Genomic DNA, 288,358 nt, shown 5'->3' with positions numbered 1-288,358 from the left:
CTCCTTCAAATATTCTGGATATATTTAAATATATATATGGTTATGGTTGTACTTTTTCTGAGGACATTTCTGTCTTTTCCTAAAGATAGTTACTAATAACTATATGTTTATATCAAAGGAGAAAGAAAATAAATTCTTTTACTAGGATATAGAAAATATTATAACACTTTTTGCATTAGGATTCATTTAATGGCATTTTACTGATAATCATTTGTTTATTCAATGAGTTAATTAAAATATTTCTGCATTCTTTAAATCTTGAATGCTTGTGGTTATTTCATTATAGTGACCCAAGCAAGGTTAATACACTGAAATGCTTTGTCCTGTAATGAAAGCAAATGGTCTCATTAACCTGAACATCATTCATTCTTTTAACCACAGAAAGACACACAGAACACTGATTTATAAATTACTGACACTGATTTATGAATTACTGACTGCTTTTCTCTTGCAGGGCCCTTATCCCTGGCCTTTTAAGGTGCAGAACATATTTAATAAACACTTTCCTCTGCCTTTGCTAAAGGGCAGAAACCTATTGGTGAAGTATCAGCCACAGGAATGACAAACTCTTTTTTTTCCCCTTATTGTATATAGTGGCATAATTAAGGCTGAGCTGTTGGGGTAAGAAAATTATCTTAAATTGTTTCAATATTAGCAGTATAAATAGGCTATATTCACAAGTTGACTAATGATTTTACTAATTAAACATGCAACTGAGGAGATGAGAAATTTGAGCATGATATTGTTTGAATAAATTTCATGTGGATTATAGATTTCTGATTACCCATCATCATGACTTAAGTTCTTTCCTAATCACAATCTTGAACATTTTGCGACCTGCTCTCTTTGCTATTCACAATCAGTAGGTATAATCTGTATATATTATACATGTATGTACATATAATCTGTAAACACATCCATACATGCATATACATATGTATACATTTATATACATAAAATATGTAATGTGCATATATATACTGGCATAGACTGTCAAGGTTCTGTATTAAGTAACTCTTGACTATGCTATTTGGAGCAACTTTGGTGTGAAGAGATTCTTTGAGTCTTGGAATAGCTGTCAGGTCAAAATATCTGTAGCAAGAAATTCCAGCCCTGGTATGAATTAATTCCTGACGTTCTGTTTTGTTTCCCTATTATCCTGATTAAAGTACAGTATTCTAGAGAAAGCGATTGTTGCCTTTAATGCTCATTGATGTCACTGAACTCAACCACACTTCTTTTTGAACTGAGTTTGGGGAAAATAGGATGAAGTTGTCATCTTTTGTTGCAGAGAAATGCAGAAGATTATCTTGGACTGGTCATCCCTGAGGACAAGGCTTAAGGACAACTCAGAATAAATTTAGTGCAAGCCCTGCCTTATGCAACATTTCAATCTAAGATATAAAAACTCCATCCAGATAAACACATTTAACACTCCCATAAAATGAATGGTTCACATTTATCAACAGATGTGAGCTAATGTACCTACTTCAGCAGATACCTCCCTGCTGCTGTGAGTGAGCTAAAGCTCAGGAGAGAGCTCCTTTAGAGCAGAGAGCCTCACCCACCCACAAAGCAAGTTTTTTTTTTTTTTTTTTTTTTTTTTTTTTTACAAACAGTAGGCAAAGCTATACAGAGCAGGTGTCCTCTTAAATGGGGTGTTTGTTGGGAAAGAGGAAATGGAGTTGTTGGTTTAGGGATGGGAAAATAAAAGCTATGTTTGTGAGAGGTCGAACATGAGCTGTGATGAACAAAACGCCAGAGGTACAAGAGATTGCTCTTAAAAGACATCGAGCACACAAAATTTGTTTTTCCATTTAATGTGTAGGTTAAAGGAGTGTCTCTGGATCAGGCTTTCTGATTGCCTCTTTATGACTCATATTCATATCTTGGCTTTCCTTAGCAGGCACCTCTCTCATCCTTTGGGTAATCACCAGAGCAGAATGTGCACACTTTGCACAAACACTCCAGCATATCCACAGCAATTCGCTCAGCTATTGGTATTGTAAACTGGCATAATCATCAGTGGGGTTTCTGAAAAAAAAATTGGAATTGATAGCAAGTAACCTCTTTCCCAAGATGTAGATTAGTCACAAAGGTGAGATATGGAAAGGGCAGGACCATAAGTACTAAGACTGCCAGTTGATGCCGAGTTCTCCCAACATGGTAACTCTAAGATCCCTTTTCATACTAGAACAAAAAAATGTTTCACAGTTTACATTTGTGTGTTTGTGTGTGTGTGTTGCTTCAGATTTGGAGGCCTGAAGAACTGCAAATAAACATTCATTCCTCTTAATACCTTCTTTCTGCTGTGCTCTGAAAGTGACGTGATTGGACTCATGTTTGGCGTTAGCTTTTCCGGGGGTTTTGCTACTTGAAAAGAAAGTGATCACGGGTGATGTAATGTGCTGGAAACCTTCACACCCACCGCTGAGACTCTCTCTCCCCTGGGTACAAGAAAAACTTAGCATTAGTTATTAGCACATAACTGCTTGTGCTTAGAGCTGTGTAACTGAGCTTCAGCGGTATGTTGCACTGTGAAAGAAATCTTTCTGGCCAAAGGTGTTTCCTAGGTTACAAATGCAGCTTTCTGTGAGTGACTGAAAATGTCCTCATCAAAGCCACAGAAAACAAGAGACCTCTCTCTCTCTGCCTCTCTCTCCCTCTATTTGGATTCCTATCTCTGTCTCCCTCTGTCTGTCTGTCTGTCTGTCTCTCTCTCTCTCTCTGCTTGCCCTGTCGAACAATAGCAGAAGGAAGCGGTTGCTTCCATTAACAATCATAGCTCATGTCCCATCTTTTTGGTCCTGATGTTAATCTCAGAAAAGCCCCAGGAAACTCCTGAAGCACTATTGAGCAATCCATGCTCAACTGTGGACCCTAACTGTAAAAGTGAAAATTAAAGGTAATGTTCCTAGATAGTCACCAAGAACTGTTGTTGTGGATATGAAGAGCCCAATTTCAGAAAATCCTGAGAACAGGAATCCTTTAGTTACTTCTTTATTATTTCCCCCTTTCTCCTTTCCTGTACTTATCCATAATCCTGCAGCTCCATGAACTTAAATGAGGCTAAAAGTATCCAATTAGTACTAATTAGTACTAATTTTTTATGAGGTGAACATACTTTTCCACAAAGATCTTATAGATGGATGAGAGCAAATAGAGAATAGTATGACCTATAAGACATGCTCAGCCTACCTTTTTTCACAAGGCCCGTGAACAATAAATACTTTGCCATTTTAGATAGAAGAAAACAAAAGAAGAAATTATTTAATAATATGCAAAAATACATATTTCATATGAAATCTAAGCTGGCTGTGGTGACATAAGGTTGAAATATCTCCAGTTGGGAGTTAGAGGTGGAAGAATTATAAGTTCAAGGCTAGCCTGAGTTACATTGTCCCCCCAAAGCATATTTAATATAATTTCATATATATGAAATTATATACTAGTGCCCATAAATAAAGCTTCATTGGAACACAAACATAAGCCTGTTCATTTGCTTATGTATTATTTATGACTATTTCATGCTATAACACAACTGAGTAGACTACCAAGGACTCTGAGCCACAAAGCCTTTTACAGAAAATATTTATTGATTTCTGAATTAGAATCATACATTTTTAAAGTGTAGATTTGAAAGAAGAACCATCTTGATTTACTGCCTGGAGCTATTATATTTTATACAATCTATTATTAGTACTTAATAATTTGAAGATATCTCATATTAGTAGAGCTCTTTTCCATTGCTGGTATTTGATTATCAGAGCCAGGATGGTTATTCCACAATTACAGTGAGTCAGATGGAAATTGTTCTTCCCACAGTGAACAAGGTTGAAGAGAAAAACAGAACTCACTGAAGAAAAAAAAAATTGCTTTATGTCTAAAGCTCTCTTCCAAGTTTCAACAAATATAAACAGTTTGCAAATAAAATTAGGATTCCTGGCTCCCAAAAGATGGAGGAACTTGGAAAGTCTGTGAGACTGAAGAGCCTGGACCTAGGACTCCCATCTATGAAAGAACAGTGAAAATGCTTGCTCCGTGTGGCAAGCTTCCAAACCTCCTTCTTCCTCACTGCCAGCTCAGCCTTCTAGAGCACAAGCCTGCTCATCTCTGAGATTGAGGAGACTGTCGGTTCTTATTCCTATCATTGTGCTATTTTCATTGATAGGTTCCTGATCACCTAGCAGGAGTACATGATTTTAGACAGGAATGTTCCATGATTTACTTCTTCGTAAAGTTTCCAAATATTTCGGATCTCAAAATGAGGAGAAATGGAGAAAAGGGTTTCAATAAAAGCTCTATGTCTAGACAGACTTGCTTTAGTACATTCAACGTGTTGTATTGTGTCCCATCAAGGAAGTTCCTCAAGACCCCTGAGGGGACCCACATCACACACATAAGACCTCCTTGCAAGTTCATGTCATCCTGTACTTCAACTCTTGGTCTAAAATTGTTTAGAGAGCCCCATGTTTTTGTAAAAAAAATGAGACAAAACTTTGAAAGGTAAGATAAAGGCCGATGGATCTCAGAAGATGATAGACAAAACCTGGCTGAGTGGGATTCTTCAGCGCACTTGGGTGAGATTGTTCAAAGGTGTGGGGAGCGGGGATGTTGAAGCAGAAAAAAACAAGCGTTACATCAGAGTGAAGCAAAATCTCATCCCAAGAGAATTCTGTCGTGTTTATCATCCAGCAGGACGGTGTTGCATACGTCCAGGCACTTAGGAAGACTTTCTACATGTTGTAATCAACAATCAACTGTGGACTTGTGAACTGGCATAAGAGGTTACAATACAACAAGGTAAAAGAACATATGTTATGTGAAAGGTTATTTACTGAGCGAAATCATGCTCCTTGTAAGTAATCTAAACTCGGATGGTTTTTCCTGAGTTAGAGGTGGCGCAAATTTAATAGCGATTTGTCCATCACTAGAAAATGGCAGCCGCTGGCTCAAGAATTTAAACATGGAATTTTCTTTCCATATGAAGTTGTATCATGGAGACTAAACCAGGGCTGTCTGGATCCAGCAGCTTCTATCTCATTCTTTCATTCATCCCCTTCTACCTGTGTGATACCAGGCAAGAGTTTTTGTTTTATTTATTTATTTTTGTTGTTATTTTTTGAGGCAGGGTTTTCCTGGGTAGTCATGGTTGGCCTGGAACTCACTATTTCAACCTCAAATTTACAAGAGATCCATATACCTCTGCCTTGGGAATACTAGATTAAAGGGCTGTGCCGCCAGCCTCAGAAAAGTTTTGCAAGCACACTTGGTCTCAGTTTTGATAGTTATAAAATCATGAAAATAGGGTCTATTTATGAAAATTATTCCAATTGTACGTAAACTGTCAAAAGGGTTTTTGGTGTATAAATGGGAATTCAACGAAGATCATGATAACACATATGCACATGAGCCAAAACAGACATTTGCCCATGGCTCCAGTTCTCACCCAGCAGAGGCAATGGGCTTTAGAATTATGTTTTCTCAACAAACAACAAATTCTGGATGTGGAGTGTGCTTAGTGTATCCCTATCCATAATAGTCAAGTTGTGAGATCAGACTGGGTGTCCATCAGCAGGTGGACAGACACAGAATGCATGGTGTAGGCACATAGCAGGGCATTCGCTCTTGAAGGATGAAATTATGTCATTTTCTGGGAGATGCACACAGCCGGAGATCATCACAGCACACAAAATAATTCAGACACAGAAAGGCATAAGCCACATTCTTTCTCTCATTGCAGGTCCTAAAGTTCTTCATAGATACACAAGCGTTCATGTACATATACAGGTATGTTTCTTATATGAACCTATAACATGCATAATCATGTGTGTAAAGGTGACAGAGAAGCAGAAGGGACACAGGAGAAGGGGGACAAGAAGGTAGAAAACCAAAGGGAGGGAATGGAAGATGGCAGATGAATTAAAAGTTGATGGTATCCTTGAAGGAAATTGTCTATACAAAACACAATGGGGCATAATGATTATATAGCAATAACATATTAAAATTTTATTTTTTCTAGAAATTTTGTTGATTATGCAGAATTTAAAAAGTATAATTTACTTTCTCATAGGGGGTTGTGCCACCAGAATAAAAACTAAATGTAATATACATGATTATAAAATAACATTTAATTTGATATAGAGGGAATAGATCTAAGACCTCCATAGGAATTTAACTAAATCCTTGTGACAGTCCTAGGGCATCAGTAAATGCCATAATGGTCCTCAATATCATTTCACATATGCAAAGATACAGACATAGAGACACAAGGAAGAGGAGAAGAAAAATGTACTTTTCTACATTGCTTAATGTCTTATGCTGATAGTAATTATGGACTCCTGGCCTTCCATTAAATCTCATCCTTTTACATGTTTATAACCTAGTCACTTTATTATAAAGCAAATTTTCTTTATATGAATTATTTATATTAAGTTTTTGCTGATTGTATATTCCATGGAGGGTCATTCTGGAACAGGGCCAAGTTCTTTGAGAAATGGGCTGCAGTGGATGAGTGGTTTCTGGATGTAGGAAGAGTGGGGTCAGTGAACTAGCCAACAAATGGCAGTTGCTGACAATGAGCATGCTTTAGAAATTAAATCATCATTGAATATAAACAAAATTCAAAAGCCGAATAACCAGGGCCTTAGTCAACTGCTGTCTGGTGAAACCCTAATGGCGAAAATCCATACAGCAAAGCATGCTGTGGAACTTTCTGTTGGAAGCACCAACAAAAGTTGCATGTTTTATAATTACTCCTGAAATGACTTGGTATTTAGATCTTGGTGTATGCTTCAAAACCCACTGGATTTATTTTCATTTTAAAAACAGGGGCAAGAGCAGTCCTATTACCAGTGATGGTGCTTGAATCAAACTGATTACTCAAAGCACAGTGGAACTGCATTAGGATTTTATTTTTGGGTGTGCATTTATGAAAACATGCCTGTAGGGCTGCATTTTTCCTTTCTATCCTTCATCAGCAAGAAGATGCTCAAGAATTTTAGGGTAGCAGGATAATTCCCAACGATAGGCTTATGGGCTATTTTGATCCATGGATGGATGCTCTAAATTATTTCTGGATAGGTGATGGTTTTCAATTCAAAAGATAGGATTGTGTAAGAAAATACCTACTGTGATTCATCCGCAGTCTGGCTTCTTCCTCCTTCTGATTGAGTGGGAGGCACACACACTAGAGCTAAGCTGAAGTTCCAGCAAGGAAAAGATGCCTCCTGGTGCTCACCAGATTGCAGGGCCTTCAGCAATCCAATGGGCATATCTGACTCAGCCTGAGGGTGAAGTCGGGGGCATGATGATGTAGTCAGTCCTAACTCCTTTTCTCTGGGAGAGAAACAGACCAGTTGTATTGCAAAATATTTTAGGAAATATTTCCATGTGAACTCAAGAAATCAGCCTTCTAATTTTCCTCCAGGAGTACTCCTGGATCATTCTAGCCCAACAAGGTGGAGTTCTTAGAAAGTGTGGATCCCCTCTCATTATCCTGACACACATGACGAACATTTTGGAAAACTTAATTAGGTCTGAGTAAGAGAGGGGCGATGTTTGCTTGTGGGCATATTCTAGGTGTGAAATTATAGAATTTTGGATTTAGTTGGGGCTTCCTTCCTTGTGTTAACAGGTGAGAAGAGAGGGTCCCCAATGCTGACCTTCTTAGGATGGGGTTGTCTTACCACCAGTGGGAGAATTCAGATCTTTAGGATCCTCCCAACATTTTGTGTCCCATAGACTGTATTCCCAAAGTCCTAGAATACTTGTGTTACTCTCTATCCCCTTAGGAAGTTGCACCACTCAGAATGAGTTGTGTGTGAAACTAGATTTCCTCCAGATTGTGGTTAGCATGCCTTATAACCAGAGACTCCAAAATATCCCTGAAATAAAGGAACTCATATTTTTCAAGTAGCAAAACACTGATTGCCTTGTTTATCAATGCCTCCTACAGCTCAGCATCATGGAGAGGGAGTGTAAAGCTCTGCAGGTCCCACACTAATTAGAGTACAGTTCAGAGAAGTGATTTTATAATGGAAAACATGAACATGGAGAATATTGATGGAATTCTCTCCTATCAAGTTGTATTGACTTTTGTGGACTTAAAAGCTAGATAACTTATTCTGCAGGCAACTGCTGACCCAGAATTGGGCCCCTCGGTTAGGAAGGATCTAGGTACTGCTCTTGCATCACTTTTACTCAAGAGGAAATTTCAAATTTCATATCGTGAGGGGTGGGTTGTGACTTTACATGTGTCTAGGGGAGGTTGCAAAGGTCACAACAGTTAGAGAAAGAGTTCAGAGTTGCTGTCTCATCAGACTAAAGAGGCAGAAAAACAATAAAAAAATGGCTACACAGAATAGGCAAAAAAAAAAAAAAGGAAATAATCCAATCAAAACTCAAGTTCTCCAGTCTTCATCAGCAGGTCAGATTTTTGGGGAGGGACACGTGACTCTTCTGTTCTCTAAGATCTCACCCTTGAGGAGGGGTGGCCTATTTGTGGAGGTCCAGCTCCTTTCTAACCACCCACTCACTTTTCAGTTCTCGGGTGCTTCACTTTGACCACCTATTGGAGCAAGATAGTCCAGCACACCACGGGAACAGTTCTCAGACTCAGCTTCTGATGTGGTCCTTTGTAGCACTAATATTCACATTCTCTTCCAGAAGTCCTTACCAACTTTTTTTTTTTTTGACATCCTGCCGTGCTTATTATCTTAAACCCTGCAGAGCAGTGAGAAGTGGGCAGAAACATTTTAAATGTGTTCCTGAGCAAATAACTAGACCTCTCAAAACTTTGTCTTTGTGATTACAAAGTTGGAATAATAATATTACGTGTTCCAGTGTACCATGTCTGCTGTGAGACCCTGAACGTGATAACTGACTCAAGCTTTGGGAGTGCATCCAGAAATGTACAACTGTGCTTTCTCCCAGTAAGAAAAACCTAGGATTCTGAGGTGATTTCAGAAGGCTAACAGACTAGTTATCAACAGTTGTCTTCTGACGAGCTACAAAGGTAAGGGAGAGTGCCCCAAAGAAAGACCTACTAGACTAGGACTAAAGAAATCAAGTAAATCAAAGGATCAGTCTCCAAGATGACCTTTCAAGCAGAGGGGAGGCAGGGAGCCTGATGCAGGAGGTTCAGTCACAGGAGGGTGGAGATGAAGAAAAGGCTTGATGGTGGGTAGGAGGAGGCTCAAGGATGCTGAGAAGGGGGTTATACTAATGGAATATTTTGAGGGGAAATATTAGAGATGGATGCTCTGCAGTGAGTGAAACTCCTGTCAAATGCAGTAAAGTTTTATAATTAGTCAGCAGCATCCCATCACCCTCCATTCTAGGGAAGAGGGATCATTCTCTCCATTACATTCAGGTAGGGTCTCAAGTCTTGCTCTGTTGGATACAGCCTAACCTATGCAGGGGGTCTTTTCATTTCTATCTGTATCCATGACTGGTGGCTTCTAGCCTCTTGCTCTGGATATTGGAATGAGGATGGTGAAGTTGCAGGAGCAGAATCCCCAGATGGCCTTCAAGGAACACAAAGCAAGAAATAAACTTTGCCTATTTTCTGCCACTAAAATTTTCTCTTTAAAAAAAAAATCACAGAATCGTGTGGCTTATTTTGTTTGATACAGATAAAGATTACTGGTTAGAAGTTAGTAATTAACGGTTATGCCTCCTTCGACTTATTTTACTATGACAGGCAAAGTATGAAGATGATGTTGCAAGAGGGAAAAAATGGGAGAAAATCCAATTACAGGGTTCATTTAGGAGAATTTATAACAGGGAGTGGAGTCTGCAGATACGTTCGCCACCTCTCCTAAAACCATTACCAGTGAAGTGAAAAAATAAATTAATAGGAGACCCAGGTCTTTTATTCTCATTCATTTTTTATAGCCAAACTGGAAGTCAGAACAAATGTAGCCCACACACAACTTTTGCTGAATAAATCATGTAAGACTCTTTAATTTTTGCCATTGTAAGAGCTCAAAGTCTGAGAAGACCAGCGCTCTGCGAGCTTGTGATGAGAACTGTTTGACTGTTGCTTTGTGGAACTATATATCAGAAAGCTATACAAAGCATAGCTGTTTACCAGAGTTGCAAAACTATGCCTCATTCTTCTTGTTCATGTTTTCTTTCCTCGGCCATCAGCCAGGTAGGTTTTGAATAGATAATCCTTGAAGAGAGAAAGGCAATTCATTATTTTGAGCAAACAGATGGCTTAGGGGAGCATCATGGTTCTGAGCTGATGAAAAAAAAAAAAGGAAGTTTTGCTTTTGTTTTGCTTTTTCAAGATACAAGGGACTGTATTCACGTGGGCAGCTACATCAGGGACTCACTGTTATTTATTTTCTTGATTGAAAAATTAAATTTTTATCTATATAAAACACTGCATTTGCTTATACTTGTTTTTCTGCTTTGCCTGCTCCATGCTGCTGTCATGGTTCACCACCCACCCATTCTCTTTCTGACTGTGTGTCATACATAATACTTATGTGCACGTGTAGTTGAATCTGGACTCTTCCTATGAGTGGACAGAAGTAATTGGCAGTCTTGCCCATTACCCTCTGTTCTTCCTCTCTCCTTTTTCAGGCCTCTACCTATCTTCTCACATATATGCAGACTTAAATCTAGATTTTTGCATGTGAGATAAAAAAAAATGTGACATCTGTCTTACTGAGCTTGGGCTGTTTGACTTGGCAGCACCTATGTGCTAAATGGTGAGAAGGAGAGGAAGAGAGGAAGGTGGATTGTGTTTTAGATGGAATTCCAGGTGGAAGGCCACGGTGCAGGACGTACAGATTTTTCCTAATTACAGGTTCACAGATTTAATCAGTGTTTCAAAGTCCTTAATATCTCGGACTTTATATTTTCAGTTGTTTCTCAGATAGTTAAAGCCTCTACTGTGAGCAAATATTCAAGAGTGGGAGAAATTCAGAAATATTATTCCAAGTGTTTCCTGGCAAGCCTTGCATCAGCAACCATGTAGGCGTCTTATTCAAAACACAGGTTCCTGACCTTGCTGAATTAAGTTGTCTGGACCTAGACTTTCCCAAATATTGGTGCCTCAAATCTTTATGAGGTAATTTAATATGATAGAGAACACATATATGGTTTATAATATTTATAAACAGCCTTCTCACGAATACATAATAGATATTATTTACTGGCACAATTACACTTGTGGACCTCCTCCCCGAATCTGTATAACAGAACTAAATGTGAAAGGTGTTGTTTTAAGGTGTCTATTGTTCTTGTTGTAGAATTGAGACACTTGCAAATCCAGGATTTTCCAGGCAAGCCCTAAGCACAGCCTCTGTCTGCTCCAGCACTCAGGCATTTGAAATTTCCATCCAGTGCCCATCCATCATGCTTCCGTTTATCACGCTTCCTCTCCCACCATTTTCACAAGTTGGAGTATCAGAAGCAGAGATTGGTTCTTTGCATGTGTTTTTTTTAACAATTTATTTTTTCTCTTGATGATATTTCCCCCTCTGGGTATTTTCAAATTGATTTGTTCAGTGAAACGACTTTCACTTCCAGATTTTTTGTCAGGCATTAAAGGCACGCCAATCAGTCAGTTACTCCTGAGGTCGTGGTGTTTCACGTTCCCAATCGCCTTAATGTCCTAGGCTTCTCCCTCTTCCAGCAGCAGCACTTCCATTCCAAAATACAGCTGTCAGACAGAAGGGAAGCACGGGTCCAAATGTTGGCATGGAAATGCAGACAGATCCTTAGGATAAAACTTTAATTGGCACTTTCTATGACATTTTAAAGACATTAAGTGTTTCAAGGCCATTAAGAAGATTGTTATTATTAAAAAAAAACCTTTTAAAAGAATAAAACTACCCACACTGTTGTTAAGTGTAAGGCATTTTCATTTGAACACTGAATAGCCCATAGTGGTGGTCTTAACACCTAAACTGTTGCAAATATTGTCTGTGGTAGAATTACAGCTAATGTGTGCTTTCTGAAGTTGTTCCTTAGGGTGGTAGAGCCGCTCCTTTAGCGTGTCACAGGGCCTTCCTCTGCGTGTTCTTAATTCGCCTTACACAGGAAAGGAGGAACAGGCCTACCATTGCTGGGCACTCAGCCTGCTTTCTTTCCATCGAGTGACAGTGTTTTCTGTTCTTCATCTTCGGAGTCCTGCTCTGCAGAGGATGAGCATGCAATGCGGACGTGCTGTGCCTGGCTCCACATTCAAGAAAGCATCAAACGAGGAGGCCGCCACTCTGCAGCTGCTTGCTTCCATTAGTTGCTCAAATATGGATCCCCCAATTCATACTGATGGAGTGAGTTTTTACTAAACTTCCTTTAACTTGTGTTTTGAATGCTCCCGGAGTTGTGAAGACAGACGATAGGTTACATAAACTCACACTTCACTTTAATTTGAGCATATCAAACAGGTATTAGAAGTGAAACTGAACTAGACTCTTAGAGTTAAAAATGAACATTCACAAACTCTCGTGTTTCTTTTGTGTGGGTTAAAAGGAGTCGAGTGGTGAGCATGAGTCTCAGACTGCCTGCTTTCCATCTTCATGCCTCATTTACTGGTAGTTGCACGAGACACACTTGGTTTGAGTAGCAGAAGGGAAAAAAAAGAGGCTACAAATAGAGGGATCACCAAAGGAGAACCCCCAAGGTTCCAGACATCTGATCCTGCCAGTCACTTTAGCCCACGTATTCTGAGATGAATGGTCAACCATGTAAAGCTGCCATGAGCGAAGAAAATGAAAAACAAAACAAACAAACAAACAAACAAAAAATCTAGCAGCGTTCCTTTGCTTGAGGCCACAGGGAGCCTTGTAATCTTGAGGAATCAGGATCAGCAGAGGAGTGAGGACAGAATGCCAGTGTTCGTGGGCTCAGCACTGAAGGGAGAGGTTAGGAAATGGAATTAATGGAAGGGGGCGCCTCCTTCCATTACTGAGCTTCCTTCAGGAATCCTCGGGAACCGTAGCTAGACATGTCTTCCTTTGGCTCCAACCAGCTAGCCCCTCAGAGTTGTCTAGCGTACAGCTTGAGTTGATGTTAGCAGGAACTTAGAATCCGTATTGCCTTAGCATCCCGAGGGCAGTGATTACACACAGGCAGCATCACACGTGGCAGCACAAACATTTTTTTTAAATACAGAATTTAACAATAAGAGCAATGATCACGTTTTAAAGAATTTGAAGAAAATCCAACAACGGACTCAATTTAGTCTCACAAAATTAATCACAGAGAGAAGCCCAATAATAACTAATGCTGTATACAGGTGCACGCCTGACGGCTTACAAAGTCTCTTTTTCTATATCACATGTATATATCGTTATGGAAAAGAGGGTTCATAGAACAGAGATGAGAGGGCTGCAGATCAAAGACCTTCCAGGGTGATGCTGGGAATCAGGATATGAAGAATGTCCTTAAAGTAGATTTTTAACTAATGGAAGCCCATGATTTTTGTGGTTATTGAGAGACTGAAGTCGATCTCAGGCAGAAGCCTTGAAGTTCTGATGCTTAACCAATGGAAGTATAACTGACGCAACAGTGTCTAAGGAAAATCAGACACTAACAACGCAATCACACACGGTTGTACAGCATCCTGTGGTCCCTATTTAAAAGCCAGCCTAAGGAATATAAAGTTTGGAAAGAATTCAGAAAAGAGCTTAGGGATTATTAAAGACGAAAGGCATAAGGCTATGGTGAACAATTTAAGTGGAATTGTATAAATTCTTATTGTTTCAGAATTCATGATGAATTGTCCAACACAGCTGTGTGGAGGAAGGAAGATCTAATTCCAGCCGTTCAAATTGTACATATCTTCTAAAAGAAACTGCTAAACTTGGCTCTAAGCAGAAGTCCAGAGCTTGAGCAGGTGTTCTTTGGTTAATGCCTGACTTTTTGAAGCAAGAATAGAGGGAAAGGAAATGCATCAACCCACTCAGACTAAGTAAGCAGTGAAGAAGTTGGTTTACAAAGAGGTTGTCCCAGGGGATTGGAGAGCTGAACACTAGGGAGTTGTAAACATAGGCCAAGCACTCATCTCTCTAACAAACACGGGCGGTTTCAGCCTGCAGCCTGTGGAGTTGCTAAAGCACAGCCCTGGGGCCTTTCAGATTCCACCTCTCTGAGTCTGTAGGCTGTAATGGTATTTGAAGATCAGGCCTCCTTGGCAAGGCAAGCCACAGCAATGTAGGCTGTTTCTGACCCATTACTTTCTAACCACATGCAAGGATAAATACAGGAGTGAGGGTGGCTCAGAACTTTCCCTCAACTGTAAGTGTTGGCACAGCCAAGACAGGCCACACCCTCGTCACCCAGTGTCAGTGGGCTGAAGCACAGAGAACCCATCAGCACTGAATTACAGCTCTGTAAGATGTTTGTCTTTCCTATTGTTTTATGGTGTCTGTATGAGACGGGGAGATGGAGGGAAGGACGGAGGGAGCAATGGGAGGAGGGAGAGGGAGGGTAAATGAAACTAATTGGAAAGGAAACAGGTTTAAAATCAGGGGAAAGAGCCTTCATGTTTTCTTGAGGTCACACTCACCTCACACATTGATTCTAATGCTGGACCCTGAAATGTAGCCCCCTGATTCTGAGAGCCCTGGGGTCTGGAGCATGCTCAGGTCTTTGCCTGTTGCTCACAGATAAGGTGTCTTCTTAGGCAGGAGCTCCACTTTAGTCTCCCTGGGCTGCTTAGTAATGGTGTTGTCTCCCCGGGGATGACAGGGAAGAGTTGACAGGCCCAGGGGCGGGCTTTGCCATCCCTCAGCCATCAGTTTGGTGTGTTGTTGCTGACTACGCTTTCACTTCAACACAGAAAGTGGTAAGTCTCCCCCCTCCCCCCCAAAAAAAACCCTCCAAAACAAAAGGAAGGGAAGTTTTTCCTTAAGGACTATGCTGAAGTATTTCCAGAGAAATGATTTCATGGGTTTTTTTTCCCCCTTAAAAACAAGAATTTCATGCTATAATATGAATAAAAGTAACTTGAGGATTGTGCCATGCAGCTAGAGTTTGAATTTGACAATAGCTTTCTCCACAGAAGCCTGTTTTATTTACCAAGTGGTCTCAGGTGCCCTGTTTGGGAGTGGAGGTGGGGCTGTCAAAGCCACAGTTGTCCCCTGTGGTCAAAGCCATATGATAGCTGGCCACCTACTGAGCAGCAAATTTACAGATATGGTGAAAATATGATTTGGTTCTTTTAAAGTCATTTCTCTCTCTCTCTCTCTCTCTCTCTCTCTCTCTCTCTCTCTCTCTCTCTCTCCCTTTCTCTCCTACAATTGCTGTTTTCTGTAAGTTGTTTTATTTTCTTTTCTTTAGGGAAAGGACTTTTAGTCTCCCCAATGCTATGTGGTACCCTTCCCTAAAAGTCTTTCCATTGGTTGAGCTGGCCTGAAGGTCATAAACCTTAATCAATACATGGGCTGGTTGCTGCAAGGTGCTAATTGACATCCTCTAAAAGAAACAATGTCAACAATCAATAGAGAAGACAGAGCATAGGTAGATTTATGGCTTTGATTTTGAGAGGGTGAGGGAATGCCCAGTGACGCTCTCCCCTGCACTCCTTTTGAATGTTAATGTTTTCTTGAGGATGATTTAGACTCACTGCGAGGACACTGCCTCTACTCACTGAAGCAGAATCCTCGGAAGAGTTGCTCAGGCAGAACTGAAATCATGACTTGCCTCAAAGAAGCAGCTCTATCGGCCCGCTAATGACGCTTCACACAGAGAGCCGATGCTCCTTTAACTCCAGGCTTTAATGCGAAGTTTCTGAGCCTGAGACAACAGCTTTAGAGCTGGGGTGTGCCATCAGCTGCTCGCAGCTACCTCCCTGTCTACCGCTTGAACTCAGCCTGGCTGGCTTGCAGAATGGAAACTAGACAGGCTTCTACCTACCTGTAACCGTGTTCCACCAGGAGATGGATAAAGCATTCACTCAGCCACATCCAGGTACTTGAGCATTAACTGTGTCTTTGAGCTAATTAGATGCTTTTTTTTCTGTAACTTTGTAATTTATGCATGAGCAACAATCACAGATACCTTTCGGGTCTAAGTTTTGGATTTAAATTTGACTGTTAAAAGTCTAATTAATCAGTAGCAAGAGAAAGTTAGTCCAAGAGGGTAAAATGTAACAGTGACTTTCTGATAAGAGCATGTTTAAGTTTATCGTGGTTCTGATACTGCATTTAAAAAAGTAAGAAAATAGGCTTTTTTTCCCCTTTCTAAGCTGCAGTAAATTCTTCTTGAAAACTGTTTGCTCATTGCAGTTTCCACCTTCATGTGAAACACCCAACCTTCTGAAAGTTAACAAGAATATTTTGATTTGTTTACAAGGGTTCACAAGTCAGTAACCCCAGTCGGTGCTAGTTCCTCTGAGTGATGAGCAAGCACTAGGCAGCAGTAGCCTTTTGGGGTGTCTCCTATTCACTTCCTTTCTACTGCAAAACACAGGAGGAAAGAGACAGAAAACTGGGAGAAATCTAAGGGCTCGTTATTTGAAGTTTACAGTTTTTCCACCTTGCCCATGGTGCCTTCAGATTGCCCAATTGGTCTGGGTGCTGCATGGTAGCCCTCCAAGGTTTGTGGCTGGGTTGCAGCCTTGCCTTGCAGTCTCTTTAAAACTCTCTCAGCAGGTGTTAGGGGGAAGATGATACTGAGAAAGAACTATAGAAGAGACTGGGGCTCTGGCTAAAGAGCCATGTCCCCCAATGACCCAGAGGTGAGAACAGCAGTGACAGAATCCACTCCCAAACCCAAGCAGCCGTGCCTGCAGACTGATTCTGCAGAAATGAACAGAGAAGAAGCCCTCCAGCACAGCAGCAGGGAAGATACTCTGCAGAAACTGCCTGTTGACATTTGGAGCTGACCAGTTTTGCATGTACAAAGAAAAAAAATATTGCCTGTGAGGTTCCTGGTATCCTAGAGTAAATTTTTTCAAGAGTATAAAATAGTATTCACTCTCAGCTGTCCTGTGAATTTTGAAGTATTTCATTGGAACAGGAAGGCTACATTTAGGAAAAATATATACGATGCCATGTATTTATGTCAACCAAAAGTAAAGGTGGAACGGGGGAGTTAGAACATATGAAGTGCCCAGAAGTCTTAGGACATGTTTGCCTGGAGTTCTCAGCTGATCACCTGGGCCTGAATTTATGTGAAACATTTCGAGTCACTGTATGTGTGGATGCTGTTTGCTGGGATAATATACGGGGTTTCTGGGAGATTCACAGGACTTGGCCTCTACAGTGACTGGATCACGAGGACACTTTCACAGTCACAGGTCTTATTGCTTGAACAGCCATTAGGTGTTTGGTCTTCCCGAGTCAACGAGGAGGCCCAAATAGAGGATCCACTCACAGTTGTAGGGGGTGATAGACTCACCTGGGAAGTTCATACACCTGGAGCGGGTGAGCATGTCGGAAAGAGATGTATGGGAGAAACTTCAGCCCTGACTGTAGGAGTGGGTATGAGACTTTCTCTAGCATAAATAGTAAAAACTGAGTTTACGGAGCCTCGGTCCCCGGATGTGTTACTTAAGTCCTTGCAAATTGCGGTCCTGTTTCAGTAGTCAATTCCAGGGCTATTGCAGAACACTGCAACCCTTTAGGTAAGTTTGGCTCTGCCAGACGCTGCAAATGCAGCCCTGCCTACCTAGCCAGCTCCCTTCCTGTTTGTCTAAACAGCTGTCTCCCTACCCTGCCAGATAAATATAAGTGGAGTACACAGGATCTCTTCATAGGACTAAGTGTCCTGTCGATGTAAACTGCACAAACCCTTGAGTGTTCTTGTTCAATGGATGGGCTATGTTTACACCTAGTTTTAAAAAACACGCCAACTCACGAAATTAGGTTTCTGGCCTAGAAGTTTTAAAAATTAGGCATGGCAATTACGCGGTTTAGGGTTGCCTAAAACACAGATAGCATTGCTTCACTCTATCCAGAGGGGCATAAGGGCAAATGGATGTGACCTTCAACTCAACCCAACACTGGTGTTGGGGAAGCAGGGATGCTACTCTTTGGATAAATGGACCGTTTATTCATAACTTTCTGTGCCTTTGTGTGCCATATCTACAGAACACAAACTAGAAATAAATCTGACTTTGCACAAAACCCTAAGAAATATTATTTCCCCGCTGCTTATTTATTGGACACTCAGAACGTGTCAGGCAGAGCTGCCAATGGACTACAGCTGTCGTAGCCACTGGCCCCGCAGTGCCTTCCAGGAGGAATGCATTTGAGAACAAAGTGGGAGGCTCTAGAGTCAGAGGTCTGTGTGTATTGCCACAGAGCAAGGTAGCAAATGCACTTGGCTGAGTGTGCTGCTGCCACTCTAAAAATAAGATAGGAAGTGTGTTGTGGCTCTAAGATGTACTTTGCTCAGAAAAACTATTCTTTCCTTTTCGTGAAATTGCATAATGAGATGGAGAGTAGATAAAGTGTCCAGGGGCTTCCAGCATGAGAAGGGTGCCTGTTGACATTAATAGTCTCCATGTAAGACATTAGGATTCAGTATGTTTTAAAGGGCTGAAATTCCTCTTCAAGAGGCAGATTATGTAAGAATGACCTCTCCACTAGTAGGGCAGTCGCCTTCGTCCAGCTGATTGTTTTATTATACTCTGGACCCCACCCATTAACAATGAAAGCCAAGAAAAACTGAAGAGCCAAATAGCCACCAGCTTGTCAAATGGCAGGATCTACGACTATTAACCTGTCACAGTGACTTGAACTGTCTGTGAGTCTTTGAAACAAGATCTGTTTTGAATGCAATGATCTCATATCTCAGCTCAACTGAATGACATGTGTTGTTTTATCCCTTCATTGACTCAGTTAGCTGGAACCTTGCATTCAGTTTCCTGGGCTATAAAGGAGTCAGAAATTTGATCCGATCTATACTCCAACAGGCGATGACCCCCTGATTAGCAAGGCATTCCTTAGGAGCTTGTTGCTTACTAGTGGAGGAGGCACACACCGTAGAGGCTTACGCTGCAGGCAGAGGGGGAGGTACCATCTTTGGTAAAGAAGAGCTGTGAGGGCTTAGCTGGTGACAACCCTGAGAATAGAAGGAAAAATACACAGGTGAAAGAGGGAGAGGGGTGTGCACTGTGAACAGAACCTGGGGGTATGTGTTAAGGGTGTTCTAGGAGCTGTTCTAGGTGAGCTGACAGAATCAGAACATCGTCTCTGGGTGTCCCCTAAACTCCATCACCTGGGACTTTGTTTTGACCAGTGTTGCTAGAAGTCAAATGATATTTGATGCTTCTTCCATTTTAAATAGAAAAGTAAATCATTGCCATAGGAGACTCCATTGCTATAGCAGTTACTTCTCTGTGGTCCAGGAAACATTAAAACATCCCAGCCTGAGGAGTCCATGGCCCGTGGACACTAGGGTACCAGAGTCTCTGGGAGAGGGAGGAGTTAGATTTGGGATAAACAGAACACAGCGTATAAGAAGGATGGATGAACAAAGAGAAGGACAGGATGCTATTACTAAGATGAGAGAGAGAGAGAGAGAGAGAGAGAGAGAGAGAGAGAGAGAGAGCAGCAGCAGTGAGAATGGACCCCATTCAGATGGGCCAGAGTCTACTGGAGTAATTCAGGGTACTTTCTACTTTGTCATTTTCAGAGACTGCTTGGGGCTTGACTTGTGAAAAGAGGTGTGTTATATAATTTTTAATAGAATCTTTGTATTGAGTTTTGTGGCTTCAGTATTAAAATTAGACTTTATTTCCCCAGCAAACACAATCGGACCTAGCAGAGGGAGGACGCAGATTCTCTGCCTGGTGGGGAAAGCCCACCTGGGCCTGACAATGCTGTGAGTAACCATGTTCCTTCTTTATACTTAAAATAACTGCCATGTGCTGTTTGTAAGGCTGATGCTGACCACGCCAGAACCTTCTGGAATGATTTGTCTTCTCAGATGTCTTTATTCATTAAAAAAAATTGTTATTTCCGTTTATAAAAGGAATATTTCATTATTTAGTTAAAATACTACTGAACATTTTGTAAGAATAATTTTTTTCTGAAACAGGAACGTGTTGCTTTAAGACGTGCTTTTTCAATGTAGGTGTCTGAATATCTGTTCATTTTGGTTAAGTGATGAAGTTTACTTCTTCATTCTCTGTATTTCGTCTGATTTTTCCTTCAATGTAAACAAGCTGTTGAACATTTTAAATTTGTAAATTACCAATTAGCTGATTGCAGGTTCCAAATTAAGCAGCCTCTTTGAGAGATTTCAATCTATTCTAAATGAATTTGTGAAGTACCTGGCATTTATTTGTTTCTGGGTCTCTCTGTCCCCGGATCCCTTTGTAGCCATCCCTTCTCCACCCACCATTCAGCCATTTGTTCATGACATCCACGGCAGCTCTCCCTCCTCTTTCATGTGCACCCTAATTCCACAGGGATCCTTGCCCCATCTTCTGCATTTCTTTTCTCCTTCATCCTGTCTCTTGCATCTTTTCCTGTCCTTAGTGGGGACACTTCTCATAGAAAAATTACTGCGCATAGAGTTAATGTGGCATTTTCCTTGCTGAAATGTTAACTTAGTAAGAAGATCTGGTTATTTGAACAAAATATGTTATTTTAGTAAGAATTCAGGCACTATGGTATGCTGGAAGAGGAGAGGTTTACATTTCACAACATGCTATACATTCAGGCGCATTCTTTTTGAATTGGTACCAGTCTGTCTGTCTATCATCATCACCATTGTCTGTCTATATGCAGGCTTGACAATGAAGGTGTCAGGCTTTACATAAGAATTAACCAGATTTTTCCTCTTACTTTTTCCTGCTTTCCTCTCTTCCTTCCCTTCTTCCTTCCCTTCCTTCCTTCCTTCCTTCCTTCCTTCCTTCCTTCCTTCCTTCCTCCCTTCCTTCTTCCTTTCCTATGTTTCTTTTTTGTTTCTTCCTTCTTTCATTCCTTTCTCCTTTCTTTCCATTGTTCCTTGGTTTCTTTTTTCTTCCTTCCTTCCTTCTTTCCTCCTTCCCTCCCTCTGTCCTCTTCTTTGTTTCTTCTGACATTTGTTCTTTCTTTTTCCTTCCTTCTTTCCCTCCTCCTATTCTTCCACTGTCTACCCTCTATCTTCTGGGTGGGGGTGGGACATTGGGGGTGGTACTAGGATTAGAACAGGGCCTGACAGCTACTGGGTGATCTGCTACCTAACTACATCTCCAACTGCATTTTACCTTTTAACCAGGAAAGTGTAGTAAAATCACAAATTAAAACTGATTATTGTAATAGTTAGCTGTGGAGAAGTGAAGCATCCGAGTCTTTTTCAAGAAGACTGAGAGGGATGAGGGGCAGGCAACCTGAGGACGGATGAGGCTACATCCTAGGCATTCCCATGGGCTTTTTCATCGCCATACTGAGGGAACAGTGCACCTGCTCGTGGTCTTGAGTTACGGGTAGAGCCTAAGAAGTATGAAACACTGATCCAGGGTAAAATGGTTGCCATTTGCCCCATTTGGAGAAGGTCAAAGAAAATGAATCCTGTGTATCAAGAAAGCTCCCATGGCTCAGACACCAGCAGTTGGGGAAGGAAGGGGGCCTAAAGAAGGCTTTGTTGCTCTGGTCAGCCATCTTGTAGCTTGAAGTTCATCTCCTAAGCTTATGGGTTATCCCTCTGGTCCCCCTGATTGATTTGACTTTACAGATACCAGATATCCTTAATTTTGTAAATTTATATCATTAGTTATTTTTTCTTTTTCTACATTTACTTTAGGGATTGTGCTGTTTTTTTTTTTTTGTTTGTTTGTTTGTTTTTGGGTTTTTTTTTTTTTTGTAAAAAAGTCCAGAAAGGCATACTGAGCTCTGCTGAGAAAGGAAAAGACTCTGATGTTATTTGGTCCAGAGTAAAACTAGACACATTGGGAGAGTTGGGGCCACAGGGAGAGGTGCTAAAGACCAGCTCCATCACACAGGGTCAGCCAAGGTGGGTGTGAGCACGACCAGCTGATGGTTGGGGTTTCTCTCTATACTTTAACTCTCAAAACTCTCAGGCTGGTAGCCTTGCTATTTGGGGCTCTCTCTATCTACAGTTTAACTCTATATACAGCTTAATTCTCAGGGGCTGCTGGGCTTGAGAGCCTCTCAAGATGGAGGTAGCAAGGACTTGAACCCTGAACTTTCAGATTCAGGGGCTGAAGTTTATCAGCTGAACTATCCAGGCCTTCTGGTTTATCTGCCACCAAAACTGCTCTCTGGCTAAAATCTTTTCTTGTTTAACAGCAGAGAGTCTTAATTAGTAAGCTGGATAGCTCTTTTAACTCAGAGTACAAGCTGCCGCAGCCCTGACAGTTTCTTGCTGTAAATACAAGGCATAAAAGAGAAAAGGCCTAGTTCCTTTTAACTTAATGTCTCAGCAGTGAACAGTGGCTTGCTGCAAGCTAGAGTCTGAATAACATTCCAGGCTGCTTATCTCTTACTAAACTTACAAAACTTAGAAGCGTGCAAAAACACGCACACATTTGGCAGGCAAAGCAGGGAGAGCTTGATGACGCTCTCACACACATGCACACATACAATCAATAGACAAAACAAGCGAGCTCCCACAGATACCATTTGTCCATATATAAAGAACATATGAATACAAAAAAAAATAAATGGTTAACTCTACAAGACAAGACAGACACCTGTTTCTTAGAAAACCTTGACATTAAAAAAAACTTACTTTGAACACATCTGTATCTAAGCATACAGATATAATTATACATATATACACATATACATATATACAATATATACAGACAATTTGACATATGAACAGAAAGACAGACAGATAGACAGACACATTTTGGATGAAGTGGATGGTCTCAACAAATGTTTAATTCTGTCTTGGGTTTTTATACTCTCTAATACAAAGATTCTCTATGTATGGAAAAAATTACCTTATTAAAAAAATACAGTTGTTACATAAAAAGGGAGTTACAGTGGGACTATTGATCCTAATATCTAACTAGATAATATAAGTTTAAAGCAATGATTTTATTTACATGCTCATTATGAGTTCGAAGCACAAGTTTTATCTTTTTCTCATTTCAAAGGTACATTATGTATTCAAAGCAAGTTTTTTTAATGTCAAGGTTTTCTAAGAAACAGCTGTCTGTCTTGTCTTGTATAGGTAACCTTTTATTCTTTGTTTTTATATTCATATGTTCTTTCTTATCTTGGTGTACACCTGGGCCTTAATCTTGGACTAAACCTAGAATGAATTTCTCTCCTTGATTATTAATTTGTTTCAATCTTTTTTCCCCTTTTGGTGTAAATCAAGTGCTTGATATAGGAAGGTCCACAGAGCTCATAGCAGTTTTTGTTTTCAATACTACAGGAAGGTTTTTAAATTACTTGAATCAAATTAGAAACTCTTTAAAATCATCATCAGGGGTTATAAAATCATCAATTCATTTAAACTGCACTATGTCACGAAGGTACATCTTCAAAACAACCTGTAGGAAATCTGCCTAACAGCATGAGGCAGTAAGCAGTGAGGGTCTTGGCCAAGCCAGATACATGAGACAAGCATAGAAAGGCAGTAGAGCAACAATAAGCAGTCTTGAGGCAAATTTGGGGGCCTTACCTAAACCCTGGATACACCCATTTGGAGTGGGCTGCCTCCAGGAAGCTTACTTGCTTGCTTCTGCCAATCCAGCATGCAATTGCTCCCAGCAGAGGGGAGCTCAAAGGACAGGAAAAAGCAAAAGAGAAAGTGCCAAGGACAGCAGAGATGTGCTTATCCACAGTCAGATGGCCCTCCCTCTTGCCTGCCCTTGAATAATTTTATACTTGGAGTGATTAAGTCTAATGTGGATATTTTTCAGTGGTTGCAGATGGCTCTAGTCTGTTGTGATAAGGAAACTGCATTGGAGACTTTAGCTGCCCTCTTGCCCTCTTCTTCCCCAAGCTTAGTGAGTATAACAGCTGAGGCCAGAGGCTGCTTTAACACTAAGCCAATTCAAGCCAAACCCGATCCATCAATATCTCCTATGTTTCTAAAGGGCTTATTTGTGTTTAAAATACAGTTAACTTTTATCTCAACCCTGCTTCAAAAGAAGCATGAATCATGAGTGAGACAACTATTCCAGCATTGAAGAAAGAAAAAAAAAATTAAGGTGATAGAGCTACAAAAAGATTCATTACCTGCAAAGTGATAACTTCCTCCTCTCAGACACTGGTAGTCATTCCTTTTGTAAACTTGTTTTTAAGCAGGGATCTTATTCATATTTGTTGACGTACCAAATTGCAGGCACTCTGTTATGCGGATAGCTAATGGTGATGATAGGAAGTTAACTGAAGAAGGGTTGTAATGATGATGAAGTCGTAATTTCTCTTTTTATTTGGTTGCTTACTTTCACAGAGCATAATTTCTCTTGAGTCATGTTAATTTCGACAGACAGCCACTCTGTCATAGATTCTATCTTACAGAGGGGGAACCATAAGCCTAGAATGTATACTTTTCTTTTTTTTTTTAAGTGTGCTTTTCTTTACAAAATGTAAATTGACTTAGAACAGTACCTGAAGATTTTAATGGCCTTTGTGTATTCTACTATTTACCTTTAAAAGCAAATAGCAATATCCAAATGCATCAGTTTTTAACACTAAAATGTAATAGTTCTGAGTGTCTGTCTGTCTGTCTCAATGGAATGGTGTTAAGCGACAGGGAGCCACTTGAGAAGGCTGTCCTTTTAGGTATAGTTGATCAAATTAATTCCTCTTTGCTCATCTCTCTAGGTACTTTCCAGGCTCAAGTACTGAACCTGGTTTTTGTTTTTTAAGAATAAAGATGAAGCACCTTCCTTGATGGTTTAGAAGTCTATAGTACTTTCCCCTCAGCTCAGGCAGCAGAAAGCAGTCCTTTCGTTAGGCCATCTGAAGTGAAGCAACACTTTCTTGTCTTTCTTTCTTCTTTGTATGCTTTTTAAATGGTTTTCACAGACATTCATATTTATCACAGTACCGAGAGATGTGCAGGCAATTCTGAATGCGTTTTCACAATTCACTGACCTCTGTAAGGTCCCACGTTTATTTAGCAGCAAACAGGAAACCAGAATTCAGAGCCCAGAGTCCAAAGCTTCCCTCGAGAATTTCTATATTAAACATCTTTATTTTTATTTTTATTTTTTTGGTCATAGTTTCCTCTCACTGGAGTTGTAGAGGTCCTGCTTTTATGACTTTTGGACTTTTATGACTTTTTATGTCAAGTGTATCACAGAGCGGGCACACAGGTGTTGCTCAGCCTTGATTGGTAACATTATAATGGTGTGAGAGTAACATTATTAAATGAAGCAAAAGGAGTCCTGGGCAGAGACCTTACATACCAAGTTAACAGCACATGTTGAAGCCAATATTGTTTTGCGTGCCTCCTACCTTCTGTGTCTTATTTGCAGTCCCTGCCCATCCCTCCTGGTCCCAGGTGTAAAGGGGATATATTATTCTCTGTACTTACATAAAATTAAGCCTCGGTAGTATAAAGAGACATTGACTTATAGACTGTGTCTGAGAAGCATGGCTGTGATTCTAGAAAACCAGGATCTATTCTGATAGTTACTTCCTCTTCTTTCCTTTCTTTCTCCCTGAAGATAACTCAGCCCTTCCAGGGAGCAGCCACCATGATCTCTCCACACTGATGATGGAAGAAAGGGGAACCAGGAGATACTGTGTTTTGGATTCCCTGGACGATGGATGAAGGACAGCCTGTCCCTTCACCCTTGGTACCCCTTGGGAACTTATCAGATTCTAGCATGTCTCTGGAACAAAAAACAACATTCGTTTTTGTGATTTTGTTGTTTATCTTTCTGGGCATCCTCATCGTCAGGTGCTTCCGGATTCTTCTAGACCCATATCGGAGCATGCCAACCTCAACCTGGGCTGATGGGCTTGAAGGCCTAGAGAAAGGGCAGTTTGATCATGCCCTTGCTTAGCAGGGGCACAGTAGGCTGCCCTCCAAAGGAGGCACAGTGCTTTATGTCTGAACAAAGTTTTCCATTTGTAATGTTCTCAGCAAATCAAATTTTAACCACATCTGGCCCTAGGACAATGAGCCATTATTTCATAAACATACTCTTGTGTTAAAATCATCTTATTTGAGGATAATGGAAAGTTTATATTACCAACCCCCAAGTAGGAAGGTGCAGACATGTGTTTTTTACTCAATGAATGAATATTGCTGGAGATGTGATTGTAAAGCCAATAGTACCAATACTCATGTAGGCTTCACTGCCAAATGAAGGACTCTCTCATCACATCAGAGAATAAACAATCAGAGAAAATCTGATGTTAATACAAGAGACTCCTCCAGTCCTTGTATTCTCCCAGAGTGAGTAGAACTAGGAAGCGGTGGTGACTTAGGAAAGACAGTTCTTTACTTGGTAAATGTGGATGAGAATGCTACTGTCATTTTCATTATTAACTAACGTTGAAGTCTACAGAGTTTGGAAACTACCAGGCCTCATCTCTGAATTTCTGTGGCTAACACACTTAGATACACTGATGCATAATTAGATTTTTTTTTGTCTTTGCATTTCTGATGGAACTAATGGATTACAAGCACAACTTCAAGGTTTTCTTTTTAAAGAAAGACGATTGCTTAGCGAGGAGACTATGACTGTAAGAGGAGTGTGCATTTATGCCCGCATATAGTTACCAAATAAAACCTTTCGAGACGCAGCAGTGCATCCTCTCATTTTGCTGACATAAATTGCTGGTTGGTGGTATGTTGTACCGAATGGATAACGTCTTCCCACAAGGTACGAGTGAGCCGGAGAGGTCATCCTGTTAACTCTGCTTTCAGGAAGGTTGCCTGCGGATTGCCCAGCACAGAGGCAGCCTATTCGAAAGGGGGATGTAGGAAAAAGGAAGGGGATCAGGGAAGAGGCAGGGGTCGAAGAGAGAGAGAGGCAGATGCTATCAATATGCATGCATGAGAATGGTACAAGGTTGGAGAGATAGTCAAGTGGAAGAGGTCTGTGACCCATGGTTGAAACATCACCCAAGAATCATCTGGGGAGCTTAATATGCATTCTGATTTTTTTAAATTGTAAATGCCCCACAAGACCATGATACAAATCTGTCAAACAATTTGGAGGAATATAAGAAGTTCTAGCAATCTCAGGTACATGATATGTTCGAGGTCAGCCTGAACTAAACGATATCCCCTCTTAAATAAACGAACAAATAGAGTAACTCTCAAAAATTCTACCAGAGATTCTCCCAAATCCTTGGTGCCCCCTCAGGCTATAATGTGGTCTTCCATTCTAGGGTTGACTCTATAGCTTTGATCTAATGAACAATGATCCAGAAGATAAAACATGGGTCGTGATGAATGTGAGATCAAACAGTCAGCAAAAACAATGACCCAAGAGAGAGTTCCTCCCGTGTGGTAATCCGAGCTCTTGTTACAAAGCTTTATGCAGTATAAGTTATTATTACGAAAGAATCCAGAACTTACCCTGTGAGGACAAAGGTGTTACAGATGTATTCAAAAAAGGGGAGGAGAGCAAGCTATAGAATAAAGAGGTGATGGTGTGAGTGAGGACGTTTGGGTTGGGAAGGCCTGGCTGGAGTAGACAGTGGGGAGAGGTAGCTGTCCTCATGAAGGACGAAGGTGAGGCTGGGCACCCACTGGTGATAATGGGAGTCACTGCAGATTCATTAGAAGGAAACGACACAAAGAGCCTTGCAGTAGTTCCAGCTTCCGACTGCTTCCTTGGGGGCAACCCAAACTTTTATTTCCATAAGGGAAATAGACAGAAATAGCCATGCACCCATTTTGGTGCCTCTGAGCCAAGGCATTGCCTATAAGCTCACTGGGCCTCCCCAAGCCTGCTCTTTTAGCTTTTCTCCATTTCTTCCCCCACTTTATTTCTTTCCCCAGATAACAACTCCTTATTCTACTCCTCCTGCTGAGCCTCCAGCTCCAGCCTCTGTCCAGAGCAAGAATATCTTAACAAGTGATAAAAAGCTGTGGGCTCTTCAGAGTAAATTGATCCCCTCTGAGACATGCTCACTCATAATTACTCTCAGCTCCTTGGGGTGAAAAGCATGTTCTCAAAATGTCAGCTGAGCCCTCTGTCTCCCTCCCTTCCGGTTGCAGGAGTTACAGAGCAGCACTGCCTATCTAACAAGTTATTAATAATGAGTTCAGCTGACCTTTATCGTGTAGATCTGCATCTCAGGATGGGGAAAAAATGCTTTCCCAAGGTCACTCTAGATTTGCTTTTTGATTCAGAAAAACACTCAATGCCTTTGTAGCCTGAGCTCTAAATTACAAGTCTGTGGTTTATGTCTTTCAAGACACCCCAAGTTTTGCATCAACATCTCTTCCTTCAGGAAATATCTTAAAATACAAATGGGTACACAGCGTGTTTAACTTGGGTTATGGAGGAGATGAACTCAACTCGTGTTGTTGTATTCATAAGCATTCCAGTATGGGGAATTCTATTTTCCAGAGTTTAAGTGGAGGTAAGATGTACAATTTCAGGGGGCTGAAGTTAAATCCTACAGATATTTATGAATGTAGAAAAAGTAAATTCATTGAAGTTCGCTTCTTATTGTCCTCACTGCACAGTATGATATGCAAATACCTTCAGATTATAAGTATATTGATGCATTTGCTGTGCTGAAAAAAATGGACCAAAAATAATTAAAACATGAGCCTTGTGGTTTCAAGATTTCCATTTTCAGAATTGACATATAAAACACATAGAAGACTGAATACTTTTGAGAGGCATTGCAAGCCCCAAAGCACGGTGTAAAGTCTGAGGTGGATGTTTCATTTTTGATTTATAATGAAGTTTCCAGAAATGGTGCCCAAAGCACTGGGCACGCACAATCCAGGGTCAAACTGGCCTGTACCTGAAAGGATTATTTGCCTGAAAAATAATCCTCTAAGCTTTGCCTGTACATCTTGTTTCTGAAAAAGGAGAAATGGAATTTCCAGACAAATGCCCACTCTGTAGACAGGACCCCTTCGTATCCCAACAGTTGGCTTTGGCCGGAAGAGCCAGGACCCAACCAGTCTGGGGCCCTTTCCAAGGTGCTTTTTATTGTTGTTTGTGAGTTTGTTTATAGTATTAGAGTGTTCTGTTGGGCTCATTGCAGGGCAGAAACTTGTTCCAGTTTCCTGATCCAAATGAGTACTCATGACATGTCCCAGAGGGTCACAAAATCCTCTAAGATCCTCTATCCCACAGGCTTCCACAACATCCAGACTGGTGACCCTGTAAATACACTGCTTAGTGAAAGAGGACTTTCATTTAAAGCATTTTCAAGAGAGATTTCTCCTTTTCTTCCAAGCCTTATCATCAACCCCAGGATGCGCAGCTTATTCCTGTTTTGAAGGAAGTGAATTTTCATGGGTTCTTGGGAGCATCAAGAAGCACAAACAAAGTTCTCTGTCATCCATGCTGGGTGTCCCACTTTATGGGTAAAGAGGTGGAAGAACAGGCCCCATGGCAGGACTATATGCACAGGACAGAAAATGCATCCTTATCTCCAGTTTTTCCTCCTTCACTTTTGATCATGAATCAGATTCTGTCACTCTCCACTGAATAATAGCATCACATCATTTTGTCTGTGTGTCATCCAGGGCAAGACAGACAAAAGGATCGTTAATAAATCCATCCATGGAAATATCTATTTGATGATTGACCCAAAGATTACAATTTTAGTCTCTTTTGGCAGTACAGAAACACTTGTTTTAGAAAAAGAAGTCCCTTAGCTGATGTGTTATTTTTAAATATCCTGAAGCTTTAGCTTAGGTGTCAGAATCATTTCCGGTTAGATTTCAAGAGATCCTGTAGGAAAGATTCATCCTCAAAATACAGGCTCATCAATCTAGGAAAAGGCTTCGAGCTTTCTTTAATCCAATCTGACTTCTGAGCTGTTTTTCTTAGCTGAAGGGGCATAGCAGACAAAGAAACCTCTAATGGTGTTCACAGGAACTGGGTACTGCCCTGTCCTTGGGTCATCAAAGGGAAGCCTGGGTGCTCTGGGGACCCAGCCAGAGCTTCAGAAGACTTACCATCTAGAAGTCGCTGGAGATTGAAAGCACATTTTATCCTGTTCTGTTCTGCCTTTTTGTCTTCGCTGCAGCAGGCCCTCCCCCCACCCCCTTCTCCTCAGCTGAAGTTTGCTTTCAGCAGTTCAGTGGCCAGTGAGCAACTGCAGTCTGAAAATATTAAATGGAAAATTCCAGACGTAAACAGAGATGGCATTCACATCGTTTTTTTTTTAAAGTCCTATGTTGGCATAATTATTCTATCACTGTTGACCCTTTAATGGTCCTGATTTATAAATTAAGCTTTATCACAAGCATGCAAGCACAGGAAAAACCGTAAGTATATGGGACTATATACTTATATAAGTCAGGAATATCTGGGGTTTTACGCTGCTGTACTTTGCTCTTTTCTCTCCTCTGCTAATTTGAGTTCAGAAAGAAACCTATGAAAATATTAAAGTTCTCTGTTGCATGCATTTTTTTCTTAATAATCAGTTACAGAGGGTGGCTTCGTCCTGACCTCACCTAACTTTGTAAGGCCTGCATTGCATTTCTCTCTTTCTCTGCTTTGTATAAAGACCATCCTCATCAGCCACATGTCTCCCTGCACTCTCCATCACTAGATCTCATTTTGCATCCAGAATGGCAGTGATTTCTATTATGCTTTCACGTGACTGCTCTCAAGCTATAGTTACTACTGCACAGGCCTCTCGTGATTCTGAGTGATTTCCAGCAAAAGGCAAGATGCTTTTCTTTGTGAAGGGGTCTGCTTTGTGAAGGGTATCCTGGGAAAGAAAATGATTGAGTGGGATTGCTTGCAGCCCATTATAAAAGACTGGTATATCCCAAGTTCCAGATTCCTCTCTGATCAAGAAACCTCCTGTGTGTGTATGTCCTGTTCCAACCAGCCATGAGCTGTCCTGTGGAAACTGGGCAAGGGACAGGAAGATACTGCTATTGTATGACCTGTGTGCCTGACCCAGGAGTTACAGCATGTCAGCGTCCGTGAATATGTCAGACTGACCGAGGAGTCTGCAGTTGCTGACAGTTCCACTTCCCTGGAACAAACACTTCATCATAATTGAAGCACATCTAGTTGCTTTGAATTGACAAATGCTTTGAAGCCATCTCTTATTCTTATCAAAATTTGGGTACTCATCAGACTTACAATAACTCTAGTATCTAGAAACAAAAAATCCATATGTAGTTATCCAGAAGGATTAAAACTAAAACATACAGGTTTTTATTTCATTTTATTTTTCTGATTGGAGAAGTGATGTGTTATGAAGATGTCACCCGGCATTTGTTCTATCAAGCCTCCAAAAAGCCACATGGTCCAGGTATTACAGGAAAGGATGACTTACCCAAAAGTGGTGGTTAAACTGGTGTCCATCCTTTCGGAGTTCTGTTTGGATCTTTTGAGTTCAAAGTCTTTATGTAATTTTCACTACTAGGCTGAATTGAGTCTCTTTCTCAATAAAGTGAAATCTTTTATAAACTTAATTTGTTCTTTGACAATTTCTTTTTTAATTTAATTTTATTTTATTAATTACACTTTATTCACTTTGTATCCCCCCATAAGCCCCTCCCTCCTCCCCTCCCAATCCCACCCTTCCTCCCCCTTCTTCATGCATACCCCTCCCCAAGTCCACTGATAGGGGAGGTCCTCCTCTCCTTCCTTCTGAACTTAGTTTATCAGATCACATCAGGAGTGGGTGCATTGTCATCTTCTGTGGCCTGGTAAGGCTGTTTCCCCTTCAGGGGGAGGTGATCAAAGAGCAGGCCAATCAGATTATGTCAGAGGCAGTCCCTCTTCCCATTACTATGGAACCCACTTAGACACTAAACTGCCATGGGCTAAATCTGTGCAGGGGTTCTAGGTTATCTCTATGCATGGTACTTGGTTGGAGTATGAGTCTCTGGGAAGACCCCTGTGTTCAAATTTCTGGTTCTGTTGGTCTCCTTGTGGCGTTCCTGTCCTCTCCAGATCTTACTATTTTACACTTCTTACATAAGATTCCACGCACATTGCCCAAGAGTTGGCCATAAGTCTCAGCATCTGCTTTGATAAGTCTGCAGGGCAGAGCCTTTCAGAGGCCCTCTGTGGCGGGTTCCTAGCTTTTTTCCTGTTTTCTTCTTTTTCTGATGTCCATCCTCTTTGTCTTTCGGGATGGGGATTGAGCGTTTTAGTCAGGGTCCTCTCTCTTGATTAGTTTCTTTAGATGTACAGATTTTAGTAGGTTTATCCTATGCTATATGTCTATGTGAGTGAGTATATACCTTGTGTGTCTTTCTGCTTCTGGGACAGCTCACTCAGGATGATCCTTTCCAGGTCCCACCATTTACCTGCAAATTTCATGATTTCCTTATTTTTCACTACAGAGTAATACTCCATTGTGTAGATGTACCACAATTTCTGCATCCATTCTTCAGTTGAGGGGCATCTGGGCTGTTTCCAGCTTCTGGCTATTACAAATTAAGCTGCTACAAACATGGTTGAGCAAATGTCCTTGTTGTGTACCTGAGCCTCTTTTGGATATATGCCTAGGAGTGGTATGGCTGGATCTTGAGGAAGCGCTATTCCTAGTTGTCTGAGAAAGTGCTAGATTGATTTCCAGAGTGGTTGTACAAGTTTACATTCCCACCAGCAGTGCAGGAGGGTTCCCCTTTCTTCAAAACCTCTCCAGCATGTATTGTCACTTGAGTTTTTCATCTTGGCCATTCTGATGGGCGTAAGGTGAAATCTCAGGGTCGTTTTGATTTGCATTTTCCTAATGGCTAATGATGTTGAACATTTCTTTAAGTGTTTCTCTGCTATTCGATATTCCTCTATAGAGAGTTCTCAGTTTAGCTCTGTTCCCCATTTTTTAATTGGATTACTTGGTTTGCTGCTTTTCAACTTCTTAAGTTCTTCATGTATACTGGATATTAGCCCTCTGTCAGATAAAGGGTTGGTAAAGATTCTCTCCCAATCTGTAGGCAGTCATTTTGTTTTGATGACGGTGTCCTTTGCTTTGCAGAAGCTTTTCAGTTTCATGAGGTCCCATTTATTGATTGTTGCTCTTAGTCTCTGCTGTTGGTGTTCTGTTCAGGAAGTTGTCTCCTGTACCAATGAGTTCTAGGGTATTCCCCACTTTTTCTTCTAATCGATTTAATGTGTCTGGTTTTATGTTGAGGTCTTTGATCCACTTGGACTTTAGTTTTGTGCAGAGTGATAAGTATGGATCTATTTGCATTTTTCTACATGTAGACATCCAGTTAGACCAGCACCATTTGTTGAAGATGCTATCTTTTTTTCCGTTGTATGGTTTTGGCATCTTTGTCAAAGATCAGGTGTCCATAAGTGTGTAGGTTTATTTCTGGGTCTCCTGTTTGGTTCCATTGATCCACCATTCTGTTTCTATGGCAGTACCATGCAGTTTTTATAACTGTTGCTCTATAGTACAGCTTAAGATCAGGGGTGGAGATACCTCCAGAAGATCTTTTATTATAGAGGATTGTTTTAGCAATTCTGGGTTTCTTGTTATTCCACATGAAGTTGAGAATTTTTCTTTCCAGGTCTGTAAAGAATTGTGTTGGTAATTTGATGGGAATTGCATTAAATCTGTAGATTGCTTTTGGCAAGATGGCCATTTTTCCTTTGTGAAGTAGCATAAAGATTTGAGTTCAGTCTTATTGCAAATGCTTTCCAAGCTGTAGAACAGCCCCACAGAGCAGGCCAGAGCAGAACACAGCAGAAATAAGAAAAGTCAAGAAATTAAACCTAACACTGAATTGAATTAACAGTTTGTTAAAGCTGTTGTCATCACTGTTGCACTTAAGAAAATACCTGAGAAAGAGATTTTATTTTTTTGAGCCTGTGTTGCTCAAACAGAAGACCCTGAATTCTGATCCCCACCACACTCATGAAAAAAACAAGGCTTGGCCTTATAGTCACCTGGAACCCCAGGCTATAGAGCAGGACACTGAGTATCCTCTTTAGGACTCTTCATATGTGCGTAAGTATGTATATGGCAAAGACTCGTGTGTACACCACACACACAGACACACACACACACACACACACACACTAAACTAGACCTAATATCAATAGCATCTTTCCATACAGTGATTTATAGAGGTTAAATGTAATGAGCTCCTACCAAGTTTTCAGTCGATATTGGCCCCATAAGTGCGAAGATGCAGAGGGCACCTCATAACATGGATACCACAATGGAAACACTGCTATTTAAATATACCCACAAATCACGAAGCTCCCTTTAACAAATTAGACTCATATAGGTAAATGTTATAAACTTGTGTTTTTGTGATTACTCGTTTAGTTTTCCAAATTCAGAATGTAACTAGGGAAAAGTGAAGATTATCCTTTAAGCTCTATGTCTAAAATAAAATCTTCGTCTTTGGAGCTCTCACAAACCTCTAGACATTGAAAGACAATGCTTCTCTTTTTCATCCCCAAAGCTATCTTTCATCATACTTCTTCTTTTTTTTGTAAAAGACTTGGGACGCTGATAGGATTCAGAGGCTCCTCGCTGCTTTGCTGATGACCTTGGTAATGTCAATTAAATCCTCCATTTCCCCCACAAATTGTTAATAATAAATGGGACTTTTTAGCACATGAATCAATGACCTTTTGAGTGCTTAAAGCCCTTCAAAAGTATTAGATGCCAAAGTAGGAATACTTGAAAGTACTAAACTTCTGTTTGTTGTTCCCAGAGAGTCAAACTGATCGCACCTTTTATAGCTGAAATGAGACACAAAGCCCAAGTAACAAATGCTGCCTCACAGTCCCAACCTTTCATGGCAACCCTGCAGGCTCTAGGGTGACTGTTCTTCAGCAGTGTAATCCCTGCCCCAGCTCTAGGAGAAGTAGAGGTGGTGGCTGCTATTTTTAGTTAAAATCTGTTTTAAGTGGGGAAAACATTCATCTTGAGATTACCCTCCTCAAAAAGTTCCAAGCCTGAGCTTTCATGGAGGTCACACTGCTCTTCTGACTGATCTGTAACTGGAGTCTCTAAGAATTCTTTGCCAGTGAGGCCTGGACTTGAGAATGACATGTCCTCTAACTATTGCAAAGGAATTTTTGGCAGTAAATCCTGTTGACTCCTTGGAATCAGAGCTCTGCTTGGTACACTGGACAGAATTTCAGTGTCAAGTTATTGGCCAAAAGCTTTTAGGGGTAAGGTTTCCACACTGGAAGCACCTCTGGGGAGATGCCTATAATAAAGGCATTCCATTCCATTCCAATTTAACTAGCAGCCTTGGGGCCAGCTATTCTTCAGCATCAGCTTCCTGTTGCTATGACAAAAAACCTGTGATGATAAATTTATAAAGAAAAAAAGATACATTTTGGTTCATAATTCTGGAGATTTTAGTCAATCGTGTTCTTCTAGGGCTCTGCCAATACAGTACAGAGAGGTGGGTACATGTGACAAAAACAGGCCTGTCGCCAGAAAGCAGAGACAGAGACAGGAAGAGGCAAGAGTGTTCACTTTGATGCCTAACTTCCTCCATGTAGGCCCCACCTCTTAAAGGTCTCACCTCTTCTCAGTAGCTTCCCAGGACATTAAAGATCCAAACCATGACCCCTTCCCCCTTGACAACCATGGCATTTAAGATCCAAACCATGACAAGTTTCCCCCTTCGGCCCTGGCATGCACATGCTCGCTATTTTGGGTTCTACATTACTGGGTCATTCCCCAGCTTTGGCTACCTTCGTGTGCCGTTTCACAGAAATTTCCATGTGACTTCTTCACTCAGTCCTTCTCTAGTATGCACAAGGAACACCTAATGATTATCAGGCACCACGGTGGGTCTCGTGAACTTTACCAAGGTTACAAACACTCCTTCCTCTCAGAGCGTTTGCACTGAAGTTGGGGGCCAAGAGGCTCAAATGCAACTATTTACTACTAATAACTCTTGAAGAAGTGAACATTTTGATAATTTTTTTTTCTGAGGTGCCTTCAAGTTTGCCTTGGCTTTCAATTTACCTTCTAGGAATACTAGTTTTTGTTGGGCTAGTTTCATAGTAAGTATAATTGTGACTGAAATGTGTTAACATTTTGAGAAAGACATCCGAATTCTAGAATTACCCAAAGTTTTCTTTGGTGCAATATTTTAAAGATGAATTCAAAGAAAACCCGTGCATTTAGGCCAAATTAAAAACTGTAATTTCTAGAAAAATACACTAAAGACGTGACCTGGTGAAAAGACAGTTGGCCTGGTGATTCAGAGATCCTCTTCCCTGAGAAGGAGCCAGGACTGAGAAGTCTAGAGGTTCAGAGCCACAGGAACAGTCTGTGCCACCTGGACCCATGCTTAGGCCGGGGGTTGGAGCTATTTATAACCAGCATTAATTCCCTTCTATTTCCAGGCAGCATGACATGTCAAATTTTTAATAGTTATGTTTTGGACAGCATAAATGTACTGACTTTAGTCAGATGTCTTAATATCTACTTATCCCTAAGGCCACAAAACACTGACAATTGTGAACATCCAGGTTATGAGTTGTTATGGTAAAATATGGGAGGCACACTTTTTAATATTTCTTTTAAGTAAAAAAAAAATTAGAGGTAGAGGGATGTGTGTGTGTGTGTGTGTGTGTGTGTGTGTATGCGTGTGTAGTGGGAGTGTGTGTGTGAAGGATGCACACGTGTGTATAAGAAGCAGAGGAGGACATCAGGTATCCTGCTTTGTCAAATCTCTGTAATACCTTCTTGAGATGGATCTGTTACTGCACAGAGGACGAGGCTGGCAATTAGCATGTTCCAACCATGCCATCCCTTGATGTCACTACCCACAGTTCTGGAGTACAGGTATGTTTCCTCACCCCCAGGTTTTATGTGGTGCTGGGTCTAAGCTGGAGCCTTACACTTGATCAGCAGACACTCTTCGCCCAGAGTCATATCTGAGGACCCCATTTCACTGTCCTTTTCTTTCTCTTTACCTACCCTTCCTCATATTAAAAAGTTACTCTCCTTCAAGCTAAATTTTACTTTTTAAACCTCCTTTGATACATATACAGATATACTTAAAATGGATTTTTTCGTCCCTTTTAACATAATCCCATATATGAGAGATAATTGAAACACTTGCTTTTATAGGGTCACACCCTTCTCTTTTCTTCCTCTCCAATTTGAAATGGAATTTTGTTTAATAAACATTTACTCAATAAGCATACCCAAGCAGAAGGGTTGACGTGATGGATTATTTTAGATTTAAACATTCACTAACAAAGACTAGCCAACCCTTTTTCCGTTTTACTCCCTAGCTCTCCATGGCTTAGAGGCCTTTCTGAACTTTACTGTAAGGGTGCTCATACTTTAAGAAGACGCACAGGGCACCAAACTCAAATATTTAAGCGCTAGTTTCCTGGTGTCTACTGTGTTTCAACAAGCCCATGTTCTTAAAGGAGACTTAAGGAGGAGAGGTAAAATTAATTAAAAACAAATCTTGAGATCTGCACAGTGGCTTTTTGTTAACTATTGGAATGCATTGTGGGTGATGCTTTCTAGTGCTTCCAGGCAGCTCCCTTCCCAAATTGTGGCTAGGGTGATGAAGGCTTAGGTGGCTGCCTCTACTGGCCTAACTGAGGCAGCAGGGAGTGAAGAAACAGACAGGCAGACAGAAAAGCTTGGCGTGGGTGGGGAGGGTTCTGATGGAGACAGTCCCTCAGCCAGCAAACTCAGCATCAGATGGGGTCAGTTACTCTCCACAGGAAGTCTCCGTAGGGGAGCAGGTCCAGAGTGCAACCATCTTAGAGGAGAAAGAAGGCTAAGAGTGATACTTTCTGTATACGCTGGTTGAAGCTGAAGGCCAGATGCTAACATCTGTACTGATCCAGGGGGTTAGCCTTTGCCTTTCCTCTGAGCCTGCTCGAGGAAGGTCTTGCCATTCCCGTGGGTTTGAAGCTTTGGGGTACTTGCAGTGGCCGTGCTCATGTTAGTGATGGTGCATTTGCTCAGACTGTGGTGTGTCACCATACACAGATGTATAGACGGCCTCCAATTTGGAAGGGTTTGCTGGAGCATGCTGTGAGAGCTTCATTACCCTCAGCCTGCTCAACAGGTTACAGGCTGAGCACCGGCAAGCCACCAGCCTCAGCCGTAATGTTTAGGCATCCTAGAGAAGGTACTATTTGTATCAGACCTGGATAATCGGAAAGAATTTTCAACATGTAAATAGTTTTAAAGAAAACAACAACATTTTGGTGGAGAGTAGCAGATCTTCATTCTGTTCATTTTCAGAAACTAGCTCCATAAGCTCCCGGTCTCAGGGTCTCGCTTACATAAGGAGGTGTCAGGGTAAATGGTGCCCAACTTTTCTCCTAGCTCTTGCATTCCTGTGACTAGTTTTTCCATGCAAGGTCACTGGCCTGAGCTAAGATGTTGAAGGAGGAGTAATCGACCCAGAGTGAGCAGTCATCAAGGGGAAGGGGCCTAGAGTGCACATGGAGAGAAATAGTAGGATTTGATATTGCGTACCACGCTAGTAAATTACTCTATGACATAGTAACAATCATGGCAAGGTCTAATAGCAGCACGTTATCTAAACTGAATTGGAGGACAGCAAAACCTGTTGAGTTTGTGCTACTCACTGTACAAGGTTCAGGAAATGTTGCTGAATAGCTGGGTTTGTGCAGGAAGTTGTTTCTCTTCCTCCTGTACATTAGTTGCTCCCATAAGTTTCATCGGGAAAGTCTTGGAACTTACACACTCTTCACTTTGGCATCAGTTCTTAACCTGTGGGTCTCAACCTCTTCAGGGGTCAAGTGACTCTTGTTCAGGGGTTGCCTAAGACCATCAGAAAACATAGATATTTACATTATGATTCATAACAGTAGCAAAATCACAGTTATGAAGTAGCAAGGAAAATAGTTTTTCGGTTGGGGGTCACCACAACATGAGGAACTGTCTTCAAGATCCACTTTATGGGACATATTTTGGCATCTTAGTGGGAGAGCCAAGACCCTCCATCAGCCTCAGGTCCAGCTATATCCCTGTTGTGATTATATCAGAAGTTGCTCTTTATTTTACTTCAATGTGTTGGAAGTCCATGAAGTAAGATACTTTCTTTTGGTTTGTAAAGTCATTGTGAAGAACAACTTTCTCTGAGGCAGACTAGATCAAGTCAAAAAGCACTGCGGCCTGGGATGTAATACCTTCACCGCACATACTTATTCATACAGGTATGCATGCACATACACACTTGCACTCACCCAACTCCCATACTGGCAACGTACACACAAAAATACACACACACTCCCTGGCATATGCGCGCACACACACACACACACACACACACACACATGTATATGTGCACACTCCCACCTACATGCACACACTGACATATGTGCGTGCGCACGTGAATACTCTCACACACACACCACTGCATGTACATACCCACACATATGCAAACAGGAAACAGACTTTCCCATCGAACAGAATTTCATCTTGCTTTGCAATTTTTCTGTTAGCCTTCAAGAATTATGAGTAATACGCAAAGGCTGAAATAACCAGGGGCTATAACAGTTTGGGCTTTATTTAATAAGCAGAAAGAAGTGATTTATTTTAATTTTGAGCATCTAGTGACCTGATTTGAAACTTTTATTTCTTTCAGTACCGAGGAGGACCAAATCTAGGACTTCCTGCATACCAGGCGAGCACTTTGCTACTGAGCTACATCTATCTGAAGCTCCCCAAAATAATTCATCTTTGTTTTTTTTTAATTTAAAATTTTCTAATGAAACTTTCAAATGACAAGCAAATGATCCCATCCATTTGACTTAAAGATGCCCGTAAATATATCTATTATGGAATATGTAGCAGGCAATTGTCAAGGGAAGTTAAATTTAGCATGAAAGGCAGAAATGAGAATGGGGACACAACCTTCAGAGCTGGCTCTCTAATGGTGGTGGTGGGAGTATTTAATTACACACACAACACTGAAACCTTAGAGTAAAAAGCAGCATGTCACTGCAGGCTTAGATTTTTCACCAAACCTACTTTATTTAGGGTTCTTATAAGCCTTTACCTTCCTTCCAACCCTGGACTTTAGATAGGAGATTAGTAGGGAAAAGAGCTGTAGACCTCTTTTATTTACTTCCTGCTGATTAGGGTTGATGGGTCTTTAGGGGATTATCAAACTCAGTCCTCAGGATACCAGCAGCTCAGGCCAAAGGACAACACCAAGCAGCAACACCAATCAGCATGACAAGTTAGCGAAAGCTGCAAGACTCACTTGGCTTGCCCCGAGATGTTCTCTTGGACTTTTCTTCCTGCAAAGTCAAGTGTTGAAGCACGAAGAGCAGCACAGTGAGGTTGCATGGGCCTTTATACACTTCTTCTCCTCAAATTCTGCTCACATAGGTTCTCAGCGGGCCAAGGTCACACCCCTTGCATGAGAGAGCTCACAGCAAAACATCATTTGTCCTCTCGCTATCCAGCCTCCAGCAAAACATCATGTGCCCAGCTTGTAGCAAAACATCATATGATAGAACTCGGTCTTCAAAGAAACCAGAAACTTCCACTTCATGTCACAGCCAGGGTGCAGACAAAGAACTAGGCAGCATTAAGCGAATGACCAACTCAGGTTTCATAAGGCACAAAGGAAAAGAGTGAAATAGAAACACAACAAGAGTAATATGGAAATGAATGGTTAGTTCACAGTAGCCAATAAACAGCATCGGCCTAAGTGCCTGTCACCATATGAATGGACAAAGTATGGTAAGTATATTCAGTAGAGTATTATTCAGCCATGAAGAATGAAATTAGAATGGCTGTGGAACAATATATATGAAACATACAATATCGTGTATATATATTATCATGTTAATGAAAATAAACCAGACTCAGAATTAAAAATACTGAATATTTTATCTTATACAAAGAATGTAGATTTAAAAAATAAACATCAAAACATCCAAAAAGAAGAACTAATTTGAGGAAGAGTTCCAATAGGAGGAGAAAGGGCTCAAGAGAGGGTGATGGAGAGCCATACATGTTTGAAATATATAGCATATGTGCATAATGTTATAATGAATCCTGTTATAGTGTTCTGGTGTTTATAATGGATAAATGGATGCTTCAAGAGTGAGTGTCACTTTGCTGTTAACTAAATAAGCTTGGAGGAATGACCTCCTACTTTTGAGTCTTCAAATGTAATTACAAGAATAAAACAGGTGTTCTGTTCAGGAAGTTGTGTCCTGTGCCAATGAGTTTAAGGCTCTAACCCACTTTATCCTCTAGCAGGTTTAGTGTATCTGGTTTTATGTTGAGCTCCTTGAGGCACTTGGACTCAAGTTTTATGCATCACGATAAATATCGATCTATTTGCATTTTTCTACATGTGAACATCCAGTTAGACCAGCACCATTTGTTGAAGATGTATGGTTTTGGCTCCTTTGTCAAAAATCAGGTGTGCATTGGCATGTAGGTTTATTTCTGGGTCTTTGATTCGATTCCATTGATCAACCACACTATTTTTATGCCAGTACTATGTAGTTTTTATTACTATTGCTCTGTAGTATAGCTTGAGTTCAGGTATGGAGATAACTCTAGAACTTCTATTATTGTATAGGATTGTTCCAACTATTCTGGGCTGTTCATTTTTCCATATGAAGTTTAGAATTGCTCTAAGATCTACAATTAATAAATAGGACCTCTTGAAACTGAAAAGCTTCTGCAAAGTAAAGGACGCTGTCAACAGAATGAAACAGCAGTTTACAAATTGGGAAAAGATATTTACCAACTCTACGTCTGACAAAGGGCTAATATCCAGAATATATAAAGATACTGTATATGATGCTTGCTAATCTGAGGCATTTAATTATCACCTCTATCTGAGGGAGATGTCACAATTATGCTTGTTTTGTAGATAACAAATCTGGGCAGAGAATATCTGCTAAAGACCAGATGTCTAGAGAGCTAGAGATCTGGAATTCAGAAACAGTGTGGCATCAACCTCTAAGCTGTGGTGTATTCCACGTGGAAAGCACAGGTGTCTGGAAGCTTTCTAATGTCTTAGACACATTCTGAGACTCTTAGGCTATGATTTTAGGACAGAGTTAGGATTTCTTACTCAAAGTGACAACGTCAGCGAAGACACTATGTCTTAGTTTCTTTTCTATTGTTGTGATAGAACACCACCACCAAGGCAACTTAGAAAGGGAAGCGTTTAATTGGGCTTACGGTTTCAGAGAGTTAAGAGTCCATTATGGTGGAGCAGCAAGAAGCAGGTATGTGACTACAGCAGTTGAAAGCTCCTATTTGGATGTGATGATGAAACGGTTGCTGCATGAGATTTTTGAAAGCTCATAGCTCACTCCCAGTGACAGACTTCCTTCAACAGGACTACATCTTCCAATTCTTCCCTCCCAAACAGTTTAGAAAACTGGGAACCGAGTATCTAAATATATTAGCCTAGGAGGTTCATTTCCAATCAGACCACTACACCATTACTTCAATTTTCCATTGCCCTTTAATTTAGTATCCAAGAAAGAAATAGAAAAGAAAGATATGGAAATGCATAAGGATAATTGAGAGTACTTGGCCTGTGTCATTTAATTTGGAGAGACAAAACTGACAGGTAGAACATTCAGAGAGCAGCAAAAATGTGTAGTTAAATGCTAAGTCATGTGGTGCTTTAAATTTTATTCCAGAAGGACACAAAGAACAAGGAGAATGCCGAGGTCTAGTAGGATCAAGAAAAGTTAGAAAGGATCTTAAATGTTAGGAAGAAAACAGGTAAGAAGTGGGGAAATGGAGATTTTCTAGTTAACATAGCCAAAATGAGGCTGGCTCAGGGAGGGAATGGACACCTACAGTGTGACTATTGTGCACCCCAATCTCTCTCTCTGCCTCTTTCTTATTTCTTGTACCACCCTTTTCTTTCCCTTCATATACACGCTCTATCCTATACTCATGCCTGCATGTATGTATCCATTTGTGATTAAATATATATAAATATATAGTCATAGATTTTCTTCCAAGTAGTGTTTATCTTACACCAGTAGTAATTCTTTTTTTTTTTTTTTTTTTTTTGGTTAGGTTCAAAAAATGATTGGCTGTTCAGAAGTGAAGATTTGTGACTTTTAAATCTGCTGTGACTAATCTGTTAGGGAACAACAAGGTATTGGCTATCACAGAATAACCCTCACTGAAATATCCTGATTCTGGAAATCAAGAATAGGTTAACACTTATTCCAGGGAGGCATATTGCTCTTACTAGAAAAGGAATGCTACATTGAAAAGTTGATTGCTTTTTGACCGGTTCTGCAGTACTACTTCATTCTTGATTGTCCCTACTTACGGTTTATCATTGCTGAGGGAAGCAGAGATGAAATTGCCCTGTGATATTATCCCTCTGCATTTGACCATAAAAGCTAAGGGAAAAATATAAAACACTCCTTCAATGTAGTGAGTTAGTGACTAAAACGAAAATTCCCAGTTTTATACGCGGAAGGTGGGCTCTGTTACGAGAAAAGCTGGGTCTTTTAAACCACTATATAGAACTCATACTTAAGACAGCATTGTTCCCTGCAGCTTTGGTTGTATAAATAAAAGAAACAAAGTTCCTGGGCTCTAAAAATAATGAGTCAGTGTAAGTTGGATTTATTTGTCTTGGGGTTTTGTGACCTGTAGAAGTCATATCAATTTATTACAACCCTCACTTAGCTGGAAACGTCTGTAGTCCACAAGCTAGGAACAACACTCTTCTTAATATAATGCCAATAGAACACAATACTCTTGGTCCATTATTGTATTGTTCATAGTCCTACATGAGCAGTTTGTGGATAAATAGCCACAGCTATAGTCTATAGATATAGAAAAATAGGAACCATCATTTCTAAGGCAACATCTATTTCTCTCATGAACGCTAAATCAAAAAGCAATGGAAAATTGAAATAACAGCATAATGGTCTTAATGAGAATGGACCCCAGAGGGTAATATATTTGAATACTTGGTTCCCAGTTGTTAGACCTCTTTGGGAGGGGACATTAGGAGATGAGCCCTTGTCAGAGGAAGTCTGTCACTGGAGGTGGGCTATGAGCTTTCAAATTCTTTTCTTTATAAATCTTATCACAGACTTATAGATATGTCTAACAGGCATCAGTAGTTGTATTGTTCTTGATTCTAGCACAGGAAGTATGTATTAATCTGTTTTCTGATACTATAATAAAAATGCTTGTGTATGCATGATACATAAATAAAGCTCAGTGTTCAGTGGCATGGTATTAGCACCTCATCTGCTCTGATGAGGTCCAAGGAGGATGATATCCAGTAGCAAAGACTCATGGGAGGATGAGATCACAAGGCTGCTCGGTCAATCCCTTTTGAGGGCACATCCCCAGTTACCTAAAGAGTGTTCACTAGACTCTACATTTTGAAGGTTCCATCACTTCTTCACATTGCCACTTTTGGACCAGAATACAACACAGGAACTTTATAGAGGAAGGTTACCCATAGACCATATTCAAATCGTAACAAGTGTGTCAAATATGTGTCTGCCTCTGGATGCATGAACTAACAGTGCCTTGGAGCATCTTTTCCTTTACAAATATCTTCACACATATTCTTGATTTCTAGAGTCACCTCTCCTTGCATACTTAAGCAAAATGAGTTTGTTGACCTCTCTTCTCACATAGTGTTGGATGCCTGGCATTTTCACCAATGGCTGCATTGACTCCTGCTGGAGGTGAGCGTTGGTGGGGAGGATGTTGCTTCCATTTTTTGATGAATTCTGGCTTCTTGTTCTTGCTCTATTGAATTCTCAAGTTCTTCTCAGCTTTCACTTCCTATCTGTCAGGCCATTTTTCTGCACTATTTCACCGTGTTTTACGCTGTCCAAACTCTTTACTCCCTATCAAAGTTTCCTGAAGGACTTAGGGACCTGAAGGACAGTTACATAAGGTACACAGCACATTTGATGTCATCTAACCTTCACTGTTGAACGGTTTGCTCTTAAACGTACTTGATGGTGTTAATGCACCATTGGTGAGTAACACACACACACACACACACACACACACACACACACTCACACACACCTGAGGAAGGGTAGAGAGAGGCAGAGATGAAGCACCATTGATCTGAAGGTGCTATGTCAGTACTGACCATGAGTATCAAAGCATGGAGTAACTGCATTTCCTACTCTTCTTTTGTGTATACCCAAAATCTTATGATAAACTAATTTTTCTCTTTGATGTACATGGTACATAAGTAGTTGATGTAGATTATAATATATTTTATAATTAATAATTGTATAAGTCAGATATATTTAATTTAACTCAGATAAGAGGTGGCTTGACTAACATGTGGAGGTTAGACGTAAATATTAGATAAAAGACAAACTTAAGGGCACACTGGTGATAGTTTAAGAAGAGATGTAATAAAGACAAACACCTGAGTTATTTTCTGGAGCACGAGAAATTATACCAAAGCTTAGTGGCCACAAATACCAAGCATTCATTATCCCAAAGTCATGAGCCAAACAAAAATCCAGGTGAAGTCAGGTGGATTTTTCTGAATCAAGCTTGTTCATAAGGCTGCAATCAAGTTGTTTGTCTGGGCCTCAAATCATCTCAAGGCTTGGCCAGTTGAGTGTCTGCCTCCAAATCCATCTATGTAGTGCTTAGCAGAGCTCAGATCCTCGGAGGCTATTAATGAAAGATATCAGTTACTGTCATATGTTTGTTTGTTTGTTTTCCAGTTTTGAACCAGGTCAGATTAACTCAGGATCCAAGTTAATTTCTTCTCATGTGTCAACATACAATGGTGTAATCAACAAGGGAGGCATGCTGTACATTTTTGTTATCAGAGGGTAAGGATGTGAAAATTGAGCAGGTGGTTAAAATACTTAATCCATAGTGCTTTGAAATCTGCAAATGTTGGCTATTTCATATTTGGAGGCTTATTGATAATTCTAGGATGACTGGCTCTGTCCTTTGACTTTCATTGGTGGGCTCAGGTTGCCATAATAAAATACCACAAGCTAAATAGTTTAGAAAAGAGACAGAAATTTATCTCTTTATAATTCTGAAGGCCAGAGGTCCAAGATAAAGGTGTCATCAGGAAGGCCTTTCTTTCTGACTTACAGATGGCTACCTTTTTCTTCTTTTCCTTTTAATGGAATATCTTTTATTTATTCTTTGACCATTTCGTACATGTAAACAATGCGATTTTAAAGATTTGTTTTTATTTTATTTTTATCTATGGGTGCCTGTTTGGGTGTATGCCACATGTGTGTGGATGCTCACAGAGACTAGAAGAGGGCACCGAATTCTCTGGAACTGGAAGTGCAATCATTGTGAGCTGTCCATGTGAGTGCTGGATTTGAACTCAGGTCCTCTGGAAGAGCAGCAAGCACTGTTAGCTGCTGAGCTCCCTTCCCAACATCCTAAGCAATGTATCTTGAAAAAATGTAGCCCATCTCCCATTTCCTACTCACCTCAGACACTTCAACATGCCCCTACTTCGTGTCCTCTCAGATTTTCGTGTTTTTATAGCCCACTAAGTGCTTTCTGTTGGGATGTTGAATGACTTTACTGGCTTCATTTGTGCAGGTCATTATACAGTAAACATAGCTGCAGTGAGTTCATGAGCCATTACTGTCCAGAAGTGAGCTTTCCACAGCTTTCCTCTCCATCCTCTGCCTCTTACATTCTTTCTACAACCTCTACTCCAATGTTCCCCAAGCCTTGGGTCAGGACAGTTGTTATAAATGTCCCATTTAGGGATGAATGATCCCTAGTCAATTACTTTCAGCAACTTGACTAGTTATGAGTCTGCATTAACTGCTGACCAATGCAAAGAACAATTTCTCTGGCCAAGACAGAGGGTAGCACTAATCTATGGGCAGAAAAATAAGTATTTGGAAGGTAGTTTGATAACATGTCCATTTGGAAGACAACAGTAGTAGTAGGTTTCTGCTTAGGGCCCATGATTGCCTAAGGCACGGACTACTGATCTGGTTAACAGTGCCAGGCATGAATTCTTTCCCATGTAGCAGGCTTCCAATCCAGCCCCAAAGTTGTTGATTGCCCCCATAACTTTGTGCTTTGTGGCTGGCATATGTAGGTCCTAACTTTGAAGTTTTAGGTTCCTGTGTTTAATTTGGAGTGGATATAGAACTGAAGAAGCTAGAAAGAGCCCACGAGAGGAGGAAAGGTTGATAAAACTTACATGATGTGAAAGTAAAGGAAGGGATACAGGGAGCTATGCCGTATCCTAGCCATAGCGTAGGATTTGTAACTACAGATCTGGGTGATCTATCGACTAAGGAAGTTAAGGCAAAATGTTAAACTGCCTCCTGGCTTCTTCTTGCTGTTAAGAATAAATTAAAATGTGAGATGAACAGCGACATGAAGGACTGGCAAGCCGTGGAGAGCTAGAGCTTGTTGCGTTTCAAGGTGGCAAACAGTAGGAAATGACCTCAAAGCAGACCACCAAGCTTACAGAATTACAGAAGAACAAGGCCCAGTGTTGGGGTGGGGATTGCAAAATCAGTCCTTAATTCCTCAGAAGGATCAAAGGGGGTGCATCAGAGAGCTATTCATCCATAATGAAGGCCCTTTGAGATCAAAGGTGTTCAAAGGACAGGCAGGAGGAAGAGGAATGTGCTGGACTAACGTCAGAAAGCTGGCTGGCTAAACTACCCACCTGTGAAGTGAGGAGGGAAGGAGAGTTTCACAGGAAGGGCCTGGGGTTTTCCGTGGACGTGTCCACTCCAGGGAAGGGGCCCCAGCCTTCCCCTGAGCTTCCCTTGGAGCTAGGACCTTTAAGGCATATGCACATTTACTCAACCTCCATTCATGTCCTACCTTTTCTCCAGTCCCCAGGACACCCCACTTTTCAGGTACTTGTTATCGAATTATTCACCTCAAAGTACAAAATTTCTTTATCGAGCAGAGCAGAATCAGGGTAAGTGGTGTGTGTGCACAGAGACAGGCACACGCATGCGCACACGCATGCGCACACTGAGCGACTCGAGCATTCATTAGTTAGACTGTGTGAGGTTTGTTGCCTTCATATCTAATGCTAGATTTTGATGGGCATCAGGTTGGAAACGAGGGACTGGGGTTGGGGAGCCATAAATACAAACAGGGATAGAACTCACTCAGGCTCTTGTCTCACCCCTTGCCTTGATGGCCTGGGTGGTTCACAGAAACCAGGACTTCTTATCCTAGAGCAAGCACATCCATGGAAGCCTGGAGTGACCAAAGCTGAAGACAGAATCTGGGGTCCAGTATGCGCCGGCCAGCACTGCCTCGCCCTGGGGACGCCTGTGCAGATCGCAACAGTGTGTGAGCTGCAAATCAGCTATGGTTTGCCTTCACCTTCTGGTTCTCACACAGGGGTGTCTCTTGGAGCCCAGTCTAACCAGAAAAGGTAATTCTGGGGTACACAAGTCAATCTAGACAAATTGACACAGCTTTCATAAGAAATAGGGTTTATTTTTATTTTTATTTTTTGGTTTGTGGTTGTTATTATTGTTTTTTTTATTAATTACACTTTATTCACTTTGTATCCCCCCATAACCCCCTCCCTCCTCCCCTCCCGATCCTACCCTTCCACCGCCTTCTTCATGCCTGCCCCTCCCCAAGTCCACTGATAGGGGAGGTCCCCCTCTCCTTCCTTCTGATCTTAGTCTATCAGATATCATCAGGAGTGGGTGCATTGTCATCCTCTGTGGCCTGGTAAAGCTGCTCCCCCCTCAGGGGCAGGTGATCAAAGAGCAGGCCTATAAGATTATGTCAGAGGCAGTCCCTCTTCCCATTACTATGGAACCCACTTGGACACTAAAATGCCATGGGCTACATCTGTGCAGGGGTTCTAGGTTATCTCCATTCATATTCCTTGGTTGGAGTATGAGTCTCTGGGAAGACCCCTGTGTTCAAATTTCTGGTTCTGTTGGTCTCCTTGTGGCGTTCCTGTCCTCTCCAGATCTTACTATTTTACACTTCTTACATAAGATTCCACGCACATTGCCCAAAAGTTGGCCATAAGTCTCAGCATCTGCTTTGATAGTCTTCATGACAGAGCCATTCAGAGGCCCTCTGTGGCGGGTTTCTAGCTTTTTTCCTGTTTTCTTCTTTTTCTGATGTCCATCCTCTTTGTCTTTCGGGATGGGGATTGAGCGTTTTAGTCAGGGTCCTCTCTCTTGATTAGTTTCTTTAGATGTACAGATTTTAGTAGGTTTATCCTATATTACGTGTCTATATGAGTGAGTATATACCGTGTGTATCTTTCTGCTTTTGGGACAGCTCACTCAGGATGATCCTTTCCAGGTCCCACCATTTACCTGCAAATTTCATGATTTCCTTATTTTTCATTGCTGAGTAATATTCCATTGTGTAGATGTACCACAATTTCTGCATCCATTCTTCAGTTGAGGGGCATCTAGTTGTTGTTTTAAAAATACTGAGATAATACAACAGAACTTGGCAGAAGACAGTTTCTGTTAGAGGACAAAGCAGAGAAATCCTACGACTTTAACCACAGGGTCAGAAGACATAAACACAGAGTTATCTGAACCAGACCAGAAACTGATGCCAAAACAGAGCTCACCTCCTCTAGAAGCAAGTCTGAGTTAGTCAGGGGAAGGAGAGGAGTGAGCAGTGATGGTTCCATCTTCTTCTACAATAAGAGACAGTCAGAAGAGCTTGTTGGGGTAACTGGATAAAGGAGGAAATATTAAAATAAACACTACGAATGTAGAATGAGAGGTCATCTTGTGGCAACATTAGAAGCATGCTCATATTTTGTATATCCCCATATTGAATATTTAATATAAACCAGGATAGCTCTGTGGGTCGGGGGTTGTCATGTAGAATAAAGATAATGTATGTCATGTCCAACTAGCTTGGCTTACATCAAGAGCATGGTGATGGTCATGAGCTATCGCCAGGCAGAATGGTAGTTTGGGTAAACTTGTTCCACAAAGGCATGATAACAAAGCAGTTTTTTTTTTAAAATAAGTGGAAAGAACAGTTGTGATAATTTCTCAACATTCCTTAGATTAATGGACAACTTAACAGTTGTTGGCCCTTAGATGTTTCATGGGTCCATATGGACCCTGAAAAGCCTTGGCTGAATCTGGAAATATTAATTTGATTATCCCCATAGGTGATGGTGGACCTTATGTGTTTTTTTTTTTTTGTTTGTTTGTTTGTTTTTAATTAGCTCAAGAAATGAAGCTCCTTTGGTTACAGTGAAATCTCTCAACACGAGCATTGCAGGCATTCTGGGTCAGACCATTCTGAGTCGTGGCCCCTAGAAAACAAATGTATCATGCTTTCATGTCAAGGATATAGACATGAAGAACTATTTTCTGTAACCAAAATACGTTTTTGACTTTGAGTTTTCTCTTGTTCATGCACCCAAATGTAACCATATTTTATTAGATGTAAATAGCTAAAGTATAATGGTTCCTCAGAGAGTGCTTGTTTCTAATCCAGGCATGTGGGCAGAAAGTTTCCTCACTGGTTTGTTCCTCTAACCTTTTCCTGGGGTTGGGTGTAAGTCTTTTGGAGGAATGGGATAAGGGATAAGGACACAGTCCTGTTGGGAGTGGAGCCATTTGCTTTCAGGTTTTGATGCTGCTTCATCCTATGCTGTCATTCTTTGAGCTTTAATTTAAAAATTAAATTAAAATTCATTTAATTTACCTAAAATTCCGTTCACTCTGCCCAACAGTTGCCCATCAGAGAGCTGGAGAGGACAGGGTCTCCACAAGGAGAGCAACAGAACAAGAAAATTTGAACATAGGGAACTTCCCAGAGACTCATACTCCAACCAAGGACTATTCATGGAGATAACCTAGAACCCCTGCATAGATGTAGCCCAGGGCAGTTCAGAGTCCAATTGGGTTACATAGTAATGTGAAGAGGGACTGCCTCTGACATAATCTGATTGGCCTGCTCTTTGATCACCTCCCTCTCGGGGGGAGTAGCCTTACCAGACCATAGTAGAGGACAATGCAGCCACTTTTGATGTGAACTGACAGACTAAGATCAGAAAGGAGAGGAGAACCTCCCCTATTAGTGGACTTGGGGAGTGGCATGCAAGCAGAGGGAGGAGGGAGGGTGGGATTGGGATGGGAGGAGGGAGGGGCTTATGGGGGGATGCAGAATGAATAAAGTGTAATTGATGAAAAATTTAAGAAAAAAGGGAAAAAAGTAATTTAAGAACCTTAAATGACTTTCAAAATTGGAGGAAAACATGGAGTTAGTCAATTGGCATGGAGCACGTCTCGCCCCTGGGGGCAATGGTCTCCTGAACCTACTCAGACCTTGGACACCACCACTGCTAGTTCTAGAACTGACGCAGGATGTTCCAACGAGGGGTTAAGGCTTCTCATAATATTTCCTATAAGCCCACACCTGTTTGTCTATATCCCCCATTTTTATTCATTATTAGCCAGATAGAGCCAAGTAATTGTGGTAATGATACTTGCTTTTTTGCCCAATGCTGGAATGCTAGTAAAGTTAGGTATGCCCTGGTTACTCGCATGCCTCACTGGGTGCCTATGCCCATTGATGCCCCTCACGCTATGACTCTCTTCAGACAGAAAAGGGATCTTGGACCTACAGCCACCATTGTTGCTACCATCTCATTGACGGCTGTTGGAGCTACCACCAGGGCATTAGCCATGAGTCATACTGGGCAGACTGCTCAGACCCTGAATAATCATTTAGCCAATGTAGCTCATGCCTTAGTTGTACATAAAGGAATTAATGCTCAACTAAAAGGAAGCTTGATGGTGTTCAATCAGAGGATTGACCTCTTGCAGGAGCAAATTGATACCCTATGGCAAATCGCTCAACCTGGCTGTCAATGAAAGTATGCTGGACTTTGTGTCACTAGCATACAACATGAGAATTTTTCCTGTGCTGCAAATCTGTCTAAACAATTGTCGAGCTATATTTTAGGTAATTGGACTGGAGAATTCGATACTACGATGGAGCAGCTGAGAGTGGCCATTGTCACAGTAAATTCTACCGGAGTGAACGCAGGACTAGCCACAGGATTATCAACATGGATTGCTGCAGCCATGAATCATCTGAAGGAATGGGCGGGCATGGGAGCGTTAGCAGGCCTTCTGGTGTTGGTCTCCTTGGTTTGCCTGTGGTATATATGCAAGATTAGAGTCTCACAACAGTGTGATGCAGCCATGATCATTCAGGCCTTTACAGCCATTGAAGCAGGACATTCTCCCCAAGCATGGTTGGATACCATAAAAAGCTAAAATGATACGCTCAGGATGCGAGGCTAAGCACTGCACTCAGGGTCAGCCACTTTGGACCCAGAGAAGAGCATGTCTGATTGCATGCGGGTTGATGCCCCAGGTCCCGCCTCTGAGAAAAAGGTATCGGACGGTCTGATGCTCTTTGGGTGGATGACACCTAAATGAACATCTGTACAAAGTCCCAATTTATTTCTATTATCAGAGATCAGACCTCTACTCTTGCCTGATGCGTCTAAAACAAAAAGGGGGAACTGTAGAGAGCTGCGGAATGCTATGCCTTAAAGATGGAGCTGGTTTCTGCCTTCCACCTTCCCGATGGTGAGTGCTCTCTGTCACGAACAATTCCACATTTGGCTAAGGCCGAGGATCTGGCTTGCTTCCATGTATGTGGACCTATCTGCATTGCCCCCGTGGCACGCCTGGGTTGGCTACCCAGAGGCTATTTAAGCTGTGGGCTGGCTTTCCCCGGGGTCCGAGGATTGTTCAATGTTCCTGAATAAACTGCATTGAAAAAAAAAATTCATTTAATTTTTAAGAAGATTTGTTTGTTTAAGCATTTTACAGCCTGATCCAAGCTCTCTCGCTCCTATCCTCCCTCATGCTTCCTCTGCCCCCTCTCCCCTTTTCTTTTTGTCCAGAAAGGGAGGTCTCCAAGGGGTACCAACCCATCCTGGTATCATCTCAAATCACTGCACGAGTAAGCACATGCTCTCTCCTTGAGGCCAGACAAGGCAGCCTAGCTGGAGGAAAAGGATTCAAAGGCAGGCAACAGAGTCAGAGACAGCCCTTATTCCCATTGTTAGGGGATTCACATGTTAACTATGCTGCATATCTGATACATTTGTGTAGGGGGTCCAGGCCCAGCCTGTGCAAGCTCTTTGGTTGTTGGTTCAGTCCCTGTGAGCCCCCATGTGACCAGGTCAGTTAACTCTAGTGATGTCCTTGACCACTCTGGCTCCCTCAATCCTTCCTCCCACTCTTCCACAAAACTCCCTGAGCTCAACCTGTTGTTTGGCTCTGGGTCTCTGCATCTGTTTCCGTCAGCTGCTGGATGAAGCCAGCAGAAGACAGTTATGCTAAGCTCCTGTCTGCAAGCATATCAGAGTATCATTAATAGTGTCAGGGGTTGAGTGAGTCTCAAGTTGAGCCTGTCACTGGTTTGCCATTCCCTCAACTGATGCTTCATTTTTATCCCTATACTTCTTGTAGGGAAGAGAAATTTTGGATCAAAGGTTTTATGGGTGAGTTGATGTTCCTCTTCTTCCACTGGAAGTCCCACCTGGCTACAGGAGGTGCTAACTTCAGGCTCCATATCTCTCATTGTTAGAAGTCTCAGCTAGGATCACCCCCACAGACTCTAGTGAACCTTACCTGTCCCCTGTCCCAGAGATGACCCCCCCCATCACCAATTTCTATTCTCTCTCTCTTTCTGGGTCACATTCCCCTCCTCCCTTTCTGTTGTTTGACCTAGACAAATGCAGAACTTCACAGAATCTGCCACCATCATCCTCCGCCCTGGGCTTATCTGCTTACGAGCTTGTGATGTGCCCACAGCCTCTAGTTTTCACTCTATATCATTCTTGGTCTAACCTCTAGGCTTCTATTGACCTTCCTTTTCATATCCCCTGTCCTTCCCATTGAAATTCAGATTCAGGAAAGCTCACAATGCTCTTGGACACTCCATCCTTGCCACCCTGTTTATTTCACCTGTGAACTTTTCTCTCTAACGACACTGGCCCAGTTCATACAGTTCATATGCATAGTTCATACTGTACCACAAAGGTGCTCAGGCAGAACACCTTGCTTCTTTTGGTCATGATAGCATCAGGGACTTCTCTATGTAGGTCACTCATTTACTAACTCTCACATAGCATTAAGAAGTATACCAAAAGACAACTGAAAAGAGAATTTCAATGTATCCTTCTCTACCTTCGGGTGTGGGACCACTGTGGGGAAAGACTGTGGACAAGAGTAGACAAAAGTCCTTCTCCAGACTGCTTCTTTCATACACCTTTGCTCACACACTACCCAAGCATTTCACTCATTAATGTCTAGTCCCATCAAAAGAATGTGGTCCCTTAGTTGAACAGCAATCCTTCTTCTCATGGTGCTCTGGGGAGGCTGAGCCTTTCATCTCAAGGTGCACTGTGCAGTGGGTAAAGGAAGCAGAAAGGAGGCAGAAGCTGATCTCTCAATTATCCCCCTAACAAGTGAACATCATTAGTGGCTAATGTTCTTCTAATGACGATACCCCCACTCACATTCCTACTGAAGGCAGCCTGGGGATGCCCCTTCATAAAGGATTCTGGGTTCAAATACACTCTGATCAAGCACCACCAGGGGCTGAAGGATCACTGACCCATGCCACCTGCATTCTAATCTCTCACCGGGCTGCATCCTTCTCTTCATCTTCTGGAACCCTCCGATAGAATGTAAAGCCAGTGTCCTCATTACTGCCTTCCTAAGTATCTTTATTTTTCTAACTAACATGGACTCAATTTTTCCTGTTTCAAGTTTTTAAGTAATTGTCTCTCAATGGTTGTTTATATTTTTCCCTATAAGAAAAACACATCACTTGAATATAGTGACCATCACAGAATAATTTTCTATTCATACTGCTTAGTATGTAGTAGATAATGAATAGTGTGGTCCATTTGGTATCCTCCACCAGTATGAAAAATGTATCAAAATTCAAGCACAGTTGTAAATTATTTTCTAAGAGTCACAACAGTTTTGAGGCATGAAAGGATTCTGAGAAACAAAGAACAAGTGAGCTTGATTTTATAAATTTTTATAATATGATTTATAATGAAATGATGGTCGTGAATAAGAGGAACTACTAGGAGCGCCAAGTAAACTGTGGGGCTTATTCTGTGTATTTGCCATTGCTGTTTCTTAGGGTGTCGACTATTTCAGAGTCCATTCTTCCTCTTGAGAGTTCTCTTTGAATGACACAAGTTTAAAACTTCAGTTAGACAGCAGAGAAACAAGAGTACGTGGGGTTGGAGAAACGGTGTTTAAGAGTGCTGCTGAGAACACACGAAGACCTAAGATAGAATTCCTAGCAGCCTCATAAAAACAGACACGATGCCTGTGCCTGTAACCCCAGGATTTGTAAGTGGAGAATGTTGAGATTTGGGTTTTGTGTGTCTCTGTCTTAATGGAATAAGGCAGAGTCATAATGTACCTGATTACTTCCTCTTCCATGTGTACATAAGCACTTAGACACACACACATACACACACACAAACACACACACACACATACACACACATCACTGCCACCACCAGCAGCAACAACAACAAAGGAAATCAAGAGCATAGCGAGAATACAGATATTGGAGGGACAAGGTCATTTATTATCACTACCAACCATAAAAATAATTATTTCCTAGAATCCTTTTATCGTGGATGAAAGCAAATCCACTAAACTTTCCACTGGATAAAGCAAAATTATCTTCCTTAGAACTCAAAGGATCCTCTGGTTATTCTCCCATTTTTTAAAAATCAACAAGTAGGACATTGATTTGGTCAATATTCCATCCAACATTAATTTATTCAGCAAATTATTATTAGCCCCTTATTATGTACTAGGTATTGAGATTGTGGTGGCCTATATTACCAAAACCCTACCCTTTTAGGGCTGTCTGGGTGACTCAGTGAACAAGGTGTCTGCCACCAAACCTGGCAGCATGAAATCAGACCCTGGATCTCATGCAGTAGAAGCAGAGAACTGGCTTTCACAGTTGCACATAGATGAACACAAAACAAATACAATTAATAATTAACAAAATCTGAAGACTTTTTTTTGGGACTTAATTTCATTGTAAGCAGAGACCTCAAATCATGTAAGAATTTTTCAGGTGACCCAGAAGCCCCTAAAATGGCCTTTTTTTTTTTAAATAAACTTTCAAAAATAATTTTTCCATAAATACGTTTGAAACATTGGAGTCTGAATCAAGAGTTGCATTCTAATATTAACACTTAAAAGAGAGATAAACAGAGCAGGTTCCAAGGGAAGTGATCCTGCCTGGATATCATCTGACCACAAGTGGGAGGACAGAGGAACCACTGAGCTGTTGACAAGTGGTGATAAATAAGTATTTGTGCCAGAAATTTGCTTCATCGACCCTACTCTGCTACACGAGTCGGCATCTTAGACTCTTCGCTGGAATGACGCTTGTGGGACATTTATGACAATAACAATTAAAGAGAACCTCTGTACAGACAAACGTATCAGATATTCATCCTTCTTTGGCTGACTTGACAAAGCCACACCCCGTGTTCTCTGCTGTCCAGCTGTCATTTGACCGGGCTGAAGTTTGGCCAGCACCTCTGTTCTTGCCAGCATGCTCAACTCTGTAAATGGCCGCTACAGAGCACTGCCCTGCTGACTTGGGGTACAGTCAGCACATATTGAGAGCAACTTGATAGCTGATGTTTATTTTGACAAATGGAATACAGTCCTAGAGTCCAATACAGTCCACCCTCCGAGCTGCTCATGATCATGGTGTGCAGAAGCACCGCACTCTCCCTTTGCTGGCGACAGAATGAAAATGTGCAGCCGTATTTCCGAAATCCAAAAGTGACCCAACAATTAAAATAGTCTTTTTTTTTTTCCAGAGTAAGGGACCCGCATGCCTCAGCATTTTTTTTTTCCATTTCAAAGCTGAATAGTGTATTTCCAAACCATTTTCTCATTAAAGGAAATTTTTTTTTCATAAGCTTGCTTCGATTCATTGCCTTTGATTCTTTGACTACTCTGCCGGGTCTTGGTCAGGATAGTTTATTTAGCCCACATTATCATTTTCCTGTTGCTGATAAAATGTCCTAGTTAATTAGTAGCAGCCAGGAAATGCATCCATTTCAATTATTTTTGAGATATGATAAAATAACAAATCCTCATTTAAAAATCATATTAAAGGAGTCAGACCTGAATGCTAAACCACATTTCTCCCTTCAGTGGAAATATGCTGCCAGAAAGAGACTGAAGAATAGAGCGTTCTTCTCGAATTGATAATCGCTTATTGGGTTGTTTCTTGGGGGGTGTTTAAATATCAAACTATGAACGTTTAATTGCGGCTAAGAATTCTAAGAATCTTTCACCGAAGTCTCATGATTGAAGCATGTTATGTGTGCTTGTGTGTGCACTGTGCACTTGTTCATCTGTATGTACATGTGTGTGCTAGGCTAGAGGCTTTTCGTGGGGAGAAACAACATTTGCTTGGGTCTACTCGAACCCACATAGACCAAAGAAAAGACTGCACCGAGGTTAAACTTGGTGAACCAATGGGTTTTATCGGAGTTACTAGAAGGTTACTGCGGTATGGGCGGGGGGTGCTTACAAGGAGTAAAAATGATTCAAAAGCAGGCGCATCACCAAAATGTCCACCAATATCTGGGTGATGACTCACAGAAGCTAAAACCCTAGAGCTCTGTGCAATTTTAAGGCAGCTCAGTGGGTCCAAGTGTGTCTGTCCTCTCAGCAGCACGGCTGCTCAGTCTCTTCCTCCAGGAGTTGTTTAAAACGTCTACAAGTCTGTGGAGGGGCCTTCGAGAATCTTGCACGTTCTCACTTTCCCAGACATAAAACCCTGGAGTCTCACGAGCCTTCATCTCCTGAGTAGTTTTTACAGGGGGAAAAAATACGAAAGTCTCAATTCAGGGAAAATGAAAATACAGCAGAATGTGCACACGAGCCTGCACCTATGGAGGCTGGAGCTCTGCATCTTATTCGTTGGGACAGGGTGTCTCACTGAACCTAGAACTTACTGATTTGACTAGGCTGGGGCTGTCCACTGAGGCTCAGGGGTCTTCCTGTGTCCGTAGCACTGAAATTGCAACAGCACATCCAATAAACACACACACACACACACACACACACACACACACACACCACACACACACACACACACCACACACACACACACACACACACACACACACACACACATACACACACTTATCCATCTCACAAGTCTGTTTAGCAATGCATTTATGTGCACGTGTCCAGGGCTGACCTCTTGGAATTAGACATCCTATTCAGGAGCTCATTCCTGGAAGAAACCAATTCTTCCTCTCTCAGCAGCAAGTAATCATCTGTAGCTTTTCATCCAGGTTGGGAACATATGAAATTTCCATTTTCCATGTTGGCATTTCAACTGGTGTTGTCATCTTACTAGTCTTAGTTGAGCAACTGTATTGCTGAGATTTTATGGGTATGTTTTCCCTGTCATAGCTGGAATATACTATCTGGTGGCAGGTGTCTTGGCCCTCTGGCTCTTAAAACCTCTTTACCTTCTCTTCCCTAATTTTTCCTCCGGAAACAATATGGCCTGTTACTATTCCATTGGTAGCCTTCTAGAACCTACAAGTAAGGCCCTGCTGCTGAAGACAACACACATTTTTGGGCACAGGACTTGGAGGAATCAAGATGGAACTGACTTAGAAGCCTCCCCCTGAGGACTGGCCCTCATAGCATCCAAAGGTACTAGCAATCTGCCAATAGAGAGTAGCAATCAGTAGTCCTACCAAGCTGTAAAGCCAATGCAACCATAACAATGACTGGAGCAGCAGGATCTACTCAGTGGTGCAGTAGTGGCACTTTTAAAAAAATATTTAATTATTTTTATTAATTACAGTTTATTCACTTTGTATCCCCCCTGTACCTCCCTCCCTCCTCCCCTCCCAATCCCACCCTCCTTCTTCCCCACCTATGTCCCTCTCCCAGTCCACTGATAAGGGAGGTCCTCCACCCCTTCCCTCTGATCCTAATCTATTAGATTTCATCAGCCTTGGCTGCATTGTCTTTTTCTGTGGCCTGGTAAGGCTGCTTCCCCCTTAGGGGGAGGTGATCAAAGAGCAGGCCAATCAATGCCTGTTAGATACAGTCCCTGTCCCCATTACTGTGGAACCCAACTGGAAACTGAACTCCCATGGGCTACCTCTGTGCATGGCTTCCAGGCCATCTCTATGAGTGGTCCTTGCCTGACTATCAGTTTCAGAAAAGACCCCTGTGCCCAGACATTTTGGATCTGTTGCTGTCCTTGTGGAGCTCCTGTCCTCTCCAGGTCTTACTATCTCCCCCTTCTTTCATAAGATTCTGACCAAAGTCTGGCTGAGTCTCAGCATCTGCCTTGATACCCTGCAGGGTAGAGCCTTTCAGAGGCCCTCTGTGGTAGGCTTCTGTCCTGTTCCTTGCTTTCTCCCACCTCCAATGTCCATCCGCTTTGCCTTTCTGAATGAGGATTGAGCATCTTAGTCCTCCTTCCTGATTAGCTTCCTTAGGTGTACAGATTTTAGTACGTTTATCCTATATTATATGTCTAATATCCACTTATGAGTGAGTATGTACCTTGTGTGTCTTTCTGCTTCTGGGATACCTCACTCAGGATGATCTTTTCCAGTTCCCACCATTTACCTGCAAATTTCATGATTTCCTTGTTTTTTATCTCTGTGTAATAATATTCCATTGTGTAGATGTACCACAATTTCTATATCCATTTCTCAGCTGAGATAAAATCTTCAACAAATGGTGCTGGTCTAACTGGATGACTACATGTAGAAAAATGCAAATAGATCCATACTTATCACCCTGCACAAAACTAAAGTCCAAGTAGATCAAAGACCTCATAAAACCAGACACACTAAAACAGTTAGAAGAAAAAGTGGGGAAGAGACTTGAACTCATTGGCACAGGAGACAACTTCCTGAACAGAACTCCAACAGCACAGGCTCTAAGAGCAACAATCAATAAATGGGAGACCTCATGAAACTGAAAAGCTTCTGTAAAGTAAGGGACACTGTTGTCAAAACAAAACAACTGCCTACAGATTGGGAAAGGATCTTAGCCAAACCTATATCCAGAATATATAAAGAACTCAAGAAGTTAAACAGCAACAAATTAAATAATCCAATTAAAAATGGGGTACAGAGCTAAACAGAGAATTTGCAATAGAGGAATATCGAATAGCAGAGAAACACTTAAAGAAATGTTCAAAATCCTTAGTAATTAGGGAAATGCAAATCAAAATGACCAAGATTTCACCTTACACCCATCAGAATGGCTAAGATGAATAACTCAAGTGACAACACCTGCTGGAGAGGATGTGGGGAAAGGGGAACCCTCCTCCACTGCTGGTGGGAATGTAAACTTGTACAACCACTTCAGAAATCAATCTGGTGCTTTCTCAGACAATTAGGAATAGTGCTACCTCAATATCCAGCTATACCACTCCTAGGCATATAGCCAAAAGAGGCTCAAGTACACAAAAAGGACATCTGCTCAACCATGTTTGTAGAAGCTTTATTTGTAATAGTCAGAAGTAGTGGCACCCTTATCTTGGCGGGTAACCAATAGTTTTCTACTTTGACATCACTCATTCCATAGAATGGAATTTATGCCTGGTGCCAAAGATCTCACCCATGGCTGGAGAGGTCATGGACCTCTGAGGAGAACCTACTGCTGTGATTTTTTTTAAAATGAGTATAATTTCTAACTGCGGTGTAAATATTTATCTTTGAACCCTCAGATAAGTAGAGCTCTCACATCTCATCAAAAAAAGCATGTTTTTTTTTTTGCAACAACAAATGGAGACTATTACAGAGATCCACAACTGAACAAATGCAGAGAAGAAAGGACTCTGTGTGTGCCCAACCCCACCTGATACATCCACAGCTCAACCCCCAATTAGCATGCATGCTGACCTGTTCTTTTCATCTCAGTGTTCAGGAATTATTTCAGGTTTCCTTGTCTTCTCCTTTGTTTGACATCTGAGAATGAAACAAGAGTGTTCTGCAAGTTCAGGGGAAGGGTTCTAATCTTGAATAATAAATTTTCAGTTATAAGTTGCTCTGACACACATAAAGGTGTGAGAACTATCGGTTTATCAGAAATTTCAAAATGAGGTAAAGCTTCGTGATCACTCTAATACCTCAAACTGTTTCAGCTACTTTAGCAAGTCATCAGAATTCAATAGCCAAATGGTGTTTCCAATGGTACAAAGATTCTACAATGTTCCTGGGCCCAGATGCCATAGTTGCAAATGAGAAGAGGCCAACACCATAAGTGGGTTTTTGTTGCATGTAGGTCTAGCTTAAAACCAAAGGCGATCTGGGAAAGCCTCAGGCTGAGATGACAGTTGCTGTGTCTAGTTTGTAGAGACTCTGGCGAGGCTTGTAGACTTTCACAGAGTTTTGGGTTACCTTCTCCTTCCTCTGCTATAAATCCCTCCCCCCATGAGACTGTTAGAGATGCCCACATTCAAGGACAAGGCACTGTGTAACAACAAGATTTAATTAAGGACCCAGGAGGTGGTGAAGATTTAGCGTTATGCAATCAAGTGAAATATTCTTCTGCAGTGTTTTGTTTTCTTAACAAATTACCGAAGTTGCTTGGGAAGAAATTTAATGGAGAATAAACCCAAGTGATTAAATCGAGGGTGGCAACGTCTGTGACCTTTTCAGAAGGCACCTTGTTTTCCATTTCCATGTGAATCCATTTCAAGTGTAACTAACTTCAAAAATACCACAGAGGTGGCTGCGTGTGGTGGCACTCGGGAGGCAGAGGCAGGTGGATCTCTCTGGGTTCTAGATGAGCCTGCTGTAAATAGTAAATACCATGCAATTGGGGCTCCATACTGAGACCCTGTCTCAAAGAAGGGGTTGGGGAGGAAAAAGAGCCTAGGCTTGGTGGTGCATACCTGCCATCCTCACCCTTGGGAGACTGAGGCAGGAAGATCATAAGCTTAATCCAGCCTGAGCTGTATACTGCATTCTAGCACAGCTTGATATATATATATATTGAAAAAACTGGTTCAGGACAAAATTCAGAATTTCTCAGGAAGGAGTAAATAAGGCTGATATCTACTAACACAGCAAATACTATTTCAGTGAGCCCACTACATTTAAAAGTTTCAAGTGTTTGCTTTGCAAAAGCTCAGAAAGCCACAGGTTCCATTTCTGGTCTCAGTCATTCGTTCCTTCACTCATTCACTCACTCAGACTCTCCACACACATGTGGCAAACTACGTTCTAAGACTGTAAGATACTCCCGAGGGAGGAATGCACGCACTCCAGAGGTGCACCGTGCTGTAGGGTCAGGACACTGCTAGTCTAGGCCCCTTCAGTTTTCCCGGTGGGAGAGAAGAATGCAGGGAAATCATGAGGATGCAGGCGGCACAAGGTTTGGGGACATGAGAAAACAAAGTCAGTGTGTATAAGAGCAGCAACCCCCCATAAGCTTTGAGTAAATAAGCCCAGTGTCCAAACCTCGGCTTTAGATATAACAGAACTCCTGGCAGAAAAGGCTGAATTCTCTAAAAGAGACTTTAGATGTGTCAAGACTGAAGGTAATCCAGCTTGAAGGAGTCCCTTTTAGCCAAATATCTGACAATTTGAGTATGAAAAGGGGTGATAAGGACAGCTTATAAAACGTAAAATCAAATAGAAAACTAGTAATTTATAATTACTCAATTATTATACATGAATACATCTAAAGTTTGGTGGCAGATGAAGGTCTCATATAGTTTCAGATTATCTTCCAACAAAAAAAAAGCTATTCATTAAGAAGACAAAGGGCATAATAGGCCGTGGATCCCTGGCAGACAAGTGATCAGCATTAAGGAGCTTAGTGTAGTTAGTACATACTGAAACTGTGTGTTATGTTAGAGCAGCCACTGAGAACAAAACAGGGTTTCTTACCTAGCATAGAAAGTGCACAGGTATCATGAAGAAAAATCAGGACCATGGGAGCTGAAGCACATGTCCCATAGTAACTGGCCTGTCATCTTCAAGCTTAACATCATAAAAGTCAATGGAAGAATGAAAACCTTGTTCCAGGCCAAACGAAATGAAGCAGATACTGTAATCGAAGACAGGGCTCAGCTTGGATCTTTGGCTGCAAAAAACAACAACAACAACAAAAAAAACAAAAACAAAAACAAAATCCCAAAACAATACAAAACAAACAAGCAAAAAACCCACCAGTTTTTTGGATATGTTTCATAAAACATGAATAGTGTCTGAGGAGAGAATTAATGTGAAATTCCTTCATTTGATGGCTATAGTATGTGCATGTCAGGAAATGCTCTGGCTTTAAACAAACCCTCTAAAGTATTTGAGGACAATGGTGTTTGTATCCATAATACGTGCACACAAGTGATTCAAATAAAAAAAAAATGTTTCTTGTATTAATTTTAAAAATATTTTTTGAACAAGCTGAAAATTCTTTCATAATGAACAATAAATCCAATAGTTTAAAAATAAGAAGTGGGGGTCAGGCGAGTGTGGCACAGGCCTTTATTCCCAGCACTCTGGAGGCAGAGGCAGGTGGGGCTGTGTGTGTTCAAGGAAAGCCTAGTCTACAGAAGGAGCTCCAGAACAGCCAGGGCAGCACAGAGAAACTCTGTCTCAGAAAGGGGCGGAGAGTGTCTGGAGAAATGACTCAGAGGTTAAGAGGTTTGCTGCACAATTGTGGAGACTGGCGATCAGATCCAAACAGCCACTTAACAAGCCTGAAACCCAGCAAATGTCTCTGACTGCAACTTGAAGGGATCTGAGGCTGTCTTCTGACTTGTACGTGTGTGTAGGCTCCTCTACCCAAGCATACAGCATGCATATGCTCACATATGTAAATAAATGTTGTCTTTTTAAAAAATGATAAAAAGGTTAAAATGACTAGAAAGTTTGGCTTGGATTTCTTCATCTGAATAAGAAGGACCAAGCAGCTCTGGCCTGTGGACTGGCCTCTGGACGAATGGACTGTGATAACTGGTTCTTGGGCGTGATACACGAATGAGAAAGAATATGTGTTAGTTTTTGTTGCTATGTAACAAATGGTTAAAAAAATGGTAGCTAAAATATCACAATTTATAATCTTGTAAATCTCTGGCCTGGAGATTGGAGACAATGTATGTACGTACGTGAGTTCTCTGAAGAAGGCTGAGATGCCAGCCCACTTCCCTCTATCCTGGAGCTTAGTGTCCTCCTCAAGCTCTCCAGTTGTAAGTGGAGTTCAGTTCCTTGTAGTGCAGGACAGAGGGCTCTCTCTAAGTGTCATCAGGGGACAGATCTTGACCCGAGAGATGCTTACCCAGGGTGCCTCTGTTGCAGCACGGAGAACATCCACATAGAGTCACATTGAGTGTTTGAATCTCTCTTTCTCTTCTGTTACCATCAACAGAAAAACCTGTACCCTGTCATTATTGGTGTGTGATATTCCTTGCCCTCCCCCTTTGTCATGCAACACAATCTGGCAGAGGTTGTGAGACCATCTCAGAACTGTGCCTATCACAGACAGACTGGATAAATGCTTCGGAGTCTATGTTACATGATGCAGGTGGCAAAACCATGACTATCTGGCTCTTAGATCCATGATCTGGAAGTTGAGGCATTTGGGGTTATGATTTGATACGCTGTCAATAGTGAGTGTCCCTGGCTTATCTCTACTATGATACAGGAATGGTCAGAGCTTCTGACTGTTGCTGCAACTCTAGTGCAGAGCCCAATGACTGGCACATTGTGGATGCTCTTCTCGAAAGAGAAGGCATGGACAGTAAGTAGCAAGTGATTGATTACATACAACAGCCAAAGATTTATTTCTTATTTAAGTAATCAGAATCCCAGGTGCTGGTCTCTCTGAGTCATTCTCCTAAAATAAGGCAGGTTAGGGTAGAAAACAGACAGTTAATTTCCAGTTTCTTTTTGATTAATGATATCTCTGTATTTATAGAACCCAGAGGCACAATTTTAGGGCATAATTTGCCAAGAAGGCTTGGAATATAGCCATTTATCAGTTGAGACAGTTAATATATTTAGCACAAAAGATCTTACCATGGTATGCTGCTGCAATTAACAGATTATGGTGAAGCTTAAAACACTGTCCATAAGAGGAGGGCTCTGCTTTGAAAATTATTCTAACAGAAGCTTTATTACCAATATAAAACTTGAATCTGCCGGTTCTAGTTTGTTTATGTTGTTGTGATGAGCACTCACACCAAAAGCAAGTTGGAGAAAAGAGCTAACTTGGCACTGTAATCTGTCGATCGATTACAGTCGATCATTCAGGGAAGCCAAGGCAGGAGGTCAAGGTAGGAGCTTGAAGTAGAACCATGGAGGAACACTGCTTACTGGCTTGCTTGTCAAGCTACCTCCTCTATACAAGGCAAGCCCACCTGCCCATCTCCATAGGGATGGCACCACCTACAGTGGACTGAACTCTCTCACATCAATCAGTAACAAAGAAAATAAGCCACAGCCATACCCACAGGCCAATCCAACAGAAGCAGTTATTCAGTTAAAATTTGCTCATCTTTGGTATGTCTAGGTTTGTATCAAGTTGACAGGAAACTATGACAAAGACTAAGGTTAAAAACAAAACAAAAATGAAGGCTTCCGAAGAAAACAAACAAACAAAATCCATGATCCTATATATCAAAAGTGATCGTATTTTGTTAAGTGTCTGTGTAGAAATCTTTGCAACCTCAGCTTTGACACACCAGCATATATACATACAGCTCTCTACAGACAACACAACATGGTTTTGTAATTTGTTTGCTTTATTTGAAAACACTGCAGGCGTATTTCCATGGCAATAAATACAAACAGGAATTATCCTTTGAGTAGCTGAAAGATGATTCCTATTGTGATGTTCTCAATGTATTTCATTCCTGGTGGACTACTAGTAAGCAATTCCCAGTCACTCTAGCAGAACACACACCATGTTGGTCAGGATCCTGCTACATCATCCTTTGAATGCTGCCCTAATTATTTCTGTAAAATAAGTGTCTAGTAGTATTACAGATGTCGAAGGGGGAACGAATCTTGATATTGACAGACTGCTTTCAGGAATATCTCACCCCATGCTTAGATTATAATACACGTGTTTACCAATTATCAACACGGTATAACCAATTGAGCAGTTAATATTTTCTAAATGTGTGAAATACATGCTGTTTTCTTTCATTTATTTTACACAGTATTTTATATCTCTATGTCTCTGAATTTTAAAATCTCTTTGAAGATGAGTTTATTAAATGGTTTAGAGGCATCACTTTCTTTCTCATCCTTCCTGGAGAGCACCTACCTCTACTAGAATAAAAATAATTGTCTTGAAATATTCTTTGTAAATAAAGATTTAAGTTGTCTTATTAACATAAGGAATCAGTGCATGTCTGGTTTGATCTTCTGCTTATGGTATATATAGTCAGGGATCTAAAATTTTAATTTGGGAAGTAAAAAGAACCTTCTCTTCTCATAATCTTTCTACCATCTTAACTCTTTGACTCCTGCCTTTCCTGGGTTATGTATAACATTGAGAGAAACTGTAGTGCTTACACACAATGAAAAATTATTTAGCTGAAATGAAGAATGGGATCCTGTAACTTGTAGCAAGGCGGCTGGAAGCACGGAGCATTGTGTTCAATGAAATAAGCCAGACAGGAAAAGGCAAGTAATTTATATCTTTTCTCATACATTGACGTTTAAAAAAAGAAAAGTCGAATTGGGTGTGGAGCAGACGAAGCACCGATGGGATGTACATTGTTGATACGGGCCTGTATCACATACCGTGATGCCTCACACATATGTGAGTGGTAAATCCTTCCCTATCATGAGGTTCAGAGACAAGACACAGACTTCATCTAGAGGCTAGATTTTAGCTCAACTATTGGCTTTTCCAAACAATTGACCAGTGTACCCAAAAGGTAACAACCATCGCTTTCTTTTTCCAGGACGTCTGCAGCCTGAGATAACTCTCCTACAGAGAACTCCACTGAGGGAGATTACTTAAACCTATCTCCTTGCTCAAGCGTGTACAAGAAACCAGCATCTTTGGGTCAGATGTATAAAATAAACACGCTAAGTTTCTGGACTGTACACTTGGTGGCCTCCTTCAGAGAAGCACGACCCACACACTCCCAGCTTGTCTGTCTTTGTGTCTGTCCTTTCTTCATTCTCTTCTCCCACGTCGGGTTTCCAGGACCAAGCCGTGGCAGATCACAGCAAATCTGGATATACAATAGTGACTGATAGAGCATGGGAGGGGGCATATGTAGATAAAGTCAGGCTGAATTTGATCAGTGTGTCCTGTGTATGTGTACTGCGGTAGCCCACTGAATGCTGTCAGTATGTGACTTACTACATGTTAGTGAACAATTTTAAGAAAACCAAAACAGACCTCTTTGGGAAATGGAAGAAAACCTTTTTATCCTTAAGATGTCTTTTATTTTGGGAGCTAGGGGTAAATTAAATGATATCTTATGAGGTGTTCCTGAGTAACATGTTTTCACAAAGTGCTGAATTCGTGGCTCGATATACAAAGTGTTTGCATCTCATTGAAGTATGATTTCAAGGGTGAGAGACAGTGATAGAACGTAGCTATCTTGGGAGAGGCCAAGAAAATGAGGTGGGGAGATGCAGAAGACACGGAAGCCCCCCAGTTACTCCCTTTACAAACTACCTTTAAGTGATGACTACCCTCTTTGTTCCCAGCAAAAACTCCTTCCTGTTATGTTACAAACCCTTACTGTCACATTTTCTTTCAAAGAAATCTCAAGGCCAGTACTAAGGGTCAAGAAAGTCCCAGCTTCAGGAAGCCAAACAAAAGTAAACAGAAGATACCTGCTGTGGAGGTCAGTCTACCCTCCCATGGCTACAAAGAGGAGCACTGTCTCCAATGCTGACTAACAGACCTGCATCCCGGTAAGAAGATGCCTCATGCCCACAGGGTGGAAATAGTAAGAAAATAATTTAACATAAGAACACCTTCTGGGATGTTTCCCTGTAAAGCTTGAGAAAGGGCAGCTTAAGAATTTCAAGTCCACCTTCTCTTTTTGGGCTTTCAGAACAGCTGGGTGTACCATGCACCATGGAGAGATGATACACATAATTTGTAATCTGAGCCCGTGGCCTTCACCCAGGACTGCCACCTATGTGAACAGACATTACCTCTGTCTCAGCCTCACTTGCCTTGTGAATTAACAATCTCCTGAGGCTGTTTGAAATCCACTGAGATCAGAAATATAAAACATGATTTACCACACATGATACTTGTGACTTTAATTGCAAGAAGTGTGTGTAAATTTCAGAATATTCTAAAAGCAGCAGCATGATGTAGTTGTCCAAACACAGATGCTCTGACACAAATGTAGCCTGTGACTGATAAGTACCACTAACATATGTCTCTTCCTCCCACCCCTTGAGGGCACACATCCAAGGTATGTCTTCACTGTCCTTGGAAAGCTACTTTTAATTGTTGTAAAGAGTTTTCTGGTTTTTTTTTCCTTTTTCTTGAGATTAGTTAAATTGTAAAGATTCGAAGATTTCATCTAAAAATTAAAAACAAAATACATTTACCTTAACCCTGTCACAACAAAATGCCTGGCCAGTCTTGCTATGAAAGTGACAGTTTAATAACATAAAGAGAAACTTACTCTCGAGTATTACTTTCAGATTGAGTAGCTACCCCCTTGCATTCCTCTGACAGACAACACAAGATGAATCAGAAGAGGAACAGTGAACTGGAGTGGCTACTGCTGACCCCTGCTCTGGAAAGACACGAGGAAGTGGGATGGGGTGGAAGGCACTCTTTCTAGAACAACAGATTCCGGTCATTGGTCCAGTGGATGAACTTGAGTACTATATCTTGAAATAGTCAAATACTTCTTTGAATGATGATGAATACAAGGAAACATAATAAACAGCACTTAGTAAAAAAGTATGGGTTTATGTTTCAAAAGGACATGGGTCTGAATCTCGGTGTAGCTACTTCCTAGCTGCAAGATCATGGGAAAAATGAGTTCTCTGTGTGATTCATTCATAGGAGGTAGCAATCAAAACAACTGTCTCCAGCTTTACGAGTTAAACAAAACAAAACGAACACTGGCTGGCATTGGTGGGGCTCAGACAATCAGAGCTCTGCCTAGGTTTCTGTCTTCCATGAGCTTGTAAGTTATAGACGAAATGGAGGCATCCAAATCTTTCCATGGTATTCCTCAGGCTCCGCATTCATCCTCATGCTCACTGCACTTGTGCCTTTCTTCTTTCCTGGTCACTTTTCTGATACTTTCCCATGAAAGCCAAACATTTTCTTGACGAATTAGGCAATCTTTGGAACCCGTTTCCTACTAGATGGTGAGTAGTGGCCATTACTCTAGAGAAATGAGAATTCTTCTTGTAGATAATGTGTCAATGTTTTGGAACACATCTATCTTTTTAACAAGCTGAAGAAATGTATGTATTTATATTCTGTCCAAATGCGTGTGTTTTCACATATTACAAACTTCATTTCTAAAAGAGCATATAAATCAATCTTAAAATATTTTAATGAATTAAATGAGTAAACTTTTAATATTGAAAAGTAATCCAATCCTTAGTTTCTTTTCAACACAAATTTGAACTTATAGTGAATTTTAATGACAGACCCTATATAGAATTTGATATTTTATGAAATCTGAAATACATTCAGATACCACAATGTTTTCTATTACAATTATTTTCAACCTAAACTAATGAACTCTGATGTCACTCTCAGTTGGGGATGCAGTAAATAAACTGTCACTAGAGTCCTATGAATATTTTTGCTAGACTGTAATATCTAATTACATTGTCTGGTTAATTCATCTATCCTTTTTCTGCACCAAAGAACCGAAAACATGATGACTTTTCTCCCCCAGAACATCTCTTTCAAATTGCAATTTCTCATTAAGCATCTTTTGAACATTTCTATAAAGTACTTAATTTGCTATCAAGATATAATAGATATTTACATCTTAAAATAAGCCATTAGGATAGTAGCTTTATTATTAGATATTTAGCCTTGTCCCTCTGTGTGGTACTGAGTATTAAAACAAATGGAATGTAATGGTGTATATTGTTATATTGAATAACATATGAGTAATAGACTCTAAAGGTAAAATTTAATTTTTGTGCTAATAAAAATAAGCCACAGTGCCTTTTATGTACATGTTGAAAGATCAGTTTTGAAAGACAGGAAAATTCTAAAGGAAATGAAGTTCAGTGTTAGAAAACTTTGGCATTCAATTTCTAAAGTTATCAATTGTTTGGGGAAATAACTGCTTCAAGGGAAGCTGATTACCTGATGAAACCTCTATCACCATTCCGTGCGTGATTTTGATCTGTTGTCACCAACATTCAACTGATTGAGCTATCGGATTGTCAGAACCCATTGTCCACGATCGCTCAGCGTGAGATTGATGTATGCTGTTGGTTTTAAAGTCACTAGGTGAATCCAGAGTCAAATGAAAACAGTTCTTATTCTTATGGTGGACGTGAGAAACAGCCTGCACTTGCTGTCTGGTGGCATGCTGATGCATCTGCCATGTACAAAATGACAGCAGGATCATTGAGGAAATTCAATATACTCACAGCAAGAAGCCAAATGAGATGGCTTATTTTAGGAACACTCTGACATGAGGATGTGTTTGTTCTTGGAACAGCCTCACAAAGCCTTTTACTGAATTCTCTCTTGATTAAAGGGGCAGCCAACGTCTGGTGCGTAGAGAACGAAAAGCTGTCTGATTATTGTCAGTATTTTCTTCTTATCAGTAGGAAGGTATTTTATTGCTAAGTGTTTGCTTATCTTCTGCCTTGATCAGCACACATTGAAAGATGGTTCCTGGAAGGCTGGGAACTTTCCAAGGGGAAACTGCACACAGCACCGCTCATAATACACATGGCACTTTCTTTACGTAGACAATAAGCTTCTGAAGGCGACCCAGCATTGCAGCTGATATTCTTTATGTCTTAAAACTTGTGTGCTTTTTGTACTTATAACCAACCAAAAGTTTTCAGTAATCAAAATTTAAAAATTATGTTCCAGTGCTATCCTGTGTTAACCAGAATACGTAGGCGGCAGCAAATAAAAGCTTATTAATCGTGATTGTTAATTATGCCTGACATTTCTTTGGATACATAATCATGCTTTTTGTTTTTCCTTTGCTTGACTTGTGTGTGTGTGTGTGTGTGTTTCCCCTCTACGTGTAATTTCTGTTCAGTCCCAGGGTTTGCTGCTCGTGTAACTTGTTTTGCTAATGAGGGTTGGAATGTTGGAAGCAATCTTCTGGAGATGATAAATGACAATTGTGGTATAGTCAGTGGAGGCCTCTCCCTTCCCACTTTCTAGAGCGTGCCATGCCCTATGTTGCTTTTGTATCCAGTAAGCACATCTCACAAGCCTTAGAGAATAATAAAGTAAAGATCAATAATAATCGTAGAACTATAAAATGATAAAATAATGGTCATCAGCTTGCAAGGGTGAGTAATGACTCACTGGTTGAGAAGTGTTGGGTATGCTGTGAGCAGTTTTTCACTGTGTGGTGTAGGTTGGACACTCCTAATGAACCCCAAGGACTCCAACAGAAATTGTCTCTTTGAGTTAACCTAGTTTTAAAATACTTTTTTTCTTATTTCCTCTCTGAAACCTCTCTGAGATCAAACTTCCTTCCTTTTGGTTACACTGTGGGAACTATTTCATTTCCTTCCCAAGACAAAACATCCCAGACAATATTTCCTAGTACTTTGCAGCTGTTTAATACAAAATTATTTTAATGGTTTCCTTATATTGACCACAAGTGCTAAGATAGGCAGGTTCTAAGACAGCGCCTTTCTGCATTATGTGGCATCAAGATCACTATGGCTCGTCATGCTTAACCCTTTAAGAGAGCTGAAACATTCTCTTCAGTGAGTAATCATCATTTCAGTGCCAATCATCATTTCTATCTCTCTTAGCTTAGATTCACTTTAAATTCTGAAGTGGTATCACCTAGGTCAGGATCTTAACCCGTGGGTCATGAACCCTTTGGGTTTGAATGAACCTTTCACAGGAATCATCTAAGACCACTGAAAAACACAGATATTTACATTATGAGTCAGATCAGTAGGAAAACTACAGTCATGAAGTAGCAATGAAAATAATTTTATGGTTGGGGTTACCACAATATGAGGAATTGTATCAAAGGGTCACAGCCTTAGGAAGGTTGAAAACTGCTGATCTGGGTGAAGCATAATGATGAAAGAATGACCTCCGGGAGGAAGATGTGACTTGTCAGCTCTTCTCCGACTCCAGGGCTCCAAGCTGAGGACTCCTCCCTCTACACAGTGCTCTGCTGTGATCAGATTTATAATGTCACCATTCTCCCTGAATCTTCAGACATTGCCTTTTTTGTATGATCCAACAGGACTCAGAAATTCTTGTTCAAGCATCATATGTACACACACACATACACAAGACTCAAAGAGATGCACAAAGGCTCACATAGAGAACCATAACAGAAATACACAAAGACACAAAGCCACAACCCCATGCTAAGAGTCATGCCTGGCACACAAGTACGAATTAGTGAAGTTTGAATGAATGGCTGATGAAGATAACGACAGCCAGTGATGTAAACCACACTGATGAACGAAGGACAAGCTCAGTGAAGTTTTGACCTGGATCAAGATGCTCAGTTTTGACACCATACGGCTTGGTAAAGAGGGAAATGTATTCATGTTGTGGACAGAGACATTAGCACATGCATCCTCTCTAATTAAACAATCTATCAACAGACAAAAAAAAGTTACAAAATGGTTCCTAAGCTATAACTGCTATGAAGTAGTTTGCTAATTTTATGAATAATACAAGTGAGCATAAAACATAACACCAACATTACGTTTTGAAAAAATACACATATACCTCTCATTAATTACTGCTTATTTGGTTTACAATATTTCTAATGCTGAATTCAAATTATTTTCCAATTCAAAATTCAAAATATTGTGGTGGGAATGCTGTCAGTTGCTAGAGTGCTTGCCTAGCAGGCACCAAGCCCAGAATCCTATTCCTACAATCACATTAACAGACATGGTGGCGCATAGCTATAATCCTGCCACTAGGAATGGGTAAGCAGGAGAATCAAAACCATAAGATCAATGTTTTGTACATAGGGAGTTCAGGGCCTCCCTGGGCTACCTGAGACCCAGGAATTCAATAAGGTCAGCTTTATTCATGGGTGTTTTCCTTGCTGTGGTGCTGTGAAAAAATCTCAGTGTCACAAAGACCACTCTGTCTCCTTTGGTAAAAAAAGTGTATAGCCGCACCTTTCCTCCCAAATTGACCTCTTCTGACAATGTTGTTTTTTCTTAACACAGTGTGCTGTTTTGCTTATGATCCCAGGTCCTAAATTACACCATTTCTTAACATCATCGCCTCATCAGGTGCTGTAAAGATAGTTTTTACAGCTGGCAGACATATAGTATTTTATAACTGAAGACACTTGCTGCCTTTAGAGCCAACAAGCCAATAGATATGGTTTTGAATTCAGTGCTCACTATTTGCTAGCCAAGCAATCTCAACCTGCACTGAACTTCACTGGGGAACATTAGAATCTCGTCTCAGTGCTCATAACAGACAATAAACACAGGTTCTGACAGTAAAGTATCTTTAGTACTGAGCACTTGAGGAAAGTCACTGGCTTTATCCTTTTTAGAGTCAGACTGTTGAAGTGGGTATAAAAGATGGGAGTCAGTGAAATCTATCTTTAGAAAAGTACTACCTAGTTCTGTAGAAATGGTTGTACTAAATGTTCCACAGTTTTTAATATCATGCTGCGAGCTAAAAGAACTGTCAATTATGCTAAACCAGTACATTTATCTTTATTGCATTTATCATTGGCCCAAACAGTCAGGCCTTTAAAACCAATTACTTTAGAAAGAATTTGAGTCTGTGTCCACACCATGTTGAACATACCTGGTCTCACCTAGGAAGCATTTGAATGTTTTTTGTTAGGTATTTTTTTTTTAAGTATTGGTATGAACTGTCTGCATGTGTTGGTACTCTATTGTGTTATATGATCATGTTTACCTTCATTTATATAAGCAACTAAGAAAATAAGTTTTCTACCTATATGTAGATTCTGTGAAAATGTTATCTTTAGGTGGACTGTGTTGAGATCTTTCTCAATGTATTTCAGCCTTCCCCATGGCATGTTAGCCACAGAACATGAGTGGAATGGGTTTTTCTGCTGATTCTAAAGCTGAGTTCTGTGGATCTCCTCCACCTGCCTTAAACAATGATTAGTTTGGGGTGGGAAATATATTTCAGGTTGATGACAATGAACGTTTTCCCAATGTGAGGTTCTAGCTATTTCAGATTGCCAAATTAGAATGCAATATAGAACTTCCGTGCTAAGGTTATGGGAGGCAATCTTCTTTCTCCATCTTGGGCTATGAACAAAATCACTTGTAGCCATAGCTCTTTTTAGCAGCTAGCTGGGAGCCTCTGGAGAACACAAACCTGAAGAATGAGACTTTGTTCTCCCCAGAACAGCATTAGAGAACAATGCTGCTTGATGTTAGCATTGTCATGGCTGGGACAACCTAAGCATTCTAAATTCCTGAGCCTACTAGCTGTGTAAGTAAGCAAATTCCCTCATGAGTTAATTCCATGAGCTGAAGTGTCTTTCATGATACGAAGTCCATTACAGCACCTTTGTCCATTTGGAGGTGAGCCATGAGGAAACTCTAGAGGTAAAGATGACTTTTCTAAGGCTCCGTGGGTTTTCCTACTGCAACTAGTAGGAATCAGTAGATTCTCTAGTGAAAGTCAGTGAAAATCATCAAAGACACAAAAATGTGATATTTGAAGAAATTACATTTAATTTTACAGCTAATGAATCTCTGAGAACTTGCTGAAGACATACTTGGGAAAAATGGTTTTTAGAGTCTAAAGTAGCAAAGCATTCGAAGGACGTAAAGATTTAAACAGTGGAGCAGCAGGGGCAGCCTGGAGGGAAGTCCTCAGCAAGTGTGTGCAATACCTCTCAGATCAGTGAAGATTTTGTTTAGGGAGAGTTTTAGTCTTCTCTCTCTCTCTCTCTCTCTCTCTCTCTCTCTCTCTCTCTCTCTCTCTCTCTGTGTGTGTGTGTATTGGCTAGCTGTTCAGAGAGGCACAATCTTTCCTGTACATTGACTTGTTTTTTTCCAACCCACTCTTTTTGACATATGCACTTAGTCCCATAGCCTCTGTTCTTCCATCCTGAGATAAAGTTTGGCTTGAGTAAAGAGTAGCCAAAACATCATGTTAGTGTTGAGGGAGGGTACTCAGTGCCTACTGCTTATCTTATCTAAACCCAGCCGAAGCACTTTTGTATTGAAAATGGACCATCATATTTCGTTTCTCATACTGCCAGGTGTCTCCTTCAATTCCTTCCATCTTATTTTTTTTTAATTCTATATTTTTTTGAGAATTTCATATATAAGTATTGTGTTTACATCATCCTCTTTCCTCGCTTCATCTCTTCCTATGTTTCTTCTCCCCTCTACTTTCTTCTCAAATTCATGGCTTCTTTTCTTAATTATTGTTTTATATATATATATATATATCCACATACATATAATATATAAAAATAACTTGTTAAGTCTATTCAGTGTTACTCATATGCGTATATTTTTAGGGTAGACCACCATCTACCTGTCATCTTGAGATGGTCTTGATGGAGCCAGGAGATTACCAATTCAGTTGGTCTGGAGACCCGCAGCTTCAAGGATCCTTTGTTTCTGCCTCTTCCGTACTGGAATTTCAGACATTTTCCTGTCCTTTACTTGGGTGCTGGGGATCCAAATTCCGGTACTGATGCTTGTGTGACAAGCACTTTTATTTGACTGGGCTAATTCTATAGCCCACCTTTCAAAATTAATTTATTTTATTTTTAGTTTGTATGCAAAAGAATGGTTTTCATGCACATATGCCATGGGTTTTCTTTGTATATCATTATACTTTGCCATTCTATGCTCTATCATACTGCTTTGTTCCTCCTTTCATCTCCAATCAGCCCCCTTCCTTCCTTCCTTCTTCTCTTCTGATATATGAGTGTGTGTATCAAATATGAATGTTAAATATATACGTTATATCCGGTTTCTCCATATGATCAACATCACACAATGCATATCTTTCCCCTATGACCCCCTCATGCTCTTCTGACTATGCATACTTTGAATCATGCCTATGCTAGTATCATACACTATGCTGATAATAACATGTTTCATTAAAGGAATGAGTGTTTCATTTTGACTTGGAAACCATAAAAAGAAGATAAGTCAATCACAGAGAAAAAAAAAAACAATTATATGTAGTCACCAATACAGTAGAAATTTTAAGGAAAAAAAATGATATATAAAAACAAAAGAGTGACTAAAGGTTGGTTGTTTCCTGGTCGCATATACATATATGGGGGGCAGCATTGTTCACACCTGTGATCTTAGCCTTCAGGTGGTTGAGGCAGGAAGATCTCGAGTCTGTGTATCAGAAAAGCAAATTCAGTTATATGAAATGTAAGGCTTGCATTAGACTTTACTGGCTGCAAGTAGCCCAAACTGCATATAGCTAAGGGAAAAGTGAGGAGGAGTTGGGGCTGACTGGACAGTGGGTTCAAGGAATCAAGAGAAGCCTAAAGAAAGTGGGAGTACACACAACCCAGGTCAACTCAGCCTCGGGGTCCAAACGAGATGCTTAGGGAGCTAACAAGATGGAAGCTGCTAAAGGCTGGACAGTAGCCATGTTAGAGGACCCTATGGAACAAAAGGAATATTAAAAAGGAACTCCTCTTCTGCAGAGCTTTTTGAATTTATGTTTGTTTTTGTTACAGGAACATAAAATGTGAGGTCAAGAGGGCCTTGCAAGGATGCTCTTCTGATGCTAGTACTGGCTGGAACATTCTTCTCTGCAAGTGTGCCATGACCGTTTATCTCCCATCCTTCATGATCCAGATCATGTCATCTCCTGATCCTGTTCTCACAGTCTTTCATGTTCTTTCTAGCACGTGCCCCTCTTTAGAATAACCCTCTGTGCACACTTGCCTCTACCAAGAGAAGTCAGGACTTCAAGAGGGCAGCAACTTTTTGTCTTCTGTAAACCATTAAGCCACTAGCATAGATCCCACTCAGGACCTCAGTATTTTCAAGGAAAAAAAAACACACAATACTGTAAATCTAGAACTTTAAGTGTTTCAAGGCATCAGATTCTGTGATCCTGTCCATGGATCCTGTGACGAACAGCAAGGCTCAGATGAGTGTGTGTGGTAGTCTTCACCTGTTTTCCCCTTAGCTAATGTGATGGAGACTGAGTACCTTAATTTACTGTCCCCATTAAGCTAAATCATACAGCACAAGAAAAACATTATTGCTAGGGGCCCCTGACAGTGAATGCTCCCTTAACTTAGGAACAGTAAGAGAGAAGAATGGACATACCTTTTCTGCCACAAACAAACCAAAAACGGAACGTTTACATCCTTGGTCCATAATAAAAGCTTTCATGTGTATGGTTGTGTTCCCCAAGGAAAGAGTTTAGGACTAAAGTGGGTGGAGAAAAGTCTCTGCTCATACAGATAAATATTTCCCTCTATTAAAACAGATGGGAGCCTGGAGGTAATTAGATCCACTGTGTTAAGCAATCAGCATCATGGGGAGGAGGACCAAACAATCATGACCAGGGAGCCAGCTCTTACAGGAGACAGAAAGCCTTTCAGTCAGCCCGGTGAAGTCTCTGTTGTGCTGGTGGTGATCTGGGGCTGTTCACAGGCTGTTACTCTGGCTTCTCTTATCATCTTCCCCCTCGCCTCTTCTCCTCCCCAGACGTAAATACACTGAATCGGATGCAGCCTCCAGTCTAGTTGCCCTGTGTATATCCCACAGAGAGCACAGAAAACTCCTCTAAAACTCTCCAGAAATGCAACTGTTTTTCTCAGCAGGATTGAACCTCCACAGGAGAGACATTTCAAATGACTTCAGTTTGCTTTCTTAGTTATTTATACCTCTGCTGAGTTAGAATAATATTTTTGGAATCTCAAACACATCTTATTTATTCATTTTACAATAAACCAATTGTTGCTACTTGACTGAGTCATCAACTACATGAAAATTGAGGGAAGATTGATTTTGTTCATTCCATATATATATATATCACAATATATATATAGATAGATATAGCTATATACCACCATGTATAGCACAAAGTGCCTTCTGTTAATATTTAGTAAATACACAAGTAAACAAATGAAAGATGAATGGACACATGAACATAGCAGACACAAAAAGCCTCTACTATCATATTCCTACTATAAAATAGAGTATAATATGCTCTAGTTTCAGCCACGTGACGTCACTGTAATTTCTGCTTGTTCTGCCTTGCTCTTTTCTCATTGCTATACTCCTCTCCTCCTGTCTTTTCTGGCCCTGTTAAAACCTACTCATTTGACTCTAATTACCAGCAGAGTGTATAAAGTATATATACCCCTCAAACACATATGTGTACATATTGCCAGAAAAGATCCATATTTGAGAGTCAGCAAAATGGGCACTTGCTGCCCAACTCTGACAACCTGAGTTTGATCCCTTTCCACGATGGTGGAAAGAGATAACTGATCTCCACACCATGGCATGAGTCAGTTCTTCTCCCTCAAAACAAGATAAGTATTAAAAAAAAAAAACAAAACAAGTAAAAGGATACATATCTGACACGTGGCAAGGTAAGATTTCTAATTCTATATAGTAGTCCATAACAGCCATCCTGAGCTTACATTGTTTTTAGCTTCAAATAGTATTAATGATGACAGTAGATATTTGTTAAGACTTGGGATAAGGGAGGCTCCAGGCTGTCTCTGCGGTGACCCTAGCTGAGACTCATAGCAGCGGGAGATATGGAGTCTGAAGTGGCCACCTCCTGTAGCCAGGCAGGACTTCCAGCAGAGGGAGAAGGATAACTCACCTACAAAACCTTTGACCCAACATTTGTCCTGCCAATAAGATGTGCAAGAGACAAAGGTGGAGCAAATATTAAGGGTATTGCCAAGCAAACACTGGCTCTACTTGAGGCCCATCCCATGGGAGAGAACCACTCCCGACACTATTAATGTCTCTTTGCTATGCTTATAGACAGGAGCCTGGCATAACTCCTCTGAGAGGCTTCATCCAGCAGCTGATGGAAACAGATGCAGAGACCCACAGCCAAACATTAGACAGAGCTCAGGGAGTCCCATGGAAGAATTGCAGTAATGACTGAGGGAGCCGGACGAGTTAAGAACTCTATAAGAAGATCTACAGAGTCAACTTTCCTGGGCCCATAAGGGCTCACAGAAACTGAACCACTGACCAAAGAGCATTTGTGGAGTGGTCCTAGGCCCCCTGCACACATGTACAGATGCATAGCTTGGTCTTCATGTGGATCCCCCCAGCAACTGGAGCAGGGACCCTTTCTGACCCTGATGTCTCCCTTTGGATCCTGTTTTCCTAACTGGGATTCCTTGTCTGGCCTCAGTGGGAGAGGATGTTCCTAGTTCTGCAGTGACTTAATGTGGCTTGGTACCCATGGGGCACCTCCTCCTTCTCTGAGGAAGAGAGCGGCAAATGGGGGAAGGGTGTGCAATGGGGAGAGTTAGGAGGAAAGGAGGAGGGCTGCAATCAGGATGTAAAAAAATACATTTAAAATAAAAAATATTGAACTATTTTTTTCTTTTTTCTTATTTATTTGTTTTGATTTTTAAATTATTATTATTTATTACAATCTATTCAATATGTATTCTGGCTGTGAACCTCTCCCTCATCTCTTTTTAATCCCACCCTCCCTTCCTCTTCTCTCCCTATACCCCTGAAGGTAATCTTATGAAAGAAGGGGGAGATAAAATATCAAACTATTTTAAATACTAAAATGCCTAAACATACAACACATTATAATTGCTCAAAAACTTATTAAAAGTCTTCAAAATAATCATTTAGCCAATGTAGCTCATGCCTTAGTTGTACATAAAGGAATTAATGCTCAACTAAAAGGAAGCTTGATGGTGTTCAATCAGAGGATTGACCTCTTGCAGGAGCAAATTGATACCCTATGGCAAATCGCTCAACCTGGCTGTCAATGAAAGTATGCTGGACTTTGTGTCACTAGCATACAACATGAGAATTTTTCCTGTGCTGCAAATCTGTCTAAACAATTGTCGAGCTATATTTTAGGTAATTGGACTGGAGAATTCGCTACTACGATGGAGCAGCTGAGAGTGGCCATTGTCACAGTAAATTCTACCGGAGTGGACGCAGGACTAGCCACAGGATTATCAACATGGATTGCTGCAGCCATGAATCATCTGAAGGAATGGGCGGGCATGGGAGCGTTAGCAGGCCTTCTGGTGTTGGTCTCCTTGGTTTGCCTGTGGTATATATGCAAGATTAGAGTCTCACAACAGCGTGATGCAGCCATGATCATTCAGGCCTTTACAGCCATTGAAGCAGGACATTCTCCCCAAGCATGGTTGGATACCATAAAAAGCTAAAATGATACGCTCAGGATGCGAGGCTAAGCACTGCACTCAGGGTCAGCCGCTTTGGACCCAGAGAAGAGCATGTCTGATTGCATGCGGGTTGATGCCCCAGGTCCCGCCTCTGAGAAAAAGGTATCGGACGGGTCTGATGCTCTTTGGGTGGATGACACCTAAATGAACATCTGTACAAAGTCCCAATTTATTTCTAATATCAGAGATCAGACCTCTACTCTTGCCTGATGTGTCTAAAACAAAAAGGGGGAACTGTAGAGAGCTGCGGAATGCTATGCCTTAAAGATGGAGCTGGTTTCCGCCTTCCACCTTCCCGATGGTGAGTGCTCTCTGTCACGAACAATTCCACATTTGGCTAAGGCCGAGGATCTGGCTTGCTTCCATGTATGTGGACCTATCTGCATTGCCCCCGTGGCACGCCTGGGTTGGCTACCCAGAGGCTATTTAAGCTGTGGGCTGGCTTTCCCCGGGGTCTGAGGATTGTTCAATGTTCCTGAATAAACTGCATTGAAAAAAAAAAAAAGTCTTCAAAATATTTTAAAAATGTTTTTTCCTTTAGAGTTAAAGAAAATATGGGTTTTTAAAAACTGTAATTCAGACTTTTAAATAGAATTATTCACACCATTTTTTAATGCAATTATGACAGAGTACTGGGTCATTGTGATTAGTTTAGAATTTTGTGAATAAATGTCTTCAGGGAACCTGAACACTTCTTAGCCATCTTGCCAAGGTCGTCTACATTATACAGCTTTCTTTTAAGGAGGGGTGAGAATGGAGAGGTCAGGTTGCTCACCAATGACTTTTAAAAGGCAGTTTTGTGCCAGCCATACCTGCCTTTCTTTTTGATCAATGAGATATGCAACAAGATTAATAAGCATTATAAATAATTAGTGCTTACAATTGCCTCTTGCAAGCAATTTCTGAGTTGACCTTCCTCGCATAAAATCCCATGAACTATCTTCAACATGTGAGCCTCTGCCCATGTCTCTAAAGTGCATGGACATATCACACACCCTGTGGGCTTTAATGATTTAGAATAAGGGATCCTGAAAGAACCAAAACAGTTTAAGCAGCACCTTTGAAAACAAGAAAGCCAAAGTATGGAGGAAGGTGATGCAGTTCTGATCCTTAAAAGGCTGTGAACCAGTTGTAATGCCAAGTCTTTGACACATATCCAGCCAGTGTTGGCTTCTCTACCCGGCTCACTATGTGCTCAATTCACATGAATTTTATTTATAGGGTCCGAAAAATTGTTTTCATCCTAACTAGTTTATTCTGGCATGAACTGTGTCAGCTGTTTAAGTACATAACACACAGCTCAAGAACACAGGGAAGTTTCTGATCTGTACATCACAGGGCCCTGTAACCCCATGGAAGCAGGAAGTGAGGACTTCAAGCACCTCCATGGCAAGGTACAGCCACTGGCTAGGAGAAAGGGACAGGTAACTTTTGCGAAGCACCAGGGATGGACTGCAGATGTGTATGACAGTAATCAGACATCACCAAAATGCCTTATTACCTGCTCAGTGCTGTGTTAATAAGGGAGCTTGGACGTATAGCTCATTCAGATTGGATCCCCTGTGTGAAGGCACAGGGAGAGCAGACCATATTAGTATAAATCAGTCTGTGTCTGAGTGTGCTCCCCTGCCAGACAGCAGAGTGAAAACTGTGTCCTTGGCACTGGAACTGGATTTTAAACATCCTGTGCTTTGAGCATTAACCCAGTGCCTCTCTTGTGCTTTGAGAAGGTTTCCAGAAGAGATGACTCTGTAATAGTCCTCCATCTGCCCTCATGACTGAATCTGACTTGTGAGATGTTTTGAGGGAAGCCTGTGGCTCTGTAATGGATTCTTTTCAGCTGTGGGCAGTTAACTGTCATTGTGGTTGCCTGGCAACAATGGACAGCAGAGCAGTGCCAGGGATTCCAGACCTCTAAGGAATGAGGTTAGTTGGTGTCTGTCCATGGGCAGAGGATCCCAATGGGCCTGGCTTGAAATGGGAGGATGTCATAGCAAGAAAGTTGTAAGGCCGGACTTTGAAACCCCAGTGAGATGCAGGTGAGCCCCCAGCTACTTTTGTCCAAAAATAAGCCATGGAAATATCTGGATAAAGCAACCTTTAACTCCATATACTTCAAAGATAACCTTTCTTTAAAGTCTGGGGAAAACATCAAAGAGACTTTTTTTCCTTTCCTGATGACTGACCTTTTTCTATGGATGATTCTGTCTTTCCGAACACAGGGCAAGGCCTAAAGTACGATAAGTTTCAACAAGTGTTTGTCAAAGGAATAAAAATGTTCTTTATGTACATTTCTCAGAATTATACACTCACCCATCCCTAGTACCTTAATGGTGTGGGGATGAGGGTGCTGAGCCAGCTAGCCCTCTTTCTGGAGCCACAGAAAAAGAGTGACACTATCTGCACTCTCCTGCCATGGTGTACAAGGTTGGGCATTCCTTCTCAACTTGTTCTCCAAGTAAAAACGTACCAACCAACCTTGACCCCAGGAATGGACACAGAGATGACTTTTCTAGTCAATCTGCACTCAATCACTAGACATTTTGCATGTGGGCTCCAGACACATTTTTTTTCTCTTCAAATATGGAAATAGCTCCCATTTAGAATTTTCTTTCAGATCTTGAGTGAGATTAATTGTGCCCTTTCTGTAGAAGAGGCTGACACCTCAAGGGCAGTTTCCTGTGTGGGATGGTCCTGGTATCTTCCTCATTTGGCCATGAACTGTATCTTCATTTTAGTGAATGTGTGAGCTTTGCCTTTGACATTGGATCAGTCTCTTGTGGTTAATAAGGAAAACTCGCTAATCTCTTACATTTTTATGTAAAAAATAAAATCTTGTTTCTATGAGCAATCTATGAACCTCAAAAGATGCACAGCCTCTTTTTCTATTTTGAAACAATAAAACTTAGCAAACATTCATCTTCTCTTAATTTCCCTTAAATCACCTAGTGGATTGATATTTTGATATGCAGACAATTAGGAAGGTGAACATAATGTTCCACGCAGAGGCAACATGCCCTGTGATTATCGACTGTGACATGAGTAACCCAGTGTGAAGCAACAGTGATGCCCAGGGCAAAGCAGGACACTGCTCTCATTGTCAAGTGTCCTGTGAGCTCTTGTTCTCATACACAGAGCCAACTGTGGGGTGCAGGTACCGACCAGGCCTGCTGAGGTAAAGTCAGGATGGTGCTCTGCCGCCGTCCTTGATCCCACGGTGGGTTCAGTTTAACAGTTTCTTTTCTGAGCAGGTACGAACTGGTCTCCTAATTTTGCTTGCCATTCTACTTTCCCCTCTTCCCATGCCCTGAAGACAAACCCTCTCCATCATTTTCACTAACCACACGGGAACTTGATTCTAACTTTTTTAAACAAAGGAGGGCTACAGCCCGAATGCTACAAATCTATGGACCGAAAAAGCTCCTTCCCAGGACCCCCTCTCCTGTATGAACAGGCTGCTCACCAGCAGTGCTGCCAAACCAATCATGTTAAAAGCATGCATCTGCACAGCCTCTAGTTACTACTCCAAAGTAAAAAGCGTGAAGGAAAAACCTAGGAATCAGACAAATGTTATTAAGTGGAGAGAAATGCTTATGCTCTGGTAAGGCATTGAAGGAAGATAAACTACTTATAGCCTCATGTGATATCACTATACTCCACGTCACAGCTGTTTAATGAAGCTTTTCGGTTTTCCCATAAATCCTGAAGCAAAAAGCCACTGTGACAAAAACAGGCTCAGAAATATCTTTATTAATCCCACCTTGTTTTATCTCAAGGCTATTGGGCTTTCTGCAGCTTTGCTTAATTATTATACATGTCTCCGGTGTGTATGCTCAGTTACTATGGTTACTTTAAGGCCATGACTCATGACCTTTAAACGCTGTTGTCAGGTGGCCAACGCTCTCTTGTTTTGAAGTGAGTAGTTTGGTGTCATGCTTTATTAACTTTGTGTGGGTTTTGTGCATTCGTGGCTCATCTGAGTAAGCCTGTTGACTATGCTGTGAGCACAAAAACTGAACATGGTATTTGGTAAACAGGGTATAGTGGCTTTTCCCTATAAAGAATTTTTTAAAAAAACGCAGGAACACAATTGTATACACACTTAAACAAATAAAATGAGTGCTATAGGAGAGGTGTCTATAAACTACTTGTGAAATATAGAGAGTCCAAGAGGCTTCTGGAAAAAGTAGTGCTGAGTGTAGTATAAAGAAAAGACAAACCTTCATCAAGGTAAGAGAAGTCAGTCAAATATCTTCTTTAGAAGGAGTGACTGGAGCACATTCCCTGAAACCATTATATAATACAGTTCATGAGCACACTAATCGAAAATGAATAGTGAAAACACCTCAGTCAGTAAAGTCATTCAAAGCTACCTGCATGCTGATTTTATCAGCAGCTATAGCCAAGAGGTTACTTTTCACTCTGTAATAAAGAGGAACTGTCAGATAGGAAGCACCAAAACACCACATTTTCCTAGTGTACATATGATTCAAGAAAAGCAATTAAATTTCTTAGAACTCCTGTCTTCTTCCATTAAGTGAAAACTGGATGAATTTCACTCATTAGTCACTGATTGCCTTTTTGAGGCTTTTTAAGTGGTTCTAATGTCTTTGAGAAGTTAGGAAAGTAAGCTGTCAACATTCACATAAATGTGAACTTGCAAAATATGTTTATCTCTTAGGAGAGAAGTTGAGTAGGTTGAGGTTTGAAAGGAAGCCTCATCAGCTGGCAGCTATGCAACTGAATGTGCCGACCCTGAAGTTTATTCATGCGCTGCTCATCTCCTCATTAATTCTTTCAAACAATGTTAACCAGCCTTTCAGTCCTCAAGATGCTAAGGATTAGAGCTGGAAGGCAACTCGGTGGCTCGGTCAGTTGATTAGCATGTGTGGGGCCCTAAATTCAACCCCCAACACTTGAGCACACACGGAAGTTGTCAAGGAAAGAATAACAGAGACCAAGAGGAAAAGGCATCCTGTGCATTTCAGGGATGTACCTGGTCAGTTGTGTGACACAAGTATAAGTAAACCCTGTAGACTCTCAGAAAGCAGTGACAACAGCAGGGAAAGACCAAGTGCAGCGAGATGAAAGTTTTGACGGTAAGCCAGATGCACATGACAGGTCCACGGAGAAGGTGACATCTGGACAGACACAGGGATGATGGATCCATTGTATTCTTAAGGGCTAAGGATGCTTTGGAAGCCAGATGGAAAAAAAAAAAAAGTATCTCTAAGATGTGATGAATCAAGTTAAAAGCTGTTAGAGTGAATTGTCACAAGAACAGTGCAGATGAAAATGAGGAGAGCCCTGGTGATGCACACTACCGTGGAGTGATTCTAGAAAAAGCATGCATGATAGGAGTGGCTTTAAGTAATAGAAAACGAGGAAAGGAATTGGGGGCAATGGAAAAACAGGTTTTGTCATGAAGAGGGTTAGAGGAATAAAGCAGAAACTAAAAAGTCCCAAAGGCTCAAGTTGAAACATAACATACAAATAACATACTTGTAAGCAGGGGAACCAATGGGAAAAGAGATGAGATGAGAGAGAGAAAGGGAAGGGTGACTGTCCTTGCTTTTCACCGAGAGGATGCACCCTTTTCTTATTTTAGTTGAAACAGGGATTTTGCAGGTTTTCAGAACACATCATACTGCTGTTCAGTCTGCTTATCCTCAAGAGAGCCTTTAAAGGCTGGTTTATCTTCCGAGCAAAGTTTACATTCTGTTACTTTTACTTCCTTCTGAAATGTCCAGAACATTTGTGAGAAAGACTCGATTTTTTTTAGTTTCACATATTACAGTGTAAAGACCTACTCAGTGTTATTGCTCTCTGTCTCTGTCTCTCTGTCTCTCTGTCTCTCTCTTTCTCTGTGTGTGTGTAGCTGTCTAAAATAAAATTCTGAAGTTCTAAACTCTTATTTCTTTCACCATGTTATCCAGGTCGGTGTGTAGGTCAACATTTGGAAGTTATCCTTCAGATACAGTGTCACCAGAAAACAGAACATTGGTAAGAAAGAAGCTTTGCCTAATATATTTTCTGTTAAAAAAAAGCAGCGATTTAATCAATTTAATGTAACATTAAAGTTTTCTTGATAAAATTTAGTTTTCACACATCCTATTAGTAAATATTTTTAAACAAATGGTGGACCATTCTTGCCCAAGATGGATACTGAAGGAAAAGGAATGGGGGTGTTTTGGGGGAAGGAGAGGGGAGAAGAGATGGCAGATAAGAGTAATGTGGTAAATGTGGCCCTTCCCATTTCAACACATCATTGATTTCACGTTGCTCTTTGTGGCCCTGTGATAGCTTAGACTTCCTGGGCTAGTTCAAAGAATTTGTTTGTATATAAGGAAGTCCTGGAATTGAGGCATGACATAAATCCAGCAGAGCACAGTATTTGGTTTAGTTAAGCTAGGGTTTAAAACACAGTCTATTCCAGATATATCCAGTTCGGGTCTCTTTCAAGGCAATTGAAATAGCTGGCTCTGGACTCAGAGGTATTTCATAGTTATGCCATTTACTTGGAATAATTGCCCCTTCTTCCCTAGTCCCTCTACCCTTTGATAAGTCTAGGTGGTCACGGAGAAGAGGAAGCTGGGTGAGGCTCGGGGATGGAGGGTATAGTGACTATACTTTTTGCAAATGTAAGAATTGTCCTTCAGTTTCACTCAGTCTCCCTTGGCTCAGTTTTAGGACCTTCTAGACTCTACCCAAAGGCACTTCTCAAAGTGTCCGAGCTCTGACTTAGTGAGGGTGGTATAGAATGAATGGTTCTAACGCCAGGATTTAAAACACAGACCCAGGTGCAGAGTTTCCACCTCGAAGCTTTATGACTGCATCCAGTTCTTTGAGTCTCTGTGAGCCTTAACTTTTCACCTACAGAACTGATGATAATATGGCTTGAGTAATAACTTCAGATAATATATTCAGGATATGAAAACAGTTGGAAAGGGCCCAGAAACACTGGGATGTTACTGAACTGACAGCACTCAGGAGGCCACTCAGGAGCCTGCTTCTTACCCTTTGTTTTTTCAGAATCTGTGCTGTGTCTGGCCTCTCCCCAGCATCATAGGCTAGGACAGACAGCTTGAGAGTTACATATCAAGGATGTCACTTTTGCACAAGTAATTTAGTTCATAAATCCTAACCTCTGTAGCTGGAGAAATGCCTCAGTGGTAAAGCATACTTGCTTCTCTTGTAGAGGATCCAGTTTCAGTCCCCAGCACCTACGTGATAGCTTACAACCATCGGTAACTCCAGTTCCAGGGGATCTGATATCCTCTTCTGGCCTTCATGGGCAACATGAATTTACATGGCACTCATATACATAAAATAAATCCAAATATATCTTTAAAAATAAGGTTGGCAGACTTCTCTTCTTTACTGTAGTTTGAGTCCTACCTAGACAAACTGAACACAGCTCTTAAATCCATGAACCATTTTCAGAAGGTCTTTGTTAGAAAAAAAAAAGTTAAGTGGAAACCCAGTTCAACTTCTGAAATGGTTTTAATTAAAAATGTAGCCTATTTACACTGGTTTTGTTGTTGTTGTTGTTTTTAGGTAGAAAAAAGTCTAAAAATGAATGTTTATCTTATTTAATGAAGCTATTTATGAACACATGACCTACAAATGATGCTCCCATTACTTCTCAGTTTGATGGCAACTTCTGAGTCTGAGAAATGCGACGCCTCACGGCCCTGATGTCTGTGAACTCAGCCCTTTCCCAGAGTTAAGAATCCTCCCCTTTCCAATTTACAGTTGATGTGATTTGCATGGTCTGGGGCTTGGGGAAGCCAGCTCTGCTTCCTCTCTTTTTACATCTCCGGAGATTTACATTTAGCTGGAGGAAGTCAGGTTCAGAGACCTCAGAGGCCATGAAATATCCACAGTTTTACTACTATCCCATCTACCACACAGTCCTGTTCCATCATGGAAATTTTAAGACTGAGAGCCTCAGAAGCACTTATGTGCCAAGGGCCACCAAATCACTGGTGGCACTCAGATGTGTCCTTTAAATCATTCATTTTAGTTTGAGAAGAGAAAATGGAGACATGAAGGATGAAATCTATTTCAGTTGTAAGAGGCGTATTGGTACACACACTAGCTGTCTGTCACACTTGGTAAGCTGTAAATTCCTGAAGGGATAGACTTTGCTACTCTCAATGACCCTGTAACCAAGTTGCAGACATCTAAATGTCTCTCTGTTGATATCATTTGAAATAAAAATGATGGGCGGAGGTACAGGCCTAAAGCAGAATATGTGCCCTCAGATCCTTACAGCAGCAGATGAGTGGTGGCCGACAGCATCCCCTTTCTGTTCTGATGTTCTTCTTTATGATATTAGCCATTCAGACATCATGCTTCAGCGAGGTTCAAGGAGCCTCCATATGTGGGAGCTCGAAGAAGAATGTGTTCACGTTTGGTAGGGACATTATAGGACAACCTGATGAGAGCTAGATTCACTCCTTGGGCACCAGGAGGCCCCATCTATCTCAGACTATTCCTTTGATCCAGTTGGAGAATCAAGATGTTACTTGAACATCCTTGCTCTGTTTTGCCATCTTCTGACAAAAACAAAACAAAACAAAGCAAAACAAAAACCCACCAATGTATGTAAATCATCTCATTTAAAGCTTTTAGGAAACAAAAATTCTATTGTATGGAAGATCAGCTTGAAATGATCAGGATTGTTCTTTCTGAGTCAGTCTTGAGAACCCTGGCAATGGGGAATGTTGATGTCCCTGGTTACAAGGGGAGACACACACAAAAATGAGAATATGGCTATGGGCTTAGATACACTAAGATTATCCCAAAGCTATTCACTTTCCAGCTGTAATGTAGTAACAGCTTCATTAAAGAGTCATTAGCTTAGTGCCAGAGATTTTTAATTTCTATGATTGAATTTAGAAGATGACCTGAAGTTACCTAAATGAACCCCCATTTTATATACTGGGGATGGAAAGAGATGATGTAAATCATGTCAAGTTGTTGGCTCTGCTCTTCCTTTAGAAGCTGGTATGAGAGCGAGCGGTCCCAGCCAGAATTCCACTTCTCAGAATTTTAACATTCTCCTACAGGGCTTCTAGAAGATTCCCCACCCCTTTGATGAGCAGAAGTCCGAATCATTAACGAATCAAGGTGTCAACAGGTCACTGTGCTTTAAAGGAACATTTCAAGGGATTCAAGGCCCTTTCATTCTTCAAACAAGAGGAACATGGGCCGCATTTCCACATATATTTAAATAGATTTGTCAGGATTCCAGAAAATAGGTTAGATTTCAAAGTTTACCACTTTAATGAGGAAAAGTAATAACTTGGAACATTTGCTCTGCCTGCATCTTTCCTCCCTTCCTTTCTTCCAGAGTGATGACCGACAAATTTAATCAGCATAGGTTTTGATGCACAGTTAGCCATTTGCATCATGGCCACCCTCACAGTTAGATAATAGAGCTATCCCTCAACCCTTGAACTTTTCGTCTAGTAGAACACACCTCACAAACACAGTCCTTCAGCATTTCCCTGACTTCATATTCTTGGAGCCACACAGTAGGTACCTTTCCCTTCAGCCTCTTTGGTTCAGGAAAAAAAAAAAGTTATTTTGATGGCCAGTCATATTTCAGTATGTCAACACTTCATCCTCACTGTGGAATCAGATTCCTTGCTAGGGGTGTGTGTATCTGTGCATCTTTTTTGTCTGTTGACTGACATTGAGGTTATTTCTAGGTTTGGGTTTGTACAAATGAAGCTAGGGACGTTCATGGTTGGGTTTTTGTATGCACATATGGTTTCATTTCTTCTGGGTAAACTCCTAGAACTGGAATGATTGAATCATATGGTAAATGTTCCAGTCTTTGTAGGGAAATATCCCCCCACCCCAATCTTGGGTAAATACCTAGGAGTGGAATTGTTGAGTCATATGATTGATGTAGCTCTTGACTTATTTTGTTAAATGCTAATTGTTTTACAAAGCAGTTGTTGGTATTTTTGCACCTTTACCAGAGAATGAGAAATTTCAGTTCAGTATTTCCAAATTTAGCCCTTTTCATTTCAAGTTTTTATGGTACTGAAATTATAACTCATTGTAGCTTTTAAGTTGCATTTTCCTATATAACCAGTAATGCCTAGCATTTTACTTGATTATCTGTTATCTTTTTCTGGTACTTAAATATTTTGTTCACTTGTATGTTGTATTGCTTGTTTCTTATTATTCAGCAATGAGTTCTTTTGAAAACACATTTGGGGTTAAAGTAATTTTTTGTATTTTGTCTTTCTGACAGTAGTTTCCCCAATAATAGTTTGTTCTCTTTCTTGACAGTGTTTTCAGAAGAGCAGACGTTTTCAATTTGATGAAATCTAATTTAATAATGGCTACTTTCATGGCTCATGCTTTTGCTATTTCATCTAAGACATCTTTGCCCAGGGACATAGATATTTGTTCCCAAGATTTTTGTCTAAGACTTTCATAGTTTAGGGTTTTATAATTAGGTCTAAGATCCATTTTGAGTTCCTTTGACTGATAGCTGAGTTTCTCTTCAGGAATTCCCTCCAGCTGAAAGCAGTCGCTCAGGATGACAGAGGGGCTTCCTATGATGGCTCGATGCAGAGCCTCTGGGCTGCGGCTGGTGCCGTTGAGAGGAAAGCTGCCTGTGAGATAAGCTGGAGTTCTGTTGGCATCCTTAGGATCTCTGTCCTATCAGTGCCGTCTCCTATCAGACTTCTGTGGCCAGATCTCCCTTTCCAGTTCAGTTTATTTTGACCAGAACTGAACACAGTCAATAAATCAAGGTTGGTGATCAGCTGATAAAGGAGGTTTTATGAGTGAAGATCCTTAAGAAGAGCTAATGTGCTGACACCGCAAGCAAGAGGGAAATCAGGAAGAGAAACTAACTTTGGACTTCCCTTTAGAGAAGCCTTTCTTGTGTTTTAGAGAACAGCTGTGTAGACTTTAGGCAAGGAAGAGATTTCATTAACAAGCTGTAGAGACATTCCTATATGCAATCTAAAATATTCTTTCCCACTAAAGAATATAAATATGCAGGACTGTGAGAAAGAAGAGGGTGTACTAGTTAGTGTTTGTCACCTGACACAAGCTACGGTTACCTGGAAAGAGGGTCCATCGATTGAGGAGGAGTTGTCCCCATCAGATTGGCCAGTGGGTAGGGCTGTGGAGTGTTTTCTCCATGAGTGATTGATGGGACAGCCGGTGAGAGGGCCCTGCTCACTGGCAGCAGATTCATCCTCAGCAGTACAACACTGAGATAAACAAAATATTACAGCATCAATCATTTGTGATAGATAACTTTCAAAACCTTACTGTTAATCAAATTAAATGAAAGTTATTTGGCATTTTAACCTTTAATTTGGCTCACATGTCTCAATCACAGAATCTCAGTGAAGGGAGTACGTGCAAGAAAGAACTTAGATTCAGGAACTCAAGCACAGACCATAGAGGAACACTGTTTACTGGTTTGCTTGGCTACCTTTCTTCAAATAACACAGGGTGTACTCTTTAATTTTTGTCAGCTGACGCAAACTACAGTTACCTGGAAAGAGTGACCCTTGATTGAGGAGAAGATGATACCTTTCTAGTTGATAGTTTCATCTCTGAGTTAATGTGAAGAAAAGCTAAAATGCCAAGTAACTTTCATTTAATTTGATTAACATTAAGGTTTTGAAAGTTATCAATCACAAATGATTGATGCTTTAATATTTTGTTTATCTCAATGTTGTATTTCCCATTCACAAAACCCACCCAAACTATTGGACAGAGGGGTTCAGAGTAGCCCTAAGGGGGCCCTCTGAGAGGAGGCTTTAGCTGAACACACACTTCCAGCAGACAGAGAAAAGAGGGGACAGACTGCATATAGTAAGTCAGCATCGTTTCTCCTAGGGTTCTGGTGAATGCAATAGCATGGTCCAAAAGTACTTCACAGGCTGAAGAAATGAGAGCATGTCCTCACATTTCAGCAGTGTCCAGAAACTTCAATTGAATACAAAGACAGATTTTAGGAGAAGAATTAAACCCAAGAAAAGAAAGGAGGGACAAGAAAGACAGACAAACAGTAAGAAAGAAAGGAAGAAAGGAAGAAAGAAAGAAAGAAAGAAAGAAAGAAAGAAAGAAAGAAAGAAACAAAGAAACAAAGAAAGAAACAAAGAAAGAAAGAAACAAAGAAAGAAGAAAGGGAGGGAGGGAGGAAGAAAGAAAGGAAGGAAGGAAGGAAGGAAGGAAGGAAGGAAGGAAAGAAAGGAGAAGGAAGAAAGAGAAAGAAAAAGAAAAGGAAAGGAGGAAGGAAGGAAAGGAGGAAAAAAAGAAGGAAAAGAAAGAAAGGGAGAAAGAAAAAAGAAAAGAAAGAAAATACTTGGCTTTCTCACTAACACCTCATTTTATTAATAAGTTCTGTTTCACTTGGGAGTCAAGGCTGTGAAACACATTTACTTTAAAACGAAATTGGACAAAGAACTGGAAAGGGAATGATCCTTCCTAGGCCTTTGAGAATGATGACTTATTTCATTTTTAATTTCTAGGATAGAGCAAATGTATAAGAAACAAAAGGTCCTGTCTTCACACAGATAAAGTGAAGACATTCTTTTATTTCTATTTTTTTTAAACGTCAACAGGCAAGGAAATTTAGAAAGCATGTGTCTCTGGAACAGAGTGTTTACACATAGAATGTTATTCAGAATTCCCCCGGGGAGGGTTCAGTGGAGCAAAGGACCTTTATAAATGGAAGCAGTTGGTTGTCTGCAAAATTGTTCCATCAGGTGCCCACGACATTTTTTCATCCTTTGGTTCTTTCAAATGGCAAAACGTTCCAAATAACTGGATACTATTTGGGGCAAAGAACACGAACATGGGGGGGGGGGGGGGCTGAAGCGTGTTACTCTGTGTGGCAACGTTGAGACAGATGTACGGATAGAAGTTAAATGTCTGCTGTTCAGAGACTCAGGGCTCCTCCAAGTTAACATTTGAGGTAAGACCCAATTCCGTGCGTAACTCGTTCATCTTCTGAAGGGGGCCGAGTAAGGGAGAAGCAACTTTTCAGGACCATAGAATCGATCAGTCTGACCTTGAGAACATACTTCAATTGCTGAAGAAAACCGAAAATTGGTAAAGATATTCTCACGCAGGGCTATCCTCCCAAACCATTGGAAAAGTTATCCACACTGGCCTTCCCCAAAAGGATGAACGGTCTTTGATGAGGGGCCCTCTGAGTGCTCTGCTGGCAGAGCCGGGAGGCAGACAGTATACCTGCTTTGCCATCACTTCTCCCTGGCAGAGCTGCCTCGCCAGGCCACGGGGGAAGCAGATACGCACAGTCCTGATGCGACTTGATGTGCCAGGGTGGGTTAATGGAGGGGGGAGGATGGGGCTCCCTCTTTTCTGAGAAGTAGGGGATGGGAGAAGAGGAAGGGAGGAAATAAATAAATAAATAAATAAATAAATAAGATGGATTTTAAGCGAAGGCATGGACAGGGCTGCCTCAGCCTCTGCAGGCACTTCAGAACAGCACACCAACACAATTTATCTTAATAATATAGTTAAATTGAAACTAGCTGCTGGCAGCAACAGCCCAGGACCTCTGGATGATAGCAGAGATGTTTATGTTAGATCAGCTATCAGAGAAAATCAGTTATTTTAAAGTATGTTTACTGATTCTTATTAACTTGCTGTGTTATCTGCACTGAGGGCTAAAGAGATGAAAGGGTTCTCTGGGGTCACTTAATTGGTGGCTTCAAAGAGCTGACTTTCTCCTCAAAGCAAGAACAAACAGGAAACGATGACAAGATAAGTTAGTTTCTGAAAAATTCCCTATCTCATTAAAGAAAAATTTTGCCATATTCCACCATATCTATCCATTTAAAGAGCAGTTACAAATATTCAAAATAAGCAATAGAAAAATTAATTGTGACATTCATTGCAATATAATGCCCTTAAATATTAAGTTTTCATATGCAGGGCCAGGAAGATGGCTTCACAGTGAAGTGCTGCTCTTGCAGAGGGCCTGGCTGGGTTCCTAGGAACTATGTCAGGTGGCTCCCTGTCCCTCGAGCTCCAGGGGATCCACAGAGAGATGGCAGCAAGCATGTGCTTTCTTTTCATATCTCCCAGCCTCATAGTACTGGAGTCCACTTTCTGAGTCCATATTCCCAGTCTCAACTTTCTCCATACTATGGGAAATTCAGTTGGTTGTTTTTTTATCCTCTGGGATCTTGTTCTCGGCTTGATAAACTAGATATGATTGATAAATACCTGAATTATTCTCCTGTGTGTATTATTGGATACCTGGATCCATTGTGTCCTTCAATTAGGTAAACAACAAGTACAACAAAAAAACGTTCTTGGTTGAGTAGTAACGTCATGCAAAGGGGAATTAAACTGTAAGATGTTTTTAAATTAAATGTGATCTCAAAACATTCTTTGATGGGGTTAAGTTCTGTTTGTTTGTTGCTTGGTTGTGTTTACTTGCCTTAAATGCTGTGAGTCTGAAACAGCCTTCTTCCTGTAGGAACCAGACCTGCTTATCATCTTTTTGCAGTAGATCCCTTATCATCATCTTGCAGTAGGTCCCTGGGGGCCATGGCTTGAATCCCACCTGGTCTCCTCTTGGGTAGAGAGTGTGCTTGGCTTCCACATGTGTTCTGGCTTTTTTTTTCCGGTGTTCTTGTTGAACGTCTGAAGAAAGTTGCCCATAGCGATTTTCTTTGTTCAGGTGCAACAGGTCCTCCTGAGATGTAAATGGCCCAAGCTGCAGGACTGGTTTGTGACTCAAGGCAAACAAAGGAAGTAAGCTGTGTAGTGTGTGCCTGTCTGTGGCTTTCAGATCACTCAAGTTCTTACCTGACTGCTCCAAAGCCATCTCCGTTCTCTCCCCGAGTCATTTCAGCCTTCTTTTTCTTCCAATCATTCTTAATTATTCCCAGAAGAATTTATGTCTAGGGGGAAACCACATTAGATACTTTAATAAAATCAGATTTAAGCTTAGAATATCTCTTTGTGTCAAGTGAAAATTTCGGCATACATACATTTTCAAAAAATGTCTTCGGTCTTGTCCCCAAACATCATGGGATATCATTTATCCGGCGTGAGAGTTGCCTGCTTTGTTGCTTTTTTTTTTTTTAAGAGCTATGTTGCTCACTTATTAATTCATGAATTGAAGACATCCATTGAAAACTTAGAAAACTGTGATGTGAAGACTCAATGTCTATTTCACGTATGTGACTGACTCTGCTTCCAGCGTTCATTTCTAAGCACACTATCAGCCAACAGAAACAAACTGTAAGCTGTTTGTGAAACTGAAACTCTTATTTTACATTTCCTAATAACCAGCTTAAAATCCTAAAAGTTTAATTTTAATACATGATACATTTTATTTAACTTAATATAGCCAAAGTCCTTTCACTTCAACACATAATCAATACAAAAACATTCTTGGGATAAATTATATTCTTTTTTTAATTAAATTTTTGCTTTAATTTTTTATATTAATTACATTTTATTCGCTTTGTATCCCAGCTGTAGTCCCCTCCCATATTCTCTCCCAATCCCACCCTCCCTCCTTCGTCTCCTCCCATGCCACTCTCTAAGTCCACTCACTGATAGGGGAGATCCTTCTCCCCTTCCATCTGACCCTAGCTTATCAGGTCTCATCAGGACTGGCTACATTGTCTTCCTCTGTGGCCTGGCAAGGCTGAGCCTCCCTCGATGTGTGTGGGGGGTGTCAAAATTATTGAGTAGTTTTCCATTGTGTAAATGTATCACAATTTCTGTATCCATTCTTCTGTTGAGGGACATCTGGGTTGTTTCCAGGTCCTGGCTATTACAAATAAAGCTGCTATGAACATGGTTGAACAAATGTCCTCGTGTACTTGAGCATCTTTTGGATATATGCCTAAGAATGATATAGCTGGATCTTGAGGAAGCACTGTCCCTAAATGTCTGAGAAAGCGCCAGATTGATTTCCAAAGTGGTTGTACAAATTTACATTCCCACCAGCAAAGGAGGAGGTTTCTCATTTCTCCACAACCTCTCCAACATGTGTTGTCACTTGAGTTTTTTATTTTAGCCATTCTGATGGGTGTAAGGTGAAATCTCAGGGTCGTTTTTGCATTGGTTTGCATCTCACCAATTGCTAAGGATGTCAAGCATTTCTCTGCCATTCTATATTCCTCTACAGAGAATTCTGTTCAGCTTCATACCCCATTTTTAATTGAATTAATTGATTTGTTGCTATTTAATTTCTTGAGTTTTTATATATTCTGGATATTAGCCCTCTGTCAGATATAGAGTTGGTGAAGATCCTTTCCCAGTATATAGGTTGTCGTTTTGTTCTGACAATGTTGTCTTTTGTTTTACAGAAGCTTTTCAGTTTTAGAGGACCCATTTATTGATTGTTGATCTTAGAGCCTGTGTTGTTGGTGTTCTGTTGAGGAAGTTGTCTCCTGTGCCAATCAATTCTAGGCTCTTCCCCACTTTTTCTTCAAACAGATTTAGTTTGTCTGGTTTTATGTTGAGGTCTTTGATCTACTTGGACTTTAGTTTTGTGCAGGGTGATAAATATGAATCTATTTTTTTCTGCATGTAGACATCCAGTTGGATCAGCACCATTTGTTGAAGATGCTGTCTTTTTTCCATTGAATAGTTTTGGCTACTTTGTCAAAAATCAAGTATCCGTAGGTGTGTGGATTTATTTTTGAGTCTTCTATCTATTCAGGTCCATTGAGCCACCATTCTGTTTCTATACCAATACCATGCAATTTTTATTACTATTGCTCTGCAGTACAGCTTGAGATCAGGGACGGAGATACCTCCAGATAATTGGTTGTTGTACAGGATCGTTTTGGCAATTCTGGGTTTTTTTCTTTTTCCATATGAAGCTGAGACTTTTTCAAGGTCTGTAAACAATTGTGTTGGTATTTTCATGAGAATTGCATTGAATCTGTAGATTGCTTATGGCAGAATGGCCGTGTTCACTATGTTAATCCTACTGATTGATGAATATGGGAGATTTTTCCATCTTCTGATATCTTCTTCAATTTCTTTCTTCAGAGACTTGAAGTTTTTTTTAAACAGGTCTTTCACTTGCTTGGTTAGAGTCACACCAAGGTACTTTATGTTATTAGTGGCTATTGTGAAGTGTTGTTTCCCTAATAATTTCATTGTCTTTGGTATACAGGAGGGCTTCTGATTTTTTTTTTGAGTTAATTTTGTATCCAGCCACTTTGCTGAAGGTGTTTATCAGCTGAAGGAGTTCTCTGGTTGAATTTTTGGGGTGGTTTATGTATGCTAGCTATCATATCATCTGCAAATATTGTTACTTTGGCTTCTTCCTTTCTGATTTGTTTCCCCTTGATCTCCTTTATTTGTTTTATTGCTCTATCTAAGACTACAAGTACTATGTTGAAGAGATGCAGAGACAGTGGGTAGCCTTGCCTTGTCCCTGATTTCAGTGGGATTGATTCAAGTTTCTCTCCATTGAGTTTGATATTGGCTATAGGCTTGTTGTATATTGTCTTTACTATGTTTAGGTATGTGCCTTGTATCCCTAATCTTTCCAAGACTTTAAACCTGAATGGGTGTTGGATTTTGTCAAATGCTTTTTCAGCATCTAAGGAGATGATCATGTGGTTTTTCTCCTTCAGTTTGTTTATATGGTGGATTATATTGATGGATTTCCATATATTGAACCACCCTTGCATGCCTAGGATGAAGCCTACTTGGTCATGTTGAATGATAACTTTTATGTGTTCTTGGATTCAGTTTGCAAGTATTTTTGCATCAATGTTCATAAGAGAGATAGGTCTGAAGTTCTCTTTTTTTGAGTCTTCATGTGGTTTAGGTATTAAGGTGACTGTGGCTTCATAGAATGTGTTTGGTAATGTCCCTTCTGTTTCTATTTTGTGGAATAGTTTGAAGACAATTGGAGTTAGCTTTTCTCTGAAGGTCTGCTAGAATTCTGCACTAATACCATCTGGCCCTGGGCTTATTTTGGAAGGGAGATTTTTGATGACTGCTTCTATTTCCTTGGGAGACATAGGACTATTCAATCAATCTACTTGATCTTTATTTAATTTCGTAAATGGAATCTATCAAGAAAATTGTCTAGTTCCTTTACATTTTCAAATTTTGTGTCACATAGGCTTTTGTAGTAACACCTAATGATTATTTGGATTTCCTCAGTGTCTGTTGTTATGTCCCCCTCCTTTTTTATTTTGCTAATTTAGATACTTTCTCTGTGTCTTTTAGTTAGTTTGGTCAAGGGTTTATCTATCTTCTTGATTTTATCAAAGAACCAGCTCTTGGTTTCATTTATTCTTTGAACTGTTTTATTTGTTTCTAATTGATTGATTTCAGCCCTGAGCTTGAATATTTCTAGTCATCAACTCCTCTTGGGTGTATCTGCTTCTTTTTTTTCTGGGGCTTTCAGATGAGCTATTCAGTTGCTTGTATGTGCTGTTTCAAATTGCTTCTTGAAGGCAGTTAGTGCTATGAACTTTCTTCTTAGCACTGCTTTCATTGTGTCCCATAAGTTTGGGTATGTTGTACCTTCATTTTCACTGAATTCTAGGAAGCCCTTAATTTCTTTATTTCTTCTCTAACCCAGCTGTCATTGAGTAGTGAGTTGTTCAGTTTCCATGTACATGTAGGCTTTTTGTGATTTCCACTGTTCTTGAGGTACAGCTTTAGTCCTTGGTGGTCAGAAAAGATACAAGGGATTATTTCAATCTTCTTGTATCTGCTGAGGCTTGCTTTGTGACCAACTATATGGTCTATTTTGGAGAATGTTCCATGAGGTGCTGAAAAAAAGGTATACACTTTTGAATTTGGATAAAAAATTCTGTAGACATCTATTAGGTTCATTTGATTTAGAGCCTCTGTAAGTGCCCTTATTTCCCTGTTTAGCTTCTGTCTGGATGATCTGTCCCTTGGTGAGAGTAGAGTGTTGAAGTCTCCCACTATTAAGGTGTTGGGATTGATGTGTGATTTCAGTTTTTATAATGTTTCATTTATAAATGTAGGTGGACTTATATTTGGGGCATAGATGTTCAGAATTGTGATGTCCTCCTGGTGGATTTTTCCTTTGATGAGAATAAAGTGCTCCTTATTTTTTATTAATTTTGATTGAAAGTCTATTTTATTGGGTATTAGGATAGCTACCCCAGCTTGTTTTCTGGGTCCATTTCCTTGAAAAACATTTTTACAGCCCTTTACTCTGAGGTAGTGTTTATCTTTGTTGCATAGGGTGTGTTTCTTGGATGCAGCAGAATGTTGGATCATGTTTCTGCAACCATTCTGTTAATCTCTGTCTTTTTATTGGAGAATTGAGTCCATTGATGTTTATAGATAATAGTGACCAATGACTGTTAGCTCCTTTTATTGTGGAGTTGGTGGTGTTCCTGTGATTCATTGCTTGTTTTCTTTTAATTTTTGTTGGGAAATTATCTGTATCCTATGTTTTCTTGGGTATAGTTGTTTTCATTGGATTGGAGTTTTCCTTCTAGTATCTTCTGTAGGACTGGCTTGCTGTGTAGATATTGCTTGAATTTAGTTTTGTCATGGAATATTTTGTTTTCTCCATCTATGTTGATTGAAATCTTTGCTGGGTACAGTAGCCTGGGTTGGCATCTGTGGTCTCTTACAGTCTGCATGACATCTGCCCAGGCCCTTCTGGCTTTCATAATTTCTGATGAGAAGTCTGGTATGATTCTGATAGGTCTACCTTCATATGTTACTTGGCCTTTTTGCCTTGCTGCTTTTAATATCTTTACTTTGTTCTGTAGATTTAGTGTTTTGATGGTGTGAGGAGTTTCTCTTCTGGGTTAGTCTATTTGGTGTTGTAGGCCTCTTGTATGTTTATGGACATTTCTTTCTTTCTTTCTTTCTTGACATCTCTTTCTTAAGTTGGGAAAATTTTCTTCTATGATTTTCTTGAAAATACTTTCTGCACCTTGGAGCCTGGAATCTTTTTTTTTTTTTTTCATCAATTCCTATTATTCTTAGATTTTTCCTTTTCATGGTGTCCTTGATTTGTTGGATGTTTTGTGTTTGGGATTTTTCTGATTTTACTTTTTCTTTGAGAGAAGTATCAATTTCTACGAGTGTATCTTCAGCACCTGAGATTCTCTATTCCATCTCTTGTATTCTATTGGTGATGCTTACCTTTGTGGTTCCAATCTTTAACTTCTCCAGCTTTAGGGTTTTCTCTGTTTGTCTTTTTCTCTGTTTCTCTGTTTGTTGATTCTATTTCTGTTTTCATGCCTTGCACCATTTCCTTCATGCATTTGAATGTAGATTCCTGTCTCTCTACGATGGTCTCTATTTTTTTTTTTGTTTGTTTTCTCTCTATATGCTACTAAATGTGCCTCTACTTGTGCCTCTATTTGTTTGGCTAAATTTTCCTGTGTTTCTTTGAGAGTTTTGTTCATTTCTTCTTTATTTGGCTCCATTTGTGTGGCTATTTCTTTGAGAGATTTGTTTGTTTCTTTGTGTGCCTCTAATAACTATATAAGTATAGCTTTAAAATCATTTTCCTGTGTTTCTGATGAATTAGAGTATCCATTGATTTTGGGGGTTGCTGGTGAAGCCAAGATGTCCTGATTTTTGTTGGATGTGTTCTTATGCTGCCCTTTAGCCATTTGTTCATCTGTAACCTTCACTGTTTGTTCCTGGATTTTGTAGTTCATACTGGTACTGTCTTTCTCTGGTGTCTGGAGTATTCAGTTTCTGAGTTTCAGATCCTCTGCCTCTCAGATATGGTGCATGTTAGTCACCGCCATCTTGGATTCTCCCCAAAATTACATTCTTATTTAATGGACTATGTTACCAGATCCTGGTGTGTGTTTTCTTTTTACAATACATCTCAATTCAACCTGAGCAGTTTCAAGAACTGAAGAGCTGTGTGTGGCTAGTGGTATCTATTGGGAACCACTAACTTGTGTCAGGCAACATCTACTTTCTGCATTCATTCTCTGGTTTGTCTAAAAATTTGTAAATCTTTCCTCTGGGTCAGTTTTTTTTCCTTTTGCGCAGAGCTGATGAAAAGTTCAGGATTTTCCACTGTTCATAGAAAGCTGACACAGACTAGTTGGATGACACCACCTCTTCAGTACCTTCCTGGAGATGCAACATGCTTTTGGCAGCAGAGAGGACCTGAAGAATGGTTTTAAACTCATTTCAATGAATTGCCTGTCTAGACTTCTCTATCTTTCACATTTTGCTTTTCCCCTCAGTATATTTTTAAGGTCATATTGTTTACTTGTTGAGCATCTGGCTACAGTTCAAACAGTTACTTTCCCAAAAATTGTACCTGGTAATCTTCCAAAATTGCTTTTAAATAAAATTCTTAAATTATAGCAATAAACAATACAGAAGATGTACTTAAACAATACTTCACTTCATCAAAAACACATAAGAAATTTCAACTCTTATTCCTCGTGTTATAAAAGTCAATGTCTTTGCTACTTTATAAACGTGTTTTTTATGTAATTATTTATATAACTTTAGTAATGCAGAACTTAGTGGCTGTAAGATCAGACTGCTTCTTTGAAAAAGTTTAGATTTAGTCAGTTTCTGTTATATGTATGAATGTTTTGCCTACTTGTATGTCTGTGACCACGTGCATGCCTGGTGCCTGCAGAGGTCAGAAGAGGGGGTCAGATCCCCTGAACTGTAGTTACACATCCTTGTGTGCCACAGTGGGGACTCTGGGAACTGAAAACCAGTGCTCTGCAAAAACAGCAAGTATTTCTCTAGCCCCAAACCAACTCTTTACTAACATAAAACATAAAAGTACTTAACAAATACACAACAAATTTTAGCAACACATAACCAAAAATGCTCAGCCCTTGTCTTTACCTGTAAACTCTGTTTACTTATGCTTACATTTCAGTATTTGCTCTGTCACTTAGAATTTTGAAAGTCACACCTAAAGGATAAAGCAAAAGCCAGGCAATTTAGCATAACTGCTTATTTCTCAGTTTTTGAAGCGACCCCTCCTATTTTTTTTGTTTGTTTGTTTGTTTGTTTTTCAAGACAGGGTTTCTCTGTGTAGCAGTGGCTGTCCTGGAACTAGCTCTGTAGATCAGGCTGCTCTTGAGCTCACAGAGATTCTCCTGCCTCTGTCTCCCTGAGTGCTGGGATTAAAGGCCCGCTGCCCTTCTTTTATTTTATTTTATTTTTTTGACATTGCATAGATGATAATCTGCAACTTGCATGATAGTTCAACTGCATACAGACAACATGCCGTATATGAAAAACAACTGCGCTACAAGTATTTAAATACCAAAACAGGAACAGTTTCTTACGATTTACGTTATGTAACAATTGACACAATTTGGTGCCATCCGCAGTTTGAGTGCAATTCCAGTTGCATTTGGGAGGCCAGGAATCCGGTAGAGCTATTTAGTGTGGTCATAAAACACACACAACCTCATGCTAGCACATGCCGAGGAACCTAAACCGACCTTGGTTTTGCTCTCAGCAAACTGACGTGTCTTAATATCTACGCACCCTGTCTTTTTACAACACATCCATGACCACAGAGATACCTCACAAACGTGCCATTAGGACCCTCACAGCCACCCTAAGCTGTCTCCTCTCTGCCCATTACAATCTTCTAAAACTCCACTGTGATCCCACTGCAGCTTTAGCAGTCCCTAACCTGGTCCTCCGCCATCATAATCACGGGCCTTTCCTGCCACAGCCCTATTTAGGCCTGTCCTGCTTGCATCTGCCTACCCCTGTGGGTTCCAGAGCACTGGAAGGAGGTTCCTCTTGGATGTTTTTTTAAATAATTAACAATGACATGAAATAATTCCAAGGACGACCAAGTAGCAAAATGTATCCAACACAGGAAAAGTAAGTTCACTAAGATTCCTAATTATCTAAAAATTCATAAAAGGTGCCGAAGGAACTGTGGTAAAAAACTGCAATACAGAATTAACTTGATTGTATTTTTCTGAACAAACATATGGAAGCTTTGTTCTTTGTAATACTGCCAAGTCATGAAGCCTAGCTCTTTAGAAATGTAACTGGTAAAAAAAAAAAAAAAATGAAAGAAAGAAAAAGAAAAAAGAGAAAAGAAACAATGTTCTAATTTGGTCCTTGAACTCTTTGACACAAGAAAGCTGGGATCACAGTAATTCAACAGCAGTGAAGGGAGAGGATGTCAAAGCTTCTTTTAAAAATATTTCTTCCTCTTCTTGTGCATGCATTTCCATCTCACATGATAGCTTTCCCCAAGTAGTCTCTGCAAAATTTCTTGAAAAACCTAGTTCCCTTTGGCCCTAGTCCACTGTTCATCGACTCTTCCCTTCCTTAGAAGGCTCACAGTGAATGTCAAGCAGAAAGCCGAGGACTAGGTGAGACTGTACTGGTCGTCAGGGGAAGGAGATAGGCTGTGTCTTACCAGCTGCAGTTCTAAATATTTGCTCTTAAACTGTGCTTTGTCTTTGCCGTCCAGGGAGAGTCAGGCCACTCAGGCATATGGTGCCAAGGTCACTACTTTGTGAGAGTCCGTGGATCTTAGAGTCATCTCCCAGCCTCTCCTGGAGCAGTGAGCTGCCAGAAGCTAGCCCAGAGAAACACAGGCTGCAGAGCTTTCCTTATTAAAGGTTACCATCTTGCTTAACCACAGCAGGTCATCATGGAAGTGCCTGCCTGGAGCTGTTGCCTCAATGGGGCTTCAAAACTATAGTTTATTCACCAAAAAAGCTACATAAATAAGTGACATGTATTTCAAGTATGCCACATTAGTCACATTTATCTTTGAAATCAACAGACTCCTTGAATAATGAAGAGGAAAATGGGTTATTGAAGGTAATCAGGTGTTCCAAAGGTTCCTTATGAGAGTCAGGAAATCCAGCCTGGAGACTGTGTCCATTACTCTACAGTCTGATGACAAGCCTATGACTGCTGCCTCAAGGCCGGGACCCAGACTTGCTTGTCACTTGCTTGTGAGCCACAAGTGTGAAATATACCCCCAATTCTGATGTCACCAGAGCCTCTGAATGCAGCATGGCGCGGCCTACCTGGTCAGATTCTAGTCATGTTGGCATCTTCTCACATCATTCCCATCCATGCTGGAGTCTCAAGATGATGGGTCTGAGTGGTCGAGTCCAAGTCACCTGCCTATACCTTGGCTGCCAAAGAAAGTTGAGAAGAGACACTCCCCAAATATGAAGAGACAAAAGGCAGTAGAACGGCATGGCAGACGGCTGCACTCAGCTAAAGGGGAACGGATGCTATACCCTCATTTCACAGGTGAGGACACAGAGCTTCAAATGAGTAGCTACAGCTGTGTGCTGTACTTGCTGTTAGCATTCTGCCTGCCTCTTAGCTGTCACTGACTGGGAGATTTTGAAAGAAGTGGAAATTTACTGGGGGAAAAAAATGAGCTTATGCTCCTGTCCTCTGCCTGCCTTATCAGTCTGGAATGTACTATGGAAATTATTGCTGAGCTTTTATCTGATAGAAAAGAGTGCATAACCCATTTCTGCTTCTGATCTTCCTTAAAAATAAAGAGTCTGTGGAGATGCCAGGCTTGTGGGGAGAACTTTCTCAGTATGCACCAAGTTCAACTGAGGATTTCCTTGCTAGGTTTGGGGTCAGTGTTGTTGGAGTACGGAAGTTCTTATCACTTTTTCAAACATTTTCTAATGTTTATGTATTTATAATCTAACAATCACTGACAAAAAAAAGTCCGTCACCACTCTGGACATTATTAGTATACAGAATATAGCAATAATTTATATAGCAAAGCTAAATGGAAAATCAGTCATCTTGGACACATATTGTGACCTATGATTGTCCTTCCTATAGGCATGTCTGTACCCTCAAACAGTGATACTTAGTATGGGAATAAGCAACTGATGAATATGATCAAGTACTCAAAATCTAAACTGTGTGGCATATAAAAATATTCTGTCTTACAAATATCTTAACTGTTCAAAGCAAATGACAATTTTGGATAATTTCAATTAGAAAAAAAAATCCTTCCTCCTCAAAAAAACTATTCAGTTTTTTATTTTTTTTTTTACTTTTTATTGTGTTGCACCTTCTTTTTTCTACTTGATTCTCACAACAGTCACTTCAAGTAGGTATAAAAGAATTGAATTTATTTTAATACAAATTTCTTCTCATGATGTATGTTGCTATATACATCAATATGTATATATTATGGCTGGTGCTATAGAACTATTTTCATTTTCCTCTTGAACTATGTTAAAACACATACAGATTTTGCCATTGAGATTATTTTTGAATTGGTTAGTTAATTGGTGTTAATCAGACCTCACACTGTTGGAATACCTCATCATACAAAGTTGAAACTCCACACTTATTTAACAACTCCCTGTTTCTCTCTGTGTCCCTTATATTTAAAAAAATAATAATTTTCATTAGCAAGATTTCCTTGTTTTTTTCTCACCCTTTTTCATTGTGAAGAAAACATATTTTCACTAGAAATATCTTCTGTCTATAGGAACAAGATGGGTTAACATGGATGATTGGGAAGTTTTAGTTTTAAAAACGAAGCTTGGTTTGGATGTTTATTGACAGGAAAAAAATGTATTTTCTTCTTTTGAGTTTGGGCCATTTTATGTTGAAGAAAAGATTATTTGTTTACTCATCTGCATAACTTATAATGGACTAAGAAAGAAAATACTGATGTTTTTCTAGAATTTGTATTTTATTCTATAATAAATATTAAAGTTACATGAAAGATAATATTCTTTCTAAAGAAAGTATATAATCAATTCTGGATGAAACTTAAACCTGAAATTATGTGCAAAACTGTACAGAAATGCAATTCAAGTGTGTGGACTTGTGATAAAAAGTATTCATCAAATATTTTTAAAAGTTTGTGAGGTTCATAAATCAAAATGGCAGAGCACTGTGTTAGACCACAGAGGAGACCTTGAAATAAACCTCTGAAACACAGTGTGAATCCAGGTGTCTTTGCAGAGAGACAGACCTTGTTTGCTGGAATGTTAATTGTGGGAATGTGAACTTCTCATGGTCCCTCCTGCTATTGTACAAGAACAATGTTATTTGAGATCAAACTGTAATTCCTGAGGACAGGTTAGGGTGGCCTCCTACTGATTTAAGTCTTTTAGAACTTTTTTTTTCATTTAAAAGATTTTTTGATATTATAACTACATTTCCCCCTTCTCTTTCTTCCTTCCCAACCTTCCATATGATTCTCTCTGATCACCTTCAAATCATGCAGTAGTTGTTAACGCACGCATATATTTCAATATATACATGTGTATTCCTAAATATAACCTCTTCAGTGCATATGATGTTATTTGTATGTGTGTTTTCAGGGTGGCCTGTTTGGTATTTGATAACCAATTGGTGTGTTCTTCCCTGGGGAAGCCACCTCCTCATCAAACTGGAAAAAAATACCCCAAAGCACAGGATGATATGTTACAAATCAATATAAAAGTGTTACAGTAGCCACCAACATTTTTTCTTATTTTTATATACAATCAAAGCTCAGAATTTTTGTATTCAATGGAACTTCTAAGGTGACAGCTCTGATGCAAGCATCGACCATGCCTGGCTTGTTATTAATATCTTATCACCTAGCATAACTCCTGATGGATCTCAGCCTCTCAGTAAGCATACATTTTAAAACCGAATCGGTTTAATAAGAATGACCATGTCAAGAATTTGGTGTAGGCCATTATTTAAAAAATTCCTTATAAAACTACAAAACAACATAACAGCAATCTTCTTTTAAATTAAAACACAAACCCACCATTCCCTTGTTAATCACTGTCCTCGGTTGGTGATGCTGTAGACTGGGAACAGTCAAATGTGACACAGGAGGAAAGGCTAACCTTTAGAAATGGGGTTTGTTTAGTTTATGTGAAACCAAGTATCCTTCATTCTCTATCAGACAGATGACTTGATAGATGACCCAGGAGTCTGAGGAGCCATCATTCTGAAAAACCTACTGAATAAAGGATTTATTTCATAGCTAACACCTACGGTAAATGAGGGGAGGGTATCATGTGTGTATTTCATAAAAAGTAAGAGTATTTACCTCAAAATAACTGGGGTGAGTACTCACAGGGTTGCCCCAAGAAAGCATGTCAACATGCATGAAGTTCCCATATATTGTACTTTAATTCTGTTATGAAGGATGCTGTTCACAGAAAGGGGCAGGAGAAAGACAAGAGAGAAGGATGATAACCTCAGAAAAAAAGAGCCTCCTCTGCAGGAAAGAGGTTAGGCTTCATGGGCAAAGTCTCTTCTTTGCTCCTGTTCTTTTGTTGTTGACAGCTGGCATGTTCTCACAAGCCTGGCCCCTACTCGGGCTGGTCCCAGACAACTGGAAGTGGAACTAAATCTTTCTGAGCTGAGGATTTCCCATTTCTGGCTCTCTCCACCATTGTCCCTTGCCTCAGGTTCCTCCCCCTACTCTTTTCCAGGAAAGCCATTTTCTCTGCACCTGTCATTCAGGCTCTCTAGTCCTTTGGCTCCTTACCAAGTGGAGAGATAGACAGGGAGACAAGGGAGACAGGAAAGTAGAGAAAAAGAGGTGAGAAGGTCAGGCCCTCTGTGCCCCAGTCTTGACAGGGGCAGAGGCTGGACCCCTCACTTCCCGCTTTCTGTCTAGATCCATCCGTTGTGCTCACCCCACTTCCTTCCTCCGCTACCCTTTGCAGGTCAAGATAAGGCGAAGGCTGCCTGCATATCTAGAAATTGCCTGACCACCCTCTGTGGATGACTTTATCAGTGCCCGTTCCTTTATACAGTCTCTTCGCTTCATTTTCCTTAGTCACTTCTTTGGAATAGCCAAGTACTCTGAAATAACATTCTTAACTGAAAGATGGAAATTCAGCCACAGACAAATCAAATCACACAGTTAAGTTGGAGAGAGAACAGAGTAGCCAAGGAGCAGAGCGCTCCCGAGATAGAGCCCTCCCTGCTGCTCCCCCGCCCCACCCCAACCCCATACCTCCTACTCAGATGTCAATAGACACTTCCTGCTGCCCTCCAGCTGTGGTTTGTTCACGATTTGAACTTAAGTGTCTTTTTTTTAATTTTATTTTATTTATGTATTTACTTATTACAATTTATTCACTTTGTATCCCCACTGTAGCCCCCTCCCTCGTCACCTCCCAGTCCCACCTACCCTCCCTCTTCTCCCCTGTGCCCTTCCCCTAGTCCCCTAATAAGGGAGGACCTTCTCCCCTTCTATCTGACTCTAGCTTAGCAGGTCTCATCAAAGCTGCATCAACTTCCTCTGTGGCCTGGCAAGGCTGCAAACCCCCCACCCGGGGGGGGTGGTCAAAGAGCTGGCCACTTAGTTCATGTCAGAGAAAGCCCCTGTACCCCTAACTAGGGAACCCACTTGGAAACTGGACAGCCAATGGGCTTCCTTTGAACAGAGATCCTCTCCATGCATGGTCCTTAGTTGGAGTATCTGTTTCTTCAGTATTTTGGCTCTGTTGGTCTCCTTGTGGTGTTCCTGTCCTCTCCTGGTCTTTCTATCGCCCTCTTCTTCCATAGGGATTCCAGCACTCTGCCCAAAGTTTGGCTATGAGTCTCAGTACCTCCTTTGATACCCTGGAAAATTAGGAATAGTGCTACCTTAAGTTCCAGCTACACCACTCCTAGGCATATACCCAAAAGATGCCCCACCATTCAATAATACGAACATGCTCAACCATGTTCGTAGCAGCTCTATTCATAATAGCCAGAATCTCGAAACAACCTAGATGTCCCTCAGCGAAGGAATGGATACAGAAAGTGTGGTACATTTACACGATGGAATACTCAGCAATTAAAAACAAGGAAATCATGAAATTTGCAGGCAAATGGTGGGAACCAGGAAAGATCATCCTGATCGAGATAACCCAGAAGCAGAAAGACACAAATTATATATACTCATTTGTAAGTGGATATTGACCATATAATATAGGATAAACATACTAAAAACTATAGCCCTAAAGAGGCTAAACAACAATGAGGACCCTAGGGAAGATGCTTAATCCTCATTCAAAAATGCAAACAGGATAGACATCAGAAGTAGGAGAAGACAAGGAACAAGATGGGCCTTCCACAGAGCACCTCTGAACTTCAGTATCTTATTGTCAGTAATACAGCAACCCCAACATAGACAAATATGGTTTCCCTGGGTACACTGTGATTTGCACTGTGAGTGAATTCTGATCATGAAAAATGAGAGTGCAAGAATGATGATACAAAAGTGTCTGTAATGATGAGCTGACAGATGGGGACACGTTAGGGAGGAGATGACAACAGGGACAGACCTGAATCTGCAAGACGGCAGACAGGTGAAGAAAAAGAACAGATAGCATCCATGAAGAGGCGAAATACCAGACAGGAATCTCAACCAGTACAAACTTTGCTGAAAGAGTCTCCAATATGGACGAAGTGAGTGGACCTCTGAGCCGGGGCCCTGCTGGACACCTGGCATGTGAGAGTTCTCCAATTTCAGAGACACTGTCTCTAAACCAGACCTGTGTCAAAATCCTCTTCTATAAATGTAGAATATATGGCCACTTCCTTTTTAGCAATCTTTCTTTTAAATGAATGCACATGCATGTATTGGCCGCATTCACTAGCTTAATTCCATTCCTGACTGAATTTTCCACCACTGTTGTTTGATCACTTGCTGTCACAAAAGCATACCTGTGAGAATTCTCTTTTAATTTTTTTAATACAAAACTATTCTTTTTAAGTTCGCTTAATGAAATTATTAATATTGACCAAATGTGTCATCTGTTGATGTGGTTACCTGTTTATTATTATTATCAATGCTAGGTCTTTGTAATGTACCTACTAGCACCTAAGCTCACTGCCACAACCTTGTCCTCTGCCACCCTTGTCTCATCCCTGGCCCTGGAAAGCAGAACTTCCTTGGGTCGTGAACTCTGTCAGTGTCACAGGACGGTACATGGAAAGTGTTGCTCAACGAAGCTATTGTCAAGATTCAGCATGAAGGACAGTCACTTTGATACAACCATCTCCTTTGAGCTGTCGAGCCTTTGATCAATCAACAGTTATTCATTTGGCTTCAATTAAGGGTTCAGCAAAGCCCTGTGCGACCTCTACACACACAAGCCAGAGCAGGAGAACATCAAATCCTATCCAGCAGCAACCTTGAACCAGCTCTCAAGGTTTGAAGGCATTTAAGGGCTGACACAGATGAATTATGTCATCTGAGGACACAGAAATAAAGGCACTAAGAGCTAGGGAGAGGATGCAGAGAACATCCTGGGATAGATTGGAGAAAAAGGAGGGGAGGAAGCAGGGAAAGATGTAAATCTTCCTCTAAAATCTCAAGTGAGAAATTTCTACAACCCAAAACAAGCCTATGTTTTTGTTTTGTATGTTTGTTCCCTTAATAAAATATCAACTCAAATACATGTTCACTATATAATAGCTTGGCATCATTACTGCAATTAAAGCAATCAAAGAATATGTGTGATGATTAAAATTATTTACTAGTATATTAATTTGATCATCTTAACTACATGTCTTTAAATTGACTTGACACTTATGTCTAAACATTTAAGAGACCCAAATTTAAAAGTTGAAAATTAAAAATAGAAATTATTGAGTTATTGAAATTTATACTTTTAGAAATCAGAGTCTTATTTAAAAACAATATCATCACCTGTAATTTTGCAATGTGATTTCATGTAGCCATCTCCTTTTTTCTCTGTCATTTCCATGCTTTCTTGTAATGTACTTTGGTCATATTTTCTTTCTTATTCTCCCTCTAGCCCCTCTTTCCCTTTTCACATCCCTAATGTCTCCTTTACATTCAGTTCTTCCCTCCTTCCCCCACACTTGGTGAGACTGACTTCTGTGACCTAGCACAGTAATCTCCTGCTCTAACCATTTTTCTATTGATGGCAGTTAAGTCTTCTTTATGGCTAAATAAAACTCCACTGTGTATATAGGCTACATTTCCTTTGTTTGTTCATTCATTGGTGGGCACCTAGGCTGATCTGATTGTATGGCTGTCATGAAGATCATTGCAATAAACATAGAGGTGCAGGGATGCCTATGGTATGTCACTTGGACTCCTCCTGGTACAATGCCCAAGGGTGGCATAGGTCGACGGAAGGATAGTTCTAGTTTTGTTTTCCTGAGGACTCACTATGCACATGGTCATGGGATCTGGGCTAACTGGCCTTCCTCTCTGTAGTGTTCACGTGTTCCCTTTACTGCATTCTTCTCCATTTTTTGTTGTTTTCATGCAACAAATTGTTAATTAGTGTAATTCACCGGTCAGTACTTTAACCATCAAGAGTGTTTGCTTTTGCATAACGCCAATGTGTGGCGTCACCAGGGCTTAAACTCACGACGTAAGTCCCATCTCTGCTTTTCTGCCTTGCTAACCTACAAAATGGACAATGACTGACTGCAGTTTTCCTTTTCGGGTCTTCTGACACTCAGGGGGGTCCCTCCAGTCAAATCTTCACATTGTGCTCATTTCTAAATTTATTTTGAAGTTTTAATTTGGCTAATGAAGTTGCTTCTTAGCGAGAAGAGCTTGCCTGTGTAAACTTTTTCTTGTAAGTCAGCAAAGGGAGCGCTTGGATGCTTCAGAGAGTGCCGAGGGGCAGCCCACGCCTGGGAAACTGTACAGGATGCAGACCCTGCATTTTATAGTTGCTGAGGTTGTGCTGCATTCTGGACCATATGACGAGTTCCTCAAATCGTCTTTGTGGAAGCCCTTGGCTGTTCAGTCTTCAGGAACAGTCGGTTCTGCATAGTTTTGACATTGCAGACCTTCTGTCTTGCATCATTGAATTTCTTGATTTGCGTGCTGTGGGGAAAAAAAGGACTAAGAAACAGAATATATGACCTAGACACAGATTTTAAAACTTTTCTCTTGAGCTCTGACTCTAGGCAAGAGGATTCTTCCTGGGGCCAGCAGTCTAGAGCAGGCTTTACATATTTTTGTGGGATAGTTGGCCTCCTGATGATTTCCCCTTCCTGGACAAAATGTTGTACAACATGTGTTTATTTCTGAGTACTAATATCTAAGGATTGGTTTTGAGGCTGCCTTTTGGAGAACATTTAAACCATTACAAATATCACTGTTACACATATAAGTCACACACTTACAAACACATCCTACTGAGATCATTTAGTGTTTGTTCACATGTGTTCAGGGCTGATCTCTTGGGTTTGGCAAACCCATGGGGAGGGGGTAGTGTATGTCCTTGAAGGAATCCAGTTCTCCCTCTTCCAACAGCCATCAATTGCTCCTCTGTGAATGAAATCTCTCAGGAATCCCTCATCCACTCTGGCATGTCAATTGGTGGTATCAATTTTAGGTCTTGCTTAGACAACCACATTGTCGCAGTTTTGATACAGCTTCCCTGTATTTATAGAAAACACTAGCTCAGTCCTTTGGCTCTTACAATGTCTCTACCACCTCTTCCATGATGTTTCCTGAGATTCAGGTACAGGGGTTATCTTGTAAAATGTATCAGTCAGGGCTGGACACCACACAGTCTGGTGTCCTCTGTATGTAACCAGTCGTGAACCCACTCTTCAAGTTATAAAATCACCCTGGCGTAGGGAGGCCTTTTTGCCTCCACATTGCCTGTACTGTCACTGTTCTAGGTCTAAGATGTTCACCCCTACAGGCAAACTTTGGAGAGAGCTGTGCAGATGTTCAGGACAAACTTTTGTCTAGAAGCCAAATCTGTTGTGTACCAGAACACTGTCTTTGTTCTTTATCTCATGGTGGTCCATTGATTTCACTAGGCCAGTGGCCAAAGCCCTTGGATTCTGCACACAAACACAATGAAGGATTTATTTTAAACGGTTGGTTCTGTGCACCACCAGATGGCACTATAGCATTACCAGGAAATGCACATGTGTTAAACTGACAGTGTCATAAACCAGAGGGGAAAAGAAAGCTGTGGTCTTTAGAGTATACAGGACCACAGTTTGCTCTTTGTACAGTTGATCAGAAACAGCTGTCCTGCAGCAGCAGCAGCAAGAAAACAATACATACAACAACACATACCCAGGAAGGTCATAGTGCTTGTTCCCATTAGAGCTGTTCTGTAGTTACGGTTTCAAATAGACCAGTGAATAGTGGTTGCCACATTAGCTGACGTATGGTTAGGGCATTCTCAAGGCTCAGTGTCCAGTCTATACTTATTCTGAGCCACTCTCTATCCTGTAGCTCAGAGAAAGTAACTTTAGAGTAACTTCGAGAGGTTTTATATCTTCTGGCTTGAGTATTATTTGGTCAGGCTGTGGGAAGACTGATGTCATTCTTAACCAGGGCTGTCTTTACTCCCTTGCCTCTGCAGACAGATAAGTGAAGGTCAAAGGGTCCGTGTATCTCTGAATTCACATGGTCTTCCTGGAAGATGAGTGTTCAATACACAGCATGCAGGAGACACCCCCTATCAGGATGTGAAACTTTGATCCTAACCTCTGGAAGAACAAAAGTTGCAAATTAACCAAATTCTAACATGGGTCGTTTTGCTCTCACTTTCTGAAGTTGTTCCTTGTCTGGTGGCTTTCACCTTCCCTTTAGACTAAGTTGTTTCTCTAAAAATCTGCAGTTTTGTTAGAAGTGAGAAAAGAAGATTGGTATGTGTCCACGAACTAAACTTATCCTTAGTTCATAAAGTTGTTTTAAAAAGTGCTCAGGAAACAATTTCTACCAAAAAATAAACAAAACAAGAAACCTCCAAACAAAGGAAAACCCAAACCCCCTTGATTCTTGTTTTGAAGGTACACTCCCCAGACAGTGGACAGACGGTGTTTACTCTGGAACAACTGGAACACTTGGAGAGTTGCCTGAAGGAAGCAGAAGAGAGGGCTAATGCTCTATTGGAACAGGTAATACCTGTCGTGGGGACTGGAAATTCCTGCTGCTTGGCCTAAGTGTAAATGCTTTAACCTCCGTCCCATTGGCCCAGCACAGTGTATACACACATACATGAATACACACACGCACACATGAATACACACACACACCACCTTTATTTTCATCCTAACAATGCTTTGTTTGATCTACAGAGAAATTTTCAGCCTTTAAAACTTACACCACTCCACATTTGTATTTTATTTGGATTTCCTTAACTCCTAGCTCCTGTGGGAGTTAATCGAGCCTTCCTTAAGCAGCTGGGTTCCCTGAGTAAGCATATTTGCATTACAGACAGATGAACTCAGAGGTAGAGGAAAACCTAGCAAAGCCTCACAGATTTTTCTTGACTCCATCCAGGAAATTTTACTCTGAAAGGAGGTCTTCAGATGATGACTTCCTTCTTCTTGGGTTCTCTAAAATTTAGCAAAGCAGGTCATAAGTGCTGTTTGCCCTATACTGGGAGCCTGGGCATCGTACACATGTGTTCTCTGTACACGGCTAGGCCTTGATTTTAGGCACAGTGGATGTGGGTGTCAGAAGCTCCCAACCAGGGTCTGTACCATCTTTTAATAATAGTACATTTTGGGGAAAAAAATAACAAAACAGCAACCAGTGTATTGTTTGTTGCTGTGGACTCGGTGAAAGTCTTCCTGGAGCTGGGTCCCTGCGTGACACAAGGCCAGCAATGCACACCCATAATGGCAGTGAGTGGAGGGAAGAGGACAGGAGGCCATGAAAGTTAGAAATCTGGATTAATTTCTCATGCATTGATGAACTTGTACAGAGTTGGGGAGAAGCTATTTTCCGAGGCTTAAGGATTAACACAGGTACTTGAGTCTTTCAGGAATGTTTGAGGGACTTGTGAGGAAGAGTTGGTGTGTTTTTGAAAAGAACTGTAATTGACATGCAAAGGAACCAAAATAAATGGCAGGCTTCATTTTCTTTTCAAAATGAAAAGACACAAAACAAAGGTGTCATCTGGGAGCTACTTACTGTATAGTGGCTAAGTTGATTGATTCTATGGTTCTGACAGGACTTTTGCCAGTGAAGCTGTGGTTCCTCTTTGGCAAAGTGTCCTTTGCAGAGCCATGCCTTGTCAATCGTTCTTTCCCTAAAACAAACCTCCTCAAACAATAGCAAAAACATGAATCATATAGAAATAATGGTAAATGTGAAAGACTGTTACAAAGGAAGATGAGAATTTCAGGGAAGAATTGAACGGATAACTAAGGGACAATTCCATGCATGAAGATGTATGTACATAAAATACAACCAAATTTTATGTAGTCCGGATGGCCTCAAACTCACTATATATCCAAGGCTGACCTTAAATTCATGGTAATTCTCCTGCCTCAGTCTCCTGAGTCCTGGGATTAAAAGTGTGTCTCAACATTCCCAGCTCTGATTTTTTATTAAAATTATTGAGATTCAACTTATTCATAACCTTTGTTCTTCATAAAACAGTTTGACCTGACACAAATGACTCCTAATACTTGAGTTCTTAACTGTAAGAATCCCTTAATATAACACCAAGAATTAGATGTAGGTTTTCAGCATTTAGGAAATGAAATTAGATATCTAAAATGGACACTGGGTTCTATCCAAATTCTTTGTACCTACCTCAGTCAGAGGCTGGTGGGCTGCATGGGAAAGAAACATATATGAGCCATGTCTCCAGGTTGCTCAGAGAAAGCAGGATATATGGACAGGTACAGTGGGAAAGTGGGTATTCTTCTGACTCAGGGCGAGCTGCATGATAACAGTAAGTTTTGGAGTCTGCGTATTGTCCTAACGTAGTTCTTTATCTTTCAGACTTATATGAAAGGGAGAATTTAGACAGAAGCTGACAGCAGTGTGAGGAAAGGAAAAAATGATGTATAAGACACATTACAAGGATTTACAGTATTACAGTTTTAATTAAGTTAAGCATTTTATTACATCTGGCTGTCTCTACTAACTGCTGTTGAAACAGATCAATCAAATATAAACATAGCTCCCAAAGGGCTTAACCCAGAGATTTTTGCTTTCTGCTCTAACTTTACCTTTGAAAAAATAAAGAACTGTATTGAACCTAGTGATAACTAGTTGGAGCCAGGATTAGTTTTGGATAATTTTCTTGTACTATAACTTGGAAAATGGGAGTTAAGTAGTTAAGCATGCCATGCACACTGGCTGTGGAAAGAATGCATGATCCCATGCAAGGGTAGCCCAGAGGAAGTAAATTTTTTTTCTTTTTTACAATTTATTACAATTTATTCACTTTGTGTCCCAGCTGTAGCACTCTCATTCATCTCCTCCCTTACCCCTCCCCCAGTCCACTGATAGGGGAGGTCCTCCTCCCCTTCCATCTGACCCTAGCCTATCAGGTCTCATCAGGACTGGCTGCATTGTCTTCCTCTGTGGCCTGGTTAGGCTCCTCCACCCCCAGGGGGAGGTGATCAAAGAGCCAGCCACTGAGTTCATGTCAAAGATAGCCCCTGTTCCCCTGGACCCATTTGGACACTGAGCTGCCATGGGCTACATCTTAGCGGGATTTCTAGGTTATCTCTATGCATGGTCCTTGGCTGAAGTATCAGTCTCAGAAAAGACCCCTGGGCCTAGATTTTTTTGGTTCTGTTGCTCTTCTTGTGGAACTTCTGTCCCCTCTAGGTCTTTCTATCTTCCCAGCTTCTTTCATAAGATTCCCTGAACTCTGCCCTAAGTTTGGCTATGAGTCTCAACATCTGCTTTGATACCTTGTTGGGTAGAATCTTCCAGAAGTCCTTTGTGCTGTCCTGTGTTCTGTCCTGTTCCCTGTTTTCTCCCTCTTCGGATGTCTATCCCAATTGCTTCTCTAGAAGCTAAACAAGAAGGAGGACCCTCGGTAAGATGCTCAAACCTCATTCAGAAACTTTTTTTAGCTCAACTTTTTCCAGCTATTGATTCCGTCCAGTAGAGATGAGGCTTAGACAAGACACAGAAAAAGGTCAGATATGGCTTTTGTAAAGAAAGGCTTGTTGTTAGAAAAAAAAATGAAAAATAGCAGAAACTGGTGAAAAGGAGCATAGTACTTTCGTTTATTTATTTGAGGGGGGTGTAGTATGAGCATTTTTCTTTTTACTCTTGTAAGACTTTCTGTTCCAGATGAACATCATTTTTCCCTTCACTGGTGACATGGATATTTCATAAGTCCCCAAATAAAAGTAGGAACAGGACATTCACAAACTGCCACCCTGTAGTTTATCTGTCAGTTATGTTACATACAAAGAAAAGCATTTTGCCTTTTTTCCCAGAGTCTCCTAAGCTCTATACGTAAGGAATATGATTGTGCAATGCACTGTAAATGCTATTCAGTGAATGAATGCAGCACCTTCTATTTTTATAATTATATTTATTGTTTGTTTAGTGTGTGTGTGTGTGTGTGTGTTGGCCAGAGGACAACTGGCAGATGTTGTTTCTCTGCTTCCACTATGTGGGTCCAAAAGATGGAACTCAGGTGTTCACTTGGCTGTAAGCACTGTCACCTCCTGAGCCATCTTGCTAGCCTAAGAAGCTATGTTCTTCCTGTGAGTACCTCAAATACTGAAGTGCAGAGCTTAGCTTTATAGCTATTTTACTTGATGGACACAGTAGCGCTGTAAAGGTCACTGTTGTTATAATCCCCACTTGCTAGTGAGGGCAGTGAGACTCAAAAAACATCCTCATTTACCCCAATATCCTATAGTCAGGAAATAGTGAATCTGACATTGAAGCTCAAATATGCCCAACTGATTCTCAAGATGTTTTTATCATGACATATATTTGAGCATGTTTCCCCCTCCCTCAATTCCTCCCAGGTTCTCTGCACCTCCCAAACCACCCATCTTTGTGCTCATTTTCTCCCTCTCTTTCAAAAACAAAAGAAAACTAAAAACCTGAAATAAAAACAAATCAAAAGCCAATAAGACAAAAAAAAAAACATCAAAATATAACAAAACAGCTCCACTCCCCCCCAGTATCCTAGCACCCCCCCACACACACACACATGCAAAACGCCATGGAGTTAATGTTCTATTGGCCAGCTACCTACTGCAGGTTATGGGGCCTATGCGTAGCTTATACACCCAGTGATGCTCCATTAAAGAAAACCGATTTTCCCATGGAAGAAAACTTTTTTCCTTTCCCAGCTAGAATCAACTGCAAATAACTTATTGGTTAGTGGTGGGATCCTGTGCCCACTTCCCCATCTCAGTCATGGACCCTGGCCAGCCAGAACCTGTGCAGGTCCTATGTGTCCTGCCAAAGTCTCTGTGAGTTCATATGTGAGTTGTTGGCCTAAGCGCTCCTATGAGCCCTCCTACGAAAATAAAACACATTGCAGGCTACTGCTAAGGCCACTGATTGCTCTCCACAACTTGATGATAAGGACCTGTTGCTGAAGACAGCCGTCATAGTTCTTGAGTGTATAGGCATAAGCTAATGACACTGAGAAGATTTTTCTCTACCCTGCAACAGGGAACAGGAAGGATTTATCTTGATTCCTTAACTGGGATTTCTAACCTTGAGGGTTTATTGGGTAGCTGGATTGGCAGGGTCTTCCTCCAGGTTTCTGATTTACTAGATCTGCTGTAGTAAATCATGACCCCCATCTAGTTTCAACACAGTTGCTAACCCAGACCACAAGAGGATTTTCCTCACTTGGAATTCGGTTTGAGTACACTAGAGAGACAACCCCCAAAAAGGTCGGTGTTGACTATTCCTCACATAAAGTAAGTGTGGTAGGAGGCACCTGGAGGCCTGAGCTTTGTCTTTTTTGCATCCACAAATGTGGTGTCCATCCTCAAGGACAAAAGGCCCCTGCAGCTGTGTTGTCTATTGGCATGTCAGGCAGCAACAGAAGAGGCAAGTGCAAGGCAGGGATGGTTTTTCTGGAGGTCTCTGTTAGCCCTCACATATCATTGACCTTTGTGTCTACCTTAGTGCTGGGAAATACGAGTAGTTAGTTGGACATGTTGTCACCACCACAAGTGCTGGTATATTTTCATTAAGAAAGGAAACCTGGGTATTTAGTAGACATAGCAATCTCTGCCTCCTTAGCCAACTCACTGACCACACGGGTGCACACAGAGCTGTGCTCTGGTGAACCCCACGCTCTCCTAAATAACAACACAGAGTTCCCAGCACCACCTGTTGAAGAATTTCCTCATGACCGAATATCTTGACACCTTTGACAAAAAAAAAAAAAATTAGTTGTCCCAGATGTATTGGTTAATCCTCAAACTTTAAATGCTTTCCCTTGGGCTCTACCTATGTGACATTCAGCAGGCTGGTCTCTGGAATTTCTAGTTATCAAATTGTAACTGGGAAGATATTTACGTCTCTGGGGCACTTGATGCGGAAGAGACACTTTTGGGACTAAGACAAATGACAATTTCTTTTTGCTGTTTCTATCCAAATGCCTGACAAAATAGCTGTGTACTGCAAAGATATGTTATCCACTGGGTACTTTTTAAGCATAGAAAAAACATAGGGGATAGAGCCAGAAAAATATTGTCCTGGGAACCCTGTACTCCAGTGTGCAGAGGAAAGGTCAGCATGACAGAGAGCTGTGTCTCAGGTTAGTGGACAGTGGCAGGAACTGAACTCTAAGATACCCAACCTTTTGGAGTCCTGTGAAAATGAAGAGGTAATGACAGATTATCTGTAATCTTTATTATCTGTTTTCTTAGAGTGAATGAGAAAGTTAAACATATTCTAAGAAGAGGCAAAATGGTAAAGGAAAAGAAAACTTCAGTGTCTCCTCTGCTGCCACTATATCCTTTTCCCCTGTGAATTCACTCTGTCCTTTTGCAAAATCCCAGTGTGGACAACTAATGGCTCTGAAAGTTGTTAAAGTCAAGATCATGACAAATTTAGTTAGCTAGCGTTGCATGTTTGCTCGCTTTAGGCTTTCCGTTTGTTGTTCTGCGTAGCACTCCGTTTCACAAATATTTACTGAGCACTGTGCTGAAAAGTGGAGACACAGCATTGAACAGACTGGCAAATTCTCTCACTCAAAGAATACATTCATGTGGGAGGACACTGGCGCAGACACATGAGCCCTGCAAACACAAAGCTTCCAGTGGTCTTGGTAATTTGCTGGGACACACTAAAGAAAGCCTGGGGGACAGGCCTGCCTGGGAAGCTTCCATACTGAGATTAACCAGTGGGATGTTGACCTTGAGAAAATGGAGATTGTAGCCCCTTCACATACACTATGTGTGTGTCTGAAAGTTCTCTGTTTGTCTTTTTATGTGTGTGTCTATCACTGTTTCTGGTGTGTGTGTGTGTGTGTGTGTGTGTGTGTGTGTGTGCCAGTCTTATGTTACAAAATAAACAATGAGAGCTAACGCCATGATATTGTCTTAGATTATCGTTGGGTCTCAGGTTTTGTCTTCAACGTTAGGTTTCCAAAGCAGACAGGACATTTCTTTCAGGACTCCTTTGGCAGGCGTATGCTATAAACAATGAAACAGAGCTCAAGACGCAGCTGGTGGGTGGAAGGAAATAGATCACAGTAGCAGAATAGGGAGGATCCTGGAGTTGACTTTCTCTTGGGAGTTTTATCGACTTGGCTAATATCTAGCCTCAAATCTCCAGGCATTTGTTTCTGTGTTATTATTTAGCTCGGACAAGAAAGAAACAGCAACCTACAGGATTAGCATGCCATGTTTGAGTCAAAGGCTCTATGTATCTTCCCACTATTTTCCTTTCTTAAGCCTTACTGTTAGATTTATATTTTTTAAGATAGAGAAGGAATGTTGGTCTCTAGCAACGTTTTAGACAGTGAGACGTGAATTGAGTGGCTAAAAATATTTTCATGAGTGTTGGGATTTCCCCCAAATAAAATAGCCCTAGTTCACCTAACTGTTCAGATGCAACAGTGGGGCCCCTGATGCAAGCAGATTTGAAGTAAGCAATGCCAGGGAGGTAGGAGCATGCATTCTGGAAATGCTCAGTTCTCATGCTCCACATGCCAGTACAAAAGCAGGAGGTTTTATGAATGAGTTTCTGTTTTCTGATCTAGTTTGAAGTTTACTTTTAATGTCATAAAAGCTCACACAGTCGGTTTGGTTTGGAATGGGCTTCTTTACCATTAGAAACTCTCATTACATGGAGCCTCATTGGGTTAGTGTTTGTTAATCAAAGTATTGATTGATTTTAGAGCCACACTTCCCTCTTTAACTCTAAAACCTAGCCCCTCCTTTCTAAGCATATGTTAACCTTCCTTCTATGATTGGATTGCTGGGCATAAATTGGACAACGTACGGGCAAAAATTCAAGTCCGTGATGAGATTTTGTTTTGCTCTGTTTTGAATGGAATCAGGCACGACAGACTGGCTTCTGATGTTGTTACAGGCTGGCTGAGTGGACTGTTAGCCTGTTACATAACTGAAGACTTCCTTTCCTTGTGAATGTCAAGATCACACTGAGGTCAGTTTTAAATAGCTGACTGGGTGCTAATTAATGTGATTTTCATATACAAGGAAATGCAGAAGACCTTGTGCCCTCAGAGTCACAGCTTTGTTGGTAAGAGCAGCTATCATTTGGTATCTTTTCTTTGTTTCCTCTGCAAAGGTAAACTCATTTTTCTTAGTGTTTGAAAGTAAAATAGAAAGTTAATTCTCCCTCTTTGATAGCACCCGAGGGTGGGTGCTTCATGTGAGGAAGAGAGGTTTTCTCGGCTCCTAGTTTCAGATGGTCCGAAGCATGGGATCCACACCTTTTATCCTGTCAAGAGACTCACTGTGGATCATATCACAACAGCAAGGACTCACAGAAGAGTGGTGAGGGGTGTGTACCCAAGGGGGAGTCAGAGCAAATGCCTGGGTTCATTATTGTAATCCTTCTGGTAGAAATTCTCCAATCCGGCCCAGCCCAACGCACTGGTGAGGGGCAAATTAATTCCATTCCTTCAGAAGATGTAGCTCTCACGCCCCAACTCCATGACACCAGGCCCCACCCCTTAACAGTCTCCTTCCCCACCACCTGCTCAGAGGTCTGAGCTCCTAGTACACAGATCTGCAGGATTAAATCATATACCTAAGCCATAACATTTAGGCCCATGCTTTCATTCATTTATTTATCCTTTATGGGAAATATTTATTGAACCTGTGAGCTAACATTCTTCTAAGTATCTCCCATGTAATAACCCTTGCTATTTTCCAAAACAGTCCCATACAGCTCTGTGCCATTCTGCTGATGGAAATCCCTCGGTGTGCTCACCGGCCTCTTGTCTGCTCTACTCCGTTCTCCCTTGGTGACCTGGCTTCAGAGTATACACTGCTGAGAGTGACCACGTTTCTGTTGTCCCAGATTTTCTTCCTTCCCTTAGACTTGACACCTGCTAAAGAGTTCTACCAAGGTTTCCAGATATACTCAAGTACTACCTCTCCAACACATCAGCTTTCTGCCACAAACCTGTTCCCTGTTCCACGTACCCTAGGCTAGTGGCCACTGCTACTAGACACCTCATGGCTAAACTGAGAAAGCGTCCTCACGCTACACATCCAATCAAGTGTTACAAATGACCCTTTCCTCAGGAGATATGAGCAGATACCTCCTCATCTCAAACTGGGTACTAACAAAAGACTCAAAGAAAATATTTCACTGAAGCATACCTTGGTGAATCAGTGAATCAATGCTTGGAGGATTACTGACAGAAGCCTGGACAGCTTATAGGTGGCTACACCACTGAAGAAAAATCTCCCATCTTCTTTGACTTGAAATTTTGCTCTTATGTTGTGTAGTTTATACCCCAAAACCCAGTAATGGAAGGTTATTTTATTTTACAATTAAAGAGGACCTTGTACCCCTCCCTTTACAAAATGACTTTTAACTGTCCATCAGCCTTTCAGAAGGAATGGAGACTTCCTCCACCATGAAGAAAACTTAGTGATCCCAACCTTGTTTGGGTCTCTCATAGGTAATCAAAGCCACTTATGGTTGAGAGTGTAGTTGGCTGTATTAAACCTGGAATTATTCACATTATTGTGACTTATACCTTTCATATAGTTCTTGGATCTGTCTTCTTCTCTGTTTCCACTATTATTTCCACTATTATTCAGGCCACCTTCTGTCCATTCTGGTCCTTGTTTAGTGACTTATGGGTATTGCACACAGCATAAACACCCACATTTCTCCTGTCCACACCCACATTTCTCCTCAGCTTAAAGTCCTAACTTAGCACTCCTTTGTTCTCAAAGTCTATGTTCTTAACATATCTCATACTTGTTTTTCCAAGTTTGTCTTACATGACTCCCTGCAAACTGTTCTTAGTGTTTTCTTTTCTTTTCCTGTGATTTAGTGTTTCATATGTATGAGCATTTTGTTTGCATGTATGTAAGTGTACCACATGTGTGCCTGGTGTCCACAGAAATCAGAAGAGGACACTAGATCTCCTAGAACTAGAGTGACAGAGGGTTCCGAACCACCACGTGGTTGCTGGTAACCAAATCTAAGTCCTCTGCAAGAGCAGCAAGTGCTCTGAGCTGCAGAGTCACACCATTTACACCTTCAAGGCACCACCTGTTCTCTTTATCTCAGAAAAAAAAAGCTTGTTTCCAAGAATCAGATATTCATACTCTTTCCCTTTGGCCTTGCTGGGAAGTTCCCTGCTCTGCTCCTATGATTTTTTTTTTAAATCACCCTTTCTTCTGATCCAAAAAGCCTCAAAAAGCCTTTCCAGATCTTTTAAATACCACTTCCTCCAAAAGGAGAGGAACATGAGCTTTGGCATCTGACAACCCTGACTTTTTCTTTCAATCACAACACTTGATGTTGACATATAGGTAATGAGAATCAGTGGGAAGGGGTGAGGGATGGGACAAATTCAAATTTGTGCTCAAGAGACAAAACTGAGTCTCCTGAGAAGGACGGATCAAAGTACGGATACTTGTAAAAGTTTAGTTTTGAATGGTAAGGATCTAAGACAGTGATAAGGAGTAGAAAGCAGAGACAAGAAAACAAACAAACAAACAAAAACCGACCAGTAGTGTTTAGTGATTAATGAAGTAGAAGTAAGGTTTAAGTCTGGTCTCCTAGTTGCCGATGCTGTGATCTGAGGTTAGCGGTCTTACCTGTGAACTTTTACGTGGCAAAGATTTTGTGTTTTTTAAGGAAAGCTCCATAGATGTTTATTATTACTCATGCCATGAGCTATCTACCCATCAATGCTTGTGACTTGGCTTATTTAGATCTTAGGAATTCCAGCCTTTGAACTTACATGGTAGCCTTAAACTCATTCTTAGTTTCCTCTTCCTCTTCCTCTTCCTTCTCCTCCTCCTCCTCCTCCTCCTCCTCCTCCTCCTCCTCCTCCTCTTCTTCTTCTTCTTCTTCTTCTTCTTCTTCTTCTTCTTCTTCTTCTATCTTCTAACCCTCCTCCTCCTCCTCCTCCTCCTCCTCCTCCTCTTCTTCTTCTTCTTCTCCTTCTTCTTCTTCTTCTTCTTCTTCTTCTTCTTCTTCTTCTTCTTCTTCTTCTTCTTCTTCTTCTTCTTCTTCTTCTATCTTCTAACCCTCCTCCTCCTCTTCTTCTTCTTCTTCTATCTTCTTCTTCTTCCCCTTCTCCCTCCCTCTCTCTGTTTTGATTTTTTTTTCTGAGACAAGGTTTCTCTGTGTAGCCTTAGCTGTCCTGGACTCACTTTGTAGACCAGGCTGGCCTCAAATGTACAGAGATCCGCTTGCCTCTGCCTCCTCGAGTGCTGGGATTTCAAAGCCACTGTGCCTAGCTTAGTTTTTTTCCTTATACTCAATTTTAGTTCCTAAAGTCTCAGGAAGAAAATTTCAGATGACTATGGGTTTTCTGTATAAAGATCGCATTTACTAACCATGGGACAGTTCAATGTTTACATCTGGAGTTATACAAATGCCAGTCACTTGAGGTTAGTTAAGAGGATGGATAATGACAAACAACAGTCTGGGGCTGGCTATTACAAAATGAGCTTCCAAGGACCCTAGGCATGACTGTCTTCAAATGTAGAGCTATTTCCCTAGCATTATCAAGAAGCTATTGACTTTTTAATACTACCATCTTCTTATGAGAGGACATGAGTACCCTGTGTCTACACCACACTTAGACTAGAGAAGCACATCTAAAAACCTGCCTGTCCTCTGCAAAAAAAAAGATACTATAATTTGGAAAATGGAAAACAATACCATTCTTTTAACACTGTTCCTTTGTTGCTGTTGGTGGTGGTGGTGAGACTGATTTTTTGGGTTTTTGTTTGTTTGGTTGTTTGCCTGCTTGTTTTTGAGTGAGGACCTCACTACATAGCCCTGGCTGGCTGGAAACTTGACTATGAAGACCAGGTTCCTCTTCAGTTTGTAGTGAACCTCCTACCAATGAGAAATGAGATTAGAGGTGAATACCACCATGCCCAGCTGTTAAAGCTGGTTTTAATTAAAATACGTTACTATGTTAGTGTATGTGGGATTTATTATTTTATGTGAACAAATGGAAATACTTAAATGTTTTTCACTCTTAATATAACAAACGCCAATAGATAAAACCAATATAACAAATATTGGTCCTCAGTGTTTACTTAGAATATTAAAAATCTCTAGATTTAAAAAATTATATGTATTTTAAACTAAAATATAATTACAGTATTTCTCACCCTTCTCTTTTGTTCCCATGACTTCTCCCTCAATTTCTCCCATGTACACCCCTCACTTCCTCTCAAATTCATCACCTCTTTTTCTTTGATGATTATTGCTACACACACACACACACACACACACACACACAAATACAACCTGACGAGTCCATTTTTGTAACTCATTGTATGTATATGATTTCAGGCCTGGCAGTTTGGTGTTAGATGACCAGTTAAGGAGCTCATTCTTGGAGAATATTAACTCCTCCTCATCTGTCCTACTTGTCTGCAGTTCTTTGTGTAGGGGGGAAGCCCTGTGAGATTACCCCCTTTTCCAGTTAGCATACCTTTTGATGGAGCCATTGTTCAGGTCACGCTTAGGCAACCATATCAATTAGGTGTCACGGGTCACGGGTGTGACGTCCCTGTCGTTTCTAGGAGAATCAGTCTCACAGCAGACTTCCTTGTCCTTTGGCTCTCAGGCTCTCACCGTCTTTCTGGCCATCTTCTGCGATGCTAGGTGCAGGAGTTGTGTTGAAGATGCATCACCGGGGCCAGGCAACCCACAATCTCTTATCTCTGTGTTTTGACCCATTGTGGTTTTCGGTAATGCTCTCTGTCTGTTGAAAAGACAAGCTTCTTTAATGAGGGGTGACAGCTACATTTGCTTGTCCATTGCAGTTAGAAAATATGCTGGTCTAGTAAAAGCACAGTAAGTAGTATGTTCTATTCTAAGACACATGGCTTTATACCCCCTTCAGGTCTTGGTTTACAAAACAAAACAAAAAAAGATCCTCAGAATAAAATGCTGAAAGGCTGCTTAAATGCTTGGCCCTGAAGCATATGATTTGACATGTCTTCTTTGAGAACATGACTCAAGATTGAAATTACTCATATAAAATGCAAAGTAAATTCAAGTAGGTTTCATTGCTAGACCACATGCTGCTTTGCAGGACCCTTGCAGAAGGGGTTGAATCCCTCCACTGCTGATAAACATGAACTCTGGCTACCGTGGCACAGGACAAGAAACAGTCCCTCCATCAGTAGGAGAGAACATCAATGAAATGAAAATGCCCCTGTTCATTGTGCATAGACAATGTACCCTAAAAGAACCACCCACGCTGGGAGTTTGCTTTTTCCCCCCTGCTCCTCTTCCCACTGGTGTTTGTGCATCTAAGTCCCCCAGAGGCTGCTTTGCCCTTCTCCTTCACAGAATTCTCTCCTCCCACTGCTTGTCTTCAGTGTCTTGAGCATATTTTCACAACCCTGGCCCACTCAGATATGCTTTTAGCTGATACTGCATTGTTGGTACTGATGAAAGCATTTTTAATTCAGAGATGAATTATGCCCTTTCTGGAGTTGTGTGAGGCAAGAGGAGGTCAGAGCTGTGCTGACTTAGCTTATGGTGAGTGCCAGAGTCTTTCTTGGTTCTGATGGTGATAGGGAGGGTATTGACGGAAAATCACCTCCATGGAACGTTCCTTAATTTGATGTACCCATGAACAGTCAGGGTCACTTGTTGAGAAAAAGTGACTTCAGAGCACAGGTGTCAATGATGAAAACTGAAAGAACACATAGAACAAAATAGACAAACAGCAGAAAACCTTTACCTTGTTATGCTAAGGGAGAAATATTGATCAGGTCTGGACTTTTATTACATGTTCTGAGACTTCTGTGTGTTCCGTATTGTCTATCCTGTACCATTCAACTTGGGATGTCTTCCTATGACATCAGTGCCTTTGTTATTTGTGTCCCTGTTTATGTCTGGCATTCAATAAAGAAGAAAGAAACCCCCACAGACTGCCTTTTCACTACACTGTCTCCTCTTAAGCATGCACCATCCCTGGCTTCTCTTGGTAACAAAAGGGCTGCGTCACCCTGAGACTGAGTGATTGTACAGTCTTCTCCACATCATTCCCCATCTTTTATTAGTCAATCCTCCTCTTGCTTGTTCTCTTTTCTTCAGGGTTTTCACAGACTCTGAGGTAGCAGTGAGTTGAACTGTAAGTCCATGCCAGGGAAAACAGCCGCTTCTTACTTTAAAACTCACCTGGAACAGTTCCCTTCTTCATTCAAAGAGGGCTGCTCTGCGATCCTTGTCTTCAGGGAACCTTTATGAAATTATATAACTTTTTTAAAATCCCTCAAGTTGACAAATAGAGACTCTAGATCAGGGACTATGCCTGTGGTGGGGGGGAGGGACAACAAAGATTTCAAAATATATTTTTCCCAGTCTGGAGATCAGGAAGGCAACTCTATGAGCTCTGTCAGCAAAGAGTACCTGCTTTATGCTCCATGAAGTTGCTTTGAAAATGTGTCCAACTTACAGTGACTCTCTGTGTCCCAGCAATGGGCTCCTGGTCCTTGCAGTGAATATGCAATCGGTTCACTTGCAGGGTCTAGTCTTTGGACAAGAAGTTTCTGAGTCATGACCAGAGTGACTTCTCCAATACCTTGACATTTTGTAAGGCTGCCAGATGGATGAGTAGCCTGGTGGATATCCTGAGGGAGATACATACATACATACATAACACATACATAGATTTGTGTCCTTCAACAATATCACAATCATAATCTAGTGAATAACAAGTTCACAGGGTATGGAGGTTTTGTTGGCAGCAATATGCCAAATACTCCCAAGTACTCCCCAGCCAAGACAAACACAGGTTACTTATTCCAATAGTAATTGCTAGTATAACTCTCAGATAACATATTGCATAGCACATAGTAACTTTAATTTCCTGCCTTTCTATATTATCTATATCTGTCTATCTATCTATCTATCTATCTATCCATCCATCCATCTATCTATCTTGCAGATATGGTTGCAAAGGGGTTATAAGCTGCAGCAAAGTTCAATGAGTTTCACAGAAGCCTGAGAGGTAGACGTTCATAGATGTGCACCAAAGACAGTTTCTTCAGGGACAGTACGACAGGCCCAGCCTAGAGGTTTGCTGTGCTACCTGAGGTTTGGACTACCAGGCCAGAGCTGAGCTGCAGAAGGATAATGTAGAGAACATTATAGAGGCAAAGGGCAGATCCCCGTTCAGATGATTGATGGAACGGACAAGTGAATGGCTGGTCCAGACAGATAAATGGGTGGGTAGATGGGCGGATGGAGAGTTGAATAAGCCACGTCAGTAGCAGAGTCTGAATTGAGTTAATAGTTTTTGTAGGGTGGTCAGACACAGGTGAGTTGAGGTGTCACCAGCCTGGTCCCTCTTCTTTAGGGGGCCCAAGTGAAGATGTCATACTCTTTCCTCAGTCTATTGTCTGACAATGTAACTGGGCTGACTTTTCTGATATGATTTTAATATGTTCATATGCTCCTGTGATCTCATTTTTCTTTGATAAATGTACAGGGTCAGACCCTCCTACTTTTAAGACTAAGTTATGTATCATTCTGTGCCTTGTGGGCAATGCCAGACAAATAGTGCTGTTTGTATGTCTACCAGGGTACAAAACCATCTTCTATTTTCAAAATGGAGCCAAATACTGTCTTTAAAATGGAGTCTGTAAGGGCAAGGCATAGCCTACAAAAATCAGTGTTTTACAGTGTGGAGTTATAAGGTAGGACACAGCCATTTATCAACAGCAGATCTTTAAGAATTATTATTATTATTATTATTATTATTATTATTATTATTATTATTATTTGTTTGCCCAAGGGTAGGACTCTGTGAGTTGAAATAAATAAGATTTACAGGAAAAAAATTTCTAGCACATTAAGTTTTATATATAGGGCATTTTCTGCCTGCCAAGGCTAACTCTGTTGCTTGTTGCTTGTTTGTTTTAATTGTGCTTTATTTTAAATAATGAGCCTCAGAACTTGATGTTACTGCTTTTTAACTTTTACACCCCAAGCACTAACCTTCAAGTTAATGATTATCACCTCACCTTTTCCCATGTCTCTTCATTTCTCTTTATTATTGTCTGCCTATGTGGATGCATACACACACACACACACACACACACACACACACACGAACACTCACACACACACACACAAACACTCAGACAAACACACACAGTGAAAATTTGCAATCTCTGTGCCTGGATCTCTATATTTCAATTACTTTTTTTAATATTTCAATTATCAATTGGCTTTTAGGGGAAGATTTCTCCACATTTTCACTCCGAGCTTAAGTTTTCCTGTGTTGTGCAGCGTTTTTCCCTCTCAAAAAATTTGGATGTACTATGAGTTGAACGTATCCCCTAAAATTCACCCACTGGCATTCCATCTCGGTGTAGCGGAGAACATGACTGTACACTTGGAAGTGGGCTCACTGCTGATACAATTAGCTGAGGTGCAGCTGCCCTGTGGTGGCGTGAACAAGCTTTTCATCTAAAATGATGGGATTCCAATTAAAAGTGGAAATGATGGATGCGGATGTTCATGTGGGAGAAAGTTAGGCAAAGATGAATGCAGACACCAAGGGGATTATCCTATCAGCTACAGAGCACCAGAAATTGCCAACAAAACACCAGCAGGGAGGGAAGAAAAACAAAATCAATTTTTCCTCATCATCCAAAGGAGGAATCAATGCAACTGACACCTGGATACAACCTGCAGCCGCTGCTACCCGGAGACAACAGACTCCTGATGTTCATTCCATCCAGGTGATGGTCTTCTTTGCAGCAGCCCTGGCAGCCTAACACAGGAGTAACCCTAGCTCTCAACTGGGCCCTGAAATACTATTTTAAATGTACATGAACACACAAGTCCCTGGCAATAACCTGTTAAAGGCAAAAACATGAATAAATCTAAACATCTGTTTTCAATGATACAAGACTTGAAGTGGGATGAGGAATTTGTTGTTCCTTTAAATGTAAGTTTTAAATTAGATCAAATCAGTATTGTGAGTCAACATGGATCCTAGGCATCAGGTTCTCTCCCCTCCACAGGTGGGATAAGAATTATTAAAGTATCTCCATTATATCTTTTATTTATTACTTCAGAGTTTCATAATCTGTAGTAATGGTCTAGACCTGTACTTAGCTCATGGGTAGTCTTTGTTTTCAAAGTGTTTTCCTCCGCAAATCTTGGTTAGAGAGTTTGGTTTTGAACAATTTTGTGAAAATTTAGTTTATACAATTACTTGCTGAAAAACAAGGGTATGTTCTGGAGCAGAAAAATCTAGGAACGCAGACAAGAAGAGATAGATGAATCTGTAATTCTGTATTACTTAATAGGATGATTTTCACACTTGCACTTGATGGCTGAAAGAGAAGTAAAACTGTGGTTGGTGGCTGCTCTCTCCCCAAAAACTGGGAATTTTTTTCCATGCTGATACCTATTTGTACAAGGAAGGAAAAAGGGAGAGGTAAAAGAGGATGGGCAGGAAAGGAGAGAGAAAGGACTGGCAAGGAAACCAATGGCAGTAGAGTGAAAAATCTCTGAAAACCTAATGTAAGTTTCAGTCTGGGAGTGCCTCTACTTCCCAGTAAAATGAGCCAATGAATTATATTAAAGCCAACTTGCTTTAAGTCTCCAAACTACAACTGAAGTGGTCTAGGGAAATCAGTAGCATTGCTGAGGCTGGAACTTAGTGTAGCAGTTTGCTGAAGAAACCCCCCAGTTCCAGATTCTGGCTATTACCAATAAAGCTGCTATGAACATAGGTGAGTAAATGTCCTTATTGAATAGTGGAGCATCTTTTGGGTATATGCCCAGGAGTGGTATAGCTGGATCTTGAGGTAGCACTTTTCAAGATGTCCAGGAGAATCTTTCTTTCTTTCTTTCTTTTTTTTTTTTTTTAATTTTGCCTGGAAAATGAATTGTCTCACTATTGAGCTTATAGGTAGGTAGGTAGCATCCCCGTTGTGTGAAGACAACTTGTCTTCACTGAGAAATAATGGAGCCAGCACAGTCACAGCTCTGAGATATGGAAACAGAAAGCGAGAGGATATGTTGGCTCCTCTTGAATTTGTAGGTTCTAACTGTAAATGAGACACTGTCTGACTCTCTAGTGTGACCGATCTAGGGGGATCCCTTTCCCTTGGAAAAGGGAATATGGTTGTAAGAACGATGCGAACGGACACTTGTCTGAAGACGTTTAACTGGGTAAGAAGTAAGGAGATGGAGTGATAACTGAAAGGGAGACAAGGAAGAGCTCAATGACATTGTTCATCTGTGGGAAATACTGTTATTTTCATACGCAGACCAGGGTCATCTAAAAAGATACAGAAGATGTAGAGTGGACCTAGTGACTTCAGAGAAAACACAATAGGAACACAAGCTTTGTGATGAGAAGAGATGAGAAAGCTAAATCCAAGTAAGAGAACGGCATTCGGAAGTAAGAAGACTATCTTCTCTGTCGATTTGTTATGGATCCTTCTCAGCTAAAAATGTAACAAGGCTGGCTGTCATCTCACATAACACCAGGGCCAGAGGAGGGAAGCTTCAGGGCTCACCCAGAACCTGAGTACCATTCACGATTGCCTTTCCCCTTCTATATGCCAGCTGTACCACCTCATAAGACACCTGTAGCAAGGCTGAGTACCACATGCAAACAAGACAGCTTTCTAGAGTCTTTTCCAAACTCTAGTGAAATATTTCTCTTCAAACTTCGGGAGTCTACTGTATTATATGTCCATTCCTAAAACAGTCGCTTATACCTGAGAGTCAGGCAAGCATGGCAGCTTATGTCAATCATGATTCAATTGCCAGGCTGGGCAAAGCCAAGCTCCTTTGCACATGTGGCTTCCGGCTGGTTCTACTTGGGTTTTTGTTCAAGGGATAAACAGGGGAAAAGCTGTTAGAAACAAAAGATTATTTTGATTCTCCATGCTTGGTAAGAGTTGGTTTGGACATAGAATACGGTCTGCTGTAGAAAAAGCTCTAGGAGACACTGAGAAGAATGTCTGCTCCATTTGTGCTAGATAACATGGCTCTTTGTGCCTGCTGGTACAATGTCACTCTAAGTTTTCTTTGTTGTCTTTGGTTTGGATGGCCGATTTGAAAATGAAAGCAGCATATGCAAATCACCAGCATAGTACCAGGACCAGTCTGACATGTTTATGTCCATGAGTGTTCATTTTAGGAAGGTGAGCACATGACTATTTGGTGGATATGCATTTACAATTGTTCTACATTCTTGGTAAACTGCTTGCCCCCTTAGTATGGAGTGGTGGTCTTCATCTCTTGTGACTCATTTTGGTTTGAAGTCTATTTTATCAGATGTCATGATAGCTATGCAGCCTGCTTTTCACCTACTATCCACTTGAAGATTACTTTCTGGCCTTTGATTCTCAGGCAGTAAGTTTCCTTATCAGATCTATTTCTTAGAGACAACAGAAGTGGGATCTAGATTTTTTTTTTTTAATCCAGTCAACCAGATTGCTTATCTTTCCTGGTGATTTCAGGCCATTTACGTTTATATTTGAGAGGTATTTGCTAATTATGGTGATTTTGTTGGTTGTTTCCTTGTTGCTTGGATTATTGTTTGTTCCTTATTTCTTCCCTAGTAATAGAGGTTTGCTGGACACAACAGAGTCCTACCTTTCCTTGTTTGTAAGGGAGAGTGAGGAACATTTATTGATAGAGTAACAGCTTTCTGCTGTCCTTTGTCAAGCAAATCCTCTCATGAAATTTATTCTTTCCTGAACTCTTGTGATTGAAACTGACTCTTCCTCTGTGTAGTGTTTTTCTGAGTAGCTTCTGGTTTCTGCTGTGTTGCCTGGGTGGTAGTGAATTGTCTTGATTTGTGCTTATCATGTCATGTCTTTGTTTTTCCATTAATTTTAAACAGTAGCTTTGCTTAATAAAGCAACCATGTTTGACTGTTATTTATATTCAGGGCTTGAAATATATTTTCATGCTTACTTGCTTCTTAGAGTTTTCAAGGACAGATCTGATGTAATTCTGAGAAAGGGTTAATTGCCCCCCCCCTTTTTTTTTTTACAGCTTTACACAAATAAGAGTCTTGTGGGATGAGGGAACCTCAGTTAAAGAACTAACCTGGGCCCAGAGGGGCTTGTGGAGATTGAAGCACCAGCCAAAGACCATGCATGGACTAGACCTAGGCCCTCTACACATATATACCCAATAGGCAGCTTAATTTCCATGTGGGTTCCCTAGAAAGGGGTCAGAGGCCCTCTCTGACTTGGTTTCTGTTGCGTGCCTTTCAATCACTTCCCCGGGCATGGCTGCCTTGCTAGGGCACTGTGATAAAGAGGAAGTACACGGTCCTGATGCTACTGGATATGCTGGTATGTGTGTCATTTTCTAAGGGACAGGGGATGGGGGAAGGGTGTTGAGGAAGCAATGGAGGAGAGGGACCTGGAAGAAATGAGGGAGAGGGCTAAGATTGAGGTGTAAAATGAGTAACTAAAAGAAAAGGTTAGAAAAATAATAAAGAACTGCCTCCATCAGACTGGCCTGTAAGCAAGCCTGAGAATAGTTTTCTTTATTAATTATTTATGTGGAAGGGCCTAGCTCACTGTGAGTGATGTCTCCCCTGGCCAGGTATTCCTGGGTTCTGCAAGCCATAAGAAGCATGCCAGTAAGCTGCTCTCCTCCATAGTGTCTGCATCAGCTCCTGCCTCCAAAATCCTGCCTTGAGTTCCTGCCTTAACTTTCCTTTATGAAAGACTGTGATTGAGACATGAAAGCCAAATAAACCTTTTCCTCTGCAAGTTGCTTTTGGCAATGGTATGTTACCAGAGCAACAAAAATCCTGACATGCTTTTAGTGTAAGAGTCCATTGCCAGATCTGAAATCTTGAACACTTATTGGTATGTTATCATTAATTAATTATATAAATTTTCTTAATTAGTAGTTGATTCATTTTGAGTTGATTTTTATATAGATTGTGGTATGTGTACAACACCAGATTTTTTTTTTATTTTATTAATTACACTTTAACAACACCAGATTTTTGCATAAGATTTCCTAGTCATCCTAATGGTTTGTTGAAAGGAATCTTCCTAGTAAATCTTTTTGACATACTGGACAAGAAAAAAAAATCTTTTAGATCTTTGGCTTTAATTATATTCTATATTATATTCTATAAGTTCACACATCTGTCCTTGTTCCAGTATGTTGATTATTGCAGATCTGTGTAAGTTCTGAAATTGGGAGGTGTTAATTCTACAGCTTTCTTCTTCTATTAGATGATTTTGAATAATTGAATTCCTTGGTACTCCATAAGAATTAAAAAATTGATTTGTTCATTCTAAAATAAAATCTGGGATTGTAATAGTGATCACATTTGATCTATAAGGGGGAGTGTTGGCCACTTAACAGCATTAAATCTTTTAATCTACGAACATTGGATATGTCTTCATGTATTTAGGTCTTATTTAATTTCTTTCAGTAACATTTGTAGTATCAATATACCAGTCTTTCACCTCTGTGGTTAAATTTATCACTGGGATGTTTTTACAGTATGCTATTACAGATAGATTTTTTTTTAATTTTCTTATTTCAGTTGCTTATTGTTTTAATTCTATATTTTACCCTTTAACTAGCATTGCCAAACTACTGTTTCTTTCTTAAACACTGTTATGGTTGCGTCACATATTTTGGTACTCCTGGTTGGTTCATTTATAATTTTCTACTCTTCTTGATGAAACGATACTTTTATTAAGTAACATACAATGACTTTCTTTGTTTTTAATAAAAATTCATTAAAAGAATTCTACCTAAAACGTTTCATTTCATGAAATGTGAGTATGTGTGCATGACATGAGAAGAAAACTTAAGGAAGTCAGTTCTTTCTTTCCAACACATGAGTTCTGGTGTTAGAATTCATGTTGTAAGGCTTGGCTACAAATACTTTCATTTACTGAGCTGTTTCACAGGCCCAGAGTAGGCAGTTCTGCCTTACCATTTTACCCAATAATAGTGTAACCACCCACGCTCTCTTGGCTATTGTATGCAGACAGTAACTTTTCCTTCACTTTTAACTTGTTTGAGTATCAAGTCAGTCCGTCGTAGGCAGCATATTATTTGATCACATCTTTTAGTCTTCTTTCTTTTAACTAGAAAGTTGAATCCACTTGTACCTAAAGTATTATAGATAATGAAATGTGCATTTCAGTTACTTTGTTGTTTTTGTATTTTATGACTTTTTGTGTTTTATTTCTATGTGTGATTATTTTCTCGAGAATCATTTGATTTTTCTCTTATAGTTTATAATCTTATATGCTAATTTTCCCCAAAACATGCACGTGTACTTGACAGCCTCTCTGAGGCATCAGGATTTTCTTTCGTTCTTTGTGTGCCTCCCACCAGATGATCCCAACTCTCACGAAATGTGGGTCCTCCCCATCCAGAATCCACATGTGAAATCCCAAATCTCTAATTTGATGGCATTTGAAGATACAGCCTTTGTGATGCACCTAAGTTTAGATAAGGTCCTCAGAGTGACTGACAGAAATCGGTATCATGAAATAGAGTGGGCCAGGTAGACAGCCCAGTAGATAAATGAGCATGGCACCAAGGCTGATGACTATAAGTTCATTCCCCAGAAATCACATAGTGGAGGGAGAGCATGAAATCCTAGGTTAGGTCACCCTCTAACCTTCACATCCAGACTCACATCCAGACACGAAATAGATCAATGGAAATTTTAACATATTTTCATTTTATGTATATGAGTGTTTTGCCTTTATGTGTGTCTGTGAGCCACACATAAACAGTGTCCATGTAGTCTACAAGATTGTGTGAGATTCCCTGGAGTTGTGAGTTGCCATGCAAGTGCTTGGAATTGAACCTGGAATATCTGGAGGTGCAGCCAGGGCTCTTAAGCCCTGAGCCTTCTCTTCAGCTTCCAAAAATGTTTAAAGAAAAAAAAAGATGCAATTGTAACAAGTACCTAAAATGTAGAAACAGATTTAGAGCTCAGTGATGGGTAGAGACTTGGAAATCTTTAGGGAATTGCTTAACAAGAAGATATTGGGAGGGATAGATGAGGGATAGAGAGTACTTGCCTGGTGTACACTAGGCTTAATTAGATCTGCAGTAGCATAGATATTGCCACGAAATGACTATGAAAGGTTATCGGACGAGAGCTGGGAAAGAAAAGCAGAGAGCTAGAAAGAAAATCTCCATCTTCTCAGAAAAGACAAGTCAGCATGAAAATATTAGTAAAACTATGAATATTAACAAGGATTCCAACAAAATCACAGGAGGAATAGATGAACATGCTATTTAAAATGAAGGAAAGATGATCCCGGCTGAACTGTGTTCACAGCCTGTTGTGAGAAGTGAAAAACATGTCAGTAGTGAAACTGGATATTTGGCTTAAAAGAGTTCTAAGAGTTGAAGGTGCGGATAACAAGATAAGCAAAGTTGAAAAAGATAATTGTTGAGCAAAGAACAGAAAGCTCTCGGCTTATTTACGTTGTGGAGAATGCCAAGGGTGTTGACATGCAACTGTCTTTTAAGGAGATAGTTATGAGTGTGAACCACATACCTACTCTCAACAGGAATACTAAGAATTTCAGCTACAAGTGAGGGAGATGGGATGGAATGAGGGGAGGGTTTCTGATGTCCTAGATTCCACAGAACAGAAGATTAAGCGCTATGCACATGTAAATATGTAATCCTTGGTCTCAATGAGCCAAGCAAGCCATGATGGAGGGGTCATATAAAACTACAGGGGTACAAGCTCATGGTGGCAGAACCTTAGGAACAAAACTTCTGTGGTAGACTTCTGGAAACCTGGCCCCTATGTGGCAGAGCCCTGGAGATGAGATCTCTACTCAGCAGAGTCCTAGGGGTGAGGTCCACACTGTTCACGGCTGCAGAGGATCAAGCCCTTCCCAACAGAACCACAGCACATCAGAGGATGATTCTCAAACCTTACAGGCTCAAAGGATTCATCTTTCCTTCTTTATTTATCCTTTGTAGAATGGGAATGCTTATCTTGTGCCTATTTGACTACTATAGTTTGGAAGCATAGGACTTGTTTGGTTTCCCATGTGGAGAAGAATATTACCTCAAGATGAACTGTCTTACTCTGTTCCTTGTTTAACCACCTAGACTGTTTAGATGTTGTTGTACCCATTTGAATTGATAAAAAGAACTCTCTTCTGGATCACTGACTCTTCATCTGCTCGCTTACATCACATTGTCCTAGCAGATTTTCACTAAAGCAACTTTTGAACTTCTGTTTGTATCCCTTTTATAATCTTTTTTGCTATTTCCTGTTTATTTACACATTATTCTTCAGATTTCCTTTTTTTTCTGCTATGTAGATTTTTTTTCCTGTTTGCTTGTTTGTCTTATTTTGTTTTTAACCTCTGAGCACAGTTAAGGACATAAGTTTTTTGTTCAGAAAGTCTAGAATGTATTCTCTCGGATTTCATGCTTTGATTTCTGTCAATTTCTTTTATGTTTAAGAAATGATTTTTTTCCTCCCAAAGAAAAATGTCATATTGTATTTAAAAGGTGAGTAGTTTTGCTGAGAAATAGACATGTTTACATTGTGATGTAAAGATTCTGGATATCAGATCCTATCTTTTTACTTCTAAGAATTGGTGATATCACTTGTTGAAGATAGTTGTCTATTTAGTTAGTGGTTCTCTTTGCACCAATTTTGCAAAGACTTCTTTTTGTCATGTTGTCACTGAAGTCCTTTTTAAAAATTATTTCTGTAGTTAGTGATGACAGAGATTCTTTGGATATCAATATTTGTCTTCATCAAGTACTTTTTTAGAACCAGAAAGTGTTCTTCTGGACCTCAGTAACTGATCTGATCATTTTGTCAACTCAATTGTTATTTACATCAGTTGTTATTTACATTAATCCCTGGAGCCTCCCATCTGGCGTCCTCTAATCTGAATATGACTTAAATATGACTCTAAAACATATCAATACCTTTTCCGACTATAAGTATGGTACAACAGGTATAGTTTATCTTTGACATCTCACGTTATAATGTTTCAAATATTTTTATTTCTTCTTTGACAATTTTGCACAAGTATTTTGATCAAATTAATGCCAGTGTTTTTATGATCATCTTCTACCAACAATTTAGGATCTTGAGAAAAGAGGCAGGGACCTTATCTCCAGAAGGAGTCAAAACCCGGAACTAGAATGTTAATCCCTCAGTGGGTGAATCCTATACTCCTGCAAAGATGATACTTGGGGTCCATAGAAGTCAGAAGTCAGTCATGTAAAGGACAGATGCTGTCCACTCCCTTCCTTTTTAAGCAGTGTCGACCTACTGCTAAGTTCCATGGAGCTCTCATTTTAATTTTATCACATTGCTTTCCACCACCCTCCTCCCCTTTCTGACTATTAGGCTTGTTTCATGGGCATTTTCAAAAAGTAGAAAGACTAATTATTGTCCTGTCAGTAATTAGGTTCACAAATACATGGTAGAATCCAACAGTAAATTTCCAGGTTTTGTCACAAACGATCCATTTGAGGAGAAAACAATATGACCCCTTTACTGTGCTTTCATGAGACAATAATACATAATAACCAAGACACATGGTTCAAAAAGTTAATGTGGAAAACTCAAAGCCAAGATTGGTACAGGCCAATATGATTTGATGTGCATGTGTGTGTGTACATGCATGTGTGTGTTGAGACAGGATTTCATGTTGCCCATATTTGTCTCAGACTCACTGTGTAGTCAAGAAAGGCCTTGGCCTCCTGCCTCCACTTCCTAAAGACTGTGATGACAAGTCTGCACCTCCATCCCAGCATTGTGATCAGTAGCCATCGAATTCTCTGTTCATTTTTCTTGGAGATTTATAATGTAGTCCAAACTTCCAGGGAACTAAACTGCCAAAATATAGCAAAGCACAAAGCATCATAGTAAAATACAGCCATCTGCACTGAAATCATAGTATTAGTGAACTCTGGGCTCAGAACTCAAACATGAATCTCCGGACTCTGAGTGAAGACTTCTCTAAACTATGCTGAGCTTGAGTTAAACTCTTATACACAATAAAAGTGTTCCTTGCCTTACAAGGAAAAAGGTCACCAGACAGGGAGATTTCTTAGTCATAGAAGAGAAAAATAAAGCCCTCATGTAGATAAGTCAACATGGTGGGAAAGACTTCTAAAGAGATACAGTATCACAGAGTTCATCTTGGTGGACAGCCTCAGAGCTAAGGCCGGACATGACTTAGAGCCCGGGGATGGGAAGCAGACCAATGCAGTCTGAATCTAATCCATTTTATTAGACATGCGCTCTTAAGCAAGTCAACTTAGAGCTGAGTATCTATCTAGTCCTTCAGTCTAAGAGGTGCTACCTAAATAAATAAATAAATAGATAGATAAATAAATAAACAAACAAACAAATAAGCACTGATGCACTTCAGAGTCAGAGCATAATGAGCTGTCTGAGAGAAAAGAAGAGCCAGCCAGGGAGCTCTCTGTGGAACTAGAACCACTGCAACATGCCCACAAGAGGGACCTGAACAGTAGAAGAAACACAACAGGGTATTTGGCTGTGCTTTGCCTAGATCTGGCTTTCATGAGACTTTAACTTGAAACATTTCACTTCCAACATTCCCCTCCTCCTCCAACATTGCTGCTCTTGTTTAAGCAAGTGAGAACCCCCACACTTTGTGGAGAGCTGTAGACCCCCAAGAATTAAGTTTCAAGAGTCATGTGTGTTCATAAGCTGGATTTCAGGGGCAGCAGTGGCACAGTGGAACCTCAGGACACAACTGAGATGAGTGCTGAGACCCTGGCAAAGGGAAATGGCTCCCGTACTGTGGCTGTGTTTTCTTATCTCTGTTGCCCATGTTAGAAACAATGTAATCAACAGTATTTCCTTCTTTCTCTGATCATTGCTCATTTGCAGAGAATGTTGCAGAAGCTCTTTACAGAAAGAGTCAAGGGACATTAGCAGAAGACAATTCATTCCTAAGTAGAGCTATTTTTTTATAAATACATGACATAATTTTGATATTATTCCAATTAGAAATCATACCCTTTCTCAAAAACATTTCTGTACAAACAGTATAGAAATGTGTCGCTCTGAATGTGCCTTTAGTCAAGCTTTCAAACCAAAACACTTTTCTCACTAACTCGAGCCTTTAAAAGAAGCCTTTTAAAAAGTACCAATGAATTCAGTGTCCTTACGAAAACATATCTTTAGCTTACAGCCTCCGAAGAAACAAAATCAGAACTGGTTGAGAGAGTTTCCTTGCTGGAAAAAAGACTAGAGGATGTGAGCCAGATGAGTGTTGGTGGAGAGTCATATGAAAACATGGTTCTTGAGAAAGACAAGGTACGTAGAGGAAAGGTCACCTGCTTGCTTGTGGTAAGTCTGTAAGCCATTACTTACTGGGTTGAAAGTTCCCCATGAATGGGCTGGGCCTTCAGTTGTAATGAAACGGGTACTGTAGGAGCTGTTTTTGCTAAAAGTGTTGACTCTTAGGCCCAGGGGTAGCTAAAAGCAGAAGGGGAAATAGACACCTCTGCCTTCATTCTATGTCTGTCTCTTTGGCTGAAGGCATAGAGATACGTCATTGTCTAACTCTACCGTCCCAAAGGTCAAAACCTGGGAGAGAAAAATTCAGCCGGTCCAGTTGAGGGCCAATGTCCACAGCGGTGAGGCTGCATTTTAAGATTAACTTAAGGTCATAGAGCATACACAGGACAGACCCAGCTGAGGAAATGATGGGCCAGTGCTGGGCAGATCACACCTTGACCTGGAGGACTTCCCTGTGCAGACTTCTTGCCTGCTAGTTCTGTGTCAGTATGCCAAAGATTGGGCTGGAGGCGGGGTCACTGTACCATTATAGTTTTTCCTCTCCCCAATGTGGCTGTGAAAAAAGTATCTCCTTTCTCTTCTGTTCTTACCATTCTTTCTCTTAATTGGTATATTGGGACAGGGGCCTGGGCCTAGTTTATTGGGAATGGCAGAGCCCAAGCTTTTAACCTAAAAATCTCTGGTGGCAATAGAGATTTTCTTAGAATGTACAAGGACCTGGATTCAAGCCTTAGCATTGAAAAAAAAAGCTCATATTTGAGATAATGGGAGTGAATACAACATTTACATTTGGTAAAGGTAACTTTATTTTGTGATGAACACTAGCAGGTTAAACATTTTAGTTACATTTTAAGCCTTTTTATTAATGTAGTGTTTTGGGCAATATTTACTGCTACATGCTCTACTTACTTTGTACATAATGTTATATATATATATATATATATATATATATATATATATATATATTAGTTTTCAAGTCTGGACCTGATGAAGGACTCATTTCTGTATAATAAAACAATAGATCATAAAATATGACATGTTGTCTTAGTTAGAGTTTACTACTTCTATGACAAAACACCAAAAACCAGAGAAGCAAGAGCAAGTAGGGGAGGAAAGGGTTTATTTGGCTTGCACTGTCAGAGCACTGCTCCTCATTGCAGGAAGTCGGGACAGGAACTCTAATAGGGCAGGATCCTGGAGTCCAGAGCTGAAGCAGAGGTCACAGAGGGGTGCTGTTGACCAGTTGCTCCCCATGGCTTGCTCAGCCTGCTTCTTTTTTTTTTATTTAATTTTATTTATATGTTTATTTATTTCAATTTATTCACTTTACATCCCCATTGCAGCCCTCTCCCTTGTCTCCTCCCAGTCCCACCCAACCTCTCTCTTCTCACCCTATGCCCTTTCCCTAGTCCCCTGAAAGGGGAGGACCTCCTCTCCTTCTATCTGACCCTAGCTAATCAGATCTCATCAAGACTGGCTGTATCATCTTCCTCTGTGGCCTGGCAAGGCTGTAACCTCCAGGGGGAGGTGATCAAATTGCTGGCCACTGGAAGACTCTACCCACCAGAGTATTGAAGGAGATAGTGAGACTCACAGCCAAACCCTGGGCAGAGTGCCTGAATCCCCATGGAAGAAGAGGGAGATAGAAAGACCTGGAGGGAACAGGAACTCTACAAGGAAAATGACAGAGCCAAAATATCTGGGCCCAGGGGGCCATGCAAGGAGTCTAGGCATATATCCAAAATATGCTTAAGTACACAACAAGGACATTTGTTCAACCTTGTTCATAGCAGCTTTATTCATAATAACCAGAACCTGAAAACAACCCAGACGTCTCTCAACAGAAGAATGGATACAGAAATTATGGTATATTTACATAATGGAATACTACTTAGCAATTAAAAACAAGGAAATCATGAAATTTGCAGGCAAATAGTGGGAGGTCCTCCTCGGATAGCATGTTGATTTAAAATCCTCAATGCAGGATTTCAACCATTTTAACACTCAAGGGAGTTTCTGACATCAGTTCTTAAAAACAAATTTTAGAGACAGCCCCGTACCCTTTACTACGGAACCCACTTGGAAAGTGAGCTTCCTTTAAACAGGGGATCTAGGTCCTCTCCATGCATGGTTCTTAGTTGGACCCCCTGCATGGCCCCTGGGCTCAGCCTGCTTCTTAAAGAAGCCAGGACCTCCCACCCAGGGATGGCATCATATCTAACAGGCTGCCCCCTCCCCCCATCAATCACGAATTAAGAGAGTGTCCTAAATGTACCACAATTTCTACATCCATTTGTCCGTTGAGGTTGTTTCCAGATTCTGGCTATTACGAACAAAGCTGCTACAAACATAGTTGAGCAAATGTCCTTGTTGTGTACTTGAGCATCTTTTGATTTGGCCTGTACTCCATTTTTTAATTGGATTACTTGATTTGTTGCTTTTTAATTTCTTGAGTTCTTTATAGATTCTGGATATTAGCTCTCTCTGTCAGATATAGGGTTGGTGAAGATCCTTTCCCAGTCTATAGACTGTAATTTTGTTCTGATGCCAGTGTCCTTTGCTTTACAGAAGCTTTTCAGTTTCATGAGGTCCCATTTATTGATTGTTTATCTTAGAGCCTGTGCTGTTGGTGTTCTGTTCAGGAAGTTGTTTCCTGTGCCAGTGAGTTCTAGGCTCTTCCCCACTTTTTCTTCTAACAGGTTTTCTGTGTCTAGTTTAATGCTGAGGTCATTGTGGTACATTTACACAATGGAGCAGCTCAGCAACTAAAAACAAGGAAATTATGAAATTTGCAGGCAAATGGTGGGATCTAGAAAAGATCATCCTGAGTGAGGTATCCCAGAAGCAGAAAGACACACACAGTATATACTCACTTACAAGTGGATATTAGACATATAATATAGGATAAGCATAATAAAATCTGTATACCTAAAGAAGCTAAGCAAGAAGGAGGACCCTGGGTAAGATGATCAATCCTCATTCAGAAAGACAAATAGGATAGGTATTGGAAGAAGGAGAAAACACGGAACAGGACAGGAGCTTAACACAGAGGGCCTCTGAAAGACTCCAACCAGCAGTATATCAAAGCAAATGCAGAGATTCATAACCAAGCTTTGAGCAGAGTTCAGGGAATCCTATGAAGGAAGGGGGAGATAGAAAGACCTGGAGGGGACAGGAGCTCTACAAGGAGAGCAACAGAACCAAGAAATCTAGGCCCAGCGGTCTTTTCTGAGACTGATACTCCAACCAAGGACCTTGCATGGAGATAACCTAGAACCCCTGCTCAGATGCAGCCCATGGCAGCTCAGTCTCCAAGTGGGGACCCTAGTAAGGGAAATAGGGACTGTCTCTGACATGATCTCAGTGGCTGGCTCTTTGATCACCTCTCCCTGATGGGGAACAGCCTTACCAGGCCACAGAGGAAGACAATGCAGCCAGTCCTGATGAGATCTGATAGGCTAGGGTCAGATGGAAGGGGAAGAGGACCTCCCCTATCAGTGGACTTGGAGAGGGGCATGGGAGGAGATGAGGAAGGGAGAGTGGGATTGGAAGGGAATGAGGGAGGGGGCTACAGCTGGGATACAAAACAAATAAACTAATTAATATAAAAAATTAAAATTTAATTAAAAAAAGAAAGTGTCCTACAGAAGGTTCTTACGGAGGCATTTTCTCAATTGAAGTTTCCTCCCTTCAGATAACTCTAGTTTATGTCAAGTTGACACAAACTATTCAACTATTTTTAATTTATAAAACAATGGATTCCTGAAAACTTACGAATATATCATCATTTAAGTGTGCCTCTTGTTCAGTCCAAAGACTTTGTGTATGCCTATAGATACATTTCTTGTAAAACTGCATATGTGTGTACATGTGTATACACACAGACACACACACACACACACACACACACACTTGTGCACTTTAACCTCATCTCTGCAAGCTGCAAGCTATCAATTTTCCCCAACCATTTCCCAGCAGTTAACACATTTTGTTCTTTGCCCTCAGGCTCTCTCCTAGAATAGAAGAGAAAGAGAAATGGAGAAATGACCTCTTTAGTACAGATTTCTGAAACATCTAGCTGAGATGATAATGCTTCCAGTCAGTAGCCTGAGAACAGGCACATTCACCTATTCCATCTTTCACTACGAAGAGTTACTCACGTGTACTCTTAACCCTTCTCTCTCCAGTGCATCAAGCAGCTGCAAGCTGAAGTAAAAGATTCCCAGGAGAAACTTACAGCCAATGTAAGTTTTTTTTTTCTTCTTCTACTTCTTTTTTCAATCCCATGAGTCATATCACTGTAATCCTGAAAATGAACAGAAATTTGTCAGAAACCAAATGAGGTTATCCATTGCACACACATACACACACAACCCATCAAATTAAAAATCAGTATTTTTTTACTTCTTCTCCATACATAAAGTTTACATTCCTGCAAGATGCTGAAAATGAAAATCATGTGTGCTCTTATATACAGTCAGATGGTATAAACAGGCTAAACGGGATAAATTGGCTCGTCGGAAGAGTACTAAACACAGGAAAGGATCCCAGGAAGTCAGTGAAGAGACTGAAGGGGCAATTAGTGGTTATTGACACATAGAGCATAGGTCTCAAGCAGAGATCCTGAAACTTCAGTTTGTGCAAAAGGTCCCTGGAAGTCTCCACTGGTAAGCTGCCCAGAAATGCTGTTTTCTGGGCGCTTAGGTCACATGACTGATACCAATGCTTCCAATCTTTGAGTCAGTCTTGAGCAGCACACTTTATGTGTACTCGTTTGCTCTAGCTTTGTGATATTTGGGAAAGTGGCCATAATTCAGAATTCATGAATGCACATTTGCTCCCATAACATCTTTAATGAAGACCTCATGAATTCCCGGGGCAAATTCATTTGCGCTTTAACCCATGTCTGTGCAAAGAACTAATGAGTACCAACAGAGAGGACACCCTTGTCTGTTAGTGTCCTTGTATATCAGTCACCCTGATACTCTTGAGAATTTGAATGACCCCAACACCTTAAGTGTGTCTTCAGAGGCCTGATTGTCATCCTTCTAGTCATCTCCATCTTGACTGCATGCGGTAGCCTTGATAAAAGATACTGGCCAGCCATGTCAAAACGGCCACTCTCAGTAGCAACAAGTTCCTCAGACCAGCTCAGAATGCAAGCAGAAAAGACTATAAATACATTCTAGTGACCACCTAAATCGACTGTGTGAAGTGGACTTGCCTGGAGAAATCTTTTTAATTGGCCCATCTCTTAGTGCTGAAGGAAAACAAAACAAAACAAAACAAAAATACTTATCTGTCAGGACAGAGCTTTTAATCCCCAGGCCCACTCTTTTTCTGACTTTGTATATTCATTTGACCAATTCTGAAAATGGTTTGTTGCCTGCGTTTGTGGCATTGTGACCTGTTCTAGCAGAAGCATGCCACAGGAGCTTGGCATTCTGCTGCAGGTGGTTCTCCACTGCCCTGCCCTGCCCTGCGGATGCCAGCTGATGTCTGTAGTTGCAGGAAAGTTCCAATACTTCATATGTTACCTACATCTTCAGGCATGGAGGGAAGCAGATGCACTTCCCGAGCTTCTGATGCTATCTTCCAGTGTCTCTTAATGACAGGCTGTTTTTAAAAGTTACAGGTCATGGTGCCTTGGAGACATTTCTGTGGTATCTACTTCTGTGTCCTAATTCTATAGTTTCTGCCTTGACTGCACTGTTATTATCCCAGGCTTGTTTGAGCTAGGATTGCTTTTTTTTTTTTTTTTGTATAGAGTTTCTAGAATTTTCTAAAGTAATTGTCAAACATCTAGGTTTCTATATACTAGTTTATATTCATCAAGGCTTTTCTTTAACTCATCAAGGAAGTTTAACTGAAAATTATTAATAATAGTGTTTATTGAGTTGCTCATGTGTCTTTCTATAGTATCAGTTTCAAATACCAAGATAACCTAACAAGCTGGGTGATATTTCTCAGATTAAAAGACTGAATCTTTAAAAGGATAGATTACTTTTCACACTTGGAAATTCATGATTTTGCCATCACAACTGAGTATCTTTCTAACTCTCTCTCTCCCTTTCCCTCTCTCTCTGTCTCTCTCTCTCTCTGTCTGTCTGTCTGTCTCTCTCTCTCTCTCTCTCTCTCTCTCTCTCTCAGGTGTCAAGGGTTATTTAAAGCTCTACTTCCAAAAGCCCTGTGTTTTTTTTTCATGCCCTGGAAGTGAGTTATCCCTTTTCATTGCTTCAACTCACACTTCTCTGTGGATAAACAAGCACCACCACCTCCTTCAAGTTCTTTTTTTATCTTAATCATCCCATAATTTTAAACCTTAAGTGATTTTAATGTGTATTTCTTAGAGAAAAATTTCAGTAAGGTTCTACTCCCTATCCAGAAAAAAAAAAGTGAGTGGTATTAGTGGTGATGGGGGGGGGGTGTGAAAACAAATTAGATTTATTTCTTTTAGAAATTACCCATGTATAGCCAATCTCCGGAAGTGTTTATCCATAAGTACTGTTTTAGAGCACATAGATCCAGAGCCTGGTGGCATCTAAGCTCAAATTAAAGCTTCCTAAATAAGACCTACTATCACACTGCTCTCTTAAGACCAGCAAATCAAATTTACCCTTTTTGTTCTGTGTCTTGAATATAACTCTTATAGTTCCCATCCGTGGTGACTAATGTATTAGATTATTCTAGAGTCCAGCTAAAAAGCAGTCTTGAAATCCTAATCTTCTTTACTCATATCTTGAGCTGTAGGTTCCTGGGCCTAGATCTACAGGTTACCTCACTTCCACACCTACCTTTTTTGCTTTTCTACTTTTTCTGACCATTGTGCAGTTTAGTTATTGTAAACGCTCCCAAATACGTAACATTGAAAATGCAGAGCCTTCTATTATCATCACAAAGTGGCCTATTTGTTTTAGCTGCACAGGGTTTAGCCGGCAGAATAGAAAAAGTATGAAAATCTATGTATAAATGCTTTCAGTGAGGGCTGCATGCAGAATTCAGAGTGCTTGCTTAGCATGCCTGAAGCATGAGGGCTAAGCCCTAGTGTAGGAATGGGTGGGGAGACTGAGGAAAGGAATAGAAAACTAAAAGAACAGGGAAGGGAAGGATGAGGAGCAGATTTAAACTGGGGACAGAAAACTAAACTAAATGAAACAGAGACACTGGAAGTGAGAATATCACCCACTAGAAAAGATAAAAAGTTTTAAGAAACCAAGTTTTGCTGACAAAACTTTTAGATAGAATGAAGGTTGTTCTAGCAGAAAAAAGTCAAAAGATCTTGAGATGTCTTAGGATTCAGATGATTAAAAAAGAATTACTAAGGAGAGATTAGAAGAGTTGTTGGTTTTTTTTTTGGTGTTGTATATCTTAGCCTCTCTAGGTATTAAAGAGTCCCATTAAAGAGTGAACTTATTGTACTATTGTACTGCAACTTCCTCAATGTACACTTGTGAATATTGACCTCTGTGCTGCCCAGTTGTATGTCAACGTGACACAAGCTAAAGTCATCTGAGAGGAGGGGGCCTCGATTAAGAAAATGCCTCCATAAAATGAAACTGTTGGCAAGCCTGGAGGGCTTTCTCGATCAGTGATGTGGGAGGGCCCAGCTCATTGTGGGTGGTGCCATTCCCTGGTCTTGTGGTCCTGGGTTCTAGAAGAAAGCAGGCTGAGCAAGTGGTAAGGAGCAAGCCGGTAAACAGCATCCTTCCATAGCCTCTGCATCAGCTCCTGCCTCCTGGTCCCTGCCCCATTTTGAGTTCTTCTTCTGACTTCCTTTGATGACGAGCAGCAATATGGAAATGTAAGCCAGATAAACCCTTTCTTTCCCAGCTTGCTTTTGGTCACGGTGTTTCACTACAGCAATCGTAACCCTAAGAGAACCACCTAATGGTTTTCCGGTTTCCCAAAGACCATCCTGGATGGTGCTTGCAAACATAGTCCCTCATCTGGTCCTATCCTTCTTTCTCTCATCTCCTCTCCTTTATTATTCTCAGTCTCTGACTGATCCTACGACTAAATGAAGCCTCCATTTTTCCTTCTATTTACAGTAGCATGTGATGTTCTGTCACCACTCATGCCATTCTCTTGACCAGAATATCTTCCCTGGACTCATCCAAATAGCGCTTACTATTAAAACAGTTGAGGGATGAGAGGGATGGTTAAGAGCACTCAGTGGTTAAGAGCACTGGCCAGTTTTTCAGAGGACCAGGGTTCAATTCCCCATGCCCTTTTCTTGCTTCCCAGGGCACTGGAGGCATGTGATACACAGACATGCAAGCAAAAAAGTCATACACATAAAACAAACAAACATCATGAAATCTTTTTAAAATACACATTTTAGATACATTAAATTGAACAATTTAATTTGAGCAAGGAACAATTCATGGGTTGAGCAGGGCTCAGAGCCATGAGTTCCAGAGAGTTCTACTATCAGCCTGTGCTGTGGTTTGAGTGTGAAATACCTGCAGAAGGCTTCTGTATTTGAACATTTTGTCCGCAGCTGGTGGTAGTGTTTTGGAAGGTCATGGATCCTGTAGGAGGTAGAACCTCACTGGAGGAAGTGAGTCACTTGGGGTGGATCTATTACCCGAGTTACTTCCTGTTCCACTCTCTGCTTCCTGTGTGTAAAAGGTGAGCTTTTCCAACCACTATAGACTGCATCTATTCTTTAAACACAAACAAAGAAAAAAAAAAGCATTTCCTTCTTCAAGTTGCTGTTGAAAAAGTATTTTGTCACAGCAGTGAGAAAAGTAAGTGAAACGATAGTAATCATGGGTGCTTCAGAGACCAGTTACAGAACGAGCATGGAAATCACCCGGCTGGTCAGTTAGGCATCTGCTCTGTTGGTGTTTTGGGAAAATAATGTATTTCCCCTATTTATGCATGATCTGGCCAGTTAGTCATTGTGCTTGGCTGAAACAGTCAACACATTCTCCTAAACCTAAGGCCCAAATGCCTCCTGCTTATTTAGCTCAACATAGCTCAATGTACTCTGCATCTCTTTCTATTTTTATGCTGTTTCCACATCTGCCCCCATTAGACTCCGAGGCATTTAGGATGGTAGCAAGAACGCGTGCCCGTGTCTACTGTGCTGACACAGGAGTGCCTACCCGTCCCACTCAGGGAAGCTATGGCACATTGTCTCCCTTACCTGTGTATCCAACCCTGGGCTTGGAACTGGGTATGAATAAACCCATGTCCCAGAACTTGAGGAGTTCAACTCATGGAATAGAAAAGAAGATAAAAAGAAAGATCCATTGGTGATGACCCAAGGAGGGAGCTCCTGCACGATGTGTCAGGAGGGGCAGAAATGTCTGGAATAGGGGAAGCAGAAGAAAAGTCTCATTCTGAACCCAGACACATCCTTAGTGAATTCCGAGATCTCCATCTACTGCATCGTCAGATGCCAAATGAGACTAGGAGGCACTTGGAGAGAGTCAGCAAGGGCAGGGCTTGGACAACAGGCAGCCAGACAATTGCATATCATGTATCTGCTTGCATATCAAGTGGTAGTTCAAGGGAACTACCACTGAAAGCATCCTTCAGACTCTGTGTAGCCTGTTAGCCCCTTTCCTAGCTCATCTCTGCTCCATACCTGTGACTCCCCCTAAGTGTGCCAAAGGTTTTGCCTCTAGAGATGTTGCTTATGATTCCTTTGTACACAGAATGCCTGTCTGTTCCATTCAGTTTGCATATTTTTTTCTCAGTTTTGATCAAAATACTTTTATGTAGGGCGTTTCCTCTTAACCAGAAGTATCTCTCTTTTGTTGGTATTTTCACATTTCTTTTTTTTTTTTCCTTTTTATTCCTTAATGGTACTGTCATCTCATGATGGAACACCTTGTGTGGTCAGCCTTTTCTCAATGCCTGGTTTCTTGGAGAGCAGAGCACTGGTCTACCTTTGTGTCTTCCACAGTGTCTCTTCAGTGCCTTGTAGATATTTTAATAAACAACTTAAGGGGAAGGGAAGAAAACTAGAGGAGTCATATGGGAAGAAAAACAAACCATTATATGCATTCTCTCATGCATGGATAAGTAAATGTGTGAAGTGAAATAGTAAGGGTTCTACTTCAGGGAGAAAGAAGAGCATCAGCCAGAAGGGGAAAAAGAGAATGAGCAAGCACAGTGACATATCTGTGTGAAAATGTCATAATGAAATCCATCATCTTCTTTGTACTCCAATTTAAAAATCAATAAAGCAAGAAATGATAGAGCCAAACTAAAGTGAAATTTACTTTGACATTTACAGACACATACTTTATGCTTCTTGGGAAAATGTGGAAAAATTACATTCCTTAAATATGACAATTACATAAGGCATCAATACAGTCTGAGGCTGATACTGTCAGGGTACAGCATGTATTGGCTGCTTTTTTATTGTGTGATAAAATGCCACCAGCAAGGAAACTTATAGAAGAGATTATTTGGCTTCTAATTCCAGAGGAATAAGAGGCTGTGGCGGTAGAACAGAGACATGGCAACCGCAGAGCCAGTGAGCAGCAGTGGTCAGAGGCTGAGCTTTCACATCTTCAACTGCAAGTGAAAACTTCAGGGAAAAACAAACAAACAAAGAAAAACTAGATAACGCAGGAGTCTTTTTTAAGCTGTCAAAATCTGCCCCCAGTGAAATGCCTTCAGCAAGACTCTCCTGAATCTATTGAAACAGTACCAGCATCTGGAGAGCAAGTATTCAAATGCCCAGGACCTTGGGGGACATTCCTCATTCATACCACCACAACATGTAAAGGAGAAAAGATGATAATGTCTGGAAGTGGAAGTGGAAATTAAAATCAAAACTAAAACAAACAACACCCCAGAGTTACGGCAACCTCCTACCTCAGGTGAAGAAACAGACCTAACGGAGCAGTCTTAAAAGCAGCAACAACAGTGTGTGTCTGGGCCTATTCATCTCAGCCATAAAGAACCCAGTAGGTGAATTATATTATTATTTAATATTTAAACTGATACCTGTGAAGTAGAAAGTGATACCAGCCTTAACATTTCCACTTGCTAATGTTTTTAAGATTAAAATCTCATCCCACCAACTTTACTTTGTCCAGAAACAGCTTATATTTTTAAATGTTTTTTAAAGATTTTTTTTCCTCAGTGCACACATGAGAACCCAGAATGGGCCACCCACAGAACTAAGCTGCCCTGACCAATTATTTTTCACTCTCTGTCCCATGGTTACTTAACTGCTTAGACCTACACAAGCTAAAACAAATACCTGAAGTGAATGTTTATAGTCACTTGAAGATAATTGTTCAAGTTATAAGGACTTGAATTAAGACTAGGCATTTTAAGAAAAAAAAAATTAAAATGAATGTCTTCCAAGCAGTTGGATCCATTTCTTGTTGAGCTTTAGTCTTTGGATATATAGTATTTTGTCTGTCTGCCTAATCCTGCCTAATCCAGCATTAGACTTTAAAGTGTATAATAGTCAACAGGTCTGCCATTGCACTGTTCCCTCATCCCAGTGGCCATCTTGTCTCTTGGTGTCTAGCTATCCATAAGACCCAATGAGGACTCAAAGTTCTGTTAATCTTCAATGTATCTCTTTCAAAGTGGACATCTGGGTAATTGGGTGGTAAGCATTCAAGTGTTGCTGTTCTTTATAGCATCGCGTGCGTCTGAAATACTTCAGACTAAGACCAAAAGTTAAAACTATCCCAATGAAGACATCCTTCAAATGAACCACTGTGGCCTTCTTCAGTCTGTAAGGTGGGAGACTGAGTGTTAAAACCAGGACCTCATGAGCCACAGTTTCACAGGATGCTCACGGACTCAGCAGAGGAAGGTGCGGGACCTGGCACAAGGGCAGGTCCACCCTTGGCACTCCTGCAAGTTTTCCCTAAGAGTTTGCTTCCTTCTCTGAAGAAAAGGGTTTTGTTTGTTTGTTTGTTTGTTTGTTTTTAAAACTTTCTAAATGAAAGCTCTGCAAAAGTTCCGGTTTAATTCATGTGTAATTTCTTCCTGCCCTAAAACTCTAGTCCCTCTGCTCATCCATCTTTCCCTCTATTGGACACTCTCTTGGGATTTGCTTTGTTTTGTTTTCCTCTTAAACATCCATGAACACACTCTCCCCAATAATACCCAGATTCTCTTTACAGTTGAGTCTTTCTCACTGCAGACAGCCTTGGGAAACCTGTCATTCAAAGTGTTCTATTAGCTTCTACCTTGCAGTTAGCCTATCCACCGAGCTGTTCTTAGACCTTTCTATAATCAGGTTCCTCTTGATTTTAAGAGCCTCCAGAAACTTCCCTGACTCCCCCAAGCACAATCTCACTTTGTTTGATTCGGTCAGAGTCAGAATAAATCAGCTGTAACAGAAAATCATGTCGCTTACATTAGCTCAATGATTTTCAAAATGTAGTCCCATTCAGAAGTATTAGCCGCACTTTGGGAGTTGTTTGAAATGCATATTTTGAAGCCCCCATTACATATCCTGACCCAGAAGTTTTGGGGTGGAAACCCAACAGTGTATGAAAGTCCTGCAGATGGTTCTGATGCTGGTTTTCCTGATCCAAGGAGTCCCTTCTGTGATCAGCCAGATTTCTCCATTTTGCCCATCACTGTCCCTGAGCCTCACATCACTGATCCTCCTACCACTGGGAATCATCTCCAGGCCCAACTGCTAACATAGCACCAGGATCACAGCACAGCTCAGCACAAAGGCGCATACTTGTGCTGGAGAAAACCAAAAAAGGCACGATCTTCCTGCCCCTCCTCTGTGTCCCACACTTCTGCCTGCTCTAGAAACATTATCACATTCCTGAAGCTTGTCATGACTAATTCCACTGTCATGTGACAGTAATTAATACTTTGGAGTCACTAACAGTACAGTTTTCCTAGCGCTGCAACCTACATTATGTCATGCCTTTCTCACAACAGTCCTGGGAGGCCTTCCTCCCACACCAGGTAAGGAAAGTGAGAGTTGGGGAGGCTAGGATCACAAAGCCTCCACTATAGCTCTTCTCAGCCTTAGGTACCTATTTCTAAGATTGGTCTCACTTCAATTCAGAATCTTGCTGCTTTTATACAAAAGCATGCATGATGCCTATGAAAATAAATTGCTGCACGTTATTTACTCTTCACTTTATATACTCTTCACATCCCATGGTAGAATTAATCAATCTGAGAGAACTGGGCAGATCTCTCTTAAACAGTGTCTTACCTGGAGCCAGTGAGAAATGATAAAATTCCTTTTTAGTAGAGTATTTTTAGGCTATTCTTAAAGAGTTATATACATTTAACCTAAATAGAAAATTCCTCAGCAGCTATTTATGGGCAGAACCACACAATACTAAAAGTTTGCACCTAAGATAAATCTCGGAAATAAGGCTGCATGAGTTGGTTGTATTGTCATTATCCCTCTCTTGGCACCTGGCTTTCCTTGGCTGGGTTGTCCACACTGCAGCATAATTTTGCCACCCATTTTAACCATTATGTGGTCAGTCCACGGTTTGACTTCACTATACTTGAAGAATTTGAAAATTGGGTAATAGCTGAGGTTTTCCAGTTGGTGGTGTTGCCAAAAACCCCTAAGAGCTTGGAAAGGAATGGAATCTGAGCTGTCACTCCATATAACATCTCCTGACACTCTCCCCCTGCCAAAGGACTTCCAATGTTTGAGAGTTCAGAGTTCACCAAGGATTACTCCTGGGTTCAGAGTGAGCCTCTCCTCGACTCTCCTGTCTCTTCAGAAGGAGCTGTTTCCTTCTGCTGCAGAACCCATGAGTCTCTCCTTTAGCCTTTATTCTACACTGCTGGCTGAAGGTTCTGAAGGTTCTGGGACATAGCTATAATCATATTTGACATTTAATGTGACCTTCAAACCAGCAATCATAAGTAAACAAGCCTTTCCAGTTCATAGTAAATTATCTAGGAAAGACTAAAAATATTTACTGTTCTATCCCATCTTCAAAAGGAAAGAAATAAATATTTGTATTTAATCTGACATAGCCTGGTACTTTATGAGTATTCAGCTTCTTCTTCTCTCTTGATATAATTTTATAGTTATTAAATATTAACTACAATGTTTTAACTTTATTAACTTATTTATGCTCTAATTTCACAAAAGATTTGAGATGACTCATAAAAGCATGTGTGAAATAGCTATTCTTTAAAAGTTTATAAATAATAATAATTGAAACCATGTATTAAATTAAATAGCAACATCAAAGAAAAGTAGAATATGTGTGGGTGAGTCATGGCTTATCACATAGTATAGTTGTAACAAAAATAGGGATCATATATTTCTCATAGCCAAAGTTACAACAAAGAAAATGGTTCCACAAGCAATCCTTACCTTATTGGGTAGGAGAAGATATTATTGTTTATTTTCTAATAAAGAATTCTGACATAAGATTTATGTGGGCTATCATATGGACAATAGTGTGAGGCATGTTAGGAAAAAAAAAATAAATGGATGAACAGTGTCAGACCATCAGCGTTAGTAATAGTAATGGATTTTGGATGGCCTCTTCTGCAATTTCCAAGAGACGAAGGCAAGCTCTCGACATGTGAACAAAGTTCTTTCTTCCTTGTAATTATAGTGTAGCTACTTTGTGTACATTTTAATCCACAGCCATTTGTGATAATTCAGCGGGCAAGTTTTCCTGTGGCAAATAATGTACAAGATGGAAGGCAGCCAGAAAAAGTCATGTTTGTTGAAAGGCGCCTGACTTACACACACACATACACACACACACACACACACACACACACACACACACACAGAGAGAGAGAGAGAGAGAGAGAGAGAGAGAGAGAGAGAGAGAGAGAGAGAGAGAATAAAGCCAGGCAGCCAGGTCATCCAATTTTTCAGGAGATGAAAATCCAGCTCTCTGTGTGAAGCCTCCTCATTTATAAGCCTTGGCAACTAACTCAAAGAAAATACAACTGTGTGTGTGGTAAGCAAAGCCTACATACAGGTGAAGTAGACGGCAGCTGTATCCCATGTTTTAAATCCAGGAGGCATGTGCTTTGGTGGTGCTGCTGTTCTTTGAAAGATGCTCTTTGCCAAGAGAATATGCGGTGACTGCAGCTAGGGGAGTCGGTGTGTTCCATCCTGCTCTTTTCAGGCACTAATCTGTGAGTTGCGATGATGGTAGCTATCATAACTAAGGGACCCCAGAAATTCAGCAGCTGAGAGCAATAGAAGCTTTTCTCTTGTTCACTCAGATTGGTCTGCTGTAGGTGTTTGCATCGATGTGCAGATATCACCACTGAGTCGTAGACTGAAGGATTCTCCTTCAACTTGGAGGATCCAAAGTCACTTTGGAGGTCATCCCTGTTCCAGACAGTCAGATCTAATCTCTGTTTAGACATTCCTGGAGGTGTCGCCACTCACCTCTGCTTACATCCCTGTGGTTAGGACTCAGTCGGAAGGCACGGTGACTGCAAGGCATGCTGGGAAAGACAATCTGGCAGTGGAGCAGGAAGAAGGTAATGTCATGCCTGTCAGTGAGGGACTGTCCCATCAGCACATAGGTCATTCTCTGACCTAGAATTTATAGTTCATCACAGTTTGACTCCAGAACAAAGTGCATACAAATTTATTCTTATTGTTAAACCAAGTAAAAATTAAGGCAGAAATTTATGTAACAAATACAAGGCAATCAAGATCTATGCATGAGACTATACAATATACCTCTAAACATCTCACATTTTGATATTCAAGGGACAAGAAAGTCCAATGCCTGTTCTGCGTGTGTGTGTGTGCTCCTGTGTATCTGCAATGTGTGCAGGTGCACAGATGAAGTCAAGAGCTTGATTTCAGGTGTCTTTCTTGTTACTTGTTTTAGAGACAAGGTCTCTAACTGGACCTGAGGCTCACTGACAGAGCTAGCCTAACTGGCTGGCCAGCAAGCCCCAGGGGTCCTTTGCTTCTGCCTCCCTAGTACTAAGATAACTGGCATGCACCACCGCATTCAGCTCTTTTGCATGGGTGCTGGGGATTACACTCAGGTCGTCATACTTGTGTGGCAGGCACTTTACCAACTGAGCTACCTCTCCAGCCCTCTTTTTTCATGTTTAAGACAAGATTACATTTGGCTCCAGCCAGTGGGTCACTATTAGCAGAAAGCAGAGTCTTGCTGGTTTAGTTAGGAGGATGTTCTCTCTCTTGCACAGGAATTTTACTATCCCAGATTTGAAGCCACTGAGTCAGTTGTGTCTGTCATGGCTTTGTGCTCCATGAACCTTCCCGAAAACCCATCTGAAGACTTGTGGCTTTTGTTCTTGTTGAGTGGCAAATTCTATCAGAAAGTTTGGGAGTACTTCTGTCCTGGGCATAGCACTATGTCTGATCTTTCCAGACAAATGTTCTAATTAGTTCTTACAGCCAAATGTCCTGTGTACAGAGAAAGTGTGTGTTTTAAGAGCTGTTAGTACCTAATTCTCTGTTGTACTTGAACCCTTTAAGCTGTCTAAGTCCTTTTTCTTCTCACAGCTCAGCTTCTGTCCATTCTGCACTAAGGGTTCTTGGGGCTTTTGTATCGAGACTCAGCCATCCCAACAAAAGCTTGCAGACAGTCAAAAGTCCAGCAGCAACCTGAAACTCGTTTACTTGATGGGACTTGGGGTGGGGTATTCTCTCTTGAAGTAGTTGCAGTTCTTCATTTGCAGGTGATGTTTTCAGGTTACGCTTACCTTGAAGCCTCAGAGGTTTCTCACATGCTTAGCGATAACTCTAACAAGCTCAGATCGCTGAGTAGAAACGCAGGGTTTGTAAATTAGCCTGTTGCCAAATGTGATATGAAGTAACAAGCACGTTGCGATCTGAACTGTTAGCTTAAGCTAGAACTGGAATGGACAAATCCTTAGTCGTTTAGACATTGATCATCTCCAGGGACGGGTCTATTATCCCTGGGCTAGGAGGAGGCAGATTCCATAGGAGAAAGACTTAGTGCTGTTAGTTAATACCAATAGCCGTGATGCCCTAACAGTCACTGGCCAAGTGTGGAGGGAAGAGATGAGAGTGTAATCCGCTCCTGTCTCTCCTGAAACTTTCTCTTGCGCTGTCCACACACTTCAAGTAGTCTTAGGCCCATCATAGTTAACTCAAAACTCTCTAAAATTATTCCTGTCTCTGCATGTGCATGCTGTTTGTGTGGGTGTGCGCATGTCATGATGCAGAAGGTGGAGGACAACATTTTGACACTTTCTTTCTTCCTCCTTTATGTGGGTTCTGGGACTCAAACTCAGACCATCAAGGTGGTGCAGCCAGTGCTTCCAAGCTGAGCTATCTCACCACGCCGAGCTACTTAAACATTAAACCATCAATCTCATCTGATAAAACATTTTCCCCTCCAAGCATCCTAAACAAACTGCTAGAGTCTAAAGGCCAGCTCTTGGGTTTACCAGCCTTTCAGTCTTTCAGAGGGCACCTTGCTTTCCCAGAGGCTTCATTTCCTCACTGCAAAGTTGGGAGTGTTGAATATATATCATTCATCGATGTGGCCTGATGGTCAGATAACTCGTTTCACAGAATTCTGGATCAGAATCTGCACAATAGGTATAAAGCTTACATAAAGATGTACTGAAAGCAAACAAACAAAACAGCAACAACCAACCAATGACAACTGTGAGCATAGCCAGTAAATATTTCCTAATTTGCTCAGTGAGCGGTTAGCTTTAATGGAGTCTTCGTGACCTCTCAGCTTTGTGAACATCTTCATGCTGGAACGCACTTTAGTGGGATTAAGTGACATGAGAGGGGTGAAGGGATTACAGGGCCACCTGCTTGGGACACAGCCAACACTTGTAGCTCCTGGCCCCGGTTCTGCTCTGATACCCAGCCCTCTTCGTCACTCACTTCACATGCACTCCGCCATTACCTAGCACTTCATAAGCATTTACTTTTCAGTATCAGATTCTATTACATGGAGTTTAACTCTTAATCACTTCACTGTTTTCGAAATAAATCACGTCCCTGTGTTGAGCCCAAGCAATTACTCATTCTTTGTATGCATGAGGGGATAGTGTAGGAGGCAGCTCTCCGCCTGCCAGAGCAGGCACAGAGGAATTCGCTGGGCGCTTCTGCTCACCTTCACTTGAGCGAGAATCGCTGATTGTGTTAGGCACTTGCCAGTGCCATGGGGAATGGAAAACTACTGCTGAGGAAGTACGGAACTGGGAAAGATCGCCTTTGACGCTCAGGGGCTGTTCTGGACACTCCAGTCCTTGCTGCTTTGCCTTCCCAGCCAGTGCTTTCTCAGCCCCCTGGAGAATGTCATCCAGCCCATTTCTCTCAAATTCTTCCTTGATCCCCGTGAACAACTGTCCCAACTGGGAACATTCATGACTTAGGTTCCCTGCGTTTCATGCTAAATAATTGTAGATGACTTTGCCAACGTTTCTTTAATCTCGGCCGTGAGATATTCCTGTCTGGAGACATCTGAATGTGGTTCAGGTGGATGCCAGTACAGTGTGAGGGAGGCCAGATGTACCACTCTTCCATGTAATGCTTCTGAGGTTACTCTCTAGCCTCCTATTTTCAGTACTTAAAGAACTCCCATTCTCAAATTCTCAGACAGCAATTTCAAAGTCAATGTACCTATGTTCTCCATCCAAGAGACCTTAGAATGGTTGGGGATTCATCGTTCAAAAGTAAATTTTAATACCTACAAATCATAGAAGGATATCAACCCCTCAATATTTTGCCAGGCAAAACAGAAACCTGCTTCTAATTTTAAATATTAATTTAGTAACTACTTAAGCAGAAATGTTTATTATTTTTAGTGTTTTTAATATAAATAGGTCTATCTTTTGTCCAATCTCTTTCCTCTTTTTAGTGTGTCATAGAACCTGATGTAAAAACTCTCTGCAGGACTGGAGGGCAGAAGCAGGGGGCTGGGAGGGTTCTCTTGAACCTTTCTAAATAAATCATTTGCTGTGAGCTTGGAATCTATAACAAAAACTAGCAACCATATAAGTAAATTGTGTTAGACTGACTTGTCTGAAACAATGTGATTTTTCAAATGAGGGTAAGCAGGTCAAAGAATTGACAAGTGGCTTAGACATGAGTCATCGTCAGACTAAAAGAAAACTCACATAGAATCTCCATATTTTTTCCATTCTCCATTTAAGTAGGAATGGCAACAGTGCAGGAGGAACTAAGGGGGACTTGAACTTCTCCTGGAAAGGACACAAAGCAAATCACAGAATTCCAGGAAAAGGCAAAAGGAATGTTCAAAAGAAATGGTTATTAATTATTCATGCTTAAGCCATTTCTGCTGATCTTAACAAGACAGTCTCTCATGCTTCAGGCTTAGTGGGTGCAGGGAGCTTTGGCTGTGAACTGTTATTGTCTGTCCTCTTGGAGAACCATTTAAGAGGAAGGGTTATGAGGAGGAGCAGGGAGGCGGCCGGTCTGATCAAAAGAGGCTTCGGCAGGCGGCAGGCGGAATGCAGGGCACATGAAGATGGGAGTGGGTGCAGGAACAATTCGAACAGTCAGGCCACGAGTTCAGCAGAGAGAACAGAGATGAGAATAGGAGCATTATTCATCTTTCTGAATTCACTAATGAGAACACAGCTAGATGTTTACAGTTAGGCACCAAAAACAAGTTATGTCCAGTTGAAGCCCATGGGGACGATTCCCCCTCAACACTCTTCCAGGCTTGGAATATACCTATCCCCAGAGATAAAGCTCAGAAGTAATTAAGAGCTCTGCCACAGTAACCCTTGAAGGTTTACTGTGTTCTAGTAAAGTTCTTGTTGCGAATTCATATTACACTGGTCAGCTGGAATTCTCAGATTTCAGCCTGAACCTGCGGGATAAATGCTTATGAACGAGTAATCTTTATGTCCTGCTGATGTTCTAAGTTTGCTGGTTGGAGACTCAGTGATATTTTGGAGGAGTTCTCACATTCCTAAGAACCGTGCTGCCTGGGGAGTGGAGTTTGCCTTTCAGACATGCACTTTAGGATGCAAATTTAGGGTTCAAGACAGCCTCCCCACAAATCAGTCCCTTCCCCACCAGCTCAAGCAGACAACTACAGGACTTTGAATCAGTGAAACTGTGACCTCCTCAGCTCCCACATCTGGCTCATTCACCTTTGTTGTCTCAAAATTGTTGATGACTAATAATCATTCTCAGAGTTTTCTTTAAGAAGAACAATTATTTTCTTCTTAAGATGTCTTAGTTTCCTTTGCAAGACTGTGCTGTGGGAAATTGATGACCTTAAAATGTGGCTCTTTGCATCCCTTGGGAATCAGTGTAACAGCAGGAGCTCTCCCTGCAAACAGTGCCCAGGTTTAGCCTTGCAGAATGCCTAGCAGTAAGACTCCAGGCTCCATTTCTCAACATGAAACCATAGGCCCAGCCATGTGTGTGGCATGCACACCTGCTCTGCGCATTGGAACCACCTGTACAAATCATTTCTTAGTATACATTAGAGGCAAAGAAGTGACAACTACGCTGTTTTCTGTGGATTGGCATGTATCAGGATAAACTAAAATTAAACCAGAAAAAAAAAAATAGAACAACAGAGCATAAGGTAAATCATTGCCTCTCTCCTGTTAGACTTAGCTTGAGATCAAGTAATTGCAGTGCCCCATCTCTGGTATCTTGAGGCTGGATCTGTACAGTGCTCATTGATGATAGAGTAGGGTAGTTAGAAGATAATGGGACGGCTCAGCAGTACAAGATCGGGCTCACAACCATAAATATAAGAGATATAGTACAATACCTATTTTCTGTATGAATTTACCCCTGGCATCACAGAACCTTTTTTCGTATGAGAACATCCAGACTGATCACTTGAACCTAAAAATATCCATTAAGTGGGGAAGAATGAAATAGAGCAACCGGTACCTAAATCAGTGGTTGAATGCATGCTGGTTCAGTCTTCCTTTTAAACACACAGGATGCCAGAGCTGGGGAGGCAGCTCACTGAGTAAGAGTGCTCTCTCTGAAAGCATGAGGACCCCAGTTCAAATCCCCAGGACCCACACAAAAAGTCTAGCATGGCTGCATGTGCCTATAATCCCGGCATGGTGGGTAGGGATTGGGAGTAGAGGCAGGCAGGCCTCAAGCATTCACTGATGATCCTAACTAGATGAAAGGCTGAGCTTTTTTTGTAAGAGACTCTGCTATAAAAAAAAAGTGAGGCAGAAAGTTATAGAAAACATCCTCTGGCCTGTGCACGTGTGCTCTTTTACATTTCCACAGGTGTATGATGTGCCTATGACAAATACACATAGACACCAAAACTCACACAAAACAAAAATGAGAGACTTTTTTTTTTTTTTTTTGAGACAAGGTCTCTCTGTGTGTAGTCCTAGCTGTCCTGGACTCACTTTGTAGACCAGGCTGGCTCAAACTCACAGAGATCCACCTGCCTCTGCTTCCTCGAATGATTGGATTATAGGCGTGCCCTACCTCCCATGGTGACAGACACATTTTTGTCTCTAACACTTTTCCATCCATTTCCAGTTCACATATGAAACAATTAGAGCCACTGTAAAGCTGCAGCTGTGTTTGAGAAAAGCTGTGGAGTGGAGCGGGCAGGAGGTCAAGAAATATAACTAACTGACAGCCAGGTGGAAGTGACAGAGAAATGATTCAGAGTTGGTGAGCCGGAAAGAGCACATTAGAAGGCAGCAGTCAGGAGAGCCTCCTGTTCCAGCAGGAGACCCTCCTGTTCCAGCAGGAGACCCAGGTCCAGTTCCCAGCACTCACATCAGGCAGGGCTTACACCGCTCTGTCATTCCAGTTCCAGGGAGATCTGTGGGCCTCTGCACGTACATGTATATAAACTCGCACAGGTGCGCACACACACAGTAACGCAAATAAAAGTAATAAACTCTAAGAGAGAAATTAATGTATCACAATATGAGGAAATAGTTTATCCCTAGCATTAAATCTCACAAGTGGTCCACATTGCATTAGTGAAAGATTTTACACTTTATGATCCAAACTGTAGAGAAAACTTGCCAAACTGACCTACTGGCATTGGGATTTTACTACAAACAAAGACAGAGATGGGAGAGGGCACTAAAGCTGATTTACACAATTAAACCACTTTTACACTCAACAGTGAGCCATCGATAGGCTTCTGAGATTGGTCATGGTCCCATTTTCAGAAATATAGCTCATCTATATAAGCAAAGTCTGTGTTAGTGACGGTCACAGGCAACTCCCAGACTCTTCTGGAAGCATGTGACTAATGCCAGAAACAAGCTGGGAGCTGGAGTCAAATCACAATGGGCGTTTCTCACCAGAGCCTCCCTCTGCCTTCCAGTTTCAACTGGAACCTCTGCTTCAGGCCCTGGAAGCCTCCACTAGATGCTTTGTTCCCCAGTCAGGTGTTCCTCCTGTGGGCACATCAGGTGTCTGGTCTCAGTCATGGCTCGTGTGCTGACTGGTGCAGACTGGGCCTGCAGGTGCTCTCTGAGGAACAAGAGGGTGGCAGGTGCTGTCTTGAGAAGGTTTTGTCTCATAAGGGCGGGGTCCTTCGAAGCTTAGAGAAAGTTTCCAAAGATAATCGGCTGGCAAATACTTTCAAGACATCAAATTGGCTGCTCAGCAGGGCTGGTTGTGCTCAAGGCTTTGGTTGGGACTAGCCTGAGCAACATGGTGAGGCCATCTCTTCAGGAAGAACAGATCTGTTCTTGCCATCGCATGGATCACACAGATGAACACTAAAAGAAACACCATCCTGTGGGCTCAGGAGTTGGCTTAGTGGGTAAAATACTTGCTTTGCAGGCATCAAGACCAGACTTCAGATCCCAGCATTCACGAAAAAGTTGGGCACGGCAGCCCACACTAATAACTCAAGGGTTCATTGTGTGTGTGTCACAGGAGGATCCCCTGGGGCTTGTTGCCCTTCCAGCATAGCCAGAATGGTGAGCTCCAAGTCTCAAAAATTACCATGGAGAGAGATAAAAGAAAGCTACCTGACGTCATCCCCTGGTTCATGTGCGAGAGTGCCGACATACATACATGAGTGTGCGTTCACACATGCACATGTGCACACACACCACACGCTGCTGCTGCTGTTGCTGCTGCTGCTGCTGCTGCTGCTGCTTTAAGCAAAATAAGCCAGACTCAGAAGTTTGTATGCTTGTGACTGCATCCATATAAATGGCCAGAATATAAGCAAACTGGGGGAGAAACATTGTGCCTCGGTCTGTGTGGGAGGATGAGATGTGACGCTGACGAAATGTTCAGGAACTCTGCGATATGAATAGTAGCTAACTCTGTGACGATGTTAAAGATTGTTGGACTGTACACTCGGTGTAAAGGCGAATACTACAGATCCACGTAAAAGAGGAAAAACACAAGTGGCCCCCGCTAGACTTTCTTCTACTGTGAACCATAAGGTAGGATATTGGGATTTTTCTTCAAGTGAGGAACAAACAAAAACAAGATGTCATGGCAGGAAGCTCCAATACTGTCACTTTGATGACCTGTCACTTCAAGGGAGTTCTGAGGAAGCCAGTTACAGTCATCACATAGATGACAAGGCTGTTGGGTATTTACTTCACAGCCCCTTCCTCTAGCGAAGGTTCACCTCTATTCTGAATCCCTGTACTAACCTGCCTACCAACATGGTCATTGGGTAGACCATGTTGGCTCTTCCTGCCATAACATCTTGTTTTTTTTTTCAGTTGAAGAAATAACCTGATCCCCTGCATTACGGTTCACAGGAGAAGAAAGTCTAGCAGGCTGGCTTTTTCTGTGAGAATCTTAGATGTTGATATGAGTTATCGATAGTATCTTATGACGTATTTTAAACGTGACTTCTCATATCAAATTGTGACCCACTTTTCTAGAAGTGTCTGATCCCACTTAAAAATCCTCCACTGTCCCCAAACGTAGTAGCTAGCTACTGTGGGCTGCGGAAGACTCAAGCTAGGTGAGAGCCGGGAAGTGCGTGAACACTGGCTGACTGTCTTCATGGGGAAGCAGACGGCTAGTTCTCTCTCAGCCTGGAAGAACCTTGGCAGGTGGGTAGCCACCACCTCGTCGTCAGCAGGTCCTGCTCCTGGCCTATTGCTATCTTCACAATCACATCTCCACGTGATGCAGGCGCTCCTCAGGCAGGGTGAACAGTCTGAGTCATTTCTGCAGCCGGGCTTGAGTTGCAGACTGCCTTCATCTGACGTGCTAGAGTCAGTCGTGCCATAGTACGTGCTCTTTATGTTGGATCCGGGTGGGCGCTACAACCATCCGAGTTAAAAGATCTGAAATAAAAGAAGCTTCTATCTTGGCAAGTGTTTAATACCCTAGTAAAAGCTAGCTTGAGAGCCAAGCCCCCTGATGGTTCCCCTGCAGTGTCTATAACGTTAAAATGTATTAAATGTATCGGTTCACCCGTTATTTGCAGCTCCCTTTCAAGGTTTCAGATACCCAGTATCAACCATGGCCTGAAATTATTAAGTGGAAATTGTCAGGGGAAAAAAACAAAACAAAACATTCATAACCTTTAAAGCATGTGCTGTTCTGAGCACTGGGATAAACTCACACTTGCTCCTCCCCTGGATAGTCACACTACGTATGCCACATACAGATGCCGGATCATCTCCATGATCAGACTGTGGCAGTACCACACTGCTGGGGTCCGGTACATCTACGTAGACTCACGATGCTACGTCACATTCTCCCCTTCACTTCCTCTGAACAGATAGGTCATGTTTCCATTCATCTCATCATACACACGCACACAAAAAGAGATGAAAATAGCAAAACAAATATTCAAGAAAGGGAGGGACACCATTCACTTATTTTTTTTTTATTGCCATGCACTGTCATAAATCGTTTTCTCCTGGCACCGTGGTTAAACTTATCATTCCTAACTTATCAGTTAACCTCTATCGTGTCTATGCAGGAGAGAAACCATGGCGCTCTGGTTCCATTTCTGTTACGGTGATAAAACACACCAACAGAAAACAATGTGGGAGGAAAGTTTTATTTGGCTTATACATCCAGGTCACAGTCTACCACAGGGAACTTATCACAAGAACTCATGGACCGAAGCAGAAACCGTATCATTGATATCATTGTCCTGAGATCTGATGCCTCACTGTGTGTTGGGAGATAGCCTTCCGTCCGTGGCAGTCGTCCTGCTTCTGTCTCCCGGGTACAGTATTGATGTGAACCACACACCTACCTTGCTTTGTTTAGGAATAGCTTAGCTAGCAGAGACCTACCAGAACTTCCCTCACCTGGGAGATTATCGAAGTGGACAGAAGACCTACAAAACACATCATTTTTTTTTTTTAGTTTATCCTTAATACTTATTATCATATACCTGTGTATGCATGGAGTGTGCTCTGAGTACTGGTATCCAGGAATATGTCTGGAGGTCAGAGAACATGGAGTCAATTTTCTACTTCAACCTTTTGTGTGTTTTGGGAAGTGAATTCAGATTGTCAGGCTTGTACAGAAAACACCATTACCCACTGAGTTACTTTGCATGACTTTTGTCTTGGTTGATTTTCTTGGCAGTGGTAAAACACCAAGACCACAACAAATTTTAAAAGAAATCACTTAATTTGGCTTATGATTTCAGGGGGTTAGACTCCAGGATGGTGGAGCAAAGGAGCAGCTGAGAGCTCACATCTTGATGCACAGCCTTGGCAAGTCAGAGATAAACTGTGTGTGTGCTCTCTGCCTCGTTCGTTTTGTTTCTCAAATATTCGATTCACCTGTTATTTATGGTAAACATGCTGGGACAGAACAGTAAATCAAATAAACAAAATCTTTGCCCTTGTGGAGCTTACTGTGTGGGTGGAAAAACAAGACAGATAAGGAGCAAATGTATAAAATACTGGGGGGGAGGGAAGGCAGCAAAGAGAACAGGAAAGGGGCGAGAGATTCTGGGAGAGGACTGAAGGATCTCCTACAGAGAGTGTGGAGGAGCTGATTTGAGCAGAGGAAAGCAGGGAACTCTGGGATATCTATGAAATGACATTCCACTGGTGGCTCAAGGAAGGATGAAGCCCACATCGCTGGTTTCTGAGGACAGCTTGGCAGCTTAAGTCTCCTGAAGTACGAGCATGCCTTCAGTATATGGTGCTATGGTGCCTCCTAAAGCTGTGCCCGACACATCAGGCCTCTGAGGCACAGTGAATAATACCTGTCTTTAGGAACATACCACGTCTATACTGCAGGTTAGACACCTTCCCATAGCGCCACGGTTTGAAGCAAGATTTTCAGGATGAAGCAGGAACTAAAAGTCTTTCCAGGGCTGTCCAGAGGTACCCCTCCCATAGGTTACTCAAAAAGAGATGCACTGCGTAGACTCTGCATAGTGAGAGAATAACACAGGCCAATCGGGCCTTTCCCTAAAGGTCTCCCTTTTGGGTAAGAGCTCGTTTTGCAGGTCAGACTACTTACCCACAACAGTGTGGTGACAATAATCTGTCTCCTCCTGCAGGTTTCTTTCTACATTCTGCGTGGGTAAAGTCTATGTTCTCACCTTTGTGGGTACAGCTGATGTTGACAGTGCCCACGGCTATTTGTAACCCTGCCTGTCCTCTCTGTCATCTGCCCTGACTCTAGCGAGAATAAATCCCTCTGGTTTTGATTGCTGAGTTCTAGATCAATCCATTTGTCCTTGGAATGATCCAGAGGCCTCCAGTAAGCCACATGAAAAAAAGTGGTTTTTTTTTTTCATATTCCTTTCCTTACTCCATGGATTGTACTGACTCAGTTCCCAAGGAGTATTTCATTAGTGAACTATCCTTTCTTAACTACGTGGCTATTGTTCACTGCATGGGCCCAATATTCCCCTGTGCTAGCCAATGTCTTTCTATTTTCAAGCCTTCCTAAAGTCTCTGCCTTACTTGTAAAAAGCCACTGAGAAACCATAGGACTGCTCTCAGTATACAGAGCTAGTCCCTAAGGCTCCAAGCCTTCTGTAACCTCCGTAGTCACCTTGAGAGTCCTTATGTGCTCTAAAAGAGGTCATGGGATTTTCCCCAGTGCCTCTACATAATCATATTTCAGAGGTTCTGTGAAAGGTTTACTGTCCCTACTGTGCCCAGACACAACACAGTCATTGTTCGCTTGACCTTTAGTTGTCAATTGGCCAATTTTTTTTTCTGCTGATAGAAATCATGGCTGTTTCCAAAATGCCAGATAGGCATGCCACCCTGGATCACCAGGTTGCAGCAAGGTTCACACACTAAGGCACATCTAGGAAAGAAAGGAGAGTAAGTAAAAGATCACCAGAGACGTTCCTTCTCTCTCCTCACTCTTTGGGAAATAGTAGTAACAAATAAAAGAACCTGTCTACAAGGACAAGACCACGATTAAAAGTTCCATGTCATCTAAGGAAAAAAACCTAGCCTTGTGCGTTTTCTTGAAATCTTCTCCACAGCACCAAGAACTAGCCAATAGAAGCACGAGGGAAATGAGAGAGAGAGAACAACATAACCTTTGCTTTTGATTGAGAAGGTACCGGAATTGCTTAATGTTCCATGTCATCTGTTTGAATGGATCCTGTTGAAGTGTGCCAGCTGGAGGAAATATTATTTATAAAAGCAGCAAGCAACATTCAGCAAGGAAGCAGAAACTCTGAAATAATGTGGAAAATTTCAGTTTCAAACTCCCATTCTTAAAACTCTCCCCACTAGGATTTCATATAATTTAAACAGGTTTTGATTGTTTCCAAAATGCCCTAATTCTTTTACTCAATGGAGCTATTTCCAAGCACCTGACTCCCCCACAACCATGGGATTTCACAGGCTCAAGTACCAAAAGGGAGCCTTGTAAATTCTGATTCTATCATTTAATGTAAACATTCAGTGTAAACGAGTCTGTGTTAACAATCCACCGCAGTTTGTGGCAGATGGGAGCCCGGCGGCTCCTCTGGAATGCAAAGGTTCCATCTTGCACCTCCACCCATGGTCCTGACCCAAGTGAGAGTCCTGTCCTTATATCAGGGTCACCAGCTGGGAAAAGGGACTATTCAGGAGGAAGTCACAGGGCTCCTGAGGGTAACCTGTCTTCACCACCTGTGTTAGATTAATGAGGTGATGGCGCCGTCAAATCTTTGTTTCCAGAGAAACAAGGACAGTTTTTATTAGAAGTTTTTAATATAACAGAAGACAAGCTCAGGAGTAGCTCACACTCATGACCTGATCCTGAAGATCACCCTGATGGAAATACAACAACAGGGCCATGAAGTTTTTTGGCCAGCTTCTGCTGCCTTCAGAAAAGTATACTTGAAGGTACCCTGATTGTTTGAAGACACTAGTAGAAAACTGATTAAAAACAGTAACCTGGAAAGGCATCAATAATAAGATACTTATAGTTTCATATTAAAACACACTCCTAATTTATAGTTAATATGAAACAAGTCACCCAGAACAGCATGAGAGTAATAGTTTGGCGATACAGTCTAGAGAGAAGCTAACAACTCAGGCTGCTTACACTTTCCCCAGAAAATCAAGAGTACAGCCACTGAAATCAAATGCATAGCTGCAACTCTGGGCAGAGACAGCTACTGCAATCTTCTTTCTGTTATAAATGGAGACTCTCAGGGTCATCAGGAGCCTGAGGGATTTCTTTCTTTTCTTTCTTTCTTTTTTCTTTTTTCTTTTTCTTTCTTTCTTTCTTTCTTTCTTTCTTTCTTTCTTTCTTTCTTTCTTTCTTTCTTTCTTTCTTTCTTTCTTTCTTTCTTTCTTCAAAGAAAGAAAGAACTCTTCAGCATCCTAGTACTTGAAAAACAACCAGCTCCAGTTCATCAGGAATGTCTGTTTTCCTTAAAGGGACAACAGCTGTCCTTAACCTGTGGCACCTGGCTTTCCTGAAGGACATTTCAGAACCCAGGCTTCTGTAAGAGCCTCACTGATCCAACTCACTTCTAACCAGTGTGTGTGTGTGTGTGCGGGGGGTGGGGGGGTTCACCTGTGTTCATCCTTTAGGACTTTTGGAGACTTCTTACCAGCTAAGTTGAAAATGTGCAACTGTGACTGGTTGGTCGGAAAGTCCACTAACTACTCAGCGCCTTGCTAGAATTTAAGGAGGGTGGTATTCTGCATGGGACCCGTCACATGCAGGCTCACCAGCACTGAAAGTCTTCTCTGAGGAGAACCACCAGTTAGGTTTTTCTCAGAGCTGTGTCAGCCTCTGCAGTTGAGTAGGGTTGACAGCTGTTCCAGTGTTTTTCTAAGTAAAAATCATAATCACTAGTACATGCTGGATTAGTGTCACAATTTTTAGTTTTTTGGTTACTGATCGACAGTTAAGATTGTTTTAACAACCTGGGCATGTTGGTATTTCTATCATGTCTATGTTCAGGGCTTCCTCAGGCAGGAAGATGACAAGTTCAAAGCCACACTGAGCTACACTGTGGCAAAGAACACAAAAGTTTGCTTGGACATTTGGTTGGTGGGTGTTAACACTGTTGTAGTTTTGTTTATACCTTGCAAACAGCTAGTTATTGAGTATGTGCACATTAAGGCTTACATAGGAATTATTAATGTCACCATTGCTAAGAAGGCATAGAAAGCACCAACCACACAGTCACCTCATCGAATTCTGCCAAGTGGCCAGGAGCAGGGAACCTCAGTGTACTAACTGAATCTAAGGATCTGGGTCAGCACTGAAAGCATGAAGACTCCCATGTGGCTTACATTGATTAATAGCAAAGCATGTGCAAAGGTCAGGTTACAGTATCAAAGACAAAGACAGAGAGTATGGAAGGAACATGGGTTAAAATTACAGATGGGAATGTCTGAGTCTTGTGTCTTTCTACCGTCTTCATTTGAGAATGTGGGCCAATGGTAGAAAGTAGATTTATGTAGGGATGGGAAGGCTCTAAAAAGTGAGAAATTCCAGAAAATGAAAATCCCAAAGGACAAACCCAAGAAGCCCACCTGTTCTTCATTCCTTCCAGGAACAAAGAAAGGACAACATGCTTCTCTGCCAGACAGAACCAAATAAGTATTTGATCTGTGAAAGTTCTAAGGGTAGCATCCAGGGCTTTCTTTCAACACCTGCTCTTCTTGGACACAGGATCATCCACCAAGTTCTTTAGAAATAGAGCTTTGAAAAACAAAACAAAACAGCTGAATCTATTAGGAAGTTAGCATAGTATGTCATTCTAGAGGTGGATTATTAGCCCAAAGCCTTAGAGATGCCTGGCATTTTAAAGACATTTTGGTTTAGATTGGCATGGTTTAAGGTTTACATTGTGTTTAAATATGGAACCTTGGTGTTCTTAAATATTTAATCAGCATAAAAGAACGAGGTGTGGTCCGCAGAAGAACTGTGTGTGCTATGGCCTATCATTAACTGTCTTACTGGACACAGCTGTGCAATGGGTTGTCTTGAAACAACAAACCAACATGTGAATGTCAAAACAATAAAGGAACACTGTCTACAGTGTGACCTTTCTGTCAGCTGGTCACTCCCCACTCCTTGGAACAGTCCCAGCAGTTCTTGATCCGAAAAGAGAAGAGTAATCATGGAATATCCTGTGAAAAGTTCTTGACCCAGGAAAGAAATTACTCATCTATTAGTTATTAAAAACTTTCAGGCTTGGCTCATTGATTTGATATCTACATTTCTTTTTTAAAAAAAACGTAAAGAATCATTAACTTTATATATATATTATATATACCATAACAAATATGTTTATATACATATATGTGTATATATTTTTAATCTGAGAAAAAGCTTTACTTCTCTAGCGTGATTAGAAGTCATTGAGAAAGTGTTCTTTTAATTTTTAAAATTTTTTATATTAATTACAGTTTATTCACTTTTTATCCCAGCTATAGCCCCCACCCTCATTCCTTCCCAGTCTCACCCTCCCTCCCTCATCTCCTCCCATGACCTTCTCCAAGTCCACTAACAGGGGAGGTCCTCCTCCCCCTCCATCAGATCCTAGTCTATCAGGTCTCATCAGTACTGGCTGCATTGTCTTCCTCTGTGGCCTGGTAAGGCTGCTCCCCCCTCAGGGGGAGGTGATCAAAGAGGCAGCCACTGAGTTCATGTCAGAGACAGTCCCTATTCCCCTTACTACCTGCCATGGGCTACATCTGTGCAGGGGTTCTAGGTTATTTCCATGCATGGTCCTTGGTTGAGTATCCCTCTCAGAATAGATCCCTAGACCTAGATTTCTTGGTTCTGTTGCTCTCTTTGTGGAGCTCCTGTCCCCTCCAGGTCTTTCTATCTTCCCCTACCTTCATAAGATTCCCTGAACTCTGCCCAAAGTTTGGCTATGAGTCTCAGCATCTGCTTTGGTACTCTGCTGGGTAGAGTCTTTCAGAGGCCCTCTGTGGTAGGCTCCTGTCCTGTTCCCTGTTTTCTCTCTCTTCCCATGTCCATCCCATTTGCCTTTCTAAGTGAAGATTGATCATCTTACCCAGGGTCCTCCTTCTTGCTTAGCTTCTTTAGGTGTACAGGTTTTAGTATGATTATCCAATATTATATGTCTAATATCCAGTTATAAGAGAATATATACCATGTGTATCTTTCTGCTTCTGGAATATCACACTCGGAATGATCTTTCCTAGTTCCCACGATTTGCCTGAAAATTTCATGATTTCCTTGTTTTTAATTGTTGAGTAGTATCCCATTGTGTAAATGTACTAAAATTTCTGTATCCATTCCTCCATTGAGGAACATCTGGGTTGTTTCCAGATTCTGGCTATTACAAATAAAGCTGCTACAAACATGGTTGAGCAAATGTCCTTGTTGTGTACTTGAGCATCTTTTGGATATATGCCTAGGACTGGTATAGCTGGATCTTGAGGTAGCACTATTCCTAGTTGTCTAAGAAAACACCAGAATGATTTCCAAAGTGGTTGTACAAGTTTACATTTTCACCAGCAATGGAGGAGGGTTCCCTTTTCTCCACATTCTCTCCAGCATGTGTTGTCACTTGAGTATTTTTTTTTTACCTTAGCAGTTCTTATGGGTGTAAGATTTCAGGGTTATTTTAATTTGCATTTCCTGATGACTAAGGACGTTGAGCATTTTTTAAAATGTTTCTCTGCCATTCGACTCTAACCAAGCATGTAAAAGACCTCTTTGAAAAAAATTCAAGTCCCTGAAGGAAGACATTGAAGAAGATATAAGATGGAAGGATCTCCCATGTTCATGGATCGGTAGGATTAACATAGTGAAAATGGCCATCCTTCCAAAAGCAATCTACAGATTCAATGCAATTCCCATCAAAATACCAACACAATTCTTTATAGATCTTGAAAGAAAAATTACCAACTTCATATGGAAAACAAAAAAAAAACCCCACAATTACTAAAACAATCCTGTACAACAACAGAGCATCTGGAGGTATCTCCATCCTTGATCTCAAGCTGTACTACAGAGCAATAATAATAAAACTGCATCGTACTGGAATAGAAACTGAATGATGGATCAATGAAATCAAATAGAAGACCCAAAAATGAACCCACACACCTATGGATACTTGATTTTTTACAAAGAAGCCAAAACCATACAATGGAAAAAAGATAGCATCTTCAACAAATGGTGCTGGTCTAACTGGCTGTTTACATGTAGAAAAATGCCAGTAGATCTATATTTATCACACTGCTAAACTAAAATCCAAGTGGATCAAAGACCTCAACATAAAACTAAATTTGTTTGAAAAAAAAAAAGTGAGAAAGAGCCTAGAACTGATTGGCACAAGAAACAACTTCCTGAACAGAACACCAACAGCACAGGCTCTAAGAGCAACAATTAATAAATGGGACCTCATGAAACTGAAAAGCTTTTGTAAAGCAAAGGACACTGTCATCAGAACAAAATGACAGCCTACAAACTGGGAAAGGATCTTCACCAACCCTATATCTGACAGAGGGCTAATATCCAAAATATATAAAGAACTCAAGAAATTAAACACCAACAAAGTAAGTAATCCAATTTAAAAATGGGGTACAGAGCTAAATGAAAAATTCTCAATAGAGAAAAAATGTTTTACCTCCAAGAAGGACATTGAGTCACATCACTAATTAAATCTTTTAGTAAGTGACAGAAATGGTGAAATGAGTCAACGTCTTGGTCCATTTGGAATCAGCACCACTTTTCTTCCCTGCCAGTGAACTATGAGAACATAATATGTTTGTCTAAGAGAACTTCTATGTTTGTCAATCATATTTAAGATATCTATGATTCAGGCAAAACATTCAAATGAAAAGACAAAATAAGAGATCTATCAGAAACAATACATAATTTTTCTTCTTCTATTTCTTACTCATTTATTTACTAATTCCCAGAATCATCTAATATGTGCCAGGCTCTTTAAAGCTAAGACTAAAAAATAGTGTAAATATTATCTCTACTTTGCAAACCCAGAGCAGCAGAGAACCCAGTCAAATTAGCATTCACTTAAAATGCAGTCTGCAAAGGACTAAGACAGTGTAAGCTCACATCTTTGTGATAAGACCTGGGCTATCTACCTATTAAGGAAAAGAGATTATGAGTAGGCTTCCCAGAAGGAATAACAGATAAGTTAAACAGGAAGCGTGCTTAGGAGTACAGGTTAAAGGGAACACCAGGCAGAGGGATACCACATCCACCTCCTCAGAAAGGAGCTGAGGCAGAAAAGCTGCACAAACAAATCCAGAGAGGCAGTCATCACCAACAGCAGATGATACTGCCAATGACTTTTAGATAATATCAGGTTTGTGTTTTAGAAGTTTTGGACTGGGTACCTTGGAGAATAGCCTAGGGATGATGAATCAGAATTCCCCCATACACACCCAGAGCAGCACGGAGGGAAGTAAGAGTGGCTTTTCCAATACAGACCTTGAGGATCTGGGAGGTGGAAAGGTAGGAAGTATGCAGAGGTAGGGAGGCTGGGAGAACCTAGGATGCTTCAAGATCTTGGGACAGGAACAGGAAGTGGGACTCAGAGCAGGTGATGAATGGGGAGCAAGATGAATGAGATTTCAAGTACAATGCTTTGATTTGACTGTTGGGCATTTAAAATGGCTGTGGTTGGAGGAAGTTGAACCTACAGATTTGGAGCTGAAATGTAAGAAGCCAGTTGAAAGTTAAAAGTGCTCAAAGGGAAAATTTTGATACTGTCAATCTTTTTCCCTGCATTGTTTTCTGGTAGTTAGTATTGTAAACATCTTTCAGGAACTACAAAACAAAAAGTACATTTTGCTACCCTTGTTTTTCCAATGTTTGAAAGCACTATAATTTCCAATGAGTTTATTCATCTATTTTTACCACCATTGCTGGCAACGAAGAAAAAAAGCATAGCAGAGAACAGAAGATGTTGCTGTAAGAAGAGCAAGGTGAAGGTCAGCCATGCCACAGAATGCCTTGTTATGTGAATTGTCAAATATGTCTCTTATCACACAGTATTTGTCATGATGGTTTCTGTATCATAGCAGCATCTGATTTTTAATTGTTTTTCTTTTTTTAATTTTAATTTTTTATATTAATTATAGTTTACTCACTTTGAATCCCAGCTGTAGCCCCCTCCCTCATTCCTTCCCAATTACACCCTTCCTCCCTCCCTCATCTCCTCCCATGACCCTCTCCAAGTCCACTGATAGGGGAGGTCCTCCTCCCCTTCTACCTGATCCTAGCCTATCAGATCTCATCACGGCTGGCTGCATTGTCTTCCTCTGTGGCCTGGTAAGGCTGCTCCCTCAAGATCCATATATACCACTCCTGGGCATATATCCAAAATATGCTCAAGTACACAACAAGGACATTTGCTTAACCAAGTTTGTAGCAGCTTTATTCATAATAACCAGAACCTGGAAACAACCCAGATGATTTTTAAAATTTTAAGATTATTTTTCTTCTTAGTTTATGAATTTTCATAGCTAGTGTGTTTGTTTCTTGGTTGATTTTTGTGAGGTCAATGGTGAAGGTAATGTCTTTTCTCCAGCTGTAGCCACATATCTGTACAGTAGAGACAACACAGACATAAGACAATAGTCAAGGGAGAATAACAAACTAATGGTTTAACTAGATTTATGACAAAAATTGAAGTTATTCTTTCTTTGGTAACATCTATTCTTAATAAATTCTATACCATGAAATGCAATGAAAAATAAAATATGAACCTGTATTTTTTTTTCCTTTTTGTTATTTTCAAGACAAGGCTTCTCTGTGTAACCCTGGATATCCTGGACTTGCTTTGCAGACCAGGTTAGCCTTGAACTCTCAGAGATCTGCCTGCTTCTGCCTTCCCGAATGCTGGGATTACAGGTGTGCATCACTGCAACCAGCTAAACCTACATTTCTCATCTACTCTTCAATCCAAATTTATTTCTAGGATTTAAAATAGTCTCTATTGCTTGAAAATAATACCTCCTGTGTAGGCAGGGCAGCTGGAGACCAAAGTGAGGCTCACACTCAAAAGGTATACAGATGCCTCTTGTGTTCTAGAAAAAACTTAAGAAGATAACATGTTCTTCTCTAAGTTTAAACAGTTTTTCATATGACATATTTTGACCATGTTTTTTTTCCACCCAGACTCTCCCCAGATTCTCTCCTCCTTACTCACTCAGCTTCATTCCTCACTCTTTCTTTTCCCTTCTTCTAAAAAACTAAAACAACAGCCCACAAAACCCCAAAACAAAACATGAACTTCACTCTGTGTTAGCCAGCTTGCTCCTGGGCAGGGGGCCTGCCTGGGAATGTGGTTGATATATCTAGTGATTCTCCATGGAAGAAAATCAACTTCCCTTTTCCTATTGCAAACAGCTTCTTGGTTAAGAGGGGGACTTTGTCTACTTCTACTTCTCAGTGCTGGGACTTTCGTCTGGTTTGAACTGTACAGGTCTTATGTGTGCCATCACAGTGAGTTCATGTGTACATCATCCTGTGGTTTCTGGAAGACACCCTTTTCTGAGACTAATTCAGCACCTCTGGCTTTTGCAATCTCTTCTCCATAGATTCTTGAGCCTTGATGGGGGAGATTTGATGAAGATATCCCATTTAAGACTGAGCATTCAAAGTTCCTTACCTTGTTCAGTTGTTAGTCTCTGTGTTAATTCACATCTGCTGCAAGAAGAAGCTTCTATGATGAGTTATTGAGTATTCTATGTTCTGTGGGTATGGTTATATGTCATTAAGAGTCATTTTATTACTATGTTCCTTTAGCAGTAGGTTTCTTTCTAGGCTCATGACCTATCTAGTTTCAGGTTCTTGGTTACTTTTCAGTGTCAAGTATGGATTCCATCTCCCATAGTGAGCCTTAGAAGATTTTTTCAAAGAGGTTACTCTCATAACATTTCTGCCACTGTTACACCAGTATATCTTGCAGGCAGATCATCCTTGTAGGTCATAGAGTTTGTAGCTGGGAGATATTGGTGATTGCTTTCCTTCTCTGGTTAGCATGCTGAGTATATTCCAGCACCATGAACAATGTAACAGTAAATAAATCTTGAGCTCAAATTATACTTGCTGTGAGAATAAAACATACTTTGGAATATTAGAAATGTGTGTGTTGTTTCTGCAGTCACTGAGTTAGTAGGTTGTCCTGCAGATTAATCATTTTTATATTCTGAACCTTCTCACACAATTTTTTTCTCAAAATTTAACACTTGTACTGTACTTTTTTCTAGCAATTACTTATTAGAAAATAATCAAATGTGCCAATAAAAAAAAGAACCTACTGAGGTAATAGCTATTGATTATGAAATACTTCTCTTTAAGAATCTCAAGAAATGAAAAACAAACAGATAAAAGACATTCCTAAGAGTAAAATTTCAGGATCACAAGGCCCTGGTAGGAACTGTCTTTGGCTTTCTTTTTCGGTGATTAGTGCTTTTCGCATGGCAAGTTTCCTGCTTTTCTGGAGATTCATCTTCACTCCGAGAGACATACAACCAGTCAAAGTGCTCACTGTCAGTTACATAGACATGGACTCTATCTATCTCAGTCCACCTCAAAGCAAAATATTAGCACGCAACAGCAATGACTCAGAACTCCCGGAAGTTCTAGAAGGTATTTAGTGGACAGGGACTCTCTTCTGCTACTGCATAGATTTCAAGATACTAGGTGATGTATGATTCCCTTGTCCTGGGGTGGGGGAAACCTTAAATACACAGTATAGACTAAAACTAGGAAAAGGGAATTCTCCTATTGCGGGCAAGAAGACTAACTCAAGAGTAGAATTCATATCTAGAGTTGATGACAAGAGGCTCATGGGAAATCAAGACCACGTTATTGATCAGTAGCTGGAAGTTTGGAGTACACAGAGAAAGAAAACTAGAGTGTGGGATATGAGGGCAGAGAACTTGGAATAGAGTTTCATGTGAATGCTGGGGCTCAGAAAGACTATTACACAATGGAACAGAATGTAAAAATGCCTGGGATCGATGGAAGGATGCATTTATTAACCCAGACTAGTGTTTTGAGTTGTAATCAGCTACAAGAAATTAAACCCCTAGTCATGTTCTGCTTAGGGATGCAAAGCCTGAATCTACTAAGAAAGTAACAAGAGCCACCAAGCCCAGTGCCACAAGAAAGAAGGGTGAAGGCTATAAAAGAAAACAAGTGGCTGGGTCCAAATGAAAAAAGCTGGAGCTGGCAGGTGGCTCACTGTGTAAAGCCCTTGCCTTCCAAGCAATGAGTTTGATCCTCAGAACTGAACGTGAAAATAAGCTCTTACAATCTCTGTGCTGGGGAGGTGCAGACAGTTGGATTCCTAGGGCCAGCCAGCCAGCCTAACCTATTTGGTGAGTGGTGAGTGACAGGCCAGTTAGAAGTTTTGTCTGAAAAAGAGGTGGTGGCAGACAATACCCCAGTCTGTTCTCTAACTTGCATGTGCTTGCCATATACATGCACATATCTGCACATGGAAATGCCCCCCACACACACACCAAAAAGAAGAGCTGGTGGAAAAGGGCCATTGAAGAGATTAGATGAGGGCCTGGAGGGTGGACAATGTTCTTACACTAATAAGAATGTCTTGGTTGTAATGGTGGCATTGTGCCCCCGTAAAGAAGGTTATTATCTTGAAGATGCTGCCAACATGCTTACGACTCATGTGTCATTAGATCTGGTGTGCGCTTGGGAGAAGGAAAGTGCTGGTAGAGATGGCAGCTGTCATGTGAGGGGGAGTGGAAGTAAAGGGTCCCACGGTGTTCATCAAAACATCCCTTCAGCTTCCCTGTAGGTTAAAGTTTATTGAGGCAAAAAGTTGGCTACAAGTTAAATCCAAACTGCCTTTTAGTCAATCTGAACATAAAATGTTATGGAAATCAAAGACAGGTCTGAGCCAAGAATTATAATGTTCCAGAAACACATGATTTAGGATATAAAGATACTGATTCCCTTTAGACTTTGTTCAGATGAGCCTGTTAAAATGTAAATGCTAACACACACACACAAAAAAAAAACAAGCGATAAGTGTATAACTTCACAAGGAATAATAGGAAGAAAAATAGAATCGAGAGAGAGAGAAAGAAGAGAGAAGAAAAACAGATACAAGTGGAATTGCTCATTTCAGCCACATACAATGTTTGTGCTAAGCATGCTGGTTTGGTTTCCCACGGGAAATGAAAATAAGCCTTTTATGTTTCACAAAAACTTGTGAAAGATTTATCAAAAAGAAAGAAAGAAAGAAATGTTTACTGGGTGTCCTTTTGAGTGTAGCCTGGTAGGATAGCTCATTGACTTGGAGCTGCTTTATAACTGTACATTGTAGAAAATGAATAGTAATGTAAATAATGCTTCACAGAAATGCAAATGAGCTGTCTGGTGGAATTCAATTAATTCTTGATTCATTTGAACATTCCTTTCAGCTCTCCTTATTGTCTATATATGTATAACTCTTTGAATTCTCCTTTGAAAAAATTGTAACAACTCTTTTTAAAGCAAGTAACAACTTTTTTTTTAATTTTTAATTTTTATTTTTTTAATTCTTTATTAATTAGACTTTATTCACTTTGTATCCTCCCTGTGGTTCCCTCCCTCCTCCCATCCCAATCCCTCCCTTCCTCCACCCTCTGCATGCATGCTCCTCCCCAAGTCCACTGATAGGGGAGGACTTCTTTTCCTTCCTTCTGATCCTAGTCAATTAGGTCCCATCAGGAGTGGCTGTATTGTCTTCTTCTGTGGCCTGGTAATGCTGCTTCCCCCTCAGGGGGAGGTAATTAAAGAGCAGGCCAATCAGTTCATGTCAGAGACAGTCCCTGTTCCTATTACAATGGAACCCACATGGATACTGAACTGCCATGGGCTACATCTGTGCAGGGGTCTTAGGTTATCTTCCAGGCATAGTCCTTGGTTGGAGTATCAGTCTCAGGAAAGACCCCTGTGCTCAGATTTTTTGGTTCTGTTGCTCTCCTTATGGAGTTCCTGTCCTCTCCAGATTTCACTGTTTCCTACAGACATATAAACCTACTAAAATCTGTACACCTAAAGAAACTAATCAAGAGGGAGGATTCTTGCTGAAATGTTCAGTTCCTATCCAGAAAGGCAAAGAGGATGGACATTAGAAGAAGGAGAAAAGAGGGAACAAGTCAGGAGCCTGACATGGAGGACCTCTGAAAGGCTCTGCCCTGCAGACTACCAATGCAGATGCTGAGACTTATGGGCAACCTTTGGGCAGAGTTCAGGGAATCTTAGGAAAGAAGTAGGTAACAACTGTTTTTAAAGGCCCAGACTGGCCTGACCTCATTGTTTTCCTGGTAAAGAATGGCAGCCACAGTCTGTCAGAATATTGTTCAGAGTATGGTTTGGTATATCTAAAAAGAATTAAGAATATTGGCCCCAGCCTGAGTCAAAATCTATACTGTAAAGGGTTCAGTACCTAAACAAATCAAAAATTATTCTATCCTTATGCAACAGACTTGTTGATATTGTTAAGACATCAATAAAATTCAAATTTAACAACTTAGGGCAATTGCTAGCAAAGTCAGAGCTGCCTTCTTAGAAGAAACTGAGAGGTTTATCCTAAAGTTCATATGCAAATTCATGGGACCAAGCAATTGTAAAAAAAGAGAAATATACTCAGCAGACTGACACTTCTGTATGAAGAACTAATAATAAAATAGACAAATATCATAATATACTCCAATAGATTTACCAGCATCACCACTTTTAGGCTTTGGGGCTATTACCCAGTAAAACAACAACAACAAAAATACTTGACCATGTATGAGAGTGTGACAGCAACTCTGACCCCTGTGACAGCTGCTAAGCGGTTGTGGTTGCGTACCGTACTCAGCATGGACACACCAGATAGAGGGGTGGGTCAGCACCCCACACGATGGAGTGTGGTTTCATCTCACTCAGAATGCTGTGCGATTTGAAGCCCAGGAACCTTTATTTCTGGATTTTTTCACTTAGTGCTTTTGGACAACAGTTGAGCCCTGGTAACTTCGGGTAACTGAAATGGAGAAGAATGAAACTGCAGGTAAATGGGGGCTATCGTGGAAACTTTTTCGCCAGGAGAGCCATGGCTGAAGATGAAGTCAGGACTCGGGGTACTGATGTGAACTTTCGTGAAAGCACACGAAGTAAGAAAGCCATGAACGGTGCTAAGTAAAGGGACGTGTAGAAGAACCAATGGGAAAATGTAGAGTGACAGAATCTCTTTTGAAAAAAAAAAAAGCTGAAAGGATTACAGAAGAATTCAAAATGGTAGTTGCCTCTGAGGAAAAGGGCGTTTGAAGAATATTATAAGCAAGTAAAGACAAAGTCGATTTTATGCATGTATGACTATGTCACCGTGAAAACTCACTTTGTGCAGTTAGGACACACTGAAAAAGAAACAGGGAATGCTAAGACAGGAAAAATAAGTAGATTTCAAATTTATTACTAAATGCATATACTACACATGCATGCATATATATGATACACGTGTATGTATAGGTATAGGTATAGGTATGCATACCTATGTATGTATATGATGATAGTCTATATGACCTTTGAATCAAACCACAAAACCTTAATATCCTGTTCATATTCAGCAAAAATCAACAGAGAGAAAATAAAACCTATGAGCCGCCTGGGCATCTTTGAATTGTTTAGGTTTTCATCAGGCATTGGCTGAGTTCTGTGGGCTGTTACAGAGTTCAAACCTCCTAGATATCGAAATTGTAAGTCCAAGCTTCTCATCCACTCTCAAGACAGCCCTGAGAAAAAGTTCTTCTGCAGGCTGATGAAATTTCTGCAGGAAAATACTGACTGTAAGCTTTTTAAAAACAGTGGCCCTCTTCAGAGGTTATTTTGTTCTTTCCATTTCCTGTGCTTAGCTGTCACATGTGAATACTGACATGGTCCTTTCTTTCTCACAGAACAGTCTGCCTTGTATGGTTCACCAACATGGTTATAACATGCTATCAGCTGATTCATTCTGATTAAGTAGGTAGCCCATATCTCTACTCTTTTGTTCAAATTATTACATTAAAATAAATACCATCTTATTAGAATCTTTTATGCGTTCCCTTTCCAGATTAACTTGGCTTCCAGGTCACTGTCCAGTGATCACACGTTAAGAGCTAAGTAAATGCGTGCTATCTCAAACTTGTTCAACATATTTGTTTCAGCTTCTCTTCACTTTCTGTGGTAGAGGCATTACCATCTGTACCCTGTCTGTCCAGATCATAGGACCACATATATACCAACTGCTTCAAACAGAATGATTCTTTACATACAAGAGTTTAATTCTTTTTTCCCCCTTTAGTAAGGAAAACATGACATCTCTGGTCCTTCAAAGAGCTCCCGTGCTGCAAGTTCATGTTGCTCCAGATGATCTGTTGTTTGTGTCTTTGCAGTAAAAAGCTAATTTCTTGGTTCAAACAAGACCAGACCACCAAAGTAACCAATTGTAAGCTACACAAATAATGGTGTTTGAGCCATATTCCTGTAATCCCAGAATTCTGGACACTGAAGGGGGAGGAGGATCACAAATTCTGGGCTATATGGTGAGATCTTGATTCCAAACAAAAGGACAAAGCTAAAAGCAACAGAAAACAAATAAACTGGAAGTCTGTCTCTGGAAACGTCTTAGTTTCCAGCCAGAAGAGGAAACTTGAAAATTTCTGCTCTATCTCATACCAACAATTATTCAGTATTTATAATACATCCATGGTTAAGAGAAAGTTAACTAGAAATTGGGTTAAGAGGATAGAAGTAGTGGAGAATTGGAGAGATGGCTCAGCAGTTGGGAGCTGCTCTTATAGATGACCTGAGCTGAGTTCACAGCACCCATGTGGGTAGCTTATGCCCATCTGTAATCCAGGGGATCCGACCCCTTCTTCTGGCTTCTGTGGATACTTACATTGATGCACTCATACACACACATGGTCACACATGAATCCTCAGAAGTAGAAACAAAAGAAATCTTTTTATTTAAAGAAAAGAAAATAGAGAAAACAATATTTCAGCCCCAAATAAATGTGTCTTTTAACATAAGGATTATTTTGTTGAAGTAGATTTAGAAATGGCAGACAAAAAGGAACAGCCTTCCCATTCTGTCCCTATTTTCCTGTACGCGGGGCACGAACATGCAAAGGCCTTCCTTCCCCACTGGGGGAAAGCAGTTTAATCACTGAAGATCACCTAGACCTGTGTCGGGCTGGAGCCAGGTTGAGATAAATCAACATAACTAACTTTGCCAGCTAGCCTTTATCTTCCATTGGTGCCTCCACACGCCATGTCTTGGAGAACAGACTCCCAGACCTTCCATAGATAGCAAAACCCAAGGACTGATTGAAGTCCCTCCTATGAGACACTGTAGTGTTAACATATAACCTGCACACCTGCTCTGTATACTTTAAACCTTCACCATGCTGTACTGAACACAAGGTGAAGGCTATATGGTTTTGTGGTGTACTGCTTAGGGGGACAAAGAACTCAAACGGCCATATATGTTTAGCATGGGTGAAGGTTCTTTCCAGATAATTTTGATCCAGGATTGGCTGCATCACTGAGGCAGAGCCCGCAGACCCAAAGAGATCACTGTGCCGACCTTGCTAAAGTTTGATGCCCTAGAAACTCAAATTCATTTCATTTTGTTACTGCTCTTAAGAACACCCTTTTCTTTTGTTGTTTTGCTAAGAAAAAATAAAAGCCTTAGTTGTAGCCATGCCTAAGGGCACCTGGTCTCTGAGGACTCCCATGTGCCTGCATGAGGCAGGTATCAGTCAGCTTCTAAGGACGGAAAAAAGAAAACGTTTCCTCCCCTGTGATAAAGTAACCAAAGCTCTGCTCCCAGTTACCGTGCTGCCTAAACAAACTTGATAAACCATGCAATTTTTGTAGCATCCCATGTCAACCATAGTATTTTTTCAGGCAAGCATCTGAAATTACAACAACAATCCAGAATCTTTGCCAGGAGAATTTTTCAGAGGAGCAAATGTTGTATGTAAACAAGTGGCCTCCTGGGCAGACTCAGCCAGTATTCCCAAGGGGCAGCAGCTAATTGCTCATAGTTAGTGCAGGCCACACAGCTGTGAGCTCGTGATCCTGTGAGAACATCCTCACCTAAAGATGGAAGAGAAGGCAACTGCTCAGCCGCAAAACGTGGCAAGTGCATTGCCAAACAAGCCAGGAGCTTACAGGGGCATTTTTTAAAATAGAAAAAAAATGAGATTTTAAATTATTGATGAACCTTCATATGACAAAGCTAACACTACATGTTTAAAATATTATACTTTCTCTTCATCCAGAGTTTACCACTTTAGAGCACATCTATAACTTGAGAGAAGAAATAAAATAACAATCATGCTCTAAAATTCTATTTAAACTAAGAAATGTGGCAAAAAACTAGTTGGCTTGATTTATTTTTTTTCGTCTTTGGTCCTATGGTATGTGTTCATATAAGTACCATGTCCTACTCCACAAGAAATACACTGGGATTCTCAAGTAAATGATGGATGTAATGAAACTGAACTGTAAAGTAGGAAATTGGTCTGCTTTCCTCATTAGGACATATTCCAGATGGTTCTCCATCAAGCCAGAATCTTCCAAGTTTCCCAGATTCTCTCTGATATTTCCTCCTTCAAATCCTCTCTCAGTGTCTTCCTTTCACCCACTTTCTAAATACAGACTCCTTACCCATGTGAGCCATCAGGCATCCCTTGAAATCTAACCCGTTTTCTTCCTTTGAATGCTGGTTGTATCCTGCCCCTCATCAGAAGGCTTTGTATTATAGTGATGGTAGAGGGATCTCCTCTCCTACTCTTTTTAGAATACAGATGTTTTGTGTTTACAAGAACTGTACTTTAAAGATGTGTGGCACCCTCCCTGGAAAAGAGTGTCTGTTACTTAAAGAGCAGGTGTTCAAGGTTCCATATAGAAGAAAAAAAATAAGAATTGGGCCATGGTCCACACCAAAGTTTCTGAAATGTTAGTCCTACAACTCTAAGCTACCCACTCATTGCTTATCCTCAAATACCATATAGGTAAACAGCTTTATTCACTCTTCCCTTTGACTCCTTTCTATTCCCTTTCTCTTCCTCAATAATCTCTGGGAAATCCAAGACCTTCTCTCACACAAGGAACCTCGGATTGTGTCACACATACACTCAGTCCACAGTAAGTATCGACAATGACAAAACAGACAATGGAGTGCTGAAAGATGATACTGAAAACTTTTAATTGGTGACTCAGAAAAAAAAATCCTCTCATCTTCAAGTCGTTTTCAAGACATTTTAATCACAACAGTAAACATGAATGTACCCAGGAAATAAAAGCCACAGTCAAGAGTGGTTGTTTTGGGAAGGTGAACTATGTACACATTATTTTTCTGGGGATTAGTAAATGAACTGTCAGGAATGGGAACAGCCTTCTCATGGGCTCTCCAAGACTTGCTTTTCTTCAGTCCATGGTTTCCTGTTGTGTGACTGAGCTATACTGACTATGATGGTTACTGCAAAGAAGGAAAAGGAAAATCAGACTAAGAAACTCAAGAGCCGGTTAAATGTTCACGTTCAAAGTCCTGACATTCCATCACTGAGGTTTCTGTGTCCCTACTCTGCCACTCATTCCCAAGAAGGCAGTGCCCACCTCAAAGGTGTGGCCAGAACACCATGGTGCAGAGGGGACTCAACTTCAAGCATCTGATAGCCTGGGTCGTCTCTGGCAAACTTACAAGCTGAACAATGCCTGTGAGCAGTACCACAGGAGCTGCTGTTCTCATCCAGTGAATGTTTTTCATCTGTTATCAGTGATCCTTCCATGTGGGAGACACTCTTTATTTATTCTACTGATGAGCTGAACCTGATGGCTTAAAATGAAGGTCAGTCATTCTTGGAATCCCATCGCATGGGCTGAGTGACAACTTGGCAACAGTCTGAGTGTTGACGTATAGTATAGTGTACACATAGGAATTCAGGTGGGCATTGAAGTCATGCTTTCTCTACAACTGTAGTATCCTGATAAAGGAATCAGCAGCACACACGTTAAAGACAGAAGGATTTAAAGCACTATTCCTACGTGCTCCCAACACCACTGACGTACCAGAATGTGCAAGAGACTCCATCAAGGAAAGGTTTCTCTGGGTCCTCATGTACTGAGTCCTCAAATACTTGGATAAGAAGTTCAGAGTGTGATTTTGATGAAGAAGAAGAGAAACTGAAAATATATTTTAATCCAAGAGGTTTAAGTACTGCGTTATCATAAGGGGAAAAGTCGGGAAGGAAAGAAAGCTTTTGCAACAGTGATAGCTCAGTAAGACTTAAAATGATTAAATGTTTCTTCTTCCTCACATCAGTTTTCTAGATCTTCACAGTGAATATGCATAAGCTTTTAAGTCACAGAAGAAAAGGATTGCTTGCTTTACACTAATATACATGAATGTGAAAAAAACTATGGAAGAAAGAACTGTCGAGGACCACTGTACCACATTACAGATGGCACAGATGGCTGTGGAATTCAATGCATGGCTTCATGACTTGGGTTAATGTCTCTTACTGTTTTCCTTGTCAGCTGGATATCTGAGAAGGAAAAATACCTCATCAAATCCAATGATTTGGCTGTAAGACATGTTCTCCATTATTCTAGATACTATACAAGGTACATAGATACAGATATACGTTAATCTTCCCATGCTCCTTTCTCAAGCTCTGTTCATATTGCAAAGATGTAAAACAAAATTAAAAGTCAGGAAATGAATGGAGTATAGTGATAGTTTCACCTAGTCCATAAATTTCTGAGAATTGAACATTAAAATCTGCACAAAATCCTTAGAAGTACACACAACAGCAAATATCTAGCAAATACGAGCCATTATGACAGACTCAAGAAGGCCATGATAAAACCTTGGGGTGAAGTAGAGGACCGATTTGAGAGGAACACCCAGGAACGTGGCTGAACACTAAGGAAGAGTGACGCTCCACGTGAAGACTGAAGCCAAGGGCCTTCCAGCTTGCCTACTGGAACCACAAGGAGAAAAAGCCTCAAGCAGCAGTGTCATACGGGGCTCTTACGAGTCACATTCTTATAACTTGCTTACTGACTCAAGTGTGTACGGCTGCCAGAGAGCAAGTGGGAAAGGAAGAGGGTTTGGGGTTAAGTGGCCCAAGTATTAAAGTCGCTTTATTTTTCCATTTGTCCCAAATGCCTACCGAGTAAATATAAGGCATGGAGCTCTGCAGTCAAAGGCTAGAATAAAGACAGATACACAAAGAAGAAACGGGTCTGTGGACTCTGTTTGCATGTTCCAAATGACCAAGTAAATATAGATGCTTGCCTTAGGATTCTGCGCAGAGAACTATAGAACAGATGAAACATGCGTGCGAAAACAAATGTGTGCTAACTTTTTTTTTTATTATTGTTGAACCATTTCATATTTCCTGAAATATCATGAGGTTTTGAGGAGTTGACGCCTTTCCTTAAACACGTTGTTTTCTGATCTCTTGTGACTGACAGCACACCAACAGTAAAAGATTAATGGCAAAGACTTAAACGCACTAAAAAGCAGTGTATTTCATTATAGTATTCACTTAAGGACTAAGTGTGTTATATTTCTATTTACTGAGGCGTATAGAAACTACCAAATATTGACTATGTGTGTTTTTAAGTGGAAAGCTCTGGCGAAGCCTACAGCTAGGAACTGAGTAAAGAATGTTGACCAAGTGGGAGAAATTTAGCGGAATGAGTCAACCAGAACCCTGCCTATTGAACCTTCTCGGGGTTTGTAGAGAAACAAGACCTGGCCTGGAAGCTTCCCAGGCAAACGAAACATTCTTGGTGCCAGGAACCACATCAGGTCAAACAAAGGGGAAAGGGAACTGTTGCCAAAACTATGCCTTCCATTTGTATGCACACATAGCACGAAAATCAGCTTTGTAGTGTAGAGCATTAGTCACAGAGTGGGGCAGAAATGAACGTCTAGCTTATCATGAGTTTTGAAGCTCAACAAACACACAGCAAAGTCAGGTATAGTGGTGCACCCTTGGAATCCCAATATTTGGGAGGCTGAGGCAGGAATATTGCTGTGAGTTCAAGGCCAATATTAGCTACTGTCAGGTCTTGGAAAGGAAAAGGAGAAAGGCTATAGAGAAAGAGTTTGAGTCTGATCATCCAATGAATGCTACTGCAGACCGTACAGTATGGGTCCAAATCAAAAACTAAAACAGACGTAATTTTTTCTCTATGCTACATGGCAGAGTTAGGGAGCAGGGTTTAGGCTTTCTGACAGATGTCAAAGAAATGCTGCATAATAAAAAAGGGCTTGGTCGAGCTGCCTTGAAGCTGTGGTGGCAGGGCCCTCGGTGTGTTTTCAGCCCTGCTCAAAGCCCTGTTTGCTTAGGCCCTGGCTATCTAGAAGGCTTGAGTTTAAAAACAGCCACATAATGAGTTTTAGACAAGCCAGGGATACAAGGTGACTCTCTGTCTCTACAAATGAAACTCAAGAGTTCATTTGTTGACTCAAAGAATTCAGTTTGGAATATGTTGTACTCAGGAACAGCTATCTGGATATCTGGGTTTATCCTCCAAACATCCCCAAAGCGTGAGGAAACTCACGAAGGTACATCAGAAAAGGGTCAAAGAGAATGATATTCAGTACCTCACAAAGAGTCTGTAACATTCATTCCTGTTTGTCACAGTTTTGATGTTGTTCCTGTTTTGTTTGGGTTTGGTGCTTGGTTCTGAGTGGTGTTTTACTTTTGTTTGTTTGTTTGGCTTTGAATTTTAGAACAGAATATAGCAGGCTTTCACACAAGAGAGTTTTGAATTCTAGAGTGAAGAAGGACTACCAGGTCCTGGTTTTACATTGTTCCTTTCATTCCCACTGGAGGAGAGATGGAGAAGAGAGACTCTTTAGATCATCTAAGCTGCCCATTCAACCTATGTCCACCCTTAGCTGCACCATCTCGTAATAAGGAATTAGCCGCTGGGGGATGAGAAAGCACACCTTGTTCTGGGCTGTGTTAACCTGTGCACAAGATGACTCAACTCTGATTGTGTCAGGAAAGTTGTGGAGAGAGGAGCACAATGAAGTTGTGGTGAAAAAAATAATCAATGGAGTGAGTGCAGTGACGAATGTTGATGGGCACATAGCCTTGGTGAGGAGAGTGAAGGAGGCCGCTGTGATATGGCTGCCACCACTCAACCTGCATTGATTTTTGTATGAGTGTGTGGGTCACACTGTCAGTTTGCCTTTCCCGGAAGGATTTGTTTCTTGGTCACACGACCCGTGGAGAAGCACAAGGCTCACACTCAGGAGATTCCACATTTGGTATAACATACAATGTCACCAACTTGAAATTTCTAGACCAAGTGTCTGGTATTTTAATTTCATACCAGGTCTCTCCCTCCACAAAATACATGGTGTAACTCATCCTATTTTTAAGAGAAGACATTCTTAGCTTTCTCTAAAACATTTTTAGAAATTGGCAAGTAATTTAAAATATAAACGTAGCAAATGTTAGACAACTGTAAGCCAGCTGATGAAAGAATGTGCCACAGATTTGAACCTGACAAGGTCTCTGAGTCCAGATGAGTCTTCAAACTTAGGGCTTAAGTGCAACCTGGCTTTCCCCTTATTCTCCATATAAGAAACAGAGACTGCCATTTATGGCTCCTCATGTTTGGGGCCTATTGGCACCAGTTCCTCCTGGACACTCTGTCCCCACCTGAAAATATGAGGATTTGAGCCTTGTGGCATCTATGACAGTGTGCACTTTCTGCTTCATTACTTTAATTTCTTGGGCTGTGTTTTAGCCAAGAAACTGTCTTTCATCTTTCGCTGACATGGTTTTTTTTCCCAGGGACTTTAAACCACTGTTGGCTTTGCTGTCATTTCTATGATAATTTTGCAAGTCATGTCTTCTGACTTAGCCAGGGTTAGCGCGATGACATGGATGAGTCAGCTGCAGGGAGCATGTTACCTGATCCTATTCAAGAGCTCTCGTTCCCCCTCCTTTTCAAGCTTTTAAATTTTGGTTTTATTTTTTTCTTTTCTTTTTTTTTTTTTTAAATTCATGTGTGTCTGTGTGTCTGCCACATATGCGCACATGCCTGTGGGAGCCAGAAGAGGGCGTTGGATCTCCTGGAGCTGGAGCTGTGGTAAGCCATCCAGTGAGAGTGAATGTGGATCTGCCGGGAGAGCACCCTTGACTGCTCCGTCACTTCTCCGGCCCTCCCCGCCCCCACTTCTCCCCTTTTAATGCCGCCAGTGTGTTTTACAAACACACTCTGTGTTGTAAGAGGTTAAACATAGAGCATACAAAAAAATGCATAATAATTCTCTCATGCTTATCGTACCGTATGAATTGTTAGCACACTAGAAACGTTAGTGCATCAGGCAGAGAGTGAATCCAAACTGGAGATATTCATCAGGGTCCTCCCATTGAGGTTCAGGGGATCCCAGTCGAAAGAGATTTGTAGGAGGCAGAGATGTTGAGGACATCAGGAGAACACAGCCCACAGAATTAACTAAGTGGGGCTCATAGAGACTGACATGACAATCATGGAACCTGCAGGGGTCTGTGCTAGGGTCATTGAAAACTGTTGTGGTTGTTAGCTTGTGGGTTGTTTTTTTTTTTTTTTTTTGGTTGTTGTTGTTGTTTTATTTTGTTTTGTTTTGTTTGTGGGGCTCCTAACCATGGGAGTCAGGGTGTCTGATTCAACTGCTCTGGAGACCCTTTCCCCGCCACTGGGTTGCCTCACCCAGCCCTGACATGACAGTGTGTGGCAGTCTTATTGTAACTTGTTATGTCAAGTTCTGTTGATATCTCCGAGAGGACTGTTCTTTTCTGAAGAGAAATGGGGGAGGAGTGGATCTGGGAGAGAAGGGAGGGGGCTGGAAAGAGTGAAGAGAGAGAAAATTTCATCCAGGATGTATTGTATGAGAGGAATAAAAAAGAAAGAAAGGAAGAAAGAAACATGTTAATGGGCTAGCATACACAACAAGGACTTTATATGGATTTTAATTTTTTGTTAGAGCTAGTCCTGCTTCTGAAAACTATGAAATAAACATGTATTTTCAAGGATGTAGTATTTTTGTGTTTTTTGAAGTAAGGCTGGCATTGAACTTGCAATCTTCCAGTCTCAGCTTCCCAAGAGCTGGAGTGGTAGGTTAGGGCACCTTTACCCTGTTCCATGACATCCTACGAGTAAGGAGAACTCCAGTAAGCCATTAATAACCTGTTTGGTGTGTATATGTGGGTGCGTGCATGTGGTGTGTGTGTGTGTGTGTGTGTGTGTGTGTGTTTGTGTGTGTATGAGTGTGTGCTTGGACAGTCCCTGGACAAAGCAATGAGTATATTTCTAGTAGCAAAATTATTCAAAACCACCAGTTTAATCATCTGTACCCTGTGTATCTCAAAGTCTCATTGTCAAAATAGGGTGAACTTTTTACCTGTATAATTTTGAGATTATTCTCTTGAAAAATATTGTAAAGGGGAAGACAGTCATTCTCCAGGAGAATATAAAGGAAAAATATCAAAAACAAACAGGTAACTGTGTCTTGACTAGAAAATAGTCCCAGTCACCGGGGTTGGGGGGCTAGTTTAATTTCAACTGTCTTTCTTTAGAATGCTGAGGCCTACCTTCTGACTGTCTGTACTCTCCCACGCCAAGCCGTGCTACCCAGCAACTCATGTCTGGTGCTAGACTGGATGTCCTCCTAGCAGAGAGGAGGCTTGAGGAGGAAGGGCTATGTGGCGGTTGAGTGTGATCTTTCGAGACACAGCGGGCTGTAGATGGTGTGGCTGCTCTTTGTGCATTCATGGTGGCAGCCTGCCTGGTGGCCCTGCCAAAACTGCCCTGAGCTTGCTCTTTTGTTGTTTTGTGCCATGTGGTGCCAGCAGTATTCTGGCAGCTGACACCATCAGCAGGTGCCCCTAAAATACCAAGTGGCTCTGACAGGACAGGAGGAGGAAGTTATGTTAGCGGCCACCTAGGGCCTTGTGTCACCATTTCACAAGACACTGGCTTTTGTTATTTGTTATGTGTTTATTATTTTTTAAAAAAACTGAAGGGTGCCACCCTTCTCTTTGTGGTTCTTTGAAGACAGCAAGAGTGCACTGCTACCATCCGTGCTTGAGAGGGATCATGTGTGACAGGATAAATAACCCAAGATAATAAGAAGGAATTGGCCTGACTTGAAAAGGCCACGTTTGGCATACAACAAATCAATGCCACTGTCCAAGCAAAGCAAGGAAGGTGAAGTTTTCTTTTAAGAATGAAATGGGAAGTGGGACTTCTTAACAAACCCAGTGCATTCTTCCTCAGAATGCATGATGTTCACAAACAGGGACCACAGGAAAGATGCTTTCTGGATTTAGCCACAATGAGTGGAGCTGAGTTGTTGCTTATAGGTGCAGCAAAACCTTCCTGTTTACCCAAAAATTTCAGCCTTACTGTATTGAGAGGGAGGGGGAGGAGAGAGACAGAAAAAAAGAGGGAGAGGAGGGGAAGAAAAGGGGAGGAAGAGAAAATGGGTGAGGGAGAGGAAGTAGGAAGTGAGAGAGAGAGAGAATACTGCAGATGTGTCTGAGTAATCAATGCCCTCTACTGGGAGAGGCATGCTTTCAGCAGCTCCTCCCATTCAGTATTCAACTCTTACCCCTGAATGGTTTCTAACCACCGGGTCTGTGGAATGGAGTTACTTTTCCATCAAAATCTTACATATTAAAATTTTCCACTCTATATTTTTACATCAACCAAAATTACCCATTGCGGGTTGTTCTCAAGAACTCATAGCATCCTCACACATCCTGGGAAAACTCCTATTCGTTTAGAATCTTATAAATAACAAATCTGAAAGTGGCTTTGTATATTTAATTTTATTCTACCATCCAAGAATGGAGCTAGAGTCAGAGGATGACGGCCCAGGAAGAGGATGAGAAGTGCCTCCTTTACTAGTTTGTTTTTAAGGAAGCCAAATCTTGGGTAAGTTCATTTGTATTAAGATGAACCCAGAAAGGGGCCAGTCAAAGACAAGGGAGAGGAGTGACAGGGAGAAACACCCTGGACATACAGGAGGGGGTGGGACCTGAAGCAAAGGAGGACAATGCAGCTTTCTGGACCTTGTCCATTGGGCGCAGCCGCTGGAAGAGGGCAAGAAGAACAACAAAGCAAGCTGCTCCACAGAATGTGTGGTGTAGCTCGGAGAGAACCCGCCTGAGGTGTTCAGCTGAGTGTCTCTCTCTCTCTCTCTGTCTTTTTAATTTATTTTTATTTTTTATTATTAGTTACATTTTATTAACTCTGTATCCCAGCTGTATCCCACTCTCTCATTCCCTCCCAATCCCACCCCCCCACATCCTCCCTGGCCCTCTTCAAGTCCACTGATAGGGGAGGACCTCTTCCCCTTTCATCTGACCCTGTTTTATCAGGTATCTTCAGGACTGCCTGCAAAGTCCTCCTCTGTGGCCTAGCAGGACTGCTCCTCCCTTGGGGGTTGGAGAGGTCAAAGAGCCTGCCATTGAGTTCCTGTCAGAAATAGTCCCTGTTCCCCTTACTATGGGAAACCAATTGGTTACTGAGCTACCATGGGCTTCATCTGAGCAGTGGTTCTAGGCTATATCCATACATGGTCCTTGGTGGAGTGTCAGTCTCACAGGGAAGGAGGTTGCAAGGTCATGTGTGAGAAGGCCAGGAGCTTTGTGAAGTGAAGCCAGAGCTCCACAAGTAAGCATTGTGAGAGATGAGAGCATGTTTCAGTAGAGGCTCAGAATAATTGCTGGGGCCCCTGGGAGACTCAGCTGAGGTTAGACCCCTAGGCTGTCCAGGACATTACAACATGACATCCTAGATGGTTCCACAGAGCTCAGCAGCCCTAATGTAGCTCTGTAAAAGGCACCAGGTAATGGTACAGAGTTAAGGGAGCTGGGACAGGGCAAGGGGAATGAGGGCAATGGAGAAAAGAGGTGATAGGACACGCGAGCTGCACTAAAGTTGACTTGAGGGAGGCAGTATCTGAATGTAGTTGTATGTCTTCCATGGGCAATAAATCAGAGTCCAGAGAGTTTACATTGAACAACTGAGGTTTCTGATAAGTATGTATTCAAGGAAAACCATTTTGTCACAGTTGCTCATTTCTTCTGTAAGCTCTGTAATGATAATATAATAATAATAATAAATAATGATTTCATGACTGAGCACAACTTTAGACCACAGACAAAAGCACTGTTGCAAAATAAAATTAACCCACTCATTTTATTCAGTGTATAAGTTATGCTGAGTCAAGAGAGACAGAGGTGTAATAAGTGAATTGACTATATGAAAGATGTCCATGTATTTTACCGTACCTGCAGAGGAGACTACAATTCACGCACATCACATGTCCTGAAGTTAACATTTTAGTTTTTCTAGTGTAAAGAAATCCCTCCAAGGTCAGAACTTTGATTTTGCCTCCTACACTATTCTCAAAGACTAGAACAGTTCCTAGATAGGTGATCATTCAATTATTGTAATATTTGCTGGATGGGTGAATGTGTAAAGCTGGGCAAGATCTTACTTTGACTTCTTACAGACAGCTGAAAGTTAAGATTGGACTTATGTACAGCCACACCCCTAAAAAGATGTATTATTTAAAGATTTTTCAATATTTTTTAGTGAATACAACACCCTCCCTCAAAAAACAAACAAACAAGGAAACAAACAAAACAAAACCAGTGTAATGTCATCTGGGTATGGTGGCACACACCTTTAATGGGAAGTAGAGGTAGGCAGATCCCTATGAGTTCGACGATAGCCTGGTTTACCCAGTGAGTTCAAGAACAGCCAGAGTTATATAAAGAGAACCTAACTCAAAATACAAACAAGCAAAAACCACGGACATATCAACAACTTCTCTGTAATTATTCTCAGCCAATTTGGCTTCCAGATCCTGCCAATCCTATCTCAGGAAAGGTTAGAGCAATATTGTTCACCAGTCATTTCCATTCCAGTGCCTGCCTGGATCTCTCAGCTTAATTATTGTGCTGACATCACGTTTAACTTCCTTGACTCCTGTTTTCCACCTAAGCCCATTATCGTTTGCAAGCGTTTGTCCTATGACCTGGTTTTGGTGCGGCCTTTAGCAAGGTGCAATGAACCCTTTGCTGTGCATTGGATCCTTTATTTTCCTGTCTCCTACTTTCTTCTAAAGCTGTCCTCTTCCCTCCACCTCACCCCGTTCTTTTCCCTTCTGACATCCACGACTCTTGTCATGCCTCTTGCTCGATGCAGACCACACTTGCCTTCTATCCTGTCTCATGAAATCTCAATTACTCTTTACCTGCCCCCTGCCAAATAACTTCTTTCAGAATCCACACACTGAACACTAAGTCAGATCTTTTCTGCTGACACAATTTTCTTTTAAAAATAGCTTTTCACCAAAAGATACAGTGCTATCATAAGCGTTTAAGGGGAAAAAGCCTATTAATGTTAGCAGTAAATCCACTGCAACAATGTACATTAACTATAGACAGCAAGATGGCTAGCTCTCCTCATTATAAAATTAAGTCAAAATAACCTAAGTTATGGTTTTGAAACTTCCTTAGATATGGGAGTTTTGTTGTAAAGTGGGTTGGACTATGATATAGGCACTGTTAAATAACTGGTCCATAGAATGCAACCGATTATCCCACTTATGAAGAAAATTTAATTTTATGAAGAATTTTTTTTATATAATTTTTTTTGTTTTTTTTTCAGAAAGGGTTTCTCTGGGTAGCCTTAACTTTCCTAGACTCACTTTGTAGACCATGCTGGCCTTGAACTCACAGAAATCCACTTGTCTCTGCCTCTCTGAGTCCTGGAATTAAAAGTGTGCTCCACCACTCCCAGCTAAAACAAAATAAAATTAAATTAAAATTTTCATATCCACCAGACTTGTAGAGTGAGCTGCAAATTAGTGGTTATGAAATTGTGACTTTCACAAGCCTGTTGTTTATAAGTTCTCAGTTGATCCATCTTTAATTTTTTTTAATTATTTTAAGTGTACGGGTATTTTGCCTGCTTATGTGTGCTCTGCATAGACACAGTGCTCATGGTGGCCAGAGGAATCTCCTGGGACTGGAATTATGGGCCTCCATGTAGATGCTGGTAGTTGAACCCAGGTCCTTAACCACTGGGCCATCTCTCTAGCTCTCATCTATCACTCTCATTAGAAACTGAAATTCAGGCAGGAACTGGGTTGTTAAGACATCAATAGGTGCTTCCGTGAGTAAATCTTGTACACTCTGGTTACGGGCCACGGGTTACTTACTTCTGGAAGGTGCCATTTATGTTTCTCGAAGGCCCATTGAAGGGTTGACATGAACAAATTGAGCACAGCCAGACAATTTAAGATGGCATCTCCAGAAATGTGGCCGGTGTGTGTTGTCTTCAGGCTGTTCTAGCCATCTTTGAGAAGATTTGGAAACTAAACACGCCCTTCTACAGTGTGCCAATCAGTGGTAACAAGAGGGGTAGCTTGGATAGTAAAATTTCCTCACCCCCCCAAACTGTCTCCAGTAATAACATGATTGAACTTAATTCAAACACTGTGCTTCCTCTGCAAACAGAGCCATGGGCTGGTGCCCTGTGCATTCGTCTATCTGAATTATTTGTTTTCCTGAGGTCTCTTCTCTAGAAACTCTGTAATCCCTTTGCTGAGGCTCATTAAGACCAGAGTTTTATGTCAGTAAAAGTATCATCCAAGGATCAAGTGATAGACAATAATAATGAGAAGAGATGATATGGCCCTGACTCATTTGATGTTTAACTCCTCCTTTTCTTAGAAGTCCTATGTAATGCCTAAAATTGGTTTTTCCTTTAATATTTTTACTATTGAAGAACAAATTGAGTTAGTCTTTTACAGGTCAGTCTGACTTCCTTTTCCATGGGTTGTGGCTAAGATAAAGTGTGGTTTCTCTTCTTTTCTTTGCTGTTCCTAAACATGAACCTGGTTCTTTGCATGGTTGGCATCTAGGAAGCATTTCTGGTTCCTCCTAGAATTGGTTCTGTTGTGAACTCTGACATGGTCACATGATCTCATCCTTTCATTCTGATGCTTTATTAGCTATTGCACAAGGGATGCACTACCAAAGAGTTTAGCTCTGCTGAACTTGAGAACAAAGTCTGCAATTTCCTGGGTCTTCTTCCACGTCTGTACTTTCCATGTTTTGAGCCACATTGACTCCCGTCTTTGGTTATCCAGTTCCTGACCTCATTCATTCTAGCCTTTGTCCTTTCTTCCTGGAAAGTCTTGGTTGCTTTCTCCATGTCGCCAGGCTGGCACAGCACCCAAGAGCTCAGCCCAGAGCAAGCTTTTTAGGCTATAAACCCTGGAGCTAGCTCTCTGCCACTTTTAGGGTGTGGCCTCTGTAAGTCTCATAGCCAGTCTTCTGTGCCTGGCTGCCTAAACTATAAAATAAGAATGTTAACAAGAATATCACATTTATTTCTTATGATGACCTCATGAGTTAATGAATATAAAATGTATACAAAAATGACTGAGTTCATTAACATTAGCTATTTTAACTCTCCAGAGATGTATACTTCATTCTGGAAAGAAAGGAAACCATTATTTATGTAAATTTGAGTAACTCAAATTTGTTAGAAAAAGAATATTTAATAAAAGTAAAGTCTTGGGGCTGTGGAGATGGCCCAGGTAATAAAGTGCTTGCTTCACAAGTACAAGAACTTGCATTTGACCCCAATAAACCACACAAAATGCTGGGTGAGGAGACACACACTTGTAATCCCAACACTAAGGAGGAGACAGATGAACTGCTGGCCACCCAGCCTAGCCTTCTTGAGGTGCTCGAAACCAGTGAGAAGCCTGTCTCATAATAAATAAAGAAATAATGGACAGTGTCTGAAGAATAATCCCCGGAGCTATCCCCTGGCCTCTAGACATGTACCCACCTGCGCTCACATACACAAACAAACAACAAACAAAAACCCCAGATATAATAAAAATGTCTATATAAATTTAAAAAATATCTTATCTACATTCTACCTTAAGTTTAGTTCTACATGACCTTACTCTGCTCCATGGGCCTACCATCCCAGTGACTACCCACAGATTCCAAGGGCTAAATGCTGAAGACTTTTGCTCATTCTGGTCTGGGGATAATTCAAGAGGACTGGTGAACATGGCTCATTCCTACTCGAGGATTTCTGTACCGATAGCCTTGGAAATTCCAGGATGTAGATGGAGTTGACATTGCTCCTGTAGGGACACAAATATCATTATGAGATTCACTAACCTCCCCTTATGCTTCTACAACTTAAAAAAGCCAAAGAGTTGCCAACTGAGTTGGTTTATGTGTCTGGGAATTAGACACTAGTAAGACATATGAAAAGACAGGGAGATTTATATACCATGTGGCCAGAGAACATGCAAATCCTCCACTCAGTAAAGCCTTTTTCCAAGGCCCCTCCTGATTCCTAGAGTGACTCATGCCAGGATTTTCTATCTGGAAAACATTTCTTTGAAGAAGAATCATTCATGGCAAGAGACTGAGAAGAGTCAAATAAGACTTTTATATCCTGAATGAAAACTAGACCACTAGGCTACATTCATCTACTTGCTACCTACTTGGATCCCTATCTAAAGAATAACAGCAAAGAACTTTTAAAAGGGTTTAGCTGATGACATCGGTCAATTGGATGCAAGGTAATAGTTTATGGCTTTAGGATTAGCTGTAAAATAAAGCCCTCATAGATTATAGAGTTTGGGATCAGTACAGCCGCCTGGATCCATCATTTCTTTGCAAGTAGTTTTATGATCACATCTAATCCCCTTATCTTATATAGGTGTAGTCATCAGGGACATTCCCTAGAATTGGCAAGGGATCCTGGCAAGAGAGAAAAGAAAGGCTAAAATATGGCCACATTCACTTTCTTTTTATTTTTTTCTTTATTGTTATTATTTATTACGATGTATTCACTTTTTATCCCGGATGTAGCCCCCTCCCTCATCTCTTCCCAGGCCTACCTTTCCTCCTTCCTCCCCCCTCCCTCTCTTTCCCCTATCCATGTCCCTCCCCTAGTCCACTGATAAGGGAGGTCTTCCTTTGCCTTCTATCTGACCCTAGCTTATCAGGTATCATCAGGACTGTCTGGATCCTCTTTCCCTGTGGCCTAGTTAAGCTACCTCACTAGGGGGCTGGTTTTGGTAGCTCAGGCCAGTAGGATTTGCTGAAGGAAGCAGAGGCAGGAAGATCTGGAGTTTGAGGCCAGCCTGAGATACACATTCGCTTTCTTAACTGAACATCTTGACTCAGTAAAAGATTTCCACCAGAGAAAGAACGCTTGAAAATACCTTCACTGGGGAGGCATCTCTACTGTTAGCGCATTTGCCTAGCAACTCTCCACAAATAAGAACAGTAATTCACTCAAACATATTCCTATGACTAAAGCCCAAAGATGCACCTGCCCCAATATGGCACCTTGACTATTCCCACACTGCTACTCCGTACACCCTGATCACTTTTTAGTACACAGAATTCTAAACTACTTAACCCATAAAAGGAAAGTCTCCCTTACGCAGATCTTCAATGGAAGCAGAGCCCGCTATATAAGCCAATCAACTTATCAATTCCCAGCTTCCCTTACAGCCAAGGAGAATGAATATGAGCAGGCTGGTGTGTATTCCTGAGGCTGTGAGTTGGAAACTGGAGCTGCAGAGATGGAAATTGGAGGTATGGAGAGGCGAAGCAGCAAATTGCACTCTGAAAAGCAGCAGAGGCAGCAGGAGCCATAGGAAGCATCTATCACCTGTTGCCTCGGTAATGGCTTCACATGCTAGGGAGTCTGAGACTCTGATATAGGATCTGGACATTGTCCAGTTGTTGCCCATCTCTTTTCATTTGGTCCTGTGCTACAATCTCATTCTTTTGAGTCTTCCCTCAGTAATTTCTTTCTGTTGTGTAGGTTTCTGATTTACAGCTGTGAACGATTTATCAGAGTATAGGAAACGTTCCTGAGAAATGTCATTAAGTGGGATGATTTGTTCTCCTTTCACCATACAGACAGGTGTACCTAAGACAATGTTCATCCAGCTTTGAATCCAGTCCTCTCCCACCATCTCAGGAATCTTAGATTACCAACTATTCATTTCTTTCTTGTATATGTAAATTACATCCTTTCAACTTGATCCTTCCTGTCAATATTTGAACAAGATTACAAAGCTCAGGTTAAATGAAGTGACTTGCCCAGAGCCCACAAATCCATGTAGCATTTGCTCTATCTCAAGGTTTACCAACTGGTGTGCCAGAGAACTTTGTGTTCCAGGAATCGGTTCTAGATGGGCTGTGATATGTTGAGGGTTGTAAATATTTATGGTTATAAAAAATTAAACCAGTTTTATGACCATTCAAAACTTAACAGGTGAAATTACATCTGTCCACTAGTTTTGTGTTTCCTTCTCTAAGTCTTGAAGTCAGGAATCATTATTTTGTGTGCAAAATGGTTTGTGTAGCAACCAACCCCAGACTGCAAACATCGCTGTTTTGTTCCCTTGACTTTCCCCCTTCTCTTATTACTGACAGACTGATTTATCCAAAACATATCATCCTTTTGAAGACAGCAGTTGCTTTTTCATTTTGTTTAATTAATCTTTGCTAAAGTCTGAGCACAAAGAATATGTCTATCTTCTTTTATATTCCTTTATTTTTAATCATGAGAGGCCAACAAGAATGTAGAGTTAGTTCCAGAGAGGAACACCCGTTCAGCCTCATGTAAGAGAGCTTTCTACAGTATTTTCTCACATAGGTTAAAGATAGAGTACAAATAAGGCCAACCTAGTCATACATGCACACACTCAAGAGACATAGTAGTCCTAAGAGTCACATATTTCAGTGGAATCTGACCATGTGTCACCATTCCAGTGTTTACTATACTAAGCAACCAGCTCTAGTGAACCTCAGCTAAGCCTTGAGTCATCTTTGGAGCTCAGTGTCAAGCTTTGCTCTTCATTGTGGGTGTTCTACCACTGCAGGAGAGACAGACACTTCATAAGCTACTAAAGATGGCTGGAGCTCTCACACTTGGTTCTTACCTGTTTGCTAGCCTCCATCAGCTTTCTGTTCTTTTTCCATGGCTTAATCACAGCAAACTAACCACCACTGCATGTGAGTATGTGTGTATTTATGCTCATACTTTCCTAACATCTTAGTCTTTTCCCCAGCCCAGGTGTTTATATTCTCCAATTTGTAACCAGTGGAAAAATCCAATAGATTGACACCTAATTCCATGGGTGGAGTCATCTATACCCCAAATAACATTTGAAACATTTTGAGAAACAGAGAGAGTGTTTCTCCCTATTTTCCCTGCATATGTCATGAAAAATGTTAACATTCTCTGTTTTCCAAGCTCTTTTTTCATTGAAGCACTCAACAAGTTGTACAGACAGTGGTATCCATTTGCTGAACTCTTAACCACTATTGGGAATATGTCTCCAATATATTCCCAATGTAAAATAATGAAAGTGTCAAAAGCACAGTGAGTGAAGATTCCCTGTCCTAGTCCTCTCCCTCAGCCTCACAGTCAGTACACAGAGACTAGCTTTTCAGGAGGTGTGGTCTTCCAAGATCTCTTTGTTTACAAATCTATGTCCCATTCACTTTTCAACGTACGTTCTCTTTGATTCCATGCAGCTCCCCAGAGCATCTGCTTCACTGAACTCTATGAATGTTTTAGATTGCATTGTGTTTGAACTCTCGTTGTTGGACACTACCACATTCTCTTTCTAGAAGCAATCTCTTCCTTTGGGTTCATCCTAACACTCTCTAGATGCCCTTCACCTTCCTTCATCCTTCCATCCATTGGTCCGTGGTCCATTGGTTCCCAGTAGCTTCATCTTTTTCCTTCACCAACATTTGAGTTCTTCAATGTTCAGGCCTCTCCCTTTTTCTCTTTTTTTTTACTCTACATCTGTGTTGGCCAACTCACCAATGAAAGTTCTTAATACCACTCTTAGTAAATGACATCCTAAATTATATTTTCCAGCCCAGACCTCCATAAAGTAACTGAATATCATATTCATAAGGTTAGATTCCTATTAATATGTTCTTATGGAAATCTCAAATCTTAAGTTAACATTCTTCATATCACAGTTATATCTTCGTGATGCAAATGCTATCTCATAACACATATGAACATCATTATCTTGCATGCTCCTCAATTACAATGTTGAACAACATTGTAATTTTCCCATTTGCCTAAGCTGAGAACCAGGATTCATTTTCGTACCTCCTACCCTTCTGCATCCCTTATCTAAACCATTAACAAAATCTTACTGAGACCGACTTCTAAATATTTCTATAATTTATAGGCTTCTTTCAGTTTCTCTGCTGCCACCATAATACGCCTAAGTTACTGAATTCCTTTTCTTTTTGCTATTCGCCTGAATCCATTCTGCATTGGCTTGCTTGAATCTGTTCACTAAAACTTGCAGTGTATATATGGACATCAGCATGACAAAGGAGAGGGGGTGGAAGATAGCTACAAAGAGGGATTGGTTGACTCACGCAATGCAGGAGCCTGCTACATTTAAAATGTACAGATCTGCTGCTCTGGCTGGTGGACTGGAAATTTGAGGAAGAGTTGATACTGCAGTTTTTTGAGTTCTAAATCTTCAGTTTGAAGTAGTTATCTGGAAGCTCCAGCAGGGTTTCTGTGGTGGTGTCTTGAGGCAGGATTGCTTTTTCTTCCAGAAACCTGAATCTTCTCTCTCGAGGGCTTCATGTGATTGTTTGGGACCCATCCACATTATAATCTTCTTTACCTAAAGTCAACTGATTGTAAATGTTAACCCTATCCACAGGTAAGTTTACATCACCATCCAAGCTGGTGTTTGATCAAACAACTGGACAAAGTGCAGTAAAGCTTGCATGCCCAGTTAACCCTCTGTATGACAGCTACCAGTCTGTATGTATGAGAATATCAGTAGCATCTTCCCCATGAGTTGTTCAGTGTGGGAATGAGATGATACATGACAAATAGCCAGAATGATGCCTAGCATATAATGGATGATAGATAAATGTTAGCTACTGCAGCTCCTGAATTATAAATATTCTCATATTGATTGCTTGCATTTGAGATTTCAGCTCCTTCTTACTGCTTTCAGCATCACCCATGGAGAATTTGTCTATCTCCGTGGCCTCTTGCTCTGTCAACTTGAGGTCCCCTGGGTTTCTTCCAGACCCTTCTTCTTGTCCTTTGTCTTTCCATCATGACATTACAAACTCCGTTTAATCCAGTTGAATGTGTTTTTGCACTATTTAGACCTATCAGCATCTTTTCACGCATATTTCCTTATATTGTGAAGGACTTTTAAAATATCCTAGTGAAGTCACTTATTTTATGAAAATCTACTTGGATGCATGTCACTTCATGACAGGGGTTACAGTTGTCAGTAGAATACATTGTATTCTTTTAGTCTATTTTCATAAGCAAACAGATTAAATGCTATCTAAACAGGTTCGAAACACTACCCAAGGCCTGTGATGGTCTCATTCACCCCCTTATTCGATTTCCTGAGTCTACACGTGACCCACAAATGCATGCTTCCTGTATCTCTGCACATCTGTAATTTTCTCACTCCTAGTTTTAGCCTGCAAAGGCTGCAGACAGACTACAGGCTCACTCAGTGTGTGCACTCCCAATGGTCCTCCTACAGCTAGAAAAAAGAGTGAAAACGCAAAGACGAAACCAAGATGCAACTGTAATTAGCTGTTCCTGTACTACTCCAGTTTTGTAGTGCTCTTACATATCTTACATCTTTTCCCTCTTGTCTGTGTAGCTTTGTATGATCTGCTCCACACACAACCCTTACCACATGCCAGCTTATTAAGTCTGTTGTACCTATCCTATGGTTGTGCATATATGTGCACACATATGTGTGTGTGAAAATAAATATATTTTGCATTACCATGGCTTTTCACTTTCAGTATTTTTATTTACTTCATCCTATATCAGACCTCTTATATATATATTTTTTTATTTCTTTCAGTCCTGAAGATTGATGCCAAAGAGTTGCGAATGTTAGGCAAACACTCTATCAACTTGGCTATATTCCCGTATACAAGTTTAAAATGTATTTATATGTGAGCTATGATTGCAGCCCAGTGATAGAGAACAAAACTAGCCCTAGGCTCAGTTCATACTGTATATGCACAAGCACTTGAGTCCACGTGCATTTACACATTCACACACACACACTATGCCTCTACATATACAAACACACACATATAAACATTTGAACATGCAAAATACTTTCAGACACTTTTATCACTAATAATCTAATTGTTTACTAGGGATTATATTCCTGCTTTGATTTCTCTCTCTCTCTCTCTCTCTCTCTCTGATTCTTGGTATTTGACTTTTGAGACTGAATCTTACACAGCCCGGGCTGACCTTAAACTTTCTATGTCTCTGAGATGACCTTGAACTACTCACCCTCCTGCCTCTGCCCCTCGAATGCTAGGATTATAGGCCTAGGATTCGGTACCCAGATCTTTGGTTGCCTTTTAAAGAAGAAAAATCAACAAATATCTCAAAGCTTTTAAAAGGATAGTTCCTTGAAAGATTCTTTAAGCAGCTGCTTTCAACCTCACTTTGAATTGGAGACACAAAGCGTTTAATCCAAGTGAGTTTATTCATCCATTTATAAACCCCAAGGTGGTTTCAAAGTTTCCATTTGGCATTGGAAAATGAGGGAGGCATTTGTCTTGAATCTCTCTGTTGCCATCTGAGTTAAGGGAAGGACTTAGAATTTCCCTAATAGGTATCTTTGAAGCTTGTTGAAGTTGCTAACATGACTGAACAAGGCGATGAGTGTGAAAACAGGCATTGGGATTTTCTCTAGCAGGTGTGACTTGTGAAAGTTTGCAAAGGAGTGGGGGGGGCGGAGGAGAATTAGAAGGTAGAGGTGCTTTGCTCAAAAGAGGAGAAGTGCTGGAATTCTGAGTGGCTTGGTGCAGATTGGCATTCGTGACTACGCCCTCATCTGTGTCATAAGAAGTTTAACTCCCACATTTATGATCGCCAAAGCCAAAGATTCCTTTGCTTTAACTAATTTTTTTTTTTTTTCCGTCTAAAGTTGAAATTGGTCCCCACATTACCTGGACCGTTTTCATGGGAACATCTCCATATGCAAATTGGTGAAGTTGTCCTTACTTTCTGAGACACACTCCTGGTTGCATAAGTGCCCTCAGGCGTGCAAGCACACAGCTTCTCACAGAGGTACTCACACAGCTTTTGTGGCCAGCATCTAGACCTACCCCAGAGATTCCTCTCTAGCCACCCTCCGGAGGACTAACCAGGAAGCCTAAAATGCAGATTAAAAATCCCACCCCTAACTTCAGTTGAGCTGACTTGGAGTGAAACTTGAGCCTGTATGTTTTTTAAATCCTCCCCAGTGTTTGTGATGATAGAAGGAGGAAAATCTTGACATTCTTATTTTGGAAAAGGTAGGTGGAAAAACGATTACCACTGAATTAGTTTGCCTTATATCATTCTCCTGTGTCTTTTGAACAACCTGTGAATCATTATGTCATCAGTTTTCTAGTCTATTGCATCGGATTATGACTTCATGATGACCCCAGCCTCCCTGACGTTATTAGGATTTACATTTCCAAATAAGATAACTATCAGGTCCAAGAGCAGATGAAAGCCATTGCTTAAGACTGTGAAAGGCTCTGGGGTCAGGCTTATTAGGAAAAGCTAATTTTATCTGTGATTTAAAACAACCACCATAAAACTACCAGATAAAATGTAAGAGAAACAATTCAAGACACTGATATCAGGTATAATTGAGATAAGACCCCATAAGCAAAAATTCGACAAAAGAAAAACCAGACAAACAGCCTTTGCTGCAGCTTAGCTGTGATTTGTCCCATGGAATCTGAGCAGTTGAGGCATGGTCCTTTGTGGAGATATTGGGAGATGAGGGCTCTTTTTCCAGGCCCTTAAGTTGCTGGCAGCACATTCCTCCAAAGGGTTGGCATAGTTGTCTTAGGACAGTAAGTTAATCCTTTCAAGAAGGTTGTCATACAGGGGCAAGCCTGGGCATTCCTCTTTGGCTTCCTGTCTAGCAATCTCCTTGCACAAATTCCCATCTTTATGACACCATCCACCACGAAATTCTCACCAGAGCAAAGCTGATTGATGTCAGTACCATACCCTCAGCCTTTCAAAACTGTGGGCTACATAAAGCTCTTACCTTTATAAAATACCCAGCCTTAGTCATTAAGCTATAGTTAAAACAATTATTGAATACAGGATTAAGTCAAACTAAGAAATGCTTTCATAGCAAAGAAAATGGTCAACCAAGTGAATAATTAGGCAACAGAATATTTATAAACTATTCATCAGATAAAAGATTAATTAATATTTAAAAAGCAAAAAAAAACACACCATCAACTGTAAAAATGCCCCCAAAATCCAATTAAAATGGTCAATTAGACATAAACAGAAATTTCTCAAAAACAGATATGCAAATATGTAAAATGCTCAGTATCACTAACCATCAGGAAATGTAAATCAAAATGGAATGTCAATCATCTCATTTCATTTAGAATAACTATAGTAAAAAAACACATAAGAATGAGAACAAAAAACAACTCATTCACTATTGGTATAAAATAGTATGTGGCTCATGCAGGAAAATAATTAATATATGATCTAGAAATCCCAACAGTGGATACACCTCCAAAGGAGACAAAATTAGTATATAATGAGAAACAAAGACTTCTATGGTAAAATGAAATCATGTCATTTGCTGCAATATGAATGATGCTTCAGGACACTGTGTTAAATGAAATAAGCCAGCCACAAAAAAACACAATAATTCATGTTTGTGTTCATATGTGGAAGCTAAAGATATGAGGTAAGTAAAAAGTAGGATAGTGGTCATCAATGTCAGAATAGAAACTAGAGATAGTAAGAAAAGACTGGATAACAAGTATCTTAAAAATATAGTTACATAAGAGAAGTAAGTTTTGGTGAGCTATAGTACAGTGGGGTTAGTATAGTTTATAACAGTTTTTAAACAATTTATAACAATTTACATAACAAGGAAATAGAAGTTCAGATGCTCACAACATAGTAATAAAGGCTTAAAGTAATGGAAATGCTAATTAGCCTGATATGATCATTGCACATTATGTACATATATCAGGAAATTAGCATATCTACCTCAAATGCATATAATTAGTGATCTGGGTATGGCTGTACAAGCTTGTATTTCTATTACTTTGGAGGCTGAGGCAGGAGGATCACTGTAAGTTCAAGATCAGCCGGAGCTACATAGCTTGATAGTATTTCTAAACACAAAAAGCAAAATATATGCAATTATTATATGTCAACAAAAATCATCAGAACCATGCAATGAGATGCAAGATGACTTCTAAGTGCCTTCCCATTTTGAAACCAACATTTTAGTTGATAACAAGAGCAAAAACCAAGTATTGGGGGAAAACTAGAATGGACTTTATAATAAAAGATAAAATGTTTCAGTTCCTCTATTAAAATTGTACTACCATAATCATTATTTCAAGAAATATTCTTTGTGGGGAAAAGCCCATGAGGCTTCAGCCTACCCAGCTCTACACAAAGAACTACTGGCAACTAAGGAATGCTGAGAGTGGGAGAAATAGTCTTCCCCAGGGAAGAGCACACACAACCCAATACCAAATGGTCAGCCCTGAAAACATATGCAAGTAAGATTATGTAGACTGAGCAGGTTACATGTAGGAATATGTATACACACATACACATACATGTACCCTAAACACACACATGTACATGCACATACACATATATTCATATGCATATAGACATTGCCATAACAATTAATGAAAAATAGGACATGAATTTGAAAGAAAGCAAAGAGAGATATAGGGATGATGTGGAGGGAGAAAAACAAAGGGAGAAATGATTATAGAATTTCTCTCGATAGATAGATAGATAGATAGATAGATAGATAGATAGATAGATAGATGAAAAACCTTTATCCAATGCAAGAGTGGGATCAATTCATGTGCTTAGACGAATCAATAGATAAACAAAATGTGGCCAAGGCCCAGATAGCTCATCATGAAAAAGCTCTGATACAGGCTTGGTGACCTGAGTTTGATCCAGGGCCACAAAAAAAGTAGAAGGGTTTTGTTGTTGTTGTTGTAGTTGTTTGTTTGTTTGCTTTTTAACATAAAATTGTACTCTTACCTCCCTGCATGTGGCATGCACACCTCCCAAAATTAGCCAGCACACATGGGTTTTCTGGGTCAAGAAGAAAACAGGCAATTTAATATGAGTCTGTTGTGAAATCTTCAGCCTTTTATTGACAAATAACTGGCACAGTTATCCCTAAATCTTACTATCTCAGACTCTGGGAAATTGTGACAACACAAGTGAGAGATGTGGCAAGTGGTACTCAGCCAAGTCCACACATTCCCCTCCCTACTGTTATCCGGGCACATCTGACAAGAGGGCGTGTTGATGGGAACACGCAGAGACCTACTGTAGTTAACGGCAGATCTTTACTGTGGGATCCAGATTCGCGCACAATCATCATCCTGTTAGATTTGGAATGGAATTAGAGAAAGCACCTTGTAGAGAAACCGAGTGAGGCAGACCCCTGAGACCCGCCAAGCCAAGGAATAATTTTTCACCTGATGAGTTGTTTTTCCAGCAAGGCTGTTTGTTTAGACTAGTTAAAATATGCAATCTGAAACTCGCTAATACCTCCAAAGCAGAAGTTTACATCACCACCACACCGACGCTGCCTGCCACGCCTCACGCCCCGTCCACACGTGTTGAGCATGTGTTTATCAGGTCACGGTGTGCAAACCGATCCACATACAGATGCTGAAAGTAACTTGTTTTAAGACAACTCAGCATAAATCCCCGTATTTTAAACTTAACACCAAGATATGTGGTTTCTTGATGTGAACCAGAGAGGGTCTCCAGACAGTCTGGGAAGAATTTTTTTTTCATGTAACTTAAGTCATAACTGAGATGTTGAAGATAGGAAGAAAACTATTTAGGGTTGTGGCTATTGCTGAATGTTGAGCCCCTTCCCCCAAGAGCCGAGCTGTTTTGTACAGAGAAGAAACAACAAGGTTCAGTGGACGTGATGAATGTCAAGCTAGTGTGACTTCTTATGTCATCACTATTTTTTTATTGTTCATAATCTTTATTTTTTATAAGAGCTCTCTGTGTCGCCCAGGCTGGCCATGAACTCTGGGTTCCCTTCCTTCCTTCTTCTTGAGTCTTGTAAGAAGATGGACTGCAGGCAAGTTCCATTGTCCACATTTCAGTCATCTCCAGGTACTTCAGATGTGCCACGATCCTGGCCTCTCTAGGTTTAGGCAACTCTGCTTTCAAAGGGCGCTTGCAAGGAACCTGGTACGAAGGTTTTAGCTCGCTAGGGGATATTTCAGCTGAGAACCTTGTCCCCTCTGAAACTGTTTTTGTTCCAGACACATCAGATAAAAGCAATTGAAAAATTAAAGAATTGACAAATTGCTTATTTAATTGTGGCTATTAAGTGGTTGACTTGCAGCTTTTATTACAAAATCACTCAGCAGGATGATCCCATGCCAAAAACTGATGTCAGAAATCCCACCCATAAAGAGTCAAAATTCAAAACAATGATACATTCAGTTTTACTTAATTCAGAAACCTCCCAGCAATGCTTAGACCTCTCACTCCTACACACTTTTAACATAAAAACCCCCCTAAGGATTTTTTTGTTGTAAAATAGTGATTGTTTTGAAATATAACATTGCCTGGCGAAATACGGCATTTCTACGTGGCACAGAAAATGTGGCACAGACTGAGCCACTCTGATCTTTCTTGTGCAGTGTCTGCAGGTGTTCTGTGCCGCACAGTCACTGTCCCCACCCTCAGATAACTGCCCTGTTTTCTACTCAAATTTCTCGTTCGCCGTAGAATCATTTTAAGGTCAGCACTTGTATACAACCTGCAGGTGCCCCCCTGTTGCTTACCACTCTGGGGGTAAGTGGAGCTTGTAAGAAGAGATGTAGACTGGGACTGTTAATTTAATTTGGCTTTCTGGATTACAGGGGAAAAAAACAAAAAACCTTAAAAGTCATTGAAACAGCTTGATGTTTTGGATCTTGATTTTCCTGCCCTTGAATGTGCTCTTTTGCTTTAGGAGTCAAGACAGGTCACAGATATATATAATAAAATCTACCCAATTATAATGTAATCTCATAGCAAAGCGCTTCGTTATTTTGTAATCATGTTAGAGAGAACTTAGTATCTCTCTTGCAAGGCAGATAAGGGAATTAATTTTCACCATGTGAATTATCTCCTCGCTCTGGTTTCTGTTCTTTTCCACCCACGTCACTTGGGGCTGTTTGCTAATGATCCCAGCACCTGTAAAGGTGGGGCTGAGAAAATGAAATTGCTTCATGTATAGTTTAGGCCCTTTGGGCTTTCTCCCCAGGGAGAATTGGCCTGAGAAACAGCTTCCTACCAGGCTCTGTTAGGTGTGACAATGCATTTCTCTCTGTTCCTAGGGTGTGGTCTGAAACGGCGAGACCAAGTGAACTTGGAATTCATGGCACTGCCCGCATTTTCTTTTTGTGGGATGCCCTTGAACACTCTGATTTCTTCTTGCTGGACTCAGCCAAACTTGTAGCTATCACTTAAAGGCTTCTTTCTCAAAAATCATGACTGTCAGCCTGACTGATCTTTTCTAGGTAAGAAAACCGAGGCTGTATTGCACAAAGACAGAACAGACAAACCTGCCCCTTTGATCTCAGCCTCCTCAGCAGTGTAATAAAGCACATAGCCTGGCACGGTGAAGAGCAAGTTTGCTGGTGGAGATTGACCCTGTTGTCTCTTGTGGTGTGGAGTCTGCAGTGCTGGCCTTTAAACCTAGGGCCTCCAGCAAAAGAGGCAGACAGACTATATTGAACTACATCCCCAGACCTCTTTTCTTTCAAGTTACCGGAAAGTCAGATGCCTAGATTCTACTTTGTATCACAAGTAAGCTCTCTCTCTCTTTCTCTCTCTCTCTCTCTCTCTCTCTCTCTCTCTCTCTCTCTCTCTCTCTCTCTGTGTGTGTGTGTGTGTGTGTATATACGTATGTATGTGTGCATCTATACATTTGCCTGGAGTCCTACTATTTCTGATACCGGATCCTTAAACTTGAGAGATCTTAGGTGCATTTCTGAATTGCAATTGTATAGCTAACCAATTGCACTTAAGCTCTTCTGGCCAGAAAGAAACATAATATTGGCATAGGAAAAGGGCTGGAGATGGAGTCAGGACCCCTGGCTCTGAGAACTGCTTCCTGCAGTTATATTGGCTGCAAGTACGGGCAGATCACTTTATTTTCCTCTATGCTTATGCCTGGATTTCCAAAGTACAAGGGCTACAGCTCAACTCCAAAAGAGCATCTATGTCTTTTAGTACAAGATTTGATGCTCCCATATGGTTTCTCAGGTCTCACTCTGTGGTCAAATTCACAGTGTCAGGATCCCACAGTCAGGAGCTACCCATCATTTCCATTTCACTAAAAAAGTGTAGATTATGCAATCTTCCATGCTAAGCAGGACACAGAGGCCTGTGTCCAGTTTGACCTAGTGATTAGATGGGAGAGTCCAAACAGACCACATGCATTTCCATCTTCACACTCTGAGCAATTTACTTTAACCTCTCCGTGACTCTGTACATGGGTCTAAAATGAGAATAACAATAGTCCAGTTTCATTGAGTGGCTATAAATATGACATGAGCTGATGCATGTGAAATTCCCAGAGCTATGTCTGTGTACTGCAGAGGGTCAATAAGTGTTCATTTCTCTCTAGAAAATTCCCGGCAATGGGATGTATGCCACAGGAAGGGAAGGGCAGCTTATTGTCTAGTACAAAATTTAATACAATTCTTCTGTTAGAAAGTAGTCCCTTGTCATGAAAATTCTATCCAAATCGTATACTACTTCTTTAGTTTGTATTCATCTGTAACTTCTATTAAATAGACATTTATATTGGTGTTCTGGAAGCTAGGATATCAACTGGAAATTCTTTCTTATGACTCTGATAATTGTTCTTATCACAGAGAAAAGAAATTGAGACTTGGTTCTTAATATAGGGTAATCCCTCCCCTGTACAAAGCTCAGTTGTTTGCCTAATTGTTAAGATTGCTTCAGACTTATTAAGTTGTGGGTGTAATTCAAATTTGTTGTATAGACTTTTTCTCATCAAGCAAGATGAGTAAAAATAACAAAGTTGGAGAGAGAGATAATATAAAGAACTAGAAGAAAAATGTTGGTTCTGATTTTTGATTCTGGCTCTCTTAGCATCTACCAGGGGTCATGAAAACATAGGTGCTTGGTGAAGACCATGCGGAACCCTAAGAATTTGTGTATCAATTCTTCACTGACCCTTGACCATCTAATCTTCAGTTTTAGTTTAGTTTTTTTTTTTTCTTCAAGATGCTTTATAGGAGAATTTCATTTTATAGTATCAGGTTTTTTTTAAGATTTATTTGGAGAATTTCATTTTATTTCAAGATTGATCTTCTCTGTCATGCCATATGACTCTGTGATGGTGCTTGCCAGCTAATAAATAAGTAAATAAGTAAATGAATGAATGAATAAATGAATGAATAATGTGATGATAATTCCCTGATAAGAGCAATCAAGGGAAACCTTGTCCACATGGTTATTAGCTGGGTTTATCAAATGTTACATTTAATTTCTAGGTTCTCTAGGAATTACCACAGAAACCGTTCTACAGATGCCACCCCATATCACTTCAAAACCACTGTTTCAAATCCAAGTCTGTTAGGTTACCTTTAATTAACATTTAAAAATATCAGTGGGGCTATTGATTAACAACACCTCCCATTGCTAGTGGAAAAAAATAAAAAAAGACCTCAGTTCAAGTCCATTTTACTACTTAGTCCATGACAAAGATTAGGTCTAGTGGGACTACAAGTGTTCTCATCTATCTGGGGAGACACAATTTGAATAACAATTAGGTTTCACCAGTATGCAGTGGGAATGTGGGTTAAGGGATGGATGGCATGTTTACAATGCATCATGGAGAAATCTCTAAATATGGTTTGCATGTTTTGGAAAGAACATCAAAGAAAGGTCACATCACACAGTTGCTATCCTTAGACTATAAAATGGTCTCCTTGGGCTGTGATGAATAAAGACACAAGAGAAGATATGCAGGTGATTTCTAATCCAAGTTCTACCCAAACACTACTGCATTTTCACCATTTTCATTATTAACTGGAAAAGGAATGAAAGGAGAAATTTAACTCTGCAGTTGGTGTTCAAGTTCAGTTGACACTGACCTACATACTTGGAAGTGAACATTTTATTAGTGGCTCTCAGTAGAAAAGATTTTCATCTTTGTGATATAAGAAATGAAAATGGGATGAGCCAGGTAGATTTCAGACCTGGGGAAATACTTGTCGTTGTGGAGGCAAGAATGTTGCCTGGGGGTATGGACGGGAGCCTCGGTACACTCCTCAACTCATTCCATCCACACAGGCATCCCCTCGCTTCACCTAGGCATCAGGTCAGTGCAGGCTGAAGAGAGCACCAAGCTATTCACATGTCTGGAGGTCATTTACTTTAAATTTTATTTACCCATACCAAGTGAAAATGAAATCAAAGCAACCATGCAGAAAATTATAAAAAGGAAAGTCTTGCTTTCAAATAAGTACAGATTCACTTCTTACCAAGAGTGAAAGAGACATGTTTTCAAGAGATGTGTTCATACATGTGAGAAGGGTTAAAATGTGTCCTATGTGTTTCAAGGGATAGCGATAACCACAGACATTACTGCAAACACAGATGCGTATCTGTCCATTATGTCATTTGATTCCCAGAGCAGGATGGAGCTTGTCGATGACATGTAGCTGGCCCAGTTTCTCATGACCATTGAGTGACAAGGCCCAGCTGCGTAGTGCAAGGCCATGATTCAAAGTACATGGAAATACCCAGAAATTTAAAATATCACCAACAGCTCTGTGCTGAAACTCCTCTATAAATAGCTCCCTGGCTATTTCTTGACTTGTTATAATGCAAGCCATTCAGCAATATGACACAGATAAATATTTCCTTTTCAAAACATTGCACAAATACATGATTTCCTCTCTTTTTCCACCCTTTGGGAGAAATAGGAAAGCGGCAAAGTGATAGGAATTTAGCTCCAAGCAATACAAGCTTTCCTACCCTTTCGGTAATGACTAAAAAGAGTCCCTGGTTACTAGGAAGGCCATAACAGACTCCAGGAGATTCAAGCACAAAACTTGGGTTGCCTGGCTAGTGATTGCCAAGAAAAGCAAGGAAAAATATTATCATTGTTGAAATCATTTGATGTTCCTGCCTAATAAAAATACATCGGCAAAAACTGAATTCTTCGAACTGCCCAAAGCTATGAATTAGTAACACCATGGTAGTTCTGTCTGGAGAAGGAGGGGAAAAAGCAAAGATGCTAAACTATTCTAAAGGGCGTTTAAACAACCAAAAGTTTCCAATAGAAACCTTGGACAACCAATCTATATCTTTTTGCTCAGTTTTTAACATAAATTTAATTTCCCTTAACCTTTTTCCTGTAGCCAAATAACAAAAGTAATGTTTTGAGTCACATCATCCATAAACTCTGAAGGAAGCAGAGGCCTTCTAACCCAGCTGCTCACAAATGCCAGAACCCTCTTTAAAATGTCCCTCGTGGCTCTGACAGCCCTCCAGGCTTCAGAAACTGGCCTCTTCTTATTCTTACTGTGAGTGGGAGGAGCCAGGGGTGGAAAGAACTGGGGCTGCAGGGGGCGGGGGCAGTGAACCAAACTCAGAATTACCTCTTGACCTAGCCTCCAGCGTTACCATGGGCCTGCCTGGAGATGTTCACTTGTCTCTGCTTGATCATCCCCAGAGTGGCATATCCTCGCCAGGACCCATCCTGCCTTATTGTGTGTGGACGCAGCTCTGATTGTTGGGGAGTGTTTTCTCATGTTCTGCCAAAACCTGCCTCGTCATGTTTTCTCCCCATTGTTCTTCATGGTATCTCTAGAACAACACGGTTTGACTCAACTTCCTCTCCCCTTGAATAGTCCCTTAGATAACTGGAGTCAACTGTCCTGACTGCCCTCGGATACAGTTTCCCCCCCCCCCCAAACAAAACAGCCTCAATTTCCCTATTAGGTCATAAGTCAAGCAGACAAATATTATAAGAAGAAGAAAAGGTTGACACATAGTGGCTATCAGAGAAGAACAATCCAGTCTTGAAATCATATTTTTTAAAGTAAAATATCTTAAAATGAATAGTTGAGGGGTTTGGAATAGTTTAGAGGTGGACACATTCTTAGTGTATGCAAGGATCTAAATGCAAACACCAAGAAATAGAAATAAAATAAAAAAGGTGAAAGGTTGACAGTCTTAGCTGATATTAAGATGCACTATGTCTAAACCTCAGGTTCCTGCATTCTGTTGTCTTATCAAAATACCAATGTGACTTTTTCTAACGAATATCATGCCAGCTCATGGTGATAGTTCATATATAAGCTCATGTTATGTAGCTTACCATATGCAGCTCTCGCCAGGCTGCCTTTATTTATTAATGTCTACTTTAAGGAAGGCTTCTGAAACAAAAATTTGTCTTCTTACAAATAATTGGAAAGTGAATGCAGAGTATTAATAATTAATGAAATGTTTACATATCTATAAAGAAGTAAGATCTCAGCTTTGAAGCCATCCTGGGATATACAAAAAGGCCCTGTTTCAAAAAAAAAGGGGGGGGGAGTTTTAAAAAAAGAAACATGAGGAAAGTAAATATCCAATTCTGCATGCGTCAATATTGTTTAACCCCAAGCATAGAGAGCCACAGGAACCTTGTCATAGTGAGCACCGCCTCCCTAACAAGGCTCCGCCCCTCAATGTGTCTCATGTCTGCTTCTCCACCAGTTTGTCACTCACTCTACATTTGTATGTGTGTTGGTGTAACTTGCTTCCATCACTACCTCTAATCCTCAATGCTTTGCCATGCATTTCATTATTAGTTCTTTTTCTGCTTATAGTTCATTCTCCCTTCTTTTCCCCTCTTGTTAAGCATCTCCTCATCAACTCCACTTTTTCAATGTTCATGTCTGTAGTCTGTCTTCAAAGTTCTAAGTCGTAAAGGCATGGTTAAAAAAAAATTCTGAGAGTGGAATACTTTTGAAAATGCAGCAAGAAAAGTCAACAGGGGCCTAGTGCCTCCCAGAAACTACCCACTTGCTGCGGGTCTTGGGTGGACAAGGTCTTTACGAACATACTGACTGAAGCCAGCTCCTGAGTGGAGGAGACACAGATCAGCCTGACAAGTTAACCACTGACTATGAGCATGTTTCCTGACACACTCCCTGATCAGCTCAACCTCTTCCAGAACTTCTGTTTCTCAAGGAGAACCGTGAATGGTTTTAGTGAGTAGACAATCATGAGGAGGGAAGAAAGTAGAAGGTTTTACTGGTCTTGATTTCAGCATTGAGGCAATCCAATGCACAGTTGCTGATAATCAGGGGATGTGTCATAATGAAATGAGGAAAGATGCTTACAAGTCAGGATACCTGAGCTCTGGACTGCCAAGGGTAAACCTGCCTTGTGCCAGGCTCTCTGACTCCCTGGAGAAAGGCTCCTTTGCTGTTCTTCCTGTGAATTGTTCTTTTGCTTTTAGCCATCCTTATGCCATAAATTAAGATTTTATGACATCCTTATCATTCTGTGTTAAATCTGAAAAACAGTCCATCGCTGTTTTTATTTCTCAAGATAGGGCCTCCTGTAGACCAACCTAGCTTTGATCTCTGATATTTAGCAGAGAATAACCTTGACCTGATACTCTTGCCTTCACTCCCCAGGATTGCTGGAGTTATAGGCACGTCTACCATGCCAGGCTTCACAATCAATCTGCTTTTGATTTTGCCTTTCCATTCTGGTGATGAAAGCCTTGCTTTCAGACATATGTTTTCCCCCTTAGCTACATGCCTAGCACCATCACCCATCTTTAGAACCCAAAAGCTGTGTCTCTAAGCCCATGTTTAACTAATTGATTTCATTGGCTCTTACTCCAAGAGGCTGACTCCCTGCTGCCTGACTGCACCCCCTTCAGAGGCCAGGGAAGATTAGGTTCTTTCATAGTGAGCATTCCTTTCCCCATCTCAAGATTTGTGTCTGTCAAGCAATGTTATTTGTTCATTTTCTGGGGTTCTTAATTATCAGCCACAAAGACTTGGCAGGAAGAGCTCTCTGGTGGAAAGGCAGCTACCCAAAAGCAACACGAATGTGCGAAAGGAGCACTTGTCCTAACAAACAATGGCTCCAACGCTGCACATGAGTCCAGTTCTGACAAATCAAATCCACTTTGAAATCCATCAAGCTCAAGGTGAAGCCTTCCCTCCGTTATGTAAATACCACCCAATAGAATTCCCAGCGATGCTGGGACCTGACCACGTTTTCTCTACAACGCCACAAAAAGTATCTGCAAACATCTACATTTCTGCACTTCCTAGTAGCAGCACGCATTCCAGAGTTTATCTGAATACGGATAAAATTCAAATGCGAGGGGAGACAGGACTCCTGGTCAATGCTCTAGTTTTCTCTCAGGAATCTGCTTACAGGTTAGGGTAGAAACCTGGTTCCTGAAGGCATTAGCTTCCTGGTAGTAAATGCTAAATGACACGTAGAGTTTTTCTAATTGACTCTATTCAAAGTACCTGAACCACAAGTTTCAGATCAAGATGAACCTCCCCCCCAAAAACCCCGCTTCAAGTGAGTGAAAAGAGCTGATGATGCAGACAGTGAGCTTAGATGAATGGAGTGTTTTCGCTAAGCAGGGCTTCAGAAGCAATGTTTGCCCAGACACCATTAATTCCTTTTATTCCTTTGATTCATCTGCCGTCTCCAGTGACAGGAAATTCTTATTTTTTTAAGAAACTAAAGCACAAAAAGACAGTGAAAAAGCTACAAACTGATTTGGCAATAGCTAAGCAAGAGGCTGCCATCACTGTCCTGGAACTCAATGAGAAGATAAAGACACTCTGTGAAGGAAAGCCTTTCCCTAGAGGTCAGTATCACCATGTGACAGGTGCACAATGGCCCCTCATTCTGGGTGACGTGATGTGGATAGATTGGTTGGCAGCAGAATAAAATGACAGATTCTGTGCCTGGCAGCATTCTGGTCTAGCAGTAAGCCTTGCCTGACCCGACTCTGTCAGCATGTAGGTTGAGGTAGCAAAGGATTTAAGAACCCCAGGCTGATTTGCTTTGACCCTTTGACAGGGAGATAACGAAGAAGCAATTGTGGAGGGGATGTGTCTGTCTGTGGAGAGTTTCGGCTGAGATGCCGCTGAGAAATGTTACTGGATAAGCTGGGTGGCAGCGAGGGGAAGAGGGAGGAGCATAAACAGAAGGTCAAGGCCTGGGGCTCTAGAGTAAAGTCGAGAAATGTGTGCCAGTAGGGCCAAGACAGGCACAAGGAAAGTTCTTGCTTGCCAGTAGAGAAATAGAGCAGGAAGCAAGAGCGAATACTACTTGAGGAAGAAATATTAAGAGAGATCTTAATAGCTGTGCAGGTGTGGGGGCATGTGTTTATGCATAGGGGCATGCGAAGGCCAGAGGTTGATATTAGCTTTCCTCTGTCACTCCTCTCCTTGTTTTTGTTTGTTTTGTTTGAGACAGGGCCTCTCACTGAAACTGGAGTCACTCTTTCAGTTGCACTGGCTGGCCAGCAAGCTCGAGGGCTTACAGACATATGCCACTTGCCCCACTCTTTTATGTAGGTGGTGAGGCTCAGCACTCACTACCTCAGTTTTTAAAGGTTTTTGTGGTAGTGGTGGTGTTTGAGATGGGGAGAATCTCCCTACATAGCCCAAGTTGGCTTTGAACTTTCAGTCCTCTCTCGTGAACCTTCAGATGCCGTGATTGCAGGCACAGGCCACCATGTCTGGCTTTCCACTGATTTAGAAAAACTATAAATAACTTCTGCTACCAAGAAACTCTAAGGACACAGGAGAGGACAAAGCTAAACACCCCACCACCAAGTTCTCCTCATTAACAATAATTCCAGTTAGTATCCAATAGTCTGTGCTAGGTAGTTTACTAAAAATTCTGATTATGCCTCTCAGGATATCTGCAGGATAAGCATATAGACAAACTCAGCTGGAATAACAGAAGCTCACAGATGGTTAGCTCAACCCAAGTTACACAGGAGCAAGCAATCGTGGTCAGGTAGCACCTAGTCAGTAGCTTACTAAAGCAGGTGTACCTCCCAGCTTTGATAGACCAAGGACACTTTCTCCTCAGTATATAGCGGCTCCTTTCTGCCCAGCGATCTCAGGTTAAGCTCTGGTTCCCAGGGGCAAAGGCCGTTATTTGATGTGTGCTCTCCCTGCAAAGCCAGGAACATGCCATTGTTCTTACCCTGGCTTCCTTTCTTACTCATAAGTAGTGCTGGAAAAAGAGAAGCAACTTGGGAACAAATGGAGGAGGAAGAAGTGGGTGATGTGGAGGTCTCAGAAAGGGGACACTCCCAGCATCCTGACTACATGGGAAAGTTCGGGGGTTTTTGTTTTTGTTTTGTTTTTCAAGAGTTTGTGCTGGAACTTGCCCTTTACACCAGACTGGCTTTGAACCCAGAGATCCTGGTGCCTCTGCCTCCCAAATGCTGGGGATAAAGGTGTGTTTAATCTACCCAGCTGATTTTCGTGCTCAGTTCTGAATAACAGTTTCCCAGAATGCAACTGGCACATCACATTGTCTCCTTGAAACACACAAAAAGATGTCTGTTTTCTTTTCATTAAAACAATGTAGAAAGAATGTTTTAAAATTGCTTTTTGACCAACATAAATCCTCACAAGATCCATTAGAGAATTTTGTTAACTTAAAGGTAATTACATGAGGCAATATCCCAGAGTTCCAGTGGTCACACAGAAGAAGCCAGCAGTCAGCCCAAAACACTGGAGGACTATTTCTAATTCACTTGACAAAAACTTTCCATTTCTAAGCTGCCTTGCAAATCTACTGCAAAAGTATTACTGCAGCCTGTCTAATTCCAATTCTTTCCATTTGGGCCAAAACGGTATTTTGAGCTCTTTAATAATAAATTGGGTACTTGGATACCTTATTTCTAATTATTTGTTTCTAATTAGCACATAAGTTATTAGATATCATGACATTGTCAAACAAATTTTTTAGAGCGTGGATGCTCCATGAATTTGCATAACACCCTTGGGTAAGGGCCATGCTAACCTGCCCTCCATGGTTCCAGTTTTCCATGCTTCTGAAGTAAGTACCTCTTAGATATTCTAATATGCCACAATTTAACTAATATTGCAGGGAAGGGAAGAAAATAATAAAATGCCTTTTTATCTGATACACTGATAAAAAGATATAAATAAAATTTTAGGCCTATTGTGAACATACAAGTTGCTTTTCTTCTTTGGTGAGGAAACTGAACCACTGGACTGTCCCTATTTCTTTGTTTGTTTGTTTATTTATTTACGTGTACGTCTGTGACCCTGTGTGAATGTATGCACCATGCATTTGCAGGAGCCAGAAGATGCCTGATCCCCTGGAACTGGAGTTTCAAGCTGTTGTGAGCTGTCATGTGGGTGCTGGGAACCGAACCTGGCCAAACACAGGTCTGCTGCAAGACCAGTAAGTGCTCTTAACCTCTGAGCCACCTTTCTACCCCTACTTAAATGAACAGTCATTGTGTGACACGACGTCCAGGAGCATTAATAGACAATGGCTTATATGTAACCATAGCACAATTCTCTCTCTCATGCACACACACATGCACACACTTTTAAAACTTAGCAATACTATGTCTTCCTCCGTTTTCTTGGGTCATTTTTGTAAAATGTTTGTTTGGCGTTCTCAGACCAAATGGCAGATGCCCCAGGCATGAGATCTTAAGGTGACAGGATGATTTGTGATTCTTGGAAACAAATCAAGAAAGAGAGTACTATCAGCTAATGAAGTGGAGTCTCGGGTGCCCTAAGAACATTCTTTATTGTTCGTCTCCGCTCCTTCCTGCGTTGAGACTTCTCTTTAGATGCTAGCAGAGGATAGAAACCTGACTATAAGCAGCAATGATCTGCACTTACCACCTCTGATAAGAAGAATGCGAACATTTCGATAGCAGTTCTAGTTAGGAAAATGCCCAAAAGAATGCTAACTGGATTGAGTTGGGTACCCATCCCTGGGTGTCCCTGTGTGGCCAAGGCTGGGGAATGATGGATGGATAAGAATGCATCCACCACTGGGTGGCAGAGTAGAGGGAAAATACAGTGGGGAAAGAGTCCTCTGCTCAGCAGCTCCCACTGTGGAAAACACAGAGGTGGACTTAAAGAAAGAGATATCCCATTGATGGAATAGAGAAAGACCAATATCACTGTCAGCTAATTAATATATGTAATAATAATAACGTAATAATGTAATTTCAAGTTAAAATATAATGTAATACCTACTAAGTCATCCATCCAGGGATGTTAGACTTTAAAAGTAGGTTTGTTTTTTTTTTAATAGATGAGGTAACTATCTAAGTTATTATAGTGTATAATTCTAGATCCCATAAAAGGTAAGGTGAACAATTTGAGGAAAGACATCCTTTTTCAGTCTCTGTCAATGACACAGTGGCCACCTACCACAAAGACCTGCTTATTATAACAATTCACACTGAGGGGAGAGGCTAAGCCATGTTGATTGTAAGTAGCAGGTCATGTCCCTGGATTAGCATGACACTGCTTCTCTGTCAGAGATACAAACTGATGCTCACAAGCCAAAGGGATTAATGGAATATTTCCAAGTAACACAGAAACCTCTGCTCCCCAAACATGCCATTTTCCCTTGTTTGCTTTGTTTCCTAAGGCCCTTCAGGCCTTCCCATCAGAGTGTGTTCCAGAGTGCTAGGAATATCTTTAAGCATATTCATACTTGAATTGATGCCAAGCTGTTTCTCTTCGTACACGCGAGTTCAGCGGAGCATAAAAACACCCTTGTTATAAAACTACCACAGTAGGAATCTCACACCCGGAGTCTTTGTTAGTTTTCTTTTGTGCACATAGTCATGATCCAAAGCAGATTCCTTCTGTCATTTCCAGAGTGCACCCCTGAAGCGCTTTCAGCTTTGTTTACTGCCAGAAACCTCTGGGATCCTACTGTGCGAGGGTTCTCAAGTCTGAGTGGATCTGCTTTTGAAATCACAGTATGTAGGAATTGAAAAAATCTTTCCTTCCTTTGCTTCAGTAAGACAAAATTACTCAAGTGGAGAAGACAGGTGAATGTGACAAAAATACCTGACAGGACTACTTAGGGGGAAGGCGGTTGTTTTAGCTCATGGTTTCTGAAGTCTCAGCCTATTTGGCTCCTTTTCTTTGGGCTGGTGGGGAGGAGAACATCATGGTGGCAGAATCTTGTTTCCAGACTATTCACTGGATGAAGGACAGGAAGTAAAGAAAAGAAGGGAGTGGTCAGGCCAACTCCCAGTGACCTACTTTTTCAAACTAGGCTCCTCCTTCTGCAGTTTCCTGCCCCTCCCAACAGTCTTCGAAAACTGGACTGCATCCATTGGTTAAACCCTAGATTCAGTTATCACAGCCATAGCTAATCTTCCCTGGAAACACTTGTAGGTGTGTGCCTTACCAGTCTTCACTCAAATTACTTTACAAAATATCTTACCTACCCAGTCCTGTTGCTGATTGACTGCAGTTACTTGATAGCATATAGGTTCTTTTTATCCAAACTATGTCTTTCAAGCTTGCTTCTTTAAAGGGATATACTCCTTTAGGTTTTGTTGTCTTTTAATTCACTAATTAATTAATGGAGCTTTATCTATCTGTTTGTTCTTTGGCTTATTTACTTACTTTCTGGGGTGGGGGTTATCTGAGGCAGTTTTTCTCTGTATAGAACTCACTGTCCTGGAATTCATTCTGTCTTTCTCTGCCTCTTGGGTACTTGGATTAAAAGTCATCTTTTAATTTTTTCCTTAACGTTTTTTATGAGACATCCACCAATTTGCCTGGCCCTGCCCCTCAAGTGAAAGACCTATCAATGCTTGAGCCATCTTTCAACCTTACTCTTTCTTATTAAAGAGCATTTTCTAGGTGAGGCACAGAGTTTTCTTGGATTCAATATCTGTAGAGAGCCAGCCAAGTTTTGGGGGAAGAGCTTGTAATAGAAATATCATTTTATGTTCATACACTAGACAACTTATCCCGTGACTTTCTGAGAATCAAACTGATGATTTTCTATATTCTTCAAAAGCTGGGAGAAGTGTCTTTGCCACCACCTTAGAGCTAAATGAAAATAACTTAAGGGTAATCTTCACCTTAAAATCTTAAGGGGTGCTTTCGACTGAACTTCCCTTTCCCTCTTCAGATGTCTTCAAGATCAAAATTCCTGTTGCAATTAAGAATTTAGGAACTAGGGATTAGGATTAGAAGACCAGGTTAAAAAAATGTCGTCAGGCTAGATATGGCAACTCCCTAATGTAGTTTATATGTTAGAACAATTGAAGATGATTCTCACAGTGAATTATATCCTGTCACTTTAACTTCAATTATAATCAAACAAATAGCAATTCCAAAACTAACACTAAGGCATAATAGCTATCAACCTTAACAAGCCTACAAGTATATCCCAAAGAAAGAACATTAGACATAAATAAAATCATAACTTGGTTGAATTTAGAGCATTTAGAGAGAGGTCATTTTGGTAGTTACTAGACTTGGTTCCATCTTGAATAAGTGTCCCGTGTGTAAAGATTTTAAGCAATGCCACCTGTACTAGTTGGTTTTGTGTGCCAACCTGACACAAGTTAGAGTCATCAGAGAGGAAGGAGATTTTCCTCAGTTGAGAAAAATGCCTCCATAAGATGCAGCTGTAGAGCATTTTCTCAATTAGTGATCACTACAGCTGCATCTTATGGATGCCACCCCTGGGCTGGTGGTCCTGGGTTCTGTAAGAAAGCAGGCTGAGCAAACCATGGGAAGAAAGCAGTAAGCAACACTCCTCCATGGCCTCTGCATTAGCTCCTGCCTCCAGGTTCCTGCTGTGCTTGAGTTCCTGTCCTGACTTCCTCCAGTGATGGACTATAATCTGGAAGTGTAGGTTGAATAAACCCATTCCTTCCCAACTTGCTTTTTGCTCACAGTGTTTTATTTGCACCAATAGAAATAAGCTACCTGACTAAGCTACCACCCTATGCTCATCTATAGCTTTTTCAAAGGCTGTAGTTTCCCCGAGGACTAGGAAACAATGGCTTGACTAGAAGTGCTATAGACAACTTCTTTCTGAATACAGGATCCTATTTTGCCAGTCAATCTAGAGTTTCACAAAAAGTGACCAGGCCAACCCTGGGACCTCACTGTGTAAATCATTATAAAGCTTTCATAAAGCACTACTGAACACCTGTGCCATTAGACAGTAAGGGGCTGACTCTGATGTCTACTGTGAAGAACAGATAAGCAGCTTGAATTCCTACTGCCTACACAGGATGTCTTTACCTAGAAAACAATAATAATAATAATAATAATATGACAAGACTTTGGCGAAACAAAAGATGATGATTTATCTCTCAGCAGGCATCAGTCCCCTACATGTTTGTAGAAAATTCAACCGGCATCACAGAATCCTCTGAGGTGGGATCATTTATATTTGGAGCAATAAAAGCCAGCCCTTAATAGCAGAGAGATTGAGAAAGCATAGCTGTGAGAACATCAAGGTGAGAGTCCCTGTTCAGGTTTTTCAGGGGTTTCACATGCCCCTCACAGAAACAGGGTTCATTTAGACACTGTTGGATAGGTTTCCCATTCTGTCCACTAAACTTATCCCAAGACAGACTACTGGACCCCAGAGCCAAAGCCACTGATTTTGGAATATTCTAGGAGTTTTGGCAATGGCCCCAGGAGTCCCCACAAAGCTGAGCAATCCATTACACAAAATCCCAAGAAACAAACTTTGCTCCATCCGGCTGGAGGTTGTAGCCTGATTCCTTATACACAAATTAAGGATGGTGTTCTTTTTTAAAATGGCGCTTCAGAGACCCCCTGACCCCAAAAGCACCGATATCTAAACTAGGTGTATATCAGGATTTATTAGCTACAAGTGACAGAAACTGAAGTAGAACAAGTTGTCCAGGAAGCAAAATTTTAGCTGCAGAGGCAGTCTTGGAGGCTGAGCCAAGGGGCCTGGAACAGCTCAGCTGGTTCCTCTGTGGGTGTTGGCCCCATCTATGGAAGGCATAAGCTAGGAACCAACCGGTTCCCAGGCTCTCCTGGCTCGCAATCTGTACTGACCATCTGCTGTTTCGCCTGAGCAAAACAGCCTTCTCCTCCTTTCTGTAGTAGAGCATGATTTTTCTCTGGGGACACCTCACCTACTCTCTATAGTTGTGTGGAACTGTCAGGCTAGGGGTCTTTTTCCTTCTGCAGAGTTTGTATGTAAGTTAGCTAATCACACGGACTTTTCCTAGGACCTTGAATCTTGAGCTCAATTGACATTGGAAGGAGTAGGGGTTGGGAGATGATTGTCTGATTGTTTTTGGTACCTGTGTCTCAACTGCGGACCTCATGCAATTTTCCTTTATCAAGGCTTTTCATCAGTTCCTTAATGCTCTACATTTTGCCAAGAGTAGTGAGTATTGGCCAGTAGTGCTTGTTACTAAAGCACATTACTTTCTAGAAAGTTCTAGAAAGCCCAGTTTCTTTTCTACAGTCTGTAGAGAAATTTCAGGGAAGGAATTGGACAGTACCTAAACTGCTTTGAAGCTTCTCAGATCAATTGCCGTGGCTGAGGCTGCAGGGTGTTTCCATGCCCTGTGCCTCATGGCAGAGGACAAAGGCCTAGGAATGGAATCAGATAAGAGAAGGGGTGAAGCTTTTGAGACGGTAGAGGATATACCTGTCGTAGTCAGCTGGGGTCTGCTTTGGCTAAATCTCATAAAAGTAGAGAGGAGGGCCTTTCCCTGTCCCACCAGGAAACAAAACAGTGTCTTCTTTCTCCCCATCAGTTTCATTGCTGTTTAGGAAAGCACTTCCTTTGCCAACATTCTGGAAATCTATTTCTTTTCTAATAAACAAAAGGTAAGAAGACCTACTCTGAAGCTTTTGGTGGGGGGGCCAGTATTTCGTAGCTAAGCCAGCTGTGGGAATTCAGTGATGTCAAGGTCCCCTCCGCCCTTTGTTTGTAAGACTAATTTTGGAAGTACACCATTATCAGGAAATGGTGCTCCCTTCCTTCTGTCCATCCCTTAGGAACGTTTTAATTTCCTTTTTCTTCCATTTTTTTTTTCTTTTTAAGTCTCTTGGGTTCTATATCCAGAGAGGTTGGATGAAAGGGCAGGCATGAGCTAAATGTCAGACAAAGCACATGGGAATGGGAACGGGACTGTGATCAGTTGCCGTGGTCCCTGCTGTGCACATTGCCGGAACACTTAAACACTGCAGCTGAGGGCAGAGAAGAAATGTGCTGTCTTCCAGGAAGTTTACTCAGCGCTGTCAGGCGCTCCTTCCTTAAATAACAGCAGGTGGATGTTTTGGACGCTTTGGGGCTGCAAACAATTGTCAAACCCCTGTCACAACCCATGCAACTGTCCCTCCTTCAAGCCTCTTGTTGACAAGTGACATCCTCTTCTCTGGCTCCCCAGAAAAGTCTCTGGATTTTATTCTGGGGCTTGATGCTCTCTAATAAGATGCAGAAGCTTTTTCTTATTATCCTCCTCTTCCCTTTCCTTCATGTCTCTCCTCCTTTCTCTTTCCCTCCCCTCCCTTCTCCTTCCTCTCCTTTCTTCTCCTTTTCTTTCTTCTCCTCTCCTCCCTTCCTCTCCCTGTTCCAACCAACATGGAAATTGCTTCCTGTGTTTTTTACAGTGACAGAACAAATATCAGATACGCTTTTGGAAGCACTGGTAAGGTGGGCTACAGCGGAGCAGAGGCATCTCAGCTACAGGCTTCACACATTATTTGATAGCATCGTTAGCTTCTGTGCTGGTGGGAGCTAGTGCTCTACTAAATTGACAGATTCCAAAGGGTTTTTAATCTGCTAGTCACAGGACAGTAGGTTCCACAGAGGCAGTAAGAAATGGCTAACCCAAGTTGCTAAGAATGTTTCCTTTATGAGGCAACAAATTTTCATTGTATATTGATATTATTTGTATAAGAAATAAGCCACAATCAGATAGTATTCATTCCATTTTGCTTTATATAATTGTTAATTCATACATAAATTCATTTACTTTTTCTTTTAGAGATAGGGTTTCACTGTGTGGCCCTGGCTGTCCTGAAACTCACCCCATAGACTAGGCTGGCCTCAAACTCAGAGATCTACTTGCATCTGCCTCCTAAGTGCTTAGAGTAAATGTATATGTCACTATGCCTGGCTGATTTGACATTTTTAAAAGAGAGTTAATTTATACATCAAAATAGGAACTTTCTCAAATTCATTTTTCAGCTATCTACAATGATTGGCAAATACAGGTCTTACATTTGTTCTGTTTTTCATAACACTGAGGTAGCAGGATCATTTGATCCTAGTAGTTTGAAGTCAGCCTACATGCTTTACAGAAACTCTATCTCAAATAAAAATAAACGTTGCTTGATTTTATTAGGTGTTTTTGAGATAGAATTTCACTACGCAATCCCAACCTTGACAATTCTCCTACCCCAACCTTCTGGACACCGAGAGATAGGAATGTGCCCCATGCCTAACTGAATTAAGACCCTATAACAAACCAAGATTACACTAACTGGGAAAAGTTAAAGCATCCTCACTACAATTAGGAATGAGCCCTTTCTCCACGCTTACTCAATACAGTCCTTTAAACTTCAGATATAGCAATAAGACAAAAGGGAGAACTGAAAAGAATATAGAATTCATAGACAAGAACACATTATCCATATTTGCAGATACATGATCTTATGCAAAAGACATCCTAAAGATTCCAGCAGAAAACTTTTAGGACTTATAAGCAGTTTCAGTAAAGTATCAGGGTCACATAACCAACACACAAACATCCATAGCTTTTCTATATACTAATAGTGATTATACTGAGAAAGAAGTCAATAAAACAATAAACTTACAATAGTTTTTAAAACGTAATAAAATACTTAGAAATAAAAGTGGTCAGGGAAACAAAGACCTAAAACAAAGGCTTTAAAACCCTGAAGAAAGAAACTGAAGGCAGCGTGAGATGGGCAGGCCACCTGCTGTGGAGTGGCAGCCAATGGCTGTATTACCGGAAGTGATCTATGGACCCAACCCAACCCCAACCAACATAATAACAAATGAAACAGGAAGAGAAGTCCTAAAACTCACATGGAAGCACAAGGATCCCAGAACAATCCTGAAGCAAAAGAACATTGCTGGGGGATTTTACCATTCCTGAATTCAGGCGAACCAAGCCACAGTACCAAAAACTACGTGGGACTGGACAAATGAAATAGAAGGAAGAAGGGACCAGAAGTAAATCCATGCAAGCACAAGTGCCCAGCTTTCCATGGAGATTTCAGAAGCATACATTGGATGAAAGATGCCCCATTTTCAGCAAATGGTGCTAGAACATTGCATTTCTCCATGGGGAAAGTCCCCATCTCTGACCCTGTGCAGAAAAAAAAAAAAATCTTTTCAAAATGGATAAAAGACATTAACATAATACCTGAAGTGGAAGTTTTAGGGAGGAATATAAGCAAAATACTTTTAGGTCTGGGTTTGGGCAAAGAATTCCTGAGGACTCCAGTAGCTCAAGAAATAATACCAGGAACTGACAAGTGAAATCACATAAAGTTAAAAGACTACAAAGCAAGGAAAACTAGTAAGAGACAGGCTGCAGAATGGAAGAAAATCTCCACTAGCTGTACATCTGACAGAGGATTAATATCAAATACACACAAGAAATTCAAATAACCAAACTACAAAAGAAACCCAGTTCAGTCAATAAAGGGGTTAGTGAAAAGAAATCCCCAGTGCTGACTAGATGAAATACAAACAGCTAATAAATGCGAAAAATGCTCAGTACCATTAGGCATCAGGCAAACGCAAATTAAAACCACACTGAGATGTTTGTCTCACCCCATTCAGAACAGATATCATTAAGAAAATAGAAACAACAAATGCTAAGAAGCATGTGGAGAAAGAGGGAACATGAGGCATTGCTGGAAAAAAGCAAAAGAAAAAAAAACCACCTAAGTTGGATCAGACATTATGAAAATTAGTCTAAAGGTTTTTTTTTTTTTCAAAATAAAAAATAAATTAGAATTACTATAGGAACAAGTTGTAACATTCCTGAATATTCACTGGAGGAACTGTCAACCAACATACCTCAGTGACACTAATGTACTGTGTTTACTACAGAACTTCTCATGATGGCTAGGTTACAGGATCTTCCTGGGAGTCCCTCAGCAGATGAATGGAAAGCAAAAAGAGGAGATGAGATATGCATGTATGTATGTACGTGTGCGTGTGTGCATGTGTATAACATGTTTTATTCAGCCAGGAAGAAGAACAAAATCAGGCCATTTTCTGGAACATGGATGGAAACCAGGGATGGCCATACTAAGAAAGATAAGCCAAACATTAAAAAGTCACATTTTCTCTATTGATGGACCATGGAATTCTTTATAGATGTCTAGAGTGAGACAGGGGGAGGAGGAAGGAAAACTAAGAAGGGAGTAGAGGCAGGTGAAAGTAGTCAAAGTGCATAATATACCCGAAATAAGTTGTCTTTATGAGGCTTTGCACTATATATATAACACATACACACCAGTAAGAATCCAAGCATGGCTTGGGAGGCAGGGCACGCCAATACTTTAGTATTCCATGTTTCAGTAGTGTAACTTTTAATTCAGTGTCACAAGTCAAATCTTAATGATACCTATGGCTGAAAACATGTTACAGCAAAAGAATCACAGACCGTGGAATGAAATAAAGTTCAGTGACATAGCATGGCTGTGCTGGCTAGGTTTTATCAACTTGACACAAATCGGGTCATCTGGAAAGAGGAAAACCCAGCTGAGAAAATCCCTTCATTCATTTGGCCTATAAGCAAGGCTGTGGGGCATCTTCTTGATGAATGATTGGTGTGGAAGAGTCCAGGCCACTGTGGGTGGTGCCTCCTCTGGGCAGGTGGTCCTGGGCTATAAAGAAAGCAGGTTTAGGAAGCACGGGCAAAAGAGAGCAGAAGCAGCATTCTCCATGGTGTCTGCTTTAGCAGCTGCCTTCAGATCTCTATCTTCTGTTCCAGCCCTAACTTCACTCAGACGGTCTGTGAACTGGGAGCTGTAAGATGAAATAAATCTTTTCCTTCCCAGATTGCTTTAGGTCATGGTGTTGATCACAGCAACAGAAAGCAAAATGAAATACCAGGTGTACCATATGCAAGGCCCTGGGCTTAATAATCAGTATAAATCAATAAATTAACAGATCACGAATATAATTATCTTCAGTTTGTCCAGGATTTTATTTTAATGCTGGGCTAAAAAAAAAAGTGACCACAGATTGGTTTAATGACATAGGGGAAGACTAAAGAAAGATATCTCTCAGTCACAATCAAACTTGACTAACATCATTACACATTAGATGGAGGAACATTCTTGAAGAATGTACCCTCTAAATTATTCTTTTGGGGGGAGTTTTTTTTTTTGAGACAGGGTTTCTCTGTGTAGCCTCAGCTGTCCTAGACTCACTTTGTAGACCTGGCGGGCCTCAAAACTCGAAGCAATCCACCTGCCTCTCTCTGCCTCCCTGGGTGCTGGGATTAATGGTGTGCACCACCATGCTGGGCTCCTAAATTAGTCTTAAATGATGGATTTAGAATGAACTACGTTGAGAAATATGTGTAGGAAGGGGGCAGATAAAGAGAATTGTAAATTTTATTTGGGTGGAAAAAGATGATGGGGTGATTATGAGCAATATCTATAGAGAAGAATGTTACAAATAACTACTTAGGAGGCACTGGGCTGTCACTCCTTTGAAAGAATGCCTGTTTAGCATGCATAAAGCTGGCGAACTGATACATAGCTAGCTTGACAGAATGCCTACTTAGCATGCACGATGTCCTGGGACCAATCCCTGGCGCTGAAAAACTGGAGCAGAGGTGCACATCTATAATCCTTGCACTGGAGAGGTAGAAACAGAAGCTCAAAAAGTTTGAGATCATCCTCAGCCACATACTGAGTATGAGAACAGCCTGTTTCAATCCACCTGTTTCAAAAGAAAAAAAATCAGATCATCCTTTTACATGATCACTAAAGATGCTATTAAAACTGAAATTGTTACTCAGAACTCATTTGGTGACTGACAGTGTGGTCCTCTGTCATCTCGTGTGGGCCCAGGTTTTTGTGCTTTAATGTGTCTGTGTTTTGCAGAGTATTTTAAGAAGAGCATAACTAATTATGGATTTAAATTAAACATTGTCTTTGGTGAGGTGTGCAAATACTGATTACTATAACGGATAGGCAAGAATTTGATTAAATATAAAGCCATAACTCGGGGTTAGGAAGAGAAATGGCACAGAGTAGATTCATGTGCAAATGAAAGGACAAAGAAAATAATGCCGTCCATTGTTTGAAGTGACGAAGAATTGGCAAGAATCCAAATACCTCAGGAGACAAGATTTGTATTAAGTATATCTGTCAACATCCTGTTTCAAAATCCTGGCCAGGATTCGAAGTATCTAAAAACATCCAAAGAGGGTTTCGCCCAAGAATGAGTCACATACTATATATGAGAAAGCCATAAAACAACCAGCAAGGGCCATTGCTCTCCTCATCCAATGCCTTAGATTTGCAGATGAGATGATGGAGAACCAGTAAACCATCCCTTTGCTCTGCCACCTGGGAAGCATAGAGACCCAATGCAGAAAATATGGACTACACCAGTCACTGACAAAACCTCTGAGCCTGTTTCCTTATCTGTGAACGAGACTCAAAATCGCCACTTTGTGGAGCAGTTGGTAGATTAAGAGCAATGTACATAACTGTCTGGCACACAGAGAAGCAACAGGTGCCAGGTCCTGGGATTATCAGCAGCACAAAGACACCCACTTCAGACCAAGGGTGCCCTCCTATATCTTAAGAAATCCTGTACCCGTGGGCATCTTCCCAGAAAGGGGATGAGGGAGGGACCATTGTACAATTCTATAAATATCTAGGCCTTTAATAATCTAGAAATATCAAGTGAGTCAGTATTGTATAAAATGCCAAGTGGAACATTCTAATTTTTCCAGAATAGCAAAAGATAGTGAAACCAAAGGGGCAGAAATCTAATTACTTTGAAAAACACTAATAAACAGAGCTGAAGGTTCCCTCTGAAGAAAATATTTTCTACTTGAACATGTATGAATACCAATTTTATGTAAATTGTATGCCAAATTAAGATTTTATAAGTCATGATAGCCTTTTTAAAAATTCAGCAAGATTCCATTGGCTTTATCTACCCAAAGGACAGGGTAAAAATCCAAACATTCAAACATCAAATGAATTCCAACAGAGAGGTAAAGCAAGATTACTATTGCGTTCATAATGTGTAGAAGAATGAGAAAAATTAAAGTACATATTTGCTTATTCTAGGTAACTATCTCTGTTGTACTGGTCCATGACATGAAAACACATACAATATTACTTACCAGATACACTTAGTGAGCTCAGTAGAACATACTGCCTACCATGTTGGAAGCCCTGGAATTATCTCCAGCACTAGGGATAGACTTTAATGAATCACAAGCAATCTTATTACGCTCATATTTTAAATGCATTCAATTATAATTCAGGTACATGGACATAATAATTGGCCAAGATTTATTGAGGATGGATAAGCAATTTATGATTTATGATCACTCCATGGCACACTTTCTTAAGACAGTCCAGGTCCCCTACGATTAGTGTCTTCTGGCTATAATTTGGGTTCCTTCCAGATGGCTAGAAGAGGTGAAAGGAATACACAGTCTTATAATGAAAAAAAAAAAGCCTTAGACCACCAAACTTAGTTCATTATTAAATGTTGCCAAACAAAGTATTTTGTAGTATTCCTCATCAGTGTTGTCTATAGGACTGTGCTGTTGGGAGATTTGATTTTACCAGTAGGATTTCTAGCTTGCCTTGGAAAGCTAGATGGTAGCCTTGGTCTTAGATTTCTGCCTGACAGCCTTTGGTTATATCTGAACACTGGCCACCCACTGCAAAAGTTCTGTTCAGTTGCCCTCCTCCCATCTCTCCATAGGGTGACCCAGAGGTCAGGGCTACTCATGTCCTCACCTGCATGTGCTTGTCTGAGAAAATTTTACAGAAAATAAAAGCAGAAACAGACAAGTGATTTCTGTGTATGTTAGCCACGAAAGCTGAATAAAACCAAATGAAAGGGTTTTTTGTTTTGTTTTGGTTTTGTTTTTTAATCATACATGAGAATGGTGTAGTACTGACTTCTAATACCAGCACTCAGGAAGACTGAGAGTTTGAGGCCAACGTGGATTATATAATGAGTTTAAGGACAGCCTTAGCTGCATCTGTAGAAGTCTCAAAAAAGGTATAGAAGTGAGCTGTAGGTTAGGAGCAGAGTTTCTGTCCAGTGTGCCTGTGGCCATGAGTTTGGTCCCCAGCATGGGAAAAAAACCCAAATGCCATATAATCCATTTTTCTGATAGTCTTCCTTTATGAAGACTAGGGCTGTTGTCATGGTACACAGCTGGGATTCCAGCACTTGGATGACACAGGGAGGAGAACCACATGTTCTGGGTCCTGGAAGGCAGACCCTGCTTAAGAATGAAGAGGATGAGAAGGGGGAAAGAAAATGTCTAACCTAAGATCAAACCAGACAACTAGTGATGGGTAACCTTTGCTCTGAGGCAGCACTACTCTTTACCGAATTATTCATTTCTTTTAACGCTTCCTGTAGGTTGTATTTATCTGATTACTAGTTAGGCTTCTCATAAGAATAAGAAAGGCCTGGCAAGCATTTTTTAAAAAATATTATTTAGTGGAAAAAAAATTTAGGCATCCATGACATATAATTAAAAAAAAATAGTTATGTTGTATTTTGTAGAACTTAGCCCTTAAAACTTTAAATTTTTTTTCAAATTCTTGTGTTAGAATGGATAGGCTATGTTAATTTCTTTTGAAGAAAAAAAGTCATTGGAAAGAGTAAGAAAAGATATAAGAACTTTTCAACTTCTGACGTATTTTATTTCGAAGGTAATGTTAGTAATACTAGAACATAAATGAATGTGCTTCAGGAGTAATGGCCCGATGAGATTACATCCAGTAAGCTTGTCCCCAGTATCAAATGAGAGTTAGACATCCTGGTAGTCCAGCAGGGATGGCTTGAAAGAACCGTATTCAGCTTCATGACTAACACGGGAACGCAGAAACCGGATAGCTTAAAAACACACTAGAGTAGATGTTAATGGCCTGGAAGAGAGAAAGCCTAGCATGGTCTAAATCTTACTTACTAAAGGAGAAGGGCTTCATTTAGTTACTTGATTCAGAGTTCTCAAATAATAGAAATCTTGTTTGCAGGGACAGAAACTGAAGAAAAGGGGGAAAAAAGTAACCCTGAAAGCATGTGTCTCTAGGCACTAGCGGTCTGTGCTGTTTTGCAGGTAGGAGAAAGGGATAGTTGGCAGGAACATAGCACCCCAAGAAATATAAACTGCCAAGATATGAAAGGGGAGGCCCCAAGGCAGGGAGCCCTCTCTTGCTCTGTTGCATTCAGCAGCCTAGGTTGTCCCAGAGTGACCCCATTAAGGAGGTCAGGAAGAACAGAGGTCATTCCAGACAGAATGGTTCTAGCAGAAATTTTCAGTGGCTGAATTTAGAGAGGACTTGTGGGCTCCCTCAGTAATCCTCGAAGATCTGAGGCCGGTAAGCTATATCTAATGAGGACAATGTCACTGTGATCAAGAGTTTCTGATCTGAAGTTTGCCTTCTCTGTGGGGCCTGTTCTGAGTTCCAACACAGTGGTAACAGCAAGAATGTGGATTTCTTAGGGTCAGCCAGCTGCTTGGGAAGAAGAAATGAGATACAGACTCAATTTTGAAATTTAGCTTTCAATTTTATAGGAATCTAATTTTAAACTATGGAATAAAACTTGGGAATGAGGTCTTTATTATGCTTTTTATTGGGAGAGGGCTCCAGTGAATTTACTTCCTATAAAACAACAACAAAACCAACCACCCAACCAATATGCAGAGGATGACTCCAGAGGGGAAAAACTGAACCAAAACAACAGTCACTCTAAGCCAGTGCTTCTCAACCTTCCTAAAGCTGCGACCCTTAATTTAGCACCTCATGTTGTGGTGACCCCCAGGCATGACCATAATTTTGTCACAGTTATGAACCATATGGAACTGACACACAACCCCCAGAAGGGTCATGAGCCTCAGGTTGAGAACCACTGCTCTAAACAAAGACGCTCAAGAAAAGCAGGGGAAGGATTTGTATCTTCCAAAGGCAAACAGGGTTCTGGCCCCCAGGCTCCTGGCTGACACTCCCAGCAGTTCAGGCAGCAAACACAGAGGAGAAAAGAGTTTCCGGGACAGCAAAGAGACTGATTTAATCTTAAGAGTTCAATGTCAATAAGCCAGACAGCTTATTCCTGAACTTAGGATAAACATTGCCTTTAGCCCACCAGCCCCAAATAGAAAAAAATTTATCAAACAAGTCTCAAACAAGAATGAGGGAAAAAGTGAATGAGAAGAACTGTGCACTCAAGCTCTGGTATCCTGCAGTCCGCTCACTTGCTGGCTTCCAGAGGCTCAGTTCAAAGAGCCAGTCCTGATCTCGACCTTGTAAGACCAACATGACAATATCAGTGCTCACAGAACTGTGGAGTACTCTCATCAGAACCCTCACATTGATCTTGAGATGCTTGCCCGTATAGCCCGGATGTGGATGTTCAGCTGGCTCTTAGGCACGGCAACAGGCATATCATGGAGGCAATTCTGCATGGGGAATCAGGTCCCTCTGAGGATGGCCCCAAGTTGATATTTTCATTAACAGTTTAGCAGTGGCGTAAGATTCCCAGAGAACACTGGCAACCAGTCTCAAAACTCAGCAGCATTCATAGGTTAAGCATTGTGTGCAGACGGAATCCTTGTTTGCTGAAGAGATTTTAACGTTTCTTATATTTGTTTCTCTGGAGAAAGACTGTAGAATGGAAGAAACAGAAAAACTGACTCCTGAACCGCAGCTCTATTGATCCTAATACTCTTTCTATTCTTTCACAATTTCCTTCTTGCTCTAAAAATTGGAAGAGAATTATACAACTTTATTGGGGGGAAAGTATGAAAACTCTCCCCACCATAAGAGTTCTTTTTCCTGGAGGTGTCTGTTCCTCTTGAGGATGGAGGCCACAAATTTCCATTCACCCCAACTTCAGATGCACATGTGACTTGGAAATGTGTTTATTCTCTTAGTTCCAAGAATGCCATTGAGACTAGTGCAGATTCCAGGGGAGAGGAATGGACTCCGTCTCCTCCTGAGATGTGGCAAGCCCGCTGCAGAAGCACATGTGGGGTGGGACCCACTGCTTAGCCATCTTTGGAAAATACCATCTCCACATGTGGTTTGCCTTATAACCCAGTTCTGAAGGTCAGGAGCCGAGTATAGCCTGCTGGTGTTTCCTTTGTCATAAATTCCACTTCTTCTTAGGCCAACAGATGCCTAAAGTAGATTAGGAGGAAACGTCAACACGAGAAAGTGTATTAGATGTTACGACATTCACAAATGCACTGCAGTTAAAAAAAAACCTGTCATTTTCTCAGCCACATTTTCATGGCTAGAAGTAGGGGTGACTTTGTACTAAAATGAGAGGATACAGCTACTTTTCCCTCTTACTGGAAGTTGTATTAAAATGCTTTATTAGGGAGATACTGTGTCAAACCATTACTCTTCTGCGCTTCACAGCTTACTAAAGAGTCCGCCCTCTGACAACAGATAGGTGGCAGGAGAAAGCAGCTGAGCTCAAAAGAAAGCCTCATGCCCTGAGGCACATATAATTTTGTTGTAAATATTTAAATCTGCCAGTGAATTTCTTTTAATTTTTGTCTTTTAGATTTATTTTTTATGTATGTGAATGCTTTGCCTACATATATGTATGTGCATTGCACTTGTACCTAAGGTGTTTGTGAGTTGGCATGTGAGGGCTGGGAACTGAACCCAAGTCCTCATTAAGAACAACAAATGCTCCTAGAAGCAGAGCCATCTCGCCAGCCTTCAATTTTTAGACATAAATATAAATTTGATCAAACAGTAGAACATTTCATAAATTCCACAGAACAAAATGACTATCAATGTATAGTAACCAAAGAAGACAGATTACTTTTTTTCACCAATAGTTTTATTACTTGTGTAATAAAACTCATTCCATGATGTTTTGCTAAACTATTCCTGAAAATAGTGAGCTATTTTGTTAAATGTGTAGGCATGGAAAACCACCCCTAATGAATCACCAAACAAATTATTTTTAGTAGATACTGGCCACGGAAGGAAGGAATGCTTAACCGATTATTTACAAATCTATCTCTCATCTCTCATTTGCATTTCTGTTAGTTATTAAGAAAAATTTTGTTCTTGAGAAAAATATGTGTGGTGATACAATGTAAAGCTATATTCAATTCCTTACTGAATTTGATTGACTTTGAATTCTAAACATATATATACACGTACACACATACACACACACACAAAGAAACCAAAGAATAATTATAGTCAATTGTGTATCCATAAGGAGCAAACTCAATTAAAAACAAAACTGATAGAGCTGGTCAGTGGTGTCACACACCTTTAATCCAGCACTCAAAGTCAGGTGGATCTCTGATTCTGAGGAAAGCCTATGGAGGTAGCTCCATGACAGCCACAGCTACACAGAGAAACCCTGTCTCAAAAATAAATAAATAAAATAAAAAATATGAACAATTATTTCCCAAAGGGCCAAAATAAATGAAGAACACCACTTTTACAGAGTGTCAGAGAAAGCCTAGAGGAAGCGTGTAGCTTCTGCTATGAAGCTTCCTTCATGCTCCACATCAGCCCGTTCCTAGGCATTCATCTGTTCTCATTCCTCACATTTTTGATGGTTCATCTCAAACCTCAGCATCCTGAAGCTATTGAAACCAGTCCTGCCTGCATGGTCCTTCCTGACCAACTACAGACTCAATTATCTGCCCTTCCTATTTAGAACAATACTTATGGCCTATGTTGTATGGCTGTGTAACAGTCATGTTTGTTTGTCTTACTATTATTTCCTTGTATGTTTTTTTGATTGTTTGCAATGTTGGAGATCAAAACTTTGTCAAACAAACTGCAAGTTGCAGAAGTAGCCAGTTTATTTACAACACCTCACAGAGAGAAGAGGAACTGACAGCCTTGATTTTTTTAAATTCTTTATTAATTACACTTTATTCACTTTGTATCCCCCCTGTGGTTCCCTCCCTCCTCCCATCCCAATCCCTCCTTTCCTCCACCCTCTGCATGCATGCCCCTCCCCAAGTCCACTGATAGGGGAGGTCTTTTTCTTCCTTCTGATCCTAGTCAATTAGATCTCATCAAGAGTGGCTACAGTGTCTTCTTCTGTGGCCTGGTAATGCTGCTTCCCCCTCAGGAGGAGGTAATTAAAGAGCAGGCCAATCAGTTCATGTCAGAGACAGTACCTGTTCCTATTACAATGGAACCCACTTGGATACTGAACTGCCATGGGCTACATCTGTGCAGGGGTTCTAGGTTATCTCCATGCATAGTCCTTGGTTGGAGTATCAGTCTCAGGGCAGAGCCTTTCAGAGGTCCTCTGTGTCAGGCTCCTGACTTGTTCCCTCTTTTCTCCTTCTTCTGATGTCCATCCTCTTTGCCTTTCTGGATAGGAATTGAGCATTTTAGCAAGAGTCCTTAAATGGTACCTTATGAAACTGAAAAGCTTCTGTAAAGCAAAGGACACTGTAGTTAGAACAAAACGACAACCTACAGATTGGGAAAGGATCTTCACCAACCCTATATCTGACAGAGGACTAATATCCACTATATATAAAGAACTAAAGAAGTTAAACAGCCAAAAATCAATTAATCCAATTAAAAAATGAAGTACAGAGCTAACCAGAGAATTCTCAATAGAGGAATATCAAATGGCAGAGAAAAACTTAAAGAAATGCTCAACCTCATTCCCAGCTATCAGGGAAATGCAAATTAAAACAACCCTAAGATTTCACCTTACACCCATCAGAATGGCTAAGATCAAAAACTCAAGTGACAACACATGCTGGAGAGGTTGTAGAGAAAGGGGAACCCTCCTCCACTGCTGGTGGGAATGTAAACTTGTACAATCACTCTGGAAAGCAATCTGGTGCTTTCTCAGACAACTAGGAATAGTGCTTCCTCAAGATCCAGCTATACCTTTCCTAGGCATATACCCAAAAGAGGCTCAAGTACACAAAAAGGACATTTGCTCAACCATGTTTATAGCAGCTTTATTTGTAATAGCCAGAAGCTGGAAACAGCCCAGATGCCCCTCAACTGAAGAATGAATGCAGAAATTGTGGTACATCTATACAATGGAGTATTACTCAGCAATAAAAAACAAGGAAATCATGAAATTTGCAGGTAAATGGTGGGATCTGGAAAGAATCATGCTGAGTGAGCTGTCCCAGAAGCAGAAAGATGCACACGGTATATACTCACTCATATAGACACATAATATAGGATAAGCCTCCTAAAATCTGTACATCTAAAGACAGCCTTGTTTTATTAAGATGAAATGTGTCTGGTATAGTAAGGTATAAGCAAGAATATTGAGGGAGGAGGTGTCAGTGTGGACTCTCTTACACTTTCATAAGGGTCTCTTCTGTTCCCAAGGCTCCTTGGGATATGTGCATTTCTTTGAAAACCAAGAAGTATTGCTCACAGTGGGCTGTCTTCATGCGTGATGGAGCATACTCTAGAGTTCTGCAGCAGCCTCCTTGAGTCAGGGCCTGAGTGGAAGATTGACTCTTACACCCTTCAGCTCTAAACCCTTCAATTCCTTAGACCCTAGTTAAGAGCCTGTTGGGTATTGTAGTAAGGAATACTCTCGTGGAAAAAATCAGTCTTGTTTCTGGAAAATTCTTCATTTTCATTACCTCAGTTTAGAACAAAATGTAAGGTTGAAATCTAAGGTCTTTAATATGAGAGATGGCAGGTTCCTCAGGGAAGCTGAGGAAAGCTGTGGACCTTCTAATTAGACTACAGAGCTGTCAGCAAAGCTGGGCAAGAGAATCTCCATGCCTTACCTTCATTTATGGCTGGATCAGGGAAACCAATATTAATACCTTATGTTACCTCCTCTGCAGCCATGAGAAAGTTTAAGAAGTGAAATTAGACAGATACCTCTCTGGACTATGTTGGTCCTGACTCAGGAAGCAAAAGTCAGGAAGTGGGTGAATGCCTAAATGCATAATCACAGCATAGCTTGGTGAACACTTGCAAAAGCCAAGTATGGGGGCACATGACTATTGTCCCAGCAGTGAGGGGACTCATAATGAGAACTATTAGCTTCAGGTCAGCCTGAAACTTTCACTGTTTCAAAGCCAAAACAAAATCTCTACCAAAAACAGAACATCAAGCAAGAATTTCATCAATTATAACATTCACCATAATTCTAAATAAGATGAAAATTGTCCATGCCTTTATTTTCCTAGCAGGATGTTGGGGTTTGTGTCTTAGTGCTCTGTAGAAACACATTTATATGTGTACATGTTTATAATAAAAACATCACATTTTGTGTTCTATTTTAATAAGATCTTTTGAATTTCAATGAATTTCCATGCATGGGGACCCCAAAAAGGATGTGTAAACTATATGTATACGGGAATGAGGAATGCCAATCTTTTTGTTGTTTTTTTTTTTTTTTAACAATAATAGCCAAGTGATCTAAAGAAAAATCACAGCCAGAACCTACAAAACAGTGTTTTCCATTCTTGGATCTGGGCCCTGACATTCACAACACTCTTTTTTAATCAAAAACAAAACAAAAAGAAAAAAAAAAAGAAAGAAAGAAGGGAAAGAAAAGAAAGAGAAAGAAGAAAGAGGAAGGCAAGCAAGCAAGCACACTTCCTGCCTGCCTTAAAAGTATTTACTGAGTGCTCTTCGATTTACTTTCATAAACAGTCCTTATTGATCATCACCGCTGGTTTTTGTATAACTCTTATCAGTCTGCATCTCAGATGGCAGTGAACACAGAAGGAGGTTTCTCTTGCTGAACTCCACCAGCCAAGCATTCAGTAATGCACATGACTCTGGGGTGTGAAGTGAAGTGCCCACTGGCGGGTGTCTTTCGTGTGGCTCTAAGGCGGAAGCCAGAAATTAATGTGAAGTTAAGTGAGAGCAGGGGCTGGAGAGATTGTTTATCCGTCAAGAGCACTGCCTGCTTTTCCAGCTCTGTTCCCAGCACCCACATGACAGCACAGAACTGTCTGTAATGACGGTTATGCAGACATACATACAGACAAAACACTGATACACATAAAATAAAAATTTAAAAAGTGACTAAAGGCAGAATAATCATACAGGCACAAAGAAAACCAGAGAGAGTGAGTGAGTGAGAGAGAGAGAGAGAGAGAGAGAGGAGAGAAACAGGTGGACAGGCAGACAGACTGACGGACACATTGTCCTTGTCCTAAACCCTGCAGTGTGTGAAGCTTACATGACAGGAGAGATTCTGGAGATATGGCTCAAGTTCCAGATCTTGAGGTGGGAGATTGTACTGCTTTATATACCCGGTAGGTGTGTACACATGAGCTCTCAGAGGCAGAGAACATTGCCAGGCTGTGGTCAGAGGGGAGTGAACAAGGGTCTGAAGACAGAATCTTACTGACTTGGGAGACAGGCAAAGGGAGCTGGATGCCAAGGAATGTGGACAGTCTGAAAAGCGGAAAAGGCAAGGGGCAGACTCTGGAAACTTCCCAGAGTGTGTTGCTCCACTGTCTCTGTCTGGTTTCTGTTTCTGTGATAATCACCATGACCACAAGCAACTATGGAAGAAATGATTTATCTCACTGCACTGCTTATAGTTCATCATGAAAGGAAGTCAGGGCAGGAACTCAAGAAGTCGAGGAACCTGGAGGAACACCACTTACTGGCTTCCTCTCCTAGACAGGCTCATCTCTCTTTCTTAGACCACTCAGAACCACCTGCCAAGGAGTGGTGCCACTCACAGGGAGCTGGGACTTCTCACATCAATCATTAACCAAGAAAATAGCCTACAGGCCCATCTGATAGTGGTGTTTTCTCAATGAGGGTTCCTCTTCTCAGGCAATTCTAGCTAAGTGGAATGACAAAAATTATCCCGGGCACCTGGCATCATACAGGTTGGAGCCTCCTGAGACTCATCACGGACTTCTGGACTTTGGAATGATAAGATAAGGAATGTATTGTGTGTTCTTAAAGCAGTGGTATGTAATGCCATGTTACAGCAGAAGAGAACAATGCGATTGTGGAGGCTTCCTATGTCCTAATATGACTTGACTTTCTAAAACGATGGTCATTTCAGACCACATGGAATGCTCAGGCTGAGCATTTCATTTTTTTCCAGTGACTGTTTGGTACAGTGAAAAAGGGTCATGTGATCTTCCCTGGCCAATAGACTGTGAGCATAGGTGGCTGGGTTATACTATAGGCTGAGAGGATAAGAGCTTCAATGTAGCCTTCTGTTTTCCTGCCTTTCCTGTCCAGGCAAACCAAAAGGTTCTCAGTGAAACAATTGGTAGCAGAGGATTTCATGACACATAGGAGCAGGGGGAGGAGACTGCCTAGGGACCACTGGATTTGCATGAGGGGAGAATGCATTTTGGTGTTTTGTGTCACAGAAGTTTCTAGGTGAATTTGTTTGTATACAAACTTATCCGATCCTCATTAGTAGCCTGGGAGAAAAAGATACAATCTATTAAGTATAAAATAAAAGCTACTTTCTAATTCTATCTCTTCTGGTTACAGGGGTTTGGTAAAGCATGTGCTTAGCATGTCTAATGCATTAGGTTCAATACCCAACACCAAAAAGTAAATAACTTTCTCGCTCTTATTAACCTATGGAATGTCTTCTTCTATATAGGCCTAAATTTCATGGAACATTTCAACCCATAACTGGTCACACTGCAAAAAATTAACTATGACATTGGTATCACACTCCCTCTCCCCAAAGCTCAGGGAAAATTCTGGAAGTGGGGCAGAAAGTCTGTAATAGCCAGAAGACAAGGGGAACTTCTGTAAACATGTAGTCTTGTGGGCATGACAGGACCATTGCACACAGAAACTCCCAGAAGCTATCGTTGACTGCATAAGACCCACACCGAATCATTATAGTCAGAGTCCAGCATGGCTGTAAGAGGGCCTTACCGCACCCCATGCTGAGCTGAGGAGCTACTGACAGCTCCTGAGAGAGGAGAGAAAGTCAAAGGTATGGCTCTTACACTCTTTCTAAGCCATCTTCCAGAGAACTCTACCAAAAGAACATTTCTATGGCAACCAAAAGGTACAGCTGACAACTAAAAAGCAAATTCACCTTATATATTCTTACTATGAGAATTGGAACACAAAGAAATACAAGCCTAGTCTATCTATTCTCACAATAGCAAAATAATATCTTTTTAACAGTCCAGGTGGTAAGAATAGCTCAGTCATTCTACGTATTTAATGGAAGAGAAATTGAGGACTAGGAGAAGCCAGCAAAGGGCTAACTCCTAAAGGCAAACCAAGTACAGACAGAAAACAGATTTTCTATTTGGGCATCCCAGGCTTACACAAGAAATCACATTTTAGCATGCTAGGGACACATGCAATACCACCACTCAGGAGGCTGAGACAGAGAGATAGTGAGTCCAAAGTCAGCCTGGCCTACTTGGCCTACATATAGCAAGACTCTGTGTCAACATTTTTCAAAAGAAGAAATATAATAACAACAACAACAATAATAACAATGGTAAGATACACATAACCTACAATTTAGCATTTTAACCATTTTCAAGTATCTGACTTAGTGGCCTCAAGTATCTACAAGGCTGTTAACATCCACCCACTGCCACCACCTTCTCTCACTTCAAGCTAAACTTCTCTGCTTGCTCTAGAATTAACTCTTCTCTTCCCACAACGAGCCATCTTGCTGCTATTTGTCTCTGTACCTACTTTAAGTAGAGTCATAAATTATTTGTCCTCATGTACTTAGCTGTGTGTGAGGATTTCAACTACATTTCTGATAAAACATACATTTATTATTTTATGTGTGCGAGTGTTTTGCTTGCAAGTCTGTGCGTCTCACGAGCGCAGCGCCTACAGAGGCCAGAAGAAGATGTTGGATGCCTTCTAACTGGAGTTACAGACAATTGTGATCCGCCATGTTGGGTGCTGGGAACCAAGCCTGGGTCCTCTGCATGAACAGTGAATGCTCTTTCCCACTGAACAGCCCTGTGCAATTGCACTACTTTTAAAGGCTGAGTAAACAGTGTGTTGTGTGTATCTTGAGGCTCACTAAATTGTCCATTGTATGTGTCACCACATCTAGAGTGCTAGGATTTGAACCTAGAGTTTTATGCATGCTGAGCAACATTCCCAAAGGCTCAACGCAGTTTTTCTGTTGATGGTCAAGGAGATTTTTTGGCATTTATCTGTCAGTGGGCATTCAGATCTTTTCTCCCTTTAGCCATTATCATCAACTCTGCCATGAATATTGATGTACAAATATCTGTTTGAATCCCTCCTTTCAATTCTTTCAGGTATATACCTAGAAATGTAATTGCTGGCTCAGATATTTATCTGTGTTTAGTTTTTTGAGAGACCTCTACAATGTTTTCTACCAAAAGAGTGCCATTTTTGCAAACTTGCGGACCAGTTTCTTCACATATGTACTCACAGGTACTTAATATTTCCCAGGATTTTGAACTTTTGTAACATGGGTGTGGTATTATGGGCATGAAATGTTAATTACTATGACAAAAAAATCACATCTTTTCCACTGAGAAGCTTGTCTTATTTTTAACGAACCACCCTTTGAAGATGGAAGTGTTTAACATGGCCACTTAGGAGGATGTGTGATAAAGAACAAAATCCACAGAACACACAAGTTAGTTCTCATTCCAATTTCTGGAAAATGAGACAAATAATTAAAATCAGTCACTAAAAGAGGGGAAATACTTTTCTGAACTCTTTTCTTTTAGAATAAATTAATTCCTTCCCCTTTAACATTAAATCACAGCTTGAGATTACTAGTTATCACAAGTAATTTGCTTTGAATATTTCCTTTGCATATTGAAAGTTTTAGTTATTACTTTGACATCATAATCAACCATGACTTCAGATAGGACAATATTTTTTTAACTTTTTTTCTTTAAAGAGAGATTGGTATAAATAGATTAAAAATCTGACATTTACTTAAAGTGTTTACTTTGAAATGGCTTCACATTAACAATTTCAAGTAAAAAAAAACCCATCACTTTAATTTTACTTTAAATGGGTTTAAATTTTCATTAAGCATATTATAAGCAGATAAAACTATGAGAATCAATTCAACACTATCACAAGATTTAATATTTATTTTAAAAGGTTGACAAAAAGAAACCAAAGACCCATTGTTGTGTTGGCAAGGAAACCTGTGAGACCATCATCATTTTGTAGTCATTTAAACGAGTACGGATGAATGATCCAGCTATTTGTTTCATCCATCTAGAAGTTTCCACCTATCTCTGCACAGTAAGAATGATGTACTAACTTTATAGCTAGCGTAAGCAGGCTTTGTGCAATGAACACAATGCTTATTTAGAAACAGGCCTCTGTCTCCTCCAACTGGGACGTGAGCTATAAAGCAGTTCTTAATGACTCTGTAACATCCCTTGCCTCACTGACAAAGGAGCCATGTTCCTTTGCCTTGTCCCATGCACTCACTGATAATGTACCTCTCATAGTTGGTTCTGCCCTAGGACCACCAATTTCATACATCTTTCCCAGGACAAAAGTCTAATTGGAGGCAAGGAATGTTGAAAACCTGCTGATGTTCTTCTACCAGGCATGTCCAACCTTTTGGCCCTGTCACTTGATGTCATCTACAAAGTTCACACTAGAGAACTATAAAATCCAAATTAAAAAAGAAAAAAGAAAAGTCAAAAATATAACGAGTTTAAAGTAAGTTTGTGATTTTGTGTTGGTATCAATTATAGCCCAGGAGCTAGAGATTGGACATAACTGGAACCCAAATTTTTGGTTGAGAAAACCAGTTTCTCCATCAAGAACTTATAGATCTGCACATTTTTATTGAGGGGTAACCAAATAAAATCAAATGAAAAAATTAAAACTTAATTTCTGCCGAAGCATGAAAGGGAGGGAAAATAGTTTTCTTCTGCCTTTTATAGGTTACTTGGCTGACTAAGTATTATATTGACTTAAGGTAGATTGCTAAACAAAAAAGGCCATTTGCATCATATAAAGATTCAGGGTTCTATAAAATATTGAGAGCTGAAGGATCAGATGGTTGGAGTTTATACAGCATTGTGAGCCACAAAAAGAAACAGAGGTTTGGAGCTTCTGAGCACACACAGTGACATAAGGGTGAGGAGGCCATGTGTAGTGAGTAAAAATTGTCTTGTTATACTCTCTGGGGTAAACTCTCTGGGGTAAAGGAAGTTTCAAATCAGTAATTTAGGTTCCCTTAAAACAAGTTTTTCTTACCAAAATGGAGCTTTTGACCTCCTGTTGGCAGTTTCTCAACAAAAACAGCTAGAAATATGCCAAGGTTAGACTTACAGCCTAATGCCCTGCATCTACAGTTAGTAGTAAAGGTTATGTTTGAGCCACTATAAAAATAAAGGAAGATTCAGCTTTCTCCAATTGACAACCATTTGCAAATGAAAAATTAATTTTCTCCAATGGAGTCTCACTGGGGATACAAACGACTCTTAAGGGCTGGCATGACCAGCAGCAGATGCCAACATAAAATGAACTCAATGGCACCTCTGGTTTGTTTGTTTGTCTCGTAATGTTGTGTAGGACCTTGGTGTTTTGTTTTCTAGCTTTACAGTAGGTCCTTTTAGTCTATGTTATATCTTCCAGTTTTATGTTTTATGGGATTCTTGTGTTTGTGCTTGGCAATGTGCGTGTGTGTCTATGTTCATGTGTGTTTTTTTGTAACTTTTCTTTCACTCTTTCCTCCTCTGTTTTATCCTCTCCCGGTTTCTCTGTTCTTGTTGTATCTTATTTTATTATTATCCCTTAGAAACATCTTTGTTTTCTAAGGAGAGATAGAAAGGGTATGGATTCAGATAGCAGGGGAGACGGGAAGGATTTTGCAGGAGTTGGGGAATGGGAAACTATAACCAGAATATCTTATCAAGAGAGATCTAGTTTCAATAAAAGAAAACATTTTTAAAAAAGAATAACTAATGTGCACACAAAAACAAAACCCAAAACAGAACAAAAAGATATTACAAGTCATTCTGGTTTTATCTTTTCTACTCTAAAGTTTCCTTTTCTTATCCTTCTTTTCTTTCCTTCCTTCCTTCCTTCCTGCTTGCTTTCCTCTTTTTAGACAGAGTCTCACTGTGCTACCATGACTGGCCTGGAACTTATCATGTAGACCAGACTTCCTTGAAACCTATCTGTCTCAGCCTCTCATATACTGGGAGCTGCATCTTGGGCCTAAAGAGAGACAGTGGGCACATCTGGGCTTCATTCCTACTCTCATGCCATATATATATATATATATATATATATATATATATATATATATATATATCTGACTTTATGTATGTACATATAAACTCTACATGCCACATATGAGAAAAATATATATTTGTCTTTCTGTGAGTTACTTAACCAGTGGGCCATCCATTTTCTTTCTTGCACATGACAAATTTCATTCTTCTTAAAACATTTCATTTTTATCTTGTGTGCGTGCAGGGGATGGGAGTGGTGTAAGCCATGGTACACAAGTGGAGGTCAGAGGGCAAGCTGTGGCAGTCAGTTCTCTCCTTCTCCTAACATGTGTGTCCTATGGATTGAATTCAAGTCTTCAGGCTTGGAAGCAGGTGCTTTCCCTTGCTAAGGATCTCACTGACCGAACTTCGCTCTTTATCGAAATAAAAATCCTATTGTGGATATATACCACATTTCCTTTCTCAATCCCTCTGTAGTTTGTTCATCTAGATTAGTTCTATAATTTGGTTGTTGTGAATAATGCTAAAATAACCTTAATGTGAAAATACTACTGTGCTGTGTTGACTTAAAGTCCCTTTAAGAAATATTCAGGAGTGGAATAGCTGGGTCATATGGAAAATCTATGACGAGGTATTATAAAATTCTCTGTTGTTAAACTGAATTGATGTTTAGAGTCTGAGGAAGCTTTTGGCCTCCTCACTCATTCTTAAGATGATTGGCAGTGCTCTGTGCTGGTTCCTAAGTAAACTGCCAAGAATGGAGATGCTTTACCCATCACCTCCTGTCTTTGTCAGCAATGGATTGGTGTGAAACAGCATTCAAGGAAACTTCTAGCTGAGCTTGTCAAGGGCATGCAATAAAAAATAATCCGTAGAACAATTGAAGTCCTTGCGTTGAAGTAGGCATTGTTCAGAATCAGATAAGATTATTGGCGTTTTAATAGTTTTTCAGAGAGTGAGTGATTTCCCCAAACATTCCCATTGCAGTATGGGATTTTCTTTTCCCATGCAGGAGTCCCATGAAAGGTGGCATCTCTTAGTGAGGAGTGGACCACTGACTGTCCAGATCACAGGGTTTCACATGACCCCGTGCTCAGACTGACGGCAGTGTTCTGCCAAAGCATAGTCCGTGGGGAATAGGCCTTTGAGGTTGTTTAAAAGTGGTGGGCTGTGAGAGCGCAACATATTTCCTTCTTAGAGCTTAATTTAGCTGGAAAAAGAAGATAGGCAGAATGTGTTTCCTGTAGTCTCGTGTATTATGTAATCTCATTAGATATAAACAAACTTGCTCTGAGTCATTTAATCAACTGACATATTTACTTCTATGTAAAATGTGACCTTCAAACTATATATAGCACATAACCCAAAAGAACACTTTTAAATAGCTCCCCAAGTGCCCCATTACAATCGGTCCAATCATCAGAGCCCACAACAAAGGCCAACTTCTCGGGCATACGCTGTCCTACCATTCCATTGCACAAGAACAGACACCAATAGACGACTCAGCATTAGCCATAGAACTGTTTAACCCTGGAAAATGTGAAGCCAAGGTAGTTCAAGGAGTTCATCAGTAGACAGAACAAGATGTAAGTAGATAAAACAAAGACAAAACAAAACAACAGTAATCCAGGGTCTGGGAGACGGGCCCATGGGTAAAAGCACTTGTCACAAAGGCCCAACAGCCTGATGTTGGATCTCCAGAACCCACAGGAACCAAGATACAGTAAAATGGTGCAAATGATTCCCAACAAGGAGACGGAAAATGAGACAAAAGAATCTACAGAAGCCAGACCTGGCTTCCACAGGTGAAAATGCCCGAACCAACACCCAGAAGTTGTCCTCTGACTTCTACATGTGGACCATGGCATGAGGGCACCCATACCTACGTACACCAACAAGCACTTCCCTCCACTCTCCATCTACTCACACATCTAACACAAATGCACACGTACAAAGGATGAAATAGTTGTATATTCCAGTGGCCAAAGTAAAGCAGGGGAAAGGCTCACGGCTGTGTATTCTAGGGTGCTCTCATGATTCTGGAGACGCGACCATTTACCCAGAATCTAAATTGAAAAGGGCAGGGCAGGCCCAATCAGCAAAAACTTAAAAAAAAATCACATATCTTACTTCCCCTAGCACCACAGGTTGGCACACTCTGTAATGTATAGGCATTCACTGACGGATGTACACAGAAAAGTATTTTCTTTTAGGCCCATGGATAAGACAATGATAATCAAAATGAAAAAGTGTAATTTCTACAATTTTATTTCCTCTTATTTTCGGGGTTGTACACACTTTTTCTGAAGCATTTACACATTCATTTACCTCCTCTCTTCCCCATTCTTCAGAGACACTGGTCAGTTAACATCAAGCAAGGAATTACTACTGCCTGAGACAGCATCTTCTGGCTGCCATCCCAATGGCCTCCTTTAAAAACGCTAGTCATGGAGTCTCATTAACATTGTGTAGCAATGGTTTATGTGATGGCTAATCTCAATAGGCAACTTGATGAGATCTAGAATCACCCAAAGAGATGGGATTTTGGATGGGCTCCTGTTAGATTAACTTGATTAGATTAACTGAGGTGGGAAAACTTGCCTTCTTATGGTTGACACCATTTCTGTGCTGGGATCCTGGGTGGTTTATAAAAAGTAGACCTCGTGTGGCCAGCTGCTTCAGAGTCCTCCTGCCATGACTGCTCCACCGCGGTCTCCAGGTTCACCTCCAACTGTGAACCAAATAGAAATCTCTAGGTTGCTTCTGACAGAATATTTTTCCCCAACCACAAGAAACACAGTTTAGGTTGAATAGATGTTTTCTTCTTATCCTCACTGAACAGATTCTTGAGCGTCTTTTTTGAGATGGGAGGAGAGTTGTACTTCATGTTTTTAAAGAAACATAATGTTTTAGAGAGTGACTGATGATCTTAAAGTCTTCTAGAAAGCCAGCAACTTTAGAGTACTAAGTGACTCAAATGGGCAGGCTTCTCAGCAAGGGCGCCATCCAGCCTCTCATCACTTACATACTTGTGTAATTGTTTCTGTTTTGGAGACAGGAGGTGGTTGAACCTAGGGCCTCACACATGCTAAGTAAACTCTGCCACCAAACTGTATCCCTAGCTTTTTATTCATTTTGACACAGGGTTCTCACTAAATTGCCCAGGCTGGTCCTGCTTAGTCTACAGACCGAGCAGGCCTTGATCTTCAGTCCTTCTGCCTCGGTCTCCTGAGTGGCTGTGAATACAGGCCAGTGGCATCCTGTCTTCTATTTAGGATGGATTCTTTATGGTAACAAGCAGGAGCCACCGAAGCCTCCTGTCATATCCAGAATTGCCTTGGAAAGAATGATTGATTCTTCACTGTCAGATTTTTTTTTAAGCACGTAGACATTTCTTCTATAATTTCCCACTATTTGTTAAGATTTATTTTGTTTTTATTTATTGTGTATTTGTGAGTGTGTGTGTGTGTGTGTGTGTGCACAAATGTCTATGTATGTGCCTCTGTATATACCCAAGTGCATGCAGATGGTCCTGGAAGCTAAGAGTTGGTCCACTTGCCATGGAGCTGAAGTTACAGGCTGCTGTGAGCCGGCAGGGTTGGGGCTGAGTACCAAACTCTGCTCCTGTACTCTCAATTACCCACCCATCTCTTTGGCCCACTTCCCCATTTTCTGCACAGCTCTGACAGAGCTCCAGCGCTTTCAATGAGACTTCCTAAGGAATTCAAACAATGCAAAAGCCCTCCCTGGCAGCACTAATAGCTACCTGACATTTTCAACAGCAAAGGGACTCTCATGCTTTCTGCGTGAATTTTCCAGAGACAGCATGATTTAAGGACAAGAATCAATAGTTTGGGAGTCTAACAAAAATCCCGAGTCTCAGCAATGATTAGCTTGTGGCCTAGGCTAATTGTGTAAAAGCAGGGATTCTAACGCCCACCATAGAGAACTTGAAGCCCCCAAGGAGCTCTGAGAGCCACAGTACACGTGAGGAAAGGGCCTGTGGAGAACTTGCATGTACACAGATGCAATTTGCTTGTGTTTCCTTAAAAATGCTTTCTAACCTCCCTCTGACCTAAACATCCCTCTTTGTTTGGATTAACATATTAACATATAAAAACAAAACAAAAAACACTGCGGCTTCACTGTTGGCCCTCATCTGAAGGCCTCTTCTCTGACCACATCAAAGGAAGGAAATAGCCAGAGCGCCCTGCATAGGAGAGCTGGCCCTTCATTTCTACCTGCACCGACGCTTTGTGTTAGAAACGGCGGCGAGGACAGGTTTTCAAAGCCAGATGCCATTATAGTAGTTAACTCTGATGTGGTTATTATGTCTGTTTTGAGATGTTTAAAATGGAGGCAAAGACTCTGGGCTTCCTAGACACAGCAGAAGGGGAGTTGTGAGCAGAATTTTCTCCTAGACCTCCCGAGATCTGGAGTAGTTAGCAACAATAGGATTTTGAGAATACAATCTGTTGGCCCCTTCCGGAAACAGAACCAGATGAACCACCTGAAGACCACACGCGTCTTCATCTCCAGCTAGTAGTTCTCCTAGAGTAGGACGCTTAGAGGACAGTATGCAGTCACCACCAAGCTTCTTGATTCCTTCGCTCACCACAGGTGGAGTCAGGTGTGAAAGTCACCAAGAAACAGGACTGAGAGGACACTAAACCTCTGCCAAAGGCCCTAAGCACTTTGACCTCTCCTTAAACCACGTATTTATACAGACATGGATAGAGATGGGGACAGAAATTAAAATAGTGGGTGAGGGGAATTATTCCAACTTGAAAAGGAAAATGTTCCAAAACCAAAATAAGTGTTCCTTGGAAATTATAGCAGAGAGAACAAGTGGGAGGGAAGATCGGCCTCGATAGTGAATGTCACGGAGGAAACAAGGTTCACATTTCTCAGATCCAGGGGGCTGATTGGATCGGCATGTTTACAAATGGAGCGACATACGTGCTTGCCTGATAAACCTTGACTCACAGAGCCACAGATGGAAGCCACTTCTGTGCTGCCTACCCAAGCACGACTGGCCTTCAACCCTTTGTCAGAATCTCACACAGAGGCCCAGTGTTTCCCAGAAAGCAGTTTCTCAAACTGGAAAGGCAACCAGGTAGGGCCTGGGACAACATCCATTCATCACATACAGCAGTCTTTACACTGGATAGGATGCAATAAGCACTGTAAATAGCCTCCCTGTTCAGATCCGGTTTTGTTGCCAAAGAAATTGAGATCAGGTCAGGTCAGGCTTGGTCACAAGAAGAGCTATGGAAATTTTTGAATTCCAGAGCACTAGAGATTGGGGATCTACAAACAAGGATTTGGGGCTGAGGGCTTGTACACATGAGAACTGCTCAATTGTGCTACTAACAGAACACCAGCTGATCCTCAGAAAAATGGGGGAAAATTCAGAGAATGGGTTTAGAGGCCTATATAGACAGTAACTATATTTAACATCTCTTGAGCAATTAGTACGTGCCAGGCACTAGTTTAATTTTTTTTATTCCTTTATTTATTTTTAAAATAACCTACAAAGTATTAGATATTATTATGATATTTTCAAACGAATATTGTTTTAGTTGATTACACTCTTCCCATATTCCTCAGCCTCCTAAACTTATTCTTGATCCAGAGTGTCTCTGGAGCAAAAAATGAAAAAGAATGTTTAATTTCCATCTTTATAAATTTGGATCACTTTGTTTTCTGGAATATTTTTCTGAAATGTTCATCATCATATTATTCCTGATGCCTCAGTAAGTTTTCGTTGTGTCTATGTACCACATTTTCATTCCCCTTCTGTCTGTTGATGGGATTCTTGCCTGGTTCCACTTACATGCTACTGTGAATCCAGCAGCACTGAACATGGATGTGTAAGTGGCCTTGCAGTGCAGGAGGAGCTCCCCATGCATACCCAGGAATGATATCGATGGGTCACGTGTGTTCCAGTTCACTTTTTGATAGTCGTGATAAAACACTGACCACAAACAACTTGGGGAGAAACTGTCACCTTACAGGTTACAGTTGTTTGTGAAGGGGAGTCAGAACAAGAACTCAGTGCAGGGACCAGGAGGCAAGAACTGAAACAGAGGCCAAGGAGAAACACTATTTACTGGCTCGCTCCTGTGGCTGTGCCTTGCTCAGCCTGCTCTCTTCTACAACCCAGGACCACCAGCCCAGGGGTGGACCCTCCCCTCTCAGTGGGCTAGGCCCTCACCCATTAATCACCAATCAAGAAAATGCCCCCACAGACTTGCCTATCACCCAGTTTGAAGGAGACATATTCTCAGTTGAGGTTTCTTCTTCCCGGATAGCCATTGCTGCTCGTATCAAGGTGACAAAAAAACCGACAGCAGATATGATAGTTCTTTATCTTTTAATGTATTGAATCTGGTGACATACGCCAACAGAATGTATTGTGATAGTATCACTCCCCTTCACCCCGTCATCCTTCTTCTTCTCCAACTCCCTTCTTCCCAATTACTCCCCTGGGAATCTCTAGGTCTTTTGAGGAATATATTCTATTTAATAACCATACGTGCGTATACTGTGTGTTGTTCTTATTCAACCGATATCCCCTCCCCTCCAAAGCCTTCACTCTCCCCACCACCACTTCTCTTTCCAAAATTCATGTGCTTTTTGTTTTAAACACACCCAGTTAGGTTAGTGCTGCCGGTGTTCTCTGTCACACGCAAAGAAAACTAATGCTCCCTTTTCCAGCAGCCAGTGTTTGCTAATAGTTCCTCAGATGTAGGGTGGGACTTCCTGAGTTTCTCCCTCATCCCTTTGAAGGTTTTGACTGATCTTACACAGTGAGTTTCAGCGTGGTGAGTTCATGTGTGCAATGACACTATCATGTCCAGCAAATACCATTTCTCTGTAGATATCACTATTTCCTTTAACTCTTAGCATTTTTTCTGCCCCTTGCTGCCTCTGGAAATGATGTGAGCCTTGTGAGAAAATGTGATGTAGATTTCCCATTTAGAGCTGAACACGCTCCAGTCTCTTATTGTATACTGACCAGTTATGAGCCTCGTATTAATTTTCATCTGCTGTAAGAAGCTGAGGGATGCACTAGTTTGTGGGTATAAGGAGAACTTGAGAACAGTTTAATGAGGCATTTATTCTCCTCTATCTATCTATCTATCTATCTATCTATCTATCTATCTATCTATCTATCTATCTTGGGTTTCTTTTTTCATTTTATTTAAAAAAAATTGTTCATTACAATTTATTCACTTTGTATCCCAGCTGTAGCCCCTCCCTCATGCCCCCCCAATCCTGCCCTCCTTCTCTCTTCTCCTCCCATGCCCCTTCCCCAGTCCAATGATAGAGAGGTCTTCCTCCCCTTCCATCTGACCCCAGCCTATCAGGTCTCATCAGGACTGTCTGTACTGTCTTCCTTTGTGACCTGGTAGAGCTAGCCTCCCAACCCCTGCCATACATTGTTTGGTTTGTTTGTTTGTTTGTTTGTTTGTTTGTTTGTTTTTTGAGACAAGGTTTCTCTGTGTAGGCTTGGCTATCCTGAAACTTGCTCTGTAAACCAGGCTAGCCTCAAACTCACAGAGATCCACCTGTCTTTACCTTCCTGAGTGCTGGGATTAAAGGCTTGCACCACCATGTCTGGCTTCTAATTTAAATTTTAAATTTAAGTTATCCTCTGAGTCTCTTAGGAAAGCATGAGACATCCTGCTACAGCACTATCATTGGCAGATGATAAAATGGACAGCAAGCAATTGGAAAGGACCAAGTTTAACACATAAATTTCTCCATTCTCTCAATATTAGAATTTCATTTTTATACAAATGAAAATAGCAGTTTAAACATGTTCTTTCTGACATCAAGAATTTAAGGGACATATTTTACATTTTAAAGCTTTCAATTAGAAGTGTTTTTTTGCATTTGCAAGCATCTGTAATTTGTTATCTTTATACCAAGCTGATTAGCAGATTATTGACACATAGTAAGCTTTTGAATAATGTAAGAGAAAATGGGTTGTTTTCATTTTTTCTTAATGGAAAGGCTGATTTTTCTTAAACTGCTGGTTTATCCACAAGGCCAAATTTAGTACCTTGTGCATGAATTCATATGTGAGATGAACAAATGGTTCAGATCTCTATCCACTCCAACCCCACACCACCCCGCTCAAATCATTGTCTCCTTCAGGAAAGCCAATCAACTTGCAGCCTTTGGTTTATTTACACTTTTTTCTTGATTTATACTATTCTTTCATTCTTTAACAAATTTGTGTGAAATCAGCTTGCTTTTTTTTTTTTTTTTTTGGTTTGTGGTTTGTTTCAGGTAGGTGTAAGTGTGGCATTGATGGCAAGCATGGGCTCACAGCTTTGCACTTGGTTGAGATCAGTATCGAACTGGTCTCTTCTCACTACAGGTGATACTTTAATGTGTGTGCATCTATAATATCTCCACTCGCGTGGAAGGTGTTGCACATTCAGAACGGATTGTTCTAGCATCCTTTAGGGAGTAACGCTGCCCATCTAGTTTTACCGCTCCACAGTTTTGATTTGCCAGGGCTAGCTAGGTCATTCTTTCTGGGTCCCATGCCTACAGCTGAAACAGTCTTCACTCAGAGCTCTGACACGGTGAAAAGAGGGTATGATAGCCACACTATATGTCAAAATAGATAGCATTTCTAAGTTTACCTTGAGCCAGATGTGTAGTTGCAACGCCGTTTGAAAAGACATGCAATAGTCTTTTCAGCTGGCCTTGGCTCACCCGAGTGTTGTATTTCGTTAAAGTCATTGGTCCTGTCAGTGTAGTACAGAGGAGCACAAACAGGCGAGGAAATGCTGTAGGAATAAGCATTCATCAGGTGGTCTAGCAGAGGGTGCCCTGGGGAGGGTTGACTCTCTCAAGTCCCAGCACTGTCCTTAAGGCAAAGCACAATCTTCTGGAGACGCTCTTCCTGGAAACACTGTGTTCTAATGCGGAACTTTAAACAACTGCACGTTTACTAAAACATGTATAAAATGTAAAATTCTACTCTCCGGAATAGTTAATTGAATTATTCCAATATTTAACATCTCACAATGAACAGCCTTTTGATCTTCATCAAATAGATTGACTGTATCTGAAATCTCTGCTTATTCCACAAGGATTTTATACTGCTTGGATATCGTTACACATTTTGATTTTCAAGTCTTGCTTTATTTTAAGCCATCTTCTAGAAACAGTTGTTCAATTTATTGAACCTTTCACTGGGAAAATGCCTACAATGTAGGATTTGTGGTCATTGCGGGCATACTCATTCATTTACTCATATTGCTGCTTCCTACTTCTTCACTTCTATCAGGACATTTTTGGTGTAAATAGTGTCATTTAAACACATGACAGTAAGCTGAAATAAGAACTACATAATCCTTCACCAACACTGAGTTAATCTTGTAAACTAAAAAAAAAGCCAGAGATGAGATTTCTGATGCTTATAAGAAAGATGAGCTGCATGCTTTCCTGTGATCAATGCAGTAATAGATTCTCTTTCACACCAGACTGAAAGGTCGACCCCTAGAAGACAGTGACAACCATCTGTATCCCCCAATAATTCAGGGTTTCAGAAGAATTGGCATTTAAAGAATGATCAGGAAGACTGGAAGAAGCCAAATTTCAGTTATGTCATTGAGACTGCTACTTCAAGCCTTGCCTGGAGCTAACACTGTCTTTGGAGCCAGCACATTCACTCCATTACTTAAACCAGTTTGGCATGGGCTTTTCAGATCGTGTGAGCAGAAATAGCTCTGACTGATCCACTATTACTGGCTTTTAACATATAAAACAATTTTGTGCACTGTGGCAAACACTATTAGTCACCTCCAGAAAAGATGCCTTTCTTCTTTTGTAACAGAACCCCCATTTTACTTGTACGTTAGGCAGATAATATGTTTTACGAATTTTCCTCACACGACACAGAACATGAATGTTTATTAGCTATGACAACCATTAGGAAGCTTTCTTAAGACTGCTTTAGGAATATGCCAGAATTACAAAGGTATGTTTATAGTATCTCTCTACAAGTGTATAGAGAGAAGAAAGGATAGAGACTGTGCAAGCATGCTAACATTTTGAAAGCTTCCCTACTGCTTTCATGGGAGCTATGACAGAAATTTCTTTTCTTTTTCAAGTTTTAGACAAAGCTCTTTGAAGAATGCAGTGACCTTGTAACTAGGCAAGAAACAAGAGAAGCCATAAAAATTAACTGAACCTGGAATTCCCTCAAATTCACCTATATGCAATAATAATCTCCCTTTGTCTAAGTTGCTAGTAGGTGGAACATCGTATATGCAGCTCAATCAATAAAGCCACAAAGAGTTTTCATTTTCTGAGGCTAATCCTAAGTATAAAATCAATTTGCTCAATTGATTAAAGACAATTTGAGTATGAAAAAGAAACATTTTCTCATTTCTAAGCAAACTTTGCCTTTTGAAGATGCTATTTATTTGGCTCCAAGAATTAAGTTGGCCAATTACTACATGATGTGGATTAAATTTAAGCAATTTCTGTATCTTAAGCTAGAGATAAAAGGCTGGGTTTCTGAAATGAATGTATGCTCTAAGTCTTTGTTTATCCAGGTGGTTAGAACCAGAAGACATTGGGAGGGTCATCTTGGAAAGGAGCCCGAACAAATGCCAACACATTTTAATGGTAACCATGCTGCCAATTCCTAGACTCAGCATTTGCCAGATCAAAAATAGTAATAGACGGAAACATAAATGAATGAGATATCCGATATGAGATGTTGTGTCGTTCCTATTTTGCCTTTTAAAAATAAAATATCTTATCAAGAAGCGAATACATGAATATAATTCATTATAATCATATCCATCCCCTGACTCCTCCTATAGTCACTTCCACTCCATACCCCCTCCCAACTTCATTTCCCCTCTTTTTTGTAGTTCATGAAGTCTGGTTTATGCCTTTCATATACTCAAAGTAACAGGATCATCCATAGGTACATGGTTGAGCTGCTGTAGTTTTGGTGCCTGGGGTCTGCTTCTTCCTTCGGGACATCCAGGCACTGATGCGTTGGCTGGGGCTGAGGTTAGGAATGCTTCATTTTCATATGGAGGGTGCTCATGACCATATCCTGGGCACTAAGCTACCTGACTACTTGGTATGGCAGAGGTGAGGGTCACAAGACTATGTGCACTAGGGCAGGAAGGCACAGAAGAGAGGGGGAGCAACCCTTACTCCTGCTGATCTCAAGACTGAGATATTGGGGGATGGGACACATCTTGACCTCACTTTAGCTCCAGGTTGTTTCCCTCTGGTTGCATGGTTCACTATGACTATACTAAGGGCCATCACTGTTCAAAACAAAACAAAACAAAAAACAAAACAAAATAAAATGACTCTCTCCCCCTGAGTCTATCTACTGTCAATAGCTCTTCAGCTTGGGGAAGGAGTCATAAGCCTTTCCCCCTTTGATGCTCGAACGTTGAGTGGTTTGATCTTGTGCAGGTCTTATGCACAGAACCACAGCTGCAATGCGTTCATTGCTTCAGTGGTTTGCAATGTCTAAAAGGCACTGTCTCATTGTAATTGTTTGAATAGGAATGGCCCCCACAGGCTCAAACATTTGAAAGCTTAGTCATCAGGAAATGGCACTATTTGGGAAGGATTGGGAGGTGTGGCATCATTGGAAGAAATGTGTCACTGGGGATGGGCTTTGAGGTTGCAAAGGCACATGCTGGGCCCAGTCTCTCTCTCTCTCTCTCTCTCTCTCTCTCTCTCTCTCCCTCTCTCTCGCAGCCTATGAATCAGAATGTAACTCTAAGTTATTTTTCCACCACCACACCTGCCTGATGTCATGCTCCTTGTCACCGTGCTCCCTGCCATGATGATAATGTACTAAGCCTCTGAAACTATAAGCAAATCCCTGACTAATCTCTCTTATAAGAGTTGCTTTAGTCACAGCAAAAGCATAGTGACTAAAACACTCACTCTCTTACTTTCTGACCTTTGTCTCCTATGATCTTTCTGCACTCTCTTCCTTGATCTGCCCTGAACCCATGAGAAGGTAGTATGATATAGGATCCTATTTGTTGCTGAGGACTCTGCAGATAGTTTTCTATATGTTTCTATATGTTGACCAGCTGTGAGTTTCTGCATTACCTACCATACACTGCACAAAGAAACCTCTCTACTGAGGTCCAAGAGCTGTACCGATTACTTGGTAAATATTTAGAGGACAATTTAATACTGTGTCCACTTAGCAAAATAATATTAGTGGGTTCACTCCCAGAACCTATGATTTCTTGAGCTATTCATGGTCAAATTTTTAATACCAGGCATGCCTTTCCTGCTGCGGAGCTTCCTTAGAAAGTGTTTGATTACCATAGCATTCATGCCATTATTGTACCAATGGGCATGTCTTATCAAAGCTAATCATTATTGTAGCTCACAGAGTTCACAGCAGGGCAAGGCTGTTATTCTAATTTTCTTTCTTTTTCTATGATAAACACTACGACCAAAAGAAACTTGGGAAAGAAAGGGTGTATTTGTCTCACGAATTGTGGTCACAGTTTATCATTGAGGGAAATCAGGGCAGAAGCTAAAGCAAATACCATGGAATCTTGCTGGTTACTGGTTTTCCCTCCATGGCTTGCTCAGCTTGCTTTCTTATACAACCCAGGGCCACCTACCCATGGACAACGCCATCAACAGTGGCCTGAGCCCCCTTAAAACAATCATTAACCCCCCCAAAAAAATTGCCAACAGGTATGCCAATAGGCTAATCTTATGGAGGGAGACATTTTCAGAATCAAAACCCCCTCTTTACTGATGATCCTTGTGTCAAATTGACAGAAAATGAGCCGGTAACACTGTTGATCACAGCCAATATAACATCTTCTGGTACTATAAAAGGTAGCCAGTGTAGAGAAAACATTCTCATCCACCCCTACTTGATTTCTTCATGTCACGTCATCAAAATGTATGGTGTTTTCAGCAATAGGGTTTTACCAGTGAGTTCTAGTGGGCAACCAAGAGCAATGGCAATTGTTATTGAGGGAACATTCTATTCTTTTCACATTACAAATCTTCCATAATCAAATGGGCATGCTGTGACCTAAGACAAATAGGAGATGCTGGTGGCACAATGTTTACCTAGAACTGTCATCAGAGGCGAGATTGTAACAATCCCAGGAAAAGCAGTTATAGAGAGACAGGACACTTGTGCCCTTTCACTTTGGCTATAAGACTGTTGAAACAAAAGACCTCAAGAAATTGAAATTTCGCTCAGGAATCTCATGCTGTGGGAAGGGAAAGGCTGAAGCCTGAATGCCAAACGGAGGAGAAACTTGCCTCCCAAGAAGAGACTCGACACATTTCTGCAACTTATCAGAGTACGTTGCAGGAGAGACTGGACTTGAGACAAGGACTGGGCAATGATGAGTCAATCATAAGAGGGAATATAGACTGATCAGTACTGCCTGGCTACACCTACTTTCTGCCATCTATTTAAGCCTAAACCTCCTGAAAGTACCATGAAGACAGGCTTGGGTATCACTGCACTTCCTCATTTGTTTTTCTCAATGTGGCCATATTGAATAAATGGTTCTGTTTTTCCCTTTTCGTTATCTCTTTAATTAGCATAATGGAGACAAGTGACAGAGCCAAGGCTTTGGCCCCAGAAACTCCAGTAACAAGATGTAGTGCTATGATTTAAAAGTTGCTTACATGCTTCAAATACGCTTTCATACAGAGATTCCGGGGGCATCCAACCAAAATACTGAAGCAGAATGTAATTATTTACCTTACTTATAATTTGGTGTCCCAAAACTCACATAAAGCTAGATGTGGCGACCTGCATTTGTAAGGCAGGCACTCTTGGGGCAAGAGGGGAGCAGAGCCACGATAGTCCCTTGGGATCTCTCAGGACAACTAGCACAGGAAGGGGCATCCAGTGAGACCCTGTCTTAAGGTAGCAGGCAATGACTAGCATGAGAGCTTGTCCTCTAATCCTAACTTTCACAGGCATGTCATGTCTGAACTATATACTCATTCACGCACACACTCATACACACACAACCATACACACAAAGATTAAATATAATAGTAAATAAAATATATAAGGAACACAAGCAGGTGAATTCAGTTATGGAAATTAATATACTTAAAGCATTATACTATTTCATGATTTTAATGTCCAATATATTTCAGACCTATACAATGAAACTTTTTGTTTCAATTCAAAAGTGTTTTGCTGAGTATTTTATCAATCTTCTACCTATTTTTTGTACTTCTCCAAAGTGCCTTGGATTTAAGCCCAAGCTGAAAATAATTAGCTTTGATAGCGTTCTCAAAAAATATAACTTACCAGATAAAGCAGAAAACTAATGGGTAAAAGGTCTGTGAGAATTACCATTTACACTGAATATGGGGAGGTTTTGTAAAGGAAGAAAAGCTTCTTTGAGCTTTCATTGGGGGAGTTTATATATCACTTTTGAATCATCTCATATAATTTCAAGATGAAATTACATCTTGGAGCTGAAATAATAAAATAAAATCAAGCTGATAAAATTGGAAGAGCACTCCACGGGAGTGGGAATTGAAACAACTGTGTTCTACAAGAGCAGGTCATTTATGTACTTCTATTTTATTTTAAATTGCATTTCATACTGTGAAAGTTCCACACATTTATACACTGTATGCTGAGCATACCCATCCGGCACTGCCTCCCTCCAACTCCCCCAGTGTGTCTGGCCCTCTCTCCCACCCAGGTTTTTTTTTTTCCACTTGTGGTGGATATATGTATATAAGCCCAACACTGGAGCGACAGAGTCAGGAAGATCACAAGCTCAAGGTCATTCACAACGCAATAAGTGTGAGGCCAGTCTGGGCTACATAAGAGATGATGATGATGATGATGATGATGATGATGATGATGATGATGATGATAGAACAAGATGTTTTTATGCTCCCAATTGAATATGGCACTAGACATCTCTGGCCTCAGCCTCATCCCTGATCCATTTCTTACTCTTCTATTAAGTTATCAGGAAGTTGCACGAAATAAAAGTACAACAGCAAAGCGTTAATGAAAATGAAGCTGAGCTAGTGTGTTAGTGTACACCTGTAACCGTAGCACTTGGGAAGCACAGGCAGGAGGATAACACATTCAAGGGCAGCATGGACACAGGGAGTTTTAGACTAGCCTGAGCTGCATGGTGTCAAAAATCATGAAGAAGAAGAAGATGGAGGAGGAGGAGAAGAAGAGAAGGAGGGAGGAGGAGGAAGAGGAAAGGAAGGAAGGAAAGAAGGAAGAAAGGAGGGGGGAAAGAAGAAGGGGGGAAGAAAGGAAGAAAGGAAGGAGGAAAAGAAGGAGGGAGGAAAGAAAGGAAGAAAGGAGGGAGGAAAAAAGGAGGGAAGAAAAGAAGGAGGGAGGAAAGAAAGAAAGGACAGAGGAAAAGAAGGAGGGAAGAAAGCAGGGAAGGAAGGGAGGAGAGAAGGAAGGAAGGAGTTGGAGTTGCTTCCATTAGAGGGAAGATTGGAAAGCAGTGCTGGTTTATTTGTGCCTCTCCTCTCCAGTGGGCAAGGGTCCCCACTTTTTACATCAACTCTGCTGTTGCTTCTCCTACTTGAACACTTTGATGGCTCCTTCCATCTTTGCTACTTTTTTCTTGTTCTTTCTGAATTGGCTACTGTCTATTTCAAGAATAAATATCCAAGTTTTCAAGCATACTACTCAAAGCCCACTGGTGTCACCTGATAAATGAACCCCACCAGTTTGCTCTTTCCATAGCTACTATTTTCCATAAAGTTAAAAAAAATCAGGAGGAAAACCAGAAATCTACAGAAATTGACACACAGTCCCTGAACACATGGGGTTTGAATGAGAATTATATAGACTTGTGAAGCAGACACTTAGAACTCACTTTTGCTTTAAAAAAAAAAAAGCATTGACTTCTCAGTTGGGCTCACAGGGTAACTAAAAGAGAATGGAAGATTTACATTTCTGCTTTCATTATGTCTATTTCTATCTGTCCCCTTTGCTTGGTCTTTACTCCGGCCAAAAGACACAGACAGTATTTCCCAAAGTGCAGTTACCTTGGGCTCTTGGAAGAATAATCTCTTGTAGGTGAAAATAAGTCCCAGATGAGGGCAATTACCCATGAGGCGAGAGGCTGCACCTGAACCATAAGTGATCATGAATGTGGTCTCAATGGATGACAGCAATGACTTCCAGAAACCAGCTTTCCTAACCTGAACGGGAGACAGCATTGGGTGGAGACACACCTTGGCCAAGCCTGCTTACTCATTTTACCTCTTTCCCTCTGTTCAAACCAGAAGCACCTTTTCCTACACTAAAGATAGACTCGTGGTCACTGGTCCTCTTTACCTGTCCATCTTCTCAGTAGAGCCACAGTGAATGAACCTTCTTCCTCTGCTTTTCACCATTGTTTGCTTCTTTAATGGGTGGTTAGGACACATGGCTAAATCCAGTATGCTGTGGCTGCTAGAGTCCCAGACTTTGTCTTTAAAAAATTCCACTTACTCATAAAGGGGAAGAAAAAGTTGCAGAAGTGCATTTTATAACCTAACTGGGATAAAGATATACAAGAAACATTTCAAAATTTGAATCAATAGGACTTTGTGATAAGATGGATAGAAGAGAAACTCAATGCATGTTCAAGGCCCTGGGTCCAATCTCTAACACACACATACATACATACAAATACACACACACATACATACAAACACACACACACACGCACACACATCCAAGCACACACACAAACACATACACATATATACAAGCACACACACACATACAAACACACACATACATACAAACATACATACAAACACATATAGCAGACGGAAGGGAGTAGGACTAAAGAAGAAATCTGAAAGACTCTAACTAGCAGTGTTTTCAAAGCAAAGACTCATGACCAAACCTTTGGCAGAGTACAGGGAATCATAAGAAAGAAGGGGAGTTAGTCTGATGGGGAAAGGATAGGAGCTCCACAAGGACCAAATATATCTGGGCACAGGGTCTTTTCTGAGACTGACACTCAACCAAGGACCATGTATAAATATAACCTAGAACCTCCACTCAGATGTAGCCTGTGGTAGCTCAGTAACCAATTGGTTTCCCAAAGTGAGGGGAACAGGGACTATTTCTAACAGGAACTCAATGACTGGCTCTTTGGTCTCCCCACCCCCGAAGGGAGGAGCAGTCCTGTTAGGCCACAGAGGAGGAGCTTTGAAGCCAGTCCTGAAGATACCTGATAAAACAGGATCAGATGAATGGGGAGGAGGTCCCCCCCATCAGTGGACTTGGAAAGGGGCACGGTGGAGATGAGGGAGGGAGGGAAGGACTGGGAGGGAATGAGGGATCGGGACACGGCTGGGATACAGAGTTAATAAAATGTAACTGATAAAAAAAATAAAAAAAATAAAAAAAACATAATAAACACAAAAAAAAGAAAAAAAAGAAGAAATATAAAGTAATTCCAGGATTCTAATTTTAGCAGATGGATGCTAAAATTCTAATTTTAGCAGATGCATGGCGGCATCTCAACATAAATCTTCAAGGTCCATATGAGAGGACTGATATATCGTTGTAAACTCAGGTGCCATTTGTCCCAGTAGATTCCAGCCAAGCCCACAGAAGTGAAATAAATTACCCACAGAAAGAAGGAAGTTTAGAAATAGAACAGGACTGTCAGTTGCAGTAGTTGCTTTGAGAAGTCCCGTACTATGAGCAAAGGAGTGGCAGAAAGTTTAAAAGGGAAATGCTGTCATGCTATGGAAGCCAATGAGGGAATTGCTGTCAGCACGTGCACACGGTTCAGGGGTCAAAGAAGGTGAGAGTGGAGCAAGTCTGCCCAGTTCTGTGGCACTGGAAATTTATATGGCAAATTTAGCATGACAATCAAAAGCAAACTCCAGGATTCCAGCATGGTGGCAATGCATGCCCGCAACTCAGCACTGGAGAAGTTGAAGCCAGTTTGGGATAGACAGAAAGACTCTGTCTCAAATAAACAAAACCCCCAACAAAATAGAAGTCATATTAACAATGGATTAACAGACAAATATTAGCAAATCCAGTCAGAAAACAGACATACAGGAGAAGAATCCAGAAGCTAAAGTGACTAAATAAGGTTCTCTGTCCTTTTAAAGAAAGCAGGAGTAACTCTAAATGTTAATTGTGGAACCCTTAACATTTGCAAAATCAAGAGGTGATAATATCTTAATATTCCACAGGAGGCAGGACTCCTCGAGATCAAGAACTTTCTCTATTTAGGGAAACCTTCAGCACCCTTCAATTAAAGAGCAAGAGCCTGAGCAGTAGTGTGCCAGCCTGAGGGAGCTTTTGGGCTCAATTTCTACTACTCAGCGGTGCATTAGTTTGCCCTTGTTGATTTTCTGTTGCAAGTGTGACAACTGATCACAGACTCAGTAACTTAAATCAGCCCACTTGTATTATTTTTTAGTTCTGGAAGTCAAAAGTCTAAAACAAATGTATCTGGCCTGCAGTCAAGGTGCCAACAGGCAATGGGGCTGCATACTTACTGGCAGTCCTGAGCAACAGGATTCTTGGCACTGTCCAGTTTCTATAGGGCAATTAAACATACTGACTCTGAGTACCTTTCTTATCTGCAGAGCCAGCAGGGTAATGTATCACTTGCTTTTCTCAGCACTGTGACCAAATACCTGACAAGGCTCCACTTAGGAAAACAGGCTATGTTTCATATCAAATTTCATGATGGAAGGTTGGGGTTTCAGCTGGGGCAACAGGAGCATGCAACAAAGCTCCTTACATTCCCACAAATCATGGAAAGGGGATGCAAAAAGAAAGATGAGGATGGCAGAGAAGAGGGGAGGGGAAGAAAAAGGGAGGGAAGGAGTAGGAAGGGAAAGAAGAAGAGGGAAAGGGAGAAGAAGAGCAGGAGAAAGGGAGGGAGAAAAGGAGAGAGGGGAACACAGAGAGAAAGTGAGAAGGAGAGAAAAATGGGAGATGAGAGAGGGAGTAGGAGAAGAGAAAAAAGGGAGAGGGGAGGGGAGGAGAAAATTGACGCAGGTCAGAGCCAGAATGAGGCCATCACTCATAAGGTTGCACTGAGAGATGGTGTCTACCAAAAAGGCCTCACCTCTTGAGGATTCCATGAAGTCTCAAAACACCACCATCAGCTAGGGGCAAGTGTCCAAATACCCGAGCCTGTGGGGGAATTTGGTAGTCAAGTCACGACAGCAACAGCTTCTTCAGATAGCTCTCTGGCTGACCGCATCCCTCCCTCTTGTGATTACATTAAGCCTACCGTGGTAATGCAGGCCAATCTTTCCATATCAAGATACACAGTTATTTTTGCACAGGAGCTTTGTCACATAGTGCCACATACTTTCTGGTTTGGGAGTCTCCTTAGGAGCATTATTTTGTACATCATAATAATGTTTGAGAGCATCTTTGAGAGGGTCGTTACTCTGTAAATCCCACATCTCTGTTTCTAGCACTCTGCAACACTTGCTGAGAATTATGCATGGAGCCTCCACATCTTGCTATGCTCACTGTTTCATATAAGTAAAAGTCTCAGTAACAAGTCTCAACAATGTCACTCTGTGACAATGCCCTTAAGTTTTGGGGGCATATTATCTGACTCCAGCAAGCTTTCAGGATAAAGGGGACTCACCCATGAAATCCAGGAAGTCTTACATCTCCATGTCAGGTATGATCCTTGCTTCCTCTGCCCTGTGGAGCCTCTCTTTTCTCATCCATTCCTCATGGGAAGGAGAGTCCTCTGCAGAGAACAGAAATGAATCCTTCAAACACAAAAACAGAAAGAAACAAAAGCAAAACAAAACAAACCCTCCAACACTCTTGATCTACTCTGGATGCCCTGGAGATAATTTAGCCAAGCATAAACTATTGAGATGTTTCTGGGATAGAATCTAATTAAAGGAGGCTGTGAGGACCATTTAGTTAGCCAGTAACATTTACAAGCAGAGCCCTGTGGCATAACCAGGGCGAGGCACAAAGAAGGGAGCAGAAGTGATGTCCCTTCTCCAGCTTTGTGAAGGGCAGTCTTGTCAAAAACAGGCTTGCTTGGATGCCTGCCAGCCTACCTTTTAAAGACTGAGCCAAAAGCTCAAGCTAGCATGCTTCTTCACACAGGTCAGCAGAAACCTGGCTGTTCAGAATCACCTATGGATCTTTTTGAAAACACAGACTCCCAGGCATTCTGATCCATCCACCCAAAAGACTGAAGCCTAGTTTGATGAGGTGTCAGAATCATTTTCATGGCTTCCAGAATCCAACCCTCAGATCTCAAAGAGGACTAGCTGTGTGTGTGTGTGTGTGTGTGTGTGTGAGAGAGAGAGAGAGAGAGAGAGAGAGAGAGAGAGAGAGAGAGAGAGATATCGGAATGGACCTAAGGGCAAGCTTTGAGCCGGGGCTGTTTCATTTTGCTATGGGAATAGAGCTTCATCGGTAGCAATCTTAGTTGACCAAATCTTAACAGAAAAATATTCTCAGCAAACAAAACTTTGGTTATGTTAGATGTACAGTATTTTTTCTGTAGTTTTGTTTTTTGTTGTTGCTTTGGTTTGGTTTGGTTTGGTTTGGTTTTTTCAAGACATGGCTTCTCTGTTCAGCCTTGGCTATCCTGGACACACTTTGTAGACCAAGCTGGCCTCAAACTCACAGAGATCTGCCTGTCTCTGACTCTGCCTCCCTGAATTTCTGTAGTTTTTAACAAGTCTGGTTAGTATACGACATGTCCTAGAGTGTCCCCTTTGCAAAATTCTAATTCATGTAACTCAGTTTCCTAAGCAAGTTCAGTATGTGAGATCAAATTAGTATTCCAGGTTTCTTCAATATCATCATTACTACTTTAATGCAGTAGTTAAAAGATTGATTGAAAAAAAAATGTGCCTGAGGAAGAAATCTAAGTATCATCTTTTAAATTTTATTTTACTTTTATTTTTGAAATTAAAACACAATTACATCATTTCCCTCTTCTTTTAATTTCCTCCAACTCCTCTCATGTGACTCCCTGCTCTCTTTCAAACTTATAGCCTCTTTTTCCTTAATTGTTTATATATATACTATAAACTATACATAGTATATACTATATATGTGTGTATAGTATATACTATATACTGTATAGTATACATATAGTATATATATAACATATACTATATTATATATAGTATAATATATATACTATACTATATTAATATATTATATATTATTAATATATATGTAAATATTTATATACAAATATAATATATATTAGTATATATACTATATGTACTATATATGCACATATATATACTATATATACTATGCATATACACATATATACTATATACTATACAATATACATATAGTATATATACATATGCATATATACATATATGTATATATTCATATATATTATATGTACATATAGATATGCTATATATTAAGGTATACTATAGTATAGTATATATAGTATACTATAATATATATTATATATATATATATATATTACTAGTATTATATAATTTCAGGAGTGACCAGTGGGATTGGATAACCAAGCTATATTGTATAACTATAAGGAAGATCTTCACAAAGAAGACTTTTCCCCTATCTTGCTCTCAGCATTCCTTAGTTATCTGTCATTCTTTGCCTAGGGTTGGGGCCCCATTAGACTTCCCCCTTTCATGCTAACATGTTTATTGGTGTTGTTCTTATTCAGGTCATGTTTAGGCAGCCATGGTGCTGAGACTTCATGGGTGTGGTTTCCCTGAGCACATGCTAGAAGACACAATCTCAAAGCGGATTTCCTGTCTCTCTCTTAACAATTTCTTAACAATTTTTCTGCCCCCTTTTCCATGATGTTTCCTGAGCCTCACTCAGGTGCAGAAGTTGTGGTGTAGATCTATCAGTAGGGGCTGGTAACCACACAATCACTTTTTCTATGTATTTTGGTTTTCTGTAGTTTTTTGAAACAGTCTCCACCTGTTTCAAAAAGAATTTAATGAGAGGTAAGAACTACACTTTCCAGTGAGTTTAAGGATACATATTTAGGATGCCATTAGGAATTGTGCTGGTTTATATTTAATAAAGTAGAAGTTGGTTCTCTTCAAAGACACACAACTTCACTGGCTCTGTCTGGATAGTTAACTAGGTTTCGGGACTAGGCATGATTTCCCTCTATTTAGCAGGCTTTAAGTCTCTAGAGAACTGTTGGTTACCATCAAGATATGCATGCCAGTATTGCACACTAAGGGTTGTTGGGCCATGATGGTCATTGTTGAAGTTCATAGGCATCAGGAAACCAGATAGGGCTGTTGCTTGCTATTGCATCCTCCATTGGAAGCTTGCATAGCATCTCCTGAGATCACAAATGCTAGTTGTCAGGAAGGAGGCTCAGATTCTTCAGAGTTTGTGTCTGAAATGTATGTTTCTTCAGTAATGAGGAATTATCTTCAGCCTCCATGATCCCTAACCAGGTCCTGAAAGCTTTCATATCAATTAGACCTCTTATTCTGGTTCTGGAGACTTCTGCAGTATTATGGTGATGCCTGCTGAGAGCTAAATCCCAATGTGCTGTTAGACAGTGAGGCCTTTAGGAAGTGGATAGGCCATGAAGGTGAGACCTTTGAATATAATCCCTACAGTGTGGATGAGGCCTGCTGTCCCTCCCACCCTGTGAGGTCAGCTAGAAGGTGCTATTTCCAAGGAAAGGACCGTTCCCAGACACCTAACTGAATTGAAGCCTTAACCCTAGGGTTCTTGAGTTCACAGAATATTCCAAGCAACTTTCTGTTGTGTACAAATTATCCAGCCTCCAGTCTTGTGTTGTGAATGCTAGTCACATGGGCATTACATCACCTAGGACTCTATTGAGCACTGAAACAACTACCTCCAACTTTTTCTGTGGGCCCTGTTTTCCTGCCCTCCATCCCTCAGTGCTCTCAGACTCTCTTCTGATGCTTCAGGAGGTAAAACAGCAGTATCCTTGAGGCCGAGGAATGCATCGTGCTTTCAACTAGGTCTTCCTTATCTTCCAAGGCACTTGGGAAAACAGGTAGATATTTTTAAGCTCAGTATTTTCTTTAGTCTGCAACTTCAGTATTTTTATTTTGACCAAAATCCTATTGTATGGCTGATCATCAAAAACTGATAGCAAATATTGTACTATGTTTTAATATTTTAAGGAACCAAACCTATCTAAACCAATCTACTAATAACGTCTATTTGTGCAGTATTTCTAATTCTAGCCAAATCAGTTAACAGGTGCCAACTTTAGAAGTTTTCTCAGTGTGCACAGCTTGGTAGAAGGAAATTGAAAATCCTCTGGAGTCATTTTTCTGGCACCATAGAGACTGGTCTTTGTGAGCAAATGAAAACACGGAAGCAGTAGGATGGAGTGAACTTCAAGACAATAGCAATCTGTGTGTTTGCTGGTAAAATAGAAGAATACACACACACACACACACAGAGAGAGAGAGAGAGAGAGAGAGAGAGAGAGAAAGAGAGAGGGAGACAGAGACAGAGAGACAGATGCAGACACACAGACAGACAGAGACAGAAAGAGACAGAGAGAGAGGGAGGGAGGAGACAGAAAGAAACTGAGAGAGAAAGAGACAGAGACACACAGAGAGTTCTTTCAGAGAATTTTCATTCACAAATGATTATTAAGAGAGATAGAAAACTAGGAAGATTTTTGTTTCTTCATTTTTTTTTATTTAAGTGGGTGTGCCAACCGGGAAGCCCAAAGATAACAAGGGGTGAACCTGGACTCCCCAGTAGATGTTGACAAGCATATACAGCCTCAGTGACTCAGAGTGATGGGCATTTGTACAGAGGAGGAGGCTGGCGCAGCCTTGGAGGCTGAACAGTAATCCTGAGTGGCTCTACGATGAGGTATTTAATCACCTCAACGCTGAGTCTTTCTTACTGAGTAAATACTTGGCAGCCTCGGCATCCGCTTGAAAAACAAAGAGGAAAGTAAACTGTCACCGTGAGGGCCAGTGGAGGTGTTTGTTCTTGCTAATCCTGACCTTTAGGGCTTCACGTCGGCCTGTCACTCCCATGCCCCATAGCAGAGCATGGCTGCAGGAGCCAGCATCATTTCATACTCATTTTCTGTGCACAGGGGCTCAATCATTAATTGCTAGAAACGGGAATGAAAATAAAGCATGCCACATTGTTGGAGTTATTTGATTCACAAACCCCAGACAGTGGTCCTCAGCTAGGTAAATACTTGGGGTGACAGTGGTAAAAGGACTTAAAGGGACACCATCTTTAGCAAGGGGTGTTAAAAAGCCATTTCCTGGGGCCCCCATTCTGCATGATCTGAACTCCTGTACCCACAAACTGATGTTCCCATGTTATACGTCTTCTGGTGTAATATTACACTCCACAACAGTGGGTTTGTCCTGCTCCCATCTCAGAGCGTCCATCATAACAGCTTTGTATCTGTCCATTATCTCTCTAAGCTTGTATCCACAGTCCTGACAAGTTGCAAACTTTATTCATTAGTTTCAGTTCAGTGGCTAATATATGAAAACTCGGAGGGACACCAGATTAGAGGATCATGGTGGCACTTTGCATATTTCCTCTAGTGGCTATCAACAAAAGCAGATTGCCCTCAAAATTCATTCCAGCTCTCAGATTCTAAGCTGTCCCTTTAAATGTAGTTCCCTCTGCTCTAACCTACTTAAGTATTATTGGTTATTTTTGTATAATTCTCTTGGGGGCACAGTGCTAAGAGTGGGGACAATGAGATTATGAACGAGAAGATGGAAATGACCAAAGGCAAAGGTCACAGTTCTTCTAGCCTGTGGTGCTTCGAGGCCGAACACAGAAAAGTGAGCAACTCAGGCTAGATACAAGAGCACTCCTGTTCTTCCCTGCTCTAAACCTTGCCAAACATGCCTGACTTCCACCACTTTTCTCATCGCTGTGACTAAGTGCCTGACAAGAACGAGAAGAAAGGATTTTAATTGATTTCAGAGCATTGGGTCCATGGTCACTTAGGCCTTGCACTTGGGCAGAGCATATGCATGGGAGCCTTTGGAGGAGCCTTTGGAGGGCATGTCATAGCAGTCAAGAAGCGGGGTGCAAAGAAGAGAATGGGAATCAGATATAGCCTTGTACAGCATGCCCTCGGAGATCTACTTCCTCCAAATATGTCTTATTTCCTAATGTTTCCAGAAAATTATTCACAGCTGGGAGTCAAACAGGCATCACAGAAACCAGCAGACAGTATTTCACAAAGTGGTAAACTGTTCTATATTTTCCTTGTTGCAACCTTTAACTCTCAGTTTTATTCTTCTTTAACGTCTTTTTGCCCCCTTCTGGTCTGAGGATTGAGTCTACAGCCTTGTGCATATAGGCATGCATTCTCTCTACCCCTGAGTTACATTCCCAGCCCATTCACTTCTATTTTTAAGTGCAGGCAGAAAGAGAGGGTATAATGAAAGCTGCTGAATGCTGACAAAAGCTCCTGCTGGTGCGACAAGTTCACACTCCAGCTGTGGCTAGTCAGGCCTGTGCCTCTCTCACACCCAGACAGCCCTTTCCCTGTGGCTGTCTCTGTCTTGGAAACTCTGGCTATGAAACGAGACCTTTTTTTCCTGGTCAGATGAAAGACCATCCATGTCAAGCCATGATGGCTTTGCGGGTGGCGGTTATCTATCTGATCTGCCGGCAGAAGTCTTGGGAAGACGGCAAGCGTTTGGAGTTTTGGGACATGTAAGCTGTCAGGACCTAAGCATTGTCTCAGATGAGAGACTGCTGCTGTTGAAAAGGAAAAATAATGATTAGTAGTTGTGTTCAAAAAGCAACCGCTGTGGCCTGGGACAGTCTTCTAGACAGCTAGGCGACGATGGACACGCAGGAGGATGGGAGGATGGCTCGCTGGGTAAAGCACCTCCCAGAATTCACAGAGAGCAAACGTCTGTAACCCCAGCCCTCCCATCGTGAGACGTCAGGCAAAGGCAGCAGAACCTCTGGAAGCTCACAGGCTAGCTTGCCGCACATAGCATAGCGGCAAACCACAAGAGCACAGTCTCAAACACAGCGAAAGACAAGGAGCACCAGCTGAGGTTGACCTCTGACCTTCACATGTACACCACGGCACATGCGTAGTTCCCACACACAACAAATGGAGCAGATATTTTTGTGTTATATGTCTGTTGGGGGTTGTTTAACAATGAAATTGCTTGTTCAAGAAATTCCCCTTTTGGCATACATATGCATTAGCTTGTCTCCCAACCAGCCTCTTGATTTCGTACAGAGAAACAACACAGTGGAGGTCTTCAGGTCTCTTGCCAGGTACATAGACATGCATGTAAGTAAAACATCCATACACACAAAATTTAAAAAACATGAAATAAAATAGATGCTTTCTGGATGTGGTTACAGACACCTGTAATCCTAGTGCTTTGGAGACAGAGGCAGTAGGATCACAAGTTTGAGTGTAGCTTGAGCTACATAGGACCCTGTGTCAAAGACAAGTGGGAGGAAGAGTACTATTGAACTTTCAGTCTCTCACCCTGCCATAGGGACACAGAAGGAGGCCGTCTACAAGCCAAAAAGGCTTCCTCAGAGCCCAGCCATCCTGACCTGGGATGTCCCATCTCTGGAACCATGAGAAACAATGCCCATTGCCCGAGACAACCAGTGTGTAACACTTTGTTGAAGCATCTGAACCCTATGTGTCTCTCCATCTCTCTCTTTCCACTTTCTCTCTCTGCTGTTTTCTTTCAGAGCAATTATATAGGTGTACTATCTAATGTCACGTAAGGCCTCCAGTTGCTGTACTTTGCCCCTTTATCATTAGAAGTGGATCATCAAGGTATTTCTCTATAACGTTGCATAGCCCAGTTCAGACTATCGAAATCTTTCACCATATCTACTTCCATTCATCATAGAAAGAAAGGAGGCATGGGAGAAGGAGAAAGGAAAAAAGAGAGAGAGATAAACCAGGCACCTTCTGCAGTGGCACTGCACCCTGGTTTTTCTTTTCACACATCAGTTAAAGACAAGCTGGGGAGAGAAAAAATTGTCAGCGGGCTCAAGGTGATCCTTCTGGTATGAGCAGCCGAACACACCCAAGGGTAGGAGCTCTGGAGACGTCTCCCTCCACTCCTGGGCTGCCAAGTGGGGTCCCCCTCCCACAGCATGGTGGTGCTCTCCTCAGCCTCTGTCCACTATTTCACCTTGCTGCATGTTTTCATCTCATTCTGTCCACTACTGTTGAAACTTACTTCAGCCCATGAGTAACCATGCCAAGCCAGCATAGTCAGGGGACACAAAAAAAATTATCTGTTGAGAGTGATCAACCCTACTCTCCCCAAAACACCTGTGAGGGCTGAGTAACTATGTAGAATCTACAAATAAAATAGCCACCTAAGTCTCAGAAACTGCACCTGCAGGAAATGCCTGCCTGACACTACCCAGCAGGAATATAAGAGCTTCACAAACCCAAGCCATGTGCTTTAAACTTCCCAAGCTACATTTTTAAACTAAAAACACACAGATGAAACAAATTTCAATATCATGCTTTATCTGATGCAAGACAGCCAAAATATTCCTACTTTAATAACAATCAACCAAAAATGATGAGATAGGTCGCATTTTTCTGAGCTGAGTTTTTAAAAATTGATACCTATTTTACATTCATAGCACATCTCAAGTCAGAATAGCCACACCGATTTGCTTATTGGCCGTGTGTGGTTACTGTAGCTGACAGGAGAGCTCTGGCCAGCTGTAAAAGCTGGCCCTGGTATGTCACCAGCTAAGAAAAGCCCCTGCTGTATGGAGAGCGTTTGTGGGCTTGAGGGCATATGCCTACTATAGGGACAATGAACCAAATCATTCTTTAAACTAATTTTTTACTGTGTGTGTGTGTGTGTGTGTGCCTGCCAATCTGTCTGTCTCTGTGAATCTGTGCCCTGTGTGTGCCAGCGCCCGTGGATGCCAGAAGAGAGTATCAGAGTTTATAAGATCCTGTAGGAGCGGGAGGATTTTTAGCTCCAGGCACAGGTGCAGATAAGCAGTCTGTGCCCTAGACCACTGTGTGCCTCCTCAGCTCCGTTTGTCACTCTTCAGCTTAAGAGAGTTCAGCAAATCACCATGTCCTTCAATGCCCACCTTAGGATTCCACACAGTGAGAACTAAAATTTCCCAGACATCCTCAAAATTTGCTGAGTTGCAATAATAATTTCTATGATCAGAGAACGGCTTGGTGTCTCCTTATCACTTTTGTGACCCATTGGGTACAGCTCAAGCGTCCACCCAAGATCCTTCAGGAAGGTGTTGATGGCCGCTAACTTTTATTCACTGATGAATTTAGGTGATTCTTTACCTGGACACATACACACACACAGAGAAAGAGAGAGAGCATGGATGAATAGCAGGTACAGGTTTACAGCAGGTGTAGGTATAGGTGTTTGTGTGTGTGTGTGTGTGTAGTAAGCGCCTCACTCTATCACTCTATAGCCCTGGCTGTCCTAGAACTCATGGCAATGCTCCTGTCTTATCCCCCTGAGTGCTAGAAATACAGGCCTAGTAATCACTTCTGGCTTGTATAGAAAGCCTGTTTATCCATGGCTGGCAATAGTATATCAGATGTGGTCCTGGGGTTTGTCTTCACTGGGAATGGAGAAAACAGTGGAATTTTGGTTATATTATATTAACCATTAAGGCCATGTATTAGGATGCTCTTGGTTCCATTATGCCTAAACTAAGCCCTTGACAACACTTAATACTTACAACTAAGTCTGCTTTTTTTTAAAGATTTATTTATTTATTATGTATGTATACAGAGTTCTGCCTGCATGTACACCTGCACGACAGAATAGGAAAGCAGATTTCATCATAGATGGTTGTGAGCCACCATGTGGTTGACTGGAAATTGAACTCAGGACCTTTGGAAGAGCAGTCAGTGCTCTTAAGCTCTGAGCCATCTCTCTAGCACCACTAAGTCTGCTTTTTACATAACTCGGAGAAGTTTGATGCTGAAAACTCCAGAAGTGGTAAAGGATGGCACTTCCGTAGCCTGACAATATGGAGTTCATTCCTCAGAAGCCCCACGTTTGGCTGAGTCATGAGATTCATTTCCTAGGACTCTTTCACCTCATTGTTGGACCCACCTTTTCCTCCTTCAGTTCTTCATCCTCAGCTCAGAGATTCACCAACGACCACAATACTGGATAAACTGGTGTCCTAGAGGGCGTTCCGTTTTATTTTAAAATGCTGACTACTCTTCAGACCTTAAAGAACTGAACCTCTGTAATGGATCCTTTCCAAGCAACTCCCTGGCTGGGCTCAAATTATACTCCTGGCAACTCTGAAGCGTGATCTGGGAAATTAGTCTTTGCATATCACCATATCCCCCAAAAGGAGCAATGGCAAGTTTTGCTGTTGTTTTTCAGGCACACAAAAACCTAATTTGAAGCACCGTTTTCTTTATGGAAGCTCTTGTGAACGATTCTTTTGGGGGAGGTAAAAGATAAAACCTGGGATGGCTGGGTTTGTATTTTCAAGGTCGGCTCATTCCCATGGTTAATTGAAAGTTAAATTGCATTTCTAATAATAATAATAATAATAATAATAATAATAATAATAATAATAAATAAAATAAAGAGTTGGCAAGGACTGACTCTTCTCCCTCTCCAGAAGCTTCCACATTCTTCCAGGAGCACCCTGAATCTTTCCCCTTTTGGGATCTAGAGTCTGTTTTCAGTGTGTCTAGCCAGATGATGCAGCATCTGGGCTGTCTCTCTCGAGAACGTGAGAAATGAAGCATTTTCATCTTCTCTCTCTGAGTCTGGAAAATGACTTTTCTCCTTTGTTGTTTGTCTCTGCTTTAGCGTCCAACTCAGTGGAAGTGCTCTGTGGCGGTCTCCCACCTGTGGAAGCATGTGACAGGAAGATTAGCCTGATCATGGAGCTGTCCACCCAGCTCTCCCTTCAGACTGAGAAGATCACTCAGCTTGAAGAAGTCTTAGAGGAAAAGGAAAGGAAGATTGAGGAGCTGGAAGCTGAGCTCAGTTCCCAGCTTCCCCCAAAGGAAGAGAGCTGTGCAGAAGATGTACAAGAACCCCCCGTCGTATGTAGCGATGATAAGAGCGTTCTCGTGGCCTCTGATGAGTTGTAGATTTCCCGTGTGACAATAAAGTTTAGTAAGTGTCAGCGAGATGGAGTCCAAAACCCAAATAATCTGTCAGATTCAAGTTTACAGGTCTGACTGAGTATCATCTACTGTACTCATGGTAGAAGAAAACCATAGAAAGGGTAGCATTTGGAAACAGACACGAAAGTGTCTCCCACTCAGCAGTCACCCAGCAGTAGAGCCGTCAAGTAGCCAAACAGCAGTAGAATGCTGTGTCTTTAGACATTCCCCATTAATAGTCGGGGAGGGAAGAGCTGGTGAAAGGACTTGGTACCATCCTCTTACTAGAAGTTTGTTACGCTGTAAAGGAACCATACTAAGTATCCCTTTGTGTGACACTGTGGGGGAAATGAAAGCTGTGTTGGAGCGCCAGCTTCCAGTTGGGGAAGCTTAGAGCAAAATCATTGCCAAGAGAGTAAATAGCCATGAGGTCTATCCTTTCATGTACTCTAAAGTTTATTTCTTTATGGCATGAATTTTACGAGCATTAGCAAGGGTAGAAACAAAACAATGCTGAAGCAATTCTAAAAAAAAAAAAAATGAATCAGATCTGTGGTCCTTTGGGAAAAGTTTCTGAACAGTGTCTCTCTGGGAAAACACACAACACTGATTCCCTCCCCCTGCCTTAGGAGAAAGACTTAAGACAACACACACATATTCTCTCTCTCTCTCTCTCTCTCTCTCTCTCTCTCTTTTCTATTAGGATGACCATATAGCAGTGAGCACTATAAAATAATAGCAGAGAAAATGGAAGCATCGCCAAAGGGAAGCCAGCTGTAATTAATGGACTGCGAATGCTCCTCTCCCTCCCTTCTCACTCAAATGATCCATCCTTACCCAAAGGGCACTGACGAACTGAGCTCTCATAGTCCCTGAACCCTCATGACAAGCAAGCTGGCTGACTTGTGATCGTGGCTGTATTGCTACAACTCAATGCAGTAGATCCAGTTCAACAAACAGGAATTGGAATGCTATCTTCCAAACACAGTTAGGTGTCAGAAACACAGCACACCTAAGAATCAGCTTTTATAAGCAAGGAGCTCATAGACATAAAGGAACCTCTTTAAATATGGTGATTTAAAAAACAGGAAGTGGCAAAGATGAATGGGCCCAAGGTTGGGGAGCCTGCCTGTCTTAAAGGAGCTCCTCAGATTTGCTGAGGCATTTGGTGTGAATCTGTAGCCCTGGCATCCAGTGTTTTAAGGAGCCATAGATTTCCTGGTGAACATAATCCAAGAAGATAATTTTAGGTAGGCTTCATTTTAGGACATTTACTCCCTGATTCATAGACAATCGCTCCTGGCAATCTGGAATGAGACCAGTATTATTAAAAGAGTGCATAATCGCATTGTGTGTCCTGACCACCTTACAAGACATTTTCCAAACCAGAGTCCCTGCCCTTTCCTTCCCTCCTTCCTTTCCCCTTTCCTCTCCTCTCTGCCCTTTCCCTTATGTTTCTCCTTTCCTTTACCTTTAAAAGAGCTAATGGAGCTTTTTATGGTTATATGATAGCTTTGAGATTCTAGATATTCATCAAAAGAAAAATACAAAATAATTTTTTAAAGTGTCCCACCCATAATTAAGGTTTTCATGCTGAGCTATGATTCTCCTATGTTTTGACATAACTTCAGTTTTTTATATAATGGCTACATGTGTGTGTGTGTGTGTGTGCGCGTGCTTGTGTTATTTAATCAGGGATGAGACCAACTTAAAACTTACTGGTCATGAGTAGACTCCAAAAAAGAGCTGTAGGCACTTTTTTTTTTTTCTCTTTTTGCCTTTTCTGAGGTGTCCACATCAATCCTACAGAAGACACTACAGACATCCCTTCTCCTGGTTCCTTCTCATCACCCTGAATGGCACGGTCACCTCGGTTTAGCTTCATGATTTTTAACACCAGCTACATATGCCAGCCATGGTTGTGAGCTTCTGCCCACTGCCCCGACACAGCGGAGATGCTCCTCATTGGTAGCTCCTCACTGCGTTCGTGAGAGAAACAAACCTTCAAATGCTCACCTGAGGAGAGAGGGGAGCATTCCCCAAGACAGGCCAAATCCTCTCACTTTGATCTGCCATGTTATTGTGCTAAGTGTGCTTCCACCTCTTTACTTTGTGAAAGATTGCCTTAATCCCCAGGGTACTGAGGGTGAAAAGGAAGGAGACAGAGAAAATGCCATCACTTCTGCATGGGCCAGCTTAACACCTACATCAACTTTCCGGTCAGTGCTTCCACAGCATGAAAGCAGCCGAGCTGTCAAGATAGGGAACCGGAGGTGCAGGAGGCGCAGACCTGCGGTTAATAATTAACTGAGCCTGCCACCTTACATATCTACACCACAGCTCTTGGAGAGAAAATCGGCAAGGGTTGTTGTACTCTGAAAAGCCATCTTTATAAGAAGTTGGTCTTGATTCGGGTCTGAGTCACCTTCAGATGTAAGGTGGGAAGGGATTTGGCCTAAATGTAAGCAGGCTAATTTGTGCTGGTAACATTTTGGTGAAAAAAGATCCTTCAATCCCAAGGACTTAAGGAGCAGGGAAGACACTGGCCTCTGAGCACTTTCTAAGTGGAAAAAATTTACATTCTCGGATGAATCCCTGGAAGATCAAGAGCTAGATATCCTGGAGTTTGGAGCAGTTGAAAAATAAACAACAACAGGCAAACAAAAATATGTTTCCAAAATACAAAGTAGAAAACTGAGACCAAAACTTAAGAGTGTCCTCTGACCTTTACATGGTTGGTATAGCACACACATGCCCAGATTCACACAGAGGATTATACACACAGCATACACACTTTATACACACACACACACATATATATACATACATGCAGATAACCATCAAAATAACAAAATCCAGGCAATAAAATATATAATAAATAATTGAAGCCATTTTCTAATACTCTAAAAATATTTCTAGAAATATACAGTTTTAATTATACCTTTTCACTAATCATGAGCTTTTGTTTTTTTTTTCCAGAAAGTTAAATAGAATAAGGAGATATATAGTCAATTTAAGTAAATACTGGAATTAACAATCACTTCATTATTTTATTCAAATGCTCCCAAATATCTTCATAGTACGATAAAATTGCTCTATAGTGATAGATTTAAAAGTGAGCAGAAATCATGTTATTAGCCCAGAAATACAAACAGGGGATCTCTGCAGGGAACCCCTATTGAAATGAACTAACCTGCTTCCTGCCTCCGCTGTTCCTAGTGAGTGCGCTGAGAGTCAGGTCGCTGGGGCATATCTCTAAGAGCACATGGCCGGAATTTGTCATTTTCTTCATTCCCTGTCACCCCAGAAAGGTCAGTCTCAAAGCCACGCAGGTACCAGCAGTTTTAGTATTTTATTTCTATTCTACATATATAGATGTTTTACTCACATGTATGTCTGTGTACCACGTGTGTGCCTACTGCCCACAGAGGCCCAAAGAGGGCATCAGATCCCTTGAAACTGGAGTTACAGACGCTGTAAACCACCGCCTAGATGCTGGGACTCAAACTTGGGTCCTCCAAAAGAACAGCTAGTGCCGTTAACCAGAGAGCCATTTCCTCACCGCCCCCACCAAGTAGTTTTGAAAATTGTTTAAAGGTTTATTTTTATCTTTAACTATATGTATACTGCGTGGTCTGTGTGTGGGTATAAGTAGTGTAAGTGAAGAGTCTGAAAAGGGGTAACAGATGCCCTGGACCCCAAGTTAAAGGAGACTGAGCATGCCTGGTGTGGGTGCTAGCAGAGCGGGGGTCCTCTAAAGGAGCAGTGTGTATTCTTAAACACAGCGCCATCTCTCCAGTCCTTCATTTGTTTTATGACCTGGAAAACCAGTGTTTGAGATTCAAAAGGTCTGATCATGCAGACTTAGAATTTGAAAAGAGAACTGAGGCACTGTTCCGTCTGTACTCAGGGGAGAGGAAAAGAGGGAAGGAGAGAAGGAAAATTAATATAAAGAATATTTATATTCTTTATATATATAAAGAATAATTCTTACAACAACAAAAAAAAGTTTTGCTAAGATTTCCCAGACACAGGAGAGCATTCCTGTTTATAGAGAAGAACTGAGTTCAAGTAGGAAATGATCTTTCTAAAATAAAAGGATGTGTGTGCTGGGACAAAGTTCAGAGCAAAAACAGGGCTAGTTACAAAGTTTCCCACACCTAATGAAATTATGGTTTTATGGTAAAATGAAACAAAACAAAAACAGTCCTTTTTTTTTTTTTCTCCTCAGATTCCCAGGGAAAGCATTTCCAAAGCCAGATATTCAACACATGTCTAGTAGCCTGAGCCTTTGGTGGGAAGGCTTGGGTTGTCTGACCATCTCCATTTAGAACATTTACATATGGTTTTTTGTTTGCTTGGTTGGTTGGTTGCTATTTACTTATTTAGCAAAGACTGACCTTTTTACATTCAAATACAACAATACTGAGTCCTGTTCTTGAATGGAAGACCACATAATATGTGGTTTGATAACATATTTTATAGATAGAGTTGCTATATAGCTCACGCTGGCTCCCAATTTATGATTCTCTTGTCTCAGCCTCCCCACTGTTGGATTATCAATTTGTTATCTGGCATTAGTTTGTTTTTTTTTTTTTGTTATTTTTTTTTCCAGTCAATTTTGCTATCCCACCAATGACCAATGACTGCAGCCTAGTGAGACAGCCTAGTCCTAGCTATTTGTTGTGTGTGGGCTGGGCTAGCAAGTTACAGTTTCAACCTGAAAGCAGACACCACCTCAGCCGTATAACGGCATACTGTATAAACGGTATGCCCCAACACCTAGTCGCAACTGGTGAAAAAGAAAAGTGACAAGAGCCGAAGCTCATGGTCTTTTAGGGACCCGCACTGAGAAGAATGAACTACGACTATGATTATGACTATGACTATGACTGTGACTGTGACTACAACTGACTATTTTCATGATACTTTCTAACTAATTGAAACATTTCAACTTGAATTATTTTGTTTCCTTTTTACAAATATGGTTGCAATTAGATAACAAACCCCAAACCTATTACTATAAAATGCCAGGACCAAGTCACATAGGCCCACTTTTCATCACTCACCACCTCTGTGCAGTTCTATATCAAAGATCTTCCTTGTCTGCCTGCTTTCTCAAATGAATCTCTCTTCCTCTTTCAGGAAAAGAATTTTCCATGGGTATCTTCTTCATCAAACTTAACCCATAACAATGGCTTAGAGACAAAAAGCTGCCCACATCCACTTGATCGACTTGTTTGGTTCAGTGTGAACGTTTGGGGGCTGCAGGGTTAGCCAGCTGGTAGAGTGCTTGCGTGGAATGCATGGAGACCCTGGGATCAACGGATCCTAACAAGAAAGGAGAATAGAAGGGAGGGAGGGAGGGAGAGGAGAATTGGTTTCTGTTTCCTCATTGTCTTTGTTTTGTTCTAAAATAAACATTCCCATAAGGAGTACAGGCGGCACTATACAGTTTCCATAGGGTCCCAGCACCCGCTATTGTTTTAGCCATTCCTGCTTAAGGCAGTTGTCTGAGTTGCCGGGCTCTTTAAATAAATGGCTCTGTCACCCCTGACGAAATACAGTTGTCTAGAATGTTGTAAATTGGTAATACCATACATTTCAGTGGCTTGAGCTTTTGACTTATGATTGAGATACAAACATATACATTCAATACATATTCAAGAGGAGTAAATCACACATCAGGCCCAATGCACACGCCAAACTTATGGCAGAGAAAGAACAGACATAAAAACCACCCCTGACTAATAATCGACTGCTTCTCCCTCATCAGCACCAGACAGCTTCTGCGTCCTCTTGAACGTTTGTGCGCGTGGAGTGGAATTCTGTGAAGGCCATTTGCCCCACACTATAAGTAAGTGCCCACTGCAAGTAAGTGGGCAAATGATCATTTCAGACCCAGTATTTTCTGAAGGCAGGAAGAAGCCTCCCTCACCTTCAGACCTCCATTCTTGTTTACACAAGCATAGTCAGTGGAGTGACGCTGTGACCGCTGTGTGTCTAGCTGCTTTCACCTTCAACCCGGATAAAAATGGAAGCAGTGGAAGCAGGTATGGCTTCTTCATGCATTCATGCAGCTTAGCAAAAAAAAAAAACAAAAACAAAAACAAAAACAAAAACAGAAACAAAAAAAAAGGAATATGCTTTGCCTCCACTTGTCATGATGAGTTAATGTATCTCCCAACACAGACAGGAAAGCTGACAAACTACAGCCATCAGCCAGATCTGAGTGTTACTGGCTTTTGCAGGGCATAAGTAGTTTAGAATGCTTCGATTTCTTTCTTCAGAGACTTGAAGTTTTTCTCAAACAGGTCTTTCACTTGCTTGGTTAGAATCACACCAAGGTACTTTATGTTATTAGTGGCTATTGTGAAGGGTGTTGTTTACCTAATTTCTTTCTCAGCCTTTTTGTCTTTGGTATATAGGAGGGCTTCTGATTTTTTTGAGTTGATTTTGTATCCTGCCACTTTGCTGAAGGTGTTTATCAGCTGAAGGAGTTCTCTGGTTGAATTTTTGGGGTCGCTCATGTATACTATCATATCATCTGCAAATAGTGACACTTTGACCTCTTCCTTTCCGATTTGTATCCCCTTGATCTCCTTTAGTTGTCTTATTGCTCTGGCTAGGACTTCAAGTACTATGTTGAAGAGATATAGGGACAATGGACAGCCCATCTGACATACAGTAAATTACAATAAAAATTTTTTATTTTCAAACATTTGCTTTGAGTTTTTACCCATGTGTCTTTCATACTATACTGTTTAATTTGTTTTATATGATTTTATAATTAATCTTTCCATCTATAATTTTTAAAAATAAAAATAAGACATAAAAAAAGTAGTTTAGAATGTTCTTCATGTTCCAAATGATCTTATATTCTTAAGCCAACAGTGTTTGTGACACCAAGTCACATGAAATTCAGCACTCATTGCCTACGGATCGAATTGTTGGAACACAGCCATTCTCATTTGATTAGAAAATAAGCAAATCTAAATTACTTGCTATTTGGCAGAAAAACCTGGTCTAGAGCAATGAGATGAATTGCTCAGTTAAATGGACACTGTGTTCAGAAGAAGGCCGGGGCTTGCTTGCTTATTATAGGACTGGTATACCTTACACTCAGAACACAACCCTTTCCATGCATATTTATTCTCAACAAGCATCATAAAAAATATTTATTAACTAGGGGTCCCAAATCTCACTGAACTTTGGCTTAAAATAAGTAAATAAATACTAATATGTATAGCCATCTTTTATTATTATAAATATATAATAAAAAACCACTTCCCTTCCAGATTGTTGACATATTCCTTTCTCGGTATTTGTCCCACTCTATTCCCACATTAAGAGAATTCAACTGGAGAAAAAAGAACATGTCTGTGAGAGGAACATGAGGAGACAGGTGTATTTCCTCAGCCATTTCTGCATCTTGCCATGGCTATAGGCTATGGAAGGGATGCCCCTCATGGACTACCCTACAGGGTAGATCCTGAGACCCTAGACATCAGATCCTGCTAAATTCCCATACACTGGCGTGGCTTGGATGTGGCCAGCAGCCACATCCTTAAAGCACTGAAATTCCTGGGAGGACAAAGGACTGAGCATCATCACTGGACTGAGCATCATCACTCGACTGAGATGGTGTGAGGTACCAATATTGCTGTATGAGACCAGACGGTGGAAGACCCTGAATGACTGGTTGAAGTTCCTGCCTCCCTGGTAATACTGAAGCTCTGCCTCAATACTCATCACTACTTAAAGATTAAAGATTTAAAAAGTCAAAGGAATCCACACAGACTGGGCTTTTCTTACTAAAATTCACATGAGCCATACTATTAAAACCCTCCCATTCAAAACGCAACTTGAAAAGACACCACACCTTTACCTAAAAGGGCTTTGTAGAATTCATCCTTCCAGCGTTCTGCTCCACAAGAGGCTTATGGAAACCCGGTGAGATATATTTTTATTTTATTTTACAAATACATCTTATTGGTGAGTCAAGACCTTGGCCAACCATTCTCACTTGAACCCTGAAGCTTGGAGAACCGCCATCAGCTGTGAGTGCATACGTCCCTGTTTAACTTCCTGAAACACAGCCCACTGAGTTAGTTATACTAACAAATGCTTGAGAATAATAGGGTAAAAAAAATAAGTTATACAGTTGGTTCGAATTATTTATGGGGCTACACTAAGATCTTAAGTTTTTGGGTTTTTTTTATTGTCATGTAGAAAATACTTCAAAATAATATTTGGCCAAATACCTATTTATCATGGTCTTGTCATGTTGGCATGGCCTCATAGCAAATTAAGATACAGAATGTTTTAAATCCATTTCATAGATCTAATGTTACCTCGACATCTAAAGCAGGTAAAAAGCTGGGCATGGTGGTGCACACTTGTAACCTCAGAACTTTGGAGGCTGACACAGAAGATCTGGAGTTAGAGAACTGGCTCTGCTATTTAGCAAGTTCCAGGCCAACCTGAGCTTCATGGTGACATCTTTACCACCCACCCACCCCCCAAATTCAACCAATGCAATGCATCACACTAACATACTAAAGATAAAAACCCAAATAGCCTTTCCAGTTGCAGAAAAAAAAAATAAATAAATGTGGCAAAACTCTAAATCCTTTCACAGTTAAAAACTAATTAAAGTCAACCCTAACTCACTTTCTTATTAAAACCTTGTTGTCAGGCTGGAGGTGCTGTTTAGCACTGGGGCACTTTTCTAGCATTTACAGAGCCTCTGCTTGATCCCTGGGGCTGCCAGATGAAGAAAGAACTTACTTAACGAAACTTGTAACACAGTCGATCACGACAGATACAGTGCTTTCTCACTGCGACTGGGAACAAAGCGAGACTGTCCAGTTTCCACAGTATTCCTCAGCAGCATGCTGGAAGGCACAACCAGTGCAATGAGGCAACCAGAGGAGGTCAAAGCATAAAGATTAAATAGCAAGAAACAGAACTCTCCCTGTCTGACAGTTTGCCAAAAAGCTCCCTAGGATTATTAAGTGAATTCAACACTATCTAAGATTTTTTTTAAGTGAATTACATACAGCAGCAATGGATCTGTAGTGAGAGAAAGGTATAGTGACATTTATCATTACAATCATGTTTTTTAATCAAACATTCTTGGGTGTAAATCTAAGAAAACATCTACAGAATCTGTGTTCTAAAAGTCCAAAACTACAAATTAAAAAAAAAAAAGTTAATAAAGAGAGAGACATATTGTATTGGTCAAACAAACAAACAAACAAACAAAATTCAACATATTTCAAGGTCAAAACACTCAACACAAAGAAGTTATCAATTCTCCCAAACTAATGCACAATCTCAACATTATTCTGAAAAAAATTCTAGCAAAATGCCTAAGATACATTTAAAACACCAGCCTAAATTGATATGTAAAGGCACAGTAACTTGGAAATTTTTGAATTAAGAATGGCTAAGACCCTTCCAAAATAAGTGGTATGCACCAAATTACAGATTTTCAAAGAACACGACCAAAATAAAGGCAAAATAATGTTCACATAGTTATTCATATTATATTCAATCTGGAAAAAATTAGGTACAACAGTTAAATTCTTGAATGAAGACAAAAGATAAACCATATCTATAGAAGAACAAAGACACAAATTACATTGTATTTGTCATTAGAAACAATTCAAGGGAAAGAGTAAGGAAAATTCTTACAATGTTGAATTAAAAGAAACTACCAACATAGAATTTCTATCAGCAAAGCCAGTTTTCAAAAGTAAATGCTAAATAACAACTTTTAGGCCGAACAGTGTGTCCCAGGGTAGCTATTACCTGCAATACCAGAACTTGAAAGGTGCAGGAGAGAGAGTGAAGAGTTCAAGGTCAGCCTTGGTTTCATAGTGACTTCAAGGCCAGCCTTGGCAGCATAGAGATTCCAAGATCAGTCTTGGCTACATGAAATCCTGTCTCAAGAAAAATGCATACTTATTTTTCATCAGAAAATCAGAACTATAAAACAGGATGGATGGTGACTGTATAGTACAGGAGCTACAGAAAATACAGGGTGTGGATATAAA

General features: G+C 40.9%; 2 protein-coding genes and 1 long non-coding RNA gene across 5 annotated transcripts; 2 read left to right on the top strand and 1 right to left on the bottom strand.

The window, feature by feature from the left end:
• The first annotated feature begins 15,585 nt into the window (after positions 1-15,585).
• Ctxn3 (cortexin 3) lies at positions 15,586-26,611 on the top strand. 3 transcript variants are annotated; one of them, XM_021651572.2, is made up of 3 exons: positions 15,586-15,933; positions 19,716-19,794; positions 25,556-26,611. In XM_021651572.2, exon 3 carries the CDS (start codon positions 25,655-25,657, stop codon positions 25,895-25,897), a length of 243 nt encoding a protein of 80 aa, XP_021507247.1. In that variant the 5' UTR covers positions 15,586-15,933; positions 19,716-19,794; positions 25,556-25,654; the 3' UTR covers positions 25,898-26,611. The 3 variants fall into 3 exon arrangements, with proteins under 3 accessions (XP_021507247.1, XP_060233221.1, XP_060233220.1); XM_060377238.1 differs by lacking the exon at positions 15,586-15,933 and adding an exon at positions 19,478-19,580; XM_060377237.1 differs by lacking the exon at positions 15,586-15,933 and adding an exon at positions 19,494-19,636.
• Positions 26,612-82,514: 55,903 nt separating this feature from the next.
• Positions 82,515-278,448, top strand: Ccdc192 (coiled-coil domain containing 192). The gene is made up of 7 exons (XM_021661825.2): positions 82,515-82,591; positions 86,501-86,555; positions 114,300-114,407; positions 141,095-141,226; positions 145,399-145,455; positions 218,451-218,583; positions 277,996-278,448. The coding sequence occupies exons 1-7, from the start codon at positions 82,530-82,532 to the stop codon at positions 278,280-278,282; spliced, it is 834 nt and encodes a 277-aa protein (XP_021517500.2). The 5' UTR covers positions 82,515-82,529; the 3' UTR covers positions 278,283-278,448.
• Positions 250,771-267,939, bottom strand: LOC132652113 (uncharacterized). The gene is made up of 3 exons (XR_009589599.1): positions 267,816-267,939; positions 267,279-267,346; positions 250,771-250,894 (listed from the first exon to the last, which is right to left on the bottom strand). It is a non-coding gene; the product is annotated as an uncharacterized LOC132652113 (long non-coding RNA).
• Positions 278,449-288,358: the final 9,910 nt, after the last annotated feature.

This window comes from Meriones unguiculatus, chromosome 2 (assembly GCF_030254825.1).
Source record: "Meriones unguiculatus strain TT.TT164.6M chromosome 2, Bangor_MerUng_6.1, whole genome shotgun sequence".
Lineage (NCBI taxonomy): Eukaryota > Metazoa > Chordata > Mammalia > Rodentia > Muridae > Meriones > Meriones unguiculatus.
Note: the sequence above shows the minus strand (reverse complement) of the source record. Positions and strands in the feature narration are given on the sequence as shown.

Excerpts from the sequence above, each read along its gene's own strand:
- Ctxn3 (XM_021651572.2), top strand. The coding sequence starts at position 25,655 with ATGGATGAAGGACAGCCTGTCCCTTCACCCTTGGTACCCCTTGGGAAC.
- Ccdc192 (XM_021661825.2), top strand. The coding sequence starts at position 82,530 with ATGGGAGGATGTCATAGCAAGAAAGTTGTAAGGCCGGACTTTGAAACC. Across the intron at positions 145,456-218,450 it reads AGGAGAAACTTACAGCCAAT|AAACTAAAGCACAAAAAGAC; the intron begins GTAAGTTTTTTT and ends TATTTTTTTAAG. Across the intron at positions 218,584-277,995 it reads AGGAAAGCCTTTCCCTAGAG|CGTCCAACTCAGTGGAAGTG; the intron begins GTCAGTATCACC and ends TCTCTGCTTTAG.